General features: G+C 48.3%; 2 protein-coding genes across 2 annotated transcripts; one reads left to right on the top strand and one right to left on the bottom strand.

Moving 5' to 3' along the window:
* Positions 1–48,354: 48,354 nt before the first annotated feature.
* LOC147123848 (uncharacterized) lies at positions 48,355–122,096 on the bottom strand. The gene is made up of 2 exons (XM_085967480.1): positions 121,516–122,096; positions 48,355–48,439 (listed from the first exon to the last, which is right to left on the bottom strand). The coding sequence occupies exons 1-2, from the start codon at positions 122,094–122,096 to the stop codon at positions 48,355–48,357; spliced, it is 666 nt and encodes a 221-aa protein (XP_085823606.1).
* A 20,535-nt stretch (positions 122,097–142,631) lies between these two features.
* On the top strand, positions 142,632–186,830 carry LOC147123847 (apolipoprotein L3-like). The gene is made up of 2 exons (XM_085976394.1): positions 142,632–142,690; positions 180,262–186,830. The coding sequence occupies exons 1-2, from the start codon at positions 142,635–142,637 to the stop codon at positions 180,965–180,967; spliced, it is 762 nt and encodes a 253-aa protein (XP_085832520.1). The 5' UTR covers positions 142,632–142,634; the 3' UTR covers positions 180,968–186,830.
* The last annotated feature ends 101,528 nt before the right edge of the window (positions 186,831–288,358 follow it).

Here is a 288,358-nt window from a genome sequence, read left to right as displayed (position 1 = left end):
AGGTAAACAATAGCACAAGGCAAGTTTGATTTACGCCCTCCAATTTCTCAGTAGTGCATCAGGAACTTGCATTGATAGACCTTTCACAACATCAGGACATCCCAAAGCACTTTACAGCCAATGAAGCACTTCCTTAAAGTGTAATCGCTGCTGCAATGTCGGAAACGCAGCAGCCAATTTGTGCACAGCAAGCTCCCACAAATAGCGATGAAATAATGACCAGATAATCTGTCTTTTTTAGTGATGTTGGTTGAGGGATAAATGTTGGCCCAGGGGAACTCCCCGACCCTTCTTCAAAATACTGGCCATGGGATCTTTTAAGTCCACCTGAGAGGACAGATGGAGCCTTGGTTTAACGTCTCATCCGAAAGACGGCACCTCCGACAGTGCCGCACTCCCTCAGTATGGCACTGAAGTGTCAGCTTAGAGTACGTGCTACCACTGGGCCACGCAGGCACCTAAATCAAACAGCTAGATGATTTTAAAAGCACGGGATAATGGAACAAGAAACCTGAATGGGTTTCAAGAAGGAACTAGACAGGTTCTTATCAACAAATGGGATTCAGGGTTATTAGAAACGCACCAAGGGAATACAGTGGATAGGTGGGCTCATCAGAACATAGGAACATAAGAAATAGGAGCAGGAGTCGGCCATTCGGCCCCTCGGGCCTGCTCCGCTGTTCAATAAGATCATAACTGATCTGATCTTGGCCTCAACTCCACTTCCCTGCCCGCTCCCCATAACGCTCGACTCCCTTATCGTTCAAAAATCTGTCTATCTCCACCTTCAATATATTCAATGACCCAACCTCCACAGCTCTCTGGGGAAGAGAATTCCAAAGATTCACGACCCTCTGAGAAGAAATTCCTCCTCATTTCCAATTTAAAAGGGTGCTGTAGCGGTTCGTGTAAATCGCCACTAAATAAAAGAGTTTAACTTCGACGAACTATAAATAAGAGATTTATTTACCAGAACAGGATAATTACAGCAGGTAAGGTAGCAGGTAAGATGACTGACTGCAGGAGCACCATGTTGTAGGTCTTACCAGAACAGGATAGTTACAGCAGGTAAGGTAGCAGGTAAGATGGCTGACTGCAGGAGCACCATATTGTAGGTGTTGTCCCAGCGGGGACTCCACTAGGACTGAGTCCCCAGTCCCGTGGGGAGCGATGATGACCTCATCCCGCTCCGCTCTTTATTCCCGCACTTAGGGCGTCACGTGAGCGCGTCGTGACGTCAGCACGTTCACGTATGCTTAGGCGGTCACGTGACCTGCGCCGTTGTGGGTGCATCTCCCCGGTATGAAGACTGGCCTTTAAGGCCGAGGTTGCTAGGCCGGGCTGTGCCGGTACTTGCCGCGGGAGCGGAGAATCACTCCGCTCCCGCCTGCTGGCCGATGCGGCCGAAGTCGCCGTAAGCTGGGCTATGCCGGCGGCCTTCTTAGAAGCCCGAATCGGGTCGGCGGTCGGCGTGCATGCGTCACGTGATGCGTGATGTCAGCGCGTTAGGTCGCCTCTTAAAGGGGCAATGGCCCAACAGGTAAGTTAAAGGGGTAACAGCCCTAACTGGTAAGTAATACAATTAAGTAAATTAAATACATACAGTTAGGTAAGTTATACATGCATAAACAAGTTAAACTAAAGAAAGGTAAGTTATACATGCATAAGTTAAGTTAAAGAGAATTATGTATCTCAATGTAAAGGACAACTCGTGGGACCGCTACACAGGCCCCCCCAGAATTCACTTTAACGAAAGTCCAAGGATGAGATGGTCTGACGAGCTGGTGATGCTGTCTCGACTTGGTAGGAGAGGTATAAAAATACTGCTCGTTAGCGGATCCTTGCACGCGTCATGGCGAATAAAACGTATCCGTCAGGCGAAAGACCATAGTAACGTGCGAAACAGCAGGCCTTGTCTGAGTGACGGGCAGCTTGGGTGGACGCGGGCGATGCCGCCGGGTGAGCGAAACCTTCAGGAGGCTGGAACGCATGGAATAGTGCGTGCCATAATGTTACAACATAAACAGAACGGAGGGTGAAGAGTTGCTGCGTTGATCTATGATCAGTAAGGCCAGCAACTTGCACGTGTTGATCGCAGCCGCAGGATGCCCGTTGAACCCGTCCTCAATGTATACAGCTTCAATAGACATTTGTATTTGTTAAAGGAAAAACTGGACAAAGGGCTGCAACGGTCCAGGTTGTTGTTACTTTCAGAAGAGATTAATTCTTTTAGGAAAAACAGCCGGTAGGGCGGCACACTTTTGTTCACACCGAATCATGTAATAAGTAACACAACCAGCAAGCTTAAGAGCTGGTGCGTCGTCGGCGGGTAAAGAGTCATCGGTGTTCACGAGGGAGAGGTTCTCGATGGACGAGATATGCGTCCTCGTATTTTGCGAGGGTGAGTCCTCGTGGTATCCCCGCAGGGTGCGCTCCGATCTTGTAGGCCCAATCATGCTGTACCCCGCGCTTGGAGAGGTGTATACTTGCTGTTGCTTTAGACGTAGAGGCGGACGATCCGTGAGGTGGTAGAATAGTTGAATGCGGGGACCGTATGCACATGCGTGGTCTGTACCGCATCGATGTTCTCGGCGAACAGGGCTTCTACCTTCATAAAGCACGAGGGAGACCGTGGCTCCCTGGATTGCGGTAGCGACAGCAGAACGGCTGATGCTTCCATTGCATGCTTCGTTTGTGAAAAACGTTCACAAACCCACCAATTGTAGCGCTGGTGGACGACGGTTGCCGTTGGTCGTCCTCTACTTCTATAATATTGTTCATAAAAAAACGGGCTCACCTCCAAGCTGTGCTTCCATTGTGAAGACGTTCGCAAAGACGGGGTCGCTTTTGATGGAATCCATGTTAAGCGGTTACTGTTCCTTGTTGTTCGTCGGTTGTACGTTCGTCATCTTGACGGAAGACGAGGTTCAGGCATGCACTGCTACCGTGAAAATCGTTCACAGATACGGGTTCACCAATTGTAGCATAGGAATTGACGAGCTCCCGTACTCACGTCGTTGGGTCACCAATGTAGCGGTTCGTGTAAATCGCCACTAAATAAAAGAGTTTAACTTCGACGAACTATAAATAAGAGGTTTATTTACCAGAACAGAATAATTACAGCAGGTAAGGTAGCAGGTAAGATGACTGACTGCAGGAGCACCATGTTGTAGGTCTTACCAGAACAGGAAAGTTACAGCAGGTAAGATAGCAGGTAAGATGGCTGACTGCAGGAGCACCATATTGTAGGTGTTGTCCCAGCAGGGACTCCACTAGCACTGAGTCCCCAGTCCCGTGGGGAGCGATGATGACCTCATCCCGCTCCGCTCTTTATTCCCGCACTTAGGGCGTCACGTGACCGCGTCATGACGTCAGCACGTTCACGTATGCTTAGGCGGTCACGTGACCTGCGCCGTTGTTGGTGCATCTCCCCAGTATGAAGACTGGCCTTTAAGGCCGAGGTTGCTAGGCCGGGCTGTGCCGGTACTTGCCGCGGGAGCGGAGAATCACTCCGCTCCCGCCTGCTGGCCGATGCGGCCGAAGTCGCCGTAAGCTGGGCTATGCCGGCGGCCTTCTTAGAAGCCCGAATCGCGTCGGTGGCCGGCGCGCATGCGTCACGTGATGCGTGATGTCAGCGCGTTAGGTCGCCTCTTAAAGGGGCAATGGCCCAACAGGTAAGTTAAAGGGGTAACAGCCCTAACTGGTAAGTAATACAATTAAGTAAATTAAATACATACAGTTAGGTAAGTTATACATGCATAAATAAGTTAAACTAAAGAAAGGTAAGTTATACATGCATAAGTTAAGTTAAAGAGAATTATGTATCTCAATGTAAAGGACAGCCCGTGGGACCGCTACAGTGCTCCCTTATTCTGAAATTATGCCCCCTAGCAGGCAGGTAGTGCAGGGGTCCCCTGTGACCATCCCCCTCTCAAACAGATATACCGCTTTGGATATTGGTGAGGGAGATGCTTATCAGGGGAAGGCAGCAGCAGCCAACTTCCTGGCACCGTGGGTGGTTCTGCTGCACAGGACTGGAGGGAAAAGAGCGAGAGAGCTATAGTGATAGGGGATTCTATTGTAAGGGGAATAGATAGGCGTTTCTGCGGCCGCAAACGAGACTCCAGGATGGTATGTTGCCTCCCTGGTGCAAGGGTCAGGGATGTCTCGGAGCGGCTACAGAGCATTTTGGAAGGGGAGGGTGAACAGCCAGTTGTCGTTGTGCATATAGGTACCAACGATATAGGTAAAAAATGGGATGAGGTCCTAAAAGCTGAATATAGGTAGTTAGGAGGTAAATTTTAAAAAGGGCCAGGTCTCTCCAGACGTTGCCGATAACCCAGACCCTTGAATCTGGGAATTCGATTCGTGCCTCTTCTCAGCATCATCTGCAACACTTGAATATCTTCCTTGTGTCTTGGTAACCAGAACTGGACACAGTGCTCAAGGTGGGTCTGACCAGAACTGGACACAGTGCTCAAGGTGGGACTGACCAGAACTGGACACAGTGCTCAAGGTGGGACTGACTGGAACTGGACACAGTGCTCAAGGTGGGACTGACCAGAACTGGACACAGTGCTCAAGGTGGGTCTGACCAGAACTGGACACAGTGCTCAAGGTGGGACTGACCAGAACTGGACACAGTGCTCAAGGTGGGTCTGACCTGAACTGGACACAGTGCTCAAGGTGGATCTGACCAGAACTGGACACAGTGCTCAAGGAGCTGTCTGACCAGAACTGGACACAGTGCTCAAGGTGGGACTGACCAGAACTGGACACAGTGCTCAAGGTGGGACTGACCAGAACTGGACACAGTGCTCAAGGTGGGACTGACCGGAACTGGACACAGTGCTCAAGGTGGGTCTGAACTGAACTGGACACAGTGCTCAAGGTGTGTCTGACCAGAACTGCTCACAGTGCTCAAGGTGGGTCTGAACTGAACTGGACACAGTGCTCAAGGTGGATCTGACCAGAACTGGACACAGTGCTCAAGGAGCTGTCTGACCAGAACTGGACACAATGCTCAAGGTGGGACTGACCAGAACTGGACACAGTGCTCAAGGTGGGACTGACCAGAACTGGACCCAGTGCTCAAGGTGCGGTCTGACCAGAACTGGAAACAGTGCTCAAGGTGGGTCTGACCAGAACTGGACACAGTGCTCAAGGTGGGACTGACCAGAACTGGACAAAGTGCTCAAGGTGGGACTGACCAGAACTGGACACAGTGCTCATGGTGGGACTGACCAGAACTGGACACAGTGCTCAAGGTGGGACTGACCAGAACTGGACACAGTGCTCAAGGTGGGTCTGACCTAAACTGGACACAGTGCTCAAGGTGGGTCTGACCAGAACTGGACACAGTGCTCAAGGTGGGACTGACCAGAACTGGACACAGTGCTCAAGGTGTGTCTGACCAGAACTGCTCACAGTGCTCAAGGTGGGTCTGACCAGAACTGGACACAGTGCTCAAGGTGGGACTGACCAGAACTGGACACAGTGCTCAAGGTGGGACTGACCAGAACTGGACACAGTGCTCAAGGTGGGTCTGACCTGAACTGGACACAGTGCTCAAGGTGGGTCTGACCAGAACTGGACACAGTGCTCAAGGTGGGTCTGACCAGAACTGGACACAGTGCTCAAGGTGGGACTGACCAGAACTGGACACAGTGCTCAAGGTGAGACTGACCAGAACTGGACACAATGCTCAAGGTGGGACTGACCAGAACTGGACACAGTGCTCAAGGTGGGTCTGACCAGAACTGGACACAGTGATCAAGGTGGTTCTGACCAGAACTGGACACAGTGCTCAAGGTGGGTCTGACCAGAACTGGACACAGTGCTCAAGGTGGGTCTGACCAGAACTGGACACAGTGCTCAAGGTGGGTGTGAGGGTGCCGGTCAGTTCCTTCAGTAACCTCTAGATGGCACCTTCACTTGTTGGTTTCCCTTTGTTAATTGTTTCTAGTCTCTTGTGTTTATTAGTTAACTGCCTTTTATCTGTTCAGTGGTTTCACCTGGTTTTGTTGGTGATGCGCTATCAACAACACCAAAAGACTACGAGATGGACTTATATGAAGTAGGCTTTTATTGACTAAGAACTGGAGCATGCCTCTGCTAGTGAATCCATCCTAAGAGCTCCCGGGGGAAGGGTGGTGAGTCACCTTTATACCCGGGCTTAGGGGTGGAGCCAGAGGTGGAGACATACCCGGACTTGTACAGTGTTAACAGTGGTTTACCACACAGACATGTACAGGGTTAACAGTGGTTTACCACATTCACCCCTCGTTTAAAAAAGAGTCCGGTGGCGTGAAGTGTTTCAAAACTTCGTATACAAAAGTCTCTCCGGGGGTCTTGTCTGCCGTAATGATCTTCGTGGTGCCGGTTGCGGCGGTTCTTTGCCCGCGGCCGCTTCTCGCGTGGGACGGAGCACTGGCGTGTCGTCCTCTCGGGGCAGGGATGGCACCGGCATGTCGTCAGTTCGTGGTAGACACCCCGGTGGTGCATCGTGGGTAGTGGTGGTGGGTGGAGGTAGTGGATGGTGATCGATGGTGTTTCGGGTGGTACCTGAGGGTGCGAGGTCTCGAATTGAGACTGTGTCCTCCCGCCCGTCAGGATACGCCACGTAGGCGTACTGTGGGTTGGCGTGGAGGAGGTGAACCTTTTTGACCAGGGGTCCGTCTTATGGCTCCTCACATGTTTCCTGAGCAGGACGGGTCCCGGAGACGTCAGCCATGGCGGTAGTGATGTCCCCGAGGTGGATTTCCTGGGGAAGACGAACATCTTCTCGTGAGGGGTGGCGTTTGTGGCAGTACAGAGCAGTGATCGTATGGAGTGGAGCGCATCGGGGAGGACAACTTGCCAGCAGGAGATTGGGAGGCCCTTGGATTTTAGGGCGAGCATGGCGGTCTTCCACACCGTTGCGTTCTCCCTTTCTACCTGTCCGTTACCCCGGGGGTTGTAGCTGGTAGTCCTTCTCGTGGCTATGCCCTTCTCGAGCAGGTACTGGCGCAGCTCGTCGCTCATGAACGACGAGCCCCTGTCGCTGTGGATGTAATTGGGGAAGCCAAATATGGCGAACAGGTCATTGAGGCACCTGATGACTGTGGCGCTGGTCATATCCGGGCAGGGGATGGCGAAGGGGAAACGGGAGTACTCGTCAATAATATTGAGGAAGTACGTGTTGCGGTCAGAGGAGGGAAGGGGCCCCTTGAAATTGACGCTGAGACGTTCGAAGGGGCGGGTGGCTTTAATCAGCTGTGCCCTGTCTGGCCTATAAAAATGCGGTTTGCATTCGGCGCAGACCTGACAGTTCCTGGTCATGGTCCTGACCTCCTCGATGGAGTAAGGCAGGTTGCGAGCTTTAATAAAGTGGAAGAACCTGGTGACCCCCGGGTGGCAGAGATCGTTGTGGAGGGTCCGTAGCCTATCGACTTGTGCGTTGGCACATGTCCCACGGGATAGGGCGTCTGGGGGATCATTAAGTTTCCCAGGCTGGTATAAGATATCGTAGTTGTAGGTGGATAACTCGATCCTCCACCGCAATATCTTATCATTTTTGATTTTCCCCCTTTGTCTGTTGTTAAACATAAATGCTACTGACTGTTGGTCAGTGAGCAGGGTGAAACGCTTACCGGCCAGGTAATGCCTCCAGTGCCGTACAGCCTCCACTATCGCCTGGGCCTCCTTCTCGACTGAGGAGTGTCGAATTTCGGGGCCCTTGAGGGTCCGTGAAAAGAAGGCCACGGGCCCCCCCGCCTGGTTAAGGGTTGCGGCTAGGGCGAAGTCAGATGCATCGCTCTCCACTTGGAAAGGGATGGACTCATCCACTGCGTGCATTGTGGCCTTCGCAATGTCCTCCTTTATGAGGGTGAAGGCCGCACGGGCCTCTGCCGTCAGGGGGAAGGAGGTTGACTTGATGAGGGGCCTGGCTTTGTCCGCATAGTTGGGCACCCACTGGGCGTAGTAAGAGAAGAACCCTAGGCATCTCTTCAGGGTTTTTAGGCAGTGGGGGGGGGGTAGTTCCAGGAGGGGGCGCATTCGGTCGGGGTCGGGGTCAGGATTGGGGCCGATGACTCCGTTTTCCACCACGCAGCCAAGAATAGCGAGGCGCGCAGTGCGGAACATACATTTGTCTCTGTTGTATGTCAGATTCAGCCGTTGGGCCGTACGGAGGAATTTTTCTAGGTTGGCGTCGTGGTTCTGCCGGTCATGGCCGCAGATGGTGACTGTTGAGTCTGAGTGTCCCAGATATGCTTATTCTAAATCACTGGACACAGACAACAAGAATAACTTAAACAGGTCTTTACTAATCGAAGGTCAGGGCTGAACTGCTTAGCAAATTACTACACAGACTTTATATACCGGTGTGGTCACCACCGGTACTACAGTATACAGTAGCCAAGAGAAAGTAGTCCATCTCTTAAGGTAGTCTCTTAAGGTGGTACAGGTTACATACACCACAATTCCTCCCTTTTTAGCTTAACAGTGTACATCCCAATTTAAACATAACATGGTTAACATATATACAACTTCATGCAAAACTGTTCAAAGATTCAGTCTCTGAGGAGGCCTCCTGATCCGAGTTGGATAATGCCTTTCAGGGGTCTCTGATTCTCGTTGCTGGGGTGACTCATCTAGTTGATCTCTTATGGATTGGACATCATCATCAGGTACATTGGCGTCTGAGGTAGATGCTTCAGGTTCACTGACTTCTTCCACTGGTGTCTCTGTCGTAGTCATGGGTTCGACCCTTGTTCTCGATTCTACAAGTTGGTCAGCATGACGTCGTATTACGTTTTCACCAATATCTACCGTGTACATCAAGGGTCCTTGTCTGGCACGAATTGTTCCAGATTGCCATTTCTCATTCTTATAGTCCCGGGCTAACACTGGTTGTCCTATTTCAAAACTCCGAGTGGTCTTGTTATTTATATGCTGGAACTGTTTGTTTTCGACTTCCCTCCGCACATTTGGTTTTAACAAGTCCAACCTGGACCGCAACCTCCTGTTATAGAACATCATGGCAGGGCTTTGATTTGTCACTGCATGAGTGGCGTTTCGATATGCCATTAGGAAATTGTCCACCTTGTGTTGTAGTGGAATCTGGTCTTCGCTCATGGCCTTTATCACCTTTTTGAATGTTTGTACAAATCTCTCGGCCAACCCATTTGTAGCCGGATGATATGGGGCAGAGGTATAATGTTTCACCCCATTCTTCTTCATGAATTTCTGGAATTCTTCTGACACGAACTGCGGTCCGTTGTCTGAACATATTTGTTCTGGCAATCCATTTCTTGCGAATATCGTTCTTAGAACTGCGATCGTCTTTTCCGAGGTAGTGGTCGCCATCTTAATCACTTCTGGCCATTTAGAATGTGCGTCTACCGCAATTAAAAACATGGAGTCCATGAATGGACCTGCAAAGTCAATATGTACACGTTGCCATGTGGTTGAAGGCCATTCCCATGGATGCAGCAGTGCAATTGGAGGTGCATTTTGAACTTTTTGGCACCCTGAGCAGCTTTTAGTCAGATCCTCTATTTGCTGGTCAATACCTGGCCACCACACATAAGCCCTAGCAAGGCTTTCCACCTTGACCCCCCAGATGACCTTCATGCAGTTCCTTTAGGACTCTCTCCCTTAATTTAGGAGGAATAATCACCCTTGTTCCATACATCAATGTTCCTTGACAGACGGACAGCTGTTCTCGTCTGGCTGAGAATGCCGGTAACAGTGGTTCACCATGAGCTGCCCATCCCTTCACTGTCAATTCGTAGACCCGAGACAGTGTCGGGTCGTTCCTGGTTTCTCTCTCAATACTTGCATTGGTGACTGGTAAACATTCGATGATGGTCGAGTGAAATAACTCAACAGGGTCAACTGTCGGTGCCTCTTCCGCTGTAGGTAGTGGCAGGCGCGACAGCCCGTCAGCATTACCATGTTGCTTTGTACCTTTGAATTCGATCTGATATTGATGTGCCCCTAGGAAAAGGGACCATCTCTGGAGCCTCTGCGCTGTCATCACCGAAACACCCTTCTTAGGGTTAAAAATGGAAACCAACGGCTGGTGGTCTGTCAGCAGCGTAAACTTTTGCCCTTGCAGGTAATGATTAAACTTTTTTACTCCCCACACAAGGCTGAGAGCCTCCCTATCTATCTGAGCATAGTTGCGCTCAGCGGAGGTCAATGATCTGGATGCGAACGCGACTGGTCTTTCCAAGCCATTTGGCAACTTATGTGAGAGCACTGCCCCAATACCATATGGAGAAGCATCACAAGCTAAACGAATAGGCAGTGTTGGGTTAAAGTGAGCCAACACTTCCTTAGAGGTGATCAATGCCTTGCTTTTGTGAAAGGCCCGCTTACAGTCCTCGCTCCACTTCCATGGCACTCCCTTCTGCAAAAGAGCGTTCAGCGGGTGTAGCACCGTGGATAAATTTGGCAGAAAATTATGGTAATAGTTAATCAACCCTAGGAACGACCTCAACTGGGATACATTTTCCGGAGCGGGAGCCTTCACAACAGCTTCGATCTTGTCAGGTGACTTGTGAAGCCCCTCCTGGTCAATGACGTGACCACAGTACGAGATTAGCTTCTGAAAGAACTCACATTTCTGGCGATTAACTCGAATTCCATATTCTTTCAATCTGGCGAGCACCTGTTCCAAATTTGCAAGGTGTTCCTCATCATCATTTCCTGTAATCAGAATGTCATCCAGGTAGCATTGTATGCCTGGAATTCCCTGTAATACCTGCTCCATGGCCCTTTGCCAAATCGCTGGAGCCGATGCCACTCCAAAAACCAGTCTATTATACCGATATAAGCCCTTATGCGTGTTGATCGTGAGATACTGGCGTGACGCTTCATCAACTTCCATCTGTAAGTACGCCTGCGCCAGGTCTATCTTGGTGAAGTGTTTCCCGCCAGACAACGAAGCGAAAATATCCTCAATCCGTGGAAGCGGATATTGCACCGTGTGAAGCACCGGATTAACAGTGGTCTTGAAATCGCCACAGATGCGAACCTTCCCCGGTTCCCCCGGCTTGTTACTCAATGAACACTTCATGACGGGAACAATGGGCGTGGCCCATTCACTCCAGTCCACCTTTGACAGTACTCCGGAACGTTCTAGTCCTTCCAACTCAGCTTCCACAGCAGGTCGTATCGCATAAGGTACCGGTCTAGCTTTGAAAAATATCGGGTTTGCATGTTCTTCAACCTTGATGTTTGACATAATTCCTTTCAGTGTTCCCAGTCCCTGCTGGAACAACTCTTTAGCATCGTCCAATATTCTGGACAGTCGTTTAGGTTTGACCTCGTCCTTTTTACCGGAATCTACAGTTAGTGCTTTTAAGGAATGCCAGTCCATATTTACTCTCCTGATCCATTCCCGTCCCAGTAGCGGTGGACCTCCCTCAGGTAACACATATAAGTCCATTCCTCGGCTTTCTTTACCCTTGTGGACCACCTTTACCTTTATCTTTCCGATGGGGTATACTCTTTGCCCCGTGTATGTTTTCAATACAATCTCCGTATCCCGTAGGGGAATGTGTGGAAATAACCTTTTGTAATCTTGCTTATTCATGACCGTCAATGCCGATCCAGTGTCCAATTCCATCTTCACTTGGACTCCTGCTATCTGAAGTGTGACCCAGATAGTTTGGTGGTCTGCTGTGTTACCCACATTATGTATTCTTAGACAACCCAGTTCCTTACCGCTGGAGTCTGAATCCGTCTTCTGTTCATCCGAACTGTTCTCTGTCACCTTGTGTACCTTTTTGCACTTTTCCTGCGGTGACTTTTTGTTGCTGGTCTTCTTTCCTGACTGGCATACTTTATCTATGTGACCGAGCTTGCCACATTTTCTGCGTTCCTGATTTTTGAACCAGCACTGGTTCTGATCATGCGTTGTCCTTCCGCAACGATAACACTTTACTGCACCCAATGCCATTTGATTGGTGCTGAGTTCCGATGACCTTAGCTGCATTTCCGCGGTGCCTCTTGCTGCGGCCTCGTGCGATGCTGCAATGGTGACAGCTTTATCAAGCGTAAGGTCCTTTTCCTCTAGCAGTCGCCTTTGTGTTCCTTCTTTTAATAATCCACACACGAATTTATCTCTCAGAGCATCTGCTAGTCCTGTACCAAACTGACAGTACTTTGATAGCTTGCGCAGTTCAATTAAGAATTCAGCGTTGCTTTCCTCTTTCAGCTGCGTTCTTCTGTAAAATTAAAATGGTTCCGCTATCAGCAGCGGCGTGGGGTTTAAATGTTCTTGCAGGATAGTAACAATATTCGCGAAAGTCTGATCCGCCGGTTTATCTGGTGTTACAAGGTGCCTCAATAACCCGTACGTCTTCGCACCCATTGAGTTTAATAAGGTTAGAGCTTTCTTATCATTTGGTATGTCATTTGCTGCACAATAAACTTCAATGCGTTCTACATACGTGGCCCAATCTTCAACATCGCTATCAAAAGCAGTGATGTTACCGTGTTTAGGCATCCTTTAGAGTTTCTTTAAATATTTTATTTTTCCAAAATGGCGGCTTCCCGCGCTTGTCTTCTTCCCCCCGCCTACTAAAATGGTGGCTTCCTGCGCTTGGCGGCTTTTCCCGCGCTTGTCTTCTTCCCCCGCTGACTACAATGGCGGCTTCCCGCGCTTGTCTTCTTCCCTCGCTGGCTACAATGGCGATTACCGCGCTGTTGCCGTTCTCGCCTCCCAGCGGTTCTTAATTTCCCCAACACTGCTTTTGCTCCCCCGCGGTTCTCGTGGGCATTAATGCTTCCCTCGTTGCTGCGCCTCTCAGCCCCGATTGCAGGCCGGCCCTTTACACCGGCTGTGGTCGAGTTCTCCGTGGTTCTCATGGCCTTAATGCTGCCCTTGCCGCTGCGCCTCTCGGCCCCGATTGCAGCCCGGCCCTTTTCACCGGCTGCGGTCGAGTTCTCCGCCCTTTTTCCTCCGGTTTCCCTCCCCTTCTCCACTGACAACGCAGCCGACTTTCTGCCCGTGTCGCTAGATCGGCCTACCCACCACCGTGGTAGAAGGATGATCACTGCCTGTCGCTGATGGAGGACTTCGTGGTCAGTAATTTCAACCCGTGTTCTCGATGCCTCCCGTGCGATGCGGTGCTCAGCAGGCTGATGAGGGCGGATGCCTCTTCTCGACATCCGTTCCGAGGACAAAGCTGCCTCGGATGCAACTGCCACAGGGTAAGATCGGACTCGTCGCCACTGTTCAGTCTGAGTGTTCCAGATATGCTCATTCTAAATCACTGGACACAGACAACAAGAATAACTTAAACAGGTCTTTACTAATCGAAGGTCAGGGCTGAACTGCTTAGCAAATTACTACACAGACTTTATATACCGGTGTGGTCACCACCGGTACTACAGTATACAGTAGCCAAGAGAAAGTAGTCCATCTCTTAAGGTAGTCTCTTAAGGTGGTACAGGTTACATACACCACAGTGACGTTGTCTAGATAGGGGAAGGTGGCCTGCAGCGCGTTCTGGTCAACCATCCTATCCATCTCCCTTTGGAAGACCGAGACCCCGTTGGTGACGCCGAAGGGGACTCGGAGGAAGTGGTAGAGGCGACCGTCAGCCTCGAAGGCCGTGTACTGGCGGTCCTCAGGCCTGATGGGGAGCTGGTGGTATGCCGACTTCAGATCAATCGTCGAGAATACCCGGTATTGTGCTATTTGGTTGACCATGTCAGATATGCGGGGAAGTGGGTATGCGTATAATTGCGTGTATCGATTGATTGTCTGGCTGTAATCAATAACCAGGCACTGTTTTTCGCCGGTCTTTACTACCACCACTTGGGCTCGCCATGGGCTGGTGCTGCCCTCGATAATCCCTTCCCTCAGGAGTCTTTCTACTTTTGATTTAATAAAGCTCCTATCCCCGGCACTGTACCGCCTGCTTTTAGTAGCAATTGGCTTGCAGCCTTTGGCGAGGTTAGTGAACAACGGGGGGGGTTTGACCTTCAGGGTGGACAGGCTGCATACTTTGCGCGGCGCCGTGTTTAAATTCTGCCGGCTGCAGACTGTAAGTGGGGGCAGGGGCCCGCCATATGCCATCGTGGGATAGATAGGAGTTTCTGTGGTCGAGACCGAGACTCCAAGATGGTATGTTGCCTCCCTGGTGCAAGGGTCAAGGATGTCTCGGAGCGGGTGCAGAGCATTCTGAAGGGGGAGGGGGATCAGCCAGTTGTCGTGGTACATGTAGGTACCAACGATGTAGGTAAAAAGAGGGAGGAGGTCCTACAAGCTGAATTTTGGGAGTTAGGAGCTAAATTGAAAAGTAGGACCTCAAAGGTAGTAATCTCTGGATTGCTACCAGTGCCACGAGCTAATAAGTTTAGAGAGAGTAAGATAGATAAGCTAAATACGTGGCTTGAGCAGTGGTGCAAGGGAGAGGGATTTAAATTCTTGAGGCATTGGAACCAGTTCTTGGGGAGGAGTGACCTGTACCAAGGGGACGGTCTACACCTGAACTGTGAGGGAGCCGATGTCCTCGGGGTAATATTTTCTTGGGCGGTTCGGGAGGATTTAAACTAATTTGGCAGGGGGATGGGAACCTAGGTAGTGGAAAAGAGGGAAGTCATATGAAGTCTGAAATAGATGGTAGAAAGGTGAGAAGCAATAAGCAAAGGAGAGAAACACAAAGGGCCAAACTAATTCATAATGAGAGTGTGAAAAAAGCAAGCCTGAAGGCTTTGTATCTTAATGCTAGAAGCATTAGGAACAAGGTGGATGAATTAGTTGTGGAAATAGAGGTAAACAAGTATGATTTGATTGGGATTACAGAAACGTGGCTGCAGGGTGGGCAAGGCTGGGAACTTAACATCCAGGGATATACAATATTTAGGAAGGATCGGCAAAAAGGTAGGGGAGGTGGGGTAGCATTGCTGGTAAAGGAGGGGATTAATGCAATGGAAAGGAAGGATATTAACTCGGATGAAACGGAATCTGTATGGGTAGAAATGAGAAATAGCAAGGGGAGGAAAACGTTAGTGGGTGTGATATATAGGCCTCCAAATAGTAATATGGAGGTGAGGGAAGGCATAAAAAGGGAAATTAGAGAAGCGTGCGATAAGAGCACAGCTGTCATCATGGGTGACTTTAATTTACATATTGATTGGACTACCCAAATTAGTAAAAATTCTGAGGAGGAGGAATTCCTGGAATGTTTTCGGGACGGTTATCTGGACCAATATGTCGAGGAGCCGACTCGAGATCAGGCCATTTTAGACTGGGTATTGTGCAATGAGAAGGGACTTATCAGCAATCTTCTTGTACGAGGCCCCTTGGGTCAGAGCGATCATAATATGATCGAGCTCTCAGTCGAGATGGAGAGTGAGGAAATTGAATCAGAGACTAAGGTCCAGAACTTAAATAAAGGGAATTACGAGGGTATGAGACGGGAATTGGGTAAGATTGATTGGGTGGTGTTTCTGGGGGGATTGACAGTGGATAGACAATGGCAAGCATTCAAAGATAGAATGGAAGAATTCCAGAACATGTTTATACCGGTTTGGCATAAAAATAAACCTAAAAAGGTGACTCAACCGTGGATAACGAGGGAAATTAGGGACAGCATAAAATCAAAAAAAAGGGCATATCAACTGGCAAAAAAAAGCACCAGACCGGAAGATTGGGGGCAGTACAGGATACAGCAAAAGAGGACAAAGGGATTAATCAGGAAGGGGAAAATAGAATACGAAAGTAAACTTGCAGCAAACATAAAGACAGACTGCAAAAGCTTTTATCGGAATATCAGTAGGAAAAGACTGGTAAAATCCCAAGTCGGTCCCTTGCAGTCCGATTCGGGAGAATATATAATGGAGAATAAGGAAATGGCAGACCAATTAAACTCATACTTTGGTTCTGTATTCACAAAGGAGGACACAAATAACCTCCCAGGAATATCGGCAAACATAGGGACTAATAAGAGGGAGGAGCTGACAGAAATTAGTATCTCTAGGGATATGGTGTTGGGTAAGTTGAGGGGACTGAAGGCCGACAAATCCCCGGGGCCTGATAAACTACATCCTAGGGTACTTAAGGAGGTGGCCCTGGAGATAGCAGATGCTCTAAGGATCATCTTCCGGAACTCCATTGACTCGGGAACAGTACCCGTGGATTGGAGGGTAGCTAATGTTACCCCAATATTTAAAAAGGGGGGTAGAGAGAAAGCAGGGAATTATAGACCAGTAAGCCTTACATCGGTTGTGGGCAAAATGCTAGAGTCCATTATTAAGGATAAAATAGCGGAGCACTTGACAAATGGGGAAAGGATCGGACAGAGTCAACATGGATTTACAAAGGGTAAATCGTGTTTGACTAATCTGCTGGAATTTTTTGAGGAAGTAACTGGTAAAATAGATGGGGGAGAGCCAATGGATGTGGTGTACCTTGACTTCCAGAAAGCCTTCGATAAGGTTCCACACAAAAGATTATCATGCAAAATTAAGGCTCATGGAATTGGGGGCAAAGTATTAACGTGGATAGAGAACTGGCTGGCGGATAGAAAACAGAGAGTTGGAATAAACGGCTCGTTTTCGGAGTGGCAGGCAGTGACCAGCGGGGTGCCGCAAGGATCTGTCCTGGGACCCCAGCTGTTCACAATATATATAAATGATCTGGATCAGGGAATTGGATGCAATATTTCCAAATTCGCTGACGACACTAAACTAGGAGGAGGGGTGGGCTCTGATGAGGATGTCAGGAGGCTACAGTGCGATTTGGACAGGTTGGGGGAATGGGCGGATACGTGGCAGATGCACTATAATGTGGATAAATGCGAGGTTATCCACTTTGGGGGTAAAAACAGGAGGGTAGATTATTATCTAAATGGCAATAGATTGGGAGATGGGGAAGTGCAGAGGGACCTGGGTGTTCTTGTGCACCAGTCACTGAAGGAGAGCATGCAGGTGCAACAGGCGATTAAGAGGGCAAATGGTATGTTGGCCTTCATATCAAGGGGGTTCGAGTATAGGAATAGGGATACCTTACTACAGCTGTACAAGGTGCTGGTGAGACCGCATCTGGAGTATTGTGTACAGTTTTGGTCGCCCCATCTGCGGAAGGATGTTCTTGCCATGGAAAGAGTGCAACGGCGATTCACCAGGCTGATACCTGGAATGGCGGGAATGGCCTACGAAGAGAGATTAAATAGTTTGGGCTTGTACTCACTGGAGTTTAGAAGATTGAGAGGGGATCTCATCGAAACATATAAAATTATGGCAGGCCTGGACAGGCTGAATTCAGAGAGAATGTTTCCAATGGCCGGGGAGCACAGAACCAGGGGCCACAGTCTAAAAATAGCGGGCAAATCATTTAAAACAGAGATGAGGAAGAATTTCTTCACTCAAAGAGTGGTGAGCCTGTGGAATTCCCTGCCACAGAGGGCTGTGAAGGCTAATTCAATAAATATTTTCAAGAGAGAATTGGATATATTTCTGAAGGCTAAGGGGATTAAGGGTTACGGAGAAAAGGCGGGGACGGGGTACTGAACTGGTAAGATCAGCTATGATCTCAGACGAAGATCAGCCATGATCTCATTGAATGGCGGAGCAGGCTCGAAGGGCCGAATGGCCTACTCCTGTTCCTATCTCTATGTTTCTATGTGACGCTCTCCAGATGGCACTGGAAGTCTAATCCTAGCAGTACGGGAGCGCAGAGCTGTGGCAGGACGAGGAATTTAAACTCTCTGTACTCCACGCCGTTCACTGTCAGAGTCGCTACACAGTAGCCGCCGACGTCCGCCGTATGGGACTTTGAGGCCATAAAGGCCTGGTGGCGTGTGTGCATAACCGATAGGGAGTAGCGTCGCACCGTGTCGGGGTGGATGAAGCTCTCCGTGCTTCCGCAGTCGAAAAGGCAATTTGTGGCATGGCCATTTACCTTTACGTTCATCATGGACCTGGCTAGTTGATGGAGCCTAGATTGGTCCAGGGTGATGGAGGCCATCGCCGAGGTCGGTGGGTCGCTGTAGTATTCGCCCGCGCCGGGGGCCTGGTCCCGGAATGGTGTTCAAGATGGCGGCTCCCCCTCGGCTGGTGGTGCCCAAAATGGCGGCCCGCACGGCTCACACGTGGTTGGTGGGGTCCAAAATGGCGGCCTGTGCGGTTCACATGCGGCGCTGCTGGAATTGGGGGTCGATTTCGCCCTGCACACTCTCGCGTAGTGGCCTTTCTTGCCGCATTTGGAGCAGGTCGCGTCCTTTGCTGGGCATTGCTGTCTGGTGCGCTTGGCCTGGCCGCAGAAGTAGCATTTCTGGCCTCTGGTCATTGCAGCTGTAGTTGGGCTGCTGGCGGCTTGTGGCCTTACCAGGTCCCAAGATGGCTGCTCCCGTGGCATCCACGTGGCCATCCGGTCAGGGGGGTAGGCGTCCATGTTCTGGAGGGCCACGTCTAGCGAGTTAGTGAGGGCCACCATCTTCTGCAGGTCGAGCCCCCTCTGTTCCAGCAGCCTCTGCCGAGTATAGTTGGACCTGATGCCGGCTACATAGGCATCTCGGATCAGGTCTTCCGTGCATTCCTTGGCCGTCACCGCTTTGCAATTACAGTCCCGGCTGAGGACTCTCAGTGCCAGTAAATATTCGGCGCCCGATTCCCCGGGGCGCTGTTTTCGGGTAGCCAGGAGGTGTCTGGCGTAGACCTCGTTAACAGGCCTCACGTATTGTTCCTTTAGCGTCGTGATGGCAGCCGCGTAAGTAGTGGCGTCTCGGATGATCGAGTAGACTCGGTGGCTCACCCGTGAGTTCAAGACAAGCCGTTTCACGTCATCTGTAGTGACGGTAGTGCTGGAGGCCTCCAGGAAGGCTTCGAAACAGCTCAGCCAGTGTTCAAAGTTATTGGCTGCATCTGCTGCTTGAGGATCCAGGTCTAAACGTTTCGGCTTCAAGATTTGCTCCATGTCGAAAATTAGTCAATAAAATTGATGCGCTATCAACAACACCAAAAGACTACGAGATGGACTTATATGAAGTAGGCTTTTATTGACTAAGAACTGGAGCATGCCTCTGCTAGTGAATCCATCCTAAGAGCTCCCGGGGGAAGGGTGGTGAGTCACCTTTATACCCGGGCTTAGGGGTGGAGCCAGAGGCGGAGACATGCCCGGACTTGTACAGGGTTAACAGTGGTTTACCACAGTTGGTATTTAAGTTCTGTGGTTTCTGCCCCCTGTGCTCAGTCCTGACAAGGTTCTCTGTCTTGATTAGCTTTTTCCTCTGTGGCAGCGTGCCTCGACAAGCTGGTTGCCATGGTTGTTGCTTGTATTTAAGTCTGTGGTTCTTCCTTTTGATCTCGGTCTTGACAAGGTGCTGACAAGTTGCTCAGTCTTGATAAGGTGCTCAGTTTGGACAAGCATGTTGCCCTGTGGTAGCTTGTCTTGAGCTCTGTATTGATAAGCCGATTACCCCTGTGGTAGCTTGTCTTGAGCCTTGGCAAGCCGGTTGCCTATGTGGTAGCTTGTCTCGAGCTCAGTCTGGACAAGTGGGTTGCCTCACAGAAGCTTGTCCTGAGTTCCTATCTTGACTAGCCGTTTGGTAGCTTGTCTCGAGCTCTTATGTTTGTTACTGTTTCCTTGTGTGAATCTAGTAATGTGTGAATCTAGTGAAGTACTGTTATTTAAGACTGTATACCTGCTTCTTGCCTCGTCTGTCTGCACTTGGGTCCAGCACCTACCTCGCCTGGATAGCACGGCCCCGTATCTACACGGCCCCGTGACTCCCAACCCTGACAGTGGGTCTGACCAGAACTGGACACAGTCCTCAAGGTGGGACTGACCAGAACTGGACCCAGTGCTCAAGGAGCTGTCTGACCAGAGACCCTGTACAGTGTGACCATTATCCCCTCTGACTTTTATTCTACTGTTCTAACGATGCTGTTCAACATATTACGGGCTTTGCTCACTGTTCCTCTGCATTGGTTGGACATGTTGGCTGTCCATTCGACAGAGACTCCTAGGTCTCATTCAGCATCATCCTTATCTGTTTTAATACCATTCATGAAGTATGTGTTTTATCTACTTTTCCTTCCTGTTTACTGTACCTCACGCTTTAAATTCCACCTTCCGTTGTTCTGCCCACTTGCAAATTATGTCCACCTCATTCTATCATTTAGGAGCTGCCCCCTCCAACTCCCGAGCTCCTCCTAGTTTGATATCATCATCAAATTCAACCAGTTTACATTGAGTTTCTGCATCCAAGCCATTGACGCAAGTTAGAGACAGTAATAATCCCAGCACTGAGCCCTAGTGCACCCCACTCAGTACTTCTGTCCACCTCTAAGAAGTACCACCTGGCAGCCAAGGGAAACCTCACAGATCTGTAAAATGGCAGGCTGTCTCGAGTTATGTTGGTCTCCTACCCTAGAACAGGTGCCCAGCTCTTTGCTGTAAAGTGCTGATAAAGGGCCTGTGAAGGAAGTAAGTATTCAGAGGGGAATCATGGAACCTCATGTAATGGGAGTGGACTGTATTAAGCCAAGTGCATTGTAACACAGCGCTGATACCTCCCACGTGTTATACTCCAGCTAGTAATAGTGCTAAGTGTTAGATGCGTGATTCTGAGAGTATGATGTTTTTCAATAACCACACGGATGCTGTAACTTAACAATCAACAGGTGTTTACTGGAGTAGGGTAGTCTCGAGACTGGGGTACAGAGGCATGCTCAAGGCTTATATAGAGGTGTAGTCACTGCCGGTGCTACAGTATACAGGAGCTGTAAAAGTAGTTCTCTCTTAAAGGCACATACACTACAATTCCTCCCCTTTTAGATTAGTAGTACCCATAATATTCAAATAACAATTAACACTTTAACATGTGCATTAAACAACAATAGTCCATTTATAGATTCAGTCTTTGGGGCGGCTTCCTGATCCTTTTGGGATAGCGCCTTTCCTGAGGTTCTTGTTCTTGGTGCGGAGGCGATTCTGCCCCCTTTTCATCGGTTAGTTCATCGGGTTCCACTGCTACTGGTTCGGAGGTAGATGCTACCGGTATGTCGGGTTCATCCCCAGGTACGCAAGACATGGGGTTGACTCGTTCCTGTGACGCTAAGATCTGATCAACGTGGCGTCTCACAATGTTCTCCCCGACATCCACTGTGTACATTAATGGCCCCTGCCTTGTGCATATCGTTCCGGGTTGCCATTTCTCTGTTCGGTAGCTACTGGCCAAGATTGGTTGTCCTACATTGAAGCTCCTTGCCGGCTTCTCATTGATGTGCTGGAATTGTTTATCCTCAACATTTCTTCGCACATTTGGTCTAAGCAAGTCCAGACGAGATCGCAGACTTCGGCTAAAGAACATCATGGCCGGGGTTTGGTTGGTAACTGCATGTGTCATGTTTCGGTAGGCTAATAAGAAATTGTCCACCTTATGCTGTAATGATATCAGCAAATAGAGATGGTATTTGCCTGTTTGATTATGATGCATTACCAGCATGTTTGCATGTATTGATTGCTTGTGCCTGACCAGCAGAGGGCATGTGACAGAGACAAGCAAGGCAGTTTAGTTTAGTTTCAGTTTCGTTCTAGATGCATCACTAGCATGATGTCTCCTGTAAATGCTGTATAAAGAGTTGAACAGACTTTAGGTTAAAAGACATTCTCTTTCATAAATGTCTCGTCATTGAACCCACAAAGAAATCAATACATGGTGTCAGAAGTGATTGAAAGAGATGAAGAGAAAAAACCTGAAGTTAAATCAGCTCTCCACAAATTAGCAAGCCAAAAGAGAACATCTTTGCTTACCATTGGAGAATAGCTAACGAAGTGAAAAATGGAAGGTTTACACCCACCGGCGACGCTTCAGTTGACAGGTAATGTGGCTGAAAATTGGAGGAGATTCAAACAACGTGTAGAGTTGTATTTAGCGGCAATCGGAGCTGACGAGAAAAGTAATAAAAGGAAATCGTCACTGTTCTTACATGTCGTGGGTGATGAAGGTGTATAATAACTTCACTTTCGCTGCTGATGGAGACAAAATGAAGCTAGATAAAATAATGGAACAGTTTGAGGCCTACTGCATACCTAAACATAACGTAATGTTTGAGAGGCACAGATTTTTCACATGTGTACAGAAAATGGGTGATACTATTGATCAGTATGTGACTGAACTGAGAAACAGAAGCAAATCGTGTGAATTTGGGGGACTGACAGACTCGCTGATAAAAGACAGACTGGTGTGTGGTATTCCGAATAATGGTCTAAGGGAAAGACTGCTAAGAGAGCAAGATCTAGACCTGGGAAAAGCCATAGCACTGTGTAGGGCTACAGAGACTGTGAAGTTGCAGGCAAAGGAGCTATTCAGTGACAATAGCTGCAACGCGGATGCAGTGAGAATGAACGGACATAAACCGTTTAACAAAAAGAGCGCCAATGTGAAAAAAGAGGCATGGCCAGGGAACGAAAATGAAAGGGACAATCGAAAGTCATGTAGTCGATGCGGCACACAGCATCCACCAAGAAAGTGTCCAGCATATGGTAAAACATGCAATAGTTGCAACAAGAACAACCATTATGCCCGTTGCTGTAAGAACCAAATGCAACAAAGCAAGGTCCATGCAGTAGATGAAAGCGACATAGAGGAGTTCTATGTAGATGTTGTGTCTGAAAACAAAAAAAAAGAAAGAGACTGGATGTTGACACTAAAAGTGAATGACATACACATTCCATTTAAATTGGATACTGGAGCACAAGTTAATGTGATATCAGAGACTGATTTTAAGAAAATTAGACCCAGACCAAAGATACATGGAATAAAAGTGAAAGTGACAGGATACTCAGGTACTGATATACCAGTGAAAGGAAGATGCATTGTCAAAGTAACACACAAGGACAGAGAGCACGCGTTAGCATTAATCGTGGTGCCAAAGGATGTGCAAGCCATACTAGGTTTAAAAGCCTGTGAGAGACTGAACCTGGTAAAGAGAGTCCTCGTTGTGGAAAGCGAAGGAGAGACAGTCTATGATGAACTGAATGTTGCGTACACACCGGGTAAGCTGATGTATACAGCAGACACGTTGTCCAGAGCTGTTGACCCAGGAGAGCCCGCAAATACAGTGAAAAGACTGATGTACAAGGCAAAAGACAGTGGAACTGACTTCTACCAGAGCATGCTGGTATGCCGCACAACGCCGCTCGAGTGTGGTATGTCACCAGCCCAACTCCTGATGGGACGTTGGCTAAGGTCAAACCTACCCATCCCGGAGAACCTCCTGAAAACAAAAGAGGGGGGGAAAGTGAGGAAGTTCAAAGAACAACAGAAAGAAAAGCAAAAGTACTACTATGACAGAGGAACACAAAACCTACCTGAACTCTACGCTGGTGACCAAGTAAGGTTCAAAGACAAAACAAACACATGGACTCAGAAGGGAACTGTCCTGAGTGAAGTTCAACCAAGATCATACACCATTCAGACAGATGAGGGTGCTGTTCTGAGAAGAAATCGTCGAGATCTTCTCATGGGACCAGCCACAGCAAGTCAAAAGACTGATACTGTTGAACAACCTGATCACACAGCTGAAAATCAATCATCTGAGGCAACAACTCAGATTCAAGGACAATCAATCAGAAAATCTTCAAGACACGTGAAGCCTCCTGAGAGACTCATTGAGCAAATTTAAGGACTATTGTTATAGAAGGAAGTAATATTATCTTATTCTTTCTTCAAGTTCTAGTGTATTGACATATTTCATGTGAACACACAAAGCAAGGTTAAAAAACCTTGATCATGTTAATGATAATGTAAGTTCATTAAGTGTTACAGTTAAAATGCAGATTAATACAAAGAAAACATGTTGTTAGTTAAAAGTAAAATACTTTTGTTTTTAGAAAAGGAGATGTAATGATATCAGCAAATAGAGATGGTATTTGCCTGTTTGATTATGATGCATTACCAGCATGTTTGCATGTATTGATTGCTTGTGCCTGACCAGCAGAGGGCATGTGACAGAGACAAGCAAGGCAGTTTAGTTTAGTTTCAGTTTCGTTCTAGATGCATCACTAGCATGATGTCTCCTGTAAATGCTGTATAAAGAGTTGAACAGGCTTTAGATTAAAAGACATTCTCTTTCATAAATGTCTCGTCATTGAACCCACAAATAAATCAATACATATGCTGTAGTGGAATTTCATCATCGCACATGGCCTTTATCGCCGCCTTAAAGGTTTGTATGAACCTCTCAGCCAATCCATTTGTGGCTGGATGATACAGGGCGGATGTGTAATGCCTTACCCCATTCCTTCTCATAAATTTTCAAAACTCTCCGGACACAAGCTGTGGTCCATTATCAGAGTAAATCTGCTCTGGCAAGCCGTTTCTGGCAAATATGGTCCGTAGGACTGCAATCGTTTTCTCTGTCGTGGTTGAGGACATTTTTATCACCTCAGGCCACTTCGAATGAGCATCCACTGCTATTAAGAACATTGAGTCCATGAATGGACCAGCAAAATCAATATGCACCCGTTGCCATGGAGAGGCGGGCCACGCCCATGGGTGTAGAGGGGCATGTGGTGGTCCATTTTGGACCTTCTGGCATTCTGAGCAGCTCTTTGTTAGGTCCTCGATTTGTTGATCGATTCCCGGCCACCACACATAAGCCCTAGCAAGGCTTTTCATTTTCACTCCCCCCCAGATGACCTTCATGTAGCTCATTTAGCACTCTCTCCCTTAACTTGGGTGGAATCACCACTCTGGATCCACACATCACTGTCCCCTGGCATACTGACAGCTGTTCTCTTCTGGATGAGAATGCTGGCAACAGTGAGTCGCCATGTGTTGGCCATCCCCTCACCGTCAAATCATATACCCGAGACAACGTCGGATCATTGCGGGTCTCCTTCTCAATATCCGCGTTCGTTACTGGCAATCGTTCAATTATTGATGAATAAAATATCTCGAAAGGGTCCACTGCTGGTGCTTCCTCCACAGTAGGCAGTGGCAGGGGCGATAGCCCATCAGTGTTTCCATGCTGTTTCATGCCTTTATATTCTATTTCATATTGATTCGCCCTGAGAAACAGGGACCATCTTTGTAACCGTTGTGCTGTCATCACTGGAACGCCCTTCTTAGGACTAAAGATGGAGACAAGTGGTTGGTGGTCAGTCAGCAAGGTGAACTTCTGCCCATGCAGATAGTGGTTGAATTTTTTTACTCCCCATACTAGGCTGAGGGCCTCCCTGTCAATCTGGGCGTAGTTGCACTCGGCTGAGGTTAGTGACCGAGACGCAAAGGCTACTGGCCTCTCCAACCCGTCTGGGAATTTGTGCGACAGCACCGCTCCAATACCAAAGGGTGATGCATCACATGCCAAACGAATTGGTGGTGCTGGGTTGAAATGGGCCAACACCTCTTGATGTGATCAATTCTTTACACTTCTGGAAAGCTCGTCTACGTTCGTCATTCCACTTCCATGGTACCCTTGTTTGCAGTAGGGTGTTCAGTGGGTGTAATACCGTGGACAAATTTGGCTAGAACTTGTGGTAATAGTTTACCTGCCCGAGGAATGACCTCAGTTGTGACACATTTTCCGGTGCTGGAGCCTTGACTACTGCCTCAATCTTTTCAGGGGGCTTAAGTAACCGCTCTTCATCGATGACGTGGCCACAATACGAGATCTGATTCTGGAAACACTCGCACTTATGGCGATTAGCTCGTAGCCCATATTCCTTTAATCTGGTGAGCACCTTCTCCAAGTTGGCGAGGTGATCACTGTCATTTTCGCCCGTGACCAGGATGTCGTCCAAATAACACTGGGTCCCTGGAATCCCTTGCAGGACTTGATCCATCGCCCTTTGCCAAATAGCCGGAGCCGATGCTACCCCAAACACCAGCAGGTTGTACTGATAGAGACCTTTATGAGTGTTAATCATAAGGTATTGTTTCGAGGTTTCTTCTACTTCCATTTGCAAGTACGCCTGGGCTAGAGCAATTTTGGTGAAGCGTTTACCTCCAGATAGCGAGGCGAAAATATCCTCAATTCGTGGAAGCCGATATTGTACCGTGTGAAGGACTGGGTTCACTGTCACCTTAAAATCCCCACAGATGCGGACCTTCTTTGGTTCCCCAGGCATATTACTCAACGACCTCTTCATTACAGGAATGATGGGTGTAGCCCACTCGCTCCAGTCTGCTTTGGACACTACTCCTGAACGTTCCAACCCTTCCAGCTCTGCTTCAACAGCTGGTCTGATCGCATAAGGCACTGGTCTGGCCTTAAGAAACTTTGGGCTTGCACTTTCCTCTATTTTAATCGTTGCTCTTATGCCTTTTAGTGTTCCTAGTCCCTCCTGGAACACTTCTTTTGCGTCAGTTAGCATTTTTGACAGTCGTCCAGGTGTGACTTCGTCATCCTTTTTGGCCTCAACCTTCAGTGCCTGTATGGAATGCCAATCTAATTGTATCTTCCGGATCCATTCACGTCCTAGCAGTGGTGATCCTCCATCTGGCAATACATATATATCCATTTTAGGTATTTCCAGGCCTTTATATGTCACTTTCACCCTTATTTTTCCTTTGGGGTAGACTTTTTGCCCCGTGTACGTCTTCAAGACAATCTCTGTAGCTTTCAAGGGTATATGTGAAAATAGCCGCTTGTAGTCCCTTTGGTATATGACTGTTAGGGCTGATCCTGTGTCCAATTCCATTTTCACTTGGACTCCGTCTATCTTGAGTGTAACCCAGATAGTCTGGTGATCCTCCATTTTGGTTACCTTATGTAGTTTCAGACAACCCAGCTCCTTGCTTCCGGAGTCTGTGTCACTTTTCTATTCGTCTGAACTACTGTCCATCACCTGGTGTACCTTTTTGTACTTCTCCTGTGGAGTTTTCTTACTGTTGGTTTTCTTCCCAGACCTGCAGACTCTTGCTATGTGTCCTGCTTTTCCACACTGTCTGCACACTTGGTCCTTGAACCAACAATCCTTCTGGTCATGTGTTGTTCTGCTGTAGCGATAGCACTTCCCTGTTCCATAGGACATTTCGTTGGTGCCATATTCTTGCGGTCTCCGTTGTATCTCTGCAGCGCCCCTTGCGGCTGCTTCGTGTGATACTGCCATACTGATAGAAGCCGTTTCTGGGTTCCTTCACTTTGCAGCCCACACACAAACTTGTCCCTTAACGTATCTGCTAGTCCCGCTCCAAACTGGCAGTGTTTCGATAGCTTGCGCAGTTCCGTTAGGTACTCGGCATTGCTTTTGTCTTTGTGTTGGTTCCTTTTATGGAACTTAAATCGTTCTGCTACCAGCAGCGGTGTGGGGTTTAAGTGGTCCTGTAGGATTTCTACTATGCTTTCGAAATTCTTGTTCACAGGCTTCTCTGGGGTTATTAGGTTTTGCAGTAACCCATAAGTTTTTGCACCCATGGAATTTAACAAAACCAGTGCTTTCCTAGCATCTGGCACTTCATTCGCCCTGCAGTACACCTCAATACGTTCCACATATGTCGCCCAATCTTCGACTTTATTGTCGAACGTAGAGATACTGCCACTCTTCGGCATCCCTGGGTGTGATTTAACTGTCAAAAATGGCATCTCCCGCGCTTCCCCTTCTTCTCCGCTGGCACAAAATTGCGTCTCCCGTGCTTCCCTTCCTTCCCGCGCTCGCCCTTCTTCTCCGCTGCGGCTTCTAAAAATGGCATCTCCCGCGCTCTTCCTTCTTCTCCGCGGCTCAATGGCTCCTCCCGCACTCTCCCTTCTTCTCCCCACGGACGCTGTTCAGCCCTTGAGCCCTGGCTGTGCTCTGCATGTTCTTTTGCTTTTTCTTTTTTTTGTGTGCGCCTTTCCCGTTTCCGCCACTCGGTCCTGAACCCGGCTGTTGCTTTACCCTCTCTCTCTCCATTTTGTTTTTCCTCGACGCCGCTCGGTTTTCACGCCCCGGCTGCGCCCTGTGCGCTTCTCCCTCTGTCTTACCCCGTCGATGCTGCTCGGCTTTCTCTCCGCCGTCGGTCGGCTCCAGCCGCCGCTGTCCGGGAAGGGTCTGCACTGTACCTGCCGTCAGTCTATTGCTGATCGTCGTGGCTGGGGAACCAAGCCCGGCTCTCCACAGCCTCCCCTGCGATGTTCACTCTCAGCTGGGTGGTTGCTTGTGGTCGACGCCCGTGTTTCTGGCCTTGACTTTCTTCCACCGCCCTCCCGGAGCGAATCCTCGAAGGGAAATGCAGAGTTGCAGGTGGATTCAAATCGACACTCGTCGCCACTGTTAGATCCGTGATTCTGAGAGTATGATGTTTTTCAATAACCACACGGATGCTGTAACTTAACAATCAACAGGTGTTTACTGGAGTAGGGTAGGATCGAGAGTGGGGTACAGAGACATGCTCAAGGCTTATATTTTGTAAGGGGGGTTATCTTACACCCAGGTAGTCCTGGGTACCTCAGGCTGATGTACAGTCCCTGAGGAGTTTGGGGCTTTTGGCTGTTTATAGCAAATCACAGCCCTCAGAGAATTTCTCTGAGTAAGTGTTTCTTGGTTGTTTATACCAGATACAACCCCAGGCAGAGTTTCAGCCTGTCCCACTTAATCTAACTGCTCATTCCCAATTGCAGCTCATCCCCCAAATTACTGGTGTGAGGTTTCGAATCCCACTTCCCCCACTACTGTTCTACAACGCGAATTACAGCTTGGACATTTGTGACAGATTCAAATTGCAGTAACCAGAAGCAGACACCGGATAAAAGATACAACTCACTTTATTTGGACACGTGAAACACAGGCAAGGCAATAATCTCAGTACCGAACTCCACACAGCACTTCCCACTGAAAGTTCCTTGATGTCTTTAAACCTGAACAAGTTCTTAAAACAGTACCTTAAACATAGAACTTTAAACTTAACCAATCGTTCTGGGAAGGGAAAACATAGGGTGAAACCGAACTAAAATGACTTTAAACCCTATTCCTATTACCACAAGCCTCCCATCCTCCTATCACTAAGTGGGGTGATCCTCATTGAGGAAAGCTCATACTCACAGTCCCCTTCCGTACGGTTTTGAAAACGCTTTCGGTCCGGAACAGCGTGCTTTTCTCCCCCCTCGCTCTCCGGTCTCTGGTTCCGATGCCTCCGTGGTCCGCGGGCTTCTTCTTCCTTCCTTCTCGTCGGGCGTTCCTTCGACTCTGCCTCCACACGCACATGCTGTCTGTGAGATTTTCACCCCAGTTATACTGTATCTGGGCTTGAGAGTCCTTTGTCTTTAGATACCAATAATGGTCCGGTGATGGCTGTCCCTTTGTGTCCGGTCCGGTGCTCAAAGTGTGAGTAGGTGCGAAGTGTAGACTAGATTGTCCGTTAATCCTTTTCCTTTGTCTTGTTTGGCTTTGGAAGCTCCTGGCTCTGACCAGTCTGTTCCCTCTTTGTGAGGTTTGTTTTGGGTTGAGCTCTTGCCCTGTAGAGGTGTTGCATCTGGTGTTTTGGGTTGGGGTGACCAGGGCCTTTAGATGCTAATGGCCCCCAGTTCACCCTTCCTTCTGGAATGTTCTGTCGGTTGAGAATTATGTGTTGCCTTTTTAAAGAAAATGTTTTTCATGGGATCCAAAAATTCCTCCTTTCCGGGGTCCGGGGACCCCTTCCAACTCCGGGTAGAGGTTCTCGTATGGCCTCTCCCCAACTGGGAGACCCCCACCTTCCCCTCAGCTTAAACTAGAAATTACCACGCACACACATTTCAAAATCACACAGTTTAAACAGGTTTCTGGGGAAATGCCCCCTCCTTAGCTCGGGCAATCCGCAGCTTTCTGGGACCCTGCTGTGTTCTTGGGATCCTTGTGACCCTTACAATACAGGTGTGGTCACTGCCGGTACTACCTTATACAGGAGCTGTAAAAGTAGTTCTCTCTTAAAGGCACATACACTACACTAAGGGCCGCTCCACGGCCCGAAGTTCCTGGGGTGGGTCTTTCTGTGGTGTATGTGCCTTTAAGAGCCCCTGTGTACTGTAATGCCGGTAATGGCCACTCGGGCTATATAAGCCTGTATAGTGTTTTGTATCTTTTAGTTCACCTCCAGACTTTGTCCAGTAAACACCTGTAAACCAACTCCTGCATTCCGTGTCTTCATTAACACACGGATACAACACTTCCCTCTTCCACCCCTCTGCCCCAATCAAAATTTACATGTCCTGGCCTGCTCGAATTGAGAGGCCATGTTTGAATGTGACCTGATTGGACCGAACCAGATCTGATCAATTAGGACAACATGTTCCTCGTGAATCAGTGCTTAAGATGCCTGTACCCAACGCGAGGCACAGCCTGTACCCAGCGCAAGGTGGTGCCTGTACCCAGCGCGAGGCGGTGCCTGTGCCCAGCGTGAGGCGGTGCCTGTACCCAGCGCAGGGTGGTGCCTGTACCCAGCGCGGGGCGGTGCCTGTACCCAGCGCGGGGTGGTGCCTGCACCCAGAGTGAGGCGGTGCCTGCACCCAGCACCAGACGGTGCCTGTACCCAGCATGGGGCAGTGCCTGTACCCAGCGTGAGGCGGTGCCTGTACCCAGCGCGAGGCGGTGCCTGTACCCAGCACGGGGCATTGCCTGTACCCAGCGCGGGGCATTGCCTGTACCCAGCGCGAGGCGGTGCCTGTACCCAGCGTGAGGCGGTGCCTGTACCCAGCGCGAGGCGGTGCCTGCACCCAGCGCCAGACGGTGCCTGTACCCAGCATGGGGCAGTGCCTGTACCCAGCGTGAGGCGGTGCCTGTACCCAGCGCGAGGCAGTGCCTGTACCCAGCGCGGGGCGTTGCCTGTACCCAGCGCGAGGCGGTGCCTGTACCCAGCACGAGGCGGTGCCTGCACCCAGCGCCGGGCGGTGCCTGTACCCAGCGCGAGGCGGTGCCTGTACCCAGCGTGGGGCGGTGTCTGTAGCCTTCACTTCCCCTCTCCTGAATGTGCTGGCTCTGGCGGGGAGTCGGTATTGTTCCACGATGACTGGGCCCTCTCCGATCCTTCACTCATGCGGCCATTCTTAATGCGAGAGTCTAAACAGTGAAGATCACAGGTTATTGAACCATTGGAATTTTCACAGCGAAGCCCAAGCCCATGCTATCACACACATGCACCTTTCCGATGGGGGCACTGGATAGTAATCAGAGCAGCGACCCTGGCTGAGCTATCCTCTCCCTAACCCGGGGGTTTGGACAGTGATCCAAGAGCAGGATCACGGTGTGCACGAAGCTCTGCCAGTTGCTCGAGCTCACGCTGTGAGATTCGGAGCTTGAGCAGCGGCTGGAGTCACTGCAGTGCATCAGGGAGTTCGAGAGTTTCCTGGAAGTGGGTCACCCTACTGCCACAGAAGGTGCAGGAGGTGAGGGAGTGGGTGATCACCAGACAGGGTAGGAGGAAGACTCAGGTAGCGCAGGAATCCCCCAAGCCAGTGGCACTCGCTAACCAGTTTTCAGTTTTGAATACCAGGGAGGGTGATGACTCCTTGGAAGAATGCAGTAGGAATCAAACCCCCGGCACCGTGAGAGATTTGACTGCACACAGGGGAAAAAGAAAGAGCAGAAATGCAGTAGTCATAGGGGATTCCATAGTTTGGAGCATAGACAGGCATTTCTGCAACCACAAACATGATTCCTGAATGGTATAAGAACATAAGAATTAGGAGCAGGAGTTGGCCATATGGCCCCTCGAGCCTGCTCCGCCATTCAATAAGATCATGGCTGATCTTCGAGCTCAACTCCGCCCGATCTCCATATCCCTTGATTCCCCATGAGTCCAAAAATCTATCGATCTCAGCCTTGAATATACTCAACGACTCAGCATCCACAGCCCTCTGGGGCAGAGAATTCCAGAGATTCACAACCCTCTGAGTGAAGAAATTCCTCCTCATCTCGGTCTTAAATGGCCGACCCCTTATCCTGAGACTATGCCCCCTAGTTCTAGACACTCCAGCCAGGGGGAAACAACCTTTCAGCATCTACCCTGTCAATCCCCCTCAGAATCTTGTATGTTTTAATGAGATCACTTCTCATTCTTCTAAACTCCAGAGAGTATCGGCCCATTCTACACAATCTCTCCCATTGTACTTTCCTCAAGGTCTTTTACGAGCCTGTCCCGGTTGACCTCCCTCATTTGGGCTTCGGTCAGGACTGGTACCAACACGTGAGTCGGGGTCCTCACCGCCCTACCGGTCATCAGCTCATATGGAGAGTGCCCTGTGTTTTTGAGAGGCTGGCCTGGATATTCATGAGAACTAGAGGCAGGATCTCGTCCCATTTCTTTGGGTACCCTCCTATCTCCTTCCTAAGCCTTTCCTTTAAGGTCCGGTTCATCCTTTCCACTATTCCCGATGATTGGGGGTTGTGGGCCACATGCCATTTTCCCTGTATCCCTAAAAGTTTCAGGGTGGTCTGCAAGACTTGTCCTGTGAAATGGCTCCTCTGATCTGATTCCACCACCTGGGGCAATCCCCATCGGGAGAATACATCCCTTACTAGGATCTTAGCCGTGTTTAACGCTGTGGCTGTTCGACAAGGGAAGGCCTCAACCCACTTAGAGAAAACATCCACCAACACCAGACAATACGTGTTGTCTGCTTTTGTGGTGTGCAGGGGCCCAATGAAGTCTATTTGTATAGAATAGAGGATCTAAGGATCCTTATCTGAGGAAGGATGTTCTTGCCATGGAATGAGTGCAGCGAAGATTCACCAGGCTGATACCTGGGATGGCAGGAATGACGTATGAGGAGAGATTGGGTCGATTGGGCTTGTACTCGCTGGAGTTTAGAAGAATGAGAGGGGATCTCATTGAAACTTATAAAATACTAACAGGATTAGACAGACTAGAAGCAGGAAGGATGTTCCCGATGGCCGGGGAGTCCAGAACCAGGGCTCACAGTCTAAGGATAAGGGGTAAGCCATTTAGGACAGAGATGAGGAGGAATTTCTTCACCCAGAGAGTAGTGAACCTGTGGAATTCTCTACCACACAAGGCAGTTGAGGCCAATTCATTAAATATATTCAAGAAGGAGTTAAATATATTTCTTAAGGCTAAAGGGATCAAGGGATATGGAGAGAAGGCAGGGACCGGGTACTGAGTTTGGATGATCAGCCATGATCTCATTGAATGGTGGAGTAGGCTCGAGGGGCCGAATGGCCTACTCCTGCTCCTATCTTCAATGTTTCTATGTTTCTATGAATGCCATGGTCCCTCTACCCTCCTAATCTGTCCCAACGGTGCCTTTCTACGGTGGGGTGCTAGATTATTCGCAGCGCACACTAGGCACTCACTGCAATATTCCTTCATCTCTTCCCTGAGATGAGGCCACCAACCCACCTCCTCCACTTTCTTCCAGGTATTTTCCGGCCCTGGATGTCCAGCTCCCGGACCCCCGTGAGCTAGCTGCATAAATTCCTCCCGGTACTGTGTGGGCACGATCCACCTTTCCCCTTTAAACAACATCCCCTCTTTGACCACTATATCTGCTGCTCCAAAAGGACCCTCCATTGGTTCCCCTTCTACCCTTTTCTGAATCACGGTTTTTAAAACCACATCTTGTGCTTGAACCTGGGTCAGGCCTGGGGGCAACTTCACCTCCTGTGGGCCCTCCATATCCCTTATGGCCGCGATCTGTCCAGATCGGTACGGGTCCCAAAGTACTCCCTCCCTGGCCCCTTTTTTGCCAACTCGTCGGCCTTCTGGTTTACCTTTCCATTTAGACTCGGTTTTTGAGTGCGCCTTTACTTTTTCAATGTAATGCTCCACTTTATTGCCCGTAACGCCCAGGATTGTGTTCAGCAGTGGGGCGATTACTGACGGTTTCCCGTCGGCGGACTTGAATTCTCGTCTAGCCCATATTGCCAGATACTCAGTGCAAGAATTGCACGTGAACATCGAGTCTGAGCATATTGTGTAGGGGGTTGGGAATTCCTCGGGCTGCCTGACCACATAAGCTACAGCCGCCAGCTCGGCCTGCTCTGTGCTCAGTGTGCTGGGGAGTTTGATGGCTTTCTCTATTCCCAGCCCCGGGTCATAAATCCCACACCCTGTCCTACACTCTCCGTTTGTCACCGAGCTGGACCCACCCACATATATATCTCTCCCTGTCGGATGTTGCCCGGCCCGGAATCCCACGTTTACATCCCATACCCCTTCTACCGTGCACACGTGATTCGTCCCTGGATAAATCATGTTCAAGGCCAGCTTAGGTTCCGCCAATCTTTCCACCCTCAGGTTCATCTGGGAGAGAAGCAACGTCCAGTGGGCAATACGACTGCTACTCACTGTCCCATCTTTTATCCTCCCGTCCAATAGCATCTGTGTCGGGGTATGACATGTCAGTAAGGTTATTAAATATAACCCCGTAAATAATTGGAAACGTTTGACGGCCCAATAGCTCGCCAAAAGGTGTCTTTCACAGTTGGAGTAACTCCTCTCCACATCTGTCAGGACTCGGGAGGCATAAGCCACTGGCCTCAACTTGTCATGTCGTTCTTGGAGCAACACTGCACTCAAACTATCCCCAGTAGCTGCTACCTCCAGATCAAAATCTTTGTTCCTGTTTATTGCTCCTGGTGCGGGTGCAGTTTGTAAATTTTCCTTTAGGTGAGTAAATGCCTCCTTACAACTCTCATCCCAATACCATCCTACTCCTTTCCTAAGGAGTCTAAGCGAAGGGGCTGCCGTGGCTGCATAGTCTTCAATAAAATCCCTGCAGTACCCTGTCATTTTTAATGTGGAAGCAAATCATCCTCGGTTCCGAGGGACTGCCTAAGAAGAAGAAGAAGAAGTTTCTCTCGTTGTGTTTTTTCTGATTCACACGTTCCTGAATCAAGTTTATCACTTCTTCAACGGGACTCGGTCTCCTTTGGTTAAACGTTCCATCAATAATACCTGGACTTCCTCCGCACAGGCGCCTCTGTCTAATTTACTCTGATATGCATTAACAAAACTTTTACTAGCCATTTGGTGATTTTCCTAACAGACCTCTAACATCAATAACTATCGGCACGCAATTCTCGGGCACTCTCCATTCCCTGCGGGGTTTATCCCTCCTCAAGGGTAGCAGCTGATCAGGAAGCTACTTTTGAGGTCCGATCTATTACACAATACTAGCCACTTTGTCTTGTCCCATCTGGGGTACCAATTGTAAGATCTTAATGATCTCTCAGAGTTCTTGGACAAGACACCAATAGGCAGCAGTTAGTATGTTTGAGCAATAGATCAAGATTTATTAAGCTTACAGCGTAATATACTTAACATTAGGCGATAGTTTTAATGAGTAGCTCACAGCCCTTGGTCTCATAGCAACATAGAAACATAGAAGATAGGAGCAGGAGTCAGCCATTCAGCCCCTCGAGCCTGCTCCGCCATTCAGAGTCATAGATAGAGTCATAGAGTTTTACAGCACAGAAAGAGGCCCTTCGGCCCATCGTGTCTGCGCCGCCCATCCATCCCTGTCCAGTCTAATCCCATTTTCCAGCATTTGGTCCATAGCCTTGTATGCAATGGCATTTCAAGTGCTCATCCAAATGCTTCTTGAATGTTGTGAGGATTCCTGCCTCTACCACCCTTTTAGGCAGTGAGTTCCACATTCCAACCACCCTCTGGGTGAAAAAGTTCCTCCTCAAATCCCCTCTAAATCTCCTGCCCCTTACCCTGAATCTATGCCCCCTTGTTATTGACCCCCCTACTTAGGGGAAAAGTTCCTCTTTGTCTACCCTATCTATGCCCCTCATCATTTTGTACACCTCAATCAGGTCCCCCCTCAGCCTTCTTTGCTCCAAGGAAAACAACCCCAGCCTGTTTAGTCTTTCTTCATAGCTGAGGCGCTGCATCCCAGGTAACATCCTGGTGAATCTTCTCTGCACCCTCTCCAAAGCAATCACATCCTTCCTATAGTGAGGTGACCAGAACTGCACACAGTACTCCAGCTGTGGCCTCACCAGCATTTTGTACAGCTCCATCATAACCTCCCTGCTCTTATATTCTATGCCTCGGCTAATGAAGGCAAGTATCCCATATGCCTTTTTAACCACCTTATCTACCTGTTCCGCTGCCTTCAGGGATCTATGTACATGTACACCAAGGTCCCTCTGACCCTCTGTACTTCCTAGGGTCCTACCACTCATTGTGTATTCCCTTGCCTTATTTGTCCGTCCAAAATGCATCACCTCGCACTTTTCAGGGTTAAATTCCATTTGCCACTTTTCCGCCCATCTGACCAACCCGTTTATATCGTCCTGTAGCCTGAGGCTTTCCTCCTCGCAATTTACCACCCCACCAATTTTCGTGTCATCTGCGAACTTACTGATCATACCTTTTACATTCTCATCCAAATCATTTATGTAGATTGGTCCTTGGTCTCATAGCAACATAGAAACATAGAAGATAGGAGCAGGAGTCGGCCATTCAGCCCCTCGAGCCTGCTCCGCCATTCAATGAGATCATGGCTGATCATCTAAATTCAGTACCCGGTCCCTGCTTTCTCCCCATATCCCTTGATCCCTTTAGCCTTAAGAAATATATCTAACTCCTTCTTGAATATATTTACATGATCTCTGGAACCTGTCGGACACAGATGACGTTGTCTTAAGTCTGTTCCTTTGTTCTCGCAGTAAGTCTGTGTAAAGTTATTATTTGAGTATCGAGGTTTTAACCCTTTTCTTATCAAAAGTTGGGTTGGCCAGTGTCCATATATGGTTTTAACAAAATCACCTTTTTTAATTGGTTGTAATGGTCAAAATACCATTGTCACTCAGACTAAGGTAGCATCCCGCCTTTCCAGTATTTTTCCATCAACCCTATCCCGCTGTCTTGTTATCATGTTTATAATTTTTCACCCCATTGGAATTTACCACAACTCTATCATTTCCTGCCTCCCTGGTACAAGGCCTTTATACCAAGGGCCCATATCAGCATTGTTTCACTAGTCTTGAGGTATCTCTTTCATTTTATGTCCTTGTACTAATTATTTTTAAAATATCTTTGCAATTAGTTTTGTTAAGCAAATTCTAATTTATACTTATCATAATATGTTATTTAGCAATTTAACCTTCACTCACAGCCTGTGGCTGTTTGTTATCAGAACTTAGTCCAAGCTGCTTTTGACTGTCCTCGCAGCTGTATTTTGAACAAGTTTTTTCTTTTAGTTACCCAGGAGTAATTATGGGTTATATTCGTTGGTCAATGGCGACACTTGAATTTATACATAATTGATTCTCATCTACTAAATGACTCTAAATATCAGCCTTTCATACAACAACTTAAAGTAGAAAGCATGGCAAGTTGTTTCACAGAGGGAAAAATAAAAAATAAAGGAGCGACTCCCATTGCCAAGACACAGTGGTAAGGTCAGGAGAGGAGACCAAAAGCCTAGTCAAAAAGATGGGTTTTAAGAAGGTTTTTAAAGTGGAGACAGAAGGAGATGTGTAGGCGTTTTGGGAGAGAGTTCTAGAAATTCTAAAATATTAACCTATCATAGAACCATCGAATTTTTAAATTTTTTTTATTCATTGATGGGATGTGGGCGTCGCTGGCTAGACCTGCATTTAGTGCCCATCCCTAATTGCCCTTGAGAAGATGGTGGTGAGCCACCTTCTTGAACCGCTGCAGTCCATATGGTGTAGGTACACCCACAATGCTGTTGGGAAGGGTGTTCCAGGATTTTGGCCCAGCGACAGTGAAGGAACGGCGATACAAGTCCAAGTCAGGATGGTGTGTGGCTTGGAGGGGAACTTGTAGGTGGTGATGTTCCCATGCGTCTGCTGCCCTTGTCCTTCTAAGTGGTAGAGGTCGCGGGTTTGGAAGGTGCTGTTGAAGGAGCTTTGGTGAGTTGCTGCAGTGCATCTTGTAGATGGTACACACTGCAGCCACAGTGCGCCGGTGGTGGAGGGAGTGAATGTTGAAGGTGGTGGATGGAATGCCAATCAAGCGGGCTGCTTTATCCTGAATGGTGTCGAGCTTCTTGAGTGTTGTTGGAGCTGCACTCATCCAGGCAAGTGGAGAGTATTCCATCACACTACTGACTTGTGCCTTGCAGATGGTGGAAAGGCTTTGGGGAGTCAGGAGGTGAGACACTCGCCGCAGAATTCCCAGCCTCTGGCCTGCTCTTGTAGCCACAGTATTTATATGGCTGGTCCAGTTCAGTTTCTGATCTATGGTAACCCTCAGGATGTTGATAGTGGGGGATTCAGCGATGGTAATGCCATTGAATGTCAAGGGGAGATGGTTAGAGTCTCGCTTGTTGGAGATGGTCATTGCCTGGCACTTGTGTGGTGCGAATGTTACTTGCCACTTGTCAGCCCAAGTCTGAATGTTGTCCAGGTCTTGCTGCATATGGACACGGACTGCATCAGTATCTGACGAGTCTCGAATGGTGCTGAACAGTGTGCAATCATCAGTGAACATCCCCACTTCTGACCTTATGATGGAGGGAAGGTCATTGATGAAACAGCTGAAGATGGTTGGGCCTAGGACACTGCCCTGAGGAACTCCTGCAGTGATGTCATGTGATTGAGATGAATGACCTCCAACAACCACAGCCAACTTCCTTTGTGCTAGGTATGATTCCAACCAATGGAGAGTTTTCCCCTTGATTCCCATTGACTTCAGTTTTGCTAGGGCTCCTGGATGCCACACTCGATCAAATGCTGCCTTGATGTCAAGGGCAGTCACTCTCACCTCACCTCTTGAGTTCAGCTCTTTTGTCCATGTATGGACCAAGGCTGTAATGAGGTCAGGAGCTGAGTGGCCCTGGCGGAACCCAAACTGGGCGTCAGCTAGCAGGTTATTGCTGAGTAAGTGCCGCTTGATAGCACTGTCGACGACACCTTCCATCACTTTGCTGATGATTGCGAGTAGACTGATGGGACGGTAATAGTACAGCACAGAAGGAGGCCAGTCGCCCATCGAGTCTGCGCCGGCTCTTTCGAAGAGTGATCCAGTTAGTCCCACTCCCCCGCTCTCTCCCCATATGGAGTTACCCCCGGTGTCCTGGTCAATATTTATCTATCAACCAACAAGACAAAAACAGATTATCTGGTCATTATCACATTGCTGTTTGTGGGAGCTTGCTGTGTGCAAATTGGCTGCAGCATGTCCCACATTACAACAGTGACTCCACTTGAAAAGTACTTCATTGACTGTCCGGTGGTCGTGAAAGGTGCTATATAAATGCAAGTCTTTCATTTTTTCTTTCAGATCCCTGCAATTTTTTTCTCCTTCGAGTATTTATCCAATTCCCTTTTGAAGGCTACTATTGAATTGTACAGGGCCTTGGTGAGACCGCACCTTGAGTATTGTGTGCAGTTTTGGTCGCCTTACCTGAGGAAGGATGTTCTTGCCATGGAAGGAGTGCAGCGAAGATTCACCAGGCTGATACCTGGGATGGCAGGAATGACGTATGAGGAGAGATTGGGTCGATTGGGCTTATACTCACTGGAGTTTAGAAGAATGAGAGGGGATCTCATTGAAACTTATAAAATTCTGTCAGGCCTGGACAGACCAGATGCAGGAAGGATGTTTCCGATGGCCGGGGAGTCCAGAACCAGGGGTCATAGTCTAAGGATAAGGGGTAAGCCATTCAGGACTAAGATGAGGAGGAATTTCTTCACCCAGAGAGTGGTGAACCTGTGGAATTCTCTGCCACAGAGGGCGGTGGAGGCCAATTCGTTAAATATATTCAAGAAGGAGTTGGATATATTTCTTAAGGCTAAAGGGATCAAGGGATATGGGGAGAAGGCAGGGACAGGGTACTGAATTTGGATGATCAGCCATGATGTCATTGAATGGCGGAGCAGGCTCGAGGGGCCGAATGGCCTACTCCTGCTCCTATCTTCTATGTTTCTATGTTTCTATGAATCTGCCTCCACCACCCTATCAGGCAGTGCATTCCAAATCCTAACCACTCGCTGCGTAAAAAAGGTTTAGAATCATATAATCATGGAAATTTACAGCACAGAAGGAGGCCATTCAGCCCCTTGTGTCTGTGCCGGCCGAAAAAGAGCTCTCCAACCTAATCCCACTTTCCAGCTCTTGGTCCGTAGCCCGTAGGTTACGGCACTTCAAGCGCAGATCCAAGTACTTTTTCAATGTGATGAGGGTTTAGTGTGATCGTGGTATAACATTAGCATCCCTCCAGTTCTCCGGCACTACTACTGTGTCCAATGAGGATTGAAAGATTGTGACCGATACCTCTGCTGTTTCTAGCTTTGCTTCTTCCAGCAACACAGGATGCATTCCATCCGGACCAGGTGACCTACCAACTTTCAGTAATGCTAATCTTTTTAGTATGTCTTCTCTATCTATTACTATCCTGTCCATAACTTCCCTCTCCTCCTTTAGTGTAATCTTCACATCATCCGCTTCCTTTGTGAAGACAGATGCAAAGTATTCATTTAATACTTTAGCCATGTCCTCTGCCTCTACATGAATATGTCCCTTTGGGTTCTTAATAGAATCAGCGACGTTTACGGCACAGAAGGAGGCCACCCAGCCCAGCGCGTCCACACTGCTTTTCTGCATGTCACCTCTGGTTCATTTGCCAATCATCTTAAACCTGTGCCCTCTCGCTATCGACCCTTCAACCTATTTTGACAACCTGTGTACTTCCATCATTGAAGTGTTATGTTGTTACAGGACTACAACACCCAGAATGCTGTGCATTTCCTGCAATGTTCCAACCCTTCCTGAACTCCAACTCCAACAATGCTGTGCATTTCCTGCAATGATCCAACCCTTCCTGAACTCCAACTCCAACAATGCTGTGCATTTCCTGCAATGTTCCAACCCTTCCTGAACTACAATTCCAACAATGCTGTGCATTTCCTGCAATGTTCCAACTCTTCCTGAACTCCAACTCCAACAATGCTGTGCATTTCCTGCAATGTTCCAACCCTTCCTGAACTACAATTCCAACAATGCTGTGCATTTCCTGCAATGTTCCAACTCTTCCTGCACTCCAACACCAACAATGCTGTGCATTTCCTGCAATGTTCCAACCCTTCCTGAACTCCAACACCAACAATGCTGTGCATTTCCTGCAATGTTCCAACTCTTCCTGAACTCCAACTCCAACAATGCTGTGCATTTCCTGCAATGTTCCAACCCTTCCTGAACTATAATTCCAACAATGCTGTGCATTTCCTGCAATGTTCCAACTCTTCCTGAACTACAATTCCAACAATGCTGTGCATTTCCTGCAATGTTCCAACCCTTCCTGAACTCCAACTCCAACAATGCTGTGCATTTCCTGCAATGTTCCAACCCTTCCTGAACTCCAACTCCAACAATGCTGTGCATTTCCTGCAATGTTCCAACTCTTCCTGAACTACAATTCCAACAATGCTGTGCATTTCCTGCAATGTTCCAACCCTTCCTGAACTCCAACTCCAACAATGCTGTGCATTTCCTGCAATGTTCCAACCCTTCCTGAACTCCAACTCCAACAATGCTGTGCATTTCCTGCAATGTTCCAACTCTTCCTGAACTCCAACTCCAACAAAGCTGTGCATTTCCTGCAATGTTCCAACTCTTCCTGAAGTACAATTCCAACAATGCTGTGCATTTCCTGCAATGTTCCAACTCTTCCTGAACTACAATTCCAACAATGCTGTGCATTTCCTGCAATGTTCCAACTCTTCCTGAACTACAATTCCAACAATGCTGTGCATTTCCTGCAATGTTCCAACTCTTCCTGAAGTACAATTCCAACAATGCTGTGCATTTCCTGCAATGTTCCAACCCTTCCTGAACTCCAACTCCAACAATGCTGTGCATTTCCTGCAATGTTCCAACCCTTCCTGAACTACAATTCCAACAATGCTGTGCATTTCCTGCAATGTTCCAACCCTTCCTGAACTACAATTCCAACAATGCTGTGCATTTCCTGCAATGTTCCAACCCTTCCTGAACTCCAACTCCAACAATGCTGTGCATTTCCTGCAATGTTCCAACTCTTCCTGAACTCCAACTCGAACAATGCTGTGCATTTCCTGCAATGTTCCAACCCTTCCTGAACTCCAACTCCAACAATGCTGTGCATTTCCTGCAATGTTCCAACCCTCCCTGAACTCCAACTCCAACAATGCTGTGCATTTCCTGCAATGTTCCAACCCTTCCTGAACTCCAACTCCAACAATGCTGTGCATTTCCTGCAATGTTCCAACCCTTCCTGAACTCCAACTCCAACAATGCTGTGCATTTCCTGCAATGTTCCAACCCTTCCTGAACTCCAACTCCAACAATGCTGTGCATTTCCTGCAATGTTCCAACCCTTCCTGAACTCCAACTCCAACAATGCTGTGCATTTCCTGCAATGTTCCAACTCTTCCTGAACTCCAACTCCAACAATGCTGTGCATTTCCTGCAATGTTCCAACCCTTCCTGAACTCCAACTCCAACAATGTTGTCCATTTCCTGCAATGTTCCAACCCTTCCTGAACTCCAACTCCAACAATGCTGTGCATTTCCTGCAATGTTCCAACCCTTCCTGAACTCCAACTCCAACAATGTTGTGCATTTCCTGCAATGTTCCAACCCTTCCTGAACTCCAACTCCAACAATGCTATGCATTTCCTGCAATGTTCCAACCCTTCCTGAACTCCAACTCCAACAATGCTGTGCATTTCCTGCAATGTTCCAACCCTTCCTGAACTACCATTCCAACAATGCTGTGCATTTCCTGCAATGTTCCAACCCTTCCTGAACTCCAACTCCAACAATGTTGTGCATTTCCTGCAATGTTCCAACCCTTCCTGAACTCCAACTCCAACAATGCTGTGCATTTCCTGCAATGTTCCAACCCTTCCTGAACTACAATTTCAACAATGCTGTGCATTTCCTGCAATGTGCCAACCCTTCCTGAACTCCAACTCCAACAATGCTGTGCATTTCCTGCAATGTTCCAACTCTTCCTGAACTACAATTCCAACAATGCTGTGCATTTCCTGCAATGTTCCAACCCTTCCTGAACTCCATCTCCAACAATGCTGTGCATTTCCTGCAATGTTCCAACCCTTCCTGAAGTACAATTCCAACAATGCTGTGCATTTCCTGCAATGTTCCAACCCTTCCTGAACTCCAACTCCAACAATGCTGTGCATTTCCTGCAATGTTCCAACTCTTCCTGAACTACAATTCCAACAATGCTGTGCATTTCCTGCAATGTTCCAACTCTTCCTGAACTACAATTCCAACAATGCTGTGCATTTCCTGCAATGTTCCAACCCTTCCTGAACTCCAACTCCAACAATGCTGTGCATTTCCTGCAATGTTCCAACTCTTCCTGAACTCCAACTCCAACAATGCTGTGCATTTCCTGCAATGTTCCAACTCTTCCTGAACTCCAACTCCAACAATGCTGTGCATTTCCTGCAATGTTCCAACTCTTCCTGAACTCCAACTCCAACAATGCCGTGCATTTCCTGCAATGTTCCAACCCTTCCTGAACTCCAACTCCAACAATGCTGTGCATTTCCTGCAATGTTCCAACTCTTCCTGAACTCCAACTCCAACAATGCTGTGCATTTCCTGCAATGTTCCAACTCTTCCTGAACTCCAACTCGAACAATGCTGTGCATTTCCTGCAATGTTCCAACTCTTCCTGAACTACAATTCCAACAATGCTGTGCATTTCCTGCAATGTTCCAACTCTTCCTGAACTCCAACTCCAACAATGCTGTGCATTTCCTGCAATGTTCCAACTCTTCCTGAACTCCAACTCCAACAATGCTGTGCATTTCCTGCAATGTTCCAACTCTTCCTGAACTACAATTCCAACAATGCTGTGCATTTCCTGCAATGTTCCAACCCTTCCTGAACTCCAACTCCAACAATGCTGTGCATTTCCTGCAATGTTCCAACTCTTCCTGAACTACAATTCCAACAATGCTGTGCATTTCCTGCAATGTTCCAACTCTTCCTGAACTACAATTCCAACAATGCTGTGCATTTCCTGCAATGTTCCAACCCTTCCTGAACTCCAACTCCAACAATGCTGTGCATTTCCTGCAATGTTCCAACCCTTCCTGAACTCCAGCTCCAACAATGCTGTGCATTTCCTGCAATGTTCCAACCCTTCCTGAACTCCAACTCCAACAATGCTGTGCATTTCCTGCAATGTTCCAACCCTTCCTGAACTACAACTCCAACAATGCTGTGCATTTCCTGCAATGTTCCAACCCTTCCTGAACTCCAACTCCAACAATGCTGTGCATTTCCTGCAATGTTCCAACCCTTCCTGAACTCCAACTCCAACAATGCTGTGCATTTCCTGCAATGTTCCAACCCTTCCTGAACTCCAACTCCAACAATGCTGTGCATTTCCTGCAATGTTCCAACTCTTCCTGAACTCCAACTCCAACAATGCTGTGCATTTCCTGCAATGTTCCAACTCTTCCTGAACTCCAACTCCAACAATGCTGTGCATTTCCTGCAATGTTCCAACTCTTCCTGAACTACAATTCCAACAATGCTGTGCATTTCCTGCAATGTTCCAACCCTTCCTGAACTCCAACTCCAACAATGCTGTGCATTTCCTGCAATGTTCCAACTCTTCCTGAACTACAATTCCAACAATGCTGTGCATTTCCTGCAATGTTCCAACTCTTCCTGAACTACAATTCCAACAATGCTGTGCATTTCCTGCAATGTTCCAACCCTTCCTGAACTCCAACTCCAACAATGCTGTGCAATTCCTGCAATGTTCCAACCCTTCCTGAACTCCAGCTCCAACAATGCTGTGCATTTCCTGCAATGTTCCAACCCTTCCTGAACTCCAACTCCAACAATGCTGTGCATTTCCTGCAATGTTCCAACCCTTCCTGAACTCCAACTCCAACAATGCTGTGCATTTCCTGCAATGTTCCAACCCTTCCTGAACTCCAACTCCAACAATGCTGTGCATTTCCTGCAATGTTCCAACCCTTCCTGAACTCCAACTCCAACAATGCTGTGCATTTCCTGCAATGTTCCAACCCTTCCTGAACTCCAACTCCAACAATGCTGTGCATTTCCTGCAATGTTCCAACCCTTCCTGAACTCCAACTCCAACAATGCTGTGCATTTCCTGCAATGTGCCAACTCTTCCTGAACTACAATTCCAACAATGCTGTGCATTTCCTGCAATGTTCCAACTCTTCCTGAACTCCAACTCCAACAATGCTGTGCATTTCCTGCAATGTTCCAACTCTTCCTGAACTCCAACTCCAACAATGCTGTGCATTTCCTGCAATGTTCCAACTCTTCCTGAACTACAATTCCAACAATGCTGTGCATTTCCTGCAATGTTCCAACCCTTCCTGAACTCCAACTCCAACAATGCTGTGCATTTCCTGCAATGTTCCAACTCTTCCTGAACTACAATTCCAACAATGCTGTGCATTTCCTGCAATGTTCCAACTCTTCCTGAACTACAATTCCAACAATGCTGTGCATTTCCTGCAATGTTCCAACCCTTCCTGAACTCCAACTCCAACAATGCTGTGCATTTCCTGCAATGTTCCAACCCTTCCTGAACTCCAGCTCCAACAATGCTGTGCATTTCCTGCAATGTTCCAACCCGTCCTGAACTCCAACTCCAACAATGCTGTGCATTTCCTGCAATGTTCCAACCCTTCCTGAACTCCAACTCCAACAATGCTGTGCATTTCCTGCAATGTTCCAACCCTTCCTGAACTCCAACTCCAACAATGCTGTGCATTTCCTGCAATGTTCCAACCCTTCCTGAACTCCAACTCCAACAATGCTGTGCATTTCCTGCAATGTTCCAACCCTTCCTGAACTCCAACTCCAACAATGCTGTGCATTTCCTGCAATGTTCCAACTCTTCCTGAACTCCAACTCCAACAATGCTGTGCATTTCCTGCAATGTGCCAACTCTTCCTGAACTACAATTCCAACAATGCTGTGCATTTCCTGCAATGTTCCAACTCTTCCTGAACTCCAACTCCAACAATGCTGTGCATTTCCTGCAATGTGCCAACTCTTCCTGAACTACAATTCCAACAATGCTGTGCATTTCCTGCAATGTTCCAACTCTTCCTGAACTCCAACTCCAACAATGCTGTGCATTTCCTGCAATGTTCCAACCCTTCCTGAACTACAATTCCAACAATGCTGTGCATTTCCTGCAATGTTCCAACCCTTCCTGAACTCCAACTCCACCAATGCTGTGCATTTCCTGCAATGTTCCAACCCTTCCCGAACTACAACTCCAACAATGCTGTGCATTTCCTGCAATGTTCCAACCCTTCCTGAACTCCAACTCCAACAATGCTGTGCATTTCCTGCAATGTTCCAACCCTTCCTGAACTACAACTCCAACAATGCTGTGCATTTCCTGCAATGTTCCAACCCTTCCTGAACTACAACTCCAACAATGCTGTGCATTTCCTGCAATGTTCCAACTCTTCCTGAACTACAATTCCAACAATGCTGTGCATTTCCTGCAATGTTCCAACCCTTCCTGAACTCCAACTCCAACAATGCTGTGCATTTCCTGCAATTTTCCAACCATTCCTGAACTACAATTCCAACAATGCTGTGCATTTCCTGCAATGTTCCAACTCTTCCTGAACTACAATTCCAACAATGCTGTGCATTTCCTGCAATGTTCCAACCCTTCCTGAACTCCAACTCGAACAATGCTGTGCATTTCCTGCAATGTTCCAACTCTTCCTGAACTACAATTCCAACAATGCTGTGCATTTCCTGCAATGTTCCAACCCTTCCTGAACTCCAACTCCAACAATGCTGTGCATTTCCTGCAATGTTCCAACCCTTCCTGAACTCCAACTCCAACAATGCTGTGCATTTCCTGCAATGTTCCAACCCTTCCTGAACTCCAACTCCAACAATGCTGTGCATTTCCTGCAATGTTCCAACCCTTCCTGAACTCCAACTCCAACAATGCTGTGCATTTCCTGCAATGTTCCAACCCTTCCTGAACTACAATTCCAACAATGCTGTGCATTTCCTGCAATGTTCCAACTCTTCCTGAACTACAATTCCAACAATGCTGTGCATTTCCTGCAATGTTCCAACCCTTCCTGAACTCCAACTCGAACAATGCTGTGCATTTCCTGCAATGTTCCAACTCTTCCTGAACTACAATTCCAACAATGCTGTGCATTTCCTGCAATGTTCCAACCCTTCCTGAACTCCAACTCCAACAATGCTGTGCATTTCCTGCAATGTTCCAACCCTTCCTGAACTCCAACTCCAACAATGCTGTGCATTTCCTGCAATGTTCCAACCCTTCCTGAACTCCAACTCCAACAATGCTGTGCATTTCCTGCAATGTTCCAACCCTTCCTGAACTCCAACTCCAACAATGCTGTGCATTTCCTGCAATGTTCCAACTCTTCCTGAACTCCAACTCCAACAATGCTGTGCATTTCCTGCAATGTTCCAACCCTTCCTGAACTACAACTCCAACAATGCTGTGCATTTCCTGCAATGTTCCAACCCTTCCTGAACTCCAACTCCAACAATGCTGTGCATTTCCTGCAATGTTCCAACCCTTCCTGAACTCCAACTCCAACAATGTTGTGTGTTTCCTGCAATGTTCCAACCCTTCCTGAAGTACAATTCCAACAATGCTGTGCATTTCCTGCAATGTTCGAACCCTTCCTGAACTCCAATTCCAACAATGCTGTGCATTTCCTGCAATGTTCCAACTCTTCCTGAACTACAACTCCAACAATGCTGTGCATTTCCTGCAATGTTCCAACCCTTCCTGAACTCCAACTCCAACAATGCTGTGCATTTCCTGCAATGTTCCAACCCTTCCTGAACTGCAACTCCAACAATGCTGTGCATTTCCTGCAATGTTCCAACTCTTCCTGAACTACAGCTCCAACAATGCTGTGCATTTCCTGCAATGTGCCAACTCTTCCTGAACTACAATTCCAACAATGCTGTGCATTTCCTGCAATGTTCCAACCCTTCCTGAACTCCAACTCCAACAATGTTGTGTGTTTCCTTTTCGCAACTGAGATTTAAGATTGCAACACTGCAAGTGTGACAAACACAGACAGAGAGAGGGAGAGAAAGAGACACAGACAGACAGAGAAAGGGGTAGACACAGAGAAGGAGAATAAGAGGGCAACAGGGAGAAAGAGGAAAGGGCTAAGGGTGACTGACAGACAGACATAACCGTACAGAGAAAAAGAGGGCAACACAGAGAGAGGAACGAAAAGTGAGAAAGACTAGAGAGAGAAAAGAGCAAAGGACTGTGGCACTTCGTGCTTTCCGATCTCTGGCTGGAGGCAGTGAGTGCAGTGTTCACTTCCTTGGATTGCTTTGGCCAGAATGCAGTTATAAGATTTGCTTTTTGCTGAATTGTTATATTTTGAAAAGGTAAGTAAAGGGCAGAGTTAATTAACTGGTGCCTTTCCTGCAGATTTATTTCGCTGTTAAAATCTCACACCAGCACAAGTGAGGTGCTAAGTGCTGCTGTGATTACAGCATCAGTCTGATCTTCCCGGTCAGGTTTCTGGTGTGCTACACTTGAATCAACAGAAGAGAAGGCAACTAAGAACGGGAGGTGAGGGACGGGGAAACAGAAAAAGGGTACGGGTTCTAATTTAGAAATGGCGGGACATGAGGGCACCGAAAATGAGTGGACCAGAATTGAGAACGCAATGCGTATGAGTTTAAGGCATTTACGGGACAGGTATATAGGGACCAGCAGACACCAGACAGAAGAGAGGGTGCCTTTTGAGCTACAGTCAGAGCAATTAGAAGCGACGCCCTTACAGAAATTGCCGGTAAGGACTGAGTGTTCAGTTCCTCTGTGTCTCACTTTCTGTCCTCCTGGTGCAGGGAGTTCTTCGGTGTGTTTCTACAATGTCACAATTACAGATCTGTAACGTCCGACATCAGTGAGCTATCACTTCCTCGCTTTCTAATTTAAAATTGATTTGTCTTAATCGCTGAGCAGGATGTTAGTGCTGACATAGGGAACTCCAATCCAACCCCTGGGATAGGGAACTCCAATCCACCTCCTGGGATAGGGAACACCAATCCAACCCCTGGGATAGGGAACTCCAATCCACCTCCTGGGATAGGGAACTCCAATCCACCTCCTGGGATAGGTAACTCCAATCCACCTCCTGGGATAGGGAACTCCAATCCACCTCCTGGGATAGGGAACTCCAATCCACCTCCTGGGATAGGGAACTCCAATCCAACCGCTGGGATAGGGAACTCCAATCCACCTCCTGGGATAGGGAACTCCAATCCACCTCCTGGGATAGGGAACTCCAATCCACCTCCTGGGATAGGGAACCAATCCACCTCCTGGGATAGGGAACTCCAATCCACCTCCTGGGATAGGGAACTCCAATCCACCTCCTGGGATAGGGAACTCCAATCCACCTCCTGGGATAGGGAACTCCTCTCCACCTCCTGCGATAGGGAACTCCAATCCACCTCCTGGGATAGGGAACTCCTATCCGCCTCCTGGGATAGGGAACTCCAATCCACCTCCTGGGATAGGGAACTCCAATCCATCTCCCGGGATAGGGAACTCCAATCCACCTCCTGGGATACGGAACTCCAATTCAAACTCTGGGATAGGGAACTCCAATCCACCTCCTGGGATAGGGAACTCCAATCCACGTCCTGGGATCGGGAACTCCAATCCACCTCCTGGGAAAGGGAACTCCAATCCACCTCCTGGGATAGGGAACTCCAATCCACCTCCTGGGATAGGGAACTCCAATCCACCTCCTGGCATAGGGAACTCCAATCCACATCCTGGGATAGGGAACTCCAATCCACCTCCTGGGATAGGGAACTCCAATCCACCTCCTGGGATAGGGAACTCCAATCCACCTCCTGGGATAGGGAACTCCAATCCACCTCCTGGGATAGGGAACTCCAATCCACCTCCTGGGATAGGGAACTCCAATCCACCTCCTGGGATAGGGAACTCCTATCCATCCTCCTGGGATAGGGAACTCCAATCCACCCCCTGGGATAGGGAACTCCAATCCACCTCCTGGGATAGGGAACTCCAATCCACCTCCTGGGATAGGGAACTCCAATCCACCTCCTGGGATAGGGAACTCCAATCCAACCCCTGGGATAGGGAACTCCAATACATCTCCTGGGATAGGGAAATCCAATCCAACCTCCTCGGATAGGGAACTCCAATCCACCCCCTGGGATAGGGAACTCCAATCCACCTCCTGGGATAGGGAACTCCAATCCACCTCCTGGGATAGGGAATTCCAATCCACCTCCTGGGATAGGGAACTCCAATCCACCTCCTGGGATAGGGAACTCCAATCCACCTCCTGGGATAGGGAACTCCAATCCACCTCCTGGGATAGGGAACTCCAATCCACCTCCTGGGATAGGGAACTCCAATCCACATCCTGGGATAGGGAACTCCAATCCACCTCCTGGGATAGGGAGCTCCAATCCACCTCCTGGGATAGGGAACTCCAATCCACCTCCTTGGATAGGGAACTCCAATCCACCTCCTGGGATAGGGAACTCCAAACCACCCCCTGGGATAGGGAACTCCAATCCACTTCCTGGGATAGGTAACTCCAATCCACCTCCTGGGATAGGGAACTCCAATCCACCTCCTGGGATAGGGAACTCCAATCCAACCCCTGGGATAGGGAACTCCAATCCACTTCCTGGGATAGGGAACTCCAATCCACCTCCTGGGATAGGGAACTCCAATCCAAACCCTGGGATAGGGAACTCTAATCCACTTCCTGGGATAGAGAACTCAAATCCACCTCCTGGGATAGGGAACTCCAATCCCCCTCCTGGGATAGGGAACTCCAATCCACCTCCTGGGATAGGGAACTCCAATCCACCTCCTGGGATAGGGAACTCCAATCCACCTCCTGGGATAGGGAACTCCAATCCACCTCCCGGGATAGGGAACTCCAATCCACCTCCCGAGATAGGGAACTCCAATCCACCTCCTGGCATAGGGAACTCCAATCCACCTCCCGGGATACGGAACTCCAATCCACCTCCTGGGATAGGGAACTCCAATCCACCTCCCGGGATAGGGAACTCCAATCCAACTCCTGGGATAGGGAACTGCAATCCGCCTCCCGGGATAGGGAACTCCAATCCACCTCCTGGGATAGGGAACTCCAATCCACCTCCCGGGATAAGGAACTCCAATCCACCTCCTGGAATAGGGAACTCCAATCCACCTCCCGGGATAGGGAACTCCAATCCACCTCCTGGGATAGGGAACTCCAATCCACCTCCCGGGATAGGGAACTCCAATCCACCTCCTGGGATAGGGAACTCCAATCCACCTCCCGGGATAGGGAACTCCAATCCACCTCCTGGGATAGGGAACTCCAATCCACCTCCCGGGATAGGGAACTCCAATCCACCTGCTGGGATAGGGAACTCCAATCCACCTCTCGGGATAGGGAACTCCAATCCACCTCCTGGGATAGGGAACTCCAATCCACCTCCCGTGATAGGGAACTCCAATCCACCTCCTGGGATAGGGAACTCCAATCCACCTCCCGGGATAGGGAACTCCAATCCACCTCCTGGGATAGGGAACTCCAATCCACCTCCCGGGATAGGGAACTCCAATCCACCTCCTGGGATAGGGAACTCCAATCCAAGCCCTGGGATAGGGAACTCCAATCCACCTCCTGGGATAGGGAACTCCAATCCAACCCCTGGGATAGGGAACTCCAATCCACCTCCTGGGATAGGGAACTCCAATCCACCTCCTGGGATAGGGAACTCCAATCCACCTCCCGGGATAGGGAACTCCAATCCACATCCTGAGATAGGGAACTCCAATCCACCTCCCGGGATAGGGAACTCCAATCCACCTCCTGGGATAGGGAACTCCAATCCACCTCCCGGGATAGGGAACTCCAATCCACCTCCTGGGATAGGGAACTCCTATCCACCTCCCGGGATAGGGAACTCCAATCCACCTCCTGGGATAGGGAACTCCAATCCACCTCCCGAGATAGGGAACTCCAATCCACCTCCTGGCATAGGGAACTCCAATCCACCTCCCGGGATACGGAACTCCAATACACCTCCTGGGATAGGGAACTCCAATCCACCTCCCGGGATAGGGAACTCCAATCCAGCTCCTGGGATAGGGAACTCCAATCCACCTCCCGGGATAGGGAACTCCAATCCACCTCCTGGGATAGGGAACTCCAATCCACCTCCCGGGATAAGGAACTCCAATCCACCTCCAGGGATAGGGAACTCCAATCCACCTCCCGGGATAGGGAACTCCAATCCACCTCCTGCGATAGGGAACTCCAATCCACCTCCTGGGATAGGGAACTCCAATCCAACCGCTGGGATAGGGAACTCCAATCCACCTCCTGGGATAGGGAACTCCAATCCACCTCCTGGGATAGGGAACTCCAATCCACCTCCTGGGATAGGGAACCAATCCACCTCCTGGGATAGGGAACTCCAATCCACCTCCTGGGATAGGGAACTCCAATCCACCTCCTGGGATAGGGAACTCCAATCCACCTCCTGGGATAGGGAACTCCTCTCCACCTCCTGCGATAGGGAACTCCAATCCACCTCCTGGGATAGGGAACTCCTATCCGCCTCCTGGGATAGGGAACTCCAATCCACCTCCTGGGATAGGGAACTCCAATCCATCTCCCGGGATAGGGAACTCCAATCCACCTCCTGGGATACGGAACTCCAATTCAAACTCTGGGATAGGGAACTCCAATCCACCTCCTGGGATAGGGAACTCCAATCCACGTCCTGGGATCGGGAACTCCAATCCACCTCCTGGGAAAGGGAACTCCAATCCACCTCCTGGGATAGGGAACTCCAATCCACCTCCTGGGATAGGGAACTCCAATCCACCTCCTGGCATAGGGAACTCCAATCCACATCCTGGGATAGGGAACTCCAATCCACCTCCTGGGATAGGGAACTCCAATCCACCTCCTGGGATAGGGAACTCCAATCCACCTCCTGGGATAGGGAACTCCAATCCACCTCCTGGGATAGGGAACTCCAATCCACCTCCTGGGATAGGGAACTCCAATCCACCTCCTGGGATAGGGAACTCCTATCCATCCTCCTGGGATAGGGAACTCCAATCCACCCCCTGGGATAGGGAACTCCAATCCACCTCCTGGGATAGGGAACTCCAATCCACCTCCTGGGATAGGGAACTCCAATCCACCTCCTGGGATAGGGAACTCCAATCCAACCCCTGGGATAGGGAACTCCAATACATCTCCTGGGATAGGGAAATCCAATCCAACCTCCTCGGATAGGGAACTCCAATCCACCCCCTGGGATAGGGAACTCCAATCCACCTCCTGGGATAGGGAACTCCAATCCACCTCCTGGGATAGGGAATTCCAATCCACCTCCTGGGATAGGGAACTCCAATCCACCTCCTGGGATAGGGAACTCCAATCCACCTCCTGGGATAGGGAACTCCAATCCACCTCCTGGGATAGGGAACTCCAATCCACCTCCTGGGATAGGGAACTCCAATCCACATCCTGGGATAGGGAACTCCAATCCACCTCCTGGGATAGGGAGCTCCAATCCACCTCCTGGGATAGGGAACTCCAATCCACCTCCTTGGATAGGGAACTCCAATCCACCTCCTGGGATAGGGAACTCCAAACCACCCCCTGGGATAGGGAACTCCAATCCACTTCCTGGGATAGGTAACTCCAATCCACCTCCTGGGATAGGGAACTCCAATCCACCTCCTGGGATAGGGAACTCCAATCCAACCCCTGGGATAGGGAACTCCAATCCACTTCCTGGGATAGGGAACTCCAATCCACCTCCTGGGATAGGGAACTCCAATCCAAACCCTGGGATAGGGAACTCTAATCCACTTCCTGGGATAGAGAACTCAAATCCACCTCCTGGGATAGGGAACTCCAATCCCCCTCCTGGGATAGGGAACTCCAATCCACCTCCTGGGATAGGGAACTCCAATCCACCTCCTGGGATAGGGAACTCCAATCCACCTCCTGGGATAGGGAACTCCAATCCACCTCCCGGGATAGGGAACTCCAATCCACCTCCCGAGATAGGGAACTCCAATCCACCTCCTGGCATAGGGAACTCCAATCCACCTCCCGGGATACGGAACTCCAATCCACCTCCTGGGATAGGGAACTCCAATCCACCTCCCGGGAGAGGGAACTCCAATCCAACTCCTGGGATAGGGAACTGCAATCCGCCTCCCGGGATAGGGAACTCCAATCCACCTCCTGGGATAGGGAACTCCAATCCACCTCCCGGGATAAGGAACTCCAATCCACCTCCTGGGATAGGGAACTCCAATCCACCTCCCGGGATAGGGAACTCCAATCCACCTCCTGGGATAGGGAACTCCAATCCACCTCCCGGGATAGGGAACTCCAATCCACCTCCTGGGATAGGGAACTCCAATCCACCTCCCGGGATAGGGAACTCCAATCCACCTCCTGGGATAGGGAACTCCAATCCACCTCCCGGGATAGGGAACTCCAATCCACCTGCTGGGATAGGGAACTCCAATCCACCTCTCGGGATAGGGAACTCCAATCCACCTCCTGGGATAGGGAACTCCAATCCACCTCCCGGGATAGGGAACTCCAATCCACCTCCTGGGATAGGGAACTCCAATCCACCTCCCGGGATAGGGAACTCCAATCCACCTCCTGGGATAGGGAACTCCAATCCACCTCCCGGGATAGGGAACTCCAATCCACCTCCTGGGATAGGGAACTCCAATCCAAGCCCTGGGATAGGGAACTCCAATCCACCTCCTGGGATAGGGAACTCCAATCCAACCCCTGGGATAGGGAACTCCAATCCACCTCCTGGGATAGGGAACTCCAATCCACCTCCTGGGATAGGGAACTCCAATCCACCTCCCGGGATAGGGAACTCCAATCCACATCCTGAGATAGGGAACTCCAATCCACCTCCCGGGATAGGGAACTCCAATCCAACTCCTGGGATAGGGAACTCCAATCCGCCTCCCGGGATAGGGAACTCCAATCCACCTCCTGGGATAGGGAACTCCAATCCACCTCCCGGGATAAGGAACTCCAATCCACCTCCTGGGATAGGGAACTCCAATCCACCTCCCGGGATAGGGAACTCCAATCCACCTCCTGGGATAGGGAACTCCAATCCACCTCCCGGGATAGGGAACTCCAATCCACCTCCTGGGATAGGGAACTCCAATCCACCTCCCGGGATAGGGAACTCCAATCCACCTCCTGGGATAGGGAACTCCAATCCACCTCCCGGGATAGGGAACTCCAATCCACCTGCTGGGATAGGGAACTCCAATCCACCTCTCGGGATAGGGAACTCCAATCCACCTCCTGGGATAGGGAACTCCAATCCACCTCCCGGGATAGGGAACTCCAATCCACCTCCTGGGATAGGGAACTCCAATCCACCTCCCGGGATAGGGAACTCCAATCCACCTCCTGGGATAGGGAACTCCAATCCACCTCCCGGGATAGGGAACTCCAATCCACCTCCTGGGATAGGGAACTCCAATCCAAGCCCTGGGATAGGGAACTCCAATCCACCTCCTGGGATAGGGAACTCCAATCCAACCCCTGGGATAGGGAACTCCAATCCACCTCCTGGGATAGGGAACTCCAATCCACCTCCTGGGATAGGGAACTCCAATCCACCTCCCGGGATAGGGAACTCCAATCCACATCCTGAGATAGGGAACTCCAATCCACCTCCCGGGATAGGGAACTCCAATCCACCTCCTGGGATAGGGAACTCCAATCCACCTCCCGGGATAGGGAACTCCAATCCACCTCCTGGGATAGGGAACTCCTATCCACCTCCAGGGATAGGGAACTCCAATCCACCTCCTGGGATAGGGAACTCCAATCCACCTCCCGAGATAGGGAACTCCAATCCACCTCCTGGCATAGGGAACTCCAATCCACCTCCCGGGATACGGAACTCCAATGCACCTCCTGGGATAGGGAACTCCAATCCACCTCCCGGGATAGGGAACTCCAATCCAGCTCCTGGGATAGGGAACTCCAATCCACCTCCCGGGATAGGGAACTCCAATCCACCTCCTGGGATAGGGAACTCCAATCCACCTCCCGGGATAAGGAACTCCAATCCACCTCCAGGGATAGGGAACTCCAATCCACCTCCCGGGATAGGGAACTCCAATCCACCTCCTGCGATAGGGAACGCCAATCCACCTCCCGGGATAGGGAACTCCAATCCACCTCCTGGGATAGGGAACTCCAATCCACCTCCTGGGATAGGGAACTCCAATCCACCTCCTGGGATAGGGAACTCCAATCCACCTCCTGGGATAGGGAACTCCAATCCACCTCCCGGGATAGGGAACTCCAATCCACCTCCTGGGATAGGGAACTCCAATCCACCTCCCGGGATAGGGAACTCCAATCCACCTCCTGGGATAGGGAACTCCAATCCACCTCCCGGGATAGGGAACTCCAATCCACCTCCTGGGATAGGGAACTCCAATCCACCTCCCGGGATAGGGAACTCCAATCCACCTCCTGGGATAGGGAACTCCAATCCACCTCCCGGGATAGGGAACTCCAATCCACCTCCTGGGATAGGGAACTCCAATCCACCTCCCGGGATAGGGAACTCCAATCCACCTCCTGGGATAGGGAACTCCAATCCACCTCCCGGGATAGGGAACTCCAATCCACCTGCTGGGATAGGGAACTCCAATCCACCTCCCGGGATAGGGAGCTCCAATCCACCTTCTGGGATAGGGAACTCCAATCCACCTCCCGGGATAGGGAACTCCAATCCACCTCCTGGGATAGAGGCCTCCAATCCACATCCTGGGATAGGGAACTCCAATCCACCTCCCGGGATAGGGAACTCCAATCCACCTCCTGGGATAGGGAACTCCAATCCACCTCCCGGGATAGGGAACTCCAATCCACCTCCTGGGATAGGGAACTCCTATCCACCTCCCGGGATAGGGAACTCCAATCCACCTCCTGGGATAGGGAACTCCAATCCAGCTCCTGGGATAGGGAACTCCAATCCACCTCCTGGGATAGGGAACTTCAATCGACCTCCTGGGATAGGGAACTCCAATCCACCTCCTGGGATAGGGAACTTCAATCCACCTCCTGGGATAGGGAACTCCAATCCACCTCCCTAGATAGGGAACTCCAATCCACCTCCTGGGATAGGGAACTCCAATCCACCTCCTGGGATAAGGAACTCCAATCCACCTCCTGGGATAGGGAACTCCAATCCACCTCCTGGGATAGGGAACACCAATCCACCTCCTGGGATAGTGAATGTTGGGATAGGGAACTCCAATCCACCTCCTGGGATAGGGAACTCCAATCCACCTCCTGGGATTGGGAACTCCAATCCTCCTCCTGGGAGAGGGAACTCCAATCCACCTCCTGGGATAGGGAACTCCAATCCACCTCCTGGGATAGGGAACTCCAATACCCCTCCTGGGATAGGGAACTCCAATCCACCTCCTGGGATAGGGAACTCCAATCCACCTCCTGGGATCGGGAACTCCAATCCACTTCCCGGGATAGGGAACTCCAATCCACCTCCTGCGATAGGGAACTCCAATCCACCTCCTGGGATAGGGAACTCCAATCCACCTCCTGGGATAGGGAACTCCAATCCACCTCCTGTGATAGGGAACTCCAATCCGCCTCCTGGGATAGGGAACTCCAATCCACCTCCTGGGATAGGGAACTCCAATCCAAACCCAGGGATAGGGAACTCCAATTCACCTCCTGGGATAGGGAGCTCCAATCCACCTCCTGGGATAGGGAACTCCAATCCACCTCCTGGGATAGGGAACTCCAATCCACCTCCTGAGATGGGGAACATCAATTCACCTCCTGGGATAGGGAACTCCAATCCACCTCCTGGGATAGGGAACTCCAATCCACCTCCTGGGATAGGGAACTCCAATCCACCTCCTGGGATAGGGAACTCCAATCCACCTCCTGTGATAGGGAACTCCAATCCACCTCCTGGGATAGGGAACTTCAATCCACTTCCTGGGATAGGGAACTCCAATCCACCTCCTGGGATAGGGAACTCCAATCCACCTCCTGGGATAGGGAACTCCAATCCACTGCCTGGGATAGGGAACTCCAATCCACCTCCTGGGATAGGGAACTCCAATCCACCTCCTGCGATAGGGAACTCCAATCCAGCTCCTGGGATAGGGAACTCCAATCCACCTCCTGGGATGGGGAACTCCAATCCACCTCCTGGGATAGGGAACTCCAATCCACTTCCTGGGATAGGGAACTCCAATACACCTCCTGGGATAGGGAACTCCAATCCACCTCCTGGGATAGGGAACTCCAATCCACCTTCTGGGATAGGGAACTCCAATCCACCTCCTGAGATATGGAACTCCAATCCACCTCCTGGGATAGGGAACTCCAATCCAACCCCTGGGATAGTGAACTCCAATCCACCTCCTGTGATAGGGAACTCCAATCCACCTCCTGGGATAGGGAACTCCAATCCACTTCCTGGGATAAGGAACTCCAATCCACCTCCTGGGATAGGGAACTCCAATCCACCTCCTGGGATAGGGAACTCCTATCCACTTCCTGGGATAGGGAACTCCAATCCAACCCCTGGGATAGGGAACTCCAATTCACCTCCTGGGATAGGGAACTCCAATCCACTTCCTGGGATAGGGAACTCCAATCCAACCCCTGGGATAGGGAACTCCAATCCTCCTCCTGGGATAGGGAACTCCAATCCACCTCCTGGGATAGGGAACTCCAAGCCACCTGCTGGGATAGGGAACTCCAATCCACCTCCTGGGATAGGGAACTCCAATCCACCTCCTGGGATAGGGAACTGCAATCCACCTCCTGGGATAGGGAACTCCATTCCACCTCCTGGGATAGGGAACTTCAATCCACCTCCTGGGATAGGGAACTCCAATCCAACCCCTGGGATAGGGAACTCCAATCCACCTCCTGGGATAGGGAACTCCAATCCACCTCCTGGGATAGGGAACTCCAATCCACCTCCTGGGATAGGGAACTCCAATCCACCTCCTGGGATAGGGAACTCCAATCCACCTCCTGAGATAGGGAACTCCAATCCAACCCCTGGGATAGGGAACTCCAATCCAACCCCTGGGATAGGGAACTCCAATCCAACCCCTGGGATAGGGAACTCCAATCCAACCCCTGGGATAGGGAACTCCAATCCACCTCCTGGGATAGGGAACTCCAATCCATCTCCTGGGATAGGGAACTCCAATCCACCTCCTGGGATAGGGAACTCCAATCCACCTCCTGGAATCGGGAACTCCAATCCACCTCCTGGGATATGGAACTCCAATCCAACCCCTTGGATAGGGAACTCCAATCCACCTCCTGGGATAGGGAACTCCAATCCACCTCCTGAGATAGGGAACTCCAATCCAACCCCTGGGATAGGGAACTCCAATCCACCTCCTGGGATAGGGAACTCCAATCCACCTCCTGGGATAGGGAACTCCAATCCACCTCCTGGGATAGGGAACTCCAATCCAGCTCCTGGAATAGGGAACTCCAGTCCACCTCCTGGGATAGGGAACTCCAATCTACCTCCTGGGATAGGGAACTCCAATCCACCTCCTGGGATAGGGAACTCCAATCCACCTCCTCGGATAGGGAACTCCAATCCACCTCCTGGGATAGGGAACTCCAATCCACCTCCTGGGATAGGGAACTCCAATCCACCTCCTGGGATAGGGAACTCCAATCCACCTCCTGGGATAGGGAACTCCAATCCAACCCCTGGGATAGGGAACTCCAATCCACCTCCTGGGATAGGGAACTCCAATCCAACCCCTGGGATAGGGAACTCCAATCCAACCCCTGGGATAGGGAACTCCAATCCACCTCCTGGGATAGGGAACTCCAATCCAACCCCTGGGATAGGGAACTCCAATCCAACCACTGGGATAGGGAACTCCAATCCACCTCCTGGGATAGGGAACTCCAATCCACCTCCTGGGATAGGGAACTCCAATCCACCTTCTGGGATAGGGAGCTCCAATCCACCTCCTGCGATAGGGAACTCCAATCCAACCCCTGGGATAGGGAACTCCAATCCACCTCCTGGGATAGGGAACTCCTATCCACCTCCTGGGATAGGGAACTCCTATCCACCTCCTGAGATAGGGAACTCCTGACCGAGCTATCACTCCCTCGGTTTCTAATTTAAAATTGTTTCGTCTTAATCGCTTAGCAGGATGTTAGTGCTGGGATAGGGAACTCCAATCCAGCTGACCGAGCTGGCCGAGTCCTGAAGGATATAACTGCCAGTCTGGGCCTGCGACAGGTGGTGAGAGAACCAACATGAGAGAAAAACCTACTTGACCTCGTCCTCACCAATCTACATGTCGCAGATGCATCTGTCCATGACAGTATTGGTAACAGTGACCACCGCACAGTCATTGTGGAGACAAAGTCCCGTCTTCACACTGAGGGCACCCTCCATCATGTTGTGTGGCTCTACCACCATGCTAAATGGGATAGATTCAGAACAGATCTAGCAGCTCAAAACTGGGCATCCATGAGGTGCTGTGGGCCATCAGCAGCAGCAGAATTGTACTCCACCACAATCTGTAACCTCATGGCCCGTCATATCCCTCCCTCTGCTATTACCACCAAGCCAGGGGACCAACCCTGTTTCAATAAGGAGTGTAGAAGAGCATGCTGGGAGCAGCACCAGGTGTACCTAAAAATGAGGTGCCAACCTGGGGAAGCTGCAACACAGGACTACATGCATGCTAAAAAGCAGAGGCAGCATGCTATAGACAGGGCTAAGCGATCCCACAATCAATGGATCAGATCAAAGCTCTGCAGTCCTGCCACATCCAGTCGTGAATGATGGTGGACCATTAAACAACTAACGGCAGGAGGAGGGTCCATGAATATCCTCATCCTCAATGATGGTGGAGCCCAGCATGTGAGTGCAAAAGACAAGGCTGAATCGTTTGCAACCATCTTCAGCCAGAAGTGCCGAGTGGATGATCCATATCAGCCTACTCCTGAGGTCCCCACCATCACAGAAGCCAGTCTTCAGCCAATTTGATTCACAATTTGAGATCAAGAAACGGCTGAGCGTACTGGATACAGCAAAGGCTGTGGGCCCCGACAACATCCTGGCTATCGTGCTGAAGACTTGTGCTCCAGTACTAGCCGCGCTTCGAGCCAAGCTGTTCCAGTACAGCTACAACACTGGCATCTATCCGACAATGTGGAAAACTGCCCAGGTATGTCCTGTCCACAAAAAGGAGAACAAATCCAACCCGACCAATTACCGCCCCATCAGTCTACTCTCAATCACCAGCAAAGTGATGGAAGGTGTCATCGACAGTGCTATCAAGCGGCACTTACTCACCAATAACCTGCTCACTGATGCCCAGATTGGGTTCCACCAAGACCACTCGGCTCCCGACCTCATTACAGCCTTGGTCCAAACATGGACAAAAAAGCTGAATTCCAGAGGTGAGGTGAGAGTAACTGCCCTTGACATCAAGGCAGCATTTGACCGAGTGTGGCATCAAGGAGCCCTAGTAAAACTGAAGTCAATGGGAATCAGGGGGAAAAATGCTCCCCTGGCTGGAGTCAGACCTAACACAAAGGAAGATGGTTGTGGTGATTGAAGGTCAATTATCACAGCCCCAGGATATCACTGCAGGAGTTCCTCAGGGCAGTGTCCTAGGCCCAACCATCTTCAGCTGCTTCATCAATGACCTTCTCTCCAACATAAGGGCAGAAGTGGGGATGTTCGCTGATGACTGCACAGTGTTCAGCGTCATTCACAACTCCTCAAGTAATGAAGCAGTCCATGCCCACATGCAACAAGACCTGGACGACATTCAGGCTTGGGCTGATAAGTGGCAGGTAACATTCGCGCCACAGAACTGCCAGGCAATGAGTATCTCCAACAAGCGAGAGTCTAACCACCACCCCTTGACATTCAACGCCATTACCATCGCCGAATCCCCCGCCATCAACATCTTGGGGGTCACCATTGACCAGAAACTTAACTGGACTAGCCACATAAATACTGTGACAACAAGAGCAGGTCAGAGGCTGGGTTTTCTGTGGCGAGTGTCTCACCTCCTGACTCCCCAAAGCCTTTCCACCATCTACAAGGCACAAGTCAGGAGTGTGATGGAATACTCTCCACTTGCCTGGATGAGTGCAGCTGCAACAACACTCAAGAAGCTCGACACCATCCAGGACAAAGCAGCCTGTTTGATTGGCACCCCATCCACCACCTTAAACATTCACTCCCTCCACCACCGGCATACCGTTGCTGCAGTGTGTACCATCTACAAGATGCACTACAGTAACTCGCCAAGGCTTCTTTGGCAGCTTCATCGCATGGACTGCAGCGGTTCAAGAAGGCGGCATACCACCACCTTCTCAAGGGAAACTAGGGATGGGCAATAAATGCTGGCATTGCCAGCGATGCCCAGATCCCATAAGTGAATAAAATAATAACTCCAATCCACGTCCTGGGATAGGGAACTTCAATCCACCTCCTGGGCTGGAACACTTTTATACATTTCTGGGATATAGGACATAGATCCATCTTCCACTTTTAGCACCTAGTATCAGCATCAAACACTCCCAGGCCAGGTACAGCATGGGTTAGATACAGTGTAAAGCTCCTTCTAAGCTGTCCCATCAAACACTCCCAGGGCTGGTACAGCACAGGTTAGATACAGAGTAAAACTCCTTCGACACTGTCCCATCAAACACTCCCAGGGCATGTACAGCGCGAGTTAGATACAGGGTAAAGCTCCTTCTAAACTGTCCCATCAAACACTCCCAGGGCAGGTACAGCACAGGTTAGATAGTATTAATAAATTTAATTAATTACATAGAATGGGAGATCAGGTGATGTGTTGCTGCTGCAATATGTGAGAGCTGGTGGACACCATTGATGCTCACGGTGATCACATTTGCAGTAAGTGTTGGCTGCTCGAGGAATTCCGGCTCCGTGTTGAAGAGCTGGAGTCTGAGCTTCAAACACTGAGACACATCAGGGAGGGGGAGAGTTACCTGGACTCTGTGTATCACGAGGTATTCACACCAATTAGATTAATTAATTCAGATGTCGTCCGTGGCCAGGGTCAGGATGGTGTGACTAGAAGTGAGGCAGGTACGGGGATCCAGGAGGTAGTGTTGGAGGAGCCGCAGCCCTTGCACTTGTCCAACAGGTTTGAGGCTCTTACTCCCTGTGAGGATGGGAACAGGGACTGCGGGGAGGATGAGCAACCTGGCCACAGCACCATGGAGCGGGAGGCCATTCACGTGGGGGGAGTTAAAAGAAATGTTGTAGTGGTAGGGGATAGTATCATTAGGGGGATAGATAGAGTTCTTTGCAGCCGAGAGCGAGAGTCCCGAAGGCTGTGTTGCCTGCCCGGTGTCAGGGTTAAGGACATCTCCTCTGGACTGGAGAGAAAATTGGAGTGGGAGGGGGAGGATCCAGTTGTCGTGGTCCATGTTGGTACCAACGACATAGATAGGACAAGGAAGGAGGTTCTGCTGAGGGAGTTTGAGCAGCTAGGGGCCAAATGAAAAAGCAGAACCACAAGGTGGATTATTACCTGAGCCACGAGCGAATTTGGCTAGGACAAATAAAATTAGAGAGTTAAATGCGTGGCTCAAAGACTGGTGTGGGAGAAATGGGTTTTGCTTCCTGGGACACTGGCACCAGTACTGGGGCAGGAGGGAGCTGTTCTGTTGGGACGGGCTTCACTTGGCCAGTGCTGGGACTAGAGTCCTGGCGGATCATATAACTAGGGCTGTAGAGAGGGCTTTAAACTAACTAGTGGGGGGGAGGTTCCTAGAGAGCAAATACTAAACATGACAACAGAGAAGGTCATAGACTTAGGTAGCAGTGGGGAAATTAAAAACCAGAGTGTTTCAGGAAGGGGCAGAATGTATGGAGTAAAAGGTAAAGTAATAAAAAGGGCAAAAGCAGGAACTAAGTGTCACAAAACATCTTTGAAAGTTCTCTATCTGAATGCACGTAGCATTCGTAACAAAATAGACGAGTTAATGGCACAAATAACTACATATGGGTATGATCTTGTGGCCATTACAGAAACATGGCTGCAGGGTGACAATGCCTGGGAATTAAACATACCAGGTTATTTAACGATCAGGAAGGACAGGCAGGAAGGAAGGGGAGGTGGGGTGGCTATGTTAATAAAGGAAGGAATCACTGTAATACAGAGAAATGATATTGGGTCAAAAGATCAGGATAATGAAAGAGTTTGGGTGGCGGTAAGGAATAATAAGGGGAAAAAAACACTAGTGGGCATAGTCTATAGGCCTCCGAACAGTGGCAACTCTGTTGGACGGAGTATCAATCAGGAAATAGTTGAGGCTTGTAACAAGGGAGCATCTATAATTATGGGGATTTTAACTATCATATTATTTGGACAAATCAAATTGGGCAGGGCTGCCTTGAGGATGAGTTCATTGAGTGTATTAGGGATGGGTTGCTTGAGCAGTATGTAACTGAACCGACCAGGGGGCAAGCAACCTTAGATCTGGTCCTGTGTAACGAGACAGGATTAATTAAAAATGTCCTAGTAAAGGATCCCCTTGGAATGAGTGACCATAACATGGTTGAATTCCATATTCAATTAGAGGGTGAGAAGGTTGGATCTCAAACAAGCGTGCTAAGCTTGAATAAAGGAGACTATGAAGGTATGAGAGCGGAATTGAGTAGAGTGGATTGGGAAAATAGATTAAAGGGTAAGACGATACATGCTCAGTGGTGTACATTTAAGGAGTTATTTTACAACTTCCAAAAAAAAATATTCCACTGAGAAGAAAAGGGTGCAAAAGAAAAGACAGCCATCCGTGACTAAATAAAGAAATTAAGGATAGTATTCAACTAAAAACAAGGGCATATAAGGTAGCCAAATCTAGTGGGAGGATAGAGGATTGGGAAAACTTTAAAAGACAGCAAAAAATAACAAAAAGATTGATTAAGAAAGGGAAGATAGATTATGAAAGTAAATTAGCAAAAAATATAAAAACAGATAGTAAGAGTTTTTATAGTTATATAAAAAGAAAAAGGGTGGCTAAAGTAAATGTTGGTCCCTTTGAGGATGAGACTGGGAAATTAATTGTGGGAAATATGGAGATGGCAAAAACACTGAATGAATATTTTATATCAGTCTTTACAGTAGAAGACACTAAGAATATCCCAACACTGGACAAACAGGGGGCTAAAGGCGGGGAGGAGCTAAACACGATCAAAATCACTAAGGAAGTGGTACTCGGCAAAATAATGGCACTCAAGGCGGATAAATCACCTGGACCTGATGGCATACATCCTAAGGTCTTGAGGGAAGTGGCGGTAGGGATTGTGGATGCATTGGTAATAATTTTCCAAAACTCCCTGGACTCGGCAATGGTCCCGGCAGACTGGAAAACTGCTAATGTAACACCCTTATTTAAAAAGGGCAGTAGACAGAAGGCTGGAAACTATAGACCGGTTAGCCTAACATCTGTGGTAGGTAAAATTTTGGAGTCCATTATTAAAGAGACAGTAACAGGACATTTGGATAATCATAATTTTATAGGACAAAGTCAGCATGGTTTCATGAAGGGGAAGTCATGTTTGACAAATTTGCTGGAGTTCTTTGAGGAAGTAACATATAGTGTGGATAAAGGGGAACCAGTGGACGTAGTGTATTTAGACTTCCAAAAGGCATTTGACAAGGTGCCACACAAAAGATTATTGCTTAAGATAAAAAATCACGGGATTGGGGGTAATATTCTGGCATGGATAGAGGATTGGCTATCTAACAGAAGGCAGAGAGTTGGGATAAATGGTTCATTCTCAGACTGGCAATCAGTAACTAGTGGTGTTCCGCAGGGGTCAGTGCTGGGTCCCCAACTCTTTACAATCTATATTAACGATTTGGAGGAGGGGACCGAGTGTAACATATCAAAGTTTGCAGATGATACTAAGATGGGAGGGAAAGTAGTGAGTGAGGAGGACATAAAAAACCTGCAAGGGTGATATACCTATCAATTCAGTTCATGAAAAGCGATGAGTTAAGTTAGTAACTATAGGTTTTTATTGGCTAAATAACAGAGCCCACCCTCGTGGGTGATCGGATCCAACAAGGAGGAATACCAGCCAGTCGACCACCTTTATACCTGGGCAAGCAGGCGGAGCCATGGGGTGGAGTCAGCTGTGGTCAGCCCAGGTATAACAGCGTGACAAGAGGTGACCTTGTGTAGCGATACAACCGTGTAAACAGTGATAACCATAGTGTAACGATATAAACAGTGATAACCATAGTGTAACGATAGTGAACGATAACAGTGGTTTACCACATTCACCCCTTGTTTAAATTTGAGTCCGGCGGGGTGAAGTGTACTACCAGTTCGGGTATGTCAGTCTGTCCGGAGGCCTCGTAAGCCTTTCCGATCGGCGCAGCAGCGGCGGCGGTGATGCAGTATCCGATGTTAATGCTGGTGTCTCCGTGGTCGGCGAAGGCTCGTGGGGCTCCGGCATGCCGTCTACCTGGGCTGGATTTGGGGGGGTGGTGGGGGTTAACGGTGGTGTCTCAGGGATGCCCGAGGGTGCAAGGTCTCGTAAGGAGACTGTGTCCTCCCGCCCGTCTGGGTATGCCACATAGGCGTACTGGGGGTTGGCGTGCAGGAGGTCCACCCTCTCGACCAGGGGGTCCATTTTATGGGCCCTCACGTGCTTTCGCAGCAAGACGGGCCCCGGAGAAGTCAGCCATGTTGGCAGCGTGGTTCCCGTAGTCGACTTCCTGGGGAAAACAAACATTCGTTCATGGGGGGTGGCGTTAATGGCAGTGCAAAGCAGTGACCGGATGGAATGCAGCGCTGCCGGGAGGACTTCCTGCCAGCGAGAGGTTGGGAGGCCCTTAGACTTTAAGGCTAAGAGAACGGCCTTCCAGACAGTCGCGTTCTCTCTTTCCACCTGGCCGTTCCCTCGGGGGTTGTAGCTGGTGGTCCTGCTTGCAGCAATACCTCTCGCTAGTAGGAACTGGCGAAGTTCCTCGCTCATGAAGGATGAGCCCCGGTCGCTGTGTATATAGTTCGGGAACCAGAACAAGGCGAAGAGGTCGTTCAGGCATTTGATGACCGTGGTACTGGTCATGTCTGGGCAGGGGAAGGCAAAGGGGAAACGGGAGTACTCGTCAATAATGTTGAGGAAGTACACATTACGGTCAGAGGACGGGAGGGGCCCCTTAAAATCGATGCTCAAGCGCTCGAAGGGGCGGGTGGCCTTGATCAGGCTTGCTCTGTCCGGCCTAAAGAAATGCGGTTTGCATTCGGCACAGGTTTGGCAGTTCCTGGTCATGGTCCTGACCTCCTCGATGGAGTAGGGCAGGTTGCGGGCCTTAATGAAGTGGTAAAGTCTGGTGACCCCGGGGTGGCAGAAGTTGTTGTGGAGGGTCTGCAGTCTATCAATTTGCGCGTTGGCGCATGTACTTCGTGATAGAGCATCTGGGGGTTCGTTCAGTTTACCAGGCCGGTACAAGATATCATAATCATAGGTGGAGAGCTCGATTCTCCATCTCAAGATCTTGTCGTTCTTGATTTTGCCCCTCAGCTTGTTATTAAACATAAAAGCGACCGAACGCTGGTCGGTGAGGAGGGTAAATCGTTTGCCTGCCAGGTAATGCCTCCAGCGTCGTACTGCCTCCACGATCACCTGGGCCTCCTTCTTGACCGAAGAGTGTCGGATCTCAGGGCCCTGGAGGGTCCTTGAGAAGAAGGCCACAGGTCTCCCCTCCTGGTTAAGGGTTGCAGCTAGGGCGAAGTCGGATGCATCGCTCTCCACTTGGAAAGGGATAGACTCATCCACCGCGTGCATTGTGGCCTTAGCAATGTCTCCCTTTATGAGGGAGAAGGCTGCGCATGCTTCTGCCGTCAGGGGGAAGGAGGTGGACTTCATGAGGGGTCTGGCTTTGTCCGCATAATTGGGCACCCATTGGGCATAGTAGGCGAAGAGCCCCAGGGTTCTCTTCAGCGCCTTTGGACAGTGGGGGAGGGGAAGCTCCATGAGGGGGCGCATTCTTTCGGGGTTGGAGCCGATGACTCTGTTCTCTACTACGCAGCCGAGGATGGCAAGACGCGAGGTGTTAAACACACATTTCTCCTTATTGTAGGTGAGGTTCAGCCATTGGGCCGTCTTAGGAGATGTCTGGCATGCATAGAATTTACAGGGCTCCGGTACTGCTCTTTCAGCAGGTTGAGGGCGTCCTCGTATGTAGCAAGGTCCCGGATGAATGCAAATACTTTAGGGCTCGCCTGGGCGGTCAGAACTCTTAGTTTGGATCCCGGAGGCACGCCGGATTCTCCCAGGTAGGATTCGAAACAGCTCAGCCAGTGTTCGAAGTCGAGGGCTGAGTTCGCTGCCTGTGGGTTTAGATCCAGGTACGGCGGTCGGAGGGCTCGCAGCCAGGCCGGCTGCTGGGGCTGTTGTAGATTGTCGTTTGGCTGAGGCTGTATGTCTGACTGGTCGTTTGGCTGCTCCGTTGAAGACATTTCAAAATTTAGCCAATAAAATTGATATACCTATCAATTCAGTTCATGAAAAGCGACGAGTTAAGTTAGTAACTATAGGTTTTTATTGGCTAAATAACAGAGCCCACCCTCGTGGGTGATCGGATCCAACAAGGAGGAATACCAGCCAGTCGACCACCTTTATAACTGGGCAAGCAGGCGGAGCCATGGGGCGGAGTCAGCTGTGGTCAGCCCAGGTATAACAGCGTGACAAGAGGTGACCTTGTGTAGCGATACAACAGTGTAAACAGTGATAACCATAGTGTAACGATATAAACAGTGATAACCATAGTGTAACGATAGTGAACGATAACAGTGGTTTACCACAAAGGGGACATAGACAGGCTAAGTAAGTGGGCAGAGATTTGGCAGATGGAATACAATACTGGAAAGTGTGAGGTTATGCACTTTGGCAGGAAAAATTGTAGAGCAAGTTATTATCTTAACGGCAAGAAACTGGAAAGTACTGAAGTACAAAGGGATCTGGGGGTCCTGGTGCATGAAACTCAAAAGGTTAGTATGCAGGTGCAGCAAGTGATTAAGAAGGCCAATGGAATGTTGGCTTTCATTGCTAGGGGGATAGAATATAAAAATAGGGAGGTATTGCTTCAGTTGTACAAGGTATTGGTGAGACCGCACCTGGAATACTGTGTACAGTTTTGGTGTCCATACTTAAGAAAGGACATACTTGCTCTCGAGTCAGTACAAAGAAGGTTCACTCGGTTAATCCCGGGGATGAGGGGATGGACATATGAGGAGAGGTTGAGTAGATTGGGACTCTACTCATTGGAGTTCAGAAGAATGAGAGGCAATCTTATTGAAACATATAAGATTGTGAAGGGGTTGGATCGGGTGGATGCGGGGGGGATGTTCCCGACGATGGGTGAAACTAGAACTAGGGGGCATAGTCTTAGAATAAGGGGCTGCTCTTTCAAAACTGAGATGAGGAGGAACTACTTCACTCAGAGGGTGGTAGGTCCATGAAATATGCTGCCCCAAAAAGCTGTAGAAGCTACATCATTACGTAATTTTAAAACAGAAATAGACAGTTTCCTAGAAGTAAAGGGAATTAAGGGTTACGGGGAGCGGGCAGGAATTTGGACATGAGTCTAGGTCCGGATCGGTCATGGCCCTGTGGGTAGCGGAGCGGGCCCAGGGGCCGTGTAGCCTGATCCAGCTCCTATTTCGTGTGTCTAATTCTGTTAGATTCAGGAGATGGTTCTGTGATAGTGGATTGGCAGTTGGGATCAGATCAGCCATGACCTTATTGAAAGGCGGAGCAGGCTTGAGGGGCCGATTGGCCTACTCCTGCTCCTATTTCTTATGTTCTTATGTTCTTAGAGTAAAGCTCCTTCGACACTGTCCCATCAAACACTCCCAGGGCATGTACAGCACGAGTTAGATACAGAGTAAAGGTCCTTCTAAACTGTCCCATCAAACACTCCCAGGGCAGATACAGCATGGGTTAGATACAGAGTAAAGCTCACTCTACACCATCCCATCAACCACTCCCAGTGTTGTGTATGTAACCGTTTACCTTTAAGGGAACTATAGAATGTAACCGTTCGCCTTTAAGAGCACTACTTTAGGGTGGCACTATTTATTGGCTCATGTATACTGTAATACCGATAGTGACCACACCAGTATATAAGGGTTGGAATACGTTAACTAGGGCAGAAATCGCCCAGACCTCTGAATAGTAAAGACCTGTTTTGTTTGTACTTCTAAAGTCTCTGAAGTTATTTACTGCACAACCTACAGACTTTACAGTGGCGACGAGTCCGATCGTACCCTGCGGCAAGACTAACCAGTAGCAGAGAGCTTCAAAAAGAAAACACGAGGCTCCGTCTACTAAAAGTATAGTACTTACTGGAAGCTGGAAGATTAACAGCAAAGCTGCGGCAGCAACAGGCACAGATTACCCTGCTACCACATCTTGAGCGAGCCAATCAGCCTAAAACAAGGCGGCCGAAGAGACTGTGAGTAGGAAAAAAAATTAAAACAAATAAATAAAAAAAACGGGGTAGAAGTATTTGGAGGAGAAGGGCAAAGCATTCGGGTCCAATGGCGTCGGGTGACAGCCGGACCGCGGGCAGTGTGAGAAGCCGTGCAGCAACCGCTGCCACGAAGCGCTGAGCCTGCGAGTAGGCGCGGGAGTGTCAGAGCCGAGAGCCGCGCGAGCGGGGTAGCCAGAGCCGAGCGGGAGGCGTTGCAAGCCAGCGATTGCATCTCCAGATAAGGGCCGGCAGCCGCTTCGCGATCCAGCGATCGCATTATAGATAAGGGCCGCACTCGGGCTGACAGACGGCGTCGGGGGACCGGGTGAATACCGCCAAGCGCGGGAAAACCGCCATTGAAGTGGGCGGGAAAGCCGCCATTTTCGCGGGGAAACCGCTGAAGAAGAAGAAGACGGAAGCGGGAAACCGCCATCTTGGAAATTATTAAGAATTTAAAAAAATTAATAATAAGTAAAGAAATACTTGTGTTGTTCTCGAGAAGAGAAGAAGATGCCTAAACGAGGTAATATCACCAAATGCTATCGTTGTGGGAAGTCAACACACGACCAAAAGCAATGCTGGGGTAAAAACCAGGAATGCTGGAAATGTGGCAAGATCGGGCACATAGCTAAAGTGTGCCGGTCAGGAACGACGTGCAACAATAATGAGTCCTCACAAAAATGGGACAGAAAGGTACATGACGCAAATAGGAAGAGTCTGAAGGAACAGAAGTCGGACACACACGCCAAAGGCAGAGGACTGGACGGTCTACGAATTCACAACGTGAGCAATGAAGCCGACCGTCAAACTATTTGGATAACGCTACCGATTGAAAAGGTCCCAGTAAAAATGGAAGTGGACACCGGATCGGCGTTGACGGTCATGAATAAGCATGACTATCAAAAGTTTTTCAAGCATATTCCACTACGGGATGCGGATCTGATACTGAAGACATACACGGGGCAAAAAGTATTCCCCATCGGGAAGATAGAGGTCAAGGTGAAATACAAAGATAAAGTTCACCACCGGTTGGAGCTGTATGTGTTGCCTGAGGGACGCCCACCACTTCTGGGATGGGAGTGGATCCGGAAAATAAAGATGGATTGGCATGCACTAAACACCATGACGGTGGAGCCCGAAAAAGAGGACGTCAAACCTGAACGGTTGGCCAGAATATTAGACGAAGCTAAAGAGGTATTCCAGCAAGGACTGGGAAAGCTACGAGGTATTAAAGCAAAGGTCAAGATTGCAGAACATGCAAGCCCAAAGTTTTGTAAGGCCAGGTCGGTACCGTATGCAATACGACCAGCAGTGGAGGCAGAACTAGAAGAACTTGAACGATCAGGGGTTCTGTCAAAAGTAGACCACAGTGAGTGGGCCACGGCCATTGTACCCGTCATGAAATCCTCACCAAGTAGTAAGCCAGGGGGACCGGGGAAGGTCCGTATCTGCGGGGATTTCAAGATCACAGTGAACCCGGTGCTTCAGCCGGTACAATACCCGCTGCCAAGGATTGAAGGTATTTTCGCTTCGTTGGCTGGAGGAAAACACTTCACGAAGATAGACCTAGCTCAGGCATATTTACAGATGGAGGTTGAGGAAGAGTCATGCCAATACCTAACTATCAATACCCACAGAGGGTTGTACCGTTATAACAGACTGGTCTTTGGAGTGGCTTCGGCACCAGCAATTTGGCAGAGGGCCATGGAACAGGTGTTACAAGGAATTCCAAGCACGCAGTGCTATTTGGATGATATCCTAATCACGGGAATGGATGAAGAGGAACACCTCACGAATTTGAAACTGGTACTCACCAGGTTAAAGGAGTATGGCCTTAGGGTTAACCGCAATAAGTGTGAGTTTTTCCAAAAACAAATCTCATACTGCGGTCATATCATTGACCGCGAGGGACTACATAAATCATCGGAGAAGATAGAAGCAGTCGTGAAGGCTCCCGCTCCAGGGAACGTGTCACAGTTAAGATCATTCTTGGGGTTGATCAATTACTACCACAAGTTCCTACCAAATTTGTCCACGGTGCTGCATCCACTGAATGAGCTGTTGCGAAAGGAGACACCATGGAAGTGGAGTGAGGAGTGCAAAAAGGCTTTTCGCAGAAGCAAGGAGTTGATTACCTCTGAAGAAGTGTTGGCTCATTTCAACCCAGCATTACCCCTTCGGCTGGCGTGTGATGCTTCACCGTACGGAATTGGAGCAGTACTTTCGCACAGGCTACCAAATGGCTCGGAAAGGCCAGTGGCTTTTGCGTCCCGATCTTTGACACCCGCGGAGCGAAATTACGCCCAGATAGACAGGGAGGCCCTCAGTCTTGTGTGGGGCGTGAAGAAATTCAACCATTACTTGCAATGTAAGAGGTTCACATTGCTGACAGACCACCAGCCGTTTGTGTCCGTATTTAACCCGAACAAGGCCGTGTCCAACATGACAGCACAAAGGCTACAAAGATGGTCAGTCTTACTTGGGGCACACCAGTATGACATTGAGTACAAACGGTCCAAGCAACATGGAAACGCTGATGGGCTATCACGCTTGCCATTGCCAATGGCAGAAGAAGCGAGGACAGTAGACCCAGTAGAGTTGTTCCACTCATCAATAGTGGAGTGTTTGCCGATCACGAACTCAATGATCGAAAATGAGACAAGGAATGACCCGACTCTTTCACGAGTCTATGACTTAACGGTGGAGGGATGGCCAGCGCAGTGCGAACCAACACTGCAAGCATTCGCACAGAGGAAAGAACAACTGTCTGTGTGTCGAGGAACCCTGATGTGTGGGTCTAGAGTGGTGATTCCACCCAAACTCCAAAAGAAAATACTCAAGGAGCTGCACGAAGGACACCTGGGGGGCGTAAAGATGAAGAACCTAGCTAGGGCGTTTGTGTGGTGGCCAGGCATCGATGGGGACATAGAGGAGATAACGAAGAATTGCCTAGGATGTCAGAGGGTTCAGAACGCGCCACCACAGGCTCCTCTGCACCCATGGGAGTGGCCCTCATCTCCCTGGCAAAGAGTACACATCGACTTTGCGGGCCCTTTCATGGACTCGATGTTCTTAATAGCGGTAGATGCCCACTCCAAGTGGCCGGAAGTAATTAAGATGACCACCACCACGACGGAAAAAACCATTACGGTGCTAAGGACAATGTTTGCGCGGAATGGTCTGCCAGAACAGGTCTGTTCCGATAATGGGCCGCAATTTGTGTCTGAGGAATTTAAGAAATTTCTAAAAAGCAATGGGGTTAAACATTACACATCAGCCCCATACCATCCCGCCTCCAATGGACTGGCTGAAAGATTTGTCCAGACCTTCAAGAAGGCCATAAAGGCCATGAGTAATGAAGACATAAGTTTACAGCATAAGGTGGATAGCTTTTTGTTGGCCTATCGAAATGCAACACATGCGGTCACGAATCAAACTCCCGCAATGATGTTTTGCAATAGACGCCTAAGATGCCGGCTGGATTTGCTCAAACCAAACGTAAGAAGGGACGTAGAGAACCGGCAATTCCAGGGCATGAATGAAAGGGCCACCAGATCTTTCCAGATGGGGCAACAAGTTTTGGCCCGGGACTACCGTACGGAGAAATGGCAGCCTGGAACTATTAAAAAAAGGCTAGGACCGTTGATGTACACGGTGGACATTGGGGACAAGGTAATAAGGCGCCATGTTGACCAGATCATAGGGTCCGCCACAAATGAGCAGCCGACTTCACCACCTTACCCGAGTAATGTTGAAACTGAAGTACCCAGAACACCTACTTCTGATCTAGTAATACTAGAATCAGATAAACCTGACACTGTTGTTCCAGCTGAATCGACTTTACCAGAGACACCTACTGGACCGCTGGGAATGACGACACCACTGCGGCGTTATCCGGACAGAATCCGGAAACCTCCACAGAGACTGAACCTGTAAACTGTTTCCACTAAGAGTATGTTGCAACTGTTCCTACGGAGACTGAATCTGTGATCTGTTTTGACATGAAGTTATATATGTTATTATGTTATGTTAAACATGAAGTTATATGACGTTGACTCCATCGAGAGTATATCTGTAAATTGTTATATGACGTTGACTCCATCGAGAGTATATCTGCAAACTGTCTATATAAGTTGAAGATTGTATGTTTAACGGGATTCTGTAAGTAATAAGCTAGAAAGGGAGGAGTGTTGTGTATGTAACCGTTTACCTTTAAGGGAACTATAGAATGTAACCGTTCGCCTTTAAGAGCACTACTTTAGGGTGGCACTATTTATTGGCTCATGTATACTGCAATACCGATAGTGACCACACCAGTATATAAGGGTTGGAATACGTTAACGAGGGCAGAAATCGCCCAGACCTCTGAATAGTAAAGACCTGTTTTGTTTGTACTTCGAAAGTCTCTGAAGTTATTTACTGCACAACCTACAGACTTTACACCGAGGGCAAGTGCAGCACGGGTTAGATACAGAGTAAAACTCCCTCTTCACTGTCCCATCAAACACTCCCAGGGCTGGTACAGCATGGGTTACATACAGAGTAAAGCTCCCTCTACACTGTCCCATCAAACACTCACAGGTCAGGTACAGCACAGGTTAGATATAGAGTAAAGCTCCCTCTACACTGTCCAATCAAACACTCCCAGGGCAGGTACAGGGGTTAGATACAGAGTAAAGCTCCCTCTACACTGTCCCATCAAACACTCCCAGGGCAGGTACAGCACGGGTTAGATACAGAGTAAAGCTCCCTCTACACTGTCCCATCAAACACTCCCACGGCAGGTACAGCACCGGTTAGATACAGAGTAAAGCTCCCTCTACACTGTCCCATCAAACACTCCCAGGGCAGGTACAGCACCGGTAAGATACAGAGTAAAGCTCCCTCTACACTGCCCCATCAAACACTCTCAGGGCAGGTACAGCACGGGTTAGATATAGAGTAAATCTCCCTCTAAACTGTCCCATCAAACACTCCCAGGGCAGGTACAGCACGGGTTAGATACAGAGTAAAGCTCCCTCTACACTGTCCCATCAAACACTCCCAGGGCAGGTACAGCACGGGTTAGATACAGAGTAAAGCTCCCTCTACACTGTCCCATCAAACACTCCCAGGGCAGGTACAGCACCGGTTAGATACAGAGTACTGCTCCCTCTACACTGTACCATCAAACACTCCCAGGGCAGGTACAGGACGGGTTAGATACAGAGTAAAGCTCCCTCTACACTGTCCCCATCAAACACTCCCAGGGCAGGTACAGCATGGGTTAGATACAGAGTAAAGCTCCCTCTACACTGTCCCATCAAACACTCCCAGGGCAGGTACAGCATGACTTAGATACAGAGTAAAGCTCCCTCTACACTGTCCCATCAAACACTCCCAGGGCAGGTACAGCACGGGTTAGATGAAGAGTAAAGCTCCCTCTACACTGTCCCATCAAACACTCCCAGGGCAGGTACAGCATGGGTTAGATACAGAGCACAGCTCCCTCCACACTGTCCAATTAAACACTCCCAGGTCAGGTGCAGCATGGGTTAGATACAGAGTAAAGCTCCCTCTGCACTGTCCCATCAAACACTCCTAAGGCAGGTAGAGCACGAGTTAGATACAGAGTAAAGCTCCCTCTAACACTGTCCCATCAAACACTCCCAGGGCACGTACAGGGGGTTAGATACAGAGTAAAGCTCCCCCACACTGTCCCATAAAACACTCGCAGGGCAGGTACAGCATGGGTTAGATACAGACTAAAGCTCCCTCTACACTGTCCCATCAAACACTCCCAGGGCAGGTACAGCACGGGTTAGATACAGAGTAAAGCTCCCTCTACACTGTCCCCATCAAACACTCCCAGGGCAGGTACAGCATGGGTTAGATACAGAGTAAATCTCCCTCTACACTGTCCCATCAAACACTCCCAGGGCAGGTACAGCACGACTTAGATACAGAGTAAAGCTCCCTCTACACTGTCACATCAAACACTCCCAGGGCAGGTGCAGCACGGGTTAGATACAGAGTAAAGCTCCCTCTACACTGTCCCATCAAACACTCCCAGGGCAGGTACAGCACCGGTTAGATACAGAGTAAAGCTCCCTCTACACTGCCCCATCAAACACTCTCAGGGCAGGTACAGCACCGGTTAGATACAGAGTACAGCTCCCTCTACACTGTCCCATCAAACACTCCCAGGGCAGGTACAGCACGGGTTAGATACAGAGTAAAGCTCCTTCTACACTGTCCCCATCAAACACTCCCAGTGCAGGTACAGGGGGTTAGATACAGAGTAATGCTCCCGCTACACTGTCCCATCAAACTCTCCCAGGGCAGGTACAGCATGGGTTAGATACAGAGTAAAGCTCCCCCTACACTGTCCCATAAAACACTCCCAGGGCAGGTACAGCACGGGTTAGATATAGAGTAAATCTCCCTCTAAACTGTCCCATCAAACACTCCCAGGGCAGGTACAGCACGGGTTAGATACAGAGTAAAGCTCCCTCTACACTGTCCCATCAAACACTCCCAGGGCAGGTACAGCACCGGTTAGATACAGGGTACAGCTCCCTCTACACTGTCCCATCAAACACTCCCAGGGCAGGTACAGCACGGGTTAGATACAGAGTAAAGCTCCCTCTACACTGTCCCCATCAAACACTCCCAGGGCAGGTACAGCATGGGTTAGATACAGAGTAAAGCTCCCTCTACACTGTCCCATCAAACACTCCCAGGGCAGGTACAGCACGACTTAGATACAGAGTAAAGCTCCCTCTACACTGTCCCATCAAACACTCCCAGGGCAGGTACAGCATGGGTTAGATACAGAGTAAAGCTCCCTCCACACTGTCCAATTAAACACTCCCAGGTCAGGTACAGCATGGGTTAGATACAGAGTAAAGCTCCCTCTGCACTGTCCCATCAAACACTCCAAAGGCAGGTAGAGCACGTGTTAGATACAGAGTAAAGCTCCCTCTAACACTGTCCCATCAAACACCCCCAGGGCAGGTACAGGGGGTTAGAGACAGAGTAAAGCTCCCGCTACACTGTCCCATCAAACTCTCCCAGGGCAGGTACAGCATGGGTTAGATACAGAGTAAAGCTCCCCCTACACTGTCCCATAAAACACTCGCAGGGCAGGTACAGCATGGGTTAGATGCAGACTAAAGCTCCCTCTACACTGTCCCATCAAACACTCCCAGGGCAGGTACAGCACCGGTTAGATACAGAGTAAAGCTCCCTCTACACTGCCCCATCAAACACTCTCAGGGCAGGTACAGCACGGGTTAGATATAGAGTAAATCTCCCTCTAAACTGTCCCATCAAACACTCCCAGGGCAGGTGCAGCACGGTTTAGATACAGAGTAAAGCTCCCTCTACACTGTCCCATCAAACACTCCCAGGGCAGATACAGCACAGGTTAGACACAGAGTACAGCTCCCTCTACACTGTCCCATCAAACACTCCCAGGGCAGGTACAGCACGGGTTAGATATAGAGTAAATCTCCCTCTAAACTGTCCCATTTAACACTCCCAGGGCAGGTACAGCACGGGTTAGATACAGAGTAAAGCTCCCTCTACACTGTCCCATCAAACACTCCCAGGGCAGGTACAGCACGGGTTAGATACAGAGTAAAGCTCCCTCTACACTGTCCCATCAAACACTCCCAGGGCAGGTACACCATGGGTTAGATACAGAGTAAAGCTCCCTCCACACTGTCCCATCAAACACTCCCAGGGCAGGTACAGCACCGGTTAGATACAGAGTACAGCTCCCTCTACACTGTCCCATCAAACACTCCCAGGGCAGGTACAGCACAGGTTAGATACAGAGTAAAGCTCCCTCTACACTGCCCCATCAAACACTCCCAGGGCAGGTACAGCACGGGTTAGATACAGAGTAAAGCTCCCTCTACACTGTCCCATCAAACACTCCCAGGGCAGGTACAGCACGGGTTAGATACAGAGTAAAGCTCCCTCTACACTGTCCCATCAAACACTCCCAGGGCAGGTACAGCATGGGTTAGATACAGAGTAAAGCTCCCTCCACACTGTCCCATCAAACACTCCCAGGGCAGGTACAGCACCGGTTAGATACAGAGTACAGCTCCCTCTACACTGTACCATCAAACACTCCCAGGGCAGGTACAGCACGGGTTAGATACAGAGTAAAGCTCCCTCTACACTGTCCCCAACAAACACTCCCAGGGCAGGTACAGCATGGGTTAGATACAGAGTAAAGCTCCCTCTACACTGTCCCATCAAACACTCCCAGGGCAGGTACAGCATGACTTAGATACAGAGTAAAGCTCCCTCTACACTGTCCCATCAAACACTCCCAGGGCAGGTACAGCACGGGTTAGATGAAGAGTAAAGCTCCCTCTACACTGTCCCATCAAACACTCCCAGGGCAGGTACAGCATGGGTTAGATACAGAGTACAGCTCCCTCCACACTGTCCAATTAAACACTCCCAGGTCAGGTACAGCATGGGTTAGATACAGAGTAAAGCTCCCTCTGCACTGTCCCATCAAACACTCCTAAGGCAGGTAGAGCACGAGTTAGATACAGAGTAAAGCTCCCTCTAACACTGTCCCATCAAACACTCCCAGGGCACGTACAGGGGGTTAGATACAGAGTAAAGCTCCCCCTACACTGTCCCATAAAACACTCGCAGGGCAGGTACAGCATGGGTTAGATACAGACTAAAGCTCCCTCTACACTGTCCCATCAAACACTCCCAGGGCAGGTACAGCACGGGTTAGATACAGAGTAAAGCTCCCTCTACACTGTCCCATCAAACACTCCCAGGGCAGGTACAGCACGGGTTAGACACAGAGTACAGCTCCCTCTACACTGTCCCATCAAACACTCCCAGGGCTGGTACAGCACGGGTTAGATACAGAGTAAAGCTCCCTCTACACTGTCCCATCAAACACTCCCAGGGCAGGTACAGCATGGGTTAGATACAGAGTAAAGCTCCCTCCACACTGTCCCATCAAACACTCCCAGGGCAGGTACAGCACCGGTTAGATACAGAGTACAGCTCCCTCTACACTGTCCCATCAAACACTCCCAGGGCAGGTACAGCACGGGTTAGATACAGAGTAAAGCTCCCTCTACACTGTCCCCATCAAACACTCCCAGGGCAGGTACAGGGGGTTAGATACAGAGTAATGCTCCCGCTACACTGTCCCATCAAACTCTCCCAGGGCAGGTACAGCATGGGTTAGATACAGAGTAAAGCTCCCCCTACACTGTCCCATAAAACACTCCCAGGGCAGGTACAGCACGGGTTAGATATAGAGTAAATCTCCCTCTAAACTGTCCCATCAAACACTCCCAGGGCAGGTACAGCACAGGTTAGATACAGAGTAAAGCTCCCTCTACACTGTCCCATCAAACACTCCCAGGGCAGGTACAGCACGGGTTAGATACAGAGTAAAGCTCCCTCTACACTGTCCCATCAAACACTCCCAGGGCAGGTACAGCATGGGTTAGATACAGAGTAAAGCTCCCTCTACACTGTCCCCATCAAACACTCCCAGGGCAGGTACAGCATGGGTTAGATACAGAGTAAAGCTCCCTCTACACTGTCCCATCAAACACTCCCAGGGCAGGTACAGCACGACTTAGATACAGAGTAAAGCTCCCTCTACACTGTCCCATCAAACACTCCCAGGGCAGGTACAGCATGGGTTAGATACAGAGTACAGCTCCCTCCACACTGTCCAATTAAACACTCCCAGGTCAGGTACAGCATGGGTTAGATACAGAGTAAAGCTCCCTCTGCACTGTCCCATCAAACACTCCAAAGGCAGGTAGAGCACGAGTTAGATACAGAGTAAAGCTCCCTCTAACACTGTCCCATCAAACACCCCCAGGGCAGGTACAGGGGGTTAGATACAGAGTAAAGCTCCCGCTACACTGTCCCATCAAACTCTCCCAGGGCAGATACAGCATGGGTTAGATACAGAGTAAAGCTCCCCCTACACTGTCCCATAAAACACTCGCAGGGCAGGTACAGCATGGGTTAGATACAGACTAAAGCTCCCTCTACACTGTCCCATCAAACACTCCCAGGGTAGGTACAGCACCGGTTAGATACAGAGTAAAGCTCCCTCTACACTGCCCCATCAAACACTCTCAGGGCAGGTACAGCACGGGTTAGATATAGAGTAAATCTCCCTCTACACTGTCCCATCAAACACCCCCAGGGCAGGTACAGGGGGTTAGATACAGAGTAAAGCTCCCGCTACACTGTCCCATCAAACTCTCCCAGGGCAGATACAGCATGGGTTAGATACAGAGTAAAGCTCCCCCTACACTGTCCCATAAAACACTCCCAGGGCAGGTGCAGCACGGGTTCGATACAGAGTAAAGCTCCCTCTACACTGTCCCATCAAACACTCCCAGGGCAGATACAGCACAGGTTAGACACAGAGTACAGCTCCCTCTACACTGTCCCATCAAATACTCCCAGGGCAGGTACAGCACGGGTTAGATATAGAGTAAATCTCCCTCTAAACTGTCCCATTAAACACTCCCAGGGCAGGTACAGCACGGGTTAGATACAGAGTAAAGCTCCCTCTACACTGTCCCATCAAACACTCCCAGGGCAGGTACAGCACCGGTTAGATACAGAGTAAAGCTCCCTCTACACTGTCCCATCAAACACTCCCAGGGCAGGTACAGCATGGGTTAGATACAGAGTAAAGCTCCCTCCACACTGTCCCATCAAACACTCCCAGGGCAGGTACAGCACCGGTTAGATACAGAGTACAGCTTCCTCTACACTGTCCCATCAAACACTCACAGGGCAGGTACAGCACAGGTTAGATACAGAGTAAAGCTCCCTCTACACTGTCCCCATCAAACACTCCCAGGGCAGGTAGAGCATGGGTTAGATATAGAGTAAAGCTCCCCCTGCACTGTCCCATCAAACACTCCCAGGGCAGGTACAGCACGACTTAGATACAGAGTAAAGCTCCCTCTACACTGTCCCATCAAACACTCCCAGGGCAGGTACAGCACGGGTTAGATGAAGATTAAAGCTCCCTCTACACTGTCCCATCAAACACTCCCAGGGCAGGTACAGCATGGGTTAGATACAGAGTAAAGCTCCCTCTACACTGTCCCATCAAACACTCCCAGGGCAGGTGCAGCACCGGTTAGATACAGAGTACAGCTCCCTCCACACTGTCCAATTAAACACTCCCAGGTCAGGTACATCATGGGTTAGATACAGAGTAAAGCTCCCTCTGCACTGTCCCATCCAACACTCCAAAGGCAGGTAGAGCACGAGTTAGATACAGAGTAAAGCTCCCTCTAACACTGTCCCATCAAACACTCCCAGGGCAGGTACAGGGGGTTAGATACAGAGTAAAGCTCCCGCTACACTGTCCCATCAAACTCTCCCAGGGCAGGTACAGCATGGGTTAGATACAGAGTAAAGCTCCCCCTACACTGTCCCATAAAACACTCCCAGGGCAGGTACAGCACGGGTTAGATATAGAGTAAATCTCCCTCTAAACTGTCCCATCAAACACTCCCAGGGCAGGTACAGCATGGGTTAGATACAGAGTAAAGCTCCCTCTACACTGTCCCATCAAACAGTCCCAGGGCAGGTACAGCATGGGTTAGATACAGAGTAAAGCTCCCCCTACACTGTCCCATCAAACACTCCCACGGCAGGTACAGCATGGGTTAGATACAGAGTAAAGCTCCCTCTAACACTGTCCCATCAAACACTCCCAGGGCACGTACAGGGGGTTAGATACAGAGTAAAGCTCCCCCTACACTGTCCCATAAAACACTCGCAGGGCAGGTACAGCATGGGTTAGATACAGACTAAAGCTCCCTCTACACTGTCCCATCAAACACTCCCAGGGCAGGTACAGCACGGGTTAGATACAGAGTAAAGCTCCCTCTACACTGTCCCATCAAACACTCCCAGGGCAGGTACAGCACGGGTTAGACACAGAGTACAGCTCCCTCTACACTGTCCCATCAAACCCTCCCAGGGCTGGTACAGCACGGGTTAGATACAGAGTAAAGCTCCCTCTACACTGTCCCATCAAACACTCCCAGGGCAGGTACAGCATGGGTTAGATACAGAGTAAAGCTCCCTCCACACTGTCCCATCAAACACTCCCAGGGCAGGTACAGCACCGGTTAGATACAGAGTACAGCTCCCTCTACACTGTCCCATCAAACACTCCCAGGGCAGGTACAGCACGGGTTAGATACAGAGTAAAGCTCCCTCTACACTGTCCCCATCAAACACTCCCAGGGCAGGTACAGGGGGTTAGATACAGAGTAATGCTCCCGCTACACTGTCCCATCAAACTCTCCCAGGGCAGGTACAGCATGGGTTAGATACAGAGTAAAGCTCCCCCTACACTGTCCCATAAAACACTCCCAGGGCAGGTACAGCACGGGTTAGATATAGAGTAAATCTCCCTCTAAACTGTCCCATCAAACACTCCCAGGGCAGGTACAGCACAGGTTAGATACAGAGTAAAGCTCCCTCTACACTGTCCCATCAAACACTCCCAGGGCAGGTACAGCACGGGTTAGATACAGAGTAAAGCTCCCTCTACACTGTCCCATCAAACACTCCCAGGGCAGGTACAGCATGGGTTAGATACAGAGTAAAGCTCCCTCTACACTGTCCCCATCAAACACTCCCAGGGCAGGTACAGCATGGGTTAGATACAGAGTAAAGCTCCCTCTACACTGTCCCATCAAACACTCCCAGGGCAGGTACAGCACGACTTAGATACAGAGTAAAGCTCCCTCTACACTGTCCCATCAAACACTCCCAGGGCAGGTACAGCATGGGTTAGATACAGAGTACAGCTCCCTCCACACTGTCCAATTAAACACTCCCAGGTCAGGTACAGCATGGGTTAGATACAGAGTAAAGCTCCCTCTGCACTGTCCCATCAAACACTCCAAAGGCAGGTAGAGCACGAGTTAGATACAGAGTAAAGCTCCCTCTAACACTGTCCCATCAAACACCCCCAGGGCAGGTACAGGGGGTTAGATACAGAGTAAAGCTCCCGCTACACTGTCCCATCAAACTCTCCCAGGGCAGATACAGCATGGGTTAGATACAGAGTAAAGCTCCCCCTACACTGTCCCATAAAACACTCGCAGGGCAGGTACAGCATGGGTTAGATACAGACTAAAGCTCCCTCTACACTGTCCCATCAAACACTCCCAGGGTAGGTACAGCACCGGTTAGATACAGAGTAAAGCTCCCTCTACACTGCCCCATCAAACACTCTCAGGGCAGGTACAGCACGGGTTAGATATAGAGTAAATCTCCCTCTACACTGTCCCATCAAACACCCCCAGGGCAGGTACAGGGGGTTAGATACAGAGTAAAGCTCCCGCTACACTGTCCCATCAAACTCTCCCAGGGCAGATACAGCATGGGTTAGATACAGAGTAAAGCTCCCCCTACACTGTCCCATAAAACACTCCCAGGGCAGGTGCAGCACGGGTTCGATACAGAGTAAAGCTCCCTCTACACTGTCCCATCAAACACTCCCAGGGCAGATACAGCACAGGTTAGACACAGAGTACAGCTCCCTCTACACTGTCCCATCAAATACTCCCAGGGCAGGTACAGCACGGGTTAGATATAGAGTAAATCTCCCTCTAAACTGTCCCATTAAACACTCCCAGGGCAGGTACAGCACGGGTTAGATACAGAGTAAAGCTCCCTCTACACTGTCCCATCAAACACTCCCAGGGCAGGTACAGCACCGGTTAGATACAGAGTAAAGCTCCCTCTACACTGTCCCATCAAACACTCCCAGGGCAGGTACAGCATGGGTTAGATACAGAGTAAAGCTCCCTCCACACTGTCCCATCAAACACTCCCAGGGCAGGTACAGCACCGGTTAGATACAGAGTACAGCTTCCTCTACACTGTCCCATCAAACACTCACAGGGCAGGTACAGCACAGGTTAGATACAGAGTAAAGCTCCCTCTACACTGTCCCCATCAAACACTCCCAGGGCAGGTAGAGCATGGGTTAGATATAGAGTAAAGCTCCCCCTGCACTGTCCCATCAAACACTCCCAGGGCAGGTACAGCACGACTTAGATACAGAGTAAAGCTCCCTCTACACTGTCCCATCAAACACTCCCAGGGCAGGTACAGCACGGGTTAGATGAAGATTAAAGCTCCCTCTACACTGTCCCATCAAACACTCCCAGGGCAGGTACAGCATGGGTTAGATACAGAGTAAAGCTCCCTCTACACTGTCCCATCAAACACTCCCAGGGCAGGTGCAGCACCGGTTAGATACAGAGTACAGCTCCCTCCACACTGTCCAATTAAACACTCCCAGGTCAGGTACATCATGGGTTAGATACAGAGTAAAGCTCCCTCTGCACTGTCCCATCCAACACTCCAAAGGCAGGTAGAGCACGAGTTAGATACAGAGTAAAGCTCCCTCTAACACTGTCCCATCAAACACTCCCAGGGCAGGTACAGGGGGTTAGATACAGAGTAAAGCTCCCGCTACACTGTCCCATCAAACTCTCCCAGGGCAGGTACAGCATGGGTTAGATACAGAGTAAAGCTCCCCCTACACTGTCCCATAAAACACTCCCAGGGCAGGTACAGCACGGGTTAGATATAGAGTAAATCTCCCTCTAAACTGTCCCATCAAACACTCCCAGGGCAGGTACAGCATGGGTTAGATACAGAGTAAAGCTCCCTCTACACTGTCCCATCAAACAGTCCCAGGGCAGGTACAGCATGGGTTAGATACAGAGTAAAGCTCCCCCTACACTGTCCCATCAAACACTCCCACGGCAGGTACAGCATGGGTTAGATACAGAGTAAAGCTCCCTCCACACTGTCCCATCAAACACTCCCAGGGCAGGTACAGCACCGGTTAGATACAGAGTACAGCTCCCTCTACACTGTCCCATCAAACACTCCCACGGCAGGTACAGCATGGGTTAGATACAGAGTAAAGCTCCCTCCACACTGTCCCATCAAACACTCCCAGGTCAGGTACAGCATGGGTTAGATACAGAGCAAAACTCCCTCTGCACTGTCCCATCAAACACTCCAAAGGCAGGTAGAGCACGAGTTAGATACAGAGTAAAGCTCCCTCTGACACTGTCCCATCAAACACTCCCAGGGCAGGTACAGGGGGTTAGATACAGAGTAAAGCTCCCGCTACACTGTCCCATCAAACTCTCCCAGGGCAGGTACAGCATGGGTTAGATACAGAGTAAAGCTCCCCCTACACTGTCCCATAAAACACTCGCAGGGCAGGTGCAGCATGGGTTAGATACAGACTAAAGCTCCCTCTACACTGTCCCATCAAACACTCCCAGGGCAGGTACAGCACCGGTTAGATACAGAGTAAAGCTCCCTCTACACTGTCCCATCAAACACTCCCAGGGCAGGTACAGGGGGTTAGATACAGAGTAATGCTCCCGCTACACTGTCCCATCAAACTCTCCCAGGGCAGGTACAGCATGGGTTAGATACAGAGTAAAGCTCCCCCTACACTGTCCCATAAAACACTCCCAGGGCAGGTACAGCACGGGTTAGATATAGAGTAAATCTCCCTCTAAACTGTCCCATCAAACACTCCCAGGGCAGGTACAGCACGGGTTAGATACAGAGTAAAGCTCCCTCTACACTGTCCCATCAAACACTCCCAGGGCAGGTACAGCACGGGTTAGATACAGAGTAAAGCTCCCTCTACACTGTCCCATCAAACACTCCCAGGGCAGGTACAGCATGGGTTAGATACAGAGTAAAGCTCCCTCCACACTGTCCCATCAAACACTCCCAGGGCAGGTTCAGCACCGGTTAGATACAGGGTACAGCTCCCTCTACACTGTCCCATCAAACACTCCCAGGGCAGGTGCAGCACGGGTTAGATACAGAGTAAAGCTCCCTCTACACTGTCCCCATCAAACACTCCCAGGGCAGGTACAGCATGGGTTAGATACAGAGTAAAGCTCCCTCTACACTGTCCCATCAAACACTCCCAGGGCAGGTACAGCACGACTTAGATACAGAGTAAAGCTCCCTCTACACTGTCCCATCAAACACTCCCAGGGCAGGTACAGCATGGGTTAGATACAGAGTACAGCTCCCTCCACACTGTCCAATTAAACACTCCCAGGTCAGGTGCAGCATGGGTTAGATACAGAGTAAAGCTCCCTCTGCACTGTCCCATCAAACACTCCAAAGGCAGGTAGAGCATGAGTTAGATACAGAGTAAAGCTCCCTCTAACACTGTCCCATCAAACACCCCCAGGGCAGGTACAGGGGGTTAGATACAGAGTAAAGCTCCCGCTACACTGTCCCATCAAACTCTCCCAGGGCAGGTACAGCATGGGTTAGATACAGAGTAAAGCTCCCCCTACACTGTCCCATAAAACACTCGCAGGGCAGGTACAGCATGGGTTAGATACAGACTAAAGCTCCCTCTACACTGTCCCATCAAACACTCCCAGGGCAGGTACAGCACCGGTTAGATACAGAGTAAAGCTCCCTCTACACTGCCCCATCAAACACTCTCAGGGCAGGTACAGCACGGGTTAGATATAGAGTAAATCTCCCTCTAAACTGTCCCATCAAACACTCCCAGGGCAGGTGCAGCACGGGTTAGATACAGAGTAAAGCTCCCTCTACACTGTCCCATCAAACACTCCCAGGGCACATACAGCACAGGTTAGACACAGAGTACAGCTCCCTCTACACTGTCCCATCAAACACTCCCAGGGCAGGTACAGCACGGGTTAGATATAGAGTAAATCTCCCTCTAAACTGTCCCATTAAACACTCCCAGGGCAGGTACAGCACGGGTTAGATACAGAGTAAAGCTCCCTCTACACTGTCCCATCAAACACTCCCAGGGCAGGTACAGCACCGGTTAGATACAGAGTAAAGCTCCCTCTACACTGTCCCATCAAACACTCCCAGGGCAGGTACAGCATGGGTTAGATACAGAGTAAAGCTCCCTCCACACTGTCCCATCAAACACTCCCAGGGCAGGTACAGCACCGGTTAGATACAGAGTACAGCTTCCTCTACACTGTCCCATCAAACACTCCCAGGGCAGGTACAGCACAGGTTAGATGCAGAGTAAAGCTCCCTCTACACTGTCCCCATCAAACACTCCCAGGGCAGGTACAGCATGGGTTAGATACAGAGTAAAGCTCCCCCTGCACTGTCCCATCAAACACTCCCAGGGCAGGTACAGCACGACTTAGATACAGAGTAAAGCTCCCTCTACACTGTCCCATCAAACACTCCCAGGGCAGGTACAGCACGGGTTAGATGAAGATTAAAGCTCCCTCTACACTGTCCCATCAAACACTCCCAGGGCAGGTACAGCATGGGTTAGATACAGAGTAAAGCTCCCTCTACACTGTCCCATCAAACACTCCCAGGGCAGGTACAGCACCGGTTAGATACAGAGTACAGCTCCCTCCACACTGTCCAATTAAACACTCCCAGGTCAGGTACATCATGGGTTAGATACAGAGTAAAGCTCCCTCTGCACTGTCCCATCCAACACTCCAAAGGCAGGTAGAGCACGAGTTAGATACAGAGTAAAGCTCCCTTTAACACTGTCCCATCAAACACTCCCAGGGCAGGTACAGGGGGTTAGATACAGAGTAAAGCTCCCGCTACACTGTCCCATCAAACTCTCCCAGGGCAGGTACAGCATGGGTTAGATACAGAGTAAAGCTCCCCCTACACTGTCCCATAAAACACTCCCAGGGCAGGTACAGCACGGGTTAGATATAGAGTAAATCTCCCTCTAAACTGTCCCATCAAACACTCCCAGGGCAGGTACAGCATGGGTTAGATACAGAGTAAAGCTCCCTCTACACTGTCCCATCAAACAGTCCCAGGGCAGGTACAGCACGGGTTAGATACAGAGTAAAGCTCCCCCTACACTGTCCCATCAAACACTCCCACGGCAGGTACAGCATGGGTTAGATACAGAGTAAAGCTCCCTCCACACTGTCCCATCAAACACTCCCAGGGCAGGTACAGCACCGGTTAGATACAGAGTACAGCTCCCTCTCCACTGTCCCATCAAACACTCCCAGGGCAGGTACAGCACGGGTTAGATACAGAGTAAAGCTCCCTCTACACTGTCCCCATCAAACACTCCCAGGGCAGGTACAGCATGGGTTAGATACAGAGTAAAGCTCCCTCTACACTGTCCCATCAAACACTCCCAGGGCAGGTACAGCACGACTTAGATACAGAGTAAAGCTCCCTCTACACTGTCCCATCAAACACTCCCAGGGCAGGTACAGCATGGGCTAGATACAGAGTACAGCTCCCTCCACACTGTCCAATTAAACACTCCCAGGTCAGGTACAGCATGGGTTAGATACAGAGTAAAGCTCCCTCTGCACTGTCCCATCAAACACTCCAAAGGCAGGTAGAGCACGAGTTAGATACAGAGTAAAGCTCCCTCTGACACTGTCCCATCAAACACTCCCAGGGCAGGTACAGGGGGTTAGATACAGAGTAAAGCTCCCGCTACACTGTCCCATCAAACTCTCCCAGGGCAGGTACAGCATGGGTTAGATACAGAGTAAAGCTCCCCCTACACTGTCCCATAAAACACTCGCAGGGCAGGTGCAGCGTGGGTTAGATACAGACTAAAGCTCCCTCTACACTGTCCCATCAAACACTCCCAGGGCAGGTACAGCACCGGTTAGATACAGAGTAAAGCTCCCTCTACACTGTCCCATCAAACACTCCCAGGGCAGGTACAGCACGGGGTTAGATGCAGAGTAAAGCTCCCTCTACACTGTCCCCATCAAAGAATCCCGGGGCCGGTACAGCACGTGTTAGATACAGAGTAGAGCTCCCTCTACACTGTCCCATCAAACACTCCCAGGGCAGGTACAGCACGTGTTAGATACAGAGTAAAGCTCCCTCTACACTGTCCCATCAAACACTCCCAGGGCAGGTACAGCACAGGTTAGATACAGAGTAAAGCTCCCTCTGAACAGTCTCATCCAACACTTCTGGGGAACATATAGCACGCTTTAGATGCGATCTTAGAATCATACAATCTTACTGTACAGAAGGAGTCCATTCGGCCCATCTTGCTGGTGCCAACTTCCTGAGCGAGCGAGCTATTAGCCCCACACTCCCGTTGTTTCCGCATTGCCCTGCAAATTTTTTTGAGCACCTCTTTGATTCTCCACTTAACCTTCTCTGCTCTAAGGAGAAAAATCCCAGCTTCATTCGTCTTTCCGTATAACTGAATTCCTCATCCCTGGTACCGTTCTGGTAAATCTCCTCTGCACCCTCTCCAAGGCCTTGACATCCTTTCTAATGCATGGTGCTCATAATTGGACACAATACTCTAGCTGAGGTCTAACTAATGATTTATAAATGTTTACCATAGGGTCCTTACTCTCTGCCTCTATTTATAAAACCAAGGATCACGTGGGCTTTTTTAGCAACTTCATCAACTTGTCCTACCAGCTTCAAAGATTTGTGTATATGAACCCCAGGGGGCAAAAATTGGGTCGCGCCCCCTTTGGGGCGCTAACTTCACCGGGGCGCCCCGAAAAAATTAGCGCACCCGCACCCAAAATTCACTGGTAGCACCCCAAGAGGGAGGTGGGGTGTTACTGGAAGCGCCCCGCCTACCTCTTGGGGCGCTGCGAGGGAATATCACGGCGCTACGTGTCGCGGTGTCACGCGCTGCAGCACGTCGCGCCGCGGTACTGCAGGCCTTCCTCCCCTTATTAAAGGGGAGGGGCCTAGCGCAGCGCGACCTGGGGCCCAGCTGGGCCACCAGGGATCGGAGTGCCACTCAAGAGGAGTGCCAGGCTCACGGAGCGCTGCCGGCAGCCCGCGGGGGTGCTGTACAGAAGACCGGGGACAGCAATGGGGGCAGGTGCTGGCAAGTGGCCAGCAACAAAATGGCCACCTGGCACCTCCCCTTTAATTTGCGCCGCCCTGGCTGCAGGTAGGCCCCCCTGACCCTGTCGGACATAGCGTCCGGCGTTAATTCACGGGGCGCTACCGAAGATCGCGGCCGGGGTGCGAGCGGGGTGCTGTGCGCGGCAATGACATCATCGCTGGAGGCGCAGCGCCACGGGGCGCTACCGGTTAGCGCCACCGCTAACCTCCTGCTGAATTTTGCGGGAGGCGTTGGTGGTGCCGCGCCCAGGCGCTAGTTGTTTTGTGCCCTGATAGCGCTAACGGGAGGCACAAATCAACCTAATTTTATCCCCAGGTGTCTCTGTTCCTGCACCACCTTTAAAATTGTACCTTTAGTTTATATTGCCTCTTTTTTTCCTTCCAAAATGAATCACCTCCCACTTCTTTGCGTTAACTTTGAACTGCCGAGTGTCCGCCCATTTCATAAGTTGTCCTGAAGTCTGTTACTCTCCTCCTCACTGTTTACTACATTGTCAAGCTTTGTGATATCCGCAAACTTTGAAATTCTGTCCCCTATACCTAAGCCCAGGCCAGTAATATATATCAAAATAAGCAGTGGTTCTAATACCGACCCGTGTGGAACGCCATTGTGTTCTTCCCTCCAGTATGGAAAACAACCTTTCACTTCTACTCTCTGCTTTCTGTCCATTAGCCAATTTTGTATCCACACTGCCACTGTCCCTTTAATCCCATGGGCTTTAATTTTGCTAACGGGTCTATTATGTGTTTGTTTTATTCATTCATGGGATGTGGGCATCGCGGGCAAGGCCGGCATTTATTGCCCATCCCTAGTTGCCCTTGAGAAGGTGGTGGTGAGCCGCCTTCTTGAACCGCTGCAGTCCGTGTGGTGAAGGTACTCCCACAGTGCTGTTAGGGAGGGAGTTCCAGGATTTTGACCCAGCGACGATGAAGGAAAAGCAAAATATTTCCAAGTCAGGATGGTGTGTGACTTGGAGGGGAACTTGGAGGTGGTGGTGTTCCCATGCGCCCGCTGCCCTTGTCGCTCTAGGTGGTAGAGGTCGCGGGTTTGGGAGGTGCTGTCGAAGAAGCCTGTGGTACTTTATCAACCGCCTTCTGAAGTCCGTATACTCAACATCATCCGCACTACCCTCATCAACCCTTTCCATTACTTCATCAAAGAACTCAATCAAGTTAGTCAGACATGATTTGCCTTTAACAAATCCGTGTTGGCTGTCATTTATTAACCCATATTATTCCAAGTGCCAATTAATTTTGTCCCAGATTATTGTCTCTCCGAGTTTCCCCACCACCAACGTTAGGCTGACTGGCCTGTAGTTGCCGGGTTTATCCATCTCCCCTTTTTCAAACAGGAGTGTAACATTTGCAATCTTCCAGGCCTCTGGCACCGCCCCCATATAAAAGGAGGATTGGAAGATTGTGGCCAGAGCCTCAGCTATTTCCACCCATACTTCCCTCAGCAACCTAGGTTGAATCCTATCCAGACCGGGTGACTTTTCTACCTTGAGCACTGGCAACTATTTTAGTACATCCTCTTTATCTATTTTTACCCTCTCTAATGCCTCTACCACCTCCTCCTTTACTGCTACATTGGCAACACCCTCTTCTCTACTGAAGACAGATGCAAAGTGCTCATTTAGTACCTCAGCCATGCCCTCTGCCTCCACAAGATCTCCTTTTGGGCTCTTAATCAGCTCCACCCTTCCTTGGATATACTTTTTCTCTTTATATGTTTATAAAAGACTTTAGTCTTCTCTTTTATATTACCCACTAAACTTTTCACATTACCCCTTTTATTTCCTTTTTTAGATCTCCTCTGCACTCTCTGTATTCTGATTGGTTCTCTACTGTCTTATCAACCTGACATTTATCATAAGCCTCCTTTTTCTGTTTCATTTTAATTTCTATGGGCGTGGAATTTGGTACCGCCCCGCCCAGGAAGTGGAGTGCAATGTCGGGCGCTGAACTTCCTAGTGGGGCGGTAACCGAGGCGATGTCGGGACACGATCGGCTGAGCTCCACGGAGGGGAGGGCCGCTGCGCACTCTGCAGGGTCTCCAATGGCCCAACTAGGCCACCAGGGCAGCGTGGTGCCGCGGCCGCAGTCCAGCACCGAGACGTGGCGCCGGGCTGTGCAATGGCGGCCAGGACCGCACCACGGCACACCACGGAGGGCCGACCTGGAAGTCGGCCAAAAAAAAGAAAATGGTGGCGCGGGTCGCGGCCGCACCTCCCCTTTAACTACCGCCCCGCGAGCGGAGGGTGGCCATGCTCGCGACCCGTGAGGCTGGCGCTGACACTGCCCGCGGCAGCCTCACGGAGCTGAATTTCTGCCGCAGGATGGTAAGGGGACGTCATTGCCTGGGGTGCTATCGGCGGGGGCGCGGTGCTGTCGGGTAGTGCCTCAGCAACGCCCCGCCGTATTTCACGTGAGGCGCTTTTTCCGCCTCCCCCCGGGTGATTAGCCCTTTGTGCCGTGTTAGCACCCCCCAGAGGCGCTAATGGCAGTCACATTGGAGCCGAATTTCGCCCCCTATATCTTTAGTCATCCAGGGAGCTCTAGCTTTCGATGCCCTTCCTTTCCCCCTCATGGGAATGTGTCTCGTCTGTACTCGAACCATCTCCTCTTTGAAGGCCTCCCATTGCTCATTTACTGTTTTACCTGCCAATCATTGTTTCCAATCCAATCTAACTGGGCCAGATCCCTTTTCAACTCATACTGGAGTTTCTCGGCATCCTCCTCACAGCACACATGCCCACCTAGCTTTGTGTCGTCTGCAAACTTGGAGATATTACATCTAGTTCCCTCGTCCAGTTCATTAATATATATTGTGAATAGCTGGGGTCCAAGGACCGATGCCTGCGGTACCCCACTAGTCACTGGCTGCCACTCGGAAAAAGACCCATTTATTCCAACTCTTTGCTTTCTGTTTGCCAACCAGTTCTCTATGCCCTCTAGTTCTAGATTCCCCACGAGGGGAAACACCTTCTCTGCATCTACCTTGTCGAGCCCCCTCAGTATCTTATATTTTCAATAAGATCACCTCTCATTCTTCTAAACTCCAATGAGTATAGGCCCAACATGCTCAACCTTTCTTCATAAGTCAAGTATGTGAAGAGCACCAAAATAAATCCATTAAATTTTATTTGTATGTGGTGTGACTTTGGGTAGTCTTGAAAGGTTCTTAGTGATAGTTTGGAACAGGAGCATGGCAAGTTTAAGGCAGACACCTTACGGGATAAGTTTGTCTGCGGGCTCCAGAGTGAAGGAACCCAGAAACGACTACTTTCAAAAAACGACCCGATGCTAGAACAGGCTTTCACAGTAATTTTCTGATTTAGCCTTCGGAGACTTGGGACCTGCAGCCCTGTCCGGAGCAGTTGGAGCGCTAAACATTACTGCGTGTTGCCCGTCTGGCATAGCAATGGGAGCTACTTTGGAGGGGAATGTCCTCATGGCCGGACACTTTGAAGGGGCACAGAGACGGCGGGAGAGAGGGCCGGGATTGGCCAGAAGGAGGAGGGGCAATGGAGGTTGGCCACTCCGAAGATACGCTGCGAGGGTTTTCAGGCAGCAGGTGTCATACCTTGCCATGTCAGAGGAGCAGTGTGTGCGAAGGCTCCGATTCGGTAAGGAGGTTGTGACTGAGCTGTGCCACCTGCTTGCTGAGGATCTGCAGCCGCGTCTACGGTGCAGGACCTCTCTGTCGGTGGCCGTCAAAGTGACTGTTGCCCTCAACTTTTACACCACCGGATCCTTTCAGTCAGCCACTGGGGACATTGCGAATATTTCTCAATTTGCAGTGCATTGTTGCATCCGGCAAGTGACAGCTGCCCTCAATAGAAGAAGGCGTCAATTAATCACCTTCCCTCTGACCCTGGAGAAGCAGGCGGAGCGCGCGCAGGGCTTCGCTGCTATTGCGGACTTTCCCATGGTGCAGGGGGCCATTGATTGGACACACGTGGCTTTGTGGGCGCCATTACTGAATCCTGAGGAGTTCCGCAACCGCAAGGGGTTCCACTCCCTCAATGTCCAGCTGGTCTGTGACCACCGCTAGATGATCATGGCAGTCAACGCGCAATTCCCTGGGAGCCGCCACGATGCGTTCATCCTGCGGCAGACCTCAGTTTCTGACGTTTTTGAGGGGCCGGCTCACCCACGAGGCTGGCTTCTTGGCGACAAGGGCTATCCTCTCTGCCCATGGCTTATGATCCCACTCCGTTTGCCCGCCACCCCGGCAGAAGAGCTTTACAACAGCAGCCATCAGGCGACCAGGAACATTGTGGAGCACACTATTGGTGTGCTCAAACAGCGTTTCCGCTGTCTAGGCCATTCGGGGGGAGCCCTGCAGTACTCGCCGGAGCAAGTGGGTCGCATCGTCGTCGTCTGCTGCATGCTCCACAACTTGGCCATTCGACGAACCCAGCCAATGCCAGCTGCCCCTCAAGGTCCAGCAGAGCAGGCGGACGAGGAGGAGGAGGAAGAGCAGGCGGATGAGGAGGAGGAGGAGGAGGAAGATGGGAGGGCTCCTGAAACTGGAAGGGCCGTCCGTCAGAGGCTCATAAGGACTCGATTCGAGGACCCTCTGACGGAATGATGGGTCTCATTCGTCCTGCGCACTTCTGATCGTTCAAAGCCTATGAAGGCCACCATGAGTGTAAATAGTAATGAGTAGCATTGTAAATAAAACATTTTCTTTATTGTCAAAAAAGTGCTTCCTTCCAGCATAACAACGTCATGTCAACAGAAACCATAACTAACAAAATAACAGTTAACTCTCTGCCAAAGCCGCAAAACTAAACAAACCATCACCAACGATCACAACAGGTGAGGGCGTCCCTGAATTTGGGGAAAGAAACGTCTCAGCACCTCCCTCTACTGCTGGCCCCTTGATGGAGGCCGACTTCTCTTTCGCGGTCGGCCCCTTCCCTCCCTGCTGCTACTACGTAATGGAACCCCAGTGGCGGCGTCAAGACTGGGGGACTGTCTGCTGACTGTCTGGAAGCGCAGAAGCCCCTGAGGGACGGCCTGGACGACCTCTGGGCTTGGAGGTTGCGGAGGCTGGCTGCTTGATCTGGCCATGGCTGGAAGCAGTGTGCACTGCAGGTGGTGGCAGCTGCACTGCAGACGTTGCAGCGGTGGCATGAGCAATGGTCACCTGCCGAGAGAGGACACCTGCACCATGGTCGGACGACACACTGGCTCTCGGAGGGGACCGGCTCGGCTCAACCGCCACAATCGAATGCTCCACTGATTCCTGGCCTCATGTGGTACTGGAAGGGCCCGGGGTGATCATAGCTGATGCAGATAGGGTGGCAGCAGTGAGAGTTCGCGTTGCCTCAATCTGGGTCTGGACGAGGCCAGCAAGTGACTGCGTGGCAGCAGTGAGGACCTGTGTGGCAGGTGCCAGTGCTTCGGAGAAGCCCTGGACAGTTCTCTCCATTGCTTCGGACAAGGCCGGAGCAGTCCGTTCCACTGCCTCGGACAAGCCCTGGACAGACCATTCCAGGGATTGTCCGAAGCTCTTAACAGTCCTTTCCATGGCGGCCTCGAAGCCCTGGACAGTCCTCTCCATTGCTGCCCCAAAGTCCAGCACACTCTTTGCCAGTGTTTCTATCGACTGAGGCATCCTCCCCACTGCAGCCATGAGCTCAGTGTGCCTGAGCCAGGCCTGGGTGCTCATTTCAGCCAGGCTACGCACCTCCTCTGCACTCTGTGCAGCAGTCATCGCTCCCTGCCTTGCCCTCCGGGGAGCCGGTGCCCAAACTTGCCTACCCCCCTCGCGTTGATGCAGGCTGCTTGTTCCGGCAACTGGCTCCTCATCAGAGCACCCCCCGCTCCCCTCCAGGGAGCTACTATCCCCAGTCTGCAGATGTGTTGGCTCCCCTGAGGCTGGAACGGATGGTCCGGCTTCCTCCTGATCCTCGCCTCCGGAGGCACTGGCACTGGCAGCTTCAGGGCCCGGGACCCGAGCTGGTGATGCAGCATCTGAAAGCAGGGAGGTGGAGGAGTGGCTTTAGCAAAAGGACAGGTTGGCAGCAAGGCATGCCAGATTGCAGCAAGGCTCTGACATGACTCCACAGTGAGAAAGCATGCTGGCGGGGTGACCAAGTGGAAGGAGACAACTGAAAAAGGTGAGATCCTTACCATCGCTGTCGACAATGGGTTCGGCAGCTGCAGTGGTAACAGGACCACTCAGACGTCCTCCAAGAATCTGGTGCACTCTCTCCTCGAGATCCGTGAGAGTGACTACTTGTGGAGGTCCTCCACCGGTTCGAAGCTGGTCCTTGCGAATCGTCGCCAGCTTGGACTGCAGGGGAAAGAAGGGGAAGTTCTGTTACATGATGCCCAGAGTGATCATCTCATGCCCCCCATGGTGCAAGAGCCCTTACATGATGCCCTGACTGATCATCTCATGCCCCCCATGGTGCAAGAGCCCTTACATGATGCCCTGAGTGATCATCTCATGCCCCCCATGGTGCAAGAGCCCTTACATGATGCCTTGAGTCAAATGTGCATGTGTGTGCCCAGAAAGGGCCATGGGTGCTTGCTGACACATGGCCATTGGGGCATCGCGCACCCTGTAGCCATGAAGTCAGGTGCAGATGGAGGGAATCAGAAGTTTGCATAAACACCACTCACCCTCACGACCCGAGTAAGGTCATTGAATTTCTTCCTGCACTGAACAGGGCTCCTGGTCACCATGGTGCTGGAGTTGACCCTCTGACAAACATCCCTCCAAGCTCGGCGGTAGTCCTTTTGATTCGGCCTCCTGCCATTGTCAGGATAGAGAACATCTCGACAGCGTTCCACTGCGGCCACCAAGTGCTCCAGAGCCTCAGTGCTGAAGCGCTCTGCTCTCTGACTCACCTTCTCCATCTTGACCAAGTTGTTTGCGCCAGAGGAGGGCCTGTGCCGATTCTGAGGCCTCCAAGGCGATGAGTGTGGAAGCTGAGGCTGACTGACCCACCCCTTTAAGAGCCGGCCGGCGCCTGGAAGTCTCGTGGTTATCGGTAATTGAGATCCCCTGCGCTGCGCCCGTCCGCGCCGATATTGGGTTGCGGCGGAAGTTTTGCGCCTTAGGAGGCCCGTGCAACGTCTGATTTCGCGCCTCAATCACCTTTGGGGGCGATGCAACCCAATATCATGCCAGGCGGCGATAAGTTTCGTCTGGCTATAAACTTTGCGCAGCGCCAGTTCTAACGCCTCAAGCGGGGCTATACCCAATTTCTAGGCCTCTGTATATTACGACCAGTGAGCGAGCTGGCCGAGTCCTGAAGGACATAACTGCCAGAGTGGGCCCGCTTCGGCTGTAAGAGTGCGATCAGGACGGAGTAACTCATTTGACGATATCTTCAATGAAGTACCCGTGAGAGACAGGTCTGTAGACGATGTGTTGTTCAGGGTAACCACCATGCAATCCATCTGTTGACAAAGTCTGTGCTCCACGATGAGAAACCCTCTATTTTATAGTGGTACAAGTTAAACAAACAACTAGCAGCCAAAAAAGGTGCTGCAGGCCCTTTGTGGTCGCACATTTCTATCCCATGATACTCGCTGACTCATTGGCCCAGAACTTGGTGTCGGGGGCTTGCCGCGCGTGCAAGCCCCCGATGTGCACTCACCCGGCGCGCCGACAGCTGAAGCCTGGGCCTGCTTGGAATTCCTGTCACTGGCCCGGTTCAGATGTCGGCGCGATGTGCTTACCTGATCCAGCGGCGTAGTTAGTGCGATGTGCCGGCTGAGATCAGGTGAGCACTGGGCAGCCAATCAGGGGAGGGGAAACTTCATTCATGAGTTTGATGGTAAGAACGGTCAAACTCATGAAAACTACAGGCGCCCAAAACACTACTTGAACTTTAAATAAAATTTTAAAAAACATCCCACTAATTAAATGAACTATAAATAACTTTAAAAAACTATTTTAAACAATTAATCAAATTTTTGAAAAAAATAATTTTTTAAGAAATCGGGTCTAAAAATAAACTTACCTCACTTACTTACTTAAGTCCTTAAAAACAATAAAGCTGTGTAAAAAATGTTATAATTTTAAATAATAGACCACTTACCTTAAAGAATCAAGTCCATACGTCTCCTTTTTTCATTTCTAAAAAGTTGAGGCCCTTACACACGGGCAAAGCTGTCAAAAAGAAGGAAGTTCAACGCTGCGCGCACGCGTTGGACTCTGAAACCCTTGGAGGAAATGCCGGTTTTCCGTGCATGCGCTGTGCATGCTGAAATCCAGCACTTCCAACGGGCCCACGCGTGAGTACCCCGTCCGTACTCATGCGTTGGGACCGGAATTACTGGGCCAAATCTAGAAGATCCTACACTCTACCGCCACTATAAAGTCAATTTGATAAATATGGGTTTAGTTAGGGTGAATTAAAGAAAGTGTAAACTGAGCATGAGGGACTGACTCAATGAAACTACATAAGAAAGGACAAAACATCAAAAGCAACGTGCTGCAGATCGAGTTAAATCGTCCCACAACCAATGATAAGGACAAGTTTGCAATGCCTGCCACACCCATTAAATAAAGGCGATGACAGGAAAGCATCCCGGTGATGGAATGCAGGTCATCAGGGCAAGCAAGAAGGCTGCAGTGTTAGAAGCAGATTCATCCAAAACTGCCAATTAACGAGCAAATGTGCCGCTTCCCCGCCCCGCCTCTCAATACATCCAACATCAGGCCATTGGAGTTCTGCCCACGTGACATTACGAAGCGTTTGAACACACTGGGCAGAGAGAGGTTTATGGGTTCTAACAACATCCTGATACTATTATCCACGTCCCGCCCCCTAGACAGTCTACTCTGGCGCTGGTATACTTGACAAAGTATGAAATTTCCCACGTATGTGTAATGATCAATAACATGTCATTCTATAGTGGACACTAGGTGGAGCCGTAGAGCTGTATATAGCTGTATGTATAAGACTACACTGCCCAGCTGTATGTATATTAAGACTACATTACCCATGAGGCACTAGGCTACCCACAAGGCAGCAGTCAAGATGGAAGCCTCTACAGATACAGTACCTAGTCCACATGTGCTCAATAAAAGTGTCTAGCAAAAACTAGCTGTGTTCATAATAAGAATGTCTATTTATTAATGAACATAAGATGGTACCAGGATGGTGAAGATCTGCTGAAAATTGTGAAAAGTGACATGGAGAATTTGAAACTCATAGGAAACATCGACTACAACTGGCAGACTCTTAAACAACAATTCAAACTCTACATTGCAGCCATCGGATTCGGTACGAAGCCAGACACAAGGAAGATAGCGTTGCTGCTTATGGTTGCAGGCCCACAGGCGACAGAGGTATTTAATACATTTGTATTTAATCCAGAGGAGAACAGAGAAAAATTAGAAGATGTGCTAAAAAAATTTGATGCACATTGCTCTCCCAAAAAGAATGAGACCTATGAAAGATACATCTTCTGTTCTCGGACACAGCAACAAAATGAGACTTTTGATAGCTTTATAACTGATCTGAAACTGAAAGCACAGACATGTAATTTCTCTGAGCTCAAAGCATCCATGATTCGTGACCAGATTGTGTTTGGTATTCATGATAAAAAAAGTCAGGGAACGTCTGTTGAGAGAAACCGAACTAAATTTGGAAAATGCGGTGAAAATATGCCAAGCCAGTGAGCTAGCTCGAAAGCACGCGAAGACTTTCAGTGAAATCAATAATGATGCGATTGTAATGAGTGATAATGTTGCTGTCGGTGCTGTGTCCTACAAGGGGAAGAAACGTGGGCAGAACAGAAATGAAAAGCAATCGGAGGATGACATTTTTAATTGTATAACACTGTGGTTACAAACACCAGTTAAGACAATGCCCAGCGTTTGGAAAAATGTGCACAAAGTGTAATGGAAAGAATCACTTTGCCAAACAATGCTTTTCAAAAGTAAAAACTAAGAAAGGGCAACGAGTTAATGTAATTGAGGACACTGATTTAAGTGAGACATTTTTTGTACGAATGGTGTCATGTGACAATATCAAAAAGGATACAGAAAATGTGCAGCCCTCAGAAATGGACAATGCTGAACATAAAGTTAATGCAGTAAAAGAGGACAAATGGATGATCCCACTGCAGGTAAATGGAGCATTAGTTACCTTGAAACTAGACACTGGGGCAAAAGCAAACTTAATCAGTATGAGTGACATTAACAATATGAAAGAAAAGCCCAAAATACAGAAAAAGTCAGTACTACTGAAGGACTATAATGGACAGAAAATAGATAGCTTAGGAGGAGACTCAAAGTGACAGTCAAAAACAAAGTGCATCATCTCATGTTTTCTGTTGTGGCTGAAAGGCTTGATTCACTACTGGGTGACAAAGCTTGTGAGGACTTAGAACTGGTCAAGAGAGTCTACCGTATAAACTGTGCCATAAGCAGACCAGATGACTCGGTGGATTCTGTAGTGAATAATTTCCAGGATGTGTTCAAAGGATTTGGAGTTCTACCATTCACTTACAAGATCCAGCGAAAGGAGGATGCTCAGCCAGTGGTTCATGCTCCACGAAGAGTTCCAGCACCCCTGCGTGACCAGCTCAAGAATGAACTGGACAGAATGACAACACTAGGAGTCATCAGGAAAGTTGAAGAGCCAACAGACTGGGTTAACTCCATGGTATGTGTAAAGAAAAAGAACAATGATCTAAGAATATGCATGGATCCAAAGGAGTTAAATGCAAACATAAAACATGAACACTACCAGATTCCCAAGGGAGAAGAAATCACCAGTGAAATGTCAGGTGCCAGATTATTTACAAAACTCGATGCCTCACAAGGATTTTGGCAACTAAAACTGGATGAAGAGAGCACCAAATACTGTACCTTCAACACACGATTTGGCAGGTATTGTTTCCTCAGAATGCCTTTCGGGATAATATCTGCATCTGAAATCTTTCATAGAGTGATGGAACACATAATTGAAGGTCTGGAAGGAGTTCGGGTCTATGTTGATGACATCATCATCTGGGGCTCCACACTGAAAGAACACAATGGGGCAGAAATTCGGGTCGGGGGCTTGCCGCGCATGCAAGCCCCCGATCTGCACTTACCCGACGCGCCTGCCGTTCACCTCCAGGGACGCCTGGAATTCCTTTTTGAAACAGAAGAATCCCGGGCAGCATCTGACGTCACGCCGCCCAGGAGCGCAGCCAGCACGAAGCCTGTAGCGCGCTGTGCAACTGAGACACGCCCCTTGAGGCCTCAGTTTAATAAGACACGCCCCCAATGTTCCTCACAAGCTGAAAAGCATTTTTACATGGAGAGCAGCATTTTAAATAGGTTTTTGGTATTTTTATGAAGCTTTTGGTAACTTTTATAAACTTTTACATTATTTTGAAGAATCTGAAGTAGTTTTAAACAGAATTAAAGCAATTTAAAGACTTTTAAAAGCCCTGAAAGAATTTTTTTCATTCCATTTATTTATTTAGCAATGTCGTCGTCATACGTGTCTTCACACTGTTCCCTTTGGGGAACTGTATGAAGTGGTGGAAGGATTTATGGCCGTGATTAACGCTCATTCCGTGACCGTAACCATCTTTGAACCAGCCATTAGGGTGGTTAGTCCTATGGCAGGAGGGTTTTACGGGCTCCCACAAGCTATACGAGGAGGGGGGGCCACCCACACCCACGGACGCAAATATCCCACTGGATGTCAACCCAGAATTTAGAGCCAGAGCTCCGACTCCACTTGCCGGGACTGTCTGGAGCGGGGTTCGAAACCCTACCCCGTCTGGCCCAGCGGCGGGGATCCTACCGCTACGCCAAAGGCCCAATCCGATTAGCAACGTGAAATGGCTGGAATGAGCACAATTCACAGCATTAAAAGAACTCACAATTGAACTGATGATGACCTCAGCAATCTCCTCAACGAGGTGGAGGCGCAGCGCCTGCTCATCATTGGTAATGAGAAGTCAAAGGCGCCGCAAAAAGGACAGATGATAGCTTGGTCTTTCAAGTGGCAGCATAGGGCTCCAGTCACGGGGAGGGAAAAGGCGCAGGAAACGTATGGGTGTCATCTTTTGCGCGGAGTGGGCCTTTTGCGTAGCGGTAAGCATCCCCGCCGCTGGGCCAGAAGGAGTAGGGTTTCGAACCCCGCTCCAGACAGTGTAGGGGGTTTCTCTTGCTCGTTCTGGTCTCCTGCCAGGCTTCGTGCAATAATTACCCTTGAGTGGTTCGACCCACTCCCCCCTACGGTTCTAGACCTTGGACTTAGATGCAGAGAACTGTAGTGCAGAGAAAGGACTCAATAGACCAGGTTGAATAGCACGAAATGGATGCTTTTATTTTTAAACAGTTTGAAGCATTACAAAATACATGTCATAGGCACAGATTAAAGTAACTACAATCATGCACAAATTTATGAACTTGACTCTATGGAAATGGGGAACACACGGCACATCGAAAAAGGGAAAACACATTACGATTACCCTTAACTCCCTCCCCTATAACTAAACTAAGTTTCGACCTGAGGAACTTGGGATCATGCTCACCACTCTCAAAATCGCGAAAAAGGGGGTTCGCAGCCTTTTGGCACCGCTTTCCGTCATCACGTGGATTTGGAAACTTCTGGCGCAGTCGATATTCTCTCTCTCTCTTGAGGCGGCGGGGTAGACACAGCCTCGATGAGCGCTCGTCAAGGTTGAAGATCCACTAGGTCTGTTGTCGATTTTGGTTCATGGAGCAGAACAACAACCCGATGGGATGTTGAGACACGGAAGTGTCAGGCCCGGAATGTCCTTTCTCTCCGGCCTGGATCGTCGGTTTTCCTGAGGGTGTCTTCTCCTTCGGCCTGGGTCGTCGATGATCTCCTGACAACAGTACCCGGGCCACCCTTGTCGTCTTCCCGTCATCACCGAGCCTTGTCTTTTCACCGAAATTGTCCGTCCGAAGCGTCTTTAAAAAGACGAAGCGTCTTCATCGATTCCGAAGCTACCGAGGTAGAAGAGGCGCCGATCTTGGATCTGTGTAACCGTCACCATCCGTCCTTCGTTCGTCCGTTTGTTCCGTAACTTTTGATGGACTTTCAATCCATAGTTATACCCTTTTGGGACAGTCTTATCTCCCGCCAAATCATAGTCCTGTCTTTGTATTAATTTTGGCGGGCAGAAATCTCTGCAGGGGCGCTTTGTCTTGTAACGGGAGCCGGTGATAACTTAACTGGCCTTCCTGGCCGATAATGCCTTTTAATGTCTTTTACATTGTCACCGCGACTCGGTTCGCATATTGATCGGTCTGGAGATTTCCTTGATGGCTGTTAAACGGTTTCTCCTTTGTACATTAAATGGGTATAAGTGTTTTTGCATTGTCCGCCCATATCTTGATGGGCCCCATCCTGTACTTAGAATCCATTGAATATGTATGCTGTTTCCCTGAGTTTCGGTTCCCCGATACTGGCTTTCGCGGGCTTACTGTCTTCAATCCACAAGCCTGTCTGGCTTGCAGTAACAGAAATCAAACGGTCCAGAAAACTGATCACGAGGCCCGGCGGCCATTTTGTATGCTCTTTTATCAAAGGTTTTTCTGTGCAAGCTTACTTTGGTCAATAAACTGTCTTATTTTATCCTGTTTTCTTGCGTGATTATTGCTGAAAATTTTGAATCTTACAACAGTCCCGGCAAGTGGAGTCGGAGCTCCAACTATAAATTCTGGGTGGACATCCAGCGGGATGGGTTGTGGGAGCCCGTAAAACCCTCACGCCATAGGACTAACCACCCTAATGGCTGGTATGAAGATGGTTATGGTCACGGAAGGAGCATTAACGTGGCCAGAAATCCTTCCACCACTTCATACAGTTCCCGAAAGGGAACAGTGTGAGGATACGTACGATGATGACCTCTTGCGCAATGCACCTCCTTGGACCCTCAGTCGCAGATGCGAGGGGGCAAATTGTGCAATTGTTATTTTTTTCATTTTATTGACATGTGAAATGTTGGCCCAGTAATTCTGTTCCAAACGCATGAGTACGGTCGGGGTACTCACGCGTCTGGCCGGAGGAAATGCCGGTTTTCAGCATGCACAGCGCATGCGGGGAAAACTGGCATTTCCTGTCCTCTGAACGAAGGGGTTCAGAGGCAGAACGCGTGCGACTGCACAGGCAGCGTGTGCGCAGTAAAATTCGCTGGTTTCATTCATGCTTTCAGTGAGGTTAAGTCCTTACAACTTACACATGAACAAAGCATGAGTACAGTTGCTCCAGAGGCTGCGGAGGAAGATATATTTTATCATGGAGCTTCTGAAAGGCAATATTTTTGTTTGGGAAAGGGAGGAAAGTTATTTTAAGAAATGCTGAGGTAAGTTTTAAAGTTTATTTTTGTTTTTTAAAATGGGTTTTCAGTACTGTAGGTAGAAGGAGCAATTGTGGCTATGTGAATTGAATTTGCTGTGTTTATTAAATGTGAAAATGACTCCACCATTTTTAAGAAAGAAACTTTTCATCAGTAATATATTCTTTTATCAAGTAATTATGTATGTATGTCTGTATATATTCCTTTGCGTATATGTATGTATATATTCCTTTACTTATGTGTATGAATGTATGTATTTAATTATGACTTTCAGAGAAAGTAACTTATTGGAAAATCATAATTAAATACATACATTCATACACATAAGTAAAGGAATATATACATATACGTAAAGGAATATATATGGACATACATACATAATTACTTAAAAGAATATATTACTGATGAAAAGTTTCTTTCTTAAAAATGTTGGAAATGTTACATTACTCATTTTAGAACAGTCATTTTCACATTTAATAAACACAGCAAATTCAATTCACACAGCCACAATTGCTCCTTCTACCTACAGTACTGAAAACCAGCTTAAAAAAAAAAAATTAAACTTTAAAACTTACCTCATCATTTCTTAAAATAACTTTCCTCCCTTTCCCAAACAAAAATATTGCCTTTCAGAAGCTCCACGATAAAATATATCTTCCTCCGCAGCCTCTGGAGCAACTTTACACATGCTTTTTTCATGTGTAAGTTGTAAGGACTTAACCTCACTGAATCCATGAATGAAATCGACGAAGTTCACTGCGCACGCGCTGCCTGTGCAGTCGCACGCGCTGTGCCTCTGAACCCCTTCATTCAGAGGACAGGAATTGCCGGTTTTCCCCGCATGCGCTGTTCATGCTGAAAACCGGCATTTCCTCCGGCCAGACGCGTGAGTACCCTGACCGTACTCACGCGTTTGGAACGGAATTACTGGGCCAATGAGAGACTGACTAAAGTGCTACAGAGCATATGCCGGAATGGACTGAAGCTCAACAAAGCCAAGTGTCAGTTTGGCATCCAGGAAGTCACTTTACTAGGAGATAACCTATCTGGTAAAGGAATAGAGCCAGATATGGAAAAAGTAAACGCCATACTCAAAATGCCCCGACCCACTGACAAAAAAGGAGTGCTACGCATCATGGGGATGATAAACTTCATTGGAAAGTTCATTCCTAACTTGTCAGCCAAGACAGCCTGTCTGCGAGACCTGCTATATAAAACAAATGAGTTCGCATGGACAGAAAGACATGAACAAGAGTGGATAAACCTCAAAACAGTGCTGACAACCACACCTGTACTCACCTTCTTTGACCCAACAAAAAGAATCAAAGTGTCAACGGATGCATCAAAAGTTGGCCTAGGTGCGGTCTTGCTACAAGCAGAGGGTGAAGTTTGGAAGCTTGTTGCCTATGCCTCCAGGTCTATGACTGATACTGAGTGTCGATACGCCCAGATTGAAAAGGAATGTCTAGGCTTGGTAGTTGGACTACAAAAGTTTCATGGCTACATATATGGACTTCCCAACTTCACAGTTGAGACAGACCACAGCCCTCTGGTTGCCATCATAAAAAAAAACCTGAATGAGATGTCTCCAAGGATTCAACGACTCATGATGAAGCTGCAAAAATATGACTTTGAACTGATCTACACACCAGGCAAATACATCGTGTTAGCAGATGCACTATCCCAAGCACCCACAATGAGTCATGTGAGCTCTACTGAAGAAGACGTGGATGTTCATGTGAATATGGCCACTGCTGCGCTGCCCGTGTCAGACACAAAATCAAAGCAAATAGCAGAAGAAACAGTAAAAGATACAGTATTATAAACAGTAATAGAGAACTATCATCATGGTTGGCCAAAAGGTTCCTGTCTAAAATATTTTCACATAAGGTCAGAATTGAGTGTCGCAAGTGGACTATTACTAAAACAGAACAGAATAGTCATTCCACAGGCTCTACGTCAAGACATGCTCAAAAGGATTCATGAGGGACACCTTGGAATTGAAAAATGCAAAAGGAGAGCAAGAGACATTGTTTATTGGCCTGGCATAAATAAGGACATTGAGAACATGATAGGCAAATGTGAGGCATGTCAGAAACACCAAAACAAACAAGCAAATGAACCAATGATAGTAGCTGACATACCAACAGCACCATCGCAAAAGGTTGGTATGGACCTTTTTCATTTAAATGGTAAAGACTATCTAATAGTGATTGACTACTATTCTAACTATCCTGAGATGGCGCTGCTCTCAGGCACCACAGCAAGCAGTGTCATAATGCATGTGAAATCCATCTTCGCCAGACATGGAATTCCCAGGATTGCCGTTAGCGACAATGGTCCGTGCTTCAACTGTAAGGAGTGGCAACAGTTTGCAGCACATTATGACTTTCATCACATCACATCCAGTCCTTTGTATGCTCAGTCAAATGGTAAGGCAGAGAAAGGTGTTCAAGTTCTCAAGCAGCTACTGAACAAAGCGACAGAAAGCAAGTCTGACCCTTATCTCGCCCTGCTGAGCTACCGAGCCTCAACTTTAGACTGTGGTTCTTCACCTGCTGAACTACTAATGGGTCGCAAGTTGTGCACCACGCTACCCTGCTGTGCAAAAGAACAGCAAAGTGAGGAACTGAGACAGAGGCTTCAACTGTTAAAGCTGAAACAGAAATCATACTATGACAAGTCATCCAAAACTCTAAAACCATTGACAAGGGATGATGTTGTCAGGATTGAGGATCCAGATGCATGGAACAGGAAAGCTACAGTTCTTGAGGAAGTAGGACCAAGGTCATACACTGTTAGAACTGAGGAAGGACAGATTCTCAGGAGGAACCGCCGTTCCCTCCTAAAAACACAAGAGACTATTCAAGAGCAGATTGATGACAATGCCGCAACTGCATCTTGTCATTCACCGCCAGAAGAATCTCATGAAGACACATCAGACTTACTCGTGTTGAGAAGATCCACACGTGAAGTAAAAAAGCCTGATAGACTTAGGCCTAGAAATTGAGTTTTGGCTTAGCCAGGGCTTTAGCGCCGGAAGTTAGTGCCGGCGCTAAGTCCCCCTGCGCGCGCCAAAAATTCAGCAGGGCCGCGCCCAAACGGCTGCCGGCGCTACTGAAGGGTCTTTGCGGCGGTAAATCGGCGCTAGCTGCCGTTTCGCGCCGCAATTCCGGCGCTGCGGCACCCGATGCGGTGCGGCAGGCTCGGGAAGTGCAGGCCTCCTCCTTCCCTTAAGGAGGAGCTGCCTGCATCCGGCCGCGGCCCGCGAAAATCTTTTTAAAAATGAGCCCGGCACCTCGGACAAGTGCCGGGCTTGCTTCTGTTCCGGGGGGGGGGGGGGGAAGTCCGGGGAGGGAGCTGCGGCCAGGCGGCCGGCGGGAAAGCGGCCGGCCGCCGCGGGGCCTTTAATGCGCCGGCGCAAAGACTTGTAAGACTCTGTTGCCAGAGTCTTAGTTGCGGCTGCCACGGGCGAGGCGGCCGCAACTGAATTTCGGTGCTGGGGCCCGTCGGCATGGCAACCGGGATGCTGCGCACACCGATGACGTCATCGGTGCCGGCGCAGCGCTACCGGTCTACCGCGGCGGAAGGGCCCCAGGCAGTTTCGGCGCCGGCGCCAATTGCAGCGCTAGGCCCTCTAGCGCCGCAAAATCGGCGCTAAGGGCACTCAATTTCTAGGCCTTAATCTTTGAGTACAATGTAAAGCTTTGAAAATGTGTTGATGTTTTGAAAATGTTTATGTTTATAGAGCACTAACAAAAGTGTTACTGATATTATCTTTATTGTTTTCTTGAAAGTTGATTGATATTGATTTTGTTAAACCTCAAAGAAAGGGGGATGTAATGATCAATAACATGTCATTCTATAGTGGACACTAGGTGGAGCCGTAGAGCTGTATATAGCTGTATGTATAAGACTACACTACCCAGCTGTATGTATATTAAGACTACATTACCCATGAGGCACTAGGCTACCCACAAGGCAGCAGTCAAGATGGAAGCCTCTACAGATACTGTACCTAGTCCACATGTGCTCAATAAAAGTGTCTAGCAAAAGCTAGCTGTGTTCATAATAAGAATGTCTATTTATTCATGAACATAAGAGGATGTTGACCAATTAGTGGCCTATTAATCACTTAACAATCACCAGTACAGTGATAGAATAAGTCAATTTCAGAGCCAGCCAGGAACACCGACAAAGTAATATTCAACTCATCAACATTCCTTCCTGTTCAGCTAGGACCGCTCGGCTCCAAACATCACCACAGTCTTGATCCAGACACGGATACAAGAGAAAATGCAACACGAGATGTGAGAGTAACTTCCGTAGCCCAGAGAACAGTATTTGACCGAGGAAGACATAAAGGAGCCCTATTAAAACTTAGGTCATAGTTAAGGGAGTTCTACAGGAATCTTTTGCAGTGAAATGGCCATGGCTGCTGGAAGCCAAGCATCGCAATTGTCACTGCCAGACTTTCTCAAGGCAGTACCCTTGGTTGGGTACATTCATTATTGAGCTTCGCTCTGTCATAAGGTCAGAAGTCGGTCCGTTCTCTGAAAATTCAATAATCTCTTGCTCCATTTACAATTACATAGCAGCCAATGGCAGCCTAATTCACGACCAGAACATATCAGTGCCAGGCAATCCACCATCTCCAACAAGAACCATTTCCCTCCAACCCTCTACGGCAACACAAGCGCCTGGCAGTGGTCAGCATCATGGAAGTGACCATCGACCAGAAGATTAAAGGCAGCTGCCGTATTAACCCTACAAGTGAAGGGCTGAGACTCGGATCTCCACGATAAGTGTTTGTCTTCCTGAGGTCACAAGGTTCAGGTCACAATTCAGTAATGTGATGGAATAATCACCACTTGTCTTAAATGGTTACACCCACAACAACACCAATAAAGCTCGGTGTGATCCAGGACAAACCATTCCACCTGATTCTAAGTGCATAATGAACACCCCGTCCACCATCAGTGCACTAATGCTGCAATATGCATAATTCACTGCAAATCACAAAGATAAATTTACAGCACCACTCCGACCAACACTCTCTACCACTGATAAGGATAAGAGCAGCGGCGTTGTGAGATACCCGCTGCTCCAATGTCCCCTGCAAGTCACTGGCCATCCTGACCTGCACACATATCAAGGTCCCTTCACCATTGGTGAAAATTCTGCGATTGCCTTCTTCGCACAATCCTGGTAATATCATCACCACAAGGATTACAGCGGTTGGAAAAGGCCCACCAGGACCTACCTGAGGCATCTAGAGACGAACTGTTCGAGTGATAAACAGTGGACAATTTTCGGTATGGAGTGTAATGTATGTACCTTTAAGAGAGGAACTATCTTTTACAGCCCCTGTATACTGCAGTACCAGTAGTGACCACACCTGTATATAAAACCGTGTAGTAATTTGTACAGTTAGTTCCAGCATACCCTCTGTTCAGTAAACACCTGTTATTACCGTTCTCCTGTAGTCCATGTGTTATTTATACGCGGGCACTACAGTGGCGACGAGCAGGTTCGAACTCACCTGCAGTACTGCATCACCTCACGGGGATCCATCCCTGAAAAGAAGCTTCTTGAGGTCGAAGCCAGAGCAACGGGCGTCGACCGCGGGCAACCGCCCAGTGATCCATCGGAGTTCAGAGAATCGCAGGGGAGGCTGTGGAGAGCTGGGCTTGGTTCTCCAGTCAAGGTGTTCCAGCAAATCGGGCTGGTAGCAGGTAGTGCGCTGACCCTCCCCAGACTGCGACGGGCTAGAGCTCGATCGAGCGGCTCTGCAAGGTTGTCCGAGCAGCGTCGTCGGGAAGCAAAAGAGAGAGAGGGTGGAGCGCACAGGGCGCGGCCGGTGCGCAAGAGCCGTGCAGCGTTAAAGAAAATAAAAAATGGGGAAGGAAAAGAGACGTGCAGTGGACAGCATCGAAGAACAATAAAACTAAGAAAATTAATTAACAAAAGAGAGACGCGCAGAAAGCCGCGAGGCGCCGCCATTTGCCACGAGGACCGCCGAGAGTGGCGTTGGCAGCAGCGCAAGGGAAGCACGCAAAATCCACAGGGCGCCGCCATTACTATTTAGAACGCTAGGAGCAGCGTTGGCAGCAGCGGGGGAAGAAGGATAAGCGCGGGAGGCGCCATTTTAATCCATTGGGGAAGAAGGAAAAGCGCGGGAGGCGCCATTTTAAACCACCCAAGATGCCGAAGAGTGGCAGCATCACTGCTTTCGACAACGAAATAGAAGACTGGACCACGTATGTGGAAAGAATTGAAGTGTACTGCAAGGAAAATGAGGTGGCCGATGAAAAGAAGGCGTCGGTATTATTGAATTTGATGGGCGCGAGAACGTATGGCCTATTGCGGAATTTAATTACCCCAGCTAAACCAATGGAGAAAAGCTTTGAAGAGATTGTCAATATCTTACAGGAACATCTAAACCCTACACTGCTGCTGATAGCAGAAAGATTCAAGTTCCATAAAAGAAAACAGCACAAAGACGAAAGTAATGCTGACTATCTTATGGAACTACGCAAGTTATCGAAACACTGCCAGTTCGGAGCAGGACTGGCAGATACCTTGAGGGATAAGTTTGTCTGCAGGCTCCAGAGTGAAGGAACCCAGAAACGACTACTTTCGGAAAAGGACCTTACGCTAGAAAAGGCTTTCAGCGTTGCAGTATCCTACGAAGCAGCAGCACGGGGAGCTGCAGAAATACAACAGAAACCGCAAGAATATAGCACCAATGAAATGGCATATGTAGCAGAAAAGTGCTATCGCTGCGGCAGAACAACCCATGACCAGAAGGATTGCTGGTTTAAGGACAAAGTATGCAGGCAATGTGGAAAAGTGGGACACGTAGCACGAGTCTGCAGGTCGGGAAAGAAAACCAACACTAAAAGAACTACTAAGGAAAAGTACAAGAAAGTACAAAAGATGACGGACAGTAGCTCAGAAGATCAGAAGAGTGATAATGAATCCGGGAGCAGGAGACTAAGTTGTCTAAAGTTACACAACGTGATCGCAAAGGAGGATCACCAAACCATTTGAGTCACCCTCATGATAGCAGGGTCCCAAGTAAAGATGGAATTGGACACAGGATCAGCCCTAACAGTCATGAATCAACGAGACTGTGAGCGGCTATTCTCACACATACCCTTGAAGGACACGTCCATTGTCTTGAAGACATATACGGGGCAAAAAGCCTACCCCAGAGGAAAAATAAGGGTGCCCGTTAAATACAACGGCAAGGAAACACAGAAACTGTATCTATATATACTACAAGATGGAAGATGGGACGTGAATGGATCCGGAAAATACAATTGGATTGGCATTCCATTCAGGCGCTAACTGTGGCTGACAAAAAGGATGACGACGTCACACCTGGACGACTGTCAAAAATTCTAACTGACGCGAAAGAGGTGTTCCAGCAAGGACTTGGGACTCTAAAAGGCGTAACGGCAACGATAAAAATTGAAGATAACGCAAACCCAACATATTATGGAGCGACATGTTAGACGTGTTTAAAATTATGGGCGAATGGGACATGGTCAATAGACACAGGCTGTTCTCAGCCGCTGAGCTGGCATGCACCGAGGAGCCAATTAATTTAATTTTCAGAGTTTGCCAGGCCCACAATGAATTGGATCCGGTATCAAACATTTAATAGAAAGAGTGGATGAAAAATAGACATTTCAGCTCTGTGTATGAAGGTTAACTGGTCAGCGATGCTGAACTTTCACTTGTTTACCGCACACATTTGTTGATTCAGTTCCAGTAAGTGAAAGCTAGAGCCTGATACTCATGGGTATCAACAACCTTATCAAGGCCGAGATTGTTACTATGGTGTGGAGATGCCGGTGTTGGACTGGGGTGGACAAATGTAAGAAGTCACGCAACACCAGGTTATAGTCCAACAGTTTTATTTGAAATCACAAGCTTTCAGAGCGCTGCTCCTTCATCAGGTGAAGTGGAGAGATGCCTATAGACACAGATTATATAGTCAGAGAATAATGCCAGATGATTACAGGTAATCTTTCGAACTGCCATTTATCACACCTCGGCAGAGAGATAATCACAGCAATCAAAGGTGTGAATGGTGTCCAAACAGGTCAGTCAGGAAAACATCGGACCTGGGAGCAGCGAGGCCGAGTATAAAACTGGCAGTGAGGTAAGGCCCGACCAGATCGGACCTGGGAGCAGCGAGGCCGAGTATAAAACTGGCAGTGAGGTAAGGCTTACCAACTCAGCAGCGGGGGAGAGAGATAAAAAGTAATCAGAGTGTGATGTCACCAGGGAGCAGGTAAGTGATTGGTTGGTGAGTATTTCTCTTTTTTTTAAACTTTAACTCTGTGGTTTATAGTTGCTAAGGTCTTTCTGGTGTAGCGGGGACTGTTGGTAAACCATACAAGTGCCCTAGAGTATATCTTTAATTGGTGGTATTGAATTAATTTAAATTAATTAAAGGGTAAGTCATGTCAGGACAGCCCAGCCCCGTGTTATGCTCCTCTTGCTCTATGTGGGAATTCAGCGATGCTGCCGGTGTCCCTGACGACCATATATGCCAGAAATGTATCCAGCTGCAGCTACTAGTAGACCGCATTGCGGCGCTGGAGCTGCGGATGGATGAGTTTTGGAGCATTCGCGATGCTAAGAGGGTCGTGGATAACACGTTTTAGTGAGTTGGTCACACCGCAGGTAAGGGCTGCACAGGCAGAAGGGAAATGGGTGACCATCAGGCAGAGCAGTAGAGGCAGGCAGGTAGTGCAGGGGACCCCTGTGGCCATCCCCCTCTCAAACAGGTATACTGATCTGCTCCGACGATGCCACCTTCCACACCAGTGCTTCAGACATGTCTTCCTTTTTCCGCAACCGAGGATTCCCCTCTACCGTGGTTGACACTGCCCTCGACCGTGTCAGTTCTATCTCCCGCACCTCTGCCCTCACCCCTGCCCCTCCCTCCCGGAACCACGATAGGGTTCCCCTTGTCCTCACCTTTCACCCCACCAGCCTCCACATTCAACGGATCATCCTCCGGCATTTCCGCTACCTCCAAAGTGATCCCACCACCAAACGTATCTTCCCCTCCCCTCCCCTTTCAGCATTCCGCAGGGACCGCTCTCTCCGAGACACCCTAGTCCACTCCTCTATCACCCCAAACAGCCCTTCCCCTTCGCCTGGCACCTTCCCGTGCAAGCGGAGGAGATGTAACACCTGCCCCTATACCTCCCCCCTCCCCACTGTCCAGGGCCCCAAACACCCCTTCCAGGTGAAACAGCGATTTACTTGTACTTCTCGCAATCTAGTATACTGTATTCGCTGCTCACGATGCGGTCTCCTCTACATTGGGGAGACCAAACGCAGATTGGGTGACCGCTTTGCGGAACACCTCCGTTCAGTCCGTAAGGGTGACCCCGAGCTTCCGGTCGCCTGTCATTTCAATTCACCGCTCCATTCCCACTCGGACCTCACCGTCCTTGGCCTCTTGTACTGTTCCACGGAAGCTCAACGTAAACTCGAGGAACAGCACCTCATCTTCCGATTAGGCAGTCTGCAGCCTTCCGGTCTCAATATCGAGTTCAACAATTTCAGATCATAACCTCGGCCCCTATTTCATTTTCACTTATATTTTTCCACTCCTTTCCTTTCCCCCCCCCCTTTCCTTTTGTTTCTCTCTCACACCTGGCAGCTATCTTTTGCCCTGCCAGCACACTTTACACCTAATCACAGCCTATTACCATCTCGTCTAGCTTCTAATCTCTTTTACTTCTTTTGGTTCTTTTATTCTTTTGTCCGATCGCAGCCCTGCCTTCGATCTAGTTCCTTTTCTCTCCAGTTTTGAAGAAGGGTCAAACCCGAAACGTCAACTCAAATTTCTCTCCACGGATGTTGCCTGACTTACGGAGTTTTTCCAGCATTTTCTGTTGTTATTTCGGATTTCCAACATCTGCAGTATTTTGCTATCATACTGATTTGGATACTGTTGAGGGGGATGACTTACCAGAGGAAGGCCGCAGCAGCCAACTTCCTGGCACCAGGGGTGCTTCTGCTGCTCAGGAAGGGAGGAAAAAGAGTGGGAGAGCAATAGTGGTAGGGGATTAGCGTCATAGAGTTATACAGCACAGAAAGAGGCCCTTTGGCCCATCGCGTCCGCGTCGGCCATCAAACCCTGTCTAATCTAATCCCATTTTCCAGCATTTGGTCCGTAGCCTTGTATGCTATGGCATTTCAAGTGCTCATCCAAATGCTTCTTGAATGTTGTGAGGGTTCCTGCCTCTACCACCCTTTCAGGCAGTGAGTTCCAGATTCCAACCACCCTCTGGGTGAAAACGTTTCTCCTCAAATCCCCTCTAAACCTTCTGCCCCTTACCTTGAATCTATGCCCCCTTGTTATTGACCCCTCTACTAAGGGGAAAAGTTCCTTTCTATCTACCCTATCTATGCCCCTCATAATTTTGTATACCTCACTCAGGCCCCCCCTCAGCCTTCTCTGCTCCAAGGAAAACAACTCCAGCCTGTCCAGTCTTTCTTCATAGCTGAAGCGCTCCAGCCCAGGTAACATCCTGGTAAATCTCCTCCGCACCCTCTCCAAAGCAATCACATCCTTCCTATAGTGTGGCGACCAGAACTGCACACAATATTCCAGCTGTGGCCTAACCAGCGTTTTGTACAGCTCCATCATAACCTCCCTGCTCTTATATTCTATGCCTCGGCTAACGAAGGCAAGTATCCCATATGCCTTTTTAACCACCTTAGCCACCTGTTCTGCCTTCAAGGATCTACGTACATGCACACCAAGGTCCCTCTGATCCTCTGTCTTTCCTAGGGTCTTACCATTCATTGTGTATTCCCTTGCCTTGTTAGTCCATCCAAAATGCATCACCTCACACTTTTCAGGGTTAAATTCCATTTGCCACTGTTCCGCCCATCTGACCAACCCATCTATATCATCCTGCAGACTGAGGCTTCCCGCCTCGCTATTTACCACCCCACCAATTTTTGTAAGGGGAACAGATAGGCGTTTCTGTGGCCGTAGACGTGACTCCAGGATGGTTTGCTGCCTCCCTGGTGCCAGGGTCAAGGATGTCACTGAACGGCTGCAGGGCATTCTGAAGGGGAGGGTGAAGAGTCAGAGGTCGTGGTTCACATTGGAACCAATGACATGGGTAGGAAGAGGGATGAGGTCCTGCAGCAAGAATTTAGGGAGCTAGGTAGCAGATTAAAGAGCAGGACCTCAAAGGTTGTAATCTCCGGATTACTCCCGGTGCCACGTGCTAGCGAGTATAGGAATAGAAGGATAGAGCAGATGAATGCGTAGCTAAAGAGTTGGTGCAGGAGGGAGGGCTTTAGTTTCCTCGATCACTGGGCCTGCTTCTGGGGAAGGTGGGACTTGTACAAGTCGGACGGGTTGCACCTGAACCAGAACGGGACAAATATCCTTGCGGGGAGGTTTGCTGGCACTGTTCGGGGGGGGTTTAAACTAACTTGGCAGGGGGATGGGATACAGAGTGGAGCTATAATAGGGGGTGATGTACAGCCAAATATAGAGGAAAAAACAAGTCAGACTGGAAGGCAGAGCAAATATGTAACGGCACAAGGGAGTAAGGCAAGGCTGAATGGCATTTATTTTAATGCAAGGAGTCTTACGAATAAGGTGGATGAACTGAAGTTGTTGCTGAACACATGGGAGTATGATATTGTTGCTATCACGGAGACATGTTTGAGGGAGGGGCAAGAATGGCAGCTCAATATTCCGGGGTATAGAATCTTCAGGTGAGACAGAGGGGGGGGGGGCGTAAAAGAGGAGGGGGTGTCGCAATATTAATTAAGGAGTCAATTACTGCTGTGAGGAGGGATGATATATTAACAGGTTCCTCTAATGAGGCCATATGGGTTGAACTTAAAAACAAAAAGGGGGCTAGCACTTTGCTGGGAGCGTACTATAGGCCCCCAAAGAGTTAGGGGGAGATAGAGGAACAGATATGTAGGCAAATCTCAGAAATGTGCAAATAATAGGGTAATAATAGTGGGGGATTTCAACTTCCCCAATATTAACTGGGATAGTCAGAGTGTGAAAGGCTTAGAGGGTGCTGTATTCTTAAAGTGCATCCAGGAGAGCTTTTTGAGCCAGCATGTGGAAAGCCCTACAAGAGAGGGGGCGGTACTGGACCTAATTCTAGGGAATGTGGCCGGGCAAGTGGTAGAAGTGTTAGTAGGTGAGCACTTTGGTGACAGTGACCATAATTCGGTGAGATTTAAGGTAGTCATGGAAAAGGACAGAGATGGACTGGAAATAAAGGTTCTAAATTGGGGGAAGGCCGATTTTAATATGATAAGGCAGGATCTGGCCAAAGTCGACTGGGATCAGCTACTTGTAGGAAAATCCACATCGGAGCAATGGGAGTCTTTCAGAAAGGAAATTGAGAGAGTACAATGGCAACATGTTCCCGTAAAGGTCAAGGGTGGGACCAACAAGCCCAGGGAGCCTTGGATGTCAAGGGATATACGAGAATGGATTAGGAAAAAAAGGGGGGCTTTGGCAGATACAAGGGTCTAAAGACAGAGGAAGCCCTAGAGGAGTATAAAAAGTGCAGGGGGATACTTAAAAAGGAAATTAGGAGAGCGAGGAGGGGCCATGAAATAACACTGGCGAGCAAAAAAAAGGAAAATCCTGAGGTGTTTTATAAGTACATTAAGGGCAAGAGGATAACTAGGGAAAGAGTAGGGCCCATTAGGGACCAAAGTGGCAATCTATGTGTGGAGCCAGAAGATGTAGGTGGGGCTCTAAATGAATTTTTTGCATCTGTGTTCACTATGGAGAAGGACGATGTGGACATAGTAATCGGGCAGGGGGACTGTGATATACTTGAACATATTAGCATCGAGAGGGAGGAGGTACTAGCGGTTTTAGCAGGCTTAAAAGTGGATAAATCCCCAGGCCTGGACGAGATGTATCCCAGGCTACTATGTGAGGCAAAGTAGGAGATTGCAGGGGCTCTGACACAAATTTTCAGAACCTCTCTGGCCACAGGGGATGTGCCAGAGGACTGGAGAACAGCTAACGCAGTACCATTATTCAAGAAGGGTAGTAGGGATAAACCAGTGAATTACAGGCCAGTGAGCCTAACATCAGTGGTTGGGAGATTATTGGAAAAAATTCTGAGGGACAGAATTAGTCTCCACTTGGAGAGGCAAGGATTAATTAGGGATAGTCAGCATGGCTTTGTCAAGGGAAGATCATGTCTGACCAATTTGATTGAATTTTTTGAGGGGGTGACTAGGTTTGTGGATGAGGGTAGTGCAGTGGATGTGGTTTACATGGATTTCAGTAAGGCTTTTGATAAAGTCCCGCATAGGAGACTGGTCAGGAAGGTACGAGCCCATGGGATCCAGGGTGCCTTGGCACATTCTATCCAAAACTGGCTTAGTGGCAGAAGGCAGAGGGTGATGGTGGAAGGTTGTTTTTGTGACTAGAAGCCTGTGTCCAGTGGGGTACCGCAGGGATCGGTGCTGGGTCCCTTGCTGTTTGTGGTCTACATTAATGATTTGGATGTGAATGTAAAAGGTATGATCAGTAAGTTCGCAGATGACACGAAAATTGGTGGGTTGGTAAATAGCGAGGAGGGAAGCCTCAGGCTACAGGACGATATAGATGGGTTGGTCAGATGGGCGGAACAGTGGCAAATGGAAGTTAACCCTGAAAAGTGTCAGGTGATGCATTTTGGATGGACTAACAAGGCAAGGGAACACACAATGAATGGTAAGACCCAAGGAAAGACAGAGGATCAGAGGGACCTTGGTGTGCATGTACATAGATCCCTGAAGGCAGCAGAACAGGTGGATAAGGTTGTTAAAAAGGCATATGGGATACTTGCCTTCATTAGCCGAGGCATAGAATATAAGAGCAGGGAGGTTATGATGGAGCTGTACAAAATGCTGGTAAGGCCACAGCTGGAGTACTGTGTGCAGTTCTGGTTGCCACACTATAGGAAGGATGTGATTGCTTTGGAGAGGGTGCAGAGGAGATTTACCAGGATGTTACCTGGGCTGGAGCGCTTCAGCTATGAAGAAAGGCTGGACAGGCTGGAGTCGTTTTCCTTGGAGCAGAGAAGGCTGAGGGGGGGCCTGATTGAGGTGTACAAAATTATGAGGGGCATAGATAGGGTAGATAGAAAGGAACTTTTCCCCTTAGTAGAGGGGTCAATAACAAGGGGGCATCGATTCAAGGTAAGGGGCAGGAGGTTTAGAGGGGATTTGAGGAAAAACTTTTTCACCCAGAGGGTGGTTGGAATCTGGAACTCACTGCCTGAAAGGGTTGTAGAGGCAGGAACTCTCACAACATTCAAGAAGCATTTGGATGAGCACTTGAAATGCCATAGCATACAAGGCTACGGACTAAGTGCTGGAAAATGGGATTAGATTAGACAGGGCTTGATGGCCGGCGCGGACACGATGGGCCGAAGGGCCTCTTTCTCTGCTGTATAACTCTATGACTCTATGACATTACATCAAAGAACAATGAGGTGGGGTCACAAGGGGTAAAATGTTGCAGATGCTGGGGTCTGTATGAAAAACAAAAAACAGACAAAAAACATTTTCTTTGCTGGAAATCACAGCAGGTCCGGCCGCATCTGTGTAGAGAGATCAAGCCAACGATGACTCGAGTCTGGGTGACCCTACGTCAGGTGGGGTTACATGTAGTGTGACATGAATCCAAGATCCCGGTTGAGGCCATCCTCATGAGTGCGGAACTTGGCTATCAGTTTCTGCTCTATGATTTTGCGTTGTCATGTGTCTCAAAGGCAGCCTTGGAGAATGCTTACCCAAAGTTTGGATGCTGAATGTTCTTGACTGCTGAAGTGTTCCCCGACTGGGAGGGAACACTCCTGCCTGGCGATTGTTGCGCGGTGTCTGTTCATCCGTTGTCGCAGTGTCTGCATGGTCTCGCCGATGTACCATGCTCCGGGGCATCCTTTCCTGCAACGTATGAGGTAGACAACATTGGCCGAGTCACATGAATATGTACCATGTACCTGGTGGTTGGTGTCCTCACGTGTGATGGTGATATCTGTGTTGATGATCTGGCATGTCTTGCAGAGGTTGCTGTGGCAGGATTGTGTGGTGTCGTGGTCACTGTTCTCCTGAAAGCTGGGTAATTTGCTGCGAACGATGGTCTGTTTGAGGTTAGGCGGCTGTTTGAAGGTGAGTAGTGGAGGCGTGGGGATGGCCTTAGCGAGGTGTTCGTCATCATCGATGACATGTTGAAGGCTGCGAAGAACATGGCGTAGTTTCTCCGCTCCGGGTTCTCTGTTGGTTGTGTCCCGTGTTTGTCTTCTGAGGAGGTCTATGCGATTTTTCGCTGTGGCCCGTCGGAACTGCCGATCGACGAGTCGAGCGTCATATCCCGTTCTTACGAGTGCTTCTTTCAGCGTCTGTAGATGTCCATCGCGTTCCTCCTCGTCTGAGCAGATCCTGTGTATTCGCAGGGCTTGTCCATAGGGGATGGCTTCTTTAACGTGGTTAGGGTGGAAGCTGGAGAAGTGGAGCATCGTGAGGTTGTCCGTGGGCTTGCGGTAGAGTGAAGTGCTGGGGTGTCCGTCTTTGATGGAGACTCGTGTGTCCAAGAATGAAACCGATTCTGAGGAGTAGTCCATGGTGAGTTTGATGGTGGGATGGAACTTGTTGATGTTATCCTGTAGTCTTTTCAGTGATTCTTCGCCGTGGGTCCATAGGAAGAAAATGTCGTCGATGGGCAGCACGGTGGCATAGTGGTTAGCACTGTTGCCTCACAGCGCCAGGGACCCGGGTTCGAATCCAGCCTCGGGTGACTGTCTGTGTGGAGTTTGCACATTCTCCCCGTGTTTGCGTGGGTTTACTCCGGGTGCTCCGGTTTCCTCCCACAGTCCAAAGATGTGCGGGTTAGGTTGATTGGCTATGATAAATTGACCCTTAGTGTTAGGGGGATTAAATACGTGGGGTTACGGGGATAGGGTGGGATATGTGTTGGTGTAGGGGTTACGGGGATCGGGTGGGATATGTGTCGGTGCAGGCTCGATGGGCCGAAATGGCCTCTATCTGCACTGTGTGGTTTCTGTGATTTCTGTGATGTATCTGGTGTATAGCGTTGGTTGGAGGTCCTGTGCAGCGAAGAAGTCTTGCTCGAACTTGTGCATGAAGATGTTGGCGTATTGGGGTGCGAATTTGGTCCCCATGGCTGTTCCGTGTGTTTCGGTAAAGAACTGGCTGTCGAAGGTGAAGACATTGTGGTCAAGGATGAAGCGGATGAGTTGTAGGATGGCGTCTGGAGATTGGCTGTTGTTGGTGTTGAGTACTGAGGCTGTCGCAGCGATGCCGTCATCGTGGGGGACACTGGTGTAGAGTGCCGAGACGTCCATCGTGGCGAGGAGTGCTCCTGGTTCAACTGGTCCGTGGGTGCTGAGTTTCTGTAAGAAGTCTGCAGTGTCACGACAGAAGCTGGGGGTTCCCTGTACGATGGGTTTCAGGATGCCCTCGACGTATCCAGAGAGGTTCTCACACAGGGTTCCATTGCCTGATACGATAGGACGTCCAGGTGTGTTGGCTTTGTGTATCTTTGGGAGGCAGTAGAAGTCTCCCACGCGGGGATTATGTGGGATCAGAGTGCGTAGGATGCTTTGAAGGTCTGGATCGAAGGTCTTGATCAGTCTGTTGAGTTGGCGGGTGTGTTCTTTGGTCGGATCTGCGGGTAACTGTCTGTAGTGTTCCTGGTTGTCCAGTTGTCGGTATGCTTCTTTGCAATAGTCCATTCTGTTCTGTATGATGATGGCTCCTCCTTTGTCTACTGGTTTGATGACGATATTGCGGTTGGTCTTGAGAGCGTGGATGGCGTTGCGTTGTGCTCGGGTGACATTCTGGACTGTCTTGTGAGTGCGGCTGATGAATCTGGTGTTGATGTATCTCCTGACAGCTTGTGCATATATGTCAAGCTGAGGGCAGCGACCCTCCGGAGGGGTCCAATTTGACTCTTTCTTCTTCGGTTGCTGCACTGCGGATCCCTCTGTCTGCTGGTCCGGATCATTGATTGTCTCATTGGGTTCGCTGCTGACATCTTGGGATTCGTGGAAGAATTCCCAGAGCCTCATTCTCCTGATGAATTCCTCTGTGTCTGCCGCGAGACCGATGGGGTCCATTTTGGTGGTGGGGCAGAAATTGAGCCCTCGGCTGAGAACTTCAATTTCGTCTGGTTGAAGGGTGTGGTCGGACAGGTTGACGATGGACTTCCCTGTGGTTTCAACTGTGGTACCGGGGAACACTTCAGCAGTCAAGGACATTCAGCCTCCGATCTTCGGGTAAGCATGCTCCAAGGCGGCCTTCGAGACACACGACAACGCAAAATCGTCGAGCAGAAACTGATAGCCAAGTTCCGCACCCATGAGGACGGCCTCAACCGGGATCTTGGGTTCATGTCACGCTACATGTAACCCCACCTGACGTAGGGTCATCCAGACTCGAGTCGTCATTGGCTTGTTCTCTCCACACAGATGCGGCCGGACCTGCTGTGATTTCCAGCAAAAAAAATGTTTTTTGTCTGTTTTTTGTTTTTCATACAGACCTCAGCATCTGCAACATTTAACTCCTTGTGACCCCACCTCATTGTTCTTTGATGTAATGTTTTCCTGACTGACCTGTTTGGACACCATTTACACCTTTGATTGCTGTGATTATCTCTCTGCCGAGGTGTGATAAATGGCAGTTAGAAAGATTACCTGTAAACATCTGACATTATTCTCTGACTATATAAGCTGTGTTTTTATGCATCTCTCCACTTCACCTGAGGAAGGAGCAGCGCTCTGAAAGCTTGTGATTTCAAATAAAACTGTTGGACTATAACCTGCTGTTGTGTGACTTCTTACATGTGATTGTTACTCATTAACTGGAGATTAGTTCCCGGAATATTAACACCATTGTTCTATGGTTATTAAATGACCAACATTGGAAAATAACCTGTACAGGTGACGGGAATTGTAGAAATCTAGGTTATCCAGATCAGATTAACATTATAAACGGTTTAACACCGAGATCATTAGAGCTGCAATCCGAATGTAGTTCAATCCCGCAGAGTTAGAATCGGGACAAAGAAACAGCTAAAGATCGAGAGATATATGATTCTATAGAATTGTGCTGTGTTAACACGAAGAGCTCACTGTGCCCTTTCCTCTTGTGTTCGATTCCAATAAACTAATAGCGATGCTTGTTCCTTGCTATCTGTGCCCTTTCACAATCCGATAATAAACTTTTTTTTGGTGAGCAATATAATCAAATTGAGGTCACATATATGAATCGGGATACAGAAATCTGTTTCCCTTCGGGGTCTGCTGAACCCAGATGGAAGAGATGGGGGAATGTAAACATTTTTACCCAACAAATTATAAATAACTTGGGTAAAAGATCAGTACTTCATCAGAACAATTCAAACAAAATGAGACCATGTGTGATTCAGATCGAGCCCTGCACCAGTGAACAGGGCGGGGAGGGATTGTATTGAGCAGGCTGAAGGTCGGGTTTATGACTGAGCTGTATAACTGATCAAATTTACTCAGGGTGTGTTCAGTAAGCTGTATAATCCACAATGCTGACTTAACCCAGAATCTGTGGACCAGAATAAGGGACCGCAGCACAAGGTAAGGACCCGGAATATACTGAGCACAATTATAGTGTTTTATTGTAGCAGAACTGACCCAGTTCCATTTACTGGTGGAGAAGTTCAATCATAGTGAAAAGTTGAAGTATCAATATTGGATCAGTTAAGAAATAATTGTTTTATTTTTAGAAATTGCAGCAGTGTCATTTAAAAGAATAAGGCCTAGAAATTCAGTATAGCCACTTTTGGGGCGGTAAAGTCGGGCGGCCGCTAAAGTTTGCGCCCGGCGCAAAGTCGCGCCCCCTTCGCCGATATTCAGTCGCATCGCCCCAAGAGGTTGCTGCTGCGCTAAAACAGGCGATGCACCACTATCTTTAGGCGCTAGGCCGGCGGTGCTGAGCGATACCCCCGAGGCCGGGCGCAGCGCAGGTGCGGTGACTTCTTGATTGATGGCAGACACGCTGGTGCCGGTCAGCTCTTAAAGGGGGAGAGTGGATTTGTTTGCCTGCCACGCCCTGGACAGTGCAGCCCTCAAGCCAGAAGTACCTGTCCTAGTGTTGGGCCAAAGCAGAAAGCTCTCTAACTTGGTCTCTCTCCAAAGATCCGTTTCACAAGAAGGAGTGCTGCAAAATGGCAGCCTTTTATAGTGCAGGAGGAGAGCCCTTTAATTTGCGCCCCCCGCGCCCCGCATCGGCTGAGCACCGTTCCACCGTAACAGTCGCTAGGGGCGCCAGGCGCACAATGGGGCGGCGCGACAGAAGTTCCGGTTGGGGGCGCACAAAGGGCGTTGCACGAGGAAATGACGTCATGATCTGCGCGCACAGCTGAGCGCGCGCAAAGACTTTGCGCCGCCGCTAAATCTCTACTGAAGTTGGGGCGAGGCGCAGATCACGCAGCGCCCGGGCGCTAGCCGCCTAGCGCTCGACATCTACTCCTCCTAAGGCGCTAACGGCTGGCGCAACCAACTGAATTTCTAGGCCTAAGTCTTCCAAATGTAACCGCACACATTAACATTCTGCTGTTGGAAAAGGATGTTCTTGCCATGGAGGGAGTGCAGCGAAGATTCACCAGACTGATACCTGGGATGGCAGGAATGACGTATGAGGAGAGATTGGGTCGATTGGGCTTGTACTCGCTGGAGTTTAGAAGAATGAGAGGGGATCTGATTGAAACTTATAACATTCTGACAGGACTGGACAGACTAGATGCAGGAAGGATGTTCCCGATGGTCGGGGAGTCCAGAACCAGGGGTCACAGTCTAAGGATAAGGGGTAAGCCATTTAGGACAGAGATGAGGAGGAATTTCTTCACCCAGAGAGTGGTGAACCTGTGGAATTCTCTACCACAGAAGGCAGTTGAGGCCAATTCATTAAATATATTCAAGAAGGAGTTGGATATATTTCTTAAGGCTAAAGGGATCAAGGGATCTGGGGAGAAGGCAGGAACAGGGTACTGAATTTGGATGATCAGCCATGATCTCATTGAATGGCGGAGCAGGCTCGAGGGGCCGAATGGCCTACTCCTGCTCCTATCTTCTATGTTTCTATGTAAATGAGTGCCTGTGGATGTTATCGATGTGGACATGCAATAAGGCTCCACACAAAATATAATTGGCATAAATGAGAGCACATGGAAATAGAGGCAGCCTTTTAATTTGGGTTAGAAATTGTTATGGAGTTAGGAGAAAGAGTGGGGATCAATGGTATGCACTGAGATTGATAGGCTGCAAAAGCTTGGCTTGTATTCACTTGAGTATAGAAGATTGAGCAGCGATCTGACCGAGGTTTTTAAACTGTTGAGTTTTGATAGAGTAGATAGAGAGATCCAGTAATTAAGGTGACGGGAATTGTAGCAATCTAGGGTATCCAGATCAGATTAACTTGAGGCATGGGGAGATAGTAGAACTTTAGAGATCAAGCCCTAACCGAATGAAACTACAAAATAGGCAAGGGGAATTTTTAACGTGGAGATGTGTGATCACACGAAAAACTACTGAGGAGGAATATTATCCAGCTGGTTCATTATTGTGGGGACCATTTCTCGAGTCTGTAACAGCATTCGGTGCAGGGAATATGGGATGGGTTTTGAATTATGCTGTACTTCAAGAATTTTAAATATTAAAGCAAAATACTGCAGAAATCTGAAATAAAAACAAAAAATGCTGGAAATGCTCAGCAGGTTAGGTAGCATCTGTGGAAAGAGAAAGAGAGTTAGGCCTAGAAATTCAGTATAGCCACTTTTGGGGCGGTAAAGTCGGGCGGCCGCTAAAGTTTGCGCCCGGCGCAAAGTCGCGCCCCCTTCGCCGATATTCAGTCGCATCGCCCCAAGAGGTTGCTGCTGCGCTAAAACAGGCGATGCACCACTATCTTTAGGCGCTAAGCTGGCGGTGCTGAGAGATACCCCCGAGGCCGGGCGCAGCGCAGGTGCGGTGAGTTCTTGATTGACGGCAGACACGCTGGTGCCGGTCAGCTCTTAAAGGGGGAGGGTGGATTTGTTTGCCTGCCACGCCCTGGACAGTGCAGCCCTCAAGCCAGAAGTACCTGTCCTAGTGTTGGGCCAAAGCAGAAAGCTCTCTACCTTGGTCTCTCTCCAAAGATCCGTTTCACAAGAAGGAGTGCTGCAAAATGGCAGCCTTTTATAGTGCAGGAGGAGAGCCCTTTAATTTGCGCCCCCCGCGCCCCGCATCGGCTGAGCACCGTTCCACTGTAACAGTCGCTAGGGGCGCTAGGCGCACAATGGGGCGGCGCGACTGAAGTTCCGGTTGGGGGCGCACAACGGGCGTTGCACGAGGAAATGACGTCATGATCTGCGCGCGCAGCTGAGCGCGCGCAAAGACTTTGCGCTGCCGCTAAATCTCTAGTGAAGTTGGGGCGAGGCGCAGATCGCGCTGCGCCCGGGCGCTAGCCGCCTAGCGCCCGACATCTACTCCTCCTAAGGCGCTAACGGCTGGCGCAACCAACTGAATTTCTAGGCCTTAATGTTTTAGGCTCTGGCGAAAGGTCGTCCGCATGAAACGTTAAATCTTACTTTCTGCACAGATGCGGCCTGACCTGCTGAGTATTTTCAGCATTTTCAGCTGTTACACATTGCGTGTGGGGGATGGCAAAATAGACAAACGGCAGGTTGGGGAAGGAAGCAGGGAAGGTAATCAGACATGGGGCAGGTGGAAAGTAAAGGAGAGGGGAGTCAGATATAGAGCAGGAGGGCAAACGGGTATGGAAATCTCGGGCACGGAGCAGGAGGAATGAAAGGGTAAGGATACAATTAGTATTGCAGCACGTGAGGAGGAATAAAGGGTTAGCGGGGGATAGTTAGAGGTGGAGAAAAGTTGTAGAGCAGGAGGCAGTTAGAGATGCAGGGGGATATTCAGGCACGGAGCAGGTAAGATGGAGCATCTAGGGAAGGAAAGTGACTACAGAATCAGACATAGGAGTGGAAACAGGGGCAGAAGCAGATGTGGAACCCGTGGCTGAGGGAAACAAACATTAAAGTTCAGGCATATAATCGGTGGGGGAAGCAGACAGGTAAAAGGCAGGGGTTTCAGACACGGAGCAGGGGGAGCTGTAACAGACCGGGAGCGGCAGCACAGAGAAGCAGGAATGGGATTGAAACACGGAGCATTCGCAATAGGTAGCCTGAACTTTTAACGTTTATATTGAACACAAATACTGATAAGCAAATGAATTTAATTTTCAGAGTTTCCCATTCTCATAATAAATATAATCCGCCGCCAAACTGTAAAAGAAAGATTAAAAGAAAATGTGAAATTTCATCATGACCACTAATAGCTAACAGGCCGATGAACCAGAAATGTCACGTGTTTACTGACCGCATTGGCTGATTCAGTTCCAGTTACTGAAACCCGGAGCTTGGCACTAATGGGTGTGAACAATCTGATCAAGGCTCAGACTGTTACTCATTAACTAGAGACTATGGCCTAGAAATTCAGTTTGGGGCGCCCAGCTCGCCTGGGCGCCGGAATTACCGCTGCGCACGGAGCCACTTGCGCCAGCGGGATATTCAGTTTCAGCGCCCCAAGAGGAAGCCGGCCGCTAAACAAGGGTTTCGGCGCCCCGCTTGGGGCGCTGAAACTGAATATCGGCGTGCAAAGTGCCGCAGCGCCACCCGCTGCGGCATGGCAGCCTGCGGTACTGCCGGCCTTCCTCTCACTCTTAAGGGGGAGGTGCCTGCAACAGCGCGATCCCCGCTCGCGAGTGCCGGCAAATGAGCCCGGCACCAAGGAGAAGTGCCGGGCTCTCTGGAAACAGCCGGCAATGCCGCGGGGGGGGGGGTGTAGGAGGCCGGGGACGGAGGTGCGGGCAGGCGGCCGGCGAAAAAGCGGCCGGCCGCACCTCCACCTTAACTCGCCCCACTACCGGCACAGGTAGGCCCCGTGTACCGGTCGCTGTTTGCGGCCGGCGCGGAGGAGGCGGCAGCAACCAAATATGGCCAGCGGGGCGATAGCGGGGCGCTGCGCACACCGATGACGTCATCGGTGGCGGTGCAGCGCTACTGGCTAACGCCGCCATTAGCGCCCCGCTAAATATCGCGTTGGGTTTGGACACTGGCGCAAAAGCCCTCGTTGGGCGCAAACTGGTGGCGCAGGCCACTGAATTTCTAGACCTGTTTTCCAGAGATTCTAATCAGCAATCTATATCACTTGCCATCTTTGTTCTTCTCTGGTCCGATAATAAAGAAGTATTAAGAAGTAAATGAAATCTAATCTTGGACACGAAACTGATTCCCGCTACAGGACACGGTTTCTCTGCGGGGTTTTCTGAACCGCAGATGGAAGAGCTGTGGGGAAATGTAGTCATTGTTACCACACAGAGGATTAATGACTTAGATTAAAAGGTCAGCAATTTATCAGATCAATTCAAACTGAATGCGACCGTGTGTGATTCTGATCACCAGAGAACAAGGCAGGGAGCGATTGTACTAATCAGGCTGAGGGTGGTGTTTATGACTGTGATGTGGAACTGAGTTTTTCCAGCATTTTCTGTTGTTATTTCGGATTTCCAGCATCTGCAGTATTTTGCTATCGCACTGATCTTTACCCAGGGTGTGTTCATTAACCTGCAGAACACGCAACGCTAATTACCCGGACTCTCTAGAACAAGAATCAGGAGCCGCAGGACAAGGCAAGGACCCGGAATATAATGAGCACAAGTACAATGTTTTAATGTAGCGAAATGGCCGTTTATTTGTAGTAATTCAAAGACAGAGAGAAGTTAACATAAAAATAATGGATCAGGTGACAAAGGATAGTTTTTCAGAAACTAATTTACGGGAATTGCGTCATTTAACAATACAACTCCCAAATGCAAATTTGCACTCCAACATTCTGCTGCTTAAATAGTATTGAAGTATATTTCTGATTTAGTAGAAGCTTATGAGCATCGAATTAAAGGCTGATATCACAGAATCATAAATTCACACAGCGCAAAAGGAGGCCATTCGATTGTTCATGCCTGTACCGGGTCTTTGAAAGAGCAATCCGATTAATCGCACTCCTCTGCTCTCTACGTAGCACCCTACAATTATCTCCCCTTCAAGTATTTATCCAATTCACTTTTAAAAGTTGCTGTTGCATCTGCTTCCACCACCCTTTCAGGCATTGTGTTCCATATCATAATCACAAATATCTCCTCATCTCACCTCTGGCTCTTTTGCCGATTCCATTAAATCTGTCTTTTTACCGATCTTGCTGCCAGTGGAAACAGTTTCTCCTTATTTACTCTGTCAAAAAAGCTTCCTGATTTTAAACACTTCTATTAAATCTCCCCTTAACCTTCTCTTCTCTAAGGAGAACAATTCCAACTTCTCTAGTCTCTCCATGTAAGTGAAGTCTCTGTTACCATTCTAGTATCTCCCCTCTGTACCCTCTGCAAGACCTTCACAGACTGCCTAAGGTGCGGTACCTAGAATTGGACACAATACTCCAGCTGAGGCCGAGCCAGTTGTTGATAAAGATTGAGCCTAATATCCTTGCTTTTGTACTCTATGGGCAAAACTGTGGCAGATCGAGAGCAACCTGGGAAATGGTTACGTCATCCACTTTGGACGGAAGAAAGAGAGATCACAGCATTTTCTAAATATCGAGGAGGACACAAATAACAGCTGCACAGAGGTCTGCTTAGAACCGATTTAGAGTATTGTGCTAAGTTCTGGGCACCACACCTCAAGAAGGATATCTTGGCTTTGGTGGTGGAGAAGCTCACAGTTAAAAGAGTTAAATTCTGAGGACTGATTGCATAGACAAAGCTTGAATATAAAATATTAAGGGGTGAACTAATTGAGGTGTTTAAGATAATCTAAGCAATTGATAAGATAAACAGAGACAAACTGTTTCTTCTGGTGGAGGAGTCCAGAATAAGAACATAAGAAGTAGGAGCAGGAGTAGGCCATACGGCCCCTCGGGCCTGCTCCGCCATTCAATAGGATCATGGCTGATCCGAACCTAGACTCACGTCCACTTCCCTGCCCACTCCCCGTCACCCTTAATTCCCTAATCTGCTAGGAAACTGTCTATCTCTGTTATAAATTTATTTAATGTTGCAGCTTCCGCAGCTCTCTGAGGTAGCAAATTCCATAGATTTACTACCCTCTGAGTGAAGAAGTTTCTCCTCATCTCAGTTTTGAAAGCGCAGCCCCTTATTCTAAGATTATGCCCCCTAGTTCTAATCTCACCCATCAGTGGAAACATCCTCACCGCATCCACCCAATCAAGCCCCCTCACAATCTTATATGTTTCGATAAGATTGCCTCTCATTCTTCTGAACTCCAATGAGTAGAGTCCCAACCTACTCAACCTTTCCTCATACGTCAACCCCCTCATCTCTGGAATCAACCGAGTGAACCTTCTCTGAACCGCCTCGAGAGCAAGTATATCTTTTCTTAAATATGGAAACCAAAACTGCACGCAGTATTCCAGGTGTGGACTCACCAATACCCTGTATAACTGCAGCAAGACTTCCCTGTTTTTATACTCCGTCCCCCTTGCAATAAAAGCCAAGATTCCATTGGCCTTCCTGATCACCTGCTGCACCTGCATACAAACTTTTTGTGTTTCATGCACTAGGACCCCCAGATCCCTTTGTACTGTAGCACTTTGCAGTTTCTCTCCATTTAGATATTAACTTGCTCTTTGATTTTTTTCTGCCAAAGTGCATAACCTCACACTTTCCAACATTATATTGCATCTGCCAAATCTCTGCCCACTCACTTAGCCTGTCTATGTCCTTTTGCAGGTTTTTTATGTCCTCCTCACTCACTGCTTTCCCTCCCATCTTTGTATTGTCGGCAAACTTGGATATGTTGCACTCGGTCCCTTCCTCCAAATCGTTAATATAGATTGTAAAGAGTTGGGGACCCAGCACTGACCCCTGCGGAACACCACTAGTTACTGATTGCCAGCCCGAGAACGAACCATTTATCCCAACTCTTTGTTTTCTGTTAGATAGCCAATCTTCCACCCATGTCAGTATATTACCCCCAATCCCGTGATTTTTTATCTTGTGCAGTAATCTTTTGTGTGGAACCTTGTCAAATGCCTTTTGGAAGTCCAAATACACTACATCCACTGGTTCCCCTTTATCCACCCTGTATGTTACATCCTCAAAGAATTCGAGCAAATTTGTCAAACATGACTTCCCCTTCACAAAACCATGCTGACTCTGTCCTATTAAATTATGTTTATCCAAATGCTCTGTTACTGTATCCTTAATAATGGACTCCAACATTTTGCCAACCACAGATGTTAGGCTAACTGGTCTATAGTTTCCAGCTTTTTGTCTACTTCCCTTCTTAAATAAGGGTGTTACATTAGCAGTTTTCCAATCTGCCGGGACCTTTCCGGAGTCCAGGGAGTTCTGGAAAATGATCACCAATGCATCCACAATCCCTACCGCCACTTCTCTCAAGACCCTAGGATGTAGGCCATCAGGTCCAGGGGATTTATCCGCCTTAAGTCCCATTATTTTACTGAGTACCATCTCCTTAGTGATTTTAATCGTGTTAACTCCTCCCCCCCCATTGCCCCCTGTTTGTCCAGTGTTGGGATATTTTTAGTGTCCTCTACTGTAAAGACTGATACAAAATATTTGTTCAGCGTCTTTGCCATCTCCATGTTCCCCACCACTAGTTTCCCAGTCCCATCCTCTAAGGGACCAACGTTCACTTTAGCCACCCTTTTTCTTTTTATATAGCTGTAGAAACTCTTGCTATCTGTTTTATATTTTTTGCTAGTTTACTTTCATAATCTATCTTCCCTTTCTTAATTAATCTTTTAGTTATTGTTTGCTGGCATTTAAATGCTTCCCAATCTTCTATCCTCCCACTAGATTTGGCTAATTTATATGCCCTTGTTTTCAGTCGAATACTATCCTTTATTACTTTACTAAGCCACGGATGGCTGTCTTTTCTTTTACTCCCGTTTTTCCTCAGTGGAATATATTTATCTTGAAAGATGTGAAATATCTCCTTGAATGTAGACCACTGCTCTTGTACCATCTTACACTTTAATCTGTTTTCCCAGTCCACTTTAGTCAATTCTACTCCCATACCTTCATAGTCTCCTTTATTTAAGCTCAGTACGCTGGTTTGAGATCCAACTCTCTCACCCTCAAACTGAATTTGGAATTCAACCATATTATGGTCACTCATTCCAAGGGGATCCTTTACTAGGACATTTTTTATTAATCCTGTCTCATTACACAGGACCAGATCTAAGATCGCCTGCCCCTTGGTTGGTTCAGTTACATACTGCTCAAGGAAACAGTCCCTAATACACTCTATGAACTCTTCCTCAATGCTGCCATGCCCAATTTGATTAGTCCAGTCAATATGAAAGTTTAAATCCCCCATGATTATAGCTGTTCCCTTATAACAAGCCCCAACTATTTCCTGATTTATACTCCGAACAACAGAGTTGCAACTGTTAGGAGGCCTATAGACTACGCCCACTAGTGACTTTTTCCCCTTATTATTCCTTATCTCCACCCAAACTGTTTCACTATCCTGATCCTTTGACCCAATATCATTTCTGACTATTGCAGTGATTCCATCCTTGAGTAACATAGCAACCCCACCTCCCTTTCCTTCCTGTCTGTCCTTCCTAATTGTCAAATACCCTTGTATGTTTAGTTCCCATTCATGATTATCTTGCAGCCATGTTTCCGTAATGGCCACCAGATCATACCCATGTGTAGTTATTTGCACCGTCAACTCGTCAATTTTCTTACGAATGCTGCGTGCATTCAGATAAAGAAATTTCAAATATGTTTTCTGACAATTTATTCCTGCTTTTACCCCTTTTACTACTTTACCTTTATCATTATACATTCTGTCCCTTCCTGACACGCTCTGGTTTTTAATTCCCCCACTGCTACCTTGCTCTATTGCCTTCTCCGCTGTCATTTTTATTTTTCGCTCTCTTAAAACCTCCCCCTCACTAATTAGTTTAAAGCCCTCTCTGCAGCCCTAGTTATTCGATTCGCCAGGAATCTAGGCCCAGCACTGGCCAAGTGAAGTCTGTCCCAACGGAACAGCTCTCTCCTGTCCCAGTAAAAGAGGGGATAAATGCAATTGAAAAGAAGGATATTAACTCAGTTAATACAGAATCTATATGGGTGGAGCTAAGAAATAGCGAGGGGCGAAAAACATTAATAGGAGTGGTATATAGGCCTCCAAATAGTAAAATAGAGGTTAGGGAGGGCATCACGAGGGAAATTAGAGAAGCGTGCAATAAGAGCACAGCTGTCATCATAGGTGACTTTAACTTACATATAGATTGGACTAGCCTAATCAGTAAAAATAATGAGGAGGAGGAATTCCTTGAGTGTTTAAGGGATGGTTATCTGGATCAATATGTCGAGGAACCAACTCGGGAACAGGCTATATTGGACTGGGTACTGTGCAATGAGAAGGGACTAATCAGTAATCTTGTTGTACGGGGAGGGGACCCTTGGGTCAGAGCGATCATAACATGATCGATTTCTCACTCGAAATGGAGAGCGAAGAAATTGACTCAGAGACTAAGGTCCTGAATTTAAACAAGGGGAATTATGATGCCATGAGACGGGAACTGAGTAGGTCTGATTGGACAACGTTCCTGGGAGGACTGGAGGTAGATAAACAATGGCAAACATTTAAAGATAGAATGACAAAATTGCAAAAATTGTTTATACCAATCTGGCATAAAAGGAAATCTAAAAAGGTGACTCAACCGTGGATAACAGGGGAAATTAGAGACAGCATAAAATCCAAAGATAGGGCGTATAAAATAGCCAAAAAAAGCGCCAGAGCGGAAGATTGGGAACAGTTTAAGATAGAGCAAAGGAGGGCAAAGGGCATGATCAAGAGGGGCAAAATAGCTTACGAAAACAAGCTGGCGGAAAATATAAAAACTAACTCCAAAAGCTTTTATAAATATATCAAAAGGAAAAGACTGGTGAAAACCAAAGTTGGTCCATTGCAGTCAGATACGGGGGAATATATAATGGGAAATAAGGAAATGGCAGATCAACTAAATGCATACTTTGGGTCAGTCTTTACGAAGGAAGACACAAAAAACCTCCCTGGGATATCGGGAAAAATAGGGACATTGGCAAAGGAGGAACTGACGCAAATCAATATCTCTAAGGATATAGTGTTAAGGAAGCTAAAGGGATTGAAGGTGGACAAATCCCCAGGGCCTGATAACATGCATCCTAGGGTACTGAAGGAGGTGGCCCTAGAGATAGCGGATGCACTAAGGATGATTTTTCAGAATTCATTAGACTCGGGAACAGTGCCGATGGATTGGAGGGTAGCTAACGTTACCCCACTATTCAAAAAGGGGGGTAGGGAAAAAGCAGGTAATTACAGACCTGTAAGCCTTACATCAGTTGTGGGCAAAATGCTGGAGTCCATCATTAAGGATGAAATAGCGGAGCACTTAGCAAATGGGGACAGGATAGGACAGAGTCAACATGGATTTACAAAGGGTAAATCGTGCTTGACTAATCTATTGGAATTTTTTGAGGGAGTAACTGGTAGAATAGATGGGGGAGAGCCAGTAGATGTGGTGTACCTGGACTTCCAAAAGGCCTTCGATAAGGTCCCACATAAAAGATTAGCATGGAAAATTGAGGCTCATGGGATAAAGGGGAAAGTATTGGCGTGGATAGGGAACTGGCTGTCAGATAGAAAACAGAGAGTTGGAATAAACGGCTCATTTTCTGAATGGCAGGCAGTAACAAGTGGGGTACCACAGGGATCTGTCCTGGGCCCCCAGCTGTTCACAATTTACATTAATGACCTGGATCAGGGAGTCGGATGCAGCATTTCCAAATTTGCAGACGACACTAAACTAGGAGGGGGGGTGGGCTCAGAGGAAGAGACCAGGAAGCTCCAGAGCGATTTGGACAGACTGGGCGATTGGGCGGATAAATGGCAGATGCACTATAATGTGGACAAGTGCGAAGTTATCCACCTTGGGTGCAGGAACGGGAGGGCAAATTATTATTTAAATGGCAATAGATTGGGAGAGGGGGAAGTACAGAGAGACCTGGGTGTTCTTGTACACCAGTCACTGAAGGCGAGCATGCAGGTGCAACAGGCGGTCAAGAAGGCAAACGGTATGCTGGCCTTCATAGCAAAAGGGTTAGAATACAGGAACAGGGATACCTTGCTGCAGCTGTACAGGGCACTGGTGAGACCACACCTCGAGTACTGTGTACAGTTTTGGTCGCCTCATCTGAGGAAGGATGTTCTTGCCATGGAGGGGGTGCAGCGGCGATTCACCAGGCTGATACCAGGAATGGCGGGAATGACCTATGAGGAGAGACTATGTAGTTTAGGGATGTACACACTGGAGTTTAGAAGATTGAGAGGGGACCTCATAGAAGTGTATAAAATTCTGACAGGTCTAGACAGACTGGATGCAGAAGGAATGTTTCCCTTGGCGGGTGAGAACAGAACTAGAGGACATAATTTAAGGATAAGGGCTAAACCATTTAGGACAGAGATGAGGGGGAATTTCTTCACTCAGAGAGTGGTGAACCTGTGGAACTCATTGCCACAGAGGGCAGTGTACGCCAGCTCATTAAATATATTTAAGAGGGAATTAGATATATTTCTACGGGCAAAAGGGGTTAAGGGTTACGGAGAGAAGGCGGGGACGGGATACTGAATTAAAGGATCAGCCATGATCTCATCGAATGGCGGAGCAGGCACGAAGGGCCGAATGGCCTACTCCTGCTCCTATCTTCTATGTATCTATGTATCTATGATGCCAGTGTCCCAAGAAGCAAAACCCATTTCTCCCACACCAGTCTTTGAGCCACGCATTTAACGCTCTAATTTTATTTACCCTAGCCAAATTTGCACATGGCTCAGCTAGTAATCCAGAGATTATTACCCTTGTGGTTCTGCTTTTTAATTTGGCCCCTAGCTGCTCAAACTCCCTCAGCAGAACCTCTTTCCTTGTCCTATCTATGTCGTTGGTACCAACATGGACCACAACAACTGGATCCTCCCCATCCCACTCCAAGTTTCTCTCCAGCCCAGAGGAGATGTCCTTAACCCTGGCACCGGGCAGGCAACACAGCCTTCGGGACTCTCGCTCTCAGCTGCAAAGAACTCTATCTATCCCCCTAACGATACTGTTCCCTACCACTACAACATTTCTTTTAACTCCCCCCACTTGAATGGCCCCCCGCTCCACGGTGCTGTGGCCAGGTTGCTCATCCTCCCCACAGTCCCTGTTCCCATCCTCACAGGGAGTAAGAGCCTCAAACCTGTTGGACAAGAACAAGGGCTGCGGCTCCTCCAACACTACCTCCTGGATCCCCGTACCTGCCTCACTTCTAGTCACACCATCCGGACCCTGGCCACGGACTACATCTGAATTAATTAATCTAATTGGTGTGACTACCTCCTGATACACAGAGTCCAGGTAACTCTCCCCCTCCCTGATGTGTCTCACTGTTTGAAGCTCGGACTCCAGCTCTTCAACACGGAGCCGGAATTCCTCGAGCAGCCAACACTTACTGCAAATGTGATCACCGTGAGCATCAATTTTGCATACATGACTTGCCTTTAACAAATCCATACAGACTGTCCCTGATTATCCCATGCATTTCTAAATGCTCATTCATTTTACATATTTCTGCTGAACTCTATTCATACCTTCTTAGATATTTCCCAATGCTGTCCTGTCTCTTGGTCCATCAAAATTTGTTTTCCAGTTTACCTTCGCTAGTTCCATTTTCATCCCCTCTAAATTAGATTTTTTCCAATCTATTAGTGGGGGCAGGGTTCAAGCGAGGGGAAATTTAGAAAGTTAAAGAGAAAGGACAGGGCAATAGTGCAGGGTAGCGATATGGGCAATGAAAACCAGTGTGTGACAGGAAGGGACAGAGCGTACAAATATAAGAGTGCATCAGCAAATTAGGTCAGAGCTGGGATAAATGGCAAAGAGACAAATTAAAGGCTCTTTATCTGAATCCAGGGTGCCTTGGCACATTGGATACAAAACTGGCTTAGTGGCAGAAGGCAGAGGGTGATGGTCGAAGGTTGTTTTTGTGACTGGAAGCCTGTGGGGTACCACAGGGATCGGTGCTGGGTCCCTTGCTGTTTGTGGTCTACACTAATGACTTGGATATGAATGTAAAGGGTATGATCAGTAAGTTCGCGGATGATACAAAAATTGGTAGGGTGGTAAATAGCGTGGAGGGTAGCCTCAGTCTGCAGGACGATATAGATGGGTTGGTCAGATGGGCGGAACAGTGGCAAATGGAATTTAACCCGGAAAAGTGCGAGGTGATGCACTTTGGGGGGACTAACAAGGCAAGGGAATACACAATGAATGGAAAGACCCTAGGCAAGACGGAGGGTCAGAGGGATCTGGGTGTGCAAGTACACAGATCCCTGAAGGCGGCGGAACAGGTGGATAAGGTGGTAAAAAAGGCATATGGGATACTTGCCTTCATTAGCCGAGGCATTGAATATAAGAGCAAGGAGGTTATGATGGAGCTGTATAAAACACTGGTCAGGCCACAGCTGGAATACTGTGTGCAGTTCTGCTCGCCACACTACAGGAAGGATGTGATCGCGTTAGAGTGGGTGCAGAGGAGGTTCACCAGGATGTTACCAGGGCTGGAGCGCTTCAGCTATGAAGAGAGACTGGGCAGATTGGGTTTGTTTTCCTTGGAGCAGAGGAGGCTGAGGGGGGACATGATTGAGGTGTACAAAATTATGAGGGGCATAGATAGGATGGATGCTGAGGAGCTTTTTCCCTTAGTAGAGGGGTCAATAACTAGGGGGCATAGATTCAAGGTAAAGGGCGGGAGGTTTAGAGGGGATTTGAGAAAGAAATTTTTCACCCAGAGGGTGGTTGGAGTCTGGAACTCACTGCCTGAAAGGGTTGTGGAGGCAGAAACCCTCGCAACATTTAAGAAGCATTTGGATGAGCACTTGAAATGCCATAGCATACAAGGCTACGGGCCAAATGCTGGAATATGGGATTAGATTAGACAGGGCTTGATGGCCGGCGTGGACACGATGGGCCAAAGGGCCTCTATCTGTGCTGTATTACTCTATGACTCTATGACTATGACTAATAATGGGAAACAAGGAAATGGCAGAGGAATTGAACAAATATTTTGTATCTGTCTTCACAGTAGAGGACACTGAAAACATCCCAGTAATAGTAGAAAATCAAGGGGAAAAAGGGAGGGAGGAACTTAAAACAATCACTTTCACTGGAGAAAAAGTGCTAAGTAAAGTTATGGGTCTAACAGCTGACAAGTCCCCTGGACCTGATGGCTTGCATCCTAGGGTCTTACAAGAAGTGACTACAGAGATAGTGGATGCATTGGTTGGAATCTTCCAAAATTCCTTTGTCTCTGGAAAAGTCCCAGCAAATTGGAAAATCACAAATATAACACCCTTATTTAAAAAGGGAGGGATACAGAAAGCAGGAAACTATAGGCCAGTTAGCCTAACATCGGTCATTGCGAAAATGCTCGAATCCATTATTCAGGAAATAGTAGCAGGGCATTTAGAACATCATAATACAATCAAACAGAGTCAACATGGTTTTATGAAAGGGAAATTGTGTTTGACAAATCTATTAGAGTTATTTGAGGAGGTAACGAGCAGGGTGAATAAAGGGGAACCAGTAGATGTAGTGTATTTGGATTTCCAAAAGGCATTCGATAAGATGCCACATAAAAGGTTGCTGCATAAGATAAGAGCTCATGGTGTTGGGGGTAATATATTAGATTGGATAGAGGATTGGCTAACGAACAGAAAACAGAGAGTCGGGATAATTGGGTCATTTTCAGAATGGCAATCTGTAACTAGTGGGGTGCCACAGGGATCAGTGCTGGGGCCGCCGCTATTTACAGTCTATATTAATGACTTGGATGAAGGAAGCGAGTGTATTGTAGCCAAATTTGCGGACAATACAAAGATAGGTGGGAAAGCAAGTTGTGAAGAGGACATAAAGGGGGGAATTTTATCAATGGGGGCGCGTTGGAGGCAGGACTGCTGCTTGTTGGGTTTCAGTCCCGCCTCCATCGATGTCCGGCCAACCCACACTACTTTCCCTTGTTATGCCGCCCCCCCCCTGTGGGTTTAGCTGGCCAATTAAGGGAAAGCCGGTGACAGAGAACACCAACGTATGACGTTTCATCTGTCAACAATTTTTGACAGATGAATTGTCATCGTTTAGGGAAGCTGTCAAACACGGACATTCTCTGTTGTTTGGGGAGTTCTTGTACTCAAGACTCACCAAACCTCTTTCCTGAGCAGAAAGCAGATGGTTGTTGCATCGGAGAATGTAGCAGCCATTCTGTCATCTCTGCCATGGAGATGAGGAGCCTCCAGTTCCCCAACGGTTGAAGCCTGCAGGAAGAAACAAAGGTAAGTCCACTTTTTCTAACACTTTTCACTCACCTCACATACTTACCTCTCCACACTTGCACCCATCACTCACCTCCACAGCGCACTTTTTGACCCCTCTCACCCCCGCCGACCCACTGCTCATCTCGCTGACCCTGGTGGGATTTTCCGACGTTGGGAAGCCAGCATTTATGTCAGAAAAATGGGGATAATCCTCTGAACAGGCAGTTAAGTGGCTGTAATCCCCTTCCCGCCTCGAGGAGAAAGGACCCGGCTCGAGTCAGGTACCCGCCTCCTGGAAAGATGGCACGGAGGCAGGTTGGGGGCGGGATGGGTACCCGCTCCCAGTTTCTGCCATTTTCACGACAGTCCCACCTCCAACCCCACCTCCCCAGGGCTGGGAAAATTGCCCCAGAGAGTCTGCAAAGGGATATCGAGAGGTTAAGTGAGTGAGCAGGAGTTTGGTAGATGGAGTAGAATGTGGGTAAATGTGAAGTTATCCACTTTGGTAGGAAGAATAGAAAAGAAAAATATTATTTAATGGAGAAAGACTACAGAATGCGGCGGTACAGAGGGATTTGGGGGTCCTCATACATGAAACACAAAATGTTAGCATGCAGGTGCAGCAAGTAATTGGGAAGGTGTATACTCACTGGAGTTTAGAAGAATGAGAGGTGATCTTATCGAAACATAAGATACTGAGGGGGCTCGACAGGGTAGATGCTGAGAGGATGTTTCCCCTCATGGGGGAATCTAGAACTGGGGGGCACAGTCTCAGAATAAAGGGGTCGCCCTTTAAGACGGAGATAAGGAGGAATTTCTTCTCTCAGAGAGTCATGAGCCACCTTCTCGAGGGCAACTAGAGATGGGCAATAAATGCTGGCCTTGACACCGATGCCCACATCCCGAGAATGAATAAAGAGAGAATTCTGTTCACCCTCTTGTGTCCACGTTGGTCTATTTACCTTTGTGTTTTTATTTGCCCCAGGGGGAAGAGGACTCATTTCAGTGAGTGAGAGATCGGGCCCAGGTGGAATAGAAACAAAGGCTCTGATATTTACCGGGCCGTGCGTTCGGAGCTGGGGGGTGGGGGGAAGGGAGGAATTATGGAAGGGGAACCCAGACGTACGGGTTCCCGAACGTCCTGTAGTCTTTAACTGCGGGACACCGTTTACATTTTTACTCCAGACTGACCGGCTGGCGGACCGGCTGGAGGACCGGCTGGCGGACCGGCTGGAGGGAAGTATACAGTGGTGTTCCTCAGGCGCCGGTATTAGGGTCACTGCTCTTTTTGATATATATTAATGACCTGGACTTGGGTATGGTGAAATAATTTCAACGTTTGCAGATGACACGAAGCTTGTAAACAGTGAGGAGTATTGTAGCAAACTTCCGGAGGACATAGACAGACTGATGAAATGGGCAGACACATGGCAGGTGAAATTTCTTAAAATGATACAGCACAGGAGGAGGCCATTCAGCCCATCATACCTGTGCCGGTGCTTTGAAAGATCTCTCCAATTAGTCCCACTGCCCTGCTCTGTCCCCATAGCCCTGCAAATATCTCCTTTTCAAGTATTTATCCAATTCCCTGTTGAAAGTTACGATTGAATCTGCTTCCACCGCCCTTTCAGGCAGCACATTCCAGATCACAACAAATCGCTGCGTAAAAAAAATTCTCCTCATCTCCCCCTCTGGTTCTTTGGCCAATCAGCTTAACTCTGTGTCCTCTGGTTACCGACCCTCCTGCCACTGGAAACAGTTTCTCCTTATTTACTCGATCAAAACCCCTCGTGATTTTGAGCGCCTCTATCAAATCTCCTCTTAACCTGCTCTGCTCCAAGGAGAACAACTCCAACTTCTCCAGTCTCTCCACATTACTGAAGTCCCACATCCCCGGTACCATTCTAGTAAATCTCCTCTGCACCCTCTCCAAGGCTGCATCCTTCCTAAAGTGCGGTGCCCAGAATTGGACACAATACTCCCGCTGGGGCCGAACCAGTATTTTATAAAGGTTTCACATAACTTCCTTGCATTTGTGCTCTTTCCCTCTATTAATAAAGCCATCGATCCCTTTTTGCTTTTTTAACAGCCTTCTCAACTTGTCCTGTCACCTTCAAAGATTTGAGTACGTCCACCCCCAGGGTCCCTGTTCCTGCACCCCCTTTAAAATTGTACCATTTAGTTTATATTGCCTCCCCTTACTTTTTATTCTAAAATGTATCACTTCGCACTTCTCTGCATTAAATTGAATCGGCCATGTGCCTGCCCATTTCACCAGCCTGTTTATGTCCCCCTGAATAGTATGACATTCCTCCTCACTGTTCACATTACCAAGCTTTGTGTCCTCCGCTCGGAGGATTGAACGCTTGTCGCCAACTTAATGCAGAGAAGCGTGAAGTGATGCATTTTAGAAGGAAAGATTAGGAGAAGCAATATAAATTAAATGGTATCATGTTGAAGGGAATGCATGAAGAGAGACACCTGGGGATTCTTTGAAGGTTAGCTGCCATTGGACAGCTCGTTCAAAGGGCCAGCACAGGGCTGGTGGCCCTGATATTGATAGGGGCGGGTTTTCCGAGCGGGGGGGGCGCTTTCGGTCGCTGTGGAATTTTTTGACAGTTTCCCCGCCAGAAAGTCAGCCTGATTGATCGGCTTGGCTCCCAATCGGAAGGGGACCGCTGGCCAGGAGGCTGCAGGATAAGGTAGGGAGCCTGCTCCTGCTAGTGGGAGCATGGTTTGGGGAGTGAGGGGTCCGATCCCTGACACTGGCGGGGGGGGGAATGAGAGAGGATAGGGTGGGGTTCCGATGGGGGGGGAAGCAGGTAAGCTCGATGGGCTGCGAGGAAGCACACCTCCTCCTCCTGGCCCACAAGCAGTGCTGTAAAGGCTCTTAGTTTTTCCCCGAAGCAGTCCTTGCCTCCTTTGAGCTGCCGGGTTACCCGGCCGACCAGGGTTAAACCTGTAAGATGGGATAAAAATGAAGCTCCCAGCCTCATTATACTATTTCAGTGGTCAGTCCACATCCTGGCAGCGTGTTGGCTGCCCGCCCCTTGTCCCACCTCAGTTAAACCCAGAGCTGGGTGGGTTGGAGGTGGGCTGGGGTCGGGTTTGAGATTTTAACATTTTTTACAGTTCACCTGACTTTACCCACCTGTATTTAGGGGTTAAAATTACCCCCCCTGGAAGAATGGCCTCCACCTGAGCTGTATGATTCTATGAATGCAGTTTCTGTGACTTAAGTTAGTTCTGTTTCATATCAAGCAGGACAAATATGCTGTCTCCATCAGCACCAACAGGCATTTCATACTTGTTAACATTTCTGCATTTCAGATCCGTTATGTCCGTATTATCTAACAGAGACAGGTTTCATCAACGAAGAGTTTCAGAAACCAGGTAACAACACAGATTTTCACCTTTCTAGGAAAATATGAAAATGTTAACACTGCTCCAATGACAGGTCTACACTTCTTGGGGTGAAATTCCCCTAAACACACCCTCCCTACTCAGGGTAAAATATCCCCAAACACACCCTCCCTACTCAGGGTAAAAAATCCCAAACACACCCTCCCTACTCAGAGTAAAATATCCCCAAACACACCTGTTGTGTATGTACCTTTAAGAGAAGAACTGATTTTATACTGCAGTACCGGCAGTGACCACACCTGTATAAAAAGCCCTAGCAGGCTTCTGTACTTCAGTCTGACGTTTACCCTCTGTTCAGTAAATACCTGATTTATTGTTCTCCTGCAGTCCGTGTATTATTGATACTCGGACACTACACTGGCGACGGGCAGGTTCAAACTCACCTGCAGTACTGTATCACCTCACGGGGATCTTTCCCTGAGAAGAAGCTTCTTGGAGGTCGAAGTCAGAGAAACGGGCGTCGACCGCGGGCAACCGCCCAAGGATCCACCGCTTTTCGGAGAATTGCAGGAGAGGCTATGGAGAGCTGGGCTTGGCTCCCCAGTCAAGGTGTTCCAGCAAATCGTGCTGGTAGCAGGTAGTGCGCTGACCCTTCCGGACTGCAGCGGGCTCGAGCTCGATCGAGCGGCTCTGCAAAGGGGCCGCGCAGCGTCGTCGGGAGGAAAGAGAGAGAGAGAGAGAGGGTGGAGCGCACAGGGCGCGGTCGGTGCTCAAGAACCGGGCAGCGTAGAGAAAATAAAACGAGGGGTTAAAAGTGAGATACACCGAAGCCGCGGGTCGCCGCCATTGCCCTGTAGAATGCTAGGAGCAGCGTGGCAGCAAGGGGAAGAAGGAAAAGCGCGGGAGGCGCCATTTTGTTCCATTGGGGAAGAAGGAAAAGCGCGGGAGGCGCCATTTTATTCCATTGGGGAAGAAGAAAAAGCGCGGGAGGCACCATTTTAAATCACCCAAGATGCCGAAGAGTGGCAGTATCACTGCTTTCGACAACGAGGTAGAAGACTGGACCACGTATGTGGAAAGAATTGAAGTGTACTGCGAGGCAAATGAGGTGGCTGATGGAAAGAAGGCGTCGGTATTATTAAATTTGATGGGCGCGAGAACGTACGGCCTATGCCAGAATTTAATTACCCCAGCTAAACCAATGGAGAAAAGTTTTGAAGAGTTTGTTAATATCTTACAGGAACACCTAAACCCTACACTGCTGCTGATAGCAGAAAGATTCGAGTTACATAAAAGAAACCAACACAAAGACGAGAACAATGCTGACTATCTTACGGAACTACGCAAGTTATCGAAACACTGCCAGTTCGGAGCAGGACTGGCAGACACCTTACGGGACAAGTTTGTCTGCGGGCTCCAGAGTGAAGGAACCCAGAAACGACTAATTTCGGAAAAGGACCTGATGCTAGAACAGGCTTTCAGCGTGGCAGTATCCTACGAAGCAACAGCACGGGGAGCTGCGGAAATACAACAGAAACCACAAGAATATAGCGCTAACAAAATGGCGTATGGAGCAGAAAAGTGCTATCGCTGCGGCAGAACAACCCATGATCAGAAGGACTGCTGGTTTAAGGACAAAGTATGCAGGCAATGCGGGAAAATGGGACATATAGCAAGAGTCTGCAGGTCGGGAAAGAAAACCAACACGACAAGAACTACTAAGGAAAAGTACAAGAAAGTAAAAAAAATGACAGACAGTAGTTCGGAAGATCAGGAGAGTGATAATGACTCCGGGAGCAGGAGACTAAGTTGTCTAAAGTTATACAACGTGATCGCAAAGGAGGATCACCGAACCATTTGGGTCACCCTCATGATAGCAGGGTCCCAAGTAAAGATGGAATTGGATACAGGACCAGCCCTAACTGTCATGAATCGACGAGACTATGAGCGGCTATTCTCACACATACCCTTAAAGGACACGTCCATTGTATTGAAGACATATACGGGGCAAAAAGTCTACCCCAGAGGAAAAATAAGGGTGCCAGTTAAATACAATGGCAAGGAAACACAGAAACTGCATCTATATATACTACAAGATGGAGGACCACCATTATTGGGACATGAATGGATCCGAAAAATACAATTGGATTGGCATTCCATTCAGGCGCTAACTGTGACTGACAAAAAGGATGATGACGTCACACCTGGACGATTGTCAAAAATTCTAAATGACACGAAAGAGGTGTTCCAACAAGGACTTGGGACTCTAAAAGGAGTAAAGGCAACGATAAAAATCGAAGATAACGCAAACCCAAAATTTTTTAAGGCCAGACCGGTACCGTACGCGATCCGCCCAGCCGTTGAAGCAGAGCTGGAGAGCCTGGTGCGCTCGGGTGTGCTGTCCAAGGTGGACTGGAGCGAGTGGGCCACACCCATCGTTCCTGTAATGAAGAAATCATTGAGCAGCACGCCTGGGGAGCCGAAGAAGGTTCGCATCTGTGGGGACTTCAAGGTAACTGTGAACCCAGTCCTGCACACAGTACAATATCCACTTCCACGGGTATAAGATATTTTCGCCTCACTATCAGGAGGGAAACGCTTTACGAAAATTGATCTGGCCCAAGCGTATCTACAAATGGAGGTGGAAGAAGCATCTAGGAAATACCTCACAATAAACACTCACAAAGGCCTTTACCAGTACAATCGACTGGTATTCGGGTTAGCATCAGCCCCGGCTATTTGGCAGAGGGCGATGGAACAAGTCCTGCAAGGGATCCCGGGGACCCAGTGTTATTTGGACGACATCCTGGTTACGTGCGAAAATGACAGTGAACACCTTGCCAACCTGGAGCAGGTGCTCACTAGATTGCAGGAATATGGGCTACAAGCCAACCGCCCCAAATGCGAGTTCTTCAGGAGACAAATCTCGTATTGTGGCCACATGATTGATGAGGAAGGGTTGCATAACTCGCCAGACAAGATTGAGGCTGTAGTCAAGGCTCCAGCACCGGAAAATGTGTCGCAACTGAGGTCGTTTCTCGGGTTGGTGAACTACTACCATAAGTTCTTGCCGAATTTATCTACAATTCTGCACCCACTGAATGCCCTGCTGCAAACTGGAGTAACATGGAAATGGAGTGATGAGTGTAAGTGTGCCTTTCAGAAATGTAAACGCCTAATCACTTCAAAAGAAGTATTGGCCCACTCCAACCCAACACTACCGATTCGGTTGGCATGTGATGCGTCTCCCTACGGCATTGGAGCAGTGCTGTCACACAAATTCCTTGACGGTTCAGAGAGACCAATAGCCTTTGCGTCGCGCTCGTTAACCTCAGCCGAGCGTAACTATGCCCAGATTGACAGGGAGGCCCTCAGCCTGGTGTGGGGGGTGAAGAAGTTCAATCACTATCTGCACGGGCAGAAATTCACCCTACTGACTGATCATCAGCCCCTGGTCTCCATTTTTAACCCAAAGAAGGGCGTCCCAGTGATGACGGCGCAACGGCTGCAAAGATGGTCACTTTTTCTAGGGGCACATCAGTACGACATAGAGTACAAGGGTACGAAACAGCATGGAAACGCTGATGGGCTGTCGCGCCTACCGTTGCCTACAGTAGAGGAAGCACCTGCAGTGGACCCTGTTGAGATATTCCATGCGACCATAGTCGAATGTCTGCCTGTTACAAACTCGAGTATAGAGAAGGAAACCCGAAATGACTCGACACTCTCTCGGGTCTATGATTTGACGGTGAAGGGATGGACAGCACATGGCGACTCACTGTTGCCAGCATTCTCGCCAAGGAGAGAACAGCAGTCAGTGTGCCGGGGGACCTTGATGTGTGGATCCCGAGTGGTAATTCCACCCAAGTTGAGAGACAGAGTGCTCAATGAGCTTCATGAGGGTCACCTGGGAGGGGTAAAAATGAAAAGCCTAGCCAGGGCTTATGTGTGGTGGCCGGGAATCGACAAACAAATCGAGGACCTGACCAAGAGCTGCTCAGGATGCCAGAAAGTCCAAAATGCACCACCACAGGCCCCTCTACACCCATGGGAGTGGCCCTCATCTCCATGGCAACGGGTATGATGTGCCATCAATAACTCAAGGACAAGAAGTTAAAGGATTCAACTGAAGGCTTTTAATCGCTAAGAACATTGCACGTCATTCCACATTGGATTCGTCTGGCAGAATGACTCATACAGCTCTTGAGACCTTTATATGACAAAAGACAGGGGCGGAGCCAATACACACAATAGGGGAAAAGGGGGCGGTACACACAATACAATGCAGGTAAAACACAGGGGCTGATGAAGACATATATTTCATCACATTCACCCCTTCTACAGATTTAGTCTGTCCGGGGGTGTGATAGTCCTTCCTGAACGTCGCAACAGTACCTCGGGTTCCGACCGGGAGTCCGTGGTGCCCTCCTGGGCATACCCATGTGCTGGGGGTGTTGCAGGTACTTCTGGGGGTGGTGAGGATACCTCTGGGGATGGTGGAGGTTCTTCTGGGGGTGGTGAGGATGGGTCGTCGTCGCTTCCTGCCGAGACGAGGTCCTTTATGGACACGGTGTCCTCACGCCCGTCGGCGTGCTTGACGTACGCGTACTGTGGGTTTGCGTGGAGTAGGTGTACTGCCTCCACGAGGGGATCCGTTTTGTGGCCCCTCACATGCTTCCGTAATAGGACTGTCCCTGGGGTGGAGAGCCACGAAGGTAGGGACACTCCTGAGGTTGATTTGCGGGGAAAAACAAACATCTTCTCGTGAGGAGTGGCGTTAGTAACAGTACACAGTAGCGACCTTATCGAGTGGAGTACGTCTGGGAGGACCTCTTGCCAGCGGGAGGTAGGGAGGCCTTTAGACCTTAGTGCTAAGGTGACCGCCTTCCACACCGTCACGTTCTCCCTCTCCACTTGCCCATTACCCCGGGGGTTATAACTAGTGGTCCGACTCGTGGCTATCCCCTTCGACAGCAGGTATTGGCGCAGTTCGTCGCTCATGAACGACGCCCCCTTGTCAGTGTGGATGTAGTTCGGCATGCCGAACGTGCAAAACAGGCTGCCGAGGCACTTGATGACCGTGGCACTGGTCATGTCTGGGCAGGGGTAGGCGAATGGGAAGCGGGAGTACTCGTCCACAATGTTGAGAAAGTACACATTGCAGTCGGTGGAGGGGAGTGGTCCCTTGAAATCTAAGCTCAGGCGCTCGAATGGCCGTGTAGCTTTGATCAGGTGGGCTCGGTCGGGCCTGTAAAAATGGGGCTTGCATTCCGCACAGGTGCGGCAGTCCCTGGTCATAGACTGGACCTCCTCGATGGAATAGGGCAGGTTACGGGATTTTATAAAGTGAAATAGCCGGGTGACCCCCGGGTGGCAGAGGCCATTGTGGAGGCCCTGTAGCCTGTCCCCCTGGATGCTGGCACACATCCCTCGTGATAGGGCGTCGGGGGATTCGTTGAGGGCCCCCAGCCTATATATTATGTCGTACTCAAACGTGGAGAGTTCGATCCGCCACCTGAGAATTTTGTCGTTCTTGATCTTCCCCCTCTGTTTGTTGTTAAACATGAAGGCTACCGACCGCTGGTCGGTAAGCAGGGTGAAGCGTTTGCCGGCTAAGTAGTGCCTCCGGTGCCGCACTGCCTCCACTATGGCCTGGGCCTCCTTCTCTACCGAGGAGTGCCTGATCTCGGGCCCTTGGAGGGTTCTTGAGAAAAAGGCTACGGGCCGCCCATCCTGGTTGAGGGTGGCTGCTAAAGCGAAGTCGGACGCATCGCTTTCGACCTGGAAAGGGATGTTTTCGTCCACTGCCCGCAGCGCGGCCTTCTCGATGTCGTGTTTAATGCTGTTGAAGGCGGCGTGGGCCTCGGCCGTGAGCGGGAAGGGCGTTGATTTCAGGAGGGGATGGGCCTTGTCGGAATAATTGGGGACCCATTGGGCGTAATAGGAGAAAAACCCCAGGCACCTTTTCAGGGCCTTGGGAGTGTTTGGTAGGGGTAGCTCCCGTAGGGGGCGCAATCGGTCGGGGTCCGGACCGATTTCCCCGTTTTCCACCACGCAGCCCAGGATACAGAGGCGCGTGGTGCTAAAGACACACTTATCCTCATTGTAGGTGAGATTGAGTCTGAGGGCGGTTTTCAGAAATCTCGCGAGGTTCGAGTCGTGGTCTTGCTGGTCGTGGCCGCAGATGGTGACATTGTCTAGGTATGGATAGGTGGCTGTTAACTGGTTCTCATCGACCATGCGGCCCATCTCCCGCTGGAAGACCGAGACCCCATTCGTTACCCCAAAGGGGACTCTGAGGAAGTGGTAGAGGCGCCCGTTCGCCTCGAAGGCGGTGTATGGACGGTCCTCCGGCCTAATGGGGAGCTGGTGGTATGCCGATTTTAGGTCGATGGTGGAAAACACCCGGTATTGCGCAATTTGGTTAACCATATCCGCTATGCGGGGCAGAGGGTAGGCGTCTAGCTGGGTGTATAGATTAACCGTCTGGCTATAATCTATCACCATCCGCTTCTTTTCGCTACCCTTAACTACTACTACCTGGGCGCGCCACGGGCTGGTACTGCATTCGATGATACCCTCCCGCTTGAGTCTTTCTACTTCAGACGCAATGAACCGTCTGTCCTCCCAGCTGTACCGCCTACTCTTGGTCGCTATGGGTCGACAGTTGGGTGCGAGGTTGGTGAACAGAGAGGGCGGCTTGACCTTCAGGGTAGCCAGACCGCACACTGTGAGGGGTGGCTGGGACCCACCGTAGGTAAGCGTGATACTTTGGTGGTGGCACTGGAAGTCCAGACCCAAGATCACGCTTACACAGAGATCTGGCATTATCAACAGTTTAAAATCTCTGCAATCAGTGCCTTTTACCGACAACATAACCGCGCAGAAACCTGTAATTTTTGAGGTATGAGTCTTATCAGCCATGGAGATTTTGCCCTGTGTAGGGACTATCGTTAGTGAAAGTCGTTTTACCAGGCTAGGATGAATAAAGCTTTCGGTGCTCCCGCAGTCAATCAAGCACTTAACCTTGTTCCCATTTACCTCTATGTCCATCATCGATCTAGACAACGGATGCGGCCTGGATTGATCCACTGTGATTGAGGCCACCAGTGGGTCCTGGGGGTCCGTGTAGTCAGGACAAGATGGTGGACTCCATGAGGGTGGACAAGATGGCATCCAAGATGGCCACCCCACGGCGCGCATGCGGCGGTGGCGGAGTTGGAGGCGGGGTTCCCTCTGCAGACTTTACTGAAATGTCCTTTCTTCCCGCATTTAAAACAGGTGGTGCCCTTCGCTGGGCACAGATGCCTGGAGTGTTTGTCCTGGCCGCAGAAGTAGCATTTCGGGCCCCGATGCATCGCGGCAGTAGTGGGGCTCCTGGGTGGAGGCTGGGGCTCCGACGGTGCTGGGCTGGCCTGAGACCTGGGAGGTGAAGATGGCTTCCAAGATGGCGGCCCCCACGGCACGCACGAGGCAGAGTGGGCCGCGTGGCCTGAGGAACAGGATTCAGAGTTCCTCTGGGCCATATCCAGCGATCGCGCTATGCCCATAGCCTGTTTTAAGTCCAGTCCCTCCTTTTCAAACAGTTTCTGCCGAATGTAATTTGAACTGAGGCCCGCAATAAAGGAGACTCGGATCAGCTCCTCCGTGTACACGGTGGCAGACACGGCCTTACAGTTACAGTCTCTGCCCAGTACTTTTAGGCTTAGCATGAAGTCCTCTAGTGACTCACCATGCCGCTGCGTGCGAGTAGTCAGAAGATGCCTGGCGTACACCTCGTTTATTGGCCACACGTACTGGGCCTTCAGAATGGTGCAGGCATCCTCGTAGCTGGTGGCATCTCGGATGAGAGGGGAGACCCAATGACTCACCCAGTTTCGCAGGATTCCCAGTTTCACGTCTCCGGTGGCGGTCGCGGCTGCTATGGCGGTGGCTGAGGTTTCGATGAAAAATTCGAAGCATTGGAACCAGTCTCCGAACTGTGTGGCTGCGTCTGTGGCATGGGGGTCCAGATCCAAGCGCTCTGGTTTCAGGAGTCGATCCATCTTGGTGTTTTAGTGATTAAAACTGATGTGTCATCAATAACTCAAGGACAAGAAGTTAAAGGATTCAACTGAAGGCTTTTAATCGCTAAGAACATTGCACGTCATTCCACATCGGATTCGTCTGGCAGAATGACTCATACAGCTCTTGAGACCTTTATATGACAAAAGACAGGGGCGGAGCCAATACACACAGTAGGGGAAAAGGGGGCGTTACACACAATACAATGCAGGTAAAACACAGGGGCTGATGAAGACATATATTTCATCACAGGGTACACATTCATTTTGCTGGTCCATTTATGGACTCAATGTTTCTAATCGCCGTGGATGCACATTCGAAATGGCCAGAGGTCATCAAAATGTCCTCCACCACCACGGAGAAAACTATTGCAGTCCTACGGACCATCTTCGCCAGGAATGGCTTGCCAGAACAGATTTGCACCGACAATGGGCCACAGTTTGTGTCCGAGGCATTCCGGAGGTTTCTGAGGAATAATGGGGTGAAACATTACAAATCCGGCCCATATCATACAGCCACAAATGGATTGGCTGAGAGGTTTGTTCAGACCTTTAAAAAGGCAATAAAAGCGATGTATAACGACGACATATCACTACAACACAAGGTAGATAATTTCTTGTTTGCTTACCGGAATGCGACACATGCAGTCACCAACCAAGCTCCAGCCATAATGTTCTTCAACCGAAGGCTAAGATGTCGCCTGGATTTGCTCAAACCAAACATAAGACGAGATGTTGAGGGTAAGCAATTCCAGCACATCAATGAGAAGCCAACCCGGAGCTTCAAGATAGGGCAACCAGTCTTGGCCCGCGACTACCGAACAGAAAAATGGCAGCCAGGAACGATATGCACACAGCAGGGACCACTAATGTACACAGTGGACGTTGGAGAGAGCATGGTGAGATGCCATGCTGACCAGATTCTAGAGTCACAGGAACAAGCCAAACATATACCATGAGCATGTGCACCTGGTAATGAACCCAAAGTACAGATTGCGTCTACCTCAGAAGCAGTGGTATTGGAAGCTGACGAACCAACCAATGACAATGAGCCAGAATCGACTCCACCACAAGAACAGGATACTCGAGAAAGGCGCTATCCAGTCAGGATCAGGAAGCCTCCTCAAAGACTGAACGTATAAATAATTATTGCAGTTGATATATATAGTACCGAGAAAATTGTAATTGTAATTAGTTATTATTTAGTTGTTAAATGAATGTTATGTACTGTTTATCTAAAAGCGGAAGAATTGTTGTGTATGTACCTTTAAGAGAAGAACTGATTTTATACTGCAGTACCGGCAGTGACCACACCTGTATAAAAAGCCCTAGCAGGCTTCTGTACTTCAGTCTGACGTTTACCCTCTGTTCAGTAAATACCTGTTTTATTGTTCTCCTGCAGTCCGTGTATTATTGATACTCGGACACTACAACACCCTCGCTACTCAGAGTAAAATATCCCAAACACACCCTCCCTACTCAGAGTAAAATATCCCCAAACACACCCTCCCTGCTCAGAGTAAAATATCCCCAAACACACCTGTAGTGTCCGAGTATCAATAATACGCGGACGGCAGGAGAACAATAAAACAGGTATTTACTGAACAGAGGGTAACTCAAGACTGAAGTACAGAAGCCTGCAAGGGCTTTTTATACAGGTGTGGTCACTGCCGGTACTGCAGTATAAAATCAGTTCTTCTCTTAAAGGTACATACACAACAATTCCTCCCCTTTTAGATAAACAGTACATAACATTCATTTAACAACTAAATAATAACTAATTACAATTACAATTTTCTCTGTACTATATACATCAACTGAAATAATTATTTATAAGTTCAGTCTTTGAGGAGGCTTCCTGATCCTGACTGGATAGCGCCTTTCTCGAGTATCCTGTTCTTGTGGTGGAGTCGATTCTGGCTCATTGTCATTGGTTGGTTCGTCAGCTTCCAATACCACTGCTTCTGAGGTAGACGCAATCTGTGCTTCGGGTTCATCACCAGGTGCACATGCTCGTGGTATGGGTTTGGCTTGTTCCTGTGACTCTAGAATCTGGTCAGCATGGCATCTCACGATGCTCTCTCCAACGTCCACTGTGTACATTAGTGGTCCCTGCTGTGTGCATATCGTTCCTGGCTGCCATTTTTCTGTTCGGTAGTCGCGGGCCAAGACTGGTTGCCCTATCTTGAAGCTCCAGGTTAGCTTCTCATTGATGTGCTGGAATTGCTTATCCTCAACATCTCATCTTATGTTTGGTTTGAGCAAATCCAGGCGACATCTTAGCCTTCGGTTGAAGAACATTATGGCTGGAGCTTGGTTGGTGACTGCATGTGTTGCATTCCGGTAAGCAAACAAGAAATTATCTACCTTGTGTTGTAGTGGTATGTCGTTGTTATACATCGCCTTTATTGCCTTTTTAAAGGTCTGAACAAACCTCTCAGCCAATCCATTTGTGGCTGGGTGATATGGGGCAGATGTGTAATGTTTCACCCCATTATTCCTCAGAAACCTCCGGAAATCCTCAGACACAAATTGTGGCCCATTGTCGGAGCAAATCTGTTCTGGCAAGCCATTCCTGGCGAAGATGGTCCATAGGATTGCAATAGTTTTCTCCGTGGTGGTGGAGGACATTTTGATGACCTCTGGCCATTTCGAATGGGCACCCACGGCGATTAGAAACATTGACTCCATAAATGGACCAGCAAAATCAATGTGTACCCATTGCCATGGAGATGAGGGCCACTCCCATGGGTGTAGAGGGGCCTGTGGTGGTGCATTTTGGTCTTTCTGGCATCCTGAGCAGCTCTTGGTCAGGTCCTCGATTTGTTTATCGATCCCCAGCCAGCACACCTAAGCCCTGGCTAGGCTTTTCATTTTTACCCCTCCCAGATGACCCTCATGAAGCTCATTGAACACATAGTCTCTCAACTTGGGTGGAATTACCACTCGGGATCCACACATCAAGGTCCCCCGGCGCACTGACAGCTGTACACTCCTTGGCGAGAATGTTGGCAACAGTGAGTCGCCATGTGCTGGCCATCCATTCACCGTCAAATCATAGACCCGAGAGAGTGTCGGGTCATTTCGGGTTTCCTTCTCTATACTCGAGTTTGTAACAGGCAGACATTCGACTATGGTCGCATGGAATATCTCAACAGGGTCCACTGCAGGTGCTTCCTCTACCGTAGGCAACAGTAGGCGTGACAGCCCATCAGCGTTTCCATGCTGTTTCGTACCCTTGTACTCTATGTCGTACTGATGTGCCCCTAGAAAAAGTGACCATCTTTGCAGCCGTTGCGCCGTCATCACCGGAACGCCCTTCTTTGGGTTAAAAATGGAGACCAGGGGCTGATGATCAGTCAGTAGGGTGAATTTCTGCCCGTGCAGATAGTGATTGAACTTCTTCACCCCCCACACCAGGCTGAGGGCCTCCCTGTCAATCTGGGCGTAGTTACGCTCGGCTGAGGTTAACGAGCGCGACGCAAAGGCTATTGGCCTCTCTGAACCGTCAAGGAATTTGTGTGACAGCACCGCTCCAATGCCGTAGGAAGACGCATCACATGCCAACCGAATCGGTAGTGTTGGGTTGTAGTGGGCCAATACTTCTTTTGAAGTGATTGGGCATTTACATTTCTGAAAGGCACACTTACACTCATCACTCCATTTCCATGTTACTCCAGTTTGCAGCAGCACGTTCAGTGGGTGCAGAATTGTAGATAAATTCGGCAAGAACTTATGGTAGTAGTTCACCAACCCAAGAAACGACCTCAGTTGCGACACATTTTCCGGTGCTGGAGCCTTGACTACAGCCTCAATCTTGCCTGGCGACTTATGCAACCCTTCCTCATCAATCATGTGGCCACAATACGAGATTTGTCTCCTGAAGAACTCGCATTTGAGGCGGTTGGCTCGTAGCCCATATTCCTGCAATCTAGTGAGCACCTGCTCCAGGTTGGCAAGGTGTTCACTGTCATTTTCGCCCGTAACCAGGATGTCGTCCAAATAACACTGGGTCCCCGGGATCCCTTGCAGGACTTGTTCCATCGCCCTCTGCCAAATAGCCGGGGCTGATGCTACCCCGAATACCAGTCGGTTGTACTGGTAAAGACCTTTGTGAGTGTTTATCGTGAGGTATTTCCTAGATGTTTCTTCCACCTCCATTTGTAGATACGCTTGGGCCAGATCAATCTTCGTAAAGTGTTTCCCTCCAGGTAGTGAGGCGAAAATATCTTCTATCCGTGGCAGTGGATATTGTACTGTGTGCAGGACTGGGTTCACAGTTACCTTGAAGTCCCCACAGATGCGAACCTTCTTCGGCTCCCCAGGCGTGCTGCTCAATGATTTCTTCATTACAGGAACGATGGGTGTGGCCCACTCGCTCCAGTCCACCTTGGACAGCACACCCGAATGCTCCAGACTCTCCAGTTCTGCTTCAACGACTGGGCAGATCGCTTCCGGTACCGGTCTGGCCTTAAAAATTTTTGGGTTTGCGTTATCTTCGATTTTTATCGTTGTCTTTACTCCTTTTAGAGTCCCAAGTCCTTGTTGGAACACCTCTTTCATGTCAGTTAGAATTTTTGACAGTCGTCCAGGTGTGACGTCGTCATCCTTTTTGTCAGTCACAGTTAGCGCCTGAATGGAATGCCAATCCAATTGTATTTTTCGGATCCATTCACGTCCCAATAATGGTGGTCCTCCATCTTGTAGTATATATAGATACAGTTTCTGTGTTTCCTTGCCGTTGTATTTAACTGGCACCCTTATTTTTCCTCTGGGGTAGACTTTTTGCCCCGTGTATGTCTTCAATACAATGGACGTGTCCTTTAAGGGTATGTGTGAGAATAGCCGCTCATAGTCTCGTCGATTCATGACAGTTAGGGCTGATCCTGCATCCAATTCCATCTTTACTTGGGACCCTGCTATCATGAGGGTGAACCAAATGGTTTGGTGATCCTCATTTGCGATCACGTTGTGTAACTTTAGACAACTTAGTCTCCTGCTCCCGGAGTCATTATCACTCTCCTGATCTTCCGAACTACTGTCTGTCATTTTTTTTACTTTCTTGTACTTTTCCTTAGTAGTTCTTGTAGTGTTGGTTTTCTTTCCCGACCTGCAGACTCTTGCTATATATTATGTCCGTGTGTAATTGAGACACGGACTGCAGGAGTTGGTTACAACAGGTGTTTACTGAGTGGAGACAAAACTGGAACTACTATGCAAAGTTACTACACTGGCTTATATACAGGGGTGGTCACTACTGGTACTGCAGTATACAGGGGCTGCAGGATATAGTTCCTTCTGCAAAGTACATACACTACAATTCCTCCCCTTTTAGCTAAACAGTACATAACATTCCATTAATAATCAAATAACATATTTACAATTACAGTTGCGATATACATTAGCTGAAGTTAAGCAATTATAAGTTCAGTCTTTGAAGAGGCTTCCTGATTCTGTCTGGATAACGCCTCTTTGGGGTATCAGGTTCTTCTGGCAAAGTTGATTCGGGATCAACGTTGTTGTTTGGTTTGTCTGCTTCTAATATCACCGATTCTGAGGTAGATGCAATTGGTACTTCGGTTTCATCACCAGGTGTATCGGATCGTGGTGTGGATTTGAAGTTTTCCAGTGACTCTAGAATCTGGTCAGCATGGCGTCTTACAATGCTCTCTCCAACGTCCACGGTATACATTAGAGGTCCTTGCCGTGTGCAGATCGTTCCTGGCTGCCATTTCTCTGTGCGGTAGTCCCAGGCCAAAACTGGTTGACCTATCTTAAAACTCCTAGTCGGCCTTTCATTCATATTCTGAAACTGTCTGTTCTCCACATCTCTTCTGATGTTTGGCTTAACCAAATCCAAGCGGCATCATAGTCTTTGATTGAAGAACATCATGGCTGGAGTTTGGTTGGTAACCGCATGTGTCGCATTCCGGTAGGCAAACAAGAAGTTATCCACCTTGTGTTGTAGGAGTATGTCTTCATTACACATTGCCTTGATAGCCTTCTTGAATGTTTGAACGAACCTCTCAGCCAATCCATTGGTGGCTGGATGATATGGGGCGGATGTGTAATGCGTAACATCATTGTTCTTTAAGAACCTCCGGAACTCTTCAGACACAAACTATGGTCCATTGTCGGAGCAAATCTGTTCAGGCAGCCCATTTCTGGCGAATATGGTTCGTAAGACTGTGATAGTTTTTTCTGTGGTGGTTGAGGACATTTTTATTACCTCTGGCCACTTTGAATGTGCATCCACCGCAATTAAAAACATCGAGTCCATAAACGGACCAGCAAAATCAATGTGTACCCTTTGCCATGGAGATGAGGGCCACTCCCATGGATGTAGAGGGGCTTGTGGTGGGGAGTTTTGGAGCTTCTGGCATCCTGTACAGCTCTTGGTCATCTCTTCGATTTCTCTATCGATTCCCGGCCACCACACAAACACTCTGGCTAAGTTCTTCATTTTTACCCCTCCCAGATGACCCTCATGAAGCTCATTGAGCACTCTATCCTTCAATTAGGGTGGAATTACTACTCTGGATCCACACATCAAGGTTCCTCTGCACACTGACAGCTGTTCTCTTCTCAGCGAGAATGCTGGCAACAGTGGTTCGCCATGTGCTGGCCATCCCTTCACCGTTAAATCATAGACCCTGGAGAGTGTCGGGTCATTTCGTGTTTCCTTTTCTATGTTTGCATTCGTCACATGTAGACATTCGACTATGGTCGAGTGGAATATCTCCACAGGATCCACTGCAGGTGCTTCTTCCACCGTCGGCAACGATAGGCGCAACAATCCATCAGCATTTACATGCTGTTTAGTTCCTTTGTACTCGATGTCATATTGGTGTGCCCCTAGGAAAAGGGACCACCTCTGTAGCCGTTGTGCTGTCATTATCGGGACGCCCTTCTGAGGGCTGAAAATGGAGACAAGAGGTTGATGATCAGTTAGTAGAGTAAATTTCTGACCGTGCAGGTAGTGATTGAACTTCTTCACCCCCCACACCAGGCTGAGGGCCTCTCTGTCAATCTGGGCGTAGTTACGCTCGGCTGAAGTTAACGAGTGTGACGCAAAAGTTATCGGCCTCTCTGAACCATCAAGGAATTTATATGACAGTACCGCTCCAATGCCGTAGGGAGACGCATCACACGCTAGTCTTATCAGTAGTGATGGTTTATCGTGAGCCAATACTTCTCTTGAAGTGATTAGGTCTTTACTCTTCTGAAAGGCATGCTTACATTCATCGCTCCATTTCCATGCTACTCCAGTTTGTAGTAGGGCGTTCAGTGGGTGCAGAATTGTGGACAAATTCGGCAAAAACTTATGGTAGTAATTCACCAATCCGAGGAATGACCTCAGTTGCGACACATTTTCAGGCGCTGGAGCCTTAACTACTGCTTCAATTTTGTCAGGGGACTTATGTAACCCCTCTTCATCAATCACGTGGCCACAATACGATATCTGTTTCTGAAAAAACTCGCACTTGGGGCGATTGGCTCGTAGCCCATGTTCTCTTAGTCTAGTGAGCACCTGCTCTAGGTTAGCAAGGTGTTCACTGTCATTTTCACCTGTCACTAGGATGTCGTCCAAGTAACACTGAGTCCCCGGAATCCCTTGCAGGACTTGTTCCATCGCTCTTTGCCATATTGCCGGAGCTGATGCTACTCCGAATACCAGTCGATTATACTGGTAAAGACCTTTGTGAGTGTTTATCGTGAGATACTTCCTAGAGGATTCTTCAACCTCCATCTGCAAATATGCTTGTGCTAGGTCAATTTTTGTAAAACGCTTCCCTCCAGATAGTGAGGCAAAAATATCTTCTATCCTCGGGAGGGGATACTGTACTGTGTGAAGGACTGGGTTCTCCGTCACCTTGAAGTTCCCACAGATGCGAACCTTCCTTGGCTCCTCAGACTTATTTTTTAATGTTTTTTCATGACAGGAACGATGGGTGTCGCCCACTCGCTCCAGTCTACCTTAAATAACACGCCTGCATTCTCCAGATTCTCCAGCTCTGCCTCGACGGCTGGGCGAATTGCATACGGTACTGGTCTTGCTTTGAAAAACTTGGGAATTGCATTCTCTTCTATTTTTATCGAGGCGGTTACGCCTTTAAGAGTTCCCAGTTCTTGTTGAAATACCTCTTTAGCGTTAGCTAAGATTTTTGACAATCGTCCAGGTGTGACGTCGTCATCCTTTTTACCAGCCACAGTCAGTGCCTGAATGGCGTGCCAGTCTAAACTTATCCTTCTGATACATTCACGTCCCAATAACGGTGGTCCACCATCTTGCAGTATGTACAGATACAATTTCTGTATTTCCTTGCCGTTGTATTCGACAGGCACCCTTATTTTCCCTCTGGGGTATACTTTCTGCCCTGTATACGTCTTCAAGACAATGGATGTCTCTTTCAAGGGTATGTGTGAGAATAGCCGCTCGTAGTCTCGTCGATTCATGACGGTCAGGGCTGATCCTGTATCCAATTCCATTTTGACTTGGGACCCTGCTACCGTGAGGGTGACCCAAATGGTTCAGGATCCTCTTTTGCAATTACATTGTGAAGTTTGAGACAGCTTAGTCTCTTGTTCCCGGATTCACTATCGCTCTTCTGGTCTTCGGAACTACTGTCCGTCATCTTTTGTACTTTCCTGTATTGTTCCTTAGTAGCCTTTTTGTTGTCGTTAGTCTTCTTCCCAGACCTGCAAACTCGTGCAATGTGTCCCATCTTTCCGCATTGCCTGCATATTTTGTCCTTGGACCAGCAGTTCTTCTGGTCATGGGTTGTTCTGCCACAGCGATAACATTTTTCAAATCCCCGTGTCATGTCATGGGTGCCGTATTCCTGTGGCTTTTGCTGTATTTCCGCAGCTCCCCTTGCTGCTGCTTCGTACGATACTGCCACGCTGAAAGCCTTATCTAGCGTCAGCTCTTTCTCTGAGAGTAACCTCTTCTGGGTTCCTTCACTCAGGAGTCCACAGACAAATTTATCCCGTAGGGTATCTGCCAGTCCTGCTCCGAACTGGCAGTGCTTTGATAGCTTGCGTAATTCCGTAAGGTAATCAGCATTGCTCTCATCTTTATGCTGATTTCTCTTGTGGAATTTAAATCTTTCTGCTATCAGCAGCGGTGTAGGATTTAGGTGTTCCTGTAGGATATCAACCATTTCGTTAAAACTCTTTGCCATCGGTTTGGCTGGAGTGATCAGGTTCCGCAATAGGCTGTACGTTCTTGCGCCCATTAATTTAGTGGTACCGATGCCTTTTTCTCATCAGCTACTTCGTTTGCCTTGCAATATACTTTGACTCTTTCCACATACATGGTCCAGTCTTTTATTGCATTATCGAAGGCAGTGATATTGCCAGTCTTCGGCATCTTGGAAATCTAAGATGGCGCCTCCCGCGCTTTGCCTTCTTCCCCGATTGAACAAGATGGCGTCTCCCGCGCTTTGCCTTCTTCCCCGCTGGATTAAGATGGTGCCTCCCGCGCTTTCAGTCTTCTCCGCTGCTGCTAGCGCTGTTGCTGGCGTTTTTATGCCTTGATGGCGACGCCCTATGGTCTTCGTGCACTTCCCCCCGCGCTACTGCTAACGCCACTCTCCGTGGTCCCTGTGGCAAACTGCAGCTCCTCGCGGCTTCCTGCGCTTCTAATTTCTTTTATTTTCCCGTCGTCAGAGCAAACCCTACGGGACACTTTCCTCCCTCTTCTCGGGTCTGTACGCTGCCCGGCTTCGTAGCACCGGCCACGCCCTGTGTGCTCCACCCTCTCTCTCTCTCTCCTCTTCCCGACAACGCTGCTCGGCCCCATTGAAAAGCCACCCGATCGAGCTCTAGCCCGCCGCAGCCCAGGAAGGATCAGTGTACTACCTGCCACCAGCCCGATTAGCTGGAACACCATAGACAGGATAACCAAGCCCCGCTCTCGACAGCCTCTCCTGCAAATCTTCAACTCCGATGAATCAGAGGCGGTTACCCACGGTCGACGCCCGTTTCTTCTGTTTGTTTTTTTTTTCTTTCTTCCTTCTGGCCTCGCCCTCTAACAACTTCGCTTCAGGGATGGATCCCCGTGAGGTGGTGCAGAACTGTAGGTAAGTTCGGATCTGCTCGTCGGCAGTATTATGTCCGTGTGTAATTGAGACACGGACTGCAGGAGCTGGTTACAACAGGTGTTTACTGAGTGGAGACAAAACTGGAACTACTATGCAAAGTTACTGCATAGGCTTATATACAGGGGTGGTCACTACTGGTACTGCAGTATACAGGGGCTGCATAATATAGTTCCTTCTGCAAAGTACATACACTACACTATATGTCCCATTTTCCCGCATTGCCGGCATACTTTGTCCTTAAACCAGCAGTCCTTCTGCTCATGGGTTGTTCTGCCGCAGCTGTGGTGTATGTAACCTGTTCCACCTTAAGTGAACTACCTTAAGAGATGTACTACTTTCTCTTGGCTGCTGTATACTGTAGTACCGGTGGTGACCACACCGGTATATAAGCTCTGTGTAGTAATTTGCTGGGCAGTTCAGCCCTGACCTTCGAATAGTAAAGACCTGTTAAAGTTATTCTTGTTGTCTGTGTCCAGTGATTTAGAATAAGCATATCTGGGACACACAGACTCAACAGTGGCGACGAGTCCGATCTTACCCTGCGGCAGTTTTGCATCCAAGGCAGCTTCGTCCTCAGAACGGGCGTCGAGAAGAGGCATCCGCCCTCATCATCCTGCTGAGCACCATATCGCACGGGAGGCATCGAGAACCCGGGTTGAAATTACTGACCATGAAGCCCTCCATCAGCGACAGGCAGTGATCATCCCTTCTACCACGGTGGTGGGTAAGCCGATCAACTACACGGGCAGAAAGTCGGCCGCGTTGGCGGTGAAGAAGGGGAGGGTAACCGGAGGAAAAAGGGCGGAGAACTCGACCGCGGCCGGTGAAAAGGGCCGGGCTGCAATCGGGGCCGAGAGGCGCAGCGACTGGGGCAGCGTTAAGGCACGAGAACTGCGGAGAACTCGACCGCAGCTGGTGTAAAGAACCGGGCTGCAAGCGGGCTGAGAGGCGCAGCAACAGGGGAAGCGCTAATGCCCACGAGAACCGCGGGGGAGCAAAAGCAGCGTCGGGGAAATTGAGAACCGCTGGGAGGCGAGAACGGCAACAGCTCGGCAATCGCCATTGTAGCCAGCGGGGGAGGAAGACAAGCGCGGGAAGCCGCCATTGTAGTCGGCGGGGGAAGAAGACAAGCGCGGGAAAAGCCGCCAAGCGCGGGAAGCCACCATTTTAGTAGGCGGGGGAAGAAGACAAGCGCGGGAAGCCGCCATTTTGGAAAAAAAAAAAAAAAGTTAAAGAAACTTGCAAGGATGCCTAAACACGGTAACATCACTGCTTTTGATAGCGATGTCGAAGATTGGGCCACGAATGTAGAACACATTGAAGTTTATTGTACAGCAAATGAGGTACCAAATGATAAGAAAGCACTAACCTTATTAAACTCAATGGGTGCGAAGACGTACGGGTTATTGAGGCACCTTGTAACACCAGATAAACCGGCGGATAAGACTTTCGCGAATATTGTGACTATCCTGCAAGAACATTTAAAACCCACGCCGCTGCTGATAGCGGAACGATTTAAATTTTACAGAAGAACGCAGCTGAAAGAGGAAAGCAACGCTGAATTCTTAATTGAACTGCGCAAGCTATCAAAGTACTGTCAGTTTGGTACAGGACTAGCAGATGCTCTGAGAGATAAATTCGTGTGTGGATTATTAAAAGAAGGAACACAAAAGCGACTGCTAGAGGAAAAGGACCTTACACTTGATAAAGCTGTCACCATTGCAGCATCGCACGAGGCCGCAGCAAGAGGCACCGCGGAAATGCAGCTAAGGTCATCAGAACTCAGCACCAATCAAATGGCATTGGGTGCAATAAAGTGTTATCGTTGCGGAAGGGCAACGCACGATCAGAACCAGTGCTGGTTCAAGAATCAGGAATGCAGAAAATGTGGCAGGCTAGGTCACATAGCTAAAGTATGCCGGTCAGGAAAGAAGACCAGCAACAAAAAGTCACCACAGGAAAAGTGCAAAAAGGTACACAAGGTGACAGAGAACAGTTCGGATGAACAGAAGATGGATTCAGACTCCAGCAGTAAGGAACTGAGTTGTCTAAGAATACATAATGTGGGTAACACAGCAGACCACCAAACTATCTGGGTTACACTTCAGATAGCAGGAGTCCAAGTGAAGATGGAATTGGACACTGGATCGGCATTGACGGTCATGAATAAGCAAGATTACAAAAGGTTATTTCCACACATTCCCCTAAGGGATACGGAGATTGTATTGAAAACATACACGGGGCAAAGAGTATACCCCCATCGGAAAGATAAAGGTAAAGGTGGTCCACAAGGGCAAAGAAGTCCGAGGAATGGACTTATATGTGCTAGCTGAGGGAGGTCCACCACTACTGGGACGGGAGTGGATCAGGAGAATAAATATGGACTGGCATTCCTTAAAAGCACTAAAAGTAGATTCCGGTAAAAAAGAAGATGTCAAACCTAAACGACTGTCCAGAATATTGGACGATGCTAAAGAGGTGTTCCAACAGGGACTGGGAACACTGAGAGGAATTACGGCAGACATCAAGGTTGAAGAACATGCAAACCCGAAATTTTTCAAAGCCAGACCGGTACCTTATGCGATAAGACCTGCTGTGGAAGCTGAGCTGGAAGGGCTAGAACGTTCTGGAGTACTGTCAAAGGTGGACTGGAGTGATTGGGCCACGCCCATTGTTCCCGTCATGAAGCGTTCATCGAGCAACAAGCCGGGAGAACCTGGGAAGGTTCGCGTCTGTGGAGATTTCAAGATCACTGTTAATCCGGTGCTTCACACGGTGCAATATCCGCTTCCGCGGATTGAGGATATCTTCGCTTCGTTGTCTGGCGGGAAACACTTCACCAAGATAGACCTGGCGCATGCGTACTTACAGATGGAAGTTGATGAAGAGTCACGCCAGTATCTCACGATCAACACGCATAAGGGCTTGTATCGATATAATAGACTGGTTTTTGGAGTGGCATCGGCTCCAGCGATTTGGCAAAGGGCCATGGATCAGGTATTACAGGGAATCCCAGGCACACAATGTTACCTGGACGACATTCTGATTACAGGAGATGATGATGAGGAACATCTTGCAAATTTGGAACAAGTGCTCACCAGATTGAAAGAATATGGACTTCGAGTTAATCGCCAGAAATGTGAGTTCTTTCAGAAGCGAATCTCGTACTGTGGTCATGTCATTGACCAGAAGGGGCTTCATAAGTCTCCTGACAAGATCGAAGCTGTTGTGAAGGCTCCCGCTCCGGAAAATGTATCCCAGTTGAGGTCGTTCCTAGGGTTGATTAACTATTACCATAAGTTTCTGCCAAATTTATCCACGGTGCTGCACCCGCTGAACGCTCTTTTGCAGAAGGGAGTACCTTGGAAGTGGAGCGAGGACTGTAAGAGGGCCTTTCACAAAAGCAAGGCATTGATCACCTCAGAGGAAGTGTTGGCTCACTTTAACCCAACGCTGCCTATTCGTTTGGCTTGTGATGCTTCTCCATATGGTATTGGGGCAGTGCTCTCACAAAAGTTGCCAAATGGCTTGGAGAGACCAGTCACGTTCGCATCCAGATCATTGACCTCCGCTGAGCGCAACTATGCTCAGATAGATAGGGAGGCTCTCAGCCTTGTGTGGGGAGTAAAAAAGTTTAATCATTACCTGCAAGGCCAAAAGTTTATGCTACTGACAGACCACCAGTTGGTTTCCATTTTTAACCCTAAGAAGGGTGTTTCGGTGATGACAGCGCAGAGGCTCCAGAGATGGTCCCTTTTCCTAGGGGCACATCAATATCAGATCGAATTCAAAGGTACAAAGCAGCATGGTAATGCTGATGGGCTATCGCGCCTGCCACTACCTACAGCGGAAGAGGCACCGACAGTTGACCCTGTTGAATTATTTCACTCGACCATCGTCGAATGTTTACCAGTCACCAATGCAAGTATTGAGAGAGAAACCAGGAACGACCCGACGCTGTCTCGGGTCTGCGAATTGACAGTGAAGGGATGGCCAGCACATGGTGATCCACTGTTACCGGCATTCTCAGCCAGACGAGAACAGCTGTCCGTCTGTCAAGGAACATTGATGTATGGAACAAGGGTGATTATTCCTCCTAAGTTAAGGGAGAGAGTTCTAAAGGAACTGCATGAAGGTCATCTGGGGGGAGTCAAGATGAAAAGCCTTGCTAGGGCTTATGTGTGGTGGCCAGGTATCGACCAACAGATAGAGGATCTGACAAAAAGCTGCTCAGGGTGCCAAAAAGTTCAAAATGCACCTCCAATTGCACCGCTGCATCCATGGGAATGGCCTTCAACCCCATGGCAATGAGTACATATTGACTTTGCAGGTCCATTCATGGACTCCATGTTTTTAATTGCGGTAGACGCACATTCTAAATGGCCAGAAGTGATTAAGATGACTACCACTACCTCGGAAAAGACGATCGCAGTGCTAAGAACGATTTTTGCAAGAAATGGATTGCCAGAACAAATATGTTCAGACAACGGACCGCAGTTCGTGTCAGAAGAATTCCAGAAATTCATGAAGAGGAATGGGGTGAAACATTATACCTCTGCCCCATATCATCCGGCTACAAACGGGTTGACCGAGAGATTTGTACAAACGTTCAAAAAAGCGATAAAGGCCATGAGCGAAGATCAGATTCCACTACAACACAAGGTGGACAATTTCCTAATGGCATATTGAAACGCCACTCATGCAGTGACAAATCAAAGCCCTGCCATGATGTTCTATAACAGGAGGTTGCGGTCCAGGTTGGACTTGTTAAAACCAAATGTGCGGAGGGAAGTTGAAAACAAACAGTTCCAGCATATAAATAACAAGACCACTCGGAGTTTTGAAATAGGACAACCAGTGTTAGCCCGGGACTATAAGAATGAGAAATGGCAATCTGGAACAATTCGTGCCAGACAAGGACCCCTGATGTATACGGTAGATATTGGTGAAAACGTAATACGACGTCATGCTGACCAACTTGTAGAATCGAGAACAAGGGTCGAACCCATGGCTACGGCAGAGACAACTGTGGAAGAAGTTAGTGAACCTGAAGCATCTACCTCAGACGTGAATGTACCTGATGATGATGTCCAATCTATAAGAGATCAACTAGATGAGTCACCCCAGCAACAAGAATCAGAGACCCCTGAAAGGCGTTATCCAACTCGGATCAGGAGGCCTCCTCAGAGACTGAATCTTTGAACTGTTGTGCATAAAGTTATATATATATGTTATCATGTTATGTTTAAAATTGGGGTATACACTGTTAAGCTAAAAAGGGAGGAATTGTGGTGTATGTAACCTGTTCCACCTTAAGTGAACTACCTTAAGAGATGTACTACTTTCTCTTGGCTGCTGTATACTGTAGTACCGGTGGTGACCACACCGGTATATAAGCTCTGTGTAGTAATTTGCTGGGCAGTTCAGCCCTGACCTTCGAATAGTAAAGACCTGTTAAAGTTATTCTTGTTGTCTGTGTCCAGTGATTTAGAATAAGCATATCTGGGACACACAGACTCAACAGCAGCGATAGCACTTTTCTGCTCCATACGCCATTTCATTAGTGCTGTATTCTTGTGGTTTCTGTTGTATTTCCGCAGCTCCCCGTGCTGCTGCTTCATAGGATACTGCCACGCTGAAAGCCTGTTCTAGCGTCAGGTCCTTTTCCGAAAGTAGTCGTTTCTGGGTTCCTTCACTCTGGAGCCCGCAGACAAACTTATCCCGTAAGGTGTCTGCCAGTCCTGCTCCGAACTGGCAGTGCTTCGATAACTTACGTAGTTCCGTAAGATAGTCAGCATTGTTCTCATCTTTGTGCTGGTTTCTTTTATGGAACTTCAATCTCTCTGCTATCAGAAGCGGTGTAGGGTTTAGGCGTTCCTGTAAGATATTAACAATCTCTTCAAAACTTTTCTCCATTGGTTTAGCTGGGGTAATTAAATTCCACAAAAGGCCGTACGTTCTCGCGCCCATCAAATTTAATAATACTGACGCATTCTTTCCATTGGCCACCTCATTGGCATTGCAGTACACTTCAATTCTTTCCACATATGTGGTACAGTCTTCTACCTCATTGTCGAAAGCAGTGATACTGCCACTCTTTGGCATCTTGGGTGATATAAAATGGCACCTCCCGCGCTTTTTCTTCTTCCCCAATGGAATAAAATGGCGCCTCCCGCGCTTTTCCTTCTTCCCCATGCTGTCACGCTGCTCCTAGCGTTCTACAAGGTAATGGCAGTGACCCGCGGCTTTGGCGCGTCTCACTTTTCCTTCCCCTCGTTTTATTTTCTCTATGCTGCCCGGTTCTTGAGCACCGACCGCGCCCTGTGCGCTCCACCCTCTCTCTCTCTCTCTCTCTTTTCCTCCCGACGATGCTGCGCAGCCCCTTTGCAGAGCCGCTCGATCGAGCTCGAGCCCACCGCAGTCCGGAAGGGTCAGCACACTACCTGCTACCAGCACGATTTGCTGGAACACCTTGACTAGGGAGCCAAGCCCAGCTCTCCACAGCCTCTCCCGCAATTCTCCGAAAACCGATGGATCCTTGGGCGGTTGCCCGCAGTCGACGCCCGTTGCTCTGACTTCAACATCCAAGAAGCTTCTTCTCAGGGAAAGATCACCGTGAGGTGATGCAGTACTGCAGGTGAGTTCGAATCTGCCCATCGCCAGTGTAGTGTCCGAGTATCAATAATACACGGACTGCAGGAGAACAATAAAACAGGTATTCACTGAACAGAGGGTAAACGTCAGACTGAAGTACAGAAGCCTGCTAGGGCTTTTTATACAGGTGTGGTCACTGCCGGTACTGCAGTATAAAATCAGTTCTTCTCTTAAAGGTACATACACAATAACACCCTCCCTACTCAGAGTAAAATATCCCCAAACACACCCTCCCTACTCAGAGTAAAATATCCCCAAACACACCTGATGTGCCTCAAAGAATCCGAGACTCAACGTTAACGGAGCAAACCAAGGCTTTTATTAACTCAGAAGGTAATACACAGTGGAGAAGTGTCTCCCATCCAGAGGTCTGCACGCTGGGCCTGCTTAAGTAGGGGCCAGGTATGGGCGGAGCCCTACATACAATACAATACAGGTGAGGAAATGGAACTGAGGTGAGGAAATGGAACTGAGGTAAGGAAATGAAACTGAAACTAAACCACAGTCACAGGCACAATCACACACAGAGAATACAGATGAATGATGAATGGCATATTTCATCACATTCACCACTTCTACAGATTTAGTCTGTTCGGGGGTTTGATAGTCCTCTGTGACCGACGTGGCTGTTGTGGTGCCGCTGGTGTCGGCTGGGTGTCCCCGGTGGCCTCCTGGGTCTCTGCCGGGGGCGCCGCCAGGGTTGTTGAAGGGGTAGTTGGTGGGGGTACCGTTGGTCGATGTTCTTCCGGGGGTAATGAAAGAGTAGTGGGTGGGTAAGAGCTGCTGTGATCGTTGTTGCTGCTGTTGTCGTGGTTGTTGTCATTACCGGCTGGGGCGACGTCTTTTATGGACACGGTGTCCTCCCTTCCGTCGGCGTGCCGGACATACGCGTATTGGGGGTTGGCGTGGAGTAGGTGCACTGACTCCACGAGAGGGTCCGTCCTGTGGCCCCTCACATGCCTTCGTACAAATACCGGACCTGGGGTGGAGAGCCATGACGGCATGGATACGCCTGAGGTGGATTTCCGGGGAAAAACAAACATTCGTTCATGAGGCGTGGCATTAGTGGCAGTACACAATAGCGACCGTATCGAATGGAGCACATCTGGGAGGACTTCCTGCCAGCGGGAGATAGGGAGGCCCTTGGTTCTTAGAGCTAGAGTGACTGCTTTCCATACTGTCCCGTTCTCTCGCTCCACCTTTCCATTACCCTGGGGGTTGTAGCTGGAGGTACGGCTCGTGGCGATCCCCCTGGACAGCATGTACTGGCGTAGCTCTTCACTCATGAAGGACGCCCCACTATCCGTGTGGACGTAGCTCGGCATACCGAACAGGCAGAACAGGCTGTTGAGGCATTTAATGACCGTGGCGCTGGTCATGTCTGGGCAGGGGAAGGCGAATGGGAAACGGGAGTATTCGTCCACAATGTTCAGGAAGTAAACATTGCGGTCGACGGACGGGAGGGGGCCCTTGAAATCTAAGCTGAGCCGCTCAAAGGGCCGTGTAGCTTTGATTAAGTAGGCTCTGTCTGGGCGGTAGAACCGAGGCTTGCACTCAGCGCAAGTGCGGCAGTTCCTGGTCAGAGACCGAACTTCCTCAATCGAGTAGGGTAAGTTGCGGGACTTTATGAAGTGGAACAGCCGTGTGACCCCTGGGTGGCAGAGGTCGTTGTGGAGGGTCTGTAGCCGATCCCCGCTGGCGCTGGCACACATCCCTCGTGAGAGGGCGTCGGGGATTCGTTAAGGGCCCCTGGCCGGTAAATTATGTCATACTCGAAGGTGGAGAGCTCGATCCGCCACCTGAGAATCTTATCATTTTTGATCTTCCCCTTCTGTTTATTATTGAACATAAATGCTACCGACCGCTGGTCGGTAAGTAGGGTGAAGCGTTTGCCGGCTAGGTAGTGGCACCAGTGGCGCACTGCCTCCACGAAGGCTTGGGCCTCCTTTTCCACGGAGGAGTGTCTGATCTCGGGCCCTTGGAGGGTCCTCGAGAAGAAAGCTACGGGCCGCCCCGCCTGGTTGAGGGTGGCCGCCAAGGCAAAGTCAGACGCATCACTTTCCACTTGAAAGGGAGTGTTCTCGTCCACTGCCTGTAGCGTGGCCCGCTCAATATCCCGCTTAATGCTTTTGAAGGCGGCGTGGGCCTCAGCAGAGAGCGGAAAAGAGGATGCTTTCAAGAGGGGGCGGGCTTTGTCGGAGTAGTTGGGGACCCATTGGGAATAATAAGAAAATAACCCCAGGCACCTTTTCAGGGCTTTGGGAGTGTTGGGCAGGGGCAGCTCCCGTAGGTGGCGCAATCGGTCGGGGTCTGGTCCGATTTCCCCATTCTCCACCACGCTGCCTAGTATGCAGAGGCGCGTGGTGTTGTAAACGCACTTGTCCTCGTTGTAAGTGAGGTTGAGTTTTTGTGCGGTTTCCAGGAACCTCTCGAGGTTCGAGTCGTGATCCTGCTGGTTGTGACCGCAGATGGTGACATTGTCGAGGTAGGGGAAGGTTGCCTGCAAGTGGTGGTCATCGACCATGCGGTCCATCTCCCTCTGGAAGACCAAGACCCCATTCGTCACCCCAAAGGGGACTCTGAGGAATTGGTAGAGGCGTCCGTTCGCCTCGAAGGCGGTGTACGGGCGGTCCTCTGCTCTGATAGGGAGCTGGTGGTACGCTGACTTGAGGTCGATGGTGGAGAACACCCAGTATTGGGCGATTTGGTTCACCATTTCTGATATGCGGGGTAGCGGGTAGGCGTCTAGTTGGGTGTACATGTTGATCGTTTGGCTATAGTCGATCACCATCCGTTTCTTCTCGCTACCCCTCACCACCACCACTTGGGCGCACCACGGGTTGTTGCTGTGTTCAATAATGCGCTCCTTCAGGAGCCTGTCTACCTCGGTCGCGATAAACCGCCTGTCCTCCCAGCTGTACCTCCTGCTTTTGGTCGCTATTGGCCGGCAGTTAGGGGTAAGGTTCGCGAATAGCGAAGGTGGCTTTACCTTCAGGGTAGCCAGACCGCACACTGTGAGGGGCGGCTGGGACCCACCGTAATTGAGCGTGATGCTTTGGTGGTGGCACTGGAAATCCAGGCCCAAGATCACGCTCGCACATAGATTCTTCATGATTAGTCATTTAAAATTATCGTATACAGTTCCGTTAATGGACAAATGTACCGCGCAGTAACCCATAATGGTCGATGTCTGGGTTTTATCAGCCATAGAGATGGTACCCCGAGTAGGGACCACCGTTAGAGAGAGTTGTTGTGCTAGTTCAGGGTGGATAAAACTCTCCGTGCTTCCACTGTCAATTAAACATTTAACCCCGCACCCGTTTACCTCGATGTCCACCATTGATTTGGATAGCGGGTGCGGCCTGGTCTGGTCCACTGTGACCGATGCCACTGTAGGGCCATGATCGAGACAAGATGGCGTCCACGCTATCTGCTCACAAGATGGCGGACCCCACGAGGTCGGGCAAGATGCCGTCCAAGATGGCCGCTCCCACGGCGCACACGCGGCGGTGGCGGGTTTTCCAGTGGGGTTCCCTCTGCACACCTTCCCGAAGTGCCCCTTCTTACCGCACTTAAAGCAGGTGGTGCCTTTCGCTGGGCACAGGTTTCTGGTGTGCTTCGGCTGCCCGCAGAAGTAGCAGTTGGGGCCCCGACGCGTCGCGGCTGTCGTAGGGCTTCTGGGGGGAGAGCGGGACCCCGACGGTGTCGGGCTGCCGGGCGGGGAAGATGCCTTCCAAGATGGCGGCGCCCTTGGTGCACACGTGGCGGCGTGGGTGACGCGGGCTGAAGAGTAGGCGTCCGAGTTTCTCTGGGCCACATCCAGGGATATCCCCAAAATGTGTCCACAGCCTGTTTCAGGTCCAATCCCGTTTTTTCCAGTAGTCTCTGCCGGATGTAAGTGGAGCTGAGGCCTGTGATAAAGGCATCATGAACAAGCTCGTCAGTGTACACTGCGGCTTTTACATCTTGGCACTTGAAGTCTTTGCCAAGCGTTTTCAGGGTGACTAGGAACTCATCCAGCGATTCCCCAGGTCGCTGTGCGTGAGTAGCGAGCAGATGCCTGGCGTACACCTCATTCGTAGGCTGCTGGTAATGCGCCTTTAAGATGTCGCAGGCGGCCGGGTACGTGTCGGCGTCTTGGATGAGGGGGTAAACCCGGTGGCTTACCCAATTCCGCAGGATTCCGAGTTTCATACTTTCAGCGTCCGTAGCGCCTGTGATGGCTGCGGAATTGTCCAGGAAGAATTCCATACACTTAATCCAGTGTCCGAAGCGTGCCGATGCGTCCCAAGCATGCTGGTCCAAATCCAAACGCTCAGGTTTCAAGAGTTGATCCATTGCGTTGAAAAAATGAGTTAATAAAATTGATGTGCCTCAAAGAATCCGAGACTCAACGTTAATGGAGCAAAGCAAGGCTTTTATTAACTCAGAAGGTAATACACAGTGGAGAAGTGTCTCCCATCCAGAGGTCTGCTGTACTGGATGTGAGACACGCTGGGCCTGCATAAGTAGGGGCCAGGTATGGGCGGAGCCCTACGCACAATACAATACAGGTGAGGAAATGGAACTGAGGTAAGGAAATGAAACTGAAACTAAACCACAGTCACAGGCACAATCACACACAGAGAATACAGATGAATGATGAATGGCATATTTCATCACAACACCCTCCCGACTCAGAGTAAAATATCCCCAAACACACCCTCCCTACTCAGAGTAAAATATCCCCAAACACACCCTCCCTACTCAGAGTAAAATATCCCCAAACACACCCTCCCTACTCAGAGTAAAATATCCCCAAACACCCCCCCCTACTCAGAGTAAAATATCCCCAAACACACCCTCCCTACTCAAAGTAAAATATCCCCAAACACACCCTCCCTACTCAGAGTAAAATATCCCCAAACACACCCTCCCTACTCAGAGTGAAATATCCCCAAACACACCCTCCCTACTCAGGGTAAAATATCCCTAACACAGCCTCCCTACTCAGGGTAAAATATCCCCAAACACACCCTCCCTACTCAGGGTAAGATATCCCCAAACACACTCTCCCTACTCAGAGTAAAATATCCCCAAACACACCCTCCCTACTCAAAGTAAAATATCCCCAAACACACCCTCCCTACTCAGAGTAAAATATTCCCAAACACACCCTCCCTACTCAGAGTAAAATATCCCCAAACACACTCTCCCTACTCAGAGTAAAATATCCCCAAACACACCCTCCCTACTCAGAGTAAAATATCCGCAAACACACCCTCCCTACTCAGAGTAAAATATCCCCAAACACACCCTCCCTACTCAGAGTATAATATCCCCAAACACACCCTCCCTACTCAGAGTAAGATATCCCCAAACACACCCTCACTACTCAGAGTAAAATATCCCCAAACACACCCTCCCTACTCAGGGTAAAATATCCCCAAACACACCCTCCCTACTCAGAGTAAAATATCCCCAGACACACCCTCCCTACTCAGGGTAAAATATCCCCAAACACACCCTCCCTACTCAGAGTAAAATATCCCCAAACACACCCTCCCTGCCTCTCCTCATTGAGCCTCCCAGGATCAGGGGGCAGTGGGAATCGCTGCCTCTCCTGATTGACTCTCCCCCCGCCAGGATCAGGGGGCAGTGGGGATCGCTGCATCTCCTCAGCGACTCCCCCCAGGATCAGGGGGCAGTGGGGATCGCTGCCTCTCCTGATTGACTCCCCCCCCCCAGGATCAGGGGGCAGTGGGGATTGCTGCCTCTCCTGATTGACCCCCCCCCCAGGATCAGGGGGCAGTGGGGATCACTGCCTCTCCATCCTCTGGGATGGTGGCATTGACCTTCAGCCATGTCAGAGTCATTGACCTCTGCCCGCTGCTCTCCCGGGTAACTTCACCTTCTCTGCTGCTCGCTGGATCTGGAGGAGCGAGCTTAAATCTTAATTCCTTTGGTCTGAGGGAAAATCCAAATGACATTCTTAAAACTGCTGATATCCAGCAAGGCAGTACATTTTTCATTTCTCTCACCCCTCTCTCACCAGTGTACAGAATTAACAGCGGGGTTGCGGTTATTTGTCTCTGGCCAGTCAGAAGCCTCTGAGCTGCTCCAGGGACCCCCTTGCAGTTTTGAAGCGCTCCCCTATTCCTGAGTTCTGACCGCCGGACTTATTCGGTAGCGATGTAGACAGAAAAACACGCGACTCGTGATTTGGGTGCAAAACAGACCAGCATTTATTGAAAACAAAAGAAGGAACACCTTAAAATAATCGATATAGCTCTTATGCCTGGTACAGCACTTTTGCTTAACGCAATACCCTCAGTGTCCACTAGAGCACTCCCTGCTCAGTGCAACACTCCTTTATTTTAAATCCAGCACTTTTTACTTAAAAACCCTTTGCTCACTACAGCACCTTAGCTTAGTGGCTTTTACTTAAAAAAACAGCACTTTAATACAGTTACTTTAAAAATAGCTACACAGCGTTCACCACAGCACTTCAGCTTGATGCAACACCCCTTTTAATACAGTTTTACATACAGTACTTTAAAACAGCTACTCCTTTCTAATACAGTTTTAAATACCGGATTCGGTGTTCACTATAGCACTTCTCTGTTCGGTGCAACACTGCCTTACTTAAATAAGGGAGGAGAGAAAGGCACAACGAGGGAAAATCGACTAAAATCACAGTTCTAATGAAATTCCCACCCCATACCTATTCTAAGTTGCCTTGTGGAAGGCCAGATAAATATATGCTCACCACTGGAAATGCCTGCTCTGTGTCCTGCGAACTTAGATCTTCACTGCCCCGAAGAAAAAAAAAACAGTGTTTTAAAAGTAAACTGCTGGTGTTTTACTTCTTCAGGCAGGCTCCCATGCTGTAGCGGGACACGGAGGTGAGGCCAGAGAGAGAGAGAGAGCTTCTGGGAAGCTATCTTTTATACCCCCATTTGGGGGTATATATATCGATTATCTGCTGCAGGGGGGTGGGGACTCCCCTTTGATTGGCAGCTCCATTGAACCTTTCTTCCACAGACACAGAAAGCTGTTTTCCAAGTCCTTTGTCTTCGGCCATGCGGTCTGACGGCCATTTTTGATCCCTGACATTTTTAAAGGTATATCACCCAGGGATTCTTTAATCAAAAAAATTAATCTCAGGAGCTGTAAATTATTGCGAAATCTTACAATCCCCCATCGGATACTAAAACTTGCTTGTAGCATCCTTGCCAAAAAGTGAGCAATAATTTCTGACCCCTCCACAAACAACCTTCCCTTACACTTAACTAAATCTATCTTTAATCCCCCGACACCTCCATCTCCCCTGCCCAGAGGGAATTGTAGTACGGCAGGCATCTATCGACAGGAAACCAACAATTAATTAAGTAATCAATACACGGAGGGTGTCCAATGCCCCTGCACCACTTATATTCACAATAAGTCAAGCATGGAGGGGTCCTACGCCCCTGCACCGCTTATATTCATAATAAGTCAAGCATGGAGGGGGCCCTACGCCCCTGCACCACTTGTATCATAATTTTAAAAAACAGATGGAAGACAAATGAGCTTCCTTTAATTCCACACAAGCAGTAAAATAATTAACAAGTTCTGTAAATTCTTAGTCTTAAGTTGTATTTCCAGCAGCAGCTTTTAAATGTTGTGGGCATCTGCTTCCTGCAGACCCCTTCCTTTGTGGACTAGGGGTGCTTCCCCTCTCGAATCCCACAACTTGTTGGTCCCTGGTGCCTTCTGGAACTCTGAAAAACAAAAGAAAACATCTCGCCAGGTCCCCTGGCTCGAGGAAGTGTAATCAGGTCCCGTGACCTTGATCCACAATACAATCCTGGAACCATACCACACTCAAAACTTATACACTAATCTTAATTTCAATATAGAAACAAAACTTAACACGTTCTACCTTAATACACGTTCTACCTTAATAAAGCTATGTGGCGGAGCCACCAAGAGACACTGAACAATCTGTAATCATTCCTTTAACCACTCTGTAGTGCAGTTGTGGACTGCACCTTTAAGCTGTGTGTAGGTTCTTGTATTTCCACGTGATGACGTCATGACGCCGATCACGTGACCCCCAGTTGGCGCGGAAAACGTGATGACGTCATGACGTCGGTTTCCAGTATTTAAGGGCAGTCTGAGAAAGGCTGGAGACCTGGACAAACCTGCTGACACCTGCTCTTGTAGTTTATCAGTTAAAGTATTTTGTTTATTAAAGTCTGATTATTTCGTTTCACTGCGTTGGACTTCGTTATTCGGATAGGAACTCCCGTTCCTACAGCTATATACAAGCGCCGCCCGTCTCCGGGCGGCCAGCTCTGTCCCTGATTGGGCTGTCACAGGCTGCTCCCTGCTTTGTGGCTGCACTGATTCCAGCTTCTGGTCCCTCGCAGCTTATGGCTGCTGATTGGGGACCTCTGCCTCGTGGCTTCTCCCTGGCTTGGGAGTCCGCCCTACTCCACTGGAAGGTGGGTGAACATACTTTCTTGGGCTGGGGTACCCGAAGAGATCTCCTAGGGAGTGTTGCCGGGGGGGCTACCCTGGCGAGCAGACCCTTAGCTCGGGTCACACTCCCTGCTGGCTGGGGACCTCCTCCTTCGGGTCCCTCCCTTCCCAAACCTGGGCTGGGGACAGGCAATCCCTTGTTACCGGCTGCCGGTGGCTGAGAGCCTTCCCCTTCAGGTCTAAAACCTGGTTCAGGCTCCTCCCCGGAGTCCCACAAGAGGGGGGAAAAAAATCGCTCGGGCCAAATGCTGGGGAGCTTCTACAATCCCAGTTGCCTGTTCCCCTGCCCCCTGCTTAAATAAACCACACTGTTTGCTATAACTGGCTGCCTGCCAGTAATCCTGTTCAAACGCCTTTTCTCTTACCCGGGTGTCTTTAAATGGGGAATTTTGGACTTGGACCTGCTTTTGGTCCAGGGCCAAAACTATCCCCTGTGTGCCTCCCTTGTCCCGGATTTCTGCTACCGGACCTGCTCTACAGGGGTCCCAGAACTCTCCTTCCCTGTTCCCTGGCTTAAACAGCTTACTCTGCTCATGAATGGCTCCTCCCCTAGCACAAGTCACAGCACCTGCCTGTGCTTTCTGTGAACTTGGACCTGCTGTGGGCTGGGGATTACTATTCTCAGGCTTACTCCCAGCTGCCTGTTTCCCTGTGGGTCCCATTAATCTAAATGGGACCTTGTTAGACCGGGGTGAATGGGTCAGGTCCTCCGAGTGGACCACCGTGCTGGAGGCTCCAGTGTCCACCGAATATCTCCCCTGCACCATCTCCTCCCCCATCTCAACATAGGGCCTGCACCCCTCAGCATTTTCGCGGGGACACAGGTCAACAGGCTGCGCTGGCTCTAGCCATTGCTGGGAGTGGGATGGGGTCAAAGCACTGGTGGTGGCTGCTACACTCCCCTGGCCAGTCAGAAGAGACCGCACTGCCTCCAATAGTGACTCGACCCGTTGGGGGGGGGGTGGAATTCCTGTCTCTACCACCTCATCCTCCACCCCCCTTTGCTGCCAGGAGCTCCTGAAAACTCGGAGCTGCCTTCGGGCTGATCAAACAAATCATCCCCTTTGCTCTTCTTAAAGCCATATTGAGGCTTTCTATCTCTGCCCTACAGGGGCCATGATCTGCTTCCTCAAACCCTTGCTCGCAGGCCAGCTTATATGCTGCCTTTACCTCCCTAACCTTTTCCTGCTGCTCTTTTATTTCTTGTATGAGGCGAGCGTTCTCCTCCTGCACCCTCATCTCCTTGCTCCTAGCCTATGCAACTAGACACTTCAGGTACAGTGACTCGTACCTCGTGTGGCTTTTGCGCTCACTAAATTGAACCACCAGGCATTCTATCTTGGCCTGGTATTCCTCAACCTCCCTTTCCCTATCCCAACTCTCTGCTCTGGCTTCCCTAAGCCTGCGGGTAACCTCCCCAAGCCTGCGGGAACCTAACCACAAACAAACCAGTGGGATAAAAAGAAAACCAATAACTGCTGCTCTTTCCAGACCCAAACAACTGTCTGCCACATCGCACACTGTTGCCGACAGTCCTGCCGCAGTCGCCATTTTGTACGGAATTAACAGCGGGGTTGGGGTTATTTGTCTCTGGCCAGTCAGAAGCCTCTGAGCTGCTCCAGGGACTCCCTTGCGGTTTCAAAGCGCTCCCCTATTCCTGAGTTCTGACCGCCAGACGTATTCGGTAGTGATGTAGACAGAAAAACACGTGACTCATGGTTTGGGTGCAAAACAGACCAGCATTTATTGAAAACAAAAGAAAGAAAAACCTTAAAATAATCGATATAGCTCTTATGCCTGGTACAGCACTTTTGCTTAACGCAATACCCTCAGTCTCCACTAGAGTGCTCCCTGCTCAGTGCAACACTCCTTTATTTTAAATCCAGCACTTTTTACTTAAAAACCCTTTGCTCACTACAGCACCTTAGCTTAGTGGCTTTTACTTAAAAAAAACAGCACTTTAATACAGTTACTTTAAAAATAGCTACACAGTGTTCACCACAGCACTTCAGCTTGATGCAACACCCCTTTTAATACAGTTTTACATACAGTACTTTAAAACAGCTACTCCTTTCTAATACAGTTTTAAATACCGGATTCAGTGTTCACTATAGCACTTCTCTGCTAGGTGCAACGCTGTCTTATTTAAATAGGGGAGGAGAGAACGGACACAACGAGGGACAAATCGACTAAAATCACAGTTCTAACAAAATTCCCACTTTACTCCCACCCCTATACCTATCCTAAGTTGCCTTGTGGAAGGCCAGAAAAATATAAGCTCACCACTGGAAATACCTGCCTGCAGTCAAGTGGTTAGTCCTTTGTGCAAACATCTTGTAGCAGTTTCTGTAAACATATTGATTGTCTGCTGCAGGGGGTTGGGGAATCCCCCTTGATTGGCAGCTCCATTGAACCTTTCTTCCACAGACACAGAAAGCTGTTTTCCAAATCCTTTGTCTTCAGCCATGCGGTCTGACGGCCATTTTTGATCCCTGAAATGTTTAAAGGTATATCACCCAGGGATTCTTTAATCAAAAAAATTAATCTACGGAGCTGTAAATTATTGCAAAATCTTACACCAGCACCATCCCCCAACCTGTTAGAGGATGGGGACCTCCTGCCTGGAGGTACATTTCCCATCTTCTACATACACTAGACAAAAACTCCTACACTGCAGTACTTTATACTGCCAAGTAAACCTAGAAACAAACTAAAATCTACCTTAATCTTGCAACGACAAATTTTAATACTAAACATTTATAGTTCGACATACATTTTAGAGTCAACATACCATTTAATACATCCTTGATTCTTAAGGAAATCTCCTCAATGTTATCATTCTGAATGGCACACTATTGGAATTTACTCCCTGAGCACAAGTCAGCAGTGTGATGGAATACTCTCCACTTACCTGGATGAGTGCAGCTCCAACAACACTCAAGAAACTCGACACCATCCAGAACAAAGCAGCCCGCTTGATCGGCACCCCATCCACCACCTTAAACATTCACTCCCTCCACCACCGGCGTAACGTGTCTGCAGTGTGTACCATCTACAAGATGCACTGCAGCAACTCACTAAGGTTTCTTCGGCAGCACCTCCCAAACCCGCGACCTCTTCCACCTGGAAGTACAAGGGCAGCAGGCGCGTGGGAACACCACCACCTCCAAGTTCCCTCCAAGTCACACACCATTCTGACTTGGAAATACATCGCCGATCCTTCATTGTCGCTGGGTCAACATTTATTATGGTAAGTTGGAGGGTGTGCTGTTTTAAAGGGACAGGAGCATTACTCCATTTAATGCACATTGTATTCCTCTTGATCTAAGGGCGCCTAAATGTGACCTGGCTTTTCCTCTTAAACCACAAGATTTAACTTCTCAAACATTCTGTGGTCAATTTGAGTTTCATTGCTCCTGGGGAGATCCTATCTCACAGCACCACAACTGCTACTAGATCCTGCACATTGTGGATCAGCGCATTCATTCCCACTGGGCTGCCTGCACTTCAACCCACCATGACAAACAAAAGAACAGAGTTTCTTGAAATCCCTCATTGCCAGAGATTTTGGGGGTGAAGTTGGACTTTGCGGTGCCCGTTTTCTGGGCAGAAACACATCCAGCGTCATGTTGGTTCAGTCGCTGTGGAGGTGACTCTGGCGAGCGTCGAGAACAGGCGCAAGGCCCCTTGGATCAGATAATAATGGACCGAACACCTGTTTTCGGACCCATCCTGGAGATGTGTTTGCTTTGAGCATAACTGTGCTCAGGATTACCAGGTCTACATGCGGCTTAACCAGCGATCCTTAAAAGGACAACTGGAGGCCGCCACCAAAAGGCAAGTTTTCAAAGAATACTTACCTGAATGTAGAGCCGGCAGGATCAGAAGTGTTCCTCCTGTCTCCATGTTAACTCTGTGGCCAGTGCTTGCCCCCTCCTGACTGCCTCTCCCTTCCCAGACTTACCATTGGCCCTCGCCTGGCACCCAGGCAGCCAATCTCTCCCCCTTCAGACTGGCAAGCTGCCTCTGGGGCTGTGACTGGTGCCCACAGCTCACCAGTGCTGTACTCATGAGGCCAGCGGACCAATTTGCCCTGTTCCTGAAGCTGGCCTCTTCAGGTGTGTGCCAGGATCGCCCCTCAGTTCAGGCACAATTCAGCTTCTGGGCCTCAGTTTTCATCGGGTTACTCGCACCTACGTCCTGGTAAAGATCAATTTATGTTATTTTAATTGTAAGTTTATGTGTGAGTAAATTGTTTTTTCAATCTTAATAGGGACCAAGTTGAACTCGAAGAGAGAACTGAGGATATGCAGTGCATTGAAACCAAGCTTCCCGAGTCGAAAAGCCGGCTGACGGGATACATACGTGATCTACGAGAGATTGCAAACAGCATCGATCAGTATCACAAAGGTGCAACAATTGCAAATGTCACAGGATCTTCCCTAAGTGCTGTGGGAGGCATCCTAATCTTTGCAGGATTAATCGCCGCTCCTTTCACAGCAGGTGGGTCCTTGGTGCTCAGTACGGTGGGAGTGGTCATGGGTGGGGCTGGTGCTGCCACTAATCTGACAGCTGGCATCACTGAATCTGTTCTGCAGTCAGAGAAACAGGAAAAGTTAGATCTGATCATCAAACAATACAACAGTACCTGGAAAGAAATGATAGATTGCTTGAAACAATGCAGCAAGCTAGAAATGAGAGATTGGGACAATTCGTATTTAAGTAAAAGCCTGCTTTCTGGAACTCTTCTGGCACTGTCTAACACCGTGAGAACTGTTGCAGGAGTGGCGTCAGCACTCTTTGTTGCATGGAATATCTACTCTATAATAATGGACTCCATTGAGCTTAGCAATGGAAGTAAAACTGAAGTTGCTAAAAAGATACGAGATGACGCTCAGAGGATAGAGGATGCATTAAAAGAGTTTGAAAAAAGTATCAATCTCTCAAAAACATGCTTGAGAGACACTGAGTCAATGTAGTAACAATGGGTAGCGGGCTGGCAGAAAAAGCATGAAAAGTGCATCCTGATTTCAAACGGCCGGGCTCTAATTTTAAGGTTGGCCCCCTTGTGCTGGATTCTCCCACCAGGGGCAATAGTTTCTCTCCATCTACCCTATCGAATCGCTTTATCATATAAAGAGCTTAATTAGTTCACCTCACAACCTTCAAAACTCAAAGGAATACAAGCCAAGTTTATCAAACCTGTTCTTAGAATTTAACCCTTCAAGCCCTGACATCATTCTGGTAAATCTGCGCTGCTCCCTCTCCAAGGCCAAGATGAAATGTGTGCATTTGGACAACTAAAGCCCATCGAAAGAAAAGACAGACTTTACATAGCGCCTTTCACGGCCACCGGACGTCCCAAAGGGCTTTACAGCCAATGAAGTACTTTTTGAAGTGTGGTCACTGTTGTAATGTAGGAAACGCGGCAGCCAATTTGTGCACAGCAAGATCCCACAAACAGCAATGTGATAATGACCAGATAATCTGATACTGATTGAGGGATAAATATTGGGCCAGGACACCGGGGGGAACTCCCCTGCTCTTCTTCGAAATAGTGCCAGGGATCTTTTACGTCCACCTGAGAGAGCAGACGGGGCTTCGGTTTGACGTCTCATCTGAAAGACAGCACCTCTGACAGGGCAGCACTCCCTCAGCACTGCACTGGAGTGCCAGTCTAGATTTCTGTGCTCAAGTACCTGGAGTGGGACTCGAACCCACAACCTTCTGACTCCGAGGTGAGGGTACTGCCCACAGAGCCGCAGCTGACTCCGAGGTGAGGGTACTGCCCACAGAGCCACAGCTGACTCCGAGGTGAGGGTACTGCCCACAGAGCCACAGCTGACTCCGAGGTGAGGGTGCTGCCCACAGGGCCACAGCTGACTCCGAGGTGAGGGTGCTGCACACAGGGCCACAGCTGACTCCGAGGTGAGGGTGCTGCTCACAGAGCCACAGCTGACTCCGAGGTGAGGGTGCTGCACACAGAGCCACAGCTGACTCCGAGGTGAGGGTGCTGCTCACAGAGCCACAGCTGACTCCGAGGTGAGGGTGCTGCACACAGGGCCACAGCTGACTCCGAGGTGAGGGTGCTGCACACAGGGCCACAGCTGACTCCGAGGTGAGGGTGCTGCTCACAGAGCCACAGCTGACTCCGAGGTGAGGGTGCTGCACACAGAGCCACAGCTGACTCCGAGGTGAGGGTGCTGCTCACAGAGCCACAGCTGACTCCGAGGTGAGGGTGCTGCTCACAGAGCCACAGCTGACTCCGAGGTGAGGGTGCTGCCTGTTGTTTTAAAGCAACCTTCTGTTGATCACTTGAGTAGTAACAAGTTCAGTCTTCTGGTTAGAATCATTTTATTCTTCAACTTCAGCATAAAAAGCAATTTACAAGTCATTGTCACAGATAGAGCACGCGAGCATAGGCATGCGTTCCTTCTCATGCTGCATGAACAAGGGAAAAGCCTCTATTTATACACGGTTTTATCATCAAACTGGAAATTGCATTGCCTTATATGGTATTGTCTGGCTACTGCATAGTACAGAGACACAAGTCTATATTTCTTCAAAATACATCAACAATCTTGCACGTAAGATGCTGTGTCCTTGCTGTGGTAAGCATAACCCTTCTGGTCTCTAGACATTCTTATTATGTACACAGCATTTCTAATCTAAACATTCTTATTATGAACGTGTCCAAGGTTTACTTTGATTGCGAACACCAGCTGCCGCTGGGCTAAGGTAACTCTGTCTCTCTCTCCCTCGACTGTTGCTTGGCGATCTCCCTCATCTACCAACACTGCCCACTGAGCCACGGCTTTGCTCCTCCACAGCTCCGAGTCTCTCACCATTTGTCTTTCGCTGATTCAAAGCGGATGAGCTCACACTTCCCACATTGAACTCCATCTGCCAGACCTTTGCCCACTCACTTCGTCTTTCGATATGCATTTGTAACTTCCTGCTCCCATCTACACAGCAAACTTGGATATACAATGCTCTATTCCTTCATCCAAGTCATTGATATGTATGGTGAAAAGCTGAAGCCCCAGTACAGATCGCTGGGGAGCACGACTTTTCACATCCCACCGGTCAGAGAACGTTCCCTTTATCCCTACTCTCTGTCCTCTACTCCCAACCAATGACTGACCTATGTCATGAGGTTACCTCCAATTCTATGTGTTCTCATTTCTGTTAATTTCTTGTGTGAAGCCTTATGCCTTTTGGTGTCCCATATAGAAAGAGAGAAAGACACATTTATATAGACCCTTTCATGACCTCAGGATGTCACAAAGTGCTTTACAGCCAAATAAACTTAATTGGAGACATTTAAACATGGAGTTGTAGGAAAGTTGGGAACAGATTTTGGAAGTGACAGGTTCAAGGATCTTGGAAAAGGGAGGAGGGTATGGAGTGGTACTTTGGAAGGACAGAGGGATCAAGGGTGGCTGTTTTGAGGTGGTGGTAATAATGGCACTTTTGAAAGGGAGGGAGACAGTACCTCAAGAGTTAGAATCATTTATGATGTTAAATAATATGGGATTGGGGGGGGGGGCAAGAGCAGGAGGTGAATTTTATGGAAGAGGAGGCCAGAGAGGGAGAGAAACTGGAGAAAGATGTGAGTCCAGGGCTAAGGCATGGGGGAGGTTTGGCTTGGTAGCAAAGGAGAAGGGGGGAAGCAACAGAGGAAGCTTAGTGACCAAGAGCTACTCCCACTGGCTGGAGGTGAAGGTCGAGTGGGCAGAGGAGAGGGATTTAAGGAGACAGTTGGAAATGGAGAAGACCGACCTTTACTGTCCAGGATGGCCCTGGAGCAGTTTATGGTTTTCCCAGAGGAAAGTGCGGCCTGATAACACTTGAGCCAATCCAGCCAGATCTGGTGGCTAAACCAGACTCTCTCAAGTTTATGTTCCTTGGACTTGAACATGCAAATATTGGAGCCATTCCAGAGGAATGACTGGGGTGGGAGAGACTGAAGGTTTTACTGGGGACAAAGGCATCAAAGGTGGAGATGAAAAAGTGGCTGAGAAGATTGACAGCCATAGAAGTATCGTGGTGAATGGAGGGTCTAATGCTCAGAAGTTAGGAGTTTGATAGTGCCGTCAGTGACTTGAGGGAGCATGTTTTCCAGCAGAATAAAGCGAGGTTACACAGGATATACAGCACAGAAACAGGCCATTCGGCCCAACCAGTCCATGCCGGCGTTTATGCTCCACTCGAGCCTCCCCCCGTCTTTCCTCATCTAAATCTATCAGCATAACCCTCTATTCCCTTCTCCCTCATATGCTTGTCTAGCCTCCCCTTAAACACATCGCTTCTATTCGCTTCAACCACTCCCTGTGGTAGTGAGTTCCACATTCTCACCACTCTCTGGGTTAAGAAGTTTCTTCTGAATTCCCTATTTGGTTTCTTGGTGACTATCTTATATTGATGGCCTCTAGTTTTGCTCTTCCCCACAAGTGAAAACATTCCCTCTGTGTCCACTCTATCAACATTTTTGGTCACTCCTCGGCCTTCTTTTTTCAAGAGAAAAGAGACCCAGCCTGTTCATCCTTTCCCGATATGTATACCCTCACATTTCTGGTATCATCCTTGTAAATCTTTTTTAACCCTCTCCAGCACCTCTATATCCTTTTTATACTATGGTGACCAGAACTGTACGCAGTACTCTAAGTGTGGTCTAACCAAGGTTCGATACAAGTTTAGCAAAACTTCCCTACTTTTCAATTCTATCCCTCTAGACATAAACCCCAGGGCTTGGTTTGTTTTTATGGCACTTGTAGGAAAAGCTGATATTTAAAGATATTTAGTGGATGAGAATCATATATGTATAAATTCAAGTGTAGCCATTGACCAACTAATATTACCCATCATTTCCCTTCTGAGTAACTAAAAAAGCTAAGACTTGTTCAAAATGCAGCTGCAAAGACAGTCAAAAGCAGTTTTGTCTAAGGTTTGAGAACAAACAGCCACAGACTGCGAGTGATGGTCAAATCATTAAATTGCAAAGAAAAACATATTATCATGCTGAATAGAACTTAGAATTCGCTTAACAGAATCATTGCAACAATATTTAAAGGATAATTAGTATAAATTCCAATAAAATGAGCGCAATCATGGAAGTTAAGGTATTTATCTGGTAGATTAAAGTGAGATAGTCTGGATACCTCGAGACAAGTGAGACAGCAGAATGATCTGGGCGATAGCAAAATACTGCAGATGCTGGAAATCCAAAATAACAACAGAGAATGCTGGAAAAACTCAGCAGGTCAGGCAACATCCGTGGATTTCAACCCGAAACGTCAACTCAAATTTCTCTCCACGGATGTTGCCTGACCTGCTGAGTTTTTCCAGCATTCTCTGTTGTTAGAATGATCTGGGCCCTTGGTATAAAGGCCTTGTACCAGGGGGACAATGAAATGAAGGAGATAAAGTAAATTCCAATGGGGAGAAAAGCTATAAACAAGATAACAAGACAGCAGGATTAGAGTTAATGGAAATATACTGGAAGAGGAGTGGCCAGGTTACTAACCATAACCTGAGTGACAATGGTATTCTGACCACTAGAACCAATTTAAAAAGGTGATTTTGTTAAAGGCCATATATGGACTCTGGCCAAATGAACTGTTGATAAGGAATGGGTTAAAACCTGCTGTATGCCTCAGAGACATGGACCATGTACAGCAGGCACCTCAAAGTACTGGAGAGGTACCACCAACGCTGCCTCCGCAAGATCCTGCAAATCCATTGGCAGGATAGGTGCACCAATGTCAGTGTTCTTGCTCAGGCCAACATCCCCAGCATCGAAGCTTTGACCACGCTCGATCAGCTCCGATGGACGGGTCACATTGTCCTGTAGGATTCGCAAAAATCCAGGAAAATACAGTCTACATTGTAAAACCCCTGAAATGGCCACATTTTATGAACACAAAATGGAGTTGGCAGATCACATGACTCATTTCAGAAGGACATACCACTGCAGTATCTTAAAGAAACCTGAGTCACCACCGATTAGAAGATTCCAGAACTGACTGCAATTGATATGGTAAAATGGTTACAGTAGTAACGAAGTCAAAACAAAAGTATTTACACCTCAAGGTGTGTTAATTGCTAGCAAAGCGCAAACCCATCTCTGAAATCGCAGAGCACAGACAAAACCTATTATCTGTACCAAACTCAGAGGGACACAGGACAGATCCCATTAGTTTCATTTACAAGGCATTAAAATAAAGTACCCGCTTTTGTCAAAGCAGCCTGCCCATTACTTTAACAAAAGAAAACCCCTGATTTGGCGCCAAGATAAGGGCAAGAAAACAGTATAACTGTTGGGGGAAAAGAGACATTAAAAAAAACACAGTTTCACACAGACACGAGGTCAAAGGCAGAGCGAGTGGAGAGGTTCGATTACGGTTCGAGGAGCATGGAGGGCCTACAAGTTCGAGCAGGAGAGCAGGTTCAGGAGCCGGTCCCATAAGGAAGATTGGAGATCCCGGACGATACAGGAGCACCAAGGTCAAGGACAGTTTTAAAAACCCTGGTGAGCATAGATGCCCAACTCCACCTAGCTGATCTAGTTGAGGTATAGTGTAGAGACGGGAGGGTTTTTAATATTAAGGGCTTTGTAATTCGGGAGTGTTATTCATCCTTCGTTGTGCCGTGCGCTTTCTCCACCCCCGTTTTATTATATCACTGATCTAGAATTGATGTATTATGATAGTCAAAGTAACTCTTGTGTGTTAAATTTTAGTTCCCATTGAGAGGCGTGTTCATGATTTTTGTCTGCATTGTTTCTTCATTCTCTATGTTTTATTCTCCTTAAAAATAAAGATACCTTTGATTTAAAACTTACCTTGTCTCACCTGATCCATTTGTCTTCCGAGTCACAAGTTGGGCCAACACATCAAGGTGGTCTGGCAATAAGCCCAGTGTCTAGAACCAGTGAGGGGGGAGCGCTTCGGAACCGCTCAGGAGCAGTGTGAAATCAAAAACCAATCTCGCACACCGCAAGCTCGTTAAAACGACCCCTTACAGTCCGCATGCCTGATAGGAGACTCCCAAAACAAATGCTCTACTCGGAGCTCCGGCACGGCAAGAGAGCCCCAGGTGGGCAGAGGAAATGCTTCAAGGACACCCTCAAAGCCTCCTTGAAAAAGTGTAACATCCCCACCGACACCTGGGAATCCCTGGCCCAAGACCGCACAAAATGGAGGAGAAGCATCCGGGAAGGTGCCGAACACCTCGAGTCTCTTCGCTGGGAGCAAGCGGAAGCCAAGCGCAGGCAGCGCACGTCAACCCAAGCACCCCACCCACCCGCCCCTTCAACCACCATCTGCCCCACCTGTGACAGAGACTGTAGGTCCCGCATTGGACTCATCAGTCACCTGAGAATTCATTTTTAATGTGGAAGCAATTCATCCTCGGTTCCGAGGGACTGCCTAAGAAGAAGGGTTAAAACCTCGGTACTCAAAGAACAGCTTCACACAGAGCTTTGCTGTGAAGAAAAGGGACAGACTTACGACGACGTTGCCTGTGTCCGAAGGGCTCCAGAGACCAAGGGTTGCGAGCTATTCATTTTACTATCGCCTAATGTTAAGTATTAATTGCGCTGCAAGTTTAATAAATCTGATCTATTGCTCAAACATACTGGCTGCTGCCTATTTGTGTCATGTCCAAGAACTCTGAGTGGTCACTTGACCGACTCACACCTTATTAACCTGCGTTGCTACTTTTAGTGATTTGTGTATTTGTACTCCGAGATCCCTTTGCTCCTCTACTCCATTTAGATTCTTATTTTCCAAGTATAACGTGAACTCCTTATTTTTCATACCAAAATCTCGCGCCTCACATTTATCTATGTTGATATTAATGTCGTCTTGTAATTTGTGGCTGTCCTCCTCAGTATTTTTTTATTCATTCCTGGGATGTGGGTGTCGCTGGCAAGGCCGGCATTTATTGCCCATCCCTAATTGCCCTCGAGAAGGTGGTGGTGAGCCGCCTTCTTGAACCGCTGCAGTCCTTCTTTGTAGCGGTTTAGTACAGCTGAGTGTCATGCTAGGCCAATTCCGAGGGCAGTTAAGAGTCCACCACATTGCTGTGGGTCTGGACTGTAAGATTCGCGAAATTTTCATTAAATAATCACGTAGGAGAATAGGGTTAATAATGCAGCTTTATTGACCAAAAGAAGCTTATACAGAGAAACCTTTGGAAAAAGGGCACACAAAATGGCCGCCAGACCTCGTGACCAGCTTCTGGGACCATTTGAATTTCTGTTACTGCAAGCCAGACAGGCTTGTGGATTGAGGACATTAAGCCCGTGAAAGCCAGTTTCGGGAGGCCGAAACTCATGGAACTGAGCATACATATTTGATTAGATTACAAGTACAGGACAGATTTGGGTGGCAGGATGAGACCCATCAAGAAATGGGCGGACAATTGCACGAACACTTTAACCCATTTACACTGTACAAAGAGAAGCCATTTAACAGCCATCCAGGGCAATCTCCAGACCGATCAATATACAAACCAAGTCACGGTGACAAAGCAAAGACATTATCGGCCCAGGAAGGCCAGTTGAGCGATCACCAACTCCCGTTATGAAGACAAAACACCCCTGCAGAGAGTTCTGCCCACCAAAATTATTACAAAGACAGGACTATGATTTGGCGGGAGATAAGAATGTTCCAAAAAGTATAACTGTGGATTAAGTAAAGTCCATCAGTGCGCTAAGTTGGAGATCAGGAGAGAGTTGAGAAAGACAGACGGAAGACAGCAGCTTCCTTCTTTTACTTCGGTTCAATGGTTCGGTAAACGGTGTCCAGCGGGGTGTTCAGCCGTGTGTTCCGCGACTCTGGGAGGTTCGGCCAGGCAAGGCCCTTACCACGACAGGGAGTCGACGAGAAGAATTCGGCTTGGAAGCCAGCTCGGCCAGGCAATGCCGGTGACGACGACGGAGGAGGCCCAGGGACTTTTTGTCGGGAGATCATCGACTATCCCCGGGATCAGCGGACTCTGCTCCACCGTTGGAGAGTCATCAGGAGGACAATGATGACTGTATAAAGAGTCAGCGTGCATCCAGTTTTTCAACATCACATCGGCCGCCGCCATCGCTGGAGAACCAAGAGGAAAACAAGCTGCGCCAGAAGCTTCCAAACCCACGTGACGACGGAAAGCTGTGTCGGAAGGCTGCAAAGCCCTTTTCGCAATTCTTAAAGTGGTGAGCATGATCCCGAGTCCCTCAAATCGAAACTTAAGTTAGGTTTAGGGGAGGGAGTTAAGGGTAATCGTAATGTGTTACCCCTTTTACGGTGTGCCGTGTGTTCCCCATTTCTATAGAGTTAAGTTTACAGGTGTGTGCATGCTTGTAGTTGCTTTAATTTGTGCATATGACATGTATTTTATAATGTTGCAAACTGTTCAATAAAAGGCATCCATTTCGTGCTATTCAACCTGGTCTATTGAGTTTTTCTCTGCACTACAGTTCCCTGCACCTAAGTCCAAGGTCTAGGACCGTAGGGGCGAGTGGGTCGAACCGCTCAAGGGTAATTATTGCAAGAAGCCTGGCAGGAGACCAGAGCAAGCAAGAGAAACCCCCTACAGGAGTCACACAAAGGCCAGACCGGGTAAGGGCGGCAGATTCCCTTCCCTGAAGGACATTAGTGAACCAGATGGGTTTTTACGACAATCCGATTGTTTCATGGTCACCATTACTGATATTAGCTTTTTATTCCAGATTTATTGAATTAACTGAATTTAAATTCCCAGCTGCCATGGTTGGATTTGAAGTATTAACTATCCCCTCCAATTTGGTACCGTCCGCAAATTTAGAAATTGCGTTTTTGATTCCAAAGTCTAAATCGTTAATAAATTTATAAACTAAAGGGTACAATCTTAAAGTGGGTGCATGAACAGAGAGACCTGGGGGTATATGGGCACAAATCGTTGAAGGTGGCAGGGCAGGTTGAGAAAGTGGTTAAAAAAGCTTACGGGATCCTGGGCTTCATAAACAGAGGCATAGGGCTGGATTTTATCAATGGAGGCGAGTAGGAGGCAGGACTACAACTTTCGGGGTTGTAGTCCCGCCTCCATCGAGTTGTGGCCAACCCACGTGATTTTCACTTGATTGACCTTGTTGAGCCCGCCCAGCGGACACAGCAGGCCAGTTAAGGGCCACCCGGCAACAGGTGACATCACAGATTGACATTTCATCTGTCAAGAGCTTTCGACAGATGAAATATCAGCATTTGACAGCTCTTTGAAGCTGTCAAACACTGACAATCTGTACTCTAAGTTAATTCCTTCCTCTCAGGCTGATTTAGAAATCTCTCCTGAACAGAAAGCTGAATGCTGCAACTTTTGACAGCTTGCGGCCATTCTGCTTTCTGTGCCGGTGAGATGAGGGACTCCCGAGACCTGACGGAAGGAAGGCTGTAAAGGTAAGTAAAACTTCTTTAAACACTTTACACACACCAACCACACTTACCTCTGCACTCATGCACACACTCACCTGAACACTGGACATCTCGAACCCTCCAAGCCCTTCAGCCCGACGGTCCGCCTCGCTAACTTGGCGTGGTTTGGAGCCGTCGGGAATCCCACACTTCAGGAATAAAAATAAGGATTAGGCTAAAAACTGCCTGTTAACTACCTGTTAACAGGCAGTTAATTGGCACTAATCCCCTTCCCGCCTCGGGGAGGCTAGTCCCAGCACAGGTCGGGTATCCGCCTCCTTTGAACATAAGAACATAAGAAATAGGAGCAGGAGTAGGCCAATCGGCCCCTCGAGCCTGCTCCGCCATTCAATAAGATCATGGCTGATCTGATCCTAACCGCCAATCTACTTTCACAGAACCATCTCCTGAATCTAACAGAATTAGACACCCGAAATAGGAGCAGGAGTAGGCCAATCGGCCCCGCGAGCCTGCTCTGCCATTCAATAAGATCATGGCTGATCTGATCCTAACCGCCAATCTACTTTCACAGAACCATCTCCTGAATCTAACAGAATTAGACACACGAAGTAGGAGCAGGCTACACGGCCTCAAAGAGCTCCAGCAAATTTGTCAAACATGACTTCCCCTTCATAAAACCATGCTGACTTTGTCCTATTAAATTATGATTATCCAAATGTCCTGTTACTGTCTCCTTAATAATGGACTCCAAAATTTTACCTACCACAGATGTTAGGCTAACCGGTCTATAGTTTCCAGCCTTCTGTCAACTGCCCTTTTTAAATAAGGGTGTTACATTAGCAGTTTTCCAGTTTGCCGGGACCTTTGCCGAGTCCAGGGAGTTTTGGAAAATTATTACCAATGCATCCACAATCCCTACCGCCACTTCCCTCAAGACCCTAGGATGTAAGCCATCAGGTCCAGGTGATTTATCTGCCTTGAGTCCCATTATTTTACCGAGTACCACTTCCTTAGTGATTTTAATCGTGTTTAGCTCCTCCCCCGCTTTAGCCCCCTGTTTGTCCAGTGCCTCGACCGTGTCAGTTCTATCTCCCGCACTTCTGCCCTCACCCCTGCCCCTCCCTCCCGGAACCACGATAGGGTTCCCCTTGTCCTCACCTCTCACCCCACCAGCCTCCACATTCAACGGATCATCCTCCGGCATTTCCGCTACCTCCAAAGTGATCCCACCACCAAACGTATCTTCCCCTCCCCTCCCCTTTCAGCAATCCGCAGAGACCGCTCCCTCCGAGACACCCTAGTCCACTCCTCTATCACCCCAAACAGCCCTTCCCCTTCGCCTGGCACCTTCCCGTGCAAGCGGAGGAGATGTAACACCTGCCCCTGTACCTCCCCCCTTCCCACTGTCCAGGGCCCCAAACACCCCTTCCAGGTGAAACAGCGATTTACTTGTACTTCTCGCAATCTAGTATACTGTATTCGCTGCTCACAATGCGGTCTCCTCTACATTGGGGAGACCAAACGCAGATTGGGTGACCGCTTTGCGGAACACCTCCGTTCAGTCCGTAAGGGTGACCCCGAGCTTCCGGTCGCCTGTCATTTTAATTCACCGCTCCATTCCCACTCAGACCTCACCGTCCTTGGCCTCTTGTATTGTTCCATGGAAGCTCAACGTAAACTCGAGGAACAGCACCTCATCTTCCAATTAGGCAGTCTGCAGCCTTCCGGACTCAATATCGAGTTCAACAATTTCAGATCATAAGCTCAGCCCCCATTTCATTTTCTCTTGTAATTGTTCCACTCCTTTTCCCCCCCCCCTTTCCTTTTGTTTCTCTCTCACACCTGGCAGCTATCTCTTGCCCTGCCAGTGCACTTCACACCTAATCCCAGCCTATTACCATCTCGTCTAGCTTCTAATCTCTTTTACTTCTTTTGTTTCTTTTATTCTTTTGTCCGATCGCAGCCCTGCCTCCGATCTAGTTTCTTTTCTTTCCAGTTTTGATGAAGGGTCCAACCCGAAACGTCAACTCAAATTTCTCTCCACGGATGTTGCCTGACCTGCTGAGTTTTTCCAGCATTTTCTGTTGTTATTTGGGATATTCTTAGTGTCTTCTACTGTAGACTGATATAAAATATTCATTCAGTGTTTTTGCCATCTCCATATTTCCCACCATTAATTTCCCGGTCTCATCCTCTAAGGGACCAACATTTACTTTAGCCACCCTTTTTCTTTTTATATATCTATAAAAACTCTTACTATCTGTTTTTATATTTTTTGCTAATTTACTTTCATAATCTATCTTCCCTTTCTTAATCAATCTTTTTGTTATTTTTTGCTGTCTTTTAAAGTTTTCCCAATCCTCTATCCTCCCACTAGATTTGGCTACCTTATATGCCCTTGTTTTTAGTTGAATACTATCCTTAATTTCTTTACTTAGCCATGGATGGCTGTCTTTTCTTTTACACCCTTTTCTTCTCAGTGGAATATATTTTTTTTGGAAGTTGTAAAATAACTCCTTAAATGTACACCACTGATCATGTATCGTCTTACCCTTTAATCTATTTTCCCAAGCCACTCTACTCAATTCTGCTCTCATACCTTCATAGTCTCCTTTATTCAAGCTTAGCACGCTTGTTTGAGATCCAACCTTCTCACCCTCCAATTGAATATGGAATTCAACCATGTTATGGTCACTCATTCCAAGGGGATCCTTTACTAGGACATTTTTAATTAATTCTGTCTCGTTACACAGGACCAGATCTAAGGTTGCTTGCCCCCTGGTCGGTTCAGTTACATACTGCTCAAGAAACCCATCCCTAATACACTCAATGAACTCATCCTCAAGGCAGCCCTGCCCAATTTGATTTGTCCAATTAATATGATAGTTAAAATCCCCCATAATTATAGATGTTCCCTTATTACAAGCCTCAACTATTTCCTGATTGATACTCCGTCCAACAGAGTTGCCACTGTTCGGAGGCCTATAGACTACACCCACTAGTGCTTTTTTCCCCTTATTATTCCTTATCTCCACACAAACTGTTTCATTATCCTGATCTTTTGACCCAATATCATTTCTCTGTATTACAGTGATTCCTTCCTTTATTAACATAGCCACCCCACCTCCCCTTCCTTCCTGCCTGTCCTTCTGATCGTTAAATAACCTGGTATGTTTAATTCCCAGGCATTGTCACCCTGCAGCCATGTTTCTGTAATGGCCACAAGATAATACCCATATGTAGTTATTTGTGCCATTAACTCGTCTATTTTGTTACAAATGCTACGTGCATTCAGATAGAGAACTTTCAAATATGTTTTGTGACACTTAGTTCCTGCTTTTGCCCTTTTTATTACTTTACCTTTTACTCCATACCTTCTGCCCCTTCCTGGCATGCTCTGGTTTTTAATTTCCCCACTGCTACCTAAGTCTATGACCTTCTCTGTTGTCATTTTTATTATTTGCTCTCGAGGAACCTCCCCCCCACTAGTTAGTTTAAAGCCCTCTCTACAGCCCTAGTTATATGATCCGCCAGGACTCTAGTCCCAGCACTGGCCAAGTGAAGCCCGTCCCAACGGAACAGCTCCCTCCTGCCCCAGTACTGGTGCCAGTGTCCCAGGAAGCAAAACCCATTTCTCCCACACCAGCCTTTGAGCCACGCATTTAACTTTCTAATTTTATTTGTCCTAGCCAAATTCGCTCGTGGCTCAGGTAATAATCCTGACCCTTGTGGTTCTGCTTTTTAATTTGGCCCCTAGCTGCTCAAACACCCTCAGCAGAACCTCCTTCTTTGTCCTATCTATGTCGTTGGAACCAACATGGCCATGACAACTGGATCCTCCCCCTCCCACTCCAAGTTTCTCTCCAGTCCAGAGGAGATGTCCTTAACCCTGACACCGGGCAGGCAACACAGCCTTCGGGACTCTCGCTCTCAGCTGCAAAGAACTCTATCTATCCCCCTAACGATACTATCCCCTACCACTACAACATTTCTTTTAACTCCCCCCACTTAAATGGCCCCCTGCTCCACGGTGCTGTGGCCAGGTTGCTCATCCTCCCTGCAGTCCCTGTTCCCATCCTCACAGGGAGTAAGAGCCTCGAACCTGTTGGACAAGTGCAAGGGCTGCGGCTCCTCCAACACTACCTCCTGGATCCCCGTACCTGCCTCACTTCTAGTCACACCATCCTGACCCTGGCCACGGACTACATCTGAATTAATTAATCTAATTGGTGTGAATACCTCGTGATACACAGAGTCCAGGTAACTCTCCCCCTCCCTGATGTGTCTCAGTGTTTGAAGCTCGGACTCCAGCTCTTCAACACGGAGCCGGAATTCCTCGAGCAGCCAAAACTTACTGCAAATGTGATCACCGTGAGCATCAATGGTGTCCACCAGCTCCCACATATTGCAGCAGCAACACATCACCTGATATCCCATTCTATGTAATTAATTAAATTTATTAATATTATTCTTAAATACCCTCTGCCCCGATTCTAGATGAATATCACACCTTAGAAACTATAAACCAAAGAGATTTAAGCTTAAAAAGGGAGAAATACTTACCAACCAATCACTTACCCGCTTTAGAGTCATAGAGTCATAGAGTTTTACAGCACAGAAAGAGGCCCTTCGGCCCATCATGTCTGCGCCGTCCATCAATCCCTGTCCAGTCTAATCCCATTTTCCAGCATTTGGTCCATAGCCTTGTATGCAGTGGCATTTCAAGTGCCCATCCAAATGCTTCTTGAATGTTGTGAGGGTTCCTGCCTCTACCACCCTTTCAGGCAGTGAGTTCCAGCTTCCAACCACCCTCTGGGTGAAAAAGTTCCTCCTCAAATCCCCTCTAAATCTCCTGCCCCTTACCCTTAATCTATGCCCCCTTGTTATTGACCCCCCTACTATGGGGAAAAGTTCCTCTTTATCTACCCTATCTATGCCCCTCATCATTTTGTACACCTCAATCAGGTCCCCCCTAAGCCTCCTTTGCTCCAAGGAAAACAACCCCAGCCTGTTTAGTCTTTCTTCATAGCTGAGGCGCTCCATCCCAGGTAACATCCTGGTGAATCTTCTCTGCACCCTCTCCAAAGCAATAACATCCTTCCTATAGTGAGGCGACCAGAACTGCACACAGTACTCCGGCTGTGGCCTCACCAGCGTTTTGTACAGCTCCATCATAACCTCCCTGCTCTTATATTCTATGCCTCCGCTAATGAAGGCAAGTATCCCATATGCCTTTTTAACCACCTTATCTACCTGTTCCACTGCCTTCAGGGATCTATGTACATGTACACCAAGGTCCCTCTGACCCTCTGTACTTCCTAGGGTCCTACCACTCATTGTGTATTCCCTTGCCTTATTTGTCCGTCCAAAATGCATCACCTCGCACTTTTCAGGGTTAAATTCCATTTGCCACTTTTCCACCCATCTGACCAACCCGTTAATATCATCCTGTAGCCTGAGGCTTTCCTCCTCGCAATTTACCACCCCACCAATTTTCGTGTCATCCGCGAACTTACTGATCATACCCTTTACATTCTCATCCAAATCATTAATGTAGATCACAAACAGCAAGGGACCCAGCACCGATCCCTGAGGTACCCCACTGGACACAGGCTTTCAGTCACAAAAGCAACCTTCGACCACCACCCTCTGCCTCCTGCCACTCAGCCAGTTTAGGATCCAACGCGCCAAGGCCCCCTGGATCCCATGGGCTCTTACCTTCTTGACCAGTCTCCTATGCGGGACTTTGTCAAAAGCTTTACTGAAGTCCATGTAAACCACATCCACAGCATTTCCCTCATCCACACACCTAGTCACCCCCTCGAAAAATTCAATCAGATTGGTCAGACATGATTTACCCTTGACAAAGTCATGCTGACTATCCCCGATTAATCCTTGCCTCTCCAAGTGGAGACTAATTTTGTCCCTCAGAATTTTTTCCAATAATTTCCCTACCACAGATGTTAGGCTCACTGGCCTGTAATTCCCTGGTTTATCCCTGCTACCCTTCTTTAATAATGGTACTACGTTAGCTGTTCTCCAGTCCTCTGGTACATCCCCTGTGGCCGTCACACTTGGATTACTTTTTACCTCTCTCCTTCCCTCCGAGTTCCGAGACTGGAGATTGGTACGCCTTACCTGGTCTCTTGGGCCTATTATAGCCCCGCTCTGCCGCTCGAGTTTCCCGCCAACGCTGTGAAGCCTTACCTGGTCTCTGGGGCCTTTTATAGCCCCGCTCTGCCGCTCGAGATTCCCGCTGACCCTCTGACTGGCATGGAGGCGAGTTGGGGGCAGGATGGGTTCGTGCCCCCCGATTTTGAGATTTTAACCCCCCACACGCCTCCAATCCCGCCTCCATGGCCCAATGAAAATCCTGCCCATAGAGTGCAAAAGCAAGGAAGTTATGATAAACCTGTATCAAACACTGGTTCACCGTCAACTAGAGTATTGTGTCCAATTCTGGGCACCGCACTTTAGGAAAGATGTGAAGGCCTTAGAGAGGGTGCAGAAAAGATTTACAAGAATGGTTCCCGGGATGAGGGATTTCAGTTACGTGGCTAGACTAGAGAAGCTGGGGTTGTTCTCCTTAGAGCAGAGAAGGTTGAGAGGAGATTTGATGGAGGTGTTCAAAATCATGAGAGGTTTGGACAGAGTAGAGAGAGAGAAACTGTTCCCATTGGCGGAAGTGTCGAGAACCAGAGGACACAGATTTAACGTGATTGGCAGAAGAACCAACGGCGACATGAGGAAAACTTTTTTACGCAGCGAGTGGTTCGGATCGGGAATGCACTGCCTGAAAGGGCGGTGGAGGCAGATTCAATCGGGGCTTTCAAAAGGAAGTTAGATAAGTACTGAAAGGAAACAAAAATTGCAGGGCTACGGGGAAAGGGCGGGGGGAGTGGGACTAGCTGAAGTGCTCTTGCAGAGAGCCGGCACGGGCTCAATGGGCCGAATGTCCTCCTTCTGTGCTGTTACAATTCTCTGATTCTATGAAATTGTGAACAGTGCTCCCAGCACTGATCCTTGTGGGACCCCATTCCCAACCTTCTGCTACTCTGAATAGCTCCCCTTTACCTCTCGTCTCTGCTTTCTGTCTTGTAGCCAGCTAACTATCCATTCTGCTACTTGTCCCCTGACTCTGCATGCTCTGAACCTTATTCATTAGTATATTATGTGGCACCTTATCGAAGGCCTTTTGGAAATCTAGATATATTACAACTACTACATTACCCTTGTCTACTCTGTTACCTGTTCAATTAATTCAATTAGGTTGGTCAAGCATAACTTTTCCTTTTGAAATCCATGCTGACTATTCATTATTATATTTTCTAGATAGAAAAATGTTTAGAAACCTATTTTTTCCTTTAGTAGGGATTCCATTATCTTTCCTACCACCGATGTTAAGAAAAGACATACTTGCTCTCGAGTCAGTACAAAGAAGATTCACTCGGTTAATCCCGGGGATGAGGGGGTGGTCATATGAGGAGAGGTTGAGTAGATTGGGACTCTACTCATTGGAGTTCAGAAGAATGAGAGGCGATCTTATTGAAACATATAAGATTGTGAAGGGGCTTGATCGGGTGGATGCGGTGAGGATGTTCCCAATGATGGGTGAAACTAGAACTAGGGGGCATAATCTTAAAATAAGGGGCTGCTCATTCAAAACTGAGATGAGGAGAAACTTCTTCACTCAGAGGGTGGTAGGTTTGTGGAATTTGCTGCCCCAGAAAGCTGTGGAAGCTACATCATTAAATAAATTTAAAACAGAAATAGATAGTTTCCTAGAAGTAAAGGGAATTAAGGGTTACGGGGAGCGGGCAGGAAATTGGACATGAGTCTAGGTTCGGAATGGTCATGGCCCTGTGGGTAGTGGAGTGGGCCCAGGGGCCGTGTAGCCTTGTTCTGCTCCTACTGTGTTCTAATTCTGTTAGATTTCAGGAGATGGTTTTATTCCTGTTCCTCGCTGGGGTGGAGATCGCCTTTACAGAAGGTAAGTACTGTAGAAAATATAGGGACAGAGTGATCTCCTGGAAGAATTTCGATCGCCTAGATGGGTCGAAGAGGAATTTCCCAGATTTTTTTCTCCCAAATTGGCCATTGGGTCTTTATCTGGTTTTTCGCCTCTCCCGGGAGATCACATGGCTTCGGGTGGATGGAGAGTGATAGAAGATTTGAGGTTAGGATCAGATCAGCCATGATCTTATTGAATGGTGGAGCAGGCTCGAGGGGCCGATTGGCCTACTCCTGCTCCTATTTCTTATGTTCTTATGTTCTTATGACTGGTCTATAGTTCCCTGGACATGTTCTAACTTCGTAAAATATAGATATTTCTCTAGCTATCCTATTGGAAGAGGGGTAGGGGGTGGGGGTTGTGAGAAAGTAGCCAAAGATGTGGATTAAACTTGCCATGCTCCTGTTCCAAACTATCACTAAGAACTTTTCAAGACTACCCAAAGTCACACCACATACAAATAAAATTAAATGGATTTATTTTGGTGCTCTTCACATACTTGACTTACGAAGAAAGGTTGAGCAGGTTAGGCCTATACTCATTGGAGTTTAGAAGAATGAGAGGTGATCTTATTGAAACATATAAGATACTGAGGGGGCTCGACAAGGTAGATGCAGAGAAGATGTTTCCCCTCATGGGGGGATCTAGAACTAGGGTGCATAGTTTCAGAATAAGGAGTCGCCCATTTAAAACTGAGAGGAGGAGGAATTTCTTCTCTCAGAGGGTTGTGAATCTATGGAATTCTCTGCCCCAGAGAGCGGTGGAGGCTGGGTCATTGAATATATTTAAGGTGGAGATAGACAGATTTTTGAACAATAAGGGAGTGATGGGTTATGGGGAACGGGCAGGGAAATGGAGCTGAGCCCAAGATCAGATCAGCCATGATCTCATTAAATGGTAGAGCAGGCTCGAGGGGCCGAATGGCCTCCTCCTGCTCCTATTTCTTATGTTCTTATACCACTATCTTCCCCCTTGCTTCCCGACACCTCAACAACAGGTTTGTGAGGCAACAGCGCGTTCAACGACTGAGGGAGAAGAAAGGGAGGGTGAGCCCTCGATACGTTGACTTCTGCTCCAGTGGGGCTGGCCAACTTGCTGTCCTCTCCCAGTGATTGCAGGTAGCCTTAACCTGTAAGCAGAGCACTTTGGTAAACAGGTAAACAGGTTAGCTGGTGACTGAGCAAAGGAAACAGGTGCCTGTGTCCCGAGCACATCCCTCCCTGACCCATCCGTTTGCATTTAAATGGAAGATTGGCGGAGGTGCTCGATTCCAATCGCTTCCAAACATTTCCCGCAAGCCCTAAGAATGGGTTACTGATAGGATTAATATTGTGATTGCAATCCAAACCATATTTAGCAGTACGGTCGGATAATGTGAGCAAGATTCTGATGATTGTTGATTTTGACACCAACCACCAAACTGGCAATCGAGGTGTTACAATGACTTCAGGCAGTGTTGTTTTAATGGAAATATCACGGATGCTCCAGTCTCCATGGGTACTGGATAGTATTTGGCCTGCCATCTTGCTTCTGTTTATCTTTGTTTTTAAATGAATATCTTCCTGTAAATGAACCTGTCGACAGTGATATGATAGTTTCTGTCATTAGAGCGATAAAATCTTTCCACATATTCGGTAAGCAATTACAATGATTGACTTTAGGCTAACACAGATATAGCAGAGAATAAAAGCTAGGCATCACTTTGTAGAAGACCTCAGTTATTGTCAAACCATTTACACGAATAAAGGTGTTGGGGTAAAAATTGAGCTGTATCGTTATGTGATCATGGGGACACCATCACCTTCAGGTTATCCACCAAGTCACACACCATTGTGAGGTGGACACATGTTGCAGTTCCTTCATCCTCTCTGGGTTAATGAGGGGAACACAATATCTGTCCAGTCAGGATGGTGTGTGACTCGATCGGGAATTACGTACCTGACACCGTTGTGGAAGCAGCATCAGCACAAAGAATGCAGCAGAGAGAGAGAAGGTTCCCACTTTCTAAGGAAAACCAGGAATGGGCAATAAATGCAGCATTGTCGGCGTTCCCCACATCCCAAGAACAAATTAAAGAAAGCATAACATAACCATACCACAGGCTGATGTGTTACACTCCTCAGTTCTGATCATTGTACTACAATCTTCGTGATCCTGACCAACGGATCCACCACAGACCCAATTCACGTACGAACCAGGGTCAAGCAAGGCTGTGTCATCGCACCAACGCTCTTCTCGATCTTCCTGGCTGCAATGCTCCAGCTCACCCTCAGTAAGCTCCCTGTGTAGGGGGGCATCCTTTACCTGGTTTATGGTAATTTACCTGGTCAGGCAGCCTTGCCACTGCACTGTGGCCAATTCCAATCAGCGGTTTTGAATCACTAAACCCCTCCTTCCAGTTCTGACTGGAGGAACTTATAATTAATGATATATTAAAAACGGACAAATGGTCTGGATGCAAGAAAGTCAAATTTTATTAAAACTAAAGAAACTACACCACACGATTGAAAACAAAAGAAAGAATCAACTTAGTACACTTAGTGTCCACTAGAGGGCTCCCTACTCAGTGCAACACTGCTTTTATTTTAAATGCAGTACTTTTTACTTAAAAGACCCTTTACTCAATACAGCCCTTAGCTTAGTGGCTTTTACTTAAAAAACACAGCACTTTAATACAGTTACTTTAAAAACATCTAACAGCGTTCACCACAGCACTCCTTTGCTTGGTGCAACACCCCTTTTAATACATTTAAATACAGTACTTTAAAACAGCTACTCTTTCTTAGTACAGTTTTAAATACCGAATTCAATGTTCACTATAGCACTTCTCTGCTAGGTGCAACACTGCCTTACATAAATAGGGGAGGACAAACGGACACAACGAGGGAAATCGACGAAAATCACAATTCTAACGAAATTCCCACTTTACTCCACCCCTAAGCCTATTCTAAGTTGCCTTGTGGAAGGCCATAAAAATATATGCTCACCACTGCAATGCCAGCTCCGTGCCCTACGAGATCTTCACTGCCCTGAAGTAAAGAAACACCCCAGTGTTTTAAAAGTAAACTGCTGGTGTTTTACTTCTTCAGACAGACTCCATGCTGTAGAGGCACACGGAGGCAAGCCAGAGAGAGAGAGCGAGAGAGAGCTTCTGAGAAGCTATCTTTTATACCCCAATTTGGGAATGAAAATTTCCCGCCCAGATCCAGGTTTCTGGGCTAAAACAAAAGGGCTCCAACTGCCCTATTGTCCAGTAATGGGTGATTCATCCAAACCCATTCATTTCAACTGTTCCTTTTCTCAGTTTAAAAGTCTCTTCCGCAGTTTAGATGTGTCTTCATTGATCCTGATGGGTTTTGAATGGTGCTGTATTACTATGTAAACAGCTTGGGAGGAGTGTAAACAGAAACCCATTGGCTTGTGGTCACTCAAAACCGCAGTCAAGTGGTTTAATCCCTTGTGCAAACATTCTTGTAGCAGTTTCTGTAAACAAACCGATTGTCTCTGCAGGGAGGGAACTCCCTTTGATTGACAGATTTGACTGCCATTGCTTCACAGACACAGAAAGCTGCTTCCAAGTCCTTTGTCCTTGGCCACGCAGTCTGACGGCCATTTTTATCCCTGGAATTTAAACAGTCCAAAACTCAAGAGTACATTTTTAAAAATAAAATGTACTATCTTAAAGTGTGTGATTTTTACAAAGTTCTTTGATTCCAGTGTCCAAGTGCTGCCTAGCTCACGGGCTTTTTAACGCAGCCTTTTGCGGTTCTGGGTATGTTTTAAAACATTGTCCAACCCAGAGACAATTAAATCACACAAGTCTTCGTCCACGATGTGGATTGCTTTTTCCCGATCTTCGGGGGTTGAGGGGATTTTGCGAACCCCTACACCTGCTGGAGTGGAGCTAATTTACAGAACAAATGGGAAATTGTTCAACCTCCATCTCTTCCAGTCCAGATCCAAGGTCATCCCATCCTCTGTCATCGAATTACATTATGCAGACGACGCTTGCATCTGCGCACACTCGGAGGTCGAACTCCAAACCATCATCAACACCTTCACCGAAGGGTACGAGAGCTTAGGCCTTACACTAAACATCCATAAGACAAAGTTCCTCTACCAACCTGCTCCCTCCACAAAGTACTGCCCCCCGATTATCAAAATCCATGACAAGGCCTTGGACAACGTGGACCACTTTCAATACCTCGGGAGCCTACTGTCAACAAGGGCAGATGTTGATGACAAAGTCCAACACCGCCTTCAGTGTGCCAGTGCAGCCTTCGGTCACCTGAGGAAGAGAGTGTTTGAAGACCAGGACCTCAAACCCGGCACTAAGCTCATGGTCTACAGAGCAGCAGTGATACCCACCCTGCTGTGTGGCTCAGAGACATGGACCATGTACAGCAGGCACCTCAAAGCACTGGAGAGGTACCACCAACGCTGCCTCCGCAAGATCCTGCAAATCCATTGACTTCACCTGACAAAGGAGCAGCACTCCAAAAGCTTGTGATTTCAAATAAAGCTGTTGGACTATAACCTGGTGTTGTGTGACTTCTTACATTGGCGGGATAGGCGCACCAACGTCAGTGTTCTTGCTCAGGCCAACATCCCCAGCATCGAAGCTTTGGCCATGCTCGATCAGCTCCAATGGACGGGTCACATCGTCCGCATGCCCGATACGAGACTCCTAAAACAAGCGCTCTACTCGGAGCTCCGAAATGGCAAGAGAGCCCCGGGTGGGCAGAGGAAATGCTTCAAGGACACCCTCAAAGCCTCCTTGAAAAAGTGTAACATCTCCACCGACACCTGGGAATCCCTGGCCAAGACCGCACAAAGTGGAGGAGAAGCATCCGGGAAGGTGCCGAACACCTAGAGTCTCTTCGCCGGGAGCAAGTGGAAGCCAAGTGCAAACAGCGGAAGGAGCACATGTCAACCCAAGCACCCCACCCACCCACCCCTTCAACCACCGTCTGCCCCACCTGTGACAGAGACTGCAGGTCCCGCATTGGACTCAGTTACCTGAGAACTCATTTTTAGTGTGGAAGCAAGTCGTCCTCGGTTCCGAGGGACTGCCCAAGAAGAGGAGAGAAGCTACAATCCTCATGTTACACCCCAACAGCTCAGACAATGGTACATACCATGCTGATACCACTGATTACTGTGTTACTGCCCCTCAGCCCAGCTATTAGGTTCGTATATCAGGAGGAAGAGGGCACGATACAAATTCATGGGTCTACATTTTACTCTCCAATGGCATGACCCACATTGGGTGTTCTTGATATTATGATCTTGCGTGCCACATGCTTTCTCTCCTATCTTTTTGGAAAGCAGATTAAAAAGTACACTCCTGAAATGAGGCCAGTTATGAACTGGTTTATTTTACAGGAAATACCCAAATGAACACAATAAAATTTTCAAAGGTGAGATTCAATCAATTCCCAACTGCTCTCCATACCATAAAACAAATATGCAATCCTACCCTTATTACAGGGTAATCATAGAATCATAGAAATTTACGGCACAGGAGACCATTCGGCCCATCATGTCCATGCCGGCCAAGAAAGAGCTATCCAGCCTAATCCCACTTTCCAGCTCTTGGTCCGTAGCCCTGTAGGTTACGGCACTTCAAGTGCATATCCAAGTACTTTTGAAATGTGATGAGGGTCTCTGCCTCCACCACCCTTTCAGGCAGTGAGTTCCAGACCCCCTGTAGAATAGAGTTTACCTGTAGGATTTAGTAAACAGTGTTAGGATTTTGTAACCATTATTAAATAACTGTAATATGTGAAATTGTATGTTAAAAACATACAAAGCCTGTATAAAATGGCGAATGGCTGAGACCAAAGCAGGATGGGAAATTATACCAACCTGACTAAAAACCTCTTTTAAATTACTGGAGTAATGGAATGTGGTGCTAAATAAACACGGAGGCTGTCGGAGACATGGAGATCGGTAATGTTATGGAAAAGAGGTAAGAGCTAGAGCAGAGAGATAGGAATTGGAGACATCCTCCATTTTAGAAACTGCAGAATAGACAAACTGTTTAGAAAACACCTCAAGGATGTTCTGTAAAGTGAAATTCTTCGATATATTGTTATGCACAGAAAGAGGCCTAGTGGGATTAACGTGGTCATAAGGTGATTGGTGAGGAGAGGAGGGACATTTACTAGGTGTCAGAGAGCTAATTACTGCCACGTGGGCAAAAGGGAGAAAAAGGGGAGAAAAATACAGATATTGAACACCAAAAGCAGCACGAATCCAGAGGAGGAAAAAGAAGCTTCAGTCAACAGAACACAACAAGAGAATAAAGAGACTGCGCCACAGTCACTCGGGAGGAATGCCGGGGTTCAGTGAACAGACTGTGACTATCTTCTTGTTCAGTATTACTTCTCTGTACTGGATGTTTAATGCTCAATAAACCTGTTTTACTGATATACCTGTACCCAGGGTGGTTTGTGTAGTCCCTGACAAATTATTCTAAAGAGCTTTTAAACGCTACAGATTGGCGCCCAACATGGGGCTGTGACTATTAACTGAAACCAGGTCCATTGTGCATAAGGCAGGCGTTTGGATTTTCGTCTGATCAACGAAAGTCCTTGTGGAAAGTTAGGTTACCTAACAGATAGCGTCTCTTTACTGTACAGCAGAATGTCGAGTGAGAATTTTTTTGTAGACATTAAAACGAAGTTAATAAAGAAGTGCGAGGATCCACAGTTACAGGCGTTAGTAGTAGAATATCTAGCAAAGGGTGAGATAATACCCTTTAAAGCCCCAGTTAATGTTCTGACTCACACCCAGGTGATTCCTAACGCGCCAACACCTGCTGACGGTGACCAGGCACAAGCAGGAGTCTAACCAGCAACAGCCCACCCGGGAATGCTTTGGGCGGGTACTTGTGAACGATCCCAGCCCCTGAACTATGCAGAACTACAGGCTTGTGCCCAGCAATTCAGACCAGTTAACCCATGAACATGCCCCATAGACCTAAGGCAACGTATAGCGGGGTTCCGGAATTACCATCCTAATTTTGAGGACAGTGGCATGAAAAATGTTATACTGTCTGCCCTGACCCCGGACCCACGAACCAGTCTACCCTCCATGGCCTTTAATGTGGGGAACCCCCTGAATAACTTAATCACAACTATACAAAGAGCTCTGGGCTTGGACACTATTGATCTGGTTCAGAAATTAAACCTGTCTCAACAAGGGCCTCAGGAGACCCCTGCTGCATTCGGGGATCGGTTGTGCACTGTTTATCAGATGATGCAGGCATGCCCCAATGAAATGCCTTAAACTGGATGAATGAGGCAGCATTTAAGAAAATATACTTAAAGAATATTCAGGCCTCACTGCGAGCAGCCTTGGGGCACACTGTCAGCCACAACTCGCAATGGACAGACCTTTTAACAGACGCTAACGCTGCTTGGGCCTACGCTAAAACTCAGGTCCAGGTACCAACAGCAGAGATGCCAGTGCATGTAGTCGAGGGACCCCAGGCCTCCCCAGTGTCACCAGCCCGTAAGCAACTTTTGAAATGTTATAACTGCGGAAAGGTGGGACACTTTGCAAAGGATTGCCGAGGTCCTAGACAGACAGGCTCTGGAGGTGGGAGGAATAATAATAATTACTCGCGATATAGTCCATCCCATTCACCCAATCCAATGGAAAGTAAAATTGGAGAGGCAAGGATTAATCGGGGATAGTCAGCATGGCTTTGTCAAGGGTAAATCATGTCTGACAAATCTGATTGAATTTTTCGAGGGGGTGACTAGAGGGGTGGATGAGGGAAATGCTGTGGATGTGGTTTACATGGACTTCAGTAAAGCTTTTGACAAAGTCCCGCATAGGAGACTGGTCAAGAAGGTAAGAGCCCATGGGATCCAGGGTGCCTTGGCGCGTTGGATCCTAAACTGGCTGAGTGGCAGGAGGCAGAGGGTGATGGTCGAAGGTTGCTTTTGTGACTGGAAGCCTGTGTCCAGTGGGGTACCTCAGGGATCGGTGCTGGGTCCCTTGTTGTTTGTGATCTACATAAATGATTTGGATGAGAATGTAAAAGGTATGATCAGTAAGTTCGCAGATGACACGAAAATTGGTGGGGTGGTAAATTGTGAGGAGGAAAGCCTCAGGCTACAGGACGATATAAACGGGTTGGTCAGATGGGCGGAAAAGTGGCAAATGGAATTTAACCCTGAAAAGTGCGAGGTGATGCATTTTGGACGGACAAATAAGGCAAGGGAATACACAATGAGTGGTAGGACCCTAGGAAGTACAGAGGGTCAGAGGGACCTTGGTGTACATGTACATAGATCCCTGAAGGCAGCGGAACAGGTAGATAAGGTGGTTAAAAAGGCATATGGGATACTTGCCTTCATTAGCCGAGGCATAGAATGTAAGAGCAGGGAGGTTATGATGGAGCTGTACAAAACGCTGGTGAGGCCACAGCTGGAGTACTGTGTGCAGTTCTGGTCGCCTCACTATAGGAAGGATGTGATTGCTTTGGAGAGGGTGCAGAGAAGATTCACCAGGATGTTACCTGGGATGGAGCGCCTCAGCTATGAAGAAAGACTAAACAGGCTGGGGTTGTTTTCCTTGGAGCAAAGAAGGCTGAGGGGGGACCTGATTGAGGTGTACAAAATGATGAGGGGCATAGATAGGGTAGATAAAGAGGAACTTTTCCCCTTAGTAGGGGGGTCAATAACAAGGGGGCATAGATTCAGGGTAAGGGGCAGGAGATTTAGAGGGGATTTGAGGAGGAACTTTTTCACCCAGAGGGTGGTTGGAATGTGGAACTCAATGCCTGAAAGGGTGGTAGAGGCAGGAACCCTCACAACATTCAAGAAGCATTGGATGAGCACTTGAAATGCCATTGCATACAAGGCTATGGACCAAATGCTGGAAAATGGGATTAGACTGGACAGGGATGGATGGGCGGCGCAGACACGATGGGCCGAAGGGCCTCTTTCTGTGCTGTAAAACTCTATGACTCTATGACTCTATAACTCTATGAGACGCCCTGGGCTCATGTATGGAGAGAATGTCATGTATCATGCAAACTGTTGCATCGACCCAGATGTCGGGGTGCCCCGTGGCTCCAACTATGAGCTCCTCATTCCCGCCCCCACCATTGCCCCAACAACCCAATGGCCCACAATGATGGGGTCCGGCCCCATCGGCCTGGTCTGAAGTGGGGTTCAGACGAGATGGCCATGGTCGACCGGTGGTCTCAGCTTTGCTACCTGGGGGCTGACAGCAGACTATGCTAATAGACACCGGTTCATCGGTTACAATCCTGCATTCCCCAGACCCTGAACGCCAGCTTGAAAAAGGCAAAAGTAGCTTCGTAATAACAGGAGTCACCGGCGCACAGGCACCAGCATACCCAGGAGAGGAAGTTAGTATTGTCCTCGGTACATTCCCCGTAAAAATCACTGATCCGTTATATATGTGTATGACAAACGAAATGTGAATACTTGGCAATGACACCCTATGGGGAATGACAGCCATTATAGTTTACAATCAGAACTATTTGTGGGTTGAGTCTAAACCAGGAGATGTAGTGCAAATCTCAGGCGCCCACTCGGTGTTTGCTATAAAGAAGCCTGAGCAGATCGCACTGCTGACACATTCCCTGCCTGCTGTTAACTCCTTAGTGACTGAACACGCAGCAGCCTTTGCCAAGTCTAAACACGACTGTGGGAGAATGGAAGGGGGAACGCGAATTAATGGTCCACCCCATCACGCATGTAAACAATACCTGATTCCCCGGGAGAGTATTCCGTATTTGCGAAGTCATTGCCTCATTAGAAGAACAGGGAGTACTGCGCAAAGGTTCTGACAGGAATCTTGTCATTCCTGTGGAAATGACACATGAAATGATACTGGGCGGCCTGCTGGTGGCGCTGTCCAGGGAGAGTATAAATACTCGGGCATGGGCCCAGCTTGCTCAGGACATTCCTTAACAGGAACTAATGAAGGACACAACTAGCTCTCCATGTTGAAAAACAGTTGATTAAAGCCTTGTTTAATACTTAGACCAAGTGACTAGTAGTTTTCTTACGACAAGTTCGTTTACCACCAATTCCCCTGCATGGCCGGTTAGGAAGCCAAATGAATCTTGGAGGCTTACTATTGATTACCGAGCCCTAAACAAAGCTTCTCCTTGTCAAAGTCTGACTGTTAGTCAAGCCCCTTCGCTACTGACATCTGTACCCCACAAGGCCACTGTCTGCTTTACCCTAGACACAGCGAATGGTTTTTGGAGTATCCCAGTTGCTCAGGAGGACCAGTACAAATTTGCTTTCACATTTGAGGGGCAGGGCTACACGTTTATGTGTTTACCGCAAGGGTTTCATACTCACCATCGATCTTTCATCAATATATGGCACGAGCAGTTAAAGACTTTTCTAAACCATCAGCCCTTCTACAGTATGTTGATGACCTGCTCCTGGCCACCGAAACAATGGAGGACCACCTGGAACTTCTAGATGAGTTGATAGGGTTAGTACAGGCGGCAGGGCTGAAAATAAATCCAAAAGAGGCTCAGCTGGTAAAAGATGAGGTTCCCTTTCTGGGAGTAAAGGTTTCAGCGACCGGCCTCAGTCTGGCCCACCAAAAGGTAGAGACTATTCAGCGACTCCCATCGCCAGTTTCAAAGACCGCACTGCGATCCTTTTTAGGCTTGGTTGGATATCAGTGAACTTTTATTCCGAACTTTGTAGACTTGGTTAAACCTTTGTATGACCTTTTAAAGGGCGATGCGGAAGAGATACAATCCGTATGGGAAGACCACCATACTGCTGCAGTTAGTGCTTTGAAACAAGACACGATGCAGGCTACTGCCCTCATTTCCCCGGATCACAGTCAGCCCTTCCATCTTGAAGTAGGCTCCACCCCTACCAGCCTAACTGTCATTTAAAGTCAGACCCAAACAATCAGCAAGACGCTACGCCCCATTGCGTACGCCTCACGTATATTACGAGGAGTAGAAAGCACATTCTTAGCGTTCGAGCGCCACCTGTTGGCCACATTTTGCGCAGTCAATCATTTTACTTATGTCACCAGACTGCAGAAAGTGATTTTGCATTCACCACACACACCCCTTAATCTGTTGCTAAAACCAAGTGAGACTAAGGTGTCCTCTCAGCGAATCAGTAAATGGACACTTGAATTGTTACAGCGAGACCTGGACATTACTCCTAAACAAACGACACTGTTACCTCTTATGAGGGAAGCCCACACCAGTGTCCATTACTAGTCCTAGATATGGAGCCAAACCCGGTAAAGGCCAACGCCATACCTGGAGCTGGAAATGTGTACGTAGACAGGTCATCATACTATGTAGACGACCATCCTAGAACTGGATGCACCCTCATTGATATGGATGATCCCAATTGGTCAGTGGGATTCCAAGTTCCCACCCACACCTCCCAACAAGCAGAACTAATTGCTGTAATTCTTACCGCTCACTACACCATGTTAATACCTTTCTCTATTGCCTTGTCTCTAATCTTTCAATTACCACATCTTCCCAAATTTGATCCCATGCCCCCAATATTTAGTTTAAAGCCCTCTCTACCGCCCTAGTTATACGACTCACCAGAACACTGGTCCCAGCATGGTTCAGGTGAAGACCGTCCCAACGATACAGATCCCACTTTCCCCAGTACTGGTGCCAGTGCCCCAGGAATCAAAACCCATTTCTCCCACACCAGTCTTTGAGCCACGCATTCTTCTCTCTAATTTTATTTACCCTGTGCCAATTTGCTCGTGGCTCAGGTAATAATGCAGACATTATTACCCTTGAGGTTCTGCTTTTTAATTTAGCCCCTAGCTGCTCATACTCTCTCAGCAGAACCTCTTTCCTAGTTCTACCTATGTCGTTGGTACCTACATGGACCACAACCACTGGCTCCTCCCCCTCCCACTGCAAGTTCCTCTCCAGCCCAGAGCAGATGTCCCGAACCCTAGCACCAGGCAGGCAACACAGCCGTCTGGACTCTCGCTCTTGGCCGCAGAGAACTGTATCTCTCCCCCTGACTATGCTGTCCAATTACTACGACATTCCTATTAACTCCCCCCACTTTAATGGCTTCCTGTACCTCGGTGCCATGGTCAATTTGCTCATCCATCCTGCAGCCACCGCTTTCATCCATACAGGCCGCAAGAACCTCAAACCTGTTGGACAGTTGCAAAGGCTGAGGCTCCTCCACCTCCTGGGTCCCCATACCTGCCTCACTCGCAGTCACACCCTCCTGTCCCTGACCACTGGCCAAATCAGAAGACCCTATCCGAAGGGGTGTGACTGCCTCCTGGAATAAAGTGTCCAGGTAACTGTCCCCCTCCCTGATGCATCGCAGAGTCCGCAGCTCGGCCTCCAGCTCATCAACTCTGAGCCGAAGCTCCTCAAGCTGCAGACACTTACCGCAGACGTGTTCGTCCTGGCTCACACTGGTGTCCAGGAGCTCCCACATACTGCAGTCGCAACACATCACCTGCCCTGCCACCTTTATTGAGTCTTAATTTATTTATTTTTATTAATTATTAACAAACCCAGTACACCTAAAGATTTATTGCTGCTAGTAAATTAGTACTAATGAAACCTTACAATTACTAATACATTTCCTGTGCTTTAACAGATAAGGGAAGTGAGCAAAATACTCACCAAACAATCACTTACCCTTTTCCCTGTGATGTCGCCTTTTATTTTTCTCCGGTTGGGGGGTGTCACAGAGCCGAACTCCCGCTGGTTCTCTGTCCTCTCTTGTGCAGCTTTTTAGCTCCTGCTCTCCTGGAAGCTGACCCAGCCACCCAACCACCCAGCCAACTCGAACTTAACACTCTTGTAAGGGGATGGAGCTCTGCGCTGCCCAATTGCAGGGGTCTTTAGTGCCTGTTGATGTATTGGGCCTCGGTCTCCTTTATACCCTTGCAGCTTATGTTAGCCTGCAGGTCGGGTGTCACTGAACACCCTCTAAGGAGATAGAGAACAACAGCTTATAGAGGAGGACTAAAATACGGTGGCGACCCGCACAGTTTATACCTAATCTGTGGGGTACTCCTGAGCCCAAGTGCTCCTGGAGTCCTCTCTCTTTTCCCTAGTCTGCTGTTCCCTTGTTTGGCGGGTTCGAAGCGCCCTAATGCCCCTATCTGGTTCTAACTCCAGAATTTGGGTGGAGAACGATGCACTTTAAATAGACACTCGGAGACAAGTAGTCCTTGGAAAAGAACAGGTGACAACCAATTTTATTTGCCAAGGTAAGTTCTACCACAAACGTAATAAACACACACACACATTTATAACTATAACTAAAATATGAGAGAGAACGGACACAACGAGAATGTTTACACAGTTTTATCTTTACCAAGTCCAATCCCACCAACCCACTTTCCTACCTAAACTAGACTGACTGTTGCAGGCCCTTGGATTATACTCACAGCCTCCTCCCTTGACAGATGGAATTTTGAGTGCGGTTGTTGGGTTGTTGTTGTTGGTTGGTTTGTGCTTGATGGAAAAGGTTCCCGAAATGACTGGAGTGAATGCCGTCTTCCACAGCCACTTTGGTCGTTGGTGTCTTCTTGTCGATGTCCCCGGAACGGGAGTCGGTATACGGTGCGGCTTCTTGCGGCGATGTTGCGCCGTCTGGTAGCGGAGTAAACCTTCAGTATACCGATTGAGCCTGGGGCCTGATGGTGGACCTTCTCCTCAGCGCGGTTGGAGGTCTTTAGATGTTAGTTCGCCCCAGCTCGTCCCTCCCTGGCTCATCTTTTCCCTCAGCATCTTAACTCGCTCTCCTGTTCGTTCTTCTGGTAATAGTTCTCCCTCTGCCCTGGTCCTTCTTGTGTTCCATTTTTATACAGGTAGGTGTGAGGACAGGGTACTGTTTTGAGTGCACATCGGCTCCTTCAAGTCTGCTGCCCCATTGTGTCAGTCCTGGGACTTGATTAGTTTGGGCCACCTCTTAACTGTAGTGATCCCAAGGCTATTGTCCCTAGTCCGAGTTGATTAAGGTGATGATGGCTTGTATTCATAGTCCGATTAGGGGTGAGTCACATATTCAAACCTGGACCGGGTGGTCCCCATTGGCCGGGGGTTTCCTCGCTTCAGGTCTGACTCGGTCCCCTGATTGGCCCTTGAGAATACACTCTGCTTCGATTGGCCGACATCTATGGCTCGCCTCTGAGCCACAGTCCCTTGTATTCGGATGTCCCAGGCATATCACAGCCTGCTTGTCGGGACCTCTGCCTTGGCCGAAAATGTTGGTTTTAAACTGTATAGGGCACTCCAATTTTTGGTAAAACGTGGTTGTGGATTTTCGAACCCTGCACTCTGTTCCAATCTGCACTCCAGGACAAGCTGCACTCTAGCCTCCCTTATTTATACTGCTGATGTTTAAATAAGTGCGCTCTCTGGCAGTTACAGAACCAGATTAGACCAGTTAATTAATTAATTACTCTCCCCTGCTCTCCAGCACAGAGCTTGCTTAGCCCTGCCCAAGCCTGGAAGAAACTTAAAACTTGAAACAGTAAATTTAAATTTAAGTTAAATGCTAATTGCAAGCACACAAGACTAGGTTTTATAAAAAAAAGAGATTAACCTTTAAAATTCACTCCCTCACTCACCAAACTCGCAGCTTAACACTCTGTTCCGATCTGCAGTCCGTGACAAACTCTGAAGCTGGGGTTGTTCTCCTTAGAGCCGAGTGGAGATTTGATAGAGGTGTTCAAAATCATGAATGGTCTGGACAGAGTAGATAGAGAGAAACTGTTCCCATTGGTGGAAGGGTCTAGAACCAGTGGACACAGATTTAAGGTGATTGGCAAAAGAACCAAAGGCGACATGAGGAAAAACTTTTTTATGCAGCTGTAGGATTCGCAAAATTGGACTTTGTATTAATAAGGGTCAAGTGGCAGAAGAGGCCATGATTTTAAAGGCTGTTTTAAAAGAAGCCCAGAAAAAGGGGCATACAAAATGGCCGCCATACCATGTGACCGGCTTATTGGGACACTTTAAAATGGTTCCTGCGAATCCTCAGACAGCTTTGTGGATTCAACCCACAGCAAGTTCTGGAAGCCGTTTCTGAGAGAACGAAACCAGACACCCACATATGCATATGGATTGGATGCAGATCCAGTCAAGATTGGCCTGGAGACAGAGGCCATCTAAATGTTGACCCAGACAAAAGGGGACAATTTTGTATTCATGAGAACAACACCAAGGACTCGATAACAAGATCAGCAGGACATTAAAAACAATGAAGGTCATTCCAGACCAGAGATGGGCCTTTACCGGCCATCTCAAATATTTTAAAATATAATAACTGCCCCACTGTGCCCCCAGCCCGCCAAAAGTTAAACAAAGACTAACCTGATTTTGAGCGGGAAGTGGAAGCTTCTGGAAGAAAAGTATAACTGGAAGACTTTTTCGGCAGTTGAGGCAGAGAGCTTTGGAGCTGGGCAAAGAGGAGTTGGTTTGGGAGAAGAACAACGAACTCCTCTCCACCATCGGAGGAGGAAGAAGAATTAATCCAACATCAAGAAGGTCATCCGAAGCCAGCGTCCCGCCCCGGGGAAAACCATCTGGAGATCATCGACCATCCCCAGGCCGTTGACGAAACGAGAGGCCATCGAACCAACTTGGGAGAAGAGACAAAAAAAATTAAACCCCAAGAGAAGAAACCTTCCAGCGACTCCGGCTCAGGAGAAGAGACCAAATAAAACGAGAGAAGAAACCTTCGGAGGGGCCCGCCGACATCCAGGCCCGCCGGTGTCCAGCTGCCCCCGACCCCCACCTCAGGAGAGAGATGTGGCGCAGCTCGCTGGGGCTCCACAGACCACGAGGAAACGGGACGCCTGAAGGGATCAAAAGACAGACTTGATTTCAAAACCTTGCACTACCTAGTGGGATTGGTGAGCATGTTTCTGGCCCTTCACAATCAGATCTAGATAGGTTTAAGGGGGTGGATTTAAGGGTACAATTAACATGAGTTGTTGTCCCTCGATATTCCGTGTGTTTCCTTATTTCATGATGATCTTTGTAGAGTATAAGATGCCTGTATTTGCCTTAGTTAGTATTGTGTCGTTATGATTTGTTTGTGTTTTTCCCTCCCATGTTCTCTCTTATCTGCTTGCATTTGATTTATTTTTCCTTATGCAATAAAATTTCATTTTGTTTTCATCAAACTTGGTCTACAAGAGTTTTCTCTACATTGTAGTTCCTGCCCCAAAGACCAGAGTACAGAATCTAAGGGGCGAGTGGGTCGAACCACTCAAGGTTTTACTGTGCAAGAGAGAGAGGCCTCTAGAGAGAGAAACCTCTGTGATCTAAAACCCCTTACACAGCGAGTGGTTTTGATCTGGAATTCACTGCCTGAAAGTGTGGTGGAGGCAGATTAAATCGTGGCTTTCAAAAGGTAATTGGATAAGTACCTGAAGGAAAAAAAATTGCAGGGCTACAGGGAAAGGGCGGGGGAGTGGGACTAGCTGAAGTGCTCTTGCAGATAGCCAGCATTGGCTCGACGGGCCGAATGGCCTCCTTCTGTGCTGTAACCATTCTATGATTCTATATCATTCTGTTTTAAGTTTGTTGGGTATTAATCTATTTATCCACAGAACATGATGCAACCCCCCTTTTCATAGAAACATAGAAACATAGAAGATGGGAGCAGGAGTAGGCCATTCGGCCCCTCCAGCCTGCTCCGCCATTCAATGAGATCATGGCTGATCATCCAAATTCAGTACCCTGTCCCTGCCTTCTCTCCATATCCCTTGATCCCTTTAGTCTTAAGAAATATATCCAACTCCTTCTTGAATATATTTAATGAATTGGCCTCTGCTTCCTTCTTTGGCAGAGAATTCCACAGGTTCCCCACTCTCTGGGTGAAGAAATTCATCCTCATCTCTGTCCTAAATGGCTTACCCCTTATCCTTAGACTGTGACCCCTGGTTCTGGGCTCCCCGACCATCGGGAACATCCTTCCAGCATTTAGTCTGTCTAGTCCTGTTAGAATTTTATAAGTTTCGATGAAATCCCCTCTCATTCTTCTAAACTCCAGTGAGTACAAGCCCAATCGACCCAATCTCTCCTTATACATCATTCCTGCCATCCCAGGTATCAGCCTGGTGAATCTTCACTGCACTCCTTCCATGGCAAGAACATCCTTCCTCAGATAAGGCGACCAAAACTGCACACAATACTCAAGATGTGGCCTCACCAAGGCCCTGTACAACTGCAGCAAGACATTCTTGTTCCTGTACTCGAACCCTCTCGCTACGAAGTCCAGCATACCATTTGCCTTCTTAACCGCCTGCTGCACCGGCATGCTTACCTTTCAGCTGTAACATTTGCATATTGAATTATCATTGGCTCGCAGGCATCTGTAAGGAATACCTATTATATTCACATGTGATCACATGCTGAGTTGTCATTGGCCTGCAGGCATCTGTAAGGACTACTATTGTTTTGGAAGACCCAGGCTAGCGGTCCTAATGCCATGCTTTTCCCCACGGGTTCTGCTATGAGTAAGATCACAGACCTAATGCTGAATAAAAGAGTTAAACTGTAATACTCCGTTGTCCTGCAATTTATTATTTTTGTACAAACAATTTGTGCAAAACAAGACATGGTGTCAGAAGTGGGATTGTAAATGGACATCGTTGGAGCTCCCTTGCCTCGAATGGATTGGGGATCTTTGAACTTACCTAGAGAATGGCGCAAGTTCAAGTAACACGTGGAGTTGATGTTCTCGGGTCCGCTGAAAAGCAAAGGGGAGGAAGAAAGATGCAGCTACCTACTCCTATGGATCGGAGAAAAAGGGAGAGACATTTTTAACACATGGTCTCTCACCGCAGATGAAGCAAAGGTACTGAAAAGTTATTTTGACCATTTTGAATCATATGTGATGCCCAAGACAAATACGATATTCGCTAGGTACTAGTTTCAGGAGAAAGTACAAGGAGCTAGTGAGTTGTTTGAACAGTTCCTGGCTGAGATAAAACTGCTGGTAAAAGACTGTGAATATGCAGATAAAGATGAGATGGTCAGAGACCGCATCATGTTTGGAATACATTCAGCTAAAGTGAGAGAGAAACTTTTGAATGTTGGGTCCGGGCTAACGCTGGACAAAGCTATGGACATAGCTAGATCGCACGAGATAGCCCAAGCACAGTTGAAAACCATAACCGGCACCACGAGCAGCTTGCGTGAACAGACAGTGCACGCAGTTAATAGACACACACCAAAGAACACTGCCCAGAGAGCGTGTTGCGGAACAGAAAGAACAGAGAGCGTTCTAAAAATGAGCGACACAGACATAGAACGCTTCAAAAACTGTGGATATTGTGGAAACAAGGTGAATGGGGAAAAGGAGCACTGCCCTGCCAAAGGAAGGCAATATACTAAATGTGGTAAACAGAACCACTTTGCTAAAGTTTGCAGAACTATTTCGGAAAGCAGTACACACAGTGAGTGACAGCCAAATGCCAGATAGAGAGCCAAATGCAGAGGAACTGTTTATTGATTCTGTGTCACAGAAAAAACAGATTCCAGAGACTGAGCAAGCCTTTGCAGATATTGAGATAGGAAAACAGGGCAAAGAGCTTAAGATTAAACTAGACACTGGAGCTCAGGTTAATGTAATTCCTCTGAGTGAGTATCACAGCTTGAAGGGTGAGTGTGAGCTACAGCCCACCTCATGCAGACTGACCAGCTATGGGGGTGAGCAGCTCATTGTAAAAGGCACATGCGTGATGAAATACAAGTACAAAGAAAGTGACATGGTGTTGGATTTTTACATTGTTGACACTCAAGCACCTCCAGTGCTAGGTTTAAAGGCATGTTTAGATATGGACCTCGTCAAGCTAGTGCTATCATTGACAGCACCAGTTGCGAAGCAGACAGCCATGGAGGAGTTTGCTGGCGTTTTCAAAGGAATCGGACTATTCCCAGGTGAATGCACTATTCACCTTGACCCAGCAGCAACCCCTGTGGTTTGCCCACCGAGAAGGATACCCCTTGCTCTATGTAGTCGCCTGAAGGAGGAGCTGCAGAGCATGGAGAATACAGAAATCATCGTCCAGGAAACAGAACTGACAGAGTGGGTCAACGTGTTAGTAATGGTTGAGAAACCACGTACAGGCAAGCTCAGAGTCTGTCTCGACCCCAGAGATTTGAACAAGGCTATCAAATGCCCTCACTACCCTCTACCAACGCTAGATGACATCACACCCAAGCTAGTGGGAGCACGTTACTTCAGTGTAATGGACGCACAATCAGGATACTGGACTATCAAGCTCACGGAAGAGTCATCTAAGCTAACAATGTTCAACACACCATTTGGACGCTACCGATTTCTGCGTTTACCATTTGGTCTTATCTCAGCTCAGGATGAATTCCAGCGGAAGATCGACGAAACCTATGAAGGCCTCGACGGAGTAGTCGCAATCGTAGACGACATCCTCATCTATGGCAGAAATAGAGAGGAACATGACAGGAACCCCCGTGCAATGCTACAAAGATCACGGCAGAAAGGTATCCGGCTCAACCCCGAGAAAAGCATAATCGGATCCACCGAGATCAGTTATTTTGGGCATCGCCTCTCAACTGATGGCATTAAGCCGGATCCAGAGAAAATCTCCGCCATCAAGAAGATGGAGCCGCCAAAGAACCGCGTGGAGCTAGAGACAGTACTAGGCATGGTTAACTACTTAGCCAAGTTTGCCCCGAGCCTCTCCGAAATCAACGCACCCACGCGTCAGTTGCTCAAACAATCCAATGAGTTCCTGTGGGACAAACAACATGACACAGCATTTCAGAAAATGAAAGACCTAATCACCAGAGAACCAGGACCAGTTCTTGCCTACTTTGACCCCAATAAAGAGCTCAGACTACAAGTGGACGCGTCAAAGTACGGACTAGGTGCAGTATTACTGCAAGAAGGAAAGCCCATCGGCTACGCTTCCAGATCTCTCACAGACAGTGAAATCAACTATGCTCAAATCGAGAAAGAGCTATATGCAATTCTGTTTGGATGTAAGCGTTTCCACCAGTACATCTATGGCCGACAAGTCATTGTGGAATCCGACCACAAGCCCCTCGAGTCAATCATGAGGAAACCACTCGCCGCAGCCCCACCAAGGCTACAGAGAATGATCCTTCAGCTACAGAAGTACGACTTCACAATCATTCACCGTCCAGGCAAAGACATTCCTATCACAGACACGCTCTCCAGAAAGTCTCTTAGCTACCAGGACAGCAGCCTCAGTGAAGGCATGGATGTGCAGGTGCACATGGTGTAAAACAGCTTACCTGTGAGTGACTCAAAACTGAAGGAGGTCCGAGCAGGAACAGAGAAAGATGCACAACTCACACTGCTGAGCAAAGTCATACACGAAGGATGGCCTGAGGAAAGGAGGAAATGCCCTCAGAGCATATCTGAATTCTGGAACCACAGAGATGAACTGTCACAAATCAACAGAATCATCTTCAAAGGGGAGAAAATCATCATTCCTACCAGTCTCAGAGAAGAGATGTTGACAAAAATTCATGCTGGACATATGGGCATGGAAAAATGCAAGCAAAGAGCACGTGACATTATGTTTTGGCCCGGAATGTGCAAACACATTGAGGACATTGTCGGAAAATGTTCCATTTGTCTAGAATGCCGCCCATCAAATGTCAAAGAGCCCATGATACCTCACCGTATCCCAGACAGGCCCTGGCAGGTCACAGCAACGGATCTGTTCACATGGAGCAACAAGGGCTACATAGTGACTGTTGATTACTACAGCAGATTTTTTGAACTGGACAAGCTTCACAGCACCACATCTGCAGCTGTGATCCACAAGCTAAAGGCAGCCTTTGCCAGGCATGGCATGGTAGAGACTTTAGTCTCAGGCAATGGCCCCCAATACAAATCAAAAGAGTTCGAGTCGTTTGCCAAGGCATGGGATTTCACACATGTCACATCAAGCCCACATTACCCTCAAAGTAATGGCCTTGCTGAAAAAACTGTCCAGATTGCAAAAACACTCATGGAAAAAGCCAAAGCAGACAAAAGAGACCCCTACATCAGTCTCCTTGAGTACCGCAACACTCCGGTTGACAACTTCAAGTCACGAGCACAGCTGTTGATGAGCCGCAGACTTCACTCAATCCTTCCAAGCACCAACCAGCAGCTGCAGCCAGAGGTCATCAGCTGCAAGCAAGTGCATGCAAAACGTGTACAGAGACAGCAACACCAAAAGTGATACTGTGGCAGAGCCACCAAGGGACTCTTATATGGATGTACACAATTGCCTTTAACAGAGTGAATCGGTACCTGTATTTGTTTGCTGTATGTAAATAACGCGGTCCCTTTAAGATGTAGACCGAATGCGATGACGTCATCATGCAGGTCACGTGACGTTCCCAACAGCGGGAAACGTGATGACGTCATGGCGTCAGCGGTGAAGCTTCCAGAATCAGTCCTCGTGGAGTCAGCCTTAAGCAAACACCTGTTGTTTTGTTCTCTTGCGTTTTAACTGTTACTTCCACCAGTTTGTATTAAACGTCATTTAATTACCAGAGTTGTCTGGTCTCAGTATTTCAGATAGGAATTTGGCAATTCCTACAGTGGTGACCCCGAATCTTCGCGGACAATCTTTGCGAAGGAAGCGAGATGCAGGGACACGATGGATGCGAACGCAGTTGCTTTGAAGCTCCCTTGGTTTTGGGAACAACAGGCGGCCTCCTGGTTTGTGCAAGCGGAGGCTCAGTTCGAGCTTCGGAATATCGTGGTGGATCAGACCTGGTATCTCTACATGGTCTCCGCACTCGATCACTCCACGGCTTCGAGGATCAGCAACCTGCTGGAAAAGCCTCCGGCCGACAGCAAGTATGATACCCTTAAGGCGCGGCTACTCCAGGTTTTCGGCCTCACAAAGGCAGAGTGTGCACGACGATTGCTCACGCTGCCCGGGCTAGGCAACTCCAAGCTGTCGGAGTTAATGAGCCAGATGCTCACACTCCTCGGTTCCAAACCGCAATGTTTCCTCTTTCGGGAGTTCTTCCTGAGCCAGTTGCCCGAGCAGGTACAGGCGGCCCTCGCACGGTCGGAAACCGCGGATTGTGTGGCGCTTGCGTCCGAAGTTGATACTATTTACGCGGTCATGCAGCAACATTGCGCCGCCTTGAGGCGTCCTTCCCCACGGGACCCCGCCCCGACGCCTCCACCATCCGCCTTGTGTTATTACCACACCCGTTTCGGCACGAAGGCCAGGTGCTGCCGTCCGCCCTGCGGTTTCACGCCCAAGGCAACCAAAAAATACCAGCACCAGCTGCGCGAAAGGAAGACCGAACCTGCAGTATGCCCCACGGCCGCAATGGCGATTGGCGACTCCGGGAAGTTACTCTATATCACCGATTCCATCTCGAGCCGACGATTTTTGTGCGACACGGTGGCGCAGTGCAGCATTCTTCCCGCATCAGTCCTCGACATCCGGGCTGGGAGGCGCGGGCTCCCCCTCCAAGCCACCAACGACGGTGCTATTCGTACATTCGGGAGTCGGCGGGTCAAGGTGCGTCTTGGCGGTCAATACTTCCAGTGCGAGTTCATCACCGCCAAAATTTCGCAAGCGAAGCTCGGCGCTGACTTTTTATGCGCCAACGGCTTGTTGGTCGATTTAAAAAATCGTCGACTGATCAACGCCACCACGTACAACTCCATTCCGTGCGTTTGAGGTTCAGTCGCGTCGCATGCGGTCTCCTGCGCCTTGCCAGCGCTCAACGAATTCACCTGCCTTCTTGGCGAGTTCCCAGAGCTAACCAGATCCACCTTCTCTGCAATGTCCGCCAAGCATGGTGTGGAGCACCATATTACAATGACTGGCTCCCCGGTCTACGCACGGGCCCGGCGACTAGAAGCCAGCAAACTCGCGGCTGCAAACGCGGAGTTCGCCGCAATGGAGCGGTTGGGGATTATTTGCCGGTCGAATAGTCCCTGGTCTTCGCCGCTCCATATCGTCCCTAAACCCAGCGGCGGCTGGCGGCCCTGCAGTGACTACCGGCGCCTTAATGAAGTCACAACCCCCGATTGGTACCCCATACCGCACATACAGGATTTCTCCACACATTTGGCGGGAACTTCGATCTTTTCCAAGGTCGACCTTGTTCGTGGGTACCATCAAGTGCCTGTACACCCCCAGGACATCCAAAAGACGGCGGTCATTACCCCCTTCGGCCTTTTGAGTTCCTCCGAATGCAGTTTGGGCTCAAAAATGCGGCACATGCATTTCAGCGCCTAATGGATTCGGTGCTGTGGGATCTCAAGTTTTTATTTGTGTATCTCGATGACATCCTGATTGCCAGTGCCACCAAAGAGGAACACATCAATCATCTGCGCATCCTCTTTCGCCGCCTCCATCAACATGGCCTAATAATCAACCCGGCCAAATGCCAGTTCGGGCTACAGCAGCTGGACTTCTTGGGCCACCGCATCACCGCGGAGGGGGCAACGCCACTTCAGTCAAAGGTGGAGGCGATTGCAGCATTTCCGCAGCCGCAGTCCGTCAAGGCCCTCCAGGAGTTCCTGGGTATGGTAAATTTTTATCATCGTTTTATTCCCAGGGCCGTGCAACTTATGCAGCCACTCTACGAGACCCTCCGAGGTAAGTTGGGAAAGGAACCCCTGGTTTGGACGCCTGAGATGGTTTGTGCCTTCGGGGACACGAAGGCTGCTCTCGCAAATGCCACAATGTTGGCGCACCCACTGCCTGGAGTCACCATCACTCTGATGACCGACGCGTCAGACTACGCCATAGGAGCCGTGCAGGAGCAGTGGGTCGGCGGTACGTGGCAGCCACTGGCGTTTTTTAGTCACCAACTGCGCAGTAATGAGCGCAGGTACAGCACGTTCGACAGGGAGTTGTTGGCGCTGTTTCTGGCCATCCGCCATTTTCGTTTTCTGTTGGAAGGGCGCCACTTCACCGCGTTTGTGGACCACAAACCGTTGATGTTTGCTATGGCCAAGGCTGCCGAACCGTGGTCAGCTAGACAGCAGCAACAACTCACCTTTATTTCAGAGTTCACCACCGACATCCAGCACGTGGCCGGCAAGGACAACGTGGTGGCTGATTGCCTCTTGCGGGCGACCGTCCAAGCCGTCCAGCTGAGAATAGATTATTCACACGTGGCTGCCGACCAAGCAGCTGACCCGGAAACTCAGGCATTCCGTACCGACTCCTCTTGCCTCCAGCCAACGGATGTGCATTTCCATGCGGCGGGCCCCTCCTTGCTCTGCGACGTCTCATTGGGGGATCCCCGCCTGATCATTCCGTTTTCCTGGCGGCGGAAAGTTTTTGACGCCATCCACGGACTTTCACATCTTGGCGTGAGGGCGCCTCAAAAGTTACTGGCATCCAAATTCATCTGGAGAGGAATGTGCAGGGACGTCCGCGACTGAGCTAACACCTGCGTCGTTTGCCAAAGAGCCAAAGTGCAACGCCATGTCAAAGCCCCCTTGGCCACTTTCAAAGTACCGGAGCGCCGTTTTGACCACGTCAACGTCGACCTCGTTGGGTCTCTTCCACCGTCGCAAGGGTTCACACACCTCCTGACTATCGTCAACCGCACCACAAGATGGCCGGAGGTGGTCCCTCTGACATCCACCACCTCCGTGGACGTCGCCAGGGCTTTTATTTCCTCATGGGTTGCACGGTTCGGTGTCCCAACAGATACTTCCTCAGACCGCGGCACGCAATTCTCATCCGTACTTTGGAACGGGGTAGCTTTAGGTTTGGGCACCAAGCTCCATTGCACCACGGCCTACCATCCGCAGGCAAATGGGTTATGTGAGCGCTTTCATCGGTCATTGAAGGCGTCATTACGGGCCACCCTCCAGGGCACCGCATGGGCAGATAGACTGCCTTGGGTTATGCTTGGGTTGCGGACAGCACCAAAGGAGGACTTGCAGTCTTCTGCCGCAGAACTTGTGTACGGCCAGCCGCTCCGGGTGCCAGGCGAATTCTTGTCGTCACCAACGAAGCCGTGGTCCGCAGCCGCCCAACTGGATGCCCACCAGGAAGCAGCCCAGTGTTTCAAGCCAATTCCGATGTCACATCATGGTTTGCCTGCCTCCCATGTTCCAACGGAATTGATGCAGGCCAGGTTCATTTTCATTTGTCATGATGCCCATCGCAGTCCACTCACAGCTCCTTATACAGGCCCTTTCCGAGTACTGCAGGCAGGTGCCAATAGCTTTGTGTTCGACATCGGCGGCAAGCCCAACCACATCTCAATTGACCGCCTCAAGCCCGCGCACCTGGATTTCGAGCAACCAGTCGAGATTGCACAGCCACCGCGTCGTGGTTGACCGCCTGCTGCTACCATGCCCGACTGGATCGTTCCACCGGCCAGCTCCTCAGCTGCCCAGCAATTTCCTCTCCGGGAATATAGGAGCTGTTCGAACAGGCTCGTCCGACCTGCTCTTCGATTGACTTTCGCTGTTAAGGACAATTCTGGGGGGGCGCATGTGGCAGAGCCACCAAGGGACTCTTATATGGATGTACATAATTGCCTTTAACAGAGTGAATCGGTTACCTGTATTTGTTTGCTTTATGTAAATAACACGGTCCCTTTAAGATGTAGACCAAACGCGATGACGTCATCACGCAGGTCACGTGACGTTCCCAACTGCGGGAAACGTGATGATGTCATGACGTCAGCGGGGAAGCTTCCAGAATCAGTCCTCGTGGAGTCAGCCTTAAGCAAACACCTGTTGCTCAGTTCTCTTGCGTTTTAACTGTTACTTCCACCAGTTTGTATTAAACGTCGTTTAATTACCAGAGTTGCCTGGTCTCAGTACTTCAGATAGGGATTTGGCAATTCCTACAATACTATGACAGGTCAGCTAGACTACTGCCGCCGCTGCACAATGGAGAATCCATCAGAATCCAGGAGCATGACTACTGGAAGCCAGCAGTCGTCATCCAGCCAGCTGACACTGAGCGATCGTATCACGTCCGCACCCCAGAAGGACAGGTGTACCGCCGCAATCGCAGGCACCTCCTGAACACCAAGGAACAACACCGTCATTCCGAAGAGAGGATCAGTTCAACAGATTGAGATGAACAGAGCAATACACAAAACACATCATATTTACCTGAACCTAAACCCGAACCTGAATTGTTGACCGGTTCAGGAGCATGCTCAGTTCCATACCACACAAGGTCGGGATGAGAGGTCAAGCCTAGAGTTATCCTTGACTTGTGAACTGTCAAAGGGTGTAGGCGGATCGCTGCCCGAAACAAAAGCTGTACATCGTTATTGAAACGTTGAGATGTTTTCAGTGCTAGTTAAATGCTGAGTTTACTTATATGATTATGCTACCGAGAACATTATGTAGAAGAAAGGTTTAAAAGTAATGCATAACATTTTTCTTTTAAAAGAAAGGGGATGTAACATTTGCATATTGAATTATCATTGGCCCACAGGCATCTGTAAGGAATACCTATTATATTCACATGTGATCACATGCTGAGTTGTCATTGGCCTGCAGGCATCTGTAAGGACTACTATTGTTTTGGAAGACCCAGGCTAGGGGTCCTAATGCCATGCTTTTCCCCACGGGTTCTGCTATGAGTAAGATCACAGACCTAATGCTGAATAAAAGAGTTAAACTGTAATACTCCGTTGTCCTGCAATTTATTATTTTTGTACAAAGTGTGCAAAACAAGACATCAGCGACTGGTGCACAAGGACGCCCAGGTCTCGTTGCACTTCCCCTTCTCCCAATCTATTGCCATTTAGATAATAATCTGCCTTCCTGTTTGTGACACCAAAGTGGATAACCTCGCATTTATCCACGTTATATTGCATCTGTCATGCTTCTGCCCAATCACCCAACCTGTCCAAATCATACTGGAGTTTCTCGGCATCTCGGCATCTCGGCATCCTCCTCACAGCACACACGCCCACCCAGCTTTGTGTCATCTGCAAACTTGGATATTACATCTAGGTCCCTCGTCCAGATCATTAATATATATTGTGAATAGCTGCGGTCCAAGGACCGATACATGTGGTACCTCACTAGTCACTGCCTGCCACTCGGAAAAAGAGCCACTTTTTTCCAACTTTTTGCTTTCTGTCTGCCAACCAGTTCTCTATCCAAGTCAATACCTTGCCCCCAATCCCATGTGCCTTAATTTTACACGTTAATCTCTTATGCGGGACCTTATCGAAAGCCTTTTGAAGATCCAAATACGCCACATCCACTGGTTCTCCCTTATCTATTTTACCAGTTACATCCTCAAAAAATTCCAGTAGATTAGTCAAGCATGATTTACCTTTTGTAAAGCCATGTTGACTTTGTCTGATCCGGTCACTTTTTTCCAAGTGCACTGCCATTACATCCTTTATAATAGACTCTCGCATTTTCCCCACTACCGATGTCAGGCTTACCGGTCAGTAATTCACCGTTTTCTCTCTACCACCCTTTTTGAACAGTGGGGTAATATTAGCTACCTGCCAATCCATGGGTACTGTTCCAGAGTCTATCGAATTTTGGAAGATGACCAGCAATGCATCTTCTATTTCTAGGGCCACTTCCTTAAGTACCCTAGGATGTAGATTATCAGGCCCTGGGGATTTATCGGCCCTCAATCCCATCAATTTCACTAACACCATTTCCCTACAAATACTGATTTCTATCAGTTCCTCCCTTTCATAAGACCCTATATTCCCCAACATCTTTGGGAGGTTATTTGTGTCCTCCTTTGTGAAGACAGAACCAAAGAATGTATTTAATTGGACTGCCATTTCTTTGTTCCCCATTATAAATTCCCCTGATTCTGACTGCAAGGGACCTATGCTTGACTTCACCAATCTTTTTCTCTTCACATATCTATAAAAGCTTTTACAGTCAGTTTTTATGTTCCCTGAAAACTTACTCTCATACTCTATTTCCCCCCTCTTAATTAATCCCTTTGTCCTCCTTTGTTGGATCCTAACCTGCTCCCAATCCTCAGGTTTACTGTTTTTTCTGGCCAATTTATATGTCCTCTCCTTGGATCTTATGCTATCCCTAATTTCCCTTGTTAGCCACGGTTGAGTCACCTTTTTTGTTTTATTTTTATGCCAAACTGTGATGAACAAATTCTGTAGTTCATCCATGCGATCTTTGAATGTTTGCCATTACCCATCCACCGTCAACCCTTTGAGTGACATTCCCCAATCAATCCTACCCAACTCGCACCTCATACCATCATAGTCTCCTTTATTTAAATTCAGGAACCTAGTCTCTGAGTCAACTATTTCACTCTCCATCTTAATGAAGAATTCCATCATATTAGGATCGCGCTGACCCAAGGGGCCTCGCACAACAAGATTGCTAATTAATCTTTTCTCATTTCATAATACCCAGTCTAAGATGGCCTGATCTCTAGTTGGTTCCTCGACATATTGGTCCAGGAAACCATCCCATATACACTCCAGGAATTCCTCCTCCACAGTATTGTTACTAATTTGGTTAGCCCAATCTATATGTGGATTAAAGTCATCCATGATAACTGCTGTGCCCTTATTGCACGCTTCTCTAATTTCCCATTTAATGCCATCCCCGACCTCCGCATTACTGTTTGGAGGTCTATATACCACTCCCACTAATGTTTTCTGCCCCTTGGTATTTCTCAGTTCTACCCATACAGATTCAACATCATCAGAGCTAATATCCTTCCTTTCAATTGTGTTAATCCCCTCTTTAACCAGCAATGCTACCCCACCTCTTTTTCCTTTCTGCCTATCTTTCCTGAATATTGAATACCCCTGGATGTTGAGTTCCCAGCCTTGGCCACCCTGGAGCCATGTTTCCGTAATCCCAATCATATCATATTCGGTTACCTCTATTTGCACAGCTAATTCATCCACCTTATTATGAATGCTCCTCGCATTAAGACAAAAAGCCTTCAGGCTTGTTTTTTTAACACTCTTAGATCTTTCAGAATTATTATTTACTGTGGCCATGTTTGATTTAAACCCTGGATTTCTCTGCCTGTCACTTTTGTTCTTCTCCTTCCTGTCTTTTGCTTTTATCCTTGTTTCTCTTTCCTCTGTTTCCACGCTCAGGTTCCCAACCCCCTGCCATTTTAGTTTAAACCCTCCCCCAGAGCACTAGCAAACACTCCCCCTAGGACATCGGTCCCGGCCCTGCCCAGGTGCAAACCGTCCAGTTTGAACTGGTCCCACCTATAGTGTCCGTGTGTAGATAAAGACACTGAAGACAGGAGTTGGTTCATAGGTATTTACTAAGCAAGTCTGGGGGGGGTTCTAAAGGATATACACAATACACAGGCTTATATAGCCCAAGTGGCAATTACCAGCATTACGCACACCTGGGGCTCTTAAAGGCACATACACCACAATTGCACTTAAAGGCACATACACCACAATTCCTCCCCTTCTAGCTAACTAGTACATCATATTTTAAGTAATTATTAATTACATGTTATATGCAAAATAATATACATTGCTGTATTAATTAATTATAAGTTAGTCTCTCAGGAGGCTTCCTGACTCGGTCCGGATAACGCCTCGGGGGTGTAGTAGTTTCTGGTGGTGTAGTAGGTTCTTCTGGCAAGGCTGATTCGGCTTGAAGGCCAGTGTCGGGTTCATCGGGTTCCAGTATCACCGGATCGGAGGTAGATATGGGTATCTCTACTTCATCGTTAGATGTATAGCGTGGTGGTGTAGGTTGTCCCTTTTCGGATGACTTGATGATTTGGTCAGCATGGCGCCTTATTATGCTTTCTCCGATGTCCACGGTATACATCAGTGGTCCTAGTCGTGTGCAGATAGTTCCAGGCTGCCATTTCTCGGTACGGTAGTCCCGGGCCAAAACCGGTTGGCCTATCTGGAAGGCCCTAGTTGGCCTTTCATTCATGCCCTGAAACTGCCGGTTCTCCACGTCCCTTCGGATGTTGGGCTTGAACAAATCCAGCCGGCATCTTAGGTTTCTATTGTAGAACATCATGGCGGGAGTTTGGTTTGTAACCATATGTGTTGCATTCCTATATGCAAATAAGAAGTTATCCACCTTGTGCTGAAGTTTTATGTCTTCATTACCCATGGCCTTTATGGCCTTCTTAAAGGTCTGGACAAACCTTTCAGCCAATCCATTGGTGGCGGGATGGTATGGGGCGGACGTGTAGTGCTTTACCCATTGTTCTTTAAGAACTTTCTGAATTCTTCGGACACAAATTGCGGTCCATTATCAGAACATATCTGTTCCGGCAGCCCATTCCTGGCAAATATGGTCCTTAATACTGTGATGGTTTTTTCCGTGGTGGTGGAGGACATCTTTATTACCTCCGGCCACTTGGAGTGTGCATCAACTGCGATTAAGAACATTGAATCCATAAATGGACCAGCAAAGTCGATGTGCACCCTTTGCCAGGGAGATGAGGGCCACTCCCATGGATGTAGAGGGGCCTGTGGCGGAGCATTTTGGACCTTCTGGCATCCTAGGCAGCTCTTGGTCATGTCTTCGATGTCTCCATCGATACCTGGCCACCATACAAACACCCTAGCTAGGTTCTTCATTTTCACTCCACCCAGATGCCCCTCGTGAAGCTCCTTTAGCACTTTATCCTGGCGTTTGGGTGGAATCACCACCCTGGATCCACACATCAAGGTTCCTCGGCACACTGACAGCTGTTCTCTTCTTTGTGAGAATGCTGGCAACAATGGTTCGCCATGTGCTGGCCATCCCTTCATTGTTAAATCGTAGACCCGTGAGAGAGTGGGGTCATTTCTGGTCTCCCTTTCAATGGCAGAATTTGTCACCGGTAGACATTCCACTATGGTAGAGTGGAATATCTCTACTGGGTCTACTGTAGGTGCCTCTTCTATCGTTGGCAACGGCAGGCGCGATAAACCGTCAGCATTCCCATGCTGTTTTGACCCTTTGTATTCAATGTTGTATTGGTGTGCCCCTAGAAAAAGGGACCACCTCTGTAGTCTTTGTGCCGTCATAATGGGGACACCTTTCTTAGGGTTGAATATGGAGATGAGGGGTTGATGGTCAGTCAGCAAGGTAAATTTTTGTCCGTGTAGGTAATGGTTGAATTTCTTCACTCCCCATACCAGGCTGAGTGCTTCCCTGTCTATCTGGGAATAGTTACGCTCAGCTGAGTTCAATGAGCGTGACGCAAAAGCTATCGGCCGTTCCGAGCCATCAGGGAATCTATGGGACAATACCGCTCCTATGCCGTAAGGGGATGCATCGCACGCCAGTCTGATTGGTAGTGATGGGTTGTAATGAGCCAAAACTTTCTCGGATGTGATTAAGTCTTTACATTTATGGAAGGCACGTTTACAGTCTTCGTTCCATTTCCAAATCACTCCTGTGTGTAGAAGATCATTAAGAGGGTGTAGAATAGTTGATAAGTTCGGTAAAAATTTATGATAGTAATTTATTAATCCCAGGAATGACCTCAATTGTGAAACATTTTCAGGTGCTGGGGCTTTTATAACTGCTTCAATTTTTCCAGGTGACTTATGCAACCCTTCCTTATTAATTATGTGGCCACAATATGATATCTGATTTTGGAAAAATTCGCACTTGGAGGGATTTGCTCGTAGGCCCCGTTCTTTCAGCCTAGTGAGCACCTGCTCCAAATTGGCAAGGTGCTCGTTGTCGTTTTCTCCTGTTATAAGGATGTCGTCTAGGTAACACTGAGTCCCCGGAATCCCTTGCAGGACTTGCTCCATAGCTCTTTGCCAGATAGCTGGAGCTGATGCTACTCCAAAAACCAGTCGATTGTACTGGTACAGGCCTTTGTGTGTGTTTATTGTGAGATACTTTTTAGAGGTCTCCTCAACCTCCATCTGTAGATATGCCTGTGCCAAGTCAATTTTTGTGAAACGTTTTCCTCCGGATAGTGAGGCGAAAATATCTTCTATCCTCGGAAGAGGATACTGTACCGTGTGAAGGACCGGGTTTACAGTCACCTTAAAGTCCCCACAGATGCGAATTTTTCTCTGTTCCTCAGAGTTATTTTTCAATGCTTTTTTCATGACTGGAACGATGGGTGTTGCCCATTCGCTCCAATCTATTTTGGATAATACGCCTGCCTTTTCCAAATTCTCCAGCTCTGCCTCGACTGCCGGACGTATTGCGTATGGCACCGGTCTTGCCTTAAAAAATTTTGGAATTGCTGCATCTTCCACTTTTATTGAGGCGGTGATGCCTTTCAAGGTTCCTAGTTTCTCTTGAAACACTTCTTTGGCGTTGGCCAAGATGTCTTTTAATCGTTCAGGTATGATGTCATCATTGTTTTTTTCCTTACTGGTCACCGTCAGTGCCTGAATGGAGTGCCAGTCTAAACGTATCTTCCTTATCCATTCACGTCCCAACAACGGTGGACCACCATCTTGTAGAATGTATAAATACAACTTTTGTATTTCTTTGCCGTTGTATACCACAGGCACCTTTATTTTTCCTTTGGGGTATACTTTCTGCCCCGTATATGTTTTTAAGATAATGGATGTGTCTTTTAGAGGTATATGCGAAAATAGCCTCTCGTAATCTCGTCGATTTATTACGGTTAGAGCTGATCCTGTATCTAGCTCCATTTTAACTGGGGACCCTGCTATTATGAGGGTAACCCAAATGGTCTGGTAATCTTCATTGGCAATTACATTATGTAATTTGAGAGAGCTTAGTCTCTTGTTTCCGGAGTCGCTATCGCTCTTCTGGTCTTTGGAGCTACTGTCCGTCATCATTTGTACCTTTCTGTGCTTTTCCTTATTGATTCTTTTCCCGTTAGTGGATTTTTTATTTTCAGATCGGCATACACGTGGAATGTGTCCCATCTTTCCGCATCGCCTGCATGCTTTTTCTTTGAACCAACAATCCCTCTGGTCATGGTTGGATCTGCCGCAGCGATAACATCTCTCGAAACCCCGTGTCATTTCATGGGTGCCGAAGTCCTGTGGCCTTTGCTGTATCTTTGCCGCTCCTATTGCACTGAAAGCCTTGTCCAGTGTTAAATCTTTTCCAGAAGATACCTTTTTTTGTGTTTCTACACTTAGGGGATCGCAGATGAATTTGTCTTGCAGAGAATCTGCCAGTCCTGCCTCGAATTGGCAGTGTAGGGTATCAACAATCTCCTCAAAATTCTTGTCCATCGGTTCGGCTGGAGTGATTAAGTTGCGTAACAGCTTGTATGTTTCTGCGCCCATTAGATCCAGAAGCACTGAAGCTTTTTTTTCATCTTCTATTCCATTTGCGGTGCAAAACACCTCCACTCTTTCTACATATGTGGTCCAATCCTCTATCTTGTTATCAAAAACATCAATATTGCCAAAGTTAGGCTCTGTTTCATTATCAAAAGCATCAATATTGCCAGACTTAGGCATTTCAAAAAAGATATGGCGCTTCCCGCGCTTTTATTTTCTCTCTGTAGCAACGATATGGCGCTCCCTGCGCTTTCCCGCCGCTGCTACCGATAACAACGCTGTTTTACTGTGGTTTCCGTTTATTCACTGTTGGAGACTCGTTCCCGATGGAGGTCTAAACGCTGACCTGCTTGCCGCGCCGGCCGTCTCCCGAGTGCACCCTCCCAGTCCGTTATTGCTTGCCTCCGATTTCGCTGCCTGTCTCAGCTGTAGAGCCCGCCGCTGGAGCCCCAGCCTGATGCCCAGGAAGGATTAGTGCAGTACCTGCCACCAGCTTGGCCAGCTGGTGAAACCACAGTTTCTCTTACTTCCTTGAGTCTTCTGGACGCTGGAGGAATCGATGTCCTTGAGGTGCTGCCGAATTGCAGGTAAGTCCGTATCCCATCCTCGTCGCCACTGTAGTGTCCGTGTGTAGATAAAGACACTGAAGACAGGAGTTGGTTCATAGGTATTTACTAAGCAAGTCTGGGGGGGGTTCTAAAGGATATACCCAATACACAGGCTTATATAGCCCAAGTGGCAATTACCGGCATTACGCACACCTGGGGCTCTTAAAGGCACATACACCACAATTGCACTTAAAGGCACATACACCACACCACCTCCCCCAGAACAGGTTCCAATGTCCCAGGAATTTGAATCCCTCCCCCGGCACCATTCCTCTAGCCACGTATTCATCTTGTTTCAATATATATTTATTTTCTATTCTATCCATCTCAATTTCCCACTGCTGATCCATCGACCTGTTTGTTCAGTTTTCTACCCAGTTCATTTGGACCAGAACCCTTTTATCTCAGTGAATAAACGGGTCTTTTTCCGAGTGGCAGGCAGTGACTAGTGGGGTACCGCAAGGATCGGTCCTAGGACCCCAGCTATTCACAATATATATTCATGATCTGTACGAAGGAACTAGATGTAATATCTCCAAGTTTGCAGATGACACAAAGCTGGGTGGGCGTGTGTGCTGTGAGGAGGATGCCGAGAAACTCCAATATGATTTGGACAGGTTGGGTGATTGGGCAGAAGCATGGCAGATGCAATATAACATGGATAAATGCGAGGTTATCCACTTTGGTGGCAAAAACAGGAAGGCAGATTATTATCTGAATGGCAATAGATTGGGAGAAGGGGAAGTGCAACGAGACCTGGGTGTCCTTGTGCACCAGTCGCTGAAGGTAAGCATGCAGGTGCAGCAGGCGGTTAAGAAGGCAAATGGTGTTTTGGCCTTCGTAGCGAGAGGGTTTGAGTACAGGAACAAGGATGTCTTGCTGCAGTTGTACAGGGCCTTGGTGAGACCACATCTTGACTATTGCGTGCAGTTTTGGTCGCCTTATGTTCTTGCCATGGAAGGAGTGCAGCGAAAATTCACCAGGCTGATACCTGGGATGGCAGGAACGACGTATGAGGAGAGATTGGGTCGATTGGGCTTGTCCTCGCTGGAGTTTAGAAGAATGAGAGGGGATCTCATTGAAACTTATAAAATTCTAACAGGACTGGACAGGCTAGATGCAGGAAGGGTGTTCCCGATGGTCGGGGAGTCCAGAACCAGGGGTCACAGTCTAAGGGTAAGGGGTAAGCCATTTAGGACAGAAATGAGGAGGAATTTCTTCACCCAGAGAGTGGTGAGCCTGTGGAATTCTCTACCACAGAAGGCAGTGGAGGCCAGTTCATTAAATATACTGAAGAAGGAGTTGGATATATTTCTTAAGGCTAAAGGGATCAAGGGATATCGGGAGAATGCAGGGACCGGGTACTGAATTTGGATGATCAGCCATGATCGCATTGAATGGCGGAGCAGGCTCGAGAGGCCGAACATCTTCTATGGTTCTATGTTTCTATGTGGCTCGCTGTCAAATTTTGTTTGATAACGCTCTTGTGAACGTTTTACTATGTTAAAGGTGCTATATAAATGCAAGTAATTGTGTTGTTGCGGGAGGGGAGCCAGCACAGGCACGAGGGGCAGAATGGCCTCGTTCTGTGTTGTATGATTCTAGTTCAGAAAGATATGCAAAAACAAGGGATTTAGACTAATCCAATATAGAGTGGATTAAGGGTAAAGCACGTGGTCAAAGAGGGAAAAGCGTTTCAGAATGGATCCAGGACTGTTTCCTACATCAGTGTGATTGTGGTCCAACAAGGACATTGCTAGAGTTAATTCTGGGAAATGAAGTGGGGCAAATAGCTGAGGAGACTGGGAGAATAATTGGGAAATAGATTCAATGTAAGCACAGAGAGGGACAAAGAGTCAAAGATAAGGGAGCAGGACTGGAAAAAGGCAAAGTTCACTGAGATGAAAGGGTTCTGGTCCAAATGAACTGGGCAGAAAACTGAACAAACAGGTCGATGGTTCAGCAGTGGGAAATTGAGATGGATAGAATAGAAAATAAATACATATCGAAACAAGATGAAAAGGGGGGCTGCATCAAAGGAATGTTCTATGGATAAATAGATTAATACTCAACAAACTTAAAACAGAATGATACAGAATCATAGAATGGTTACAGCACAGACGGAGGCTATTCGGCCCATTCAGCCAGTGCCGGCTTTCTGCAAGAGCACTTCAGCTAGTCCCACTCCCCCGCCCTTTCCCCGTAGCCCTGCAATTATTTTTCCTTCAGATACTTATCCAATTGCCTTTTGAAAGCCACGATTGAGTCTGCCTCCACCACCCATTCAGGCAGTGAATTCCAGATCCTAATCACTCGCTGCGTAAAAAAGTTTTTCCTCATGTCGCCTTTGGTTCTTTTGCCAATCACCTTAAATCTGTGTCCTCTGGTTCTTGACCCTTCCGCCAATGGGAACAGTTAGAGCCGTGATTCTGAGGATATGCTGTTATTCAATGATCACACGGATGCTGTAAATCAACAATAAACAGGTCTTTACTGGAGGAGGGTAGTCTCAAGACTGGGGGTAAAGAGGCATGCGCAAAACTTATATACAGGTGTGGTCACTGCCGGTACTACAGTATACAGGAGCTGTAAAATTAGTTCTGACTTAAAGGCACATACACTACAATTCCTCCCCTTTTAGATTAGTAGTACCCCTAATATTCAAATAACAATTAACATTTTAACATGTACATTAAACAACAAAAGTCCATTTATAGATTCAGTCTTTGGGGCGGCTTCCTGACCCTTTTGGGATAGCGCCTTTCCGGAGGTTCTTGTTCTTGGTGCAGAGGCGATTCTGACCACTTTTCATCGGGTAGTTCATCGGGTTCCACTGCTACTGGGTCTGAGGTAGATGCTACCGGTATGTCGGGTTCATCGCCAGGTACTCGAGACATGGGGTTGACGCGTTCCTGTGATGCTAAGATCTGATCGACGTGGCGTCTCACAATGTTCTCCCCGACATCCACTATGTACATTAATGGCCCCTGCCTTGTACATAGCGTTCCGGGTTGCCATTTCTCTGTTCGATAGTCACGGGCCAAGACTGGTTGCCCTATATTGAAGCTCCTTGTCGGCTTCTCACTGATGTGCTGGAATTGTTTGTCCTCAACATTTCTTCGCACATTTGGTCTGAGCAAGTCCAGACGAGATCTCAACCTTCGGTTAAAGAACATCATGGCCGGGGTCTGGTTGGTAACTGCATGTGTCGCGTTTCAGTAGGCTAATAAGAAGTTGTCCATCTTATGCTGTAGTGGAATTTCATCTTCGCACATGGCCTTTATCGCCTTCTTAAAGGTTTGTACGAACCTCTCAGCCAATCCATTCGTGGCTGGATGATACGGGGCGGATGTGTAATGCCTTACCCCATTCCTTCTCATAAATTTTTGAAACTCGTCGGACACAAACTGTGGTCCATTATCAGAGCAAATCTGCTCTGGCAAACCGTTTCTGGCAAATATGGTCCGTAGGACTGCAATCGTTTTCTCTGCAGTGGTTGAAGACATTTTTAGCACCTCAGGCCACTTTGAATGAGCATCCACTGCTATTAAGAACATAAGAACATAAGAACATAAGAAATAGGAGCAGGAGTAGGCCAATCGGCCCCTCGAGCCTGCTCCGCCATTCAATATGATCATGGCTGATCTGATCCTAACCACCAATCCACTATCACAGAACCATCTCCTGAATCTAACAGAATTAGACACCCGAAATAGGAGCAGGATCAGGCTACACGGCCCCTGGGCCCGCTCCGCTATCCACAGGGCCATGACCGACCCGAACCTAGACTCATGTCCAAATTCCTGCCCGCTCCCCGTAACCCTTAATTCCCTTTACTTCTAGGAAACTGTCTATTTCTGTTTTAAATTTATGTAATGATGTAGCTTCTACAGCTTTTTGGGGCAGTATATTCCATGGGCCTACCACTCTCTGAGTGAAGTAGTTCATCCTCATCTCAGTTTTGAAAGAGCAGCCCCTTATTCTAAGACTATGCCCCCTAGTTCTAGTTTCACCCATCATCAGGAACATCCTCCCCGCATCCACCCGATCCAACCCCTTCACAATCTTATATGTTTCAATAAGATCGCCTCTCATTCTTCTGAACTCCAATGAGTAGAGTCCCAATCTACTCAACCTCTCCTCATATGTCCATCCCCTCATCCCCGGGATTAACTGAGTGAACCTTCTTTGTACTGACTCGAGAGCAAGTATGTCCTTTCTTAAGTATGGACACCAAAACTGTATGCAGTATTCCAGGTGCGGTCTCACCAATGCCTTGTACAACTGAAGCAATACCTCCCTATTTTTATATTCTATCCCCCTAGCAATGAAAGCCAACATTCCATTGGCCTTCTTAATCACTTGCTGCACCTGCATACTAACCTTTTGAGTTTCGTGCACCAGGACCCCAGATCCCTTTGTACTTCAGTACTTTCCAGTTTCTTGCCATTAAGATAATAACTTGCTGTACGATTTTTCCTGCCAAAGTGCATAACCTCACACTTTCCAGTATTGTATTCCATCTGCCAAATCTCTGCCCACTTACTTAGCCTGTCTATGTCCCCTTGCAGGTTTTTTATGTCCTCCTCACTCACTACTTTCCCTCCCATCTTAGTATCATCTGCAAACTTTGATATGTTACACTCGGTCCCCTCCTCCAAATCGTTAATATAGATTGTAAAGAGTTGGGGCCCCAGCACTGACCCCTGCGGAACACCACTAGTTACTGATTGCCAGTCTGAGAATGAACCATTTATCCCAACTCTCTGCCTTCTGTTAGATAGCCAATCCCCTATCCATGCCAGAATATTACCCCCAATCCTGTTATTTTTTATCTTAAGCAATAATCTTTTGTGTGGCACCTTGTCAAATGCCTTTTGGAAGTCTAAATACACTACGTCCACTGGTTCCCCTTTATCCACCCTATATGTTACTTCCTCAAAGAACTCCAGCAAATTTGTCAAACATGACTTCCCCTTCATAAAACCATGCTGACTTTGTCCTATTAAATTATGCTTATCCAAATGTCCTGTTACTGTCTCCTTAATAATGGACTCCAAAATTTTACCTACCACAGATGTTAGGCTAACCGGTCTATAGTTTCCAGCCTTCTGTCTACTGCCCTTTTTAAATAATGGTGTTACATTAGCAGTTTTCCAGTCTGCCGGGCCCTTTGCCGAGTCCAGGGAGTTTTGGAAAATTATTACCAATGCATCCACAATCCCTACCGCCACTTCCCTCAAGACCCTAGGATGTAAGCCATCAGGTCCAGGTGATTTATCCGCCTTGAGTCCCATTATTTTACCGAGAACCACTTCCTTAGTGATTTTGATCGTGTTTAGCTCCTCCCCCCCTTTAGCCCCCTGTTTGTCCAGTGTTGGGATATTCTTAGTGTCTTCTACTGTAAAGACTGATATAAAATATTCATTCAGTGTTTTTGCCATCTCCATATTTCCCACCATTAATTTCCCGGTCTCATCCTCTAAGGGACCAACATTTACTTTAGCCACCCTTTTTCTTTTTATATAACTATAAAAACTCTTACTATCTGTTTTATATTTTTTGCTAATTTACTTTCATAATCTATCTTCCCTTTCTTAATCAATCTTTTTGTTATTTTTTGCTGTCTTTTAAAGTTTTCCCAATCCTCTATCCTCCCACTAGATTTGGCTACCTGATATGCCCTTGTTTTTAGTCGAATACTATCCTTTATTTCTTTACTTTAAGAACATTGAGTCCATGAATGGACAAGCGAAATCAATATGCATCCGTTGCCATGGAGACCACGGGTGTAGAGGGGCATGGGGTGGTGCATTTTGGACCTTCTGGCATCCTAAGCAGCTCTTAGTTAGGTCTTTGATTTGTTGATTGATTCCCGGCCACCACACATAAGCCCTAGCAAGGCTTTTCATTTTCACTCCCCCCAGATGACCTTCATGTAGCTCCTTTAGCACTCTCTCCCTTAACTTGGGTGGAATCACCACTCTGGATTCACACATCACTGTCCCCTGGCATACTGACAGCTGTTCTCTTCTGGATGAGAATGCTGGCAACAGTGAGTCGCCATGTGTTGGCCATCCCCTCACCGTCAATTCATATACCCGTGACAGCGTCGGATCATTGCGGGTCTCCTTCTCTATATCCGCGTTTGTTACTGGCAATCGTTCAATTATTGATGAATAAAATATCTCGATAGGGTCCACTGCTGGTGCTTCCTCCACAGTAGGCAGTGGCAGACGCGATAGCCCATCAGCATTCCCATGCTGTTTCGTGCCTTTATATTCTATCTCATATTGATTCGCCCCTAGAAACAGGGACCATCTTTGTAACCGCTGTGCAGTCATCACTGGAACGCCCTTCTTAGGATTAAAGATGGAGACAAGTGGTTGGTGGTCAGTCAGCAAGGTGAACTTCTGCCCATGCAGATAGTGGTTGAATTTTTTTACTCCCCATACTAGGCTGAGGGCCTCCCTGTCAATCTGGGCGTAGTTGCGCTCGGCTGAGGTTAGTGACCGAGACGCAAAGGCTACTGGCCTCTCCAACCCGTCTGGGAATTTGTGCGACAGCACCGCTCCAATACCAAAGGGTGATGCATCACATGCCAAACGAATTGGTAGTGCTGGGTTGAAATGGGCCAACACCTCTTTTGATGTGATCAATTCTTTACACTTCAGGAAAGCTCATCTACGTTCGTCATCCCACTTCCATGGTACCCCTGTTTGCAGTAGGGTGTTCAGTGGGCGTAATACCGTGGACAAATTTGGTAAGAACTTGTGGTAGTAGTTTACCAGCCCGAGGAACGACCTCAGTTGTGACACATTTTCCGGTGCTGGAGCCTTGACTACTGCCTCAATCTTCTCTGGGGACTTATGTAACCACTGTCCATCACTGGTGTACCTTTTTGTACTTCTCCTGTGGAGATTTCTTACTGTTGGGTTTCTTCCCAGACCTGCAGACTCTTGCTATGTGTCCTGCTTTCCCACACTGTCTGCACACTTGGTCCTTGAACCAACAATCTTTCTGGTCATGTGTTGTTCTGCCGCAGCGATAGCACTTCCCTGTTCCATAGGACATTTCATTGGTGCCATATTCTTGCGGTCTCCGTTGTATCTCTGCAGCGCCCCTTGCGGCTGCTTCGTGTGATACTGCCATACTGAAAGCTTTGTCCAGCGTAAGCTCCTTTTCTGATAGAAGCCGTTTCTGGGTTCCTTCACTTTGTAGCCCACACACAAACTTGTCCCTTAACGTATCTGCTAGTCCCACTCCAAACTGGCAGTGTTTCGATAGCTTGCGCAGTTCCGTTAGGTACTCAGCATTGCTTTTGTCTTTGTGTTGGTTCCTTTTATGGAACTTAAATCGTTCTGCTATCAGCAGCGGTGTGGGGTTTAAGTGGTCCTGTAGGATTTCTACTATGTTTTCGAAATTCTTGTTCACCGGCTTCTCTGGGGTTATTAGATTTCGCAGTAACCCATAAATTTTTGCACCCATGGAATTTAACAAAACCAGTGCTTTATTAGCATCTGGCACTTCATTCGCCCTGCAGTACACCTCAATACGTTCCACGTATGTCACCCAATCTTCGACTTCATTGTCAAACGTAGAGATACTGCCACTCTTTGGCATCCCTGGTTGTGAGTTAACTGTCAAAAATGGCATCTCCCGCGCTTCCCCTTCTTCTCTGCTGGCACAAAATGGCGCCTCCCGTGCTTTCCTTCCTTCCCGCGCTCGCCCTTCTTCCCCACTGCGGCTTCTAAAAATGGCATCTCCCGCGCTCTTCCTTCTTCTCCGCAGCTCAATGGCATCTTCCGCGCTCTTCCCTCTTCTCTCCATGGACCCTGTTCAGCCCGTGAGCCCTGGCTGTGTTCTGCGCGTTCTTCTCTTTTTTAAAAAAAAAATTTCGACGCCGCTCAGTGTTGAACCCGGTTTGTTTTCTTTTTCTCGACGCCGCTTGGTGTCCAACCCCCGGCTGCGCCCTGCGCGCTTCACCCTCTGTCTTACCCCGTCGACACTGCTCGGCTTTCTCTCCGCCGTCGGTCGGCTCCAGCCGCCGTTGCTCGGGAAGGGTTTGCGCTGGACCTGTCGTTGGTCTCTTGCTGATCATTGTGGCTGGGGAACCAAGCCCGGCTCTCCACAGCCTCCCCTGCGACGTTCACTCTCTGCCTGACGGCTGGGCGGTTGCTCGTGGTCGACGCCCGTGTTCCTGGCCTCGACTTTTTTTTTTATGTTGCAGGTAGATTCGAATCGACAGTCGTCGCCACTGTTAGATCCGTGATTCTGAGGATATGCTGTTATTCAATAATCACACGGATGCTGTAAATCAACAATAAACAGGTCTTTACTGGAGGAGGGTAGTCTCAAGACTGGGGGTAAAGAGGCATGCTCAAAGCTTATATACAGGTGCGCTCACTGCCGGTACTACAGTATACAGGAGCTGTAAAAGTAGTTCTGACTTAAAGGCACATACACTACAGGAACAGTTTCTCTCTGTTTACTCTGTCTAGACCCCTCATCATTTTGAACACCTCTATCAAATCACCTCTCAAATTTCTCTGCTCTAAGGAGGACAACCCCAGCTTCAGAGTGCAGTTTCTCACGGACTGCAGATCGGAACAGAGTGTTAAGCTGCGAGTTTGGTGAGTGAGGGAGTGAATCCTAAAGGTTAATCTCTTTTTTAAAATAAAATCTAGTCTTGTGTGCTTGCAATTAGCATTTAACTTAAATTTAAATTTACTGTTTCAAGTTTTATGTTTCTCCCAGGCTTGGGCAGGGCTAATCAAGCTCTGTGCTGGAGAGCAGGTGAGAGTAATGAATTAATTAAGGACATAAGAACATAAGAAATAGGAGCAGGAGTAGGCCAATCGGCCCCTCGAGCCTGCTCCACCATTCAATAAGATCATGGCTGATCTGATCCTAACCTCAAATCTACTTTCACTCTCCATCCCACCCGAACCCATGTGATCTCTCGGGAGAGGTGAAAAACCAGATAAAAAACCCAATGGCCAATTTGGGAGAAAAAATCTGGGAAATTCCTCTCCGACCCCTCTAGGCGATCGAAACTCATCCAGGAGATCACTGGTCTAATCTGGTTCTGTAACTGCCAGAGAGCTCACTTTAAATCTCAGCAGTATAAATAAGGGAGGCTAGAGTGCAGTTTGTCATGGAGTGCAGATTGGAACAGAGCGTTAAGCTGCGAGTTTGGTGAGGTCCTTCTGTCCTTCCGTCCTAGAGAGCAGGGGCTAAAAAGAGAGGACAGAGAACCAGCGGGAGTTTGGCTCTGTGACACCCCCCAACCGGAGAAAAATAAAAGGTGACATCACAGGGAAAAGGGTAAGTGATTGGTTGGTGAGTATTTTGCTCACTTCCCTTATCTGTTAAAGCCCAGGAAATGTATTAGTAATTGTAAGGTTTCATTAGTACTAGTTTACTAGCAGCAATACATCTTATTAGGTGTAGTAGGGTTTGTTAATAATTAATTAATAAAAATAAATTAATTAAGACTCAGTAAAGATGGCAGGGCAGGTGATGTGTTGCGACTGCAGTATGTGGGAGCTCCTGGACGCCAGTATGATCCACGACGAACACATCTGCGGTAAGTGTCTGCGGCTTGAGGAGCTTCGGCTCAGAGTTGATGAGCTGGAGGCTGAGCTGCGGACTCTGCGATGCATCAGGGAGGGGGACAGTTACCTGGACACTTTATTCCAGGAGGCAGTCACACCCCTTATGATAGGGTCTTCTGATTTGGTCAGTGGTCAGGGACAAGAGGATGTGACTGCGAGTGAGGCAGGTATGGGGACCCAGGAGGTGGAGGAGCCTCAGCCTTTGCAACTGTCCAACAGTTTTGAGGTTCTTGCGGCCTGTATGGATGAAAGTGGTGGGTGCAGGGTGGATGAGCAAACTGACCATGGTACCAAGGTCCAGGAAGTCATTAAAGCGGGGGGAGTTAATAGGAATGTAGTAGTAATTGGACAGCATAGTCAGGGAGAGATACAGTTCTCTGTAGCCAAGAGCAAGAGTCCAGACGGCTGTGTTGCCTGCCCGGTGCCAGGGTTCGGGACATCTGCTCTGGGCTGGAGAGGAACTTGCAGTGGGAGGGGGAGGAGCCAGTGGTCGTGGTCCATGTAGGTACCAACGACATAGGTAGAACTAGGAAAGAGGTTCTGCTGAGAGAGTATGAGCAGCTAGGGGCTAAATTAAAAAGCAGAACCTCAAGGGTAATAATGTCTGCATTATTACCTGAGCCACGAGCAAATTGGCACAGGGTAAATAAAATTAGAGAGATGAATGCGTGGCTCAAAGACTGGTGTGGGAGAAATGGGTTTCGATTCCTGGGGCACTGGCACCAGTACTGGGGAAAGTGGGATCTGTATCGTTGGGACGGTCTTCACCTGAACCGTGCTGGGACCAGTGTTCCGGTGAGTCGTATAACTAGGGCGGTAGAGAGGGCTTTAAACTAAATATCGGGGGCATGGGATCAAACTTGTGAAGATGTGGTAATTTAAAGATTAGAGACAAGGCAATAGAGAAAGGTATTAATATGGTGTAGTGAGCGGTAAGAATTACAGCAATTAGTTCTGCTTGTTGGGAGGCGTGGGTGGGAACTTGGAATCCCACTGACCAATTGGGATCATCCATATCAATGAGGTGTAAGGGGTTTTCTCTCTCTGAGGTCGCAGGGGTCCCTCTCGCCAGAGGCCTCTCTCCCTCTCTTTTGCACAGTAAAACCTTGAGTGGTTCGACCCACTCACCCCTTAGATTCTCGACACTAGACTTAGGTGCAGGAACTACAATGCAGAGAAGACTCTTGTAGACCAAGTTTAATGAATCAAAATGGAATTTTATTGCATAAGGAAAAACAAATCAAATGCAAGCAAATAAGAGGCTACATGGGAGGGGGGAAACAAATCAAAACAATACAGTACTAACCAAAATAGATACAGGCATATTATACCATACAACAGTCATCATAAAATGGGGAAAGACACGGAACATCGAGGGACAACAACTCATGTTAGTTATACCCTTAAATGCCCACTCCCTACTATCCTATCTAGATCTGATTATGAAGGGCCAGAAACATGCTCACCAATCCAACTAGGAATTGCAAGGTTTTGAAACACGTCTGCGTTTTGATCCTTTCAGGCGTCCTGTCTCCTCGTGGTGGGCGCTGCGGGCTGCGAGCTGCGACACGCCTTCTCTTCCTCGAGGTGCAGGCCACAGGCAGGCTGGACCTCAATAGGCCTGGATGTCGGTAAAGGGGGAGATCGGCTGCTTGACCATGTTCATATCGGTCTCAGGCCAGTTACCATTTTCATGAATGTTTCTTCTGTAGGGCTGCGGCCCTTCCTGTCTCGTCAACGGCCCGGGGTTGGTCGATGATCTCCCGATGTTTTACCCCGGGGCGGGACGCTGACTCGAACCGTCATCTTCTACCAAGATGAAGATACCAGAAGATTCTCCTTCCTTAGCATCTCCTCCTACCCCCGGGTGTCTCCCAATTATACTTCTCAGAAGAAGCCTTTATCTCCCGCCAGATCGCGGTGAGTCTTTGTTTTACTTTTGGCGGGCTTATGATGCAAAGGGGTAGTCGTTAATTTAAAGTGGTTTTAGATGGCCAGTAACTGCCATCCCGGGTTTTGATTATTGTGAATGGGTATCGATGTTCCCATTAAACTTGGAAAGTGGTTTTCCTTTGTCTGTGCAACACCTAGATGGCCTTTATCTACAGGCCGATCTGTTTGGATCTGTATCCAATTTACATTGATGGGTGCTGCCTGTTATCGCATCCCAAAGTGTTGCATATGTATGTGGTTCAGTCTGGTTCTGTGTTCCAGGACTTGTTGTGCTGAATCCACAAAGGCTGTCTGGGGACTGCAGGAATCATTTTTAAATGTCCAAAGCTTAGTCACGGGGTCTGGCGGCCATTTTGTATGCCCCTTTTTCTGGGCTTCTTTTAAAACAGTCTTTTAAAATTAAGGCCTCTTCTGCCAGAAGGTCCCTTATAGCACAATATTAATTTTGCGAATTCTACAGAGGGCGCATCCAGTTCTAGGATGGTCGTCTACATAGTATGATGACCTGTCTACGTACACATTTCCAGCTCCAGGTATGGCGTTGGCCTTTACCGGGTTTGGCTCCATATCTAGGACTGGTAATGGACACTGGTGTGGGCTTCCCTCATAGGCGAGCATAAGAGGTAACAGTGTCGTTCGTTTAGGAGTAATGTCCAGGTCTCGCTGTAACAATTCAAGTGTCCATTTACTGATTCGCTGAGAGGACACCTTAGTCTCACTTGGTTTTAGCAACAGATTAAGGGGCATGTGTGGTGAATGCAAAATCACTTTCTGCAGTCCGGTGACATAAGTAAAATTATTAACTGCCCAAAATGTGGCAACAGGTGGCGCTCGAATGCTAAGAATGTGCTTTCTACCCCTCGTAATATACGTGAGGCGTACGCGATGGGGCGTAGTGTCTTGCTGATTGCTTGGGTCTGACTTTAAACAACAGTTAGGCTGGTAGGGGTGGAGCCTACTTCAAGATGGAAGGGCTGGCTGTGATCCGGGGAAATGAGGGCAGTAGCCTGCATCGTGGCTTGTTTCAAAGCACTAACTGCAGCAGTATGGTGGTCTTTCCATACGGATTGTATCTCTTCCACATCGCCCTTTAAAACAAAGGTTTAGCCAAGTCTACAAAGTTCAGAATAAAATTTCACTGATATCCAACCAAGCCTAAAAAGGATCGCAGTGCGGTCTTTGAAACTGGCAATGGGAGTCGCTGAATAGTCTCTACCTTTTTTTAAAATTCATTGATGGGATGTGGGCGTCGCTGGCTGGCTAGGCCTGCATTTAGTGCCCATCCCTAATTGCCCTTGAAAAGATGGTGGTGAGCCACCTTCTTGAACCGCTGCAGTCCATATTCTTATTGGTGGTCCAGACTGAGGCCGGTCGCTGAAATCTTTACTCCCAGAAAGGTAACCTCATCTTTTGCCAACTGAGCCTTTTTTGGATTTATTTTCAGCCCTGCCGCCTGTACTAACCCTATCAACTCATCTAGAAGTTCCAAGTGTTCCTCCATTGTTACAGTAGCCAGGAGCAGGTCATCAACATACTGTAGAAGGGCTGATGGTTTAGAAAAGTCTTTGGCCTAGAAATTCAGTATAGCCACTTTTGGGGCGGTAAAGTCGGGTGGCCGCTAAAGTTTGCGCCCGGCGCAAAGTCGAGCCCCCTTCGCTGATATTCAGTCGCATCGCCCTAAGAGGTTGCTGCTGCGCTAAAACAGGCGATGCACGACTATCATTAGGCCCTAAGCCGGCGGCCCGGGGCGCTAACACCGGAAGTTGGGCGCAGGGCAGGTGCGGCGAGCTGCTGATTGACGGCAGACACTCTGGCTCCGGTGAGCTCTTAAAGGGGGAGGGTGGATTTGTTTTTTTGAAAGGCCGACACTGGTATTTGTGTTTTTGGGGAGGGCTTCTCTCCAGCAGTGTGTTATGTTGTTGTTCCTCCTCCTCCTCCTCCTCCTCCTCCTCCTCCTCCTCCTCCTCCTCCTCCCAAATCTACCTTTGCCTCTCACAAAGAAGGAGTGTTGCAAAACGGCTGCGTTTTCTACTGCAGGAGTGCCCTTTAATTTGCGCTCCCCGCGGCCCGCCTCGGCTGAGCACCGTTCGACTCAACAGTCGCTAGGGCCGCTAGGCGCACAATGGGCCGGCGCGACTGAAGATCCGGTTGGGGGCGCACAAAGGGCGTTGCACGAGGAAATGACGTCATGATCTGCGCGCGCAGCTGAGTGCGCGCAAAGACTTTGCGCCAGCGCTAAATGTCTACTGAAGTTGGGGCGAGGCGCAGATCGCGCTGCGCCCGGGCGCTAAGCGCCTAGCGTGCGACATCTACTCCTCCTAAGGCGCTAACGGCTGGCGCAACCAACTGAATTTCTACCCCTTTAACTGCTCGTGCCAAATATTGATGAAAGATCGATGGTGAGTATGAAGCCCTTGCGGTAAACACGTAAACGTGTAGCCCTGCCCCTCAAACGTGAAAGCAAATTTGTACTGGTCCTCCTGAGCAACTGGGATACTCCAAAAACCATTCGCTATGTCTAGGATAAAGAAGACAGTGGCCTTGGGGGGTACGGATGTCAGTAGCGAAGGGGCTTGACTAACAGTCGGACTTTGACATGGGGAAGCTTTGTTTAGGGCTCGGTAATCAATAGTAAGCCTCCAAGATTCATTTGGCTTCCTAACCGGCCATGCAGGGGAATTGATGGTAAAGGAACCTTTGCGCAGTCCTCCCTGTTCTTCGAATGAGGCAATGACTGTTCGCAAATACGGAATACTCTCCCGGGGAATCAGGTATTGTTTACATGCGTGATGGGGTGGACCATTAATTCGCGTTTCCCCTTCCATTCTCCCGCAGTCGTGTTTAGACTTGGCAAAGGCTGCTGCATGTTTAGTCACTAAGGAGTTAACAGCAGACAGAGAATGTGTCGGCAGTGCGATCTGCTCAGGCTTCTTTATAGCAAACACCGAGTGGGCGCCTGAGATTTGCACTACATCTCCCGGTTTAGACTCAACCCACAAATAGTTCTGATTGTAAACTATAATGGCTGTCATTCCCCATAGGGTGTCATTGCCAAGTATTCACATTTCGTTTGTCATACACATATATAACGGATCAGTGATTTTTACGGGGAATGTACCTAGGACAATACTAACTTCCTCTCCTGGGTATGCTGGTGCCTGTGCGCTGGTGACTCCTGTTATTACGAAGCTACTTTTGCCTTTTTCAAGCTGGCGTTCAGGGTCTGGGGAATGCAGGATTGTAACCGATGAACCGGTGTCTATTAGCATAGTCTGCTGTCAGCCCCCAGGTAGCAAAGCTGAGACCACCGGTCGACCATGGCCATCTCGTCTGAACCCCACTTCAGACCAGGCCGATGGGGCCGGACCCCATCATTGTGGGCCATTGGGTTGTTGGGGCAATGGTGGGGGCGGGAATGAGGAGCTCATAGTTGGAGCCACGGGGCACCCCGACATCTGGGTCGATGCAAGAGTTTGCATGATACATGACATTCTCTCCATACATGAGCCTAGGGCGTCTATTTTACTTTCCATTGGATTGGGTGAACGGGATGGACTATGTCGCGAGTAATTATTATTATTCCTCCCACCTCCAGAGCCTGTCTGTCTAGGACCTCGGCAATCCTTTGCAAAGTGTCCCACCTTTCCGCAGTTATAACATATCAAAAGTTGCTTACAGGCTGGTGACACTGGGGAGGCCTGGGGTCCCTCGACTACATGCACTGGCGTCTCTGCTGTTGGTACCTGGACCTGAGTTTTAGCGTAGGCCCAAGCAGCGTTAGCGTCTGTTAAAAGGTCTGTCCATTGCGAGTTGTGGCTGACAGTGTGCCCTAAGGCTGCCCGCAGTGAGGCCTGAATATTCTTTAAGTATATTTTCTTAAATGCTGCCTCATTCTTCCAGTTTAAGACATTATAACCATAAGAACATAAGAAGTAGGAGCAGGAGTAGGCCATACGGCCCCTCGGGCCTGCTCCGCCATTCAATAGGATCATGGCTGATCCAAACCTAGACTCACGTCCACATCCCTGCCCGTTCCCCGTAGCCCCTAATTCCCTTATCTGCTAGGAAACTGTCTATCTCCGTTTTAAGTCTATTTAATGTTGCAGCTTCCACAGCTCTCTGGGGTAGCAAATTCCATAGATTTACTACCCTCTGAGTGAAGAAGTTTCTCCTCATCTCAGTTTTGAAAGGGCAGCCTGTTGAGATACCGCAGCAAACGTGGGAGTCGAGACCAGAGTTAGTAAAACACAACTGCTTTAATCAACCTCATGGCAAAGAGGAACTGGAAAAGCCCGCGCATCCACTTAAATACTCCCCAGACAGGAAGTGCTCCCGGCAGCCTGTCCCTGCGGGAAACAAGTTGCTGGAGGAAAGGGCCCCCGGCTGGGGGCGTCTGCTTAAACTGTCCGTGCCGCCGTGAGCGGATTATGTCCAGTGGTGGCGTGTCGCCACAAGCCCCTTATTCTAAGATTATGCCCCCTAGTTCTCGTCTCACCCATCAGTGGAAACATCCTTACCGCATCCACCCGATCAATCCTGTAGTGTATGTGCCTTTAAGAGCCCCATGTGTGCTGTAATGCCGGTAATGGCCACTCGGGCTATATAAGCCTGCATATTGTGTTATATCCGTTAGTACTCCTCCAGACTTTGCTTAGTAAACACCTATGAACCAACTCCTGTCTTCAGTGTCTCTATCAACACACGGACACAACAGTGGCGATGAAGTGGAAACGGACTTACCTACAATTCGGCAGCACCTCAAGGACATCGATTCCTCTGGCGTCCAGAAGAATCAAGAAGTGAAAGAACCTGAAGTTTCACCAGCTGGCCAAGCTGGTGGCAGGTACTGCGGTAATCCTTATTTGGCATCAGGCTGGGGCTCCAGCGGCTGGCTCTACAGCTGGGCCAAGCAGTGAAAGCGGAGGCAAGCAGTAACAGACGGGGAGGGAGCACTCGGGAGACAGCCGCGGCTGCAAGCAGGTCGGCGTTCAGACCTACAGAGAGAGTCCGGCGGGAACGAGTCTCCAACTGTAAATAAATAAATAAATAAAAAGAGAACAGAAACCGCGGGAAACAGTGTTGTTATTGGCAGCAGTGGCAGGAAACCGCGGGAAGCGCCATATCTGTTCTGCAGAAAAGAAAGAAAAGCGCGGGAAGCGCCATATCTTTTCTAAGATGCCTAATTCTGGCAATATTGATGCTTTTGATAACGAGATAGAGCATTGCACCACATATGTGGAAAGAGTGGAGGTATATTGCACCGCAAATGGAATAGAAGATGAGAAAAAAGCTTCAGTACTTCTGGATCTAATGGGCGCAAAGACATACGGGCTGTTACAAAACTTAATCACTCCAGCCGAACCGATGGACAAGAATTTTAAGGAGATTGTTGATACCCTACACTGCCAATTCGAGGCAGGACTGGCAGATTTTCTGCGAGACAAATTCGTCTGCGGTCTCCTAAGTGTAGGAACACAAAAAAGGCTATTTTCTGAGAAAGATTTAACACTGGACAAGGCTTTCAGTGCAAGAGGAGCTGCAGAGATACACCAAAGGCCACAGGACTTCGGCACCCATGAAATGACACGGGGCTCCGAGAGATGTTATCGCTGCTGCAGATCCACCCACGACCAGAGGGACTGCTGGTTCAAGGACAAAGCATGCAGGCAATGCGGAAAGATGGGACACATTACACGTGTGTGCCGATCTGGAAACAAAAAATCCACTAACAGGAAAAGAATCAATAAGGAAAAGCACAGAAAGGTACAAATGATGACGGACAGCAGCTCCGAAGACCAGAAGAGCAATAGCGACTCCGGGAACAAGAGACTAAGCTGTCTCAAATTACATAATGTAATTGCCAAAGAAGATTACCAGACCATTTGGGTTACCCTCACAATAGCAGGGTCCTCAGTTAAAATGGAGCTAGATACAGGATCAACTCTGACCGTCATAAATCGACGGGATTACGAGCGGCTATTTCCGCATATACCTTTAAAAGACACATCCATTATCTTGAAAACATATACGGGGCAGAAAGTATACCCCAAAGGAAAAATAAGGGTGCCTGTTATATACAACGGCAAGGAAATACAGATGTTGTATTTATACGTTCTACAAGATGGTGGTCCACCGCTGTTGGGACGTGAATGGATTAGGAAAATACGTTTAGACTGGCATTCAGGCACTGACGGTGACCAGTAAGGAAAAAAATGATGATGACATCATAAATGAACGATTAAAAGACATCTTGGCCAACGCCAAGGAAGTGTTTCAAGAGAAACTAGGAACCTTGAAAGGCATCACCGCCTCAATAAAAGTGGAAGATGCAGCAATTCCCAAGTTTTTTAAGGCAAGACCGGTGCCATACGCAATTTGTCCAGCAGTCGAGGCAGAGCTGGAGAATTTGGAAAAGGTAGGCGTATTATCTAAAATAGATTGGAGCGAGTGGGCAACACCCATCGTCCCAGTCATGAAGAAAGCATTGAAGAATGATAAATCTGAAGAACAGAGAAAAATTCGCATCTGTGGAGACTTCAAGGTGACTGTAAACCCGATCCTTCACACGGTACAGTATCCTCTTCCGATATGCCTCACTATCCGGAGGGAAACGTTTCACCAAAATTGACTTGGCACAGGCATATCTACAGATGGAGGTTGAAGAGGCCTCTAAAAAATATCTCACGATAAATACACACAAAGGTCTGTACCAGTACAATCGACTGGTTTTCGGAGTAGCATCCGCTCCAGCTGTCTGGCAAAGAGCTATGGAGCAAGTCCTCCAAGGGATTCCGGGGACTCAATGCTACCTAGACGACATGCTTGTAACAGGAGAAAACGACAACGAGCACCTTGCCAATTTGGAGCAGGTGCTCACTAGGCTGAGAGAACGGGGCCTACGAGCAAATCGCCCCAAGTGCGAATTTTTCCGAAATCAAATATCATATTGTGGCCACATAATAAATAAGGAAGGGTTGCATAAGTCACCTGAGAAAATTGAAGCGGTCATAAAAGCCCCAGCACCTGAAAATGTTTCACAATTAAGGTCGTTCCTGGGATTAATAAATTACTATCATAAATTTTTACCGAACTTATCAACTCTTCTACACCCTCTTAATGAACTGCTACAAACAGGAGTAATTTGGAAATGGAACGAAGACTGCAAACGTGCCTTCCATAAATGCAAAGACTTAATCACATCCAAAGAAGTTTTGGCTGATTATATCCCATCACTGCCAATCAGACTGGCGTGCGATGCATCCCCTTACGGCATAGGAGCAGTATTATCGCATAAATTCCCTGATGGCTCGGAACGGCCGATAGCTTTTGCGTCACGCTCATTGAACTCAACTGAGCGTAACTATGCCCAAATCGACAGGGAAGGACTCAGCCTGGTATGGGGAGTGAAGAAATTCAACCATTACCTACACGGACAAAAATTTACCTTGTTGACTGATCATCAACCCCTCATCTCCATATTCAACCCTAAAAAGGGTGGTCCCATTATGACAGCGCAAAGGCTACAGAGGTGGTCCCTTTTTCTAGGGGCACACCAATACAACATAGAATACAAAGGATCAAAACAGCATGGGAATGCTGACGGTTTATCACGCCTACCGTTGCCAACGGTAGAAGAGGCACCTACAGTAGACCCAGTGGAGATGTTCCACTCTACCATAGTGGAATGTCTACCAGTAACAAATTCTGCCATTGAAAGGGAAACGAGAAATGACCCGACTCTCTCACGGGTCTATGATTTAACAGTGAAGGGATGGCCAGCACATGGCGAACCACTGTTGCCAGCATTCTCACAAAGAAGAGAACAGCTGTCAGTGTGTCGAGGAACCTTGATGTGTGGATCCAGAGTGGTGATTCCACCCAAACTCCAGGATAAAGTGCTAAAGGAGCTTCACGAGGGGCATCTGGGTGGAGTGAAAATGAAGAACCTAGCCAGGGCGTTTGTATGGTGGCCAGGTATCAATGGAGACATCGAAGAAATGACCAAGAGCTGCCTAGGATGCCAGAAGGTCCAAAACGCTCCACCACAAGCCCCTCTACATCCATGGGAGTGGCCCTCATCTCCCTGGCAAAGGGTACACATCGACTTTGCTGGTCCATTTATGGACTCAATGTTCTTAATCGCGGTTGATGCACACTCCAAGTGGCCGGAGGTAATAAAGATGTCCTCCACCACCACGGAAAAAACCATCACAGTATTAAGGACCATATTTGCCAGGAATGGGCTGCCGGAACAGATTTGTTCTGATAATGGACCGTAATTTGTGTCCGAAGAATTCAGGAAGTTCTTAAAAAACAATGGGGTTAAGCACTACACGTCCACCCCATACCATCCCGCCACCAATGGATTGGCTGAAAGGTTTGTCAAGACCTTCAAGAAGGCCATAAAGACCATGGGTAATGAAGACATAAAACTTCAGCACAAGTTGGATAACTTCTTGTTCGCATACAGGAATGCAACACATATAACCAACCAAACTCCCGCCATGATGTTCTTCAATAGAAACCTAAGATGCCGGCTGGATTTGGTCAAGCCCACCATCAGAAGGGACGTGGAGAACCAGCAGTTTCAAGGCATGAATAAAAGGCCAACTAGAACCTTCCAGATCGGTCAACAAGTTTTGGCCCGGGACTACCGTACCGAGAAATGGCAGCCTGGAACTATCTGCACACGACTAGGACCACTGAGGTATACCGTGGACATCGGAGAAAGCATAATAAGGCGCCATGCTGACCAAATCATAGAGTCATCCGAAAAGGGACAACCTACACCACAACTCTATACGCCGAACGATGAAGTAGAGATACCCATATCTACCTCCGATCCGGTGATACTGGAACCCGATGAACCCGACACTGGCATTGAAGCCGAATCAGCCTTGCCAAAAGAACCTACTACACCACCAGAAACTACTACACCACTGAGGCGTTATCCGGACTGAGTCAGGAAGCCTCCAGAGAGACTGACTTATAATTAATTAACTACAGCAATGTGTATATTATTTTTCTTATAACATGTAATTAATAATTACTTAAAATATATGTACTGGTTAGCTAAAAGGGGAGGAATTGTAGTGTATGTGCCTTTAAGAGCCCCATGTGTGCTGTAATGCCGGTAATGGTCACTCGGGCTATATAAGCCTGTATATTGTGTTATATCCGTTAGTACTCCTCCAGACTTTGCTTAGTAAACACCTATGAACCAACTCCTGTCTTCAGTGTCTCTATCAACACACGGACACTACAAATCCCCCTCACAATCTTATATGTTTCGATAAGATCGCCTCTCATTCTTCTGAACTCCAATGAGTAGAGGCCCAACCTACTCAACCTTTCCTCATACGTCAACCCCCTCATCTCCAGAATCAACCGAGTGAACCTTCCATCTGCCAAATCGGTGGCATAGTGGTTAGCACTGTTGCCTCACAGTGCCAGGGACCCGGGTTCGAATCCGGCCTCGGGTGACTGTCTGTGTGGAGTTTGCACATTCTCCCCGTGTTTGCGTGGGTTTCCTCCGGGTGCTCCGGTTTCCTCCCACAGTCCAAAGATGTGCGGGTTAGGTTGATTGGCTATGATAAATTGACCCTTAGTGTTAGGGGGATTAAATACGTGGGGTTACGGGGATCGGGTGGGATATGTGTCGGTGCAGGCTCGATGGGCCGAAGTGGCCTCTATCTGCACTGTGGGTTTTCTGTGATTCTGTGATTCTGTGAACCGCCTCGAGAGCAAGTATATCTTTTCTTAAATATGGAAACCAAAACTACACACAGTATTCCAGGTGTGGACTCACCAATACCCTGTATAACTGCAGCAAGACTTCCCTGTTTTTATACTCCATCCCCCTTGCAATAAAAGCCAAGATTCCATTGGCCTTCCTGATCAACTGCTGCAACTGCATACTAACTTTTTGTGTTTCATGCACCAGGACCCCCAGATCCCTTTGTACTGTAGCCCTTTGCAGTTTCTCTCCATTTGGATAATAACTTGCTCTTTGATTTTTTCTGCCAAAGTGCATAACCTCACACTTTCCAATATTATATTCCATCTGCCAAATCTCTGCCCACTCACTTAGCCTCTCTATGTCCTTTTGCAGGTTTTTTACATCCTCCTCACTCACTGCTTTCCCTCCCATCTTTGTATCGTTGGCAAACTTGGATATGTTGCACTCGGTCCCTTCCTCCAAATCATTAATATGGATTGTAAAGAGTTGGGGTCCCAGCACTGACCCCTGCGGAACACCACTTGTAAGAGTCATGAAAGTTTAAGAAGTTGTAAAGAAGAAAGAAAATACCTTAAAATATTGGTTAAATATTATGGTACCGTATGTATGTACATTTGTTTATTATTGATGCATATTCTAGTACAATATAGTTAATGTACCTGACTGACTTATTGTATTGAGAAACATTCTCTAAGAAGAGTGAAGAAAACAATACCGACGAGAAGGTTGTTTCAAGTGCTCTGGTGTCGCTAGAACCAGAGACTTGTGGATTCACTGGGGCCTGTGACAGTGATTGTATTCTTGCCATCGTACCTGTAAAGATCAAGGCCTAGAAATTGGGTTCTGGTCTTGCCAGGGCTGTAGCGCCAGAAAGTTTGCGCCAGCGGTAATGCGCCAGCGCCCGACGAAAATTCGGGTGCGCCGGGCCCAGACGGCGGCGGGCGCTAAAACCCTCCTTTAGCGCCTCAAAACGGGCGTCAACTTGGGTTTCCCGGCGCTAATCCCCCGCTGCGGCACCCGATGCGGTGCGGCAGGCGGGGGAACTGCAGGCCTCCTCCTCCTGTTAAGGAGGAGCTGCCTGCAGCCGACAACTGTCCGGCGGATTGACCCGACATCTGAGCCCGGCACCTCGGGGAAGTGCCGGGCTCGCATGAGACACTGATCAGGGCCGCGGGGGGGGGAATGCAGGAGTCCGGGAAGGGAGGTGCGGGCAGGCGGCCGCCGGGAACGCGGCCGGCCGCCGCTCCACCTTTATGCGCCGGCGCACACTGGGGGAAGACTCTGTTGCCGGAGTCTTAGTTGCGCCTGCCACGGGCGAGGCGGGCGCAACTGAATTTCGGCTTGGGGCCGGGTTACCACGGCAACCGGGACGCTGCGCACACCGATGACGTCATCGGTGCCGGCGCAGCGCTACCGGTCTACCGCCGCGGAAGGGCCCCAGGCAATTTAGGAGCCGGCGCCAATTGCAGCGCTAGGCCCTCTAGCGCCGCAAAATCGGTGCTAAGGGCACTGAATTTCTAGGCCCAAGTCTAAGAGGAGTGAGAAGTTTGTGGAGACTTACGCCTTCATGGATCCAGGTAGTTCAGCAACGTTCTGCACAGAAACACTCATGCGACAGCTGAACATTAGAGGCAGAAGAACAGAAATCCTATTACGCACCATGGGTCATGAGAAGTCAATGCAAAGTTATATCCTGTCAGATTTAGAAGTGTGTGGACTTGAAGAGAAGGACTTCATAGACCTGCCTAATGTCTTCACACAGAGGGAGATTCCTGTTAAAATAGGGAACTGAGCCCTGCAGAAGGATGTGGAGAGATGGCCTTACCTGGAAAAGGTGCGTCTCCCATACATTGAAGCAGAAATTGGCCTATTAATTGGAACCAATGCCTACAAAACTATGGAGCCATGGCAGGTGATAAACAGCAAGGATGACGGACCCTATGCCGGCAGGACAGCCCTTGGATGGGTTTCAATGGACCGGTAAGGAGGGATGATGGCAACAAGTCGAACAAGGAGCAACGACAAAATGTCACAGTTAATCGTATCTCTATCGCAAGCATTGAAGAGCTGTTGATACAGCAGTTCAATGTAGATTTCTCAGAACGCAGCTGTGAGGAAAAGACAGAGATGTCACAAGAAGACCATCAGTTCATGGATTTGATGACAAGGTCCACACAGTTCATTGATGGCCACTATCACATTGGTTTGCCACTGAGAAGACAGACCGCGAAGATGCCGAACAATCGCTGCATAGCAGAGCAGCGCGCCATCAGTCTAAAGAGAAAGCTGAACAAGAACCCCGACTTTCACGAAGACTACAAAGGCTTCATGAGAAACATCATAGCGAAAGGCTATGCTGTAAAAGTGCCCAAGGAACAGTTGAACAGAGAAGATGGAAGGGTCTGGTACATTCCTCATCATGGTGTGTATCACCCAAAGCAGAAAAAGATCCGTGTAGTGTTTGACTGCACCGCTTCATTCAGAGGAACTTCACTGAATGACCAGCTGCTTCAAGGTCCTGATCTAACCAATACCCTCATTGGCATCTTGACGAGGTTTAGACAAGAGCTCCTTGCCATGATGGCAGATATAGAATCAATGTTCTACCAAGTCAGAGTCCCTGATGAAGATGCTGATCTTCTGCGTTTCCTTTGGTGGCCAGATGGCGACTTTAGTCAAGCTATGGTGGAATGTAGAATGGCTGTACACTTGTTCGGAGCCACATCATCTCCCAGCTGTGCAAGCTACACACTCAGAAAGACTGCAGAAGATGGCAAAGGCAAGGCACCATCAGAGGCTGTGGAGACAATCTTCAGAAACTTTTACGTCGATGACTGTCTGAAGTCCGTGTCAACAGAAGACGATGCCATTGCACTGTCAAGAGACCTTAGAACTCTGTGTTCGAATGGAGGATTCCATCTGACTAAGTGGATAAGCAACAGCAGAGCAGTTCTAGCTTCTATCCCAGAAAAGGAAAGAGCCACTGAAGTCAAAGATCTGGACCTGAGCCACGATGTCCTTCCTATCGAGAGAGCTCTTGGTGTACAATGGTGCATTGAGTCAGACACGTTCAACTTCAGAATAATGGTGAACGAAAGACCATCCACAAGACGAGGGATTCTCTCCGTGGTCAGTTCCATCTACGACCCTCTTGGGTTCCTGGCACCACTCATTCCACCGGTGAAGCTGATCCTACGAGAGCTGTGTAGAGACAAGAGAGGCTGGGATGAAGATATTCCAGAAGGTCAAGCTCAGAGATGGCTCAGATGGTTGTCAGATTTGCAACAACTTTCTAGCTTCAACGTCAGCAGATGCATCAAGCCTGTGAGTTTTGGAGTTACAAAGACGGCTCAACTACATCATTTCTCGGATGCCAGTGAGGACGGCTATGGCATGGCTACTTACCTCTTGCTGACAAATCAACAGGGCCAGAAACATTGTTCCTTCCTCAGGGTGGCTCCGCTGAAGCAGGTCACCGTCCCGAGACTGGATTTGACGGCAGCGTTGTTGCCGTTAAAGTTGACCAGGTGATGCGGAAAGAGTTACAGCTCCCACTAGAAGAATCTGTCTTCTGGACGGATAGCACTACGGTGCTGAAGTATATAGAGAATGAGAAGATACGCTTCAAGACCTTCGTAGCAAACAGAATCTTATCCATTAGAGAAGCTACACAACCATCTCAATGGAGGTATGTAAACACCTCAATAAACCCAGCAGAATAAACCTCACGTGGATTGAAGGCTGAAAACTTCATGAGGAGTGAAACTTGGATACAAGGCCCAAGTTATCTGCTGGAAACAGAGCGATCATGGCCAGAAAGACCAGATATGCCAAGTCAGATTGCTGAAGATGACGTCGAAGTCAAGAGATCAGTCACAGCAAATCTCATAACTACGAAAGAGAACTTTGACACAGTGAACACGCTTGTTAACCATTTCTCAGGATGGCACCAGTTGAGGAAAGCAGTTGCATGGTTTCTAAGGCTGAAAGAGTTGCTGCTACACCTGAGCGGTAAGAGAAAAAAGTATCGAGCCACTATCAGTCAGTCTGAAAGTAACCCTGATAAGCAGAGAATGCTTTTACAGCAGTATATGCATCAGCACAAGACCGACCTCGAAGCCCTGACCCCGAACCGCCTGTTGTTGTTGAAAACACAGCCAGTCATGCCCCCGGGAGTCTTCAAAAAGGAAGATCTGTATGCACGTCGGAAGTGGAGGCAAGTTCAGTATATGTCAGACCTTTCCTGGACCAGATGGACAAGAGAATACTTACCTCTGCTACAGGAGCGTCAAAAATGGTCCAAAGTTAAGAGGAACTTCATTGTCGGAGACATCGTCTTAATCGTGGATGATTCAGCCCCCAGAAATTCTTGGTTGATGGGAAAAATAATTAAGACCATGCCAGACTCCAGAGGCGTTGTTCGTCGCGTTTGTTTGCAAACCAAGACCAGTACCCTGGAAAGACCGATCACAAAGCTCTGCCTGCTACAAGAAGCAGCGTGAAAGGTTCCCGAACAAAAAAAAGAAGGGGACATTTATATTGTAAATATGTTGAACTCATTAGTTTATGACTCTTAAGAATGTTTGAGTAATTGCTATGCTTCATGTGCCCAGTCAACTAGGGACCAGAATGTAAGAGTCATGAAAGTTTAAGAAGGTGTAAAGAAGAAAGAAAATACCTTAAAATATTGGTTAAATATTATGGTACAGTATGTATGTACATTTGTTTATTATTGATGCATATTCTAGTATAATACAGTTAATTTACCTGACTGACTTATTGTATTGAGATCCCCCTCTTTTCTTGTTCCAATAGTATAGTCTGAGAGACCCCCTTTATTCTTGCTCCAATGGTATAGTCCTTAAACTGGTCACATGATATCCAGCCATTTTTACAGTTCAAGCACGAGGCTAGATAAGGTAGAAGCTTTGATGGTTGTGGAGCAATAGAGTTTTTGACCGCGTGTTTAAACGTGTTTTACTTTGAAATCCTGTTTGAAATGTGTTACAGTAAACAGTTAAAAGACAAAGTTACGTTTTGGAATGTTTTATTTCGACACGCGTCTACTCGTTGCTGAGGCCTCAAAGCTAAGCAGTGGCTGCATATTGGAAACTACGGAGCGCCAGTACACCACTAGTTACTGATTGCCAGCCCGAGAACGAACCATTTATCCCAACTCTTTGTTTTCTGTTAGATAGCCAATCTTTCACCCATGCCAGTATATTACCCCCAATCCCGTGATTTTTTATCTTGATCAGTAATCTTTTGTGTAGCGCCTTGTCAAATGCCTTTTGGAAGTCCATATACACTACATCCACTCGTTCTCCTTTATCAACCATCAGTGGAAACATCCTTACCACATCCACCCGCATCCACTGGTTCCCCTTTATCACCCATCAGTGGAAACATCCTTACCGCATACGTCCTCAAAGAATTCGAGCAAATTTGTCAAACATGACTTCCCCTTCATAAAACCATGCTGACTCTGTCCTATTCAATTATGTTTATCCAAATGCTCTGTTACTGTTTCCTTAATAATGGACTCCAACATTTTTCCAACCACAGATGTTAGGCTAACCGGTCTATAGATTCCAGCTTTTTGTCTACTTCCCTTCTGAAATAAGGGTGTTACATTAGCAGTTTTCCAATCTTCTGGGACCTTTCCTGAGTCCAGGGAGTTTTGGAAAATAATCACCAATGCATCCACAATCCCTACCGCCACTTCTCTCACTAAGAAAGTGGGTAGCACACTCGCCTCTGAGTCAGAAGGTTGTGGGTTCAAGTCCCCACTCCAGAGACTTGAGCACATAAAGCTAGGCTGGCACTCCAGTGCAGTGCTGAGGGAGTGCTGCACTGTCAGAGGTGCCGTCTTTTGGATGAGGCGTTAAACCGAGGCCCCGTCTGCTTTCTCAGGTGGATGTAATAGATCCCAAGGCTACTATTTCAAAGAAGAGCAGGGGAGTTCTCCCCAGTGTCCTGGACCAATATTTCTCCCTCAACCAACATAACAAAAACAGATAATCTGGTCATTATCACATTGCTGTTTGTGGGAGCTTGCTGTGGGTCAATTGGCTGCTGTGTTTCTCACATTACAACAGTGACTCCACTTCAAAAGTACTTCATTGGTTGTAAAACACTTTGAGACGTCCGGTGGTCATGAAAGGCGCTCTATAAATGTAATCCTTTCTTTATTATATGCGGTCCATACCCTGTAATAGAAATTAGTCAAGATGATCTCCTGGATTTGTTTTGCTCGCCTAACGGAGTCAGAGAGGAATTTTTCAGATATTTTTCCCTTAGATCTTTACGTGCTTTTTTGCCTCTCCCAGGAGATTAACGGGCTCCAGGTGGATCGGGAGTGTCTGTATCGTGATGTATACGGCACACAACTATATAGGACAGGCAGTGGGCCTTTTCCTGTCCTTTACTTTCATATGTTCCTAACGGCGAGTGTCTCACCTCCTGACTCCCCAAAGCCTTTCCACCATCTACAAGGCACAAGTAAAATTCGCCCACACTCTCTTCCAAATCCTGTTGAAGTCCAGTTGTGGGTATATACTCTGCCAAAGCTCCTGACCAGCAGGTGTCTTGAATCTCCATTCTCTAAATACCTCATAGAAATCTCGAGTATTACATTTGTCAAATTGTACCAACTCTCCCCCTTTCTCCAGTACAAAGCTTGGAAAAGCAGGACGCATTTTACTTCCTTTGGAGATTTCCGCATTTATTTCTTCCATCCAATCCTGTGGCATTGCCCTCACAATCTTCTCATACATAATTCCTATTGCTTTTTCCTCTACCTCCTGATCCTCCTCCCATACCATGTCCCTCACTATCGCTTCCGGCAACCAACCTGGAATCACCTCGTATAATACATCTTTCACAGATATAATCCCAGCTTTTATAAAAGCTTGATTAAATAAAACCTCTCCTTCGATGTTGACCCACCTGTTCAAAAATAAGGGCTGTTCTAAAAATTCCTCAGCCCCCTTGGGCATAAACTGCACACTTTTTAAAAATTGGGCCCAAGTCTCTACAACCCCCTTATAAAACCTAGGGAGAAGTTTAATCGATTTCAAAAACATATTATTGTATTCCATATACAATATCCCCTGCCCTCCTATCCCACTTCGTTTTAAAAAATGCTCAAAACAACTCTTCCAAAAACTTGTATTTGACTTCTGAAGAAATCTCTTCACCCATTTGATTCTAAAGGATTTTTTCTTCAAATCAATATCTGGGAAATTGAGTCTTCCCTGATTTCTCCGTCCAATGATGGTATTGTAAGCCACCAAGGCTGGTTTCCCTTCCCATAAAAACCTCACACAAGCCTCTCGGATGGACTTTTCCGCCCACTCAGGAATATCCTCCACCGTCAATAAGTACCATAGCTTAGACAGCAGGAGAGCAGACACCACTGTCGCTCTTCCTTGCACTTTCAACCACCTTCTTTCCCATCTTCCCAAAATCTTTTTAATTTTCAAAACCTTCGGTTCCCAATTTAATCGATCCACTTCATCCCTGTCTTTCTTGCACCCCATATGCACCCCCAGAACTTCCAAAACCTCCACCACCTTAAAGGGACATACCCCCAACCATTCCCCCCTACCCCTCCCTGCAACCAGGCATTGGGACTTACTATAATTCACTCTGGCACCTGAAGCTCTACAATATTCCTCCACTACCTCCATAGCTTTCCTCACTGACTCCCCATTTCTCAATGTTAAGGTTGTGTCATCTGCATATTGGTGTATCACCGACACCAGCCCAGAACTGGGGACCACAATCCCAACTACACCTTGATTCTTTCGCATCATGTAACCTAATGGTTCTGCTACCAATGTGTACAACAATGGGGACAGGGGACAACCCTGTCTCACTGATCTCTGTATCGGAAACTACTTGGATAAAAAACCATTACAAGTAACGCAGCTAAATATGTTTGCATAAAAAATACTTATCCACTGAATGAAATTTTCCCCAAAACCAAATGATTCCAAAACTTTCAATAAAAACTCATGAGAGACCCTATCAAAGGCTTTCTCTTGATCTATCTTTAATACATAAGCCTCCCTCCCACTCTCTTCCATGAGCTCTATCGCATCTCGGATTGAGACCACAGAGTCTGCGATGTCCTGGCCTATGACTCCATAGGACTGAGAGGGCCAAACTATCTCCGGTAACACCTCCTTCAAACGATTTGCCATAACCCTCGCCAAGATCTTATAATCCACATTTAATAATGTGATGGGCCTCCAATTCTTCAGATCCCGTCTATCCCCTTATTTTTATATAAGCTAAGCTTATGATACCTCTCCTCATAGATGGGGCCAGTCTTCCCTCAATTTTAATTTCCTTAAAAACTTCTAAGAGCAATGGACTTAAAATCTGGAAAAATTCTTCATAAAATTCTGCACTTAGTCCATCGGACCCTGGACTTTCCCCCCCCTTCATTCCACTTATTGCTACTTTTATTTCCGCTAATCCTACTTCTTTGTCACACATACTTCTCTCATCCTCCTTTAAACCCTCTTCAATAAAAGCAGTAACCTTCTCCATCGCCAAATTGGAAATGTCTTCTTTTGTATATAGCTCTTGATAAAAGCTGCTAGCCGCCTTTAAAATCTCCCCACTTTCATGAATGATCATCTCCCCAACCTTCAACTCTTCAATTAACGACAATCTCTGTCGCAGCTTCTCTTGCTCTAGAAAATATCTAGTGCATCTTTCGCCCTCCAATGCATCTCTAGCCTTTGCACGGAGAATGGCCCCCTTGTATTTTTCAGCTTGCAATAATTCCCACTCTTCCTTTAACACCCGGAACTTAGTCTCCGCTCCCTTATCCCCTCCGTCAACTGCTTTACAGACATCCGTAAACCTTTTGTTTATATTCTCTTCTCAACGCCGGTTAGCTGCCGCACTCTTTTTCCCATAACGTACCGAAAAAACTTTTACCTCATTTGAAATTGTCCCACCAAACTCTTCTTTCTTTAAAGAACAAAGGTTCCTTCTGAGTATTCTTTATTATATTTATAATCACTTCTTTATAAGCAATTTCTTTCAGGTATTGATTGTTTAAAATCCACACCCCTGAACCGATCTTAACTCTGCTGTTCCTAATTCTAAGAACCAAAGCCTAGTGATCACTAAAGAATACTTTTTTATAATAAATCTCAATCACCTCAGAACATAACCCTTCCCGCATTAACACAAAATCTATTCAGCTCTGTTTTAAAACATCACCCACCCAACCTGCTCTGGAGAGCTCCCTTTTTATGGGGTTCCGATCCCTCCATAAGTCTCTCAAATTTAAATTTGCCGTCATTTTTACAATCATCCCTCTGGAGTTATCATCCTTAAAGGTCATCTGGGCTGAAATGTCCATCCGAGATAAAAATACATTAAAATCCCCCACTATACAAGGATTTTCCACCTCTGCCGCTTCAGTGAATAAAGCCCGAAAAAACTCGCAACGCTTGCAATGGTCGTTCGGTGCATAGTTATTAAAGAGATCCCAATTAAATCCCTCCATTTGTAACCTTAGCTGTAAAAATCTCCCCACAGTGTCCTTGTCCACCAAGGCAATGTTCTCTTTTATGGACAGACTCACCAAAACAGCCACCCCTCTACGGTTATTGTTTGCACAACTTGCAAACACCTCTCCCTTCCAAACCTTCTGAACTCTTTCTAGGATATCCTCATCCCAAAAGGTTTCTTGCAGACACAACAAGTCCGAACCTTTAAAACCCTGCAACAACTGCTGCAATTTCTTCTCACCCCTCAGTCCGTTCACATTAATCGAGACCAATGTAATCATGGCTCCTAAGAAGGGAAGTATGCCCGATAATCTCCCCATCATTTAATCTCCGGCCTCTTATGTTCATTAATAAATAAACATTCTTATTATGAACACAGCTAGCTTTTGCCAGACACTTTATTGAGCACATGTGGACTAGGTACAGTATCTGTAGAGGCATCCATCTTGACTGCTGCCTTGTGGGTAGCCTAGTGCCTCATGGGTAATGTAGTCTTAATATACATAAAGCTGGGTAGTGTAGTCTTATATACATACAGCTATATACAGCTCTACACAGCTCTACGGCTCCACCTAGTGTCCACTATAGAATGACATGTTATTGATCATTACATCCCCCTTTCTTTGAGGTTTAACAAAATCAATATCAATCAACTTTCAAGTGTATTGATTTCTTTGTGGGTTCAATGACGAGACATTTATGAAAGAGAATGAGTTTTAATCTAAAGTCTGTTCAACTCTTTATACAGCATTTCAGGAGACACCCTGCTAGTGATGCATCTAGAACGAAACTGAAACTAAAACTAAACTGCCTTGCTTGTCTCGGTCACATGACCTCTGCTGGTCAGGCATAAGTAATCAATACCTGCAAACCTGCTGGTAAGGCATCATAATCAAACAGGCAAATAACATCACTATTTGCTGATATCATTACATCTCCTTTTCTTAAAACAAAAGTATTTTACTTTTAACTAACAACATGTTTTCTTTGTATTAATCTGCATTTTAACTGTAACACTTAATGAACTTACATTATCATTATCATGATCAAGGTTTTTTAACCTTGCTTTGTGTGTTCACATGAAATATGTCAATACACTAGAACTTGAAGAAAGAATAAGATAACATTACTTCCTTCTATAACAATAGTCCTTAAATTTGCTCAATGAGTCTCTCAGGAGGCTTCACGTGTCTTGAGGATTTTCTGATTGATTGTCCTTGAATCTGAGTTGTTGCCTCAGATGATTGGTTCTCAGCTGTGTGATCAGGTTGTTCAAAAGTATCAGTCTCTTGACCTGCTGTGGCTGGTCCCATGAGAAGATCTCGACGATTTCTTCTCAGAACAACACCCTCATCTGTCTGAATGGTGTATGATCTTGGTTGAACTTCACTCAGGACAGTTCCCTTCTGAGTCATGTGTTTGTTTTGTCTTTCAACCTTACTTGGTCACCAGTGTGGAGTTCAGGTAGGTTTTGTGTTCCTCTGTCATAGTAGTACTTTTGCTTTTCTTTCTGTTGGTCTTTGAACTTCCTCACTTTCTCCCCCTCTTTTGTTTTCAGGAGGTTCTCCGGGATGGGTAGGTTTGACCTTAGCCGACGTCCCATCAGGAGTTGGGCTGGTGACTTACCACACTCGAGCGGCGTTGTGCGGTATACAAGCATGCTTTGGTAGAAGTCAGTTCCACTGTCCTTTGCCTTGTACATCAGTCTTTTCACTGTCTGGACCGATTTTTCCACTAGTCCATTGAACTGTGGATAGTGAGGACTTGACGTTGTGTGGACAAAGTCCCACTCTTTGGCAAAGTGTCGGAAACTTGCATTGTAAAACTGGGGTCCGTTGTCTGTGAAGACCTCGCTTGCCATGCCATGTCTGGAGAATATGGCTTTCATACATGTTATCATAGCATCTGCAGTGGTGGTGTGCAGTCTACAAACCTCTGGATACAGGGAGTAATAGTCTGTGACTACAAGATAGTCCTTCCCTTGACATACGAATAGGTCAGCGCCTACCTTCTGGTAAGGTCGGCCTGGTGCTGGGTGTGGCTGTAGTGATTCTACCGGATTGCTTGCTCGATATTTCAGGCATATTGTGCAGTTTGACACCTCATTTGTCACATCTTGGTTGATTCGTGGCCAGTACATCACCTCTCGTGCTCTTTTCTTACACTTTTCGATTCCCAGATGTCCTCCATGGATCTTTTTTAACATCTCTTTTCTCAGACTCTTTGGGATAACTATTTTACTTCCTTTGTAGATGATGTCTTCGACCACTGATAGTTCCTTCCTGCAGTTCCAGTACTCTGCTATGTCAGGTGAGCAGTCTTGCTTCATGTTGGGCCATCCATCCAAGATGCTTTTCCTCAGTCGTCTCATTGTTTCATCTGTGTTTGTCTCAGTCTTTATGAGCTCCATTTTTGCATCTGCTATGGGCAGTGCACTTGTGATCATGTCCACGTAGGCGTTCACTTTTTCATCCATTGTGGTGTTTGCAGGCTCACTTGGGTCTACAGCTCTGGACAACGTGTCTGCTGTATACATCAGCTTACCCGGTGTGTACGCAACATTCAGTGTATAGCGTTGCAGCCTGATCATCATTCTTTGTATTCTAAGCGGACAGTTATTTAGTGGCTTTTGGAACAATGCAATCAAGGGCTTATGGTCAGTCTCTACACTGATTGCTTGTCCTGCCACAAACTGGTGAAATCTTTCACAGGCGTATGTGATGCTGAGCAGCTCCTTTTCTATTTGAGCATATCGCGTCTCCGCGTCTGTCATTGAGCGCGATGCATATGCAATAGGTTGCCAGTAGTCATATTTTTGCAGAAGAACGGCACCGAGCCCACTCTGTGATGCATCTGATGATATCTTGATGGGTCTCGCTGGGTCATAAAATCTCAGAACTGGTTCCTCTGTGAGTAGTTTCTTTAGATCGCTCCATGACTTCTCATGCTCATGATTCCATTCCCATTCTATGTTCTTTTCAGTTAGTCTTCTCAGCGGCGCCATCATTTCTGAGTGGTTGGATATGAATTTACCCATGTAATTGATCATTCCATTAAACCTCTGCACGTCCTTTTTGCATTGTGGCTTTGGCATATTCTCAATGGTGGACACCTTTCTGGGATCTGGTCTGATGCCCTCACTGCTAAGGATATCTCCCACGAATGTCAGTTCTGTCACCCCGAGCTGGCATTTCTCTCTATTCAGCTTCAGGTTTGTTTTCCTTGTTGCTTCCAGCACTTTTTTCAGTCTCTCGTCATGCTCAGTTCTCGTGGTTCCCCATACTATGATGTCATCCATTGATGTATCAACTCCCTCCAGGTGCTCATAGATCATATGAATTGTTTTGTGATACACTTCAGGAGCTGAGGCAATGCCAAATGGTAACCTTAGGAATCTGTATCTGCCAAATGGACTGTTGAACGTGCATAGTCTTGAACTTGCTTCGTCCAGCTTCATCTGCCAAAATCTTGATGATGCATCTAACTTGCTGAAATACTTTGCATTTGCAAACTGTGCCATGATTTCCTCACATGTAGGAAGCTTGAAGTGCTCTCTCTTTACTGCTCTGTTTAGATCTCTTGGATCCAGGCAAATTCTGAGCTTTCCATTCTTTTTGTCCACTACGACGAGGGAACTCACCCACTCCGTTGGCTCATCTATCTTCTGAATCACGTTCAGGCTTTCCATCCTGTCCAACTCTGCCTTCAGTTGCTTTTGAAGAGCAAACGGAACTTTTCTGCATGGATGTATGACCGGTGTCATACTTTTATCTACTCTGATCGTGTGTTCTCCTGGAATGCAGCCTAGACCCTTAAATAGGTCTTTGTACTCTTTCATGAGTTCATCATAGACTGTCTCTCCTTTGCTTTCCACAACGAGGACTCTCTTTACCAGGTTCAGTCTCTCACAGGCTTTTAAGCCTAGTATGGCTTGCACATCCTTTGGCACCACGATTAATGCTAGCGTGTGCTCTCTGTCCTTGTGTGTTACTTTGACAATGCATCTTCCTTTCACTGGTATATCAGTACCTGAGTATCCTGTCACTTTCACTTTTATTCCATGTATCTTTGGTCTGGGTCTAATTTTCTTAAAATCAGTCTCTGATATCACATTAACTTGTGCTCCAGTATCCAATTTAAATGGAATGTGTATGTCATTCACTTTTAGTGTCAACATCCAGTCTCTTTCTTCTTTTTTGTTTTCAGACACAACATCTACATAGAACTCCTCTATGTCGCTTTCATCTACTGCATGGACCTTGCTTTGTTGCATTTGGTTCTTACAGCAACGGGCATAATGGTTGTTTTTGTTGCAACTATTGCATTTTTTACCATATGCTGGACACTTTTTTGGTGGATGCTGTGTACCACATCGACTACATGTCTTTCGATTGTCCCTTTCATTTTCGTTCGCTGGCCACGCCTCTTTTTTCACATTGGCGCTCGTTTTGTTAAACGGTTTGTATCCGTTCTTTCTCACTGCATCCACGTTGCAGCTATTGTCACTGAACAGCTCCTTTGCCTGCAACTTCACAGTCTCTGTAGCCCTACACAGTGCTATGGCTTTTCCCAGGTCTAGATCTTGCTCTCTTAGCAGTCTTTCCCTTAGACCATTATCTGGAATACCACACACCAGTCTGTCTTTTATCAGCGAGTCTGTCAGTCCCCCAAATTCACACGATTTGCTTCTGTTTCTCAGTTCAGTCACATACTGATCAATAGTCTCACCCATTTTCTGTACACATGTGAAAAATCTGTGCCTCTCAAACGTCACATTACGTTTAGGTATGCAGTAGGCCTCAAACTGTTCCATTATTTTATCTAGCTTCATTTTGTCTCCATCAGTAGCAAATGTGAAATTATTATACACCTCCAGCGCTTCATCACCCACGACATGTAAGAACAGTGAGGATTTCTTTTTATTACTTTTATCGTCAGCTTCGATTGCTGATAAATACAACCCTACACGTTGTTTGAATCTCCTCCAATTTTCAGCCACATTACCTGTCAACTGAAGCGTCGCCGGTGGGTGTAAACCTTCTATTTTTTCACTTCGTTAGCTATTCTCCAATGGTAAGCAACGATGTTCACTTTTGGCTTGCTAATATGTGGCGAGCTGAATTCACTTTAGATTTTTTCTCTTCATCTCTTTCAGCCACTTCTGACACCATGTATTGATTTCTTTGTGGGTTCAATGATGAGACATTTATGAAAGAGAATGAGTTTTAATCTAAAGTCTGTTCAACTCTTTATACAGCATTTCAGGAGACACCCTGCTAGTGATGCATCTAGAACGAAACTGAAACTAAAACTAAACTGCCTTGCTTGTCTCGGTCACATGACCTCTGCTGGTCAGGCATAAGTAATCAATACCTGCAAACCTGCTGGTAAGGCATCATAATCAAACAGGCAAATAACATCACTATTTGCTGATATCATTACATCAAGAAAACAATAAAGATAATATCAGTAACACTTTTGTTAGTGCTCTATAAACATAAACATTTTCAAAACAGTCAACACATTTTCAAAGCTTTACATTGTACTCAAAGATTAAGTCTATCAGGCTTTTTTACTTCACGTGTGGATCTTCTCAACACGGGTAAGTCTGATGTGTCTTCATGAGATTGTTCTGGCGGTGAATGACAAGATGCAGTTGCGGCATTGTCATCAATCTGGTCTTGAATAGTCTCTTGTGTTTTTAGGAGGGAACGGCGGTTCCTCCTGAGAATCTGTCCTTCCTCAGTTCTAACAGTGTATGATCTTGGTCCTACTTCCTCAAGAACTGTAGCTTTCCTGTTCCATGCATCTGGATCCTCAATCCTGACAACTCCATCCCTTGTCAATGGTTTTAGAGTTTTGGATGACTTGTCATAGTATGATTTCTGTTTCAGCTTTAACAGTTGAAGTCTCTGTCTCAGTTCCTCACTTTGCTGTTCTTTTGCACAGCAGGGTAGCGTGGTGCGCAACTTGCGACCCATTAGTAGTTCAGCAGGTGAAAAACCACAGTCTAAAGGTGAGGCTCGGTAACTCAGCAGGGCGAGATAAGGATCAGACTTGCTTTCTGTCACTTTCTTCAGTAGCTGCTTGAGAACTTGAACACCTTTCTCTGCCTTACCATTTGACTGAGCATACAAAGGACTGGATGTGATGTGCTGAAAGTCATAATGTGCTGCAAACTGTTGCCACTCCTTACAGTTGAAGCACGGACCATTGTCGCTAACGGCAATCCTGGGAATTCCATGTCTGGCGAAGATGGATTTCACATGCATTATGACACTGTGGTGTTTGAGAGCAGCGCCATCTCAGGATAGTTAGAATAGTAGTCAATCACTATTAGATAGTCTTTACCATTTAAATGAAAAAGGTCCATACCAACCTTTTGCCATGGTGCTGTTGGTATGTCAGCTACTATCATTGGTTCCTTTGCTTGTTTGTTTTGGTGTTTCTGACATGTCTCACATTTGCCTATCATGTTCTCAATGTCCTTATTTATGCCAGGCCAATAAACAGTGTCTCTTGCCCTCCTTTTGCATTTTTCAATTCCAAGGTGTCCCTCATGAATCCTTTTGAGCATGTCTTGATGTAGAGCCTGTGGAATGACTATTCTGTTCTGTTTTAGTAATAGTCCACTTGCGACACTCAATTCTGACCTTATGTGAAAATATTTTGGACAGGAACCTTTTGGCCAACCATGATGAATGTTCTCTATTACTGTTTGTAATACTGTATCTTTTACTGTTTCTTCTGCTATTTGCTTTGATTTTGTGTCTGACACGGGCAGCGCAGCAGTGACCAGACTCACATGAACATCCACGTCTTCTTCAGTAGAGCTCACATGACTCATTGTGGGTGCTCGGGATAGTGCATCTGCTAACACTATGTATTTGCCTGGTGTGTAGATCAGTTCAAAGTCATATCTTTGCAGCTTCTTCATGAGTCGTTGAATCCTTGGAGACATCTCATTCAGGCTTTTTTTTATGATGGCAACCAGAGGGCTGTGGTCTGTCTCAATTGTGAAGGTGGGAAGTCCATATATGTAGCCATGAAGCTTTTCTAGTCCAACTACCAAGCCTAGACATTCCTTTTCAATCTGGGCGTATCGACACTCAGTATCAGTCATAGACATGGAGGCATAGGCAACAGGCTTCCAATCTTCACCCTGTGCTTGTAGCAAGACCGCACCTAGGCCATCTTTTGATGCATCCATTGACACTTTGATGCTTTTTGTTGGGTCAAAGAAGGTGAGTACAGGTGTGGTTGTCAGCACTGTTTTGAGGCTTATCCACTCTTGTTCATGTCTTTCTGTCCATGCGAACTCATTTGTTTTATGTAGCAGGTCTCGCAGACAGGCTGTCTTGGCTGACAAGTTAGGAATGAACTTTCCAATGAAGTTTATCATCCCCATGATGCGTAGCACTCCTTTTTGTCAGTGGGTCGGGGCATCTTGAGTATGGCGTTTACTTTTTCCATATCTGGCTCTATTCCTTTACCAGATAGATTATCTCCTAGGAAAGTGACTTCCTGGACGCCAAACTGACACTTAGCTTTGTTGAGCTTCAGTCCATTCCGGCGTATGCTCTGTAGCACTTTAGTCAGTCTCTCATTGTGTTCTTTCAGTGTGGAGCCCCAGATGATGATGTCATCAACATAGACCCGAACTCCTTCCAGACCTTCAATTATGTGTTCCATCGCTCTATGAAAGATTTCAGATGCAGATATTATCCCGAAAGGCATTCTGAGGAATAAATACCTGCCAAATGGTGTGTTGAAGGTACAGTATTTGGTGCTCTCTTCATCCAGTTTTAGTTGCCAAAATCCTTGTGAGGCATCGAGCTTTGTAAAGTATCTGGCACCTGACATTTCACTGGTGATTTCTTCTCACTTGGGAATCTGGTAGTGTTCACGTTTTATGTTTGCATTTAAGTCCTTTGGATCCATGCATATTCTTAGATCATTGTTCTTTTTCTTTACACATACCATGGAGTTAACCCAGTCTGTTGGCTCTTCGACTTTCCTGATGACTCCTAGTGTGGTCATTCTGTCCAGTTCATTCTTGAGCCGGTCACGCAGGGGTGCTGGAACTCTTCGTGGAGCATGTACCACTGGCTGAGCATCCTCCTTTAGCTGGATCTTGTAAGTGAATGGTAGAACTCCAAATCCTTTGAACACATCCTGGAAATTATTCACTACAGAATCCACCGAGTCATCTGGTCTGCTTATGGCACAGTTTATACGGTAGACTCTCTTGACCAGTTCTAAGTCCTCACAAGCTTTGTCACCCAATAGTGAATCAAGTCTTTCAGCCACAACAGAAAACATGAGATGATGCACTTTGTCTTTGACTGTCACTTTGAGTCTCCTCCTAAGCTATCTATTTTCTGTCCATTATAGTCCTTCAGTAGTACTGACTTTTTCTGTATTTTGGGCTTTTCTTTCATATTGTTAATGTCACTCATACTGATTAAGTTTGCTTTTGCCCCAGTGTCTAGTTTCAATGTAACTAATGCTCCATTTACCTGCAGTGGGATCATCCATTTGTCCTCTTTTACTGCATTAACTTTATGTTCAGCATTGTCCATTTCTGAGGGCTGCACATTTTCTGTATCCTTTTTGATATTGTCACATGACACCATTCCTACAAAAAATGTCTCACTTATAAATCAGTGTCCTCAATTACATTAACTCGTTGCCCTTTCTTAGTTTTTACTTTTGAAAAGCATTGTTTGGCAAAGTGATTCTTTCCATTACACTTTGTGCACATTTTTCCAAACGCTGGGCATTGTTTTAACTGGTGTTTGTAACCACAGCGTTTACAATTAAAAATGTCATCCTCCGATTGCTTTTCATTTCTGTTCTGCCCATGTTTCTTCCCCTTGTAGGACACAGCACCGACAGCAGCATTATCACTCATTACAATCGCATCATTATTGATTTCACTGAAAGTCTTCACGTGCTTTCGAGCTAGCTCGCTGGCTTGGCATACTTTCACAGCATTTTCCAAATTTAGTTCGGTTTCTCGCAACAGACGTTCCCTGACTTTTTTATCATGAATACCAAACACAATCTGGTCACGAATCATGGATGCTTTGAGCTCAGAGAAATTACATGTCTGTGCTTTCAGTTTCAGATCAGTTATAAAGCTATCAAAAGTCTCATTTTGCTGCTGTGTCCGAGAACGGAAGATGTATCTTTCATAGGTCTCATTCTTTTTGGGAGAGCAATGTGCATCAAATTTTTTTAGCACATCTTCTAATTTTTCTCTGTTCTCCTCTGGATTAAATACAAATGTATTAAATACCTCTATCGCCTGTGGGCCTGCAACTGGAAGCAGCAATGCTATCTTCCTTGCATCTGGCTTCGTACCGAATCTGATGGCTGCAATATAGATTTCGAATTGTTGTTTAAAAGTCTGCCAATTGTAGTCAATATTTCCTGTGAGTTTCAAACGCTCTGGTGGCTTCAAATTCTCCATGTCGCTTTTCACAATTTACTCCTGGTACCATCTTATGTTCATTAATAAATAGACATTCTTATTATGAACACAGCTAGCTTTTGCTAGACACTTTTATTGAGCACATGTGGACTAGGTACAGTATCTGTAGAGGCTTCCATCTTGACTGCTGCCTTGTGGGTAGCCTAGTGCCTCATGGGTAATGTAGTCTTAATATACATACAGCTGGGTAGTGTAGTCTTATACATACAGCTCTACACAGCTCTACGGCTCCACCTAGTGTCCACTATAGAATGACATGTTATTGATCATTACATGGCCCTTCCCTCCTCTCATGCTCCTTTTCAACTTTTCGGGCAGCTGTTGCTTTTTCCTGCAGCCTCTGACTCTTTTTCACCTCCTGTTTAAACTTTCCCTGCTGTTTCAGCCTCTTCCTTGCATTAACTTTGGGCCCAGGAGCTGCCCTTCCTCCCTCCTTCTGCCCCTCACTAACTTTCCCCTTTCCACATGATGCCACCCCACCCCGACTTCCATGTCTCTGTCCCACTCTAATTCCTCACACTCAAGCTCTTCTGCAACCCCCTGTGCCTGCTCCCCGTCAGATACTTCATCTCCCACCGAGACTCTTCCTGCTATCGCAGTTCCTCCCACTGTGCCGCTCCCTTCAACCACATCGCCACCTTTGACCCTTGCACCCTGTTCCCTCTCTCCATGGGACAACGGTGCACCTAAATTATTCCCTTCTGACGTCTCTATCTCGCCGATCCCATCCTGCTGTCCCTTTAAGGCTCCTGCCTCTTGCACCCTCTCTCCATCCTGCCCCCTCCCGCTCACCAAGATATCCGACTCCCTGCCTCTCCCCGGAGCACCCACATCCACCACACACCCCGCTCCCGCCTCCTCTCCCCCCACAGACACCAGACTCCCCAGGGGGAGCCGAACCGCACTAAGGCTCGAGTCTGCACTCGACCCTCGCTGCCCGCTGCTGTCTTTGTTCCCCTCCATAGCACTCACCGTGTTTTCCGCCATCTCATCCCATTCTCTGCTCCGCCATCCTCTGCCGCTTCCTGTGCTCCTTTTTCCTTCATTTTACTGGCTTTGTCCTCCGACTGCACCGCTCCTCCAGCCGTTCCACTCTCATCTCCTGCTCCTTCTCCCATCTCCTCATCACAGCCACACACTCACAGCGGGTGGGGCCTTTGTGACACACCCCACAGCTCTCCGCCTTGTAACAATACAGGTGGTCTGGACAGTTTCTTACGAGATGGCCATGTCCAAGACAATAATAGCACACCTTTACTTGATTATCATGCAGCACACAAAAGTACTGCACTCCTTCCAGTGTCTCGAACTTCATACTGTACAGCAATGACCTCACCCCCTCTGGGAACCGCACCTTTACATACCGGGTTCCATCTGCTACCCGTGTTCCCGGATAGTACCTCCTCTTTATTGCAGAACAGATTTTAATGTCCCACGACTCCAACTTTTTGTTTAGCACTTCGTCCTCGATGTAAACTGGCAAGTTTAAAAATGAAACCACCACCTCCTCTGAATATAGCAGAGTCACCTCCAAGAATTTCTCACCAACTTTCAGACTGAGTAACAGTCTTTCCACCTCCTCACGGCCACTGACCGTCACCTCAAATCCCACATTCAGCTTCCCTCGCCACAGTCCTCATGAACCGCCTGGATTATATCCCAGGCTCGAATCTTCTTATCCTCACACTGCACCACCACCGTGTTTTCTTTACCAAACCGCCTGGGGTCCCGACCCAAATCTTTGGGCCTTTTTTTTCCCTTTCCCACCACAGTTTCTTCCCTAATTAAATTCCTCTCGGGAATATTGTCCTCTGAGGGGCCTGGCACTCCGGACCCCTCAGCAGCCATCTGGCTGTTTTTGTGGGCCAAAAAGGCCCTAAAACCTGAAACAAAACCCCAAAACCCACCACCAAGTTTTTACAAAACTCCCTCCAACACCCAGCTTCAATTAGGCAACCAGTCACAGCTGGCTCACTCCTAGCCCCTCCCACCTAGCGAGTGCCACCCACTGAGCCACGGCTGATACCAGGTGTACCAGGTGTTCTCCGACCCAGCCAGAATCAGGTCCAGCTCTCAGTTCAGCGAATCAGCCTTCAGCGCACGAGCCGGCAACCTGTTCCACAGGCCCACTATTCTCTGGGAAAAGCAAAACTGCCTAATATCCAAACTAGTTCTGCCCTTATGTAACCTATATGCGTGACTGCTGATGCTCCCCGTAACCTATCCAGTTGAAATGATAATTCCGCATAAACACTGCCTAGTCCCTTTATTATTTTATAAGCCTCAATCAAAAGGCCCGGGTCTACCCTCCTCGAAAGCTCATTGAACCGACCTGGGGAGCCAAGGCGTTTGAAACAGGGGATCAATCTTGTGTCTCTCCAGTGTGGTCGGATGGGCAATAGACCCCTGCCTTGCCAGCCATGCCCACCTTCCAAGAATGAATTTTAAAAATGCCAGTATAAATCAAGAATAATGAAGAAAAGTAAAGGAAGGAAAAAAAACACAGAAATGCAAAAATGTGGGCCTAGCCAGTCCAGCCAACGAGAGCATGCAGCGACACGGACAGAGGACAAGGCCTGAGCCTGAAGGGGGAGAGATTCAAAACTAATCTGGGCAAACATTGGCCAGAATCTTTACTTTTGGAGGTGGTGGGGAGTCTGGTAGAGCGCAGGTTCCCCGCACCAAGTAAAGCTTTAACTCCACAGTGGGTGGTGATGTCACGGGCAGCTTCCCCGCCTGGAATCAGCCTGTGGACAGTCTGGCCAAGAGGTCACGACCCCAGGTATGTGCAAACCCCGACCCGGGGGGTCTGACCCCGGGGGGGTGGGGGGGGGAGTTGATGGTGGGGAGCTGGGGGTCTGGGGAGAATCACTCGTGCTCCTCCTGGCCCACAAGGATGGTTCCCCGAGGCTCTCCTCGCCTCACTGCAGCTGCCGAGAATCCTGTGACCCGAGATCTCCGGCTGGCCACGGTTAAACCCCAGAGCAGGTTAAATCAGCCTCATTATAATATTTAAAGTGTCGTCCTGCCTCCTAGCAGCGGATTGGCTGCCCGCCCCCCCGTCCCACCTCCTAGCAGCGGATTGGCTGCCCGCCCCCCCCGTCCCACCTCCTAGCAGCGGATTGGCTGCCCGCCCCCCCGTCCCGCCTCCTAGCAGCGGAGTGGCCGCCCCCCGTCCCGCCTCCTAGCAGCGGATTGGCTGCCCCCCCCCCGTCCTGCCTCCCAGCAGCGGATTGGCTGCCCGCCGCCCCCGTCCCACCTCCTAGCAGCGGATTGGCTGCCACCCCCCCCGTCCCACCTCCTAGCAGTGGGTTGGCTGCCCCCCCCCCGTCCCACCTCCTAGCAGCGGATTGGCTGCCCGCCCCCCCGTCCCGCCTCCTAGCAGCGGAGTGGCCGCCCCCCGTCCCACCTCCTAGCAGCGGATTGGCTGCCCACCCCCCCGTCCCACCTCCTAGCAGCGGATTGGCTGCCCGCCCCCCGTCCCACCTCCTAGCAGCGGATTGGCTGCCCCCCCCCCCGTCCCACCTCCTAGCAGCGGATTGGCTGCCCGCCCCCCCGTCCCACCTCCTAGCAGCGGATTGGCTGCCCGCCCCCCCGTCCCGCCTCCTAGCAGCGGATTGGCTGCCCGCCCCCCCGTCCCACCTCCTAGCAGCGGATTGGCTGCCCGCCCCCCCGTCCCACCTCCTAGCAGCGGATTGGCTGCCCGCCCCCCCGTCCCACCTCCTAGCAGTGGGTTGGCTGCACCCCCCCCCGTCCCAACTCCCAGCAGCGGATTGGCTGCCCGCCCCCCCGTCCCACCTCCTAGCAGCGGATTGGCTGCCCGCCCCCCCCGTCCCACATCCTAGCAGCGGATTGGCTGCCCGCCCCCCGTCCCACCTCCTAGCAGCGAATTGGCTGCCCGCCCCCCCGTCCCACCTCCTAGCAGCGGATTGGCTGCCCGCCCCCCGTCCCACCTCCTAGCAGCGGATTGGCTGCCCGCCCCCCCGTCCCACATCCTTGCAGCGGATTGGCTGCCCGCCCCCCGTCCCACCTCCTAGCAGCGGATTGGCTGCCCGCCCCCCCCGTCCCACATCCTAGCAGCGGATTGGCTGCCCGCCCCCCGTCCCGCCTCCTAGCAGCGGGTTGGCTGCCCCCCCACCCCGGTCCTGCCTCAGTTAAAACTGGAAGGGGCTGGTTTGGGTTCTGGATTCAGACTTTTAACACTTTAACCTCCCATCTGACCTCAACACACTCGATTTTTGGGGTTAAGATTCCCCGTATTATTTCAGCGAGTGAGTGGTTAATCTATGGAACAGGCTACGTAGGGAGATGGTGGAAGCAGTTAGTGTTGATTCATTCAAATGTAAACTGGATTTGTATCAGAAAATATCTTGTGACACAGCATGAGAGTAATTTGAGACATGATGTGGTGAGTGTAGCGAGCTCGGGAGGAACAGGTGACTTTGGGCCTGTGGTTCCCAAAGCTCTCCACCACTGGGGGTTTTCCTCACCTCGTGTCTGGGTCTGTTGTGGACTCATTGATAGAGATTGATCGCTGTGATTAGTCAACAACTCCATTGTTGTATCGTGCGACTACCAGGATGGGAGAAGGCGAACTAGATGGAGAGTAAAATCGGATGGATTGTAAAACCAGCGTTGCACCTGATCCTGTCTGTTTCTCAACGAACAGGTTGGGTTAAAATTGTCCCCTTGGCCTCACAGAGGCATAATCAAACAAATGGATGCTCAGCCAATCACAGAATCATAGAATAGTTACAGCACGGAAGAAGGCCATTCGTCCCGTCGAGCCTGTGCCGGCTCTCTGCAAGAGCACTTCACCTAATCCCACTCCCCCGCCCTTTCCCCGTAGCCCTGCAAATATTTTTCCTTCAGGTACTTATCCAACTCCCTTTTGAAAGCCACGATTGAGTCTGCCTCCACCACCCTTTCAGGCAGTGCATTCCAGACCCTAACCACTCGCTGTGTAAAAAAGTCTTTCCTCATGTCGCCTTTGGTTCTTCTGCCAATCACCTTAAATCTGTGTCCTCTGGTTCGCGACCCTTCCACCAATGGAAACAGTTTCTCTCTACCTACTCTGTCTAGACCCCTCATGATTTTGAACACCTCTATCAAATCTCCTCTCAACCTTCTTTGCTCTAAGGAGAACAACCCCAATGTAGGGGGGCATCTTTTACCTGGTTTACGGTAATTTACCTGGTCAGCAGCCTTTGCCTGCACTGTGACCAATTCCAATCTTTTACCTGGTTTACGGTAATTTACCTGGTCAGCAGCCTTTGCCTGCACTGTGACCAATTCCAATCTTTTACCTGGTTTACGGTAATTTACCTGGTTAGACAGCCTTTGCAGTGCACTGTAAACCAATTTCAATCAGCAGTTTCGAATCGCTAAACCCACCCTTCCAGTTCTGACTGGAGGAACTTATAATTAATGATATATTAAAACGGACAAATGGTCGGAATGTGAGAAAGTCAAATTTTATTAAAAAACTACACCACACGATCAGATAATCACTGTAAAATTGCTTAGCAGGGGAAGGCAGGTGGCAAAACGAGGGATAAGTAGCTACAATGTAAGTCTTACAATCTTAGCAATTTCCCTTAAATTACCACCCCTCTAACTCCTTACTAGATCATCTTGCTGAGGAGTCAGAAACCTGCTCACCTGTGGTCCAAAGGTAAGAGAGAGAAGAGCTCACCTGCGGTCCAGGGAATAAGAGAGCGAGATGAGATATGCCTCTGAAAAGCTGTCTTTATATCCTGGGAGCTCCTGCTGTTTTGGCGCTGAAAAGGTCTGTGTGCAAATTCACGCCGAAAAGTTCGAATACACAAGAGAAAGGCCATGATTGGCTATTTCCCAGTGGCCAAACTGCTCCCATTGTCTGGAATGGGTTTGAATGGAGTTGTAGTGGTTTTGAATGTGTCTTCATCACTATGTAAACAGAAACCCATTGTGGTCACTGAAACTGCTGCCTCAAGTGGTTACTCCTTGTGCAAACATCCTTGTAAACAAACAGCTTGTAGATTTCTGACCCGCCCAATACTACAGGGTGACTGAGAGCTGGGGCTTCATTCATATGCTACAGGGCAGCGCTGAGCTTTTCATATGCTAATAGCCTGTCTGTCCTTTTTCTGCTGCCTTTTGTTACCACGAGGTCTGTTCAGCCATTTTATGCTCTGGGCAATTCGCCAAACTCAGGGGTGCAATTTTTAAATAAAATGTACTGTCTTAAAGCGTGTGAAATTTCTTCCCACAAAATTCTTTGATTCCGGTGTTGCTCAAGTGCTGCCCAGCTCAATGCAGCCTTTTGCGGTTCTGGGCACGTTTTAAAACATTGTCCAACCCAGAGGCAATTTAAATCATGCAAAGTCTTCATCCATGATGTAGATTAATATTTCCCAATCTTCGGGGGTTGAGGGGATTTTTGCGAACCCCTACACCCAGCTTCTCCAGTCTATCCGCGTAACTGAAGTCCCTCATCCCTGGAATCATTCTCGTAAATCTTTTCTGCACCCTCTCTAAGGCCTTCACATCCTTCCTAAAGTGCGGTGCCCAGAATTGGACACAATACTCCAGTTGAGGCCGAGCTAGTGTTTTATAAAGGTTCATCATAACTTCCTTGCTTTTGTAATCTAGTTAGGGGGCGATTTTAACCCTACTCGCTCAGTAGAAACCTGGCGAGCGGGCAGTTAAAATCGCCCCGGGCTCTTACCTGTCCGAAAGCCGCCATGATCACAAGGTCTGCAATTTTAACCCGCTCTCCTGAGCAGGCAGCAAGGGCAGGCGCCCGGAGCCAACAGGGTCCTTCTTTACATTCGTGTAGGGGATGACGAGGCTGATTTGATGTTCATTTTGATTGCTTTGACAGTGAGAATGTCAGAGGACCAGGTGGGCTCCAAGGATGGTGCCTCCATCCAGCCCAACACCCAGCCACCGCCCGCAGTTCGAACGGTGGATGATGACACAGAAGGTAAGTTGTTAAGTGACGGACTTTAAAAAAAATTCGGGGGGTGCCAGAGTGCCCCCCCTTTTACTTCCAACTCCTGTTCGACCTCAGCCTGCTGCGGTAGCTGGAGTGGATCATTGCCAATACACCTTGAAACCATTTACCAGGAGGAACCAGTCACACCTAAGTTGCAACGTTTAGAGACTTGTTGCTAAAATGAAAGCTTGTTGTATTAATGGGGCTCTAGCTGTGTGGGTGGTGAGATGGCTAAGGGACAGAAAGGAAAGAGAATGAATAAATTAACTAATGTTGATTTGGATTGGCTGCATGTGAGCAGGCGACTTCTGTCTTGCACCTCTGTGGGACAGTTACCTCCCCCAGGGAGGTCCCGCAGTCTGTCTGGGCATAATGATGTGAGTCTGGTAACTTTTAGTTCCAATAACTTTTTAATACAGTTTCCTTTTGAGTATTTACCTAAAAGAAAGAAGGAACTTGCATTTATATAGCGTCTTTCACAACCTCAGGACGTCGCAACATGCTTTACAGCCAATGAAGTACTTTTTGAAGTGCAGTCACTGTTGTAATGTAGGAAACGCGGCAGCCAATTTGTGCACAGCAAGATCCCACAAGCAGCCATGTGATAATGACCAGATCATCTGTTTTTGTTATGTCGATTGAGGGATAGATGTTGGACCCAGGACACCGGGGAGAACTCCCCCTGCTCTTCTTCAAAATAGTGCCCTGGGATCTTTTATATCCACCCGAGAGGGCAGACGGGGCCTCGGTTTAACGTCGCAACCGAAAGATGGCACCTCCGACAGGGCAGCACTCCCTCAGTACTGCCCCTCCGACAGTGCGGCACTCCCTCAGTACTGCTCCTCCGACAGTGCAGCACTCCCTCAGTACTGCCCCTCCGACAGTGCGGCGCTCCCTCAGTACTGCCCCTCCGACAGTGCAGTGCTCCCTCAGTACTGCCCCTCCGACAGTGCGGCACTCCCTCAGTACTGCCCCTCCGACAGTGCGGCACTCCCTCAGTACTGCTCCTCCGACAGTGCAGCGCTCCCTCAGAACTGCCCCTCCGACAGTGCGGCGCTCCCTCAGTACCTCCCCTCCGACAGTGCGGCACTCCCTCAGTACTGCCCCTCCGACAGTGCGGCACTCCCTCAGTACTGCCCCTCCGACAGTGCAGCGCTCCCTCAGTACTGCTCCTCCGACAGTGCAGCGCTCCCTCAGTACTGCCCCTCCGACAGTGCAGCGCTCCCTCAGTACTGCCCCTCTGACAGTGCAGCGCTCCCTCAGTACTGCCCCTCCGACAGTGCAGCGCTCCCTCAGTACTGCTCCTCCGACAGTGCAGCGCTCCCTCAGTACTGCTCCTCCGACAGTGCAGCGCTCCCTCAGTACTGCTCCTCCGACAGTGCAGTGCTCCCTCAGTACTGCCCCTCCGACAGTGCAGCGCTCCCTCAGTACTGCCCCTCCGACAGTGCAGCGCTCCCTCAGTACTGCTCCTCCGACAGTGCGGCACTCCCTCAGTACTGCCCCTCCGACAGTGCAGCGCTCCCTCAGTACTGCTCCTCCGACAGTGCGGTGCTCCCTCAGTACTGCCCCTCTGACAGTGCAGTGCTCCCTCAGTACTGCCCCTCCGACAGTGCAGCTCTCCCTCAGCCTAGATTTTTGTGCTCAAGTCTCGGGAGTGGGACTTGAACCCACAACCTTCTGACTCAGAGGTGAGGGTGCTACCCACTGAGCCACAGCTGCCACAAGAAGCATCTTAAAGGAGGAGAGAGAGGAAGAGATGCGGAGAGGTTTAGGGAGGGAATCCCAGAGCTTAGGGTCTGGGCAGCTGAAGGCACGGCCGCCAATGGTGGAGCGATTACAATCGGGGATGGGCAAGCGGCCAGAATTGGAGGAGTGCAGAGATCTTGGGGGGTTGTGGGGCTGGTTATAGAGACAGGGGGGAGCGAGGCCATAGAGGGATTTGAACGCAAGGAAGAGAATTTTAAATTTGAGGAGAGGAAGTTAGAAATGAAGAATGGGCTAATGGATTTGATGTTGTAGACATTCATTTACTTTCATTTGACACTGACTGTGTCCGGAGACCATCCCGGCTTCCCGGACCATCCTTCCTCCCAGCAAACCATCCTGACAAAGATGCCCAAAAAACATTCGGAATACTGTAAAAAAGGTAAACAGCAGCGACGCACTTCCCGTCCTAGTTTCTGGAATTTCTCTGTAATCCCATGTGAGGTAACAAGACACATGCATGCGTATCCACTGACACACATGTGCAAGCACACGCAGATGCATACATGCATGTACATGTGGAAAAGCTCACACACAGATGTGCAGGTGCACAGACCCACACGTTCACATGCGTGTGCACACGGACACATTAGCACATGCATGTACATCCGTATCCGTGCAGACACATGCAGGTCTAAACACGTGCACACACAGGCGTGCATTTGCTAACACGCATGCAAGCACCTGTGCCCTACACGCTAACACACACTTATTGTAGAACTCTACCGAAGAACAGAAGAACTAGGAGCAGGAGTAGGCCATTCGGCCCCTCGAGCCTGCTCCGCCATTCAATGAGATCATGGCTGATCATCAACTTCAACTCCACTTTCCCACCCGACCCCCACGGACTGGACCCCGGAAATGAACAGAATTTTGGGCCCAAGACTTTCGAGTCGACAATGTCTCTGAAGTTACTGGTCTGTTGACCGTGGCTGTAAATGTGGCGGGAGCTCAGTGGAAAGGCTGGAGTGTCCAGCGGGACCCAGACAGTGGTGGTACAGGTAAACTATCCTTTATCCAAACTTCCGAAAACCGAAAACCTAAAAAAAACGTAAGTTTTTTCGTTCAACATAAGTCGTGCGCACGACATGACCAGAGTGGCGCACGACTTACGCTGAGCAGGGCAGAGGGTCATAGAGTTCCCTCCTGGGTAGGAGATTGCAGGCCGAGCCGGGCAGTGTGAAGGAGGTACCGGGAGAGTGAACCGACAATACAGCGTCCCGTCCGATAGCTGCAGCGGCCCGTCCGATATTCTTTTCTCCCCCCCCACCCGACCCGACCCGACCCCCGACCCGTCCGATATTCTTTTCTCCCCCCTGACCCGACCCGACCCCCGACCTGAACCGCGGCCCGTCCGATATTCTTTTCTTCCCCCCCGATCCCCCGCCGACCCCCACCCCCGACCCCCCGCCGACCCCCCGCCGACCCCCCGCCGACCCCGAACCCCCGCCGACCCCCCCGCCGACCCCGACCCCCCGCCGACCCCCACCCCCGACCCCCCGCCGACCCCGACCCCCCGCCGACACCCCCGCCAACCCCGACCCCCCGCCGACCCCCACCCCCGACAAATTTCCCAATACCTTCTGAAATCCGAAAATTTCTGAAAACCGAAACTCAGCTGGTCCCAAGGTTTTCGGATAAAGGATAGTCTACCTGTATTAACAGGGACTCCCCAGTGGCCTTGAAGCTGATTGGTGAATAGTGATGTGCTAATTCTGATCTGATTCCTTTCACAGGCGGCGAGTCCATTCCGGAGGAGCTGTGGTAAGTACCGGTGTTCATGGAGCAGCTGCTGAGTGAACTGAACTTTGAGTGAAACCCCCGCCTCAGTTATCTCGCTGTCCGAGTCTTTCTTCCTGAACTCACTCCCGCCTCCAAGTTGACCCCCAGCATGGATTGACTCTCCTTCCGCAGGCCAGCGGGTGGGGGGTGGGGAGAGGCGAGTCTGTTCCCATTGCCACTGACTGTCGGTAGCACAGCTTGGCTAGGATACAGTTTCAAACACTGGAGGAAGGGAACACGGACCCTGCTGCCCGGCAGTCTCGCCTTTCACCCGGAGAATGGTCAAACTCAACCTCACCCGGAGAATGGTCAAACTCAACCTCGGGGGTTGCTAGGGGGCCATTGTCAGTGGAGGAAAGGTATTCCCGAACAGAGAGTCCAACAATCTGCCATTTTAGCCATCGGACCACCCAGCCTTTGCCTGGGTGTCACCATTCTGGTGAGTTAGTTCAACAGTGTCTAATGTTTAGATCAAACCATGCACCTTGTCAAGGGTACAGTGGTGTAGTGGTTATGTTCCTGGACTACTAATCCAGAGGCCAGCACAGGTATTCTAGTAATGGAACATGAGTTCATAATCTCACCATTGCAGTTTTCAAATTTTAATTCAGTTAAAAGTGATCTGAAAATAAAAAGCTGGCATCAGTAAAAGAGCATAAGAATTAGGAGCAGGATTCAGCCATTCAGCCCCTCGAGCCTGCTCCGCCATCCAACAAGATCATAGCTGATCATCAACCTCAACTCCACTTTCCTGCCCTCTCCCCATATCCCTTGATTCCTATAAGAAGTGACCATGAAGCTGTCAAATTGTTATTAAAAAGCCAACTGGTTCACTAATATCCTTTTAGGGAAGGACACCTTCTGGGCTGGATTTTACTCACCGAGACGCGTTGCGCGGGACTGCTGCCTTCCGGGTTCTAGTCCCGCCCCCAGCGACGTCCGACGCACAAACGCTATTTTCCCCTGATTGGCCTTGTTAAGCCCACCCTGCGGGCTTGCTGGCCAATTAAGGGAAAGCCAGTGCCAGATGACGTCAGTTGATGACGCTTCATCTGCCGGTTTTCTTAAAGGGACATGAACCATTTATTTTTGACAGATGATGTTTTTTAGTGTTTGACAGCATTGAGGTGAGCCCTTGCATCCAGGCTCTCCAATGACTCTCTCCTTAGGATAAAGCAGATGGCAGCTGAAGATGAGGGTACAGAAGCGATCTGTCACTTCTCCCAATGAGGTGAGGCCACACAAACACTTCAAAGCTTGTCACCTACTGAAAAATCTAAACACATTAAAAATGACTTTCCCAAAATGTCCTTACCTCTGATATTCACCAGTGTTCCATTGCATCCTTCACACCACTCTGGCAGCTGTCATCTATGCACAAACATAACAACAGAACCTCAGCACGCCTCACTTACCCTGGCGGAGTTCCCCGACGTCGGGAAGCCCACAGCAGAAGTCGCAAAATGGGAAAAAGCCTCTTAACTGCCTGTTAACTACCTGTTAACAGGCAGTTAAGTGGCTATAATCCACTTCCCGCCGCTAGGAGTTGGGTCCCTGTGCAAATCGGGGACCCGACTCCCGGGAAGATTGTTTGGAGGCGGGTTGGGAGCGGGTTCGGGACCTGCTCCCATTCTTTTTGATTTACCCAGCAGTCCTGCCTTGAAACCCGCCTCCTCAGAGCTGGTAAGATCCAGCCCTCTGTCTTTACCCAGGCTGGTCTATGTGACTAATGCTAAAGTGGTCTAGAAAGTTGATTCATAAATGCTCCTCTTTGAAGGCCTCCCATTGCTCATTTACTGTTTTATCTGTCAATTTTTGATTCCAATCCACCTGGGCCAGATCCCTTTTCAACTCATGGAAGTTAACCCTCCTCCAGTTAAATATTTTTACACTTGACTGTTCGTTGGCCTTTTCCATAACTATTCTAAACCTGATGATATTATGATCACTGTTCCCCAAAAGCTCCCTCACTGAAACATGCTCCACTTGCTCCACTTCATTCCCCAGAACTAGATCCAGTGCTGCTTCCTTCCTCGTTGGGCTGGAAACACGCTGATCAAGAAAGTTCTCTTGTACACATTTCAGGACTTCCTCCCTCACTTTGCCCTTTACACTCTTATTTTCCCAGTCTATATTAGTATAATTGAAGTCCCCCATTATCACTACTCTAAGGTTCTTGCATCTTTCTGTAGTTTGCCTGCAAATTTGCTCCTCTATCTCCTTCCCATTATTTGGTGGCCTATAGCATACACCCAGCTGCATAATAGCTTCTCTACTGTTGCTTAATTCTAACCAAATATACTCTATCTTTTGCCCTCAGCTACATCATTCCTGTCCAACAACAACTTGTATTTATATAGCACCTTTAACATAGTAAAGCATCCCAAGGCGCTTCACAGGAGTATTATAAAACTAAACTGGAATTGGAAAACAAAACCGTAGAAAGTAAATTGGAAGGACAAAGAAATCAAGGGCTAGATAGTAGTCAACAAGGAGGTTTGCCTGTACTAAATGGTATATACTTCAATGCAAGGAGTATAGCGAACAAGGCCGATGAGCTGAGGGCACAGGTAGATACTTGGGACTATGATATTATAGCTATTACAGAGACGTGGCTGAAAGAGGGGCAGGTATGGCAGCTCAACATTCCTGGTTACAGGAGTTTCAGACGGGATAGCGAGGGAGGTAAAAAGGGAGGGGGGGGTCGCGGTATTGATTATAGAAACTATTACAGCTGTGAGGAGGGATGATATGTGGGAGGGATCATCAAACGAGGCCATATGGGTCCAACTGAAAAACAAAATGCCCTGGGAGTGTACTACAGATTGCTGGGAGTGTACTACAGACTCCCAAACAGTGAGGGGGAGATAGAAGAACAAATATGTAGACAAATATCTGAGAAGTGCATAAACTATAGGGCAGTAATAGTAGGGGATTTCAACTACCCCAATATTAACTGGGATAAAATTAGTGTGAAGGGTATAGAGGGTGTGAAATTCCTAAAATGCATCCAGGAGAACTTTTTTAGCCAGTATGTAGCAAGCCCAACAAGGGAGGGGGCGGTTCTGGACTTAGTTTTAGGGAATGAAGCTGGGCAGGTAGGAGGCGTATCAGTGGGGAACATTTTGGTGCTAGTGACCATAATTCTCTTAGATTTAAGGTAGTTATGGAAAAGGACAAGGATAGACCAGGGATAAAAATTCTAAATTGGGGAAAAGCAAATTTTGCTAAGCTCAGAGGGGATTTAGCCATAGTGGACTGGAAACAGCTACTTGAAGGTAAATCAGTGTCAGAGCAGTGGGAGGCATTCAAGGAGGAGATCCGGAGGGTTCAGACCAAACATGTGCCCTTAAAGAAAAAAGGTGGGACTAACAAATCTAGAGCCCCCTGGATGTCTAGGGACATACAGGGTAGGATAAAGAAAAAAAGGGAGGCGTATGACAGATACCGAGGGCTAAATCCTCCAGAATCTTTAGAGTGCAGGAAGTGCAGGGGTGCAATTAAAAAGGATATCAGGAAAGCAAAGAGAGAGCATGAAAAATTCTTGGCAAGTAAAATCAAGGAAAACCCAAAGATGTTTTATGAATATATTAAGAGTAAGAGGATAACTAAAGGAAGGGTAGGGCCTATTAGAGATCACGGGGTAATCTGTGTGTGGAGGCGGGAGACGTCGGTAGGGTTCTTACTGAATACTTTGTGTCTGTTTTCACAAAGGGGAGGGGCGAAGCAGACATTGCTATCGGGGGGGGAGGAGTGTGAAATATTAGATGAAATAAACATAGTGAGAGAGGAAATATTAAGGGACTTAGCAGCTTTAAAAGTGGATAAATCCCCAGGCCCAGATGAAATGTATCCCAGGCTGTTAAGCGAAGCAAAAGAGGAAATAGCAGAGGCCCTGACCATCATTTTTCAATCCTCTCTGGCTTCAGGTGTGGTGCCGGAGGACTGGAGGACTGGTAATGTGGTACCCTTGTTTAAAAAGGGAGAAAAGGATAGACCGAGTAATTACAGGCCAGTCAGCCTAACCTCGGTGGTGGGGAAAATTATTGGAAAGAATTCTGAAGGACAGGATAAATCTTCATTTAGAAAGACACGGATTAATCAAGGATAGTCAGCATGGATTTGTTAAGGGAAGGTTGTGTCTGACAAACTTGCTTGAATTTTTTGAGGAGGTAACAAGGAGGGTAGATGAGGGTAGCGCATTTGATGTAATGTATATGGACTTTAGCAAGGATTTTGATAAGGTTCCACATGGCAGACTGGTCACAAAGTTAAAAGCCCATGGGATCCAGGGCAAAGTGTCAAGTTGGATTTAAAACTGGCTTGGAGACAGAAAGCAGAGGGTAATGGCTGATGGGTGTTTTTGTGACTGGAAAGTTGTTTCCAGTGGGGTTCCGCAGGGCTCAGTACTAGGTCCCTTGTTTTTTGTGGTATATATCAATGATCTAGACTTGAATATAGGGGGTATGATTAAGAAGTTTGCAGGTGATATTAAAATCAGCTGTGTGGTTGATACTGAAGAAGGAAGCTGTAGACTGCAGGAAGATATCAATAAATTGGTCAGGTGGGCAGAACAGTGGCAAATGGAATTCAATCCGGAGAAGTGTGAGGTAATGCATTTGGGGAAAGCTAACAAGGAAAGGGAATACACATTAAATGGTAGGACACTGAGTAGTGTAGAGGAACAAAGGGACCTTGGAGTGCATGTCCACAGATCCCTGAAGGTAGCAGGCCAGGTAGATAAGGTGGTTAAGAAGGCGTACAGAATGCTTGCCTTTATTAGCCGTGGCATAGAATACAAGAGCAGGGGGGTTATGCTTCAACTGTATAAAACACTAGTTAGGCCTCAGCTAGAGTACTGCGTGCAGTTCTGGTCATCACATTACAGGAAAGATGTGATTGCACTAGAGAGGGTACAGAGGAGATTTACAAGGATGTTGCTGGGAGTAGAGAATCTTAGCTATGAGGAAAGACTGGATAGGCTGGGTCTGTTTTCCTTGGAACAGAGGAGGCTGAGGGGAGACCTTATTGAGGTGTATAAAATTATAAGTGGCATAGATAAAGTGGATAGAAAGGACTTATTTCCCTTAGCAGAGGGGTCAAAAACCAGGGAGCACAGATTTAAAGTAATTGGTGGAAGGTTTAGAGGGGATTTGAGGGGAAATTTCTTCACCCAGAGGGTTGTGGGGGTCTGGAACTCACTGCCTGAAAGGGTGGTAGAGGCAGGAACCCTAACCACATTTAAAAAGTACTTGGATGTGCACTTGGGATGCTCTAA

Source organism: Somniosus microcephalus, chromosome 2 (assembly GCF_052327205.1).
Source record: "Somniosus microcephalus isolate GS21.2 chromosome 2, FLI_Smic_1.0, whole genome shotgun sequence".
Lineage (NCBI taxonomy): Eukaryota > Metazoa > Chordata > Chondrichthyes > Squaliformes > Somniosidae > Somniosus > Somniosus microcephalus.
The sequence above is the reverse complement of the archived record's forward strand: the minus strand, read 5'-3'. Positions and strand labels throughout refer to the sequence as shown.

Excerpts from the sequence above, each read along its gene's own strand:
- LOC147123848 (XM_085967480.1), bottom strand. The coding sequence starts at position 122,096 with ATGTCCTTGACTGCTGAAGTGTTCCCCGGTACCACAGTTGAAACCACA. Across the intron at positions 48,440-121,515 it reads AACCAGGAACACTACAGACA|TGTAGCACACCAGAAACCTG; the intron begins GTTACCCGCAGA and ends TGTTGATTCAAG.
- LOC147123847 (XM_085976394.1), top strand. The coding sequence starts at position 142,635 with ATGTCCGTATTATCTAACAGAGACAGGTTTCATCAACGAAGAGTTTCA. Across the intron at positions 142,691-180,261 it reads CGAAGAGTTTCAGAAACCAG|GGACCAAGTTGAACTCGAAG; the intron begins GTAACAACACAG and ends CAATCTTAATAG.